The sequence below is a fragment of the Rhinopithecus roxellana genome, chromosome 14, assembly GCF_007565055.1.
Source record: "Rhinopithecus roxellana isolate Shanxi Qingling chromosome 14, ASM756505v1, whole genome shotgun sequence".
NCBI classification, from domain to species: domain Eukaryota; kingdom Metazoa; phylum Chordata; class Mammalia; order Primates; family Cercopithecidae; genus Rhinopithecus; species Rhinopithecus roxellana.
In genome coordinates, this window is record NC_044562.1 from 36,333,974 (window position 1) to 36,589,027 (window position 255,054).

The 255,054-nt window shown below is 42.1% G+C and overlaps 6 protein-coding genes, 1 long non-coding RNA gene and 1 pseudogene across 12 annotated transcripts; 4 read left to right on the forward strand and 4 right to left on the reverse strand.

Moving 5' to 3' along the window:
* Window positions 1-3,001: 3,001 nt before the first annotated feature.
* On the reverse strand, window positions 3,002-5,748 carry MARS2 (methionyl-tRNA synthetase 2, mitochondrial). Its single transcript, XM_010381633.2, has one exon. It carries the CDS (start codon window positions 5,711-5,713, stop codon window positions 3,872-3,874), a length of 1,842 nt encoding a protein of 613 aa, XP_010379935.2. The 5' UTR covers window positions 5,714-5,748; the 3' UTR covers window positions 3,002-3,871.
* Window positions 5,749-13,757: 8,009 nt separating this feature from the next.
* RFTN2 (raftlin family member 2) lies at window positions 13,758-107,951 on the forward strand. 3 transcript variants are annotated; one of them, XM_010381632.2, is made up of 9 exons: window positions 13,758-14,439; window positions 44,223-44,406; window positions 46,614-46,728; window positions 51,099-51,378; window positions 53,848-54,057; window positions 68,289-68,410; window positions 70,213-70,316; window positions 90,112-90,190; window positions 106,462-107,951. In XM_010381632.2, exons 1-9 carry the CDS (start codon window positions 14,301-14,303, stop codon window positions 106,732-106,734), a joined length of 1,506 nt encoding a protein of 501 aa, XP_010379934.1. In that variant the 5' UTR covers window positions 13,758-14,300; the 3' UTR covers window positions 106,735-107,951. The 3 variants fall into 3 exon arrangements, with proteins under 3 accessions (XP_010379934.1, XP_030772375.1, XP_030772374.1); XM_030916515.1 differs by having other exon boundaries at window positions 51,150-51,378; XM_030916514.1 differs by having other exon boundaries at window positions 106,465-107,948.
* Window positions 40,096-46,696, reverse strand: LOC115893220. The gene is made up of 3 exons (XR_004053196.1): window positions 46,515-46,696; window positions 44,361-44,457; window positions 40,096-42,508 (listed from the first exon to the last, which is right to left on the reverse strand). It is a non-coding gene; the product is annotated as an uncharacterized LOC115893220 (long non-coding RNA).
* LOC104676750 (glutamate dehydrogenase 1, mitochondrial-like) lies at window positions 62,135-63,626 on the forward strand. Its single transcript, XM_010381630.2, is given in 2 exon segments — window positions 62,135-63,529; window positions 63,531-63,626. Coding segments are annotated over 2 exon segments (1,476 nt in total). The 5' UTR covers window positions 62,135-62,149.
* A 12,171-nt stretch (window positions 107,952-120,122) lies between the features above and the next one.
* On the forward strand, window positions 120,123-128,255 carry LOC115893160 (annotated as a pseudogene).
* Window positions 128,256-129,084: 829 nt separating this feature from the next.
* Window positions 129,085-187,342, reverse strand: LOC104676747 (10 kDa heat shock protein, mitochondrial). Of its 3 annotated transcripts, XM_010381626.2 has the most exons (9): window positions 186,900-187,027; window positions 186,106-186,270; window positions 161,562-161,624; window positions 147,359-147,459; window positions 142,037-142,079; window positions 141,759-141,845; window positions 134,174-134,253; window positions 132,395-132,506; window positions 129,085-132,265 (listed from the first exon to the last, which is right to left on the reverse strand). In XM_010381626.2, exons 1-9 carry the CDS (start codon window positions 186,900-186,902, stop codon window positions 132,134-132,136), a joined length of 786 nt encoding a protein of 261 aa, XP_010379928.1. In that variant the 5' UTR covers window positions 186,903-187,027; the 3' UTR covers window positions 129,085-132,133. The 3 variants fall into 3 exon arrangements, with proteins under 3 accessions (XP_010379928.1, XP_010379926.1, XP_010379927.1); XM_010381624.2 differs by lacking the exons at window positions 186,106-186,270; window positions 186,900-187,027 and adding an exon at window positions 167,916-168,026 and having other exon boundaries at window positions 129,086-132,265; XM_010381625.2 differs by lacking the exons at window positions 129,085-132,265; window positions 132,395-132,506; window positions 134,174-134,253; ... (2 more) ...; window positions 147,359-147,459; window positions 161,562-161,624 and adding exons at window positions 183,940-184,180; window positions 184,260-184,349 and having other exon boundaries at window positions 186,900-187,342.
* On the forward strand, window positions 187,213-201,274 carry HSPD1 (heat shock protein family D (Hsp60) member 1). Of its 2 annotated transcripts, none has more exons than XM_010381629.2 (12): window positions 187,213-187,342; window positions 188,475-188,650; window positions 189,934-190,186; window positions 192,238-192,320; window positions 192,857-192,952; window positions 193,338-193,431; window positions 194,097-194,265; window positions 197,249-197,348; window positions 198,265-198,510; window positions 199,348-199,522; window positions 199,805-199,983; window positions 200,657-201,274. In XM_010381629.2, the coding sequence occupies exons 2-12, from the start codon at window positions 188,477-188,479 to the stop codon at window positions 200,807-200,809; spliced, it is 1,722 nt and encodes a 573-aa protein (XP_010379931.1). In that variant the 5' UTR covers window positions 187,213-187,342; window positions 188,475-188,476; the 3' UTR covers window positions 200,810-201,274. The 2 variants fall into 2 exon arrangements, with proteins under 2 accessions (XP_010379931.1, XP_010379929.1); XM_010381627.2 differs by having other exon boundaries at window positions 187,299-187,559.
* Window positions 201,275-210,688: 9,414 nt separating this feature from the next.
* Window positions 210,689-241,784, reverse strand: COQ10B (coenzyme Q10B). The gene is made up of 7 exons (XM_010381621.2): window positions 241,536-241,784; window positions 234,842-234,991; window positions 232,144-232,336; window positions 224,892-224,993; window positions 219,283-221,102; window positions 217,469-217,593; window positions 210,689-211,107 (listed from the first exon to the last, which is right to left on the reverse strand). The coding sequence occupies exons 1-5, from the start codon at window positions 241,649-241,651 to the stop codon at window positions 220,935-220,937; spliced, it is 729 nt and encodes a 242-aa protein (XP_010379923.2). The 5' UTR covers window positions 241,652-241,784; the 3' UTR covers window positions 210,689-211,107; window positions 217,469-217,593; window positions 219,283-220,934.
* Between the last annotated feature and the right edge of the window lie 13,270 nt (window positions 241,785-255,054).

Consider the following 255,054-nt stretch of genomic DNA (forward strand, 5'->3'; position numbering starts at 1 on the left):
CTTAAGTGAGGAGCAGTAGACTTTAAAATCCATGGTGAGTATACTGTGCCATTAGCTAAGGGGGTGAAATTCAGCTCAAGGCCAAGGATGAAATGTATGTACTATGCTTTGCTTACCTTAGTGAACATCCAGGTATGGCTGAACCTCCCAAGTGGTACTCATCAGAAGAGGCATGGTAGAGGATATATTATTTCTAGTTGTCGGGGCCATAGGAAGATCCTCTTGGTGTGTAGTTCCTTCCAGTTCCCTTCCCTCATCGTGAAAAGTAAGTAGAAACTAATGTGATACAATCCTAAACAAAGTATTTAAATATGGACAACTGTTTCCTGCTAGGTAGTTCCTTTAATTCAGAGGATCTATTCTGGGTAACCCAAGACTATCTACTAAAGAGAAGAAGCTAATTTCACCTCTAAACTGGTTAGTCCCTTCCCCTCTGCTCAAAGTAGTTATTGGTGACATAGGAAGGAAGCTTAACCTGGGCTTCTCCTATCCTGTCTCCAGAAAGAATAAGATGCTCTTCTTAAAAGGTTAAAATTCCCATTAACCTAGGTTATTGCTGTTATTAACCTCCAAATTTGGTGTGTTCCTCTTGATAAGTTAACCAATCCTCTCCAAAATTCCTGCAAGAGGAAGAGGCAGGGCGAGTTTTGTTGTGCTGAAATTACATATATTATACTATCTTAGTTATAGAAGAGACTCAAGGACTTTCTTCTAGAATCTGTGCTCTTGGTTACCCCTGTGTCCTAGCTCCTCCCAAGCTCTCTGAACTAGTAAATCATTGCTGCAAAGATAGACAAATGGCTGTCAATATGTCCACACCCTTTTAGGTCCATTGATACTCACTTTCTGACAAAAGACAAGGCAAGGACCCTTGATGTCATCCTCATTGAGGGCTCACAACCTGACCAACTACTGGTTTCACTTCAGTTTTGACATTTCCCGGAGCTAAAGAGCTAAGTCCCAATCACAGGAACAACCACCTTGAGGGGTGGGGGGAAGGGGGAAGACCAGTGTCCCAGGGCCCATGTTCCAGCCTAGGCCCTTCTTAAGTACTCTGACATCAACTTAGTATTCAATTTATTGAGCTCTTCACAGCCCCTACAAGTCCACAGATTCTTAAGAGAAATAATGAGGTCTACATGCAGAATAAACTGAGGTTTCAATAAAATCAGAGATTATATATATTTCTTATGATCTTTCCTATAGCCACAGGTCTTCTGACTTCTGAGGTGTCTAATCTATGAGTTCACTTGTGAAACAGTCCTCCAATATATAATGGTGCCACTTTAAAATATGCATTGCCCACTTCTCACATGACTTCGCAGAGAGGATTACAGTCTGCTGAGTTGAGGTCTTTTTATTACTCTCCTAATGTGACATCCATGAATACCTGATCTAGGCAGTGCTCTATCACCTCCTGCAATACTGCTTCCAGGAACATACCAAAATGAGTATCTGAGAACTTCAAGGGTAGTATTTGGAAGACATTTACTTTCTGGTGAAGGAATCCAGAAAATGCCAGATAAAGTATTAACAGTGCTGGAGTAGAGAATTCTACAAGTGTATCATCTTCTACCAAAAGTGGTTAGGATGCCCCCTCTTGGAAATAACATCCCCTCCAGTTTTCACCTATTCTCCATTTGCTATTCTTAAACTGCTGGATCAACTCAAACACATCACTGAATACTCAAAGAATATTTGCTGTATCTATTGTGCCTCCTACAGAGAATCCAACTGGTTCATCTTCAGTATCACCACAGAAGTCAGATCCAATTTACCACACATTCCTCCATTTAAAATATCCTGCTTTGTAATAATTACACCGTGTCCTGTCTGGTTCCCCTATGTTTGTGTGTCCTCCAGTATCACAAATATCCAGGTAGCCAGCTAAGTGCCTGCACAAATGACAGACTGCACTAAAAGAACTCCACTGACACCCTCCAGCAAGCAAAGGTCCATTGTATTGACCAGCACTAGGCTATAGGAAAGATCATTCAAGTGGAAGACACTGTCTCCATCCATGGTAGGAACTGTAACACTGCTATAAGAGTACTTCAAAGGCAGAGGTTATCATCTCACTGGTTTTCAAATATGTTTTCCTTCATCCATGTAAATACATGTTATTTTTTTCCACTCTCTGCTCTATCCACCTATAGGAGATACTACACTCCTACATCCTATGCCCCAGTAGTCTGTGCTAATAACCCCAGCAGTTAACTTGAACATGTCATGTGGAAAGCCCAGACTTAATAATAAGAAGGGTCTCAAGGAACATTTGTGGAAACAGTCCTTCCACCTTTAGAAAGCCTTCAAGCATTCTCTTCTAAACAACATTCCACCAACAAAAAATTCCTCATTTTGCTGATTAATAAACGGAAACTGGAACTGAATGGTGGCACCTAGAATAAATCCAGGGGAACTACCAGTACAATAGTTTACTTCACTGTGGGCCCTCTCTACTTGCTACCATACTTAGAATGTATATTCCAAGGCAAGTTCTCGTTTTGAACTTTGGCCCAGCTGTCTAATCACCTATGAGACATAACTCTGGCTTACTATGTTGTAGTCACTGTATAAATTGCTAACATCTTCTCTGTGATGTTCTCTTATGGAGCCTTAGAGATTCCTAAATCCAGTTTGAGATTCCTGAAGCATTGGTCAGTTCCTCCTTTCACCATCACCTTCAACGAATGCAACAGAACAGATCTGAATAAGGTACTTACAAACTTTTAAACTTTAATAACTTAAGTTAAAAGAGCCAAAGAAATAATCAGTTAAAATTACTTGAAAGTTAAGTGTATTAACATTTATAATAATTATTACACAATTTCTATATTGTATTATAGATCCTGATTGGTCAAAAGAAATCATGAGGTAAATTATGTACATGGATAACAAAATTAAGACTATAAGAAATTTAAAGAAAACATTGCCCTTTTGAACTATTTACAAATTTTAAAATCATATTAAAGCTTAAAATTTTTAACATACCAAATGTCTCGAGTTTTATAATTTATTATATAAACAACTTGATACATTTACTTATTCACTTATTAAACATTTAACAGAGTAAATGTCATTTTTCAGTAGTCTGAAAAAGAACGAGGATTCTGATAAGTTTGGGGGGTTTTCTGCTTTCCATTAAAACAATAGTGGTTGCAAAGCTATCCCTTATTTTAAGAAAAGCAATAAAAATGTAAAGATCTGCAAAATTAGAAAGCAGAAAACGAATTTATTCTAAATATTCTGAAACATCAATCTTTAGTAATTAAATGTGTGAAACTAGAGCCATCTACTGGTTGAAGTGTGATGTTACACAACCCAACTGTTGGACTATTAAAGCAAGGAGCCTTAGTTGTAGGGATTTAAATGGGGATGCAGATGGGCAAAAATCATCTGGTCTAGGACACTGGTTCAAAGGTTTAATAAAATACTCTCTTTTTATCAGGAAACCCAACATGTGTAACAAGGTAGGATCCCCCTGTAAAAGCCCCGGTAAGGGGCCTCCAACCCTGACCCTCAATGAAAGGAGTGACTCCACTAATTAGCCTGAGAAGCAGAGGCCAGGCCAATGAAAAACAAGCCATGAGAGGTAGTTTGGGCAAACAAGTGTGGTTTGGAAGGAGGCACAAAGAAGGAACACCATTAGCAACACTGTCTCTTACCCATCTTTCCCCTGAAGACGTCTTAGACACACAATGCACAAAGGACAGTGGCACCTGAAAGCCTACAAACCTCTTTTCACAGGGACAGAGCTTATGTGCTCATTTGATTCCAAACTTAAGAAAATACTAGTATAACTTTCCTGAAAATAAGAAATAAAAAAATAACACATTTGCTTTTTTACCACAAGCCGGTAAGAACTGAGTTTCTAGGTCCGGTGGGCTTTCACCAGCCAAGTCCTGGACTGGTCTAGTCTTGGAAACAAAAGCCCAGTTTCAGGTCCCAGCCTCCTCCCTTCAAAAGGGCATGGATGTCCATAGAATCGAGGCAAGAAATAGAGCTCTCCAAGATTCCTTTCTGAGGCAGAAACCCCCAGCCTGGACAGCAGCTTGTCAGCTAGGCTTGGGGTGACAGGCTGCAGCAAAGTCCCAAAGACTCGCAAACATTCCAAGGCCACATGAAGCACAGTACCCAGCCAGGGAGCATCCACTGGGCTCTCCCAGTTCAGCTTCCATGGTGCATGCCTTTGGACAAAACCATTAGTTTGCCGGACACAGCTGGACACGGCCTCTAGAGCCTTATATATCTGAAAGTTATCATAGTGGTCTGCTACCTGCTTTGGCAAAGTGGCCACTGAGCTCACCAGAACATAATCCTCTGCCTGAGCACGAACTGATGGCCCCACCAACCCTGGCTCACTGGGGAAGCAGGTAGTGCAGAAGGCTGGGTAGGTCTCAGAAGGATTTATTCTTTTGGCAGTGCATCGGTTCAAGAGACCTCCCAAGGCATCTGCCAGCTCGGAGTTCAGCAACTTAACCACCTTTTCATCATAGTAGTCACAGTCCCAGTTGGGGACGCCCTGCCGCAGGAGAAAGTAGCGGAAGCCATCCACAGTATAGCGGTTAAGGCAAGTCCTAGGATCCACCACGTTGCCCAAGCTCTTGGACATCTTTTGGCCACAGACTGTCCAGTGGGAATGGACATAGATGCGCTGTGGCGGGCTCATGCCGGCCCCTAAGAGGAAGGCAGGCCAATAGATGGCATGGAATTTGAGAATGTCCTTACCTATGATATGAGAGGTGGCCGGCCACCAAGATTTGAACTCAGCATTTGGGTAGCCAATTACAGTGAGGTAGTTGACCAGGGCATCCAGCCATACATAGATGGTCTGCGAATCATCCCCGGGCACCGGAATGCCCCAGTGCAAGTGGCTACTTCTGCGAGACACGGACAGGTCGGGCAGCTCCTCGTCCAGCCACTGAAGAACTACGTGATGAAATGGTTCGGGGGTGATCGCCTGAGGGTTGCTCCGCAGCCACCGCTGGAGTGGCTCCCGGAACTGGGAAAGCCTGAAAATGTAGTTTTCTTCCTTGGTCCAGGAGACTGGATGCCCGCTCTCGAGAGATACAGGAAACGAATCCCCCAATGGGCCCGGCTGCCGGGTGACCTTGGCCTCAGGCAGGAAGCACTCGTCGGAGGCGCAATACCAACCTTCATAGACGCCCTTGTACAGCAGACCGCGGGACTTAAGCACCCCCCAGAAGTGCTGCACAGCCACCCGGTGCCGGGCCTCCGTGGTGCGGATGAAATCAGTGCAGGAGATACCGGCCTCCTGGAAAAGCTGCTGGAAATGCTCGGAGACTCGGTCGCACAGCTCGGTCGGGGTCAGGCCCGCAGTAGCTGCTGCCTGCTGAATCTTGAGCCCGTGCTCGTCGGTACCAGTAGAGAATCGCGTGGCGGCCGTGCTGGGACCTCGGAGGCGACGGTGGCGGCATAGGGCGTCCGCCAGTAGTGCCGAGTACAGGTGCCCGATGTGCGGCGCCGCGTTCACGTAGAAAATTGGTGTAGTGAAGTAGGCGCGCGCATCACGAGCATCATCGCGGGCACCGAGGGAGCCCGAACTGTAGTAGCGTGGGCCGAAGTCCTCCAGGACAGAGAGCCTACTAGCCCCCGTACGTCCTACCAGCCGGAGGACAGACGTTCGCAGCATGGTGCAGACCGGCCGCAAGCGGAGGAGGCGGTGTTCTGACAGCACGTGTGAGACGCGCATGCGCAGCCGGGTCGCGCCGCAGCTTTCGACCGGAAAACCAGTGAAACTCGGCCCCGAACGTGGGCCTTCAACGCCTTCCCTCCCCGCCCCGCCCCGCCCCGCCCCGCCCGCGCCCGCGCCTGCGCCCTCCGCAGGCCGAAAGCCGCGGCGCCGAAGGGCCCCAACGGACCGCGGCTTCCCAGAAAAATAGCTCAGAGTCGCCGGGTTTAGGAGAGGCTGTGAAAGAAGACTAACATCTTTGCCTTTGTATACTATACTGTGTTTCCTGTTTTGGATTGTAATTTTATATTTATGAATGTTTCCCCCTCTAGGCTGAGCTGCTTGTAGACAAGAGTTTTATATTCAGCCGTTTGTCTAAACCCCGTCCGCGGATGGCATACTGCAAGACAGAGTATATGGCTCTGCACATGCCCAGTCAATATCGCAAACGTCATCCAAGTTTTATCTCAGAGCCTAAATCAATCCGGAAGGGAGGGAGAGAGAAAAAAGATGAAAAATCATTACCTACAGCACTTGAGAGAAGGATAAGAACTGAGAATGGAAGTCTTTAAACAGTTTTTGTTGAATCAACAAAAATAGGTTTGTGATCTGCCAAGTTCTTGCAAAAGTTTATTGAGATCCAGGAAAGTGGAGTGCAATATGCTGTCACTGTTCACATAAAGAATAATTTTCAAATTTATTTCTCAAAAATAGTTAATTTTTTAATGGTCTTTAAGTTCTTCTAAAATAGTGTTTCTCAAGTTTGCTTTTAGTAATGGAACCCTAGAATCTTTTTTAGGGAAGGAAACCTCAAGAGCCCAGAATTGAATTAATGTTAATCCCTGGTTCATAACACACTCTCATTTTTTATCTTTTTTTTTTTCATTTAAGTAGCATAAACATTTAATAATAAAATGGAGCAGCTGTGAACCTACAACCCACTCTAAGAACTACAAGTGGTTTCAGAGTGTGGTCCCCAGAGCAGCAGAACTAGCAGCACCTGGAACTTCGTTCGCTATGTATATGGCCCCATCCCGCACCTACTGAATCAGAAAACTCTGAGGGTAGGGCCCAGTAATTTAGATTTTAGGGTGATTCTGAGGCACATTAAAGTTTGAGAAACACTGAACTAGAAAATTACCAGTGATTTAGATCTGTGTGCTCCCTTTCTTCTCGTACTGTCCTCCTCCCTGAGGTGGTCATTGTTCTGAATTTTGTTCCTGCACATTCGTGTTATCACATACATAGTATGTCTAAGTAACATTGTTTAATTTTGCTAATTTTTATTTAAATATTCTAAAAAGGATATAATACTACATGTAGTCTTCAACTTGCCTTTTTGTTCAACATTTTGTTGCTATATTAATCCATGTTGTTGCATGTAACTGCATTCATATGTTCTTAATACATGTAATTCATTCATTTTGCTGTATAATAACCTTTGAACACATATAGTAACTTGGATCTGATTTTTGTAGTGATATGATGAAACGTGGGCCAATCAAATTCTGTATAAGAGATAGAAAAAGTAACTTTGGATACTCAGTTGATGTGCTTTTATTTAATCCAGCAGTTTAAGAATGACCTACAACCATCTGGTCTTCAACAAAGTTGATAAAAATAAGCAATGGGCAAAAGACTCCCTATTCAATAAATGGTGCTTGGATAACTAGCTAGCCATATACAGAAGATGAAACAGGACCCCTTTCCGATACCATATACAAAAATCAACTCAAAATGGATTAAAGACTTAAATGTAAAACCTAAAACTAAAAACCTTGGAAGGCAACCTAGGAAATACCATTCTGGACATAGGACCTGGCAGAAGGTCCTATGCAATTGCTTTTGAGGATGCCAAAAGCAATTGCAACAAAAACAAAAATTGACAAATGGGACCTAATTAAACTAAAGAGTTTCCGCATTGCAAAATAAACTATCAGTGGAGTAAGCAGACAATCTACAGAATGGGAGAAAATATTTTCAAACTATGAATCCAAGAAAGGTCTAATACCCAGAATCTATAAGCAATTTAAACAAATCGATAAGCAGAAAACAACCTCATTAAAAAGGCAAAGGACATAAATAGACACTTCTCAAAAGAAGATATACATGCAGCCAACACATATATAAAAAATGCTTAACATCACTCATCATTACAGAAATGCAAATCAAAACCACACTGCGATACCATCTCACACCAGTCAGAATGAATATTATTAAAAAGTCAAGAAACAACAGATGCTGGCAAGCTTGCAGAGAAAAGGAACACATATACACTGCTGGTGGGAATGTAGATTACTTCAGCCATTATAGAAAGCAGTTTGGTGATTTCTCAAAGAACACAAAGCATAATTATGATTTGACTTGGCAATCCCATTATTGAGTATATATCCAAAGGAATATAAATCATTCTACTGTAAAAAAAAAAAAATGCACTCCCATGTTTATTGCAGCACTGTTCACAATAGCAAAGACATGAAATCTTCCCTAAATGCCCATCAACGGTAGACTGAATAAATAAAAGGTGGTACATATACACCATGGAATACTATGCAACCATAAAAAAGAACAAGATCATGTCCTTTACAGCAACGTGGGTGGAGCTGGACGCCATTATCCTAAGTTAACCAACACAGGAACAGAAAACCAAATATCATATGTTCTTATAAGTAGGAGCAAAACATTGAGTACATATGGACACAAAGAAGGAAACAGCAGACACTGGGGCCTGCTTGAGGGTGGAGGAAGAAAGGAGAGTGAGGACTGAAAAACCACCTATCGGGTACTATGCTTTTTACCTGGGTGGAGAAATAATCTGTACACCAAACTGCCGTGACACACAATTTACCTATGTAACAAACAGGCACATGTACCCTGAACCTAATACAAGTTTTTTTAAAAATGACAAGTGAAGGCTGGGCGCGGTGGCTCAAGCCTGTAATCCCAGCACTTTGGGAGGCCGAGACGGGCGGATCACGAGGTCAGGAGATCGAGACCATCCTGGCTAACACGGTGAAACCCCCGTCTCTACTAAAAATACAAAAAAACTAGCCAGGCGAGGTGGCGGGCGCCTGTAGTCCCAGCTACTCGGGAGACTGAGGCAGGAGAATGGCGTGAACCCGGGAGGCAGAGCTTGCAGTGAGCTGAGATCCGGCCACTGCACTCCAGCCTGGGCGACAGAGCAAGACTGCGTCTCAAAAAAAAAAAAAAAAAAAAAGGCAAGTGAACATAGGTAAAACCTAAAACTGAAAGGTATAGACAGCACCCTCCAGAACTGGCAGATAAATTGAAGCTAAGTGTCTGAGAAACCAGGTTATTCAGAAATTCTTACTATTTTTTTTCCCTTTTCCATTGAAGTAGTGCCTCGGCATACAAGTGTGCTATTTTTTTCTCCCATTAAAAAAAAAAAACTCAACCTCCATTGCTGCACCATTTCTTTCCTTCCCTTTAGAGCAGAATGCCTTAAAAGAAATGGCCATTGATACACACTTCAGTGATTCAAGTTTTGGCTCTTAGAAACAATACTACTATTAACACTGTTGTATATGTCTCCTGGTGCCTATATGCTAAAGTTTCTGTTGGATATATACATGGGAGTGAAATTGCTGGATCATAGAGAGTATGAGTGTTCCATTTTTCAAAATAATGCCAAGTTATTTTCCAATGGTTAAACATATTTACACTCTGCTCAGCAATATACCCTTGAATAGATCTCTCCAATATTTGGTATTGTCTGTGTTAATTTATGTCAGATATGTGTAAAGTATTATCTCACTAGTGTTTATTTATAACAGCAGTATTCACAATAGACAAAAGGTGGAAATAGCCCACATGTCCATCATCTGATGAATGGATAAACAAATGTGATATATCTGTACGATGGACTATTACTCAGCAATAAAAAAGAATAAAGTGGGAGAGGGAAAATGGTGGTCAGGAGACAGGGCTGATGTGCAGCTCCCACTTGGATGAACAAAATAGTGTGGAGAGATTCACCATGAACTTTTGCTCCAGCAACCACTGCAGAAGCATATCAGGAAAACCAAAACAAATCACAAATCCTTTAAAATAACTGGCAGGCCACTACAAATTCCACAAGACAGGTGAAAATCTCTGGTGCTGTCTCAAAAACACCACCTCCCAGCTAGAGTTCAACCAACTCAGGACATTACAGCAACTCATGGCAGAACAACCCTGTTCCAAGGAAGGAGAAAACAACAGCTAATTCCACTGCCTGCAACATCCTGGCTAACCAGTGGTTCTGAATCTGTTCAGGTGACAGCTTCACTGCTGGCATAACCAGCATTTGAGAAAGCAGGCACACTAAACATATCTACAACCAAGGACTCTCACAGAGTCTATGTCACTCGCCTACCATCCCTACCAGGACAGGTGCTGGTATCCACAACTGGGAGACCTAAAGATGAATTGCATCACAGGACTCTTCACAGACATTCCACAGCACCAGCCTAGAGTAGCACCACTGGATGGCTAGACCCAGAAGAGCAATAACAATCAGTCTGCAGTATGGCTCACCAGACCCCCATCTTTAGGGAAAGGGGGAGTGCACCACATCAAGGGATCACCCCATGGGACAAAAGAATCTGAGCAGCAGCCCTTGAGTTTCAGATTGTTCCACTGAAATAGTCTACCCAAATGAGCAAGGATCAGAAAAGTAATTCTGGTGTTATGACAAAACAAGTTTCTATAACAACCCCAAAAGACCACACTAGCTCCCAGCAATGGATCCAAACCAAGAGGAAATCTCTGAATTGCTAGATTAAAAATTCAGAAGGGTGATTATTAAGCTACTCGAAAACATACCAGAGAAAGAAAATTTAAAAAACAATACAGAGTGTGGATGAAAAATGCTCCAGAGAAATAGATATCATAAAGAAAAAACTATCACAACATCTGAAAATGAAAGACACATTTAGAGAAATACAAAATACACTTGAAAGTTTCAACAACAGAATCAAACAAGTAGAAGAAGAACTTCAGAGCTCAAAGACAACGCTTTTGAATTAACCCAATCAGACAAGGACAAAGAAAAAAGAATTTTTAAAAAAATGAACAGGCCTGACACAGCTGGGATTACTCAGCACTTTGGGAGGCCGAGGCAGGCAGATTGCCTGAGGTCAGGAGTTCGAGGCCAGTCTGACCAATATGGTGAAACCCCGTCTCTACCAAAAATACAAAAAAATTAGCTGGGTGTGGTGGCGTGCACCTGTAATCCCAGCTACTCGGAAAAGTGAGGCAGGGGAATTGCTTGAACCAGGGAGGTGGAGGTTGTGGTGAGCCGAGATCGGGCACTGCACTCCAGCCTGGGTGACAAAGCAAGACTCCGTCTCTAAAAAAAAAAAAAAGAACAAGACCTCCAAGAAAGCTGGGACTGTGTTAAGCAGCCAAACCTAAGAATAATTGGTGTTCTTGAGGAAGAAGAGAAATCTAAGAGTTTGGAAAACATATTTAAGGAATAGTCAAGGAAAACTTCCCTGACCTCACTAGAGATCTAGACATCCAAATACAAGAAACTCTAAGAACATCTGGGAAATTCATCACAAAAAGATCATCACCCAGGCACATAGTCATCAGGTTATCTAAAGTCAAGACAAAGGAAAGAATCTTAAGAGCTGTGAGGCAAAAGCATCAGGTAACCTATAAAGGAAAACCTATGAGATTAACAACAGGTTTTTTAGCAGAAACTTTACAAGCCAGAAGGGACTGGGTTTGTCTTTAACCTCGTCAAACAAAATAATTACCAGCCAAGCATTTTGTATCTAGCAAAACAAAGCTTCATAAATGAAGGAAAAATAAAGTATTTTTCAGCAAAAAAAAATGCTGAGAGAATTCACCACTAAACCAATCTAAAAGGCAAACCGATGTCACTTGCCTGCTTCAGACTCCTCACTTGATTATTTGACTCATCTTTGTTGCCTACAAAATAAAGTCCAAATTCCCTTTAGTATGGTATACAAAGTTCATTACAGCTTACCCCTTGCCTCCCTTACAGCTTAGTCTTTTCTCACATTTTATGTTCTAGTAATTGTCAACTGTTTCATGTTCCTTCGACATGCCATACTTTTTCGTGATTCCATGATTTTGCTCATGCTTTTCTCTTCTCCTGGCACAGGCTACCCACCTTTCTTTATCATCTTAAAAATATTTATCCTTGATGACAACTCAGACATCATCCTCCAGGCTGAGTTAGAGGCCCCATCTTGAGTTTCTGTGGCATCTTTTACATACTTTTATTTCAGCATCTACCAAATTACATTGAAATTATCTGTATATAAGTCTGTATTCCCCATTACACTATAAGTTTCTTTAGGGCAGAGGCCATGTTTAATTATCTTGTGTACCAGCACCTAGTTCAGTGGCTGGAATATAGCATGCATTTAATAAATATAATGGGTACTTAAATAATCTTCCAGGCACTTCAGGAGATGCTAGTGACCTTCAAAGATACCATTTCTGCCATACAGGACCTCACAGCCCACCATATTGAAGAAGATATGGAAAATGGCAGGCATGAAAGTACTGTGAACAGTCAGATGAGTCACACTGGGTCAGAGTTGGCTGTCTTTTTAGTCAAAGTCATCCAGAAATTGCTTACCACCAACAGTGCTCATCCTGGAGCATGAAAGACTATGGAATTTTTCTCTAAGACATTTCTGAGAAATGAAACATTTAAAGGCAAGTAGGCAGTAGGAAAAGAAAAAAGGTAATAGTGATCTATAAAATAAATAATCCATCCCCCTTTTGAGAGTTTTCTTGCTCAGGCTTCAATGTGATTGAAAAAATTTTTCAGGCTTGTAATCTCTAGAATCTCAACTGTGATAAGGGTTTATTTTGTAAATAATGGAAGCAGTGGCAGAATCACTTCCTTCCTATTCCTACTCCTAACCCTGTTTTATAATGTGCACACATCAACAAATGTATTTTGTGCCATTAGCCAGGCCTAGTGTTAAGATATGAGATAAGATTATCTCATTTAGCCTTCATAACAAGGCTATGAAGTAAGTACCGTATACAGGGGAGGAAACTGAAACTTGAAGTGGTCAAGTAACTTGCCCAAGATTACATCTCTAGTAGGCCTAAGAAGCAGGATTTGAACCCAGGCAGCCTGATTCCAGGGCTTGCCGTTTTGATGAGTGCACCATACTTCCTGACCTAAAAAGGGTAAAATACAATAAACATACATTACAATTGGTCCATTATAAATTGTTCTTGACCTTGGGTAAATGGCAGTTTATAAGACTGAATGGGATTGGTGCAGTGGCTCACACTTGTAATCCCAGCACTTTGGGAAGCCGATCCAGAAGGATCACTTTAGCTGAGAATTTCAAAACCAGCCTAGGCGACATAGTGAGACCTTATCTTCACCAAAAATACAAAAAAGAGCCAGATGTGGTGGCATGTGCCTGTGGTGTCAGTGACTTGGGAAGCTGAGGTGGAAAGATCACTTGAGCCCAGGAAGTCAGGCTGCAGTGAACCATGATTGGGCCACTGCACTCCAGTTAGGTGACAGGCAAGACCACATCTCCAAAAAAAAAAAAAATTAAATTAATCAAGTTGTCAGTTTTGTTTTATTTTTTAATGATGGATACTTTGAGATCTATAGAAGTATTAGTTGGTATCATAAGCCTTCTACTAGTAGAGTGTTTTAAACTATTTAAGGATGTTGGGGAAACTAATTACACACGTAACTGTCTCTCCTTTGCAATTAAGTCTTTCTATGAAAACATTTTAATATAAATTTTTTATACTTTGCTGTTTTAATTAGCATATGATTTTTCCAACAGAAAGAAACTTCATGTGGAAAGAAATTCTCAAAAGTACTATCTCAAGACTAAAGTGCTGTTTTTTAAAACTTTACTTTTCTCCTTTTAGACTCCAGAAATAGTTTCCTCATAAAGCTGACTTCCTTTCTGGAAATGATTTTTGTTTCTAAATATGTTGAGAATCCATTCTTTTCATTTTCTCTTTCTCTCTCTCTCTCTCTCTTTCTCTCTCTCTCTCTCCACCCCCCTACTGCCTCTCTCTCCCTCTCTCTCTCCTTTTGCTTTCTTGGTAGTAGTGAGAGAGGAAGGAGGGTAGCAGGACAGAGAGAAGAGGGAAAACAGAAAAAGAATTGTATGCCACTATGTCTGAATATATCTTCTACTTGTAGATAATTACATCCAAGTTGCCCTTTTGCCTTTTTATTTCCGTTTTTGGACACCTCTTTTTATCATCCAGCCAACTAGGATAGACAAAGCACCGCTGGTGCCCTGAGTGGCAGAACTCTGGTAGGGGGCTGGCTGTAAATTGACGTGGCATGGAAATTCTCCGCTAAGTTGTAGCAGCTTGCATGTTTCTCTAAGATCAAGCCCAACCTCCTGGAGCTGTAGCTTAATCATGGGTTCAGTGACTTTACAGAAAAATGGATAGAAAAATTCTTCAACTCCTTTCTTTGGACCCAGATGTTTTCTTTTTGGTTATCTATGGTTTAGCTGAAAACAAAATCAAAGCAGTTAAGTCTATAACTTTCTTTTTGCAGCTTAAACAACAGAATTTGCTGCTCTCCCTCCCCTTTCCTGCAATTTAATTCCTTACAGATTTTGCCATGGGGTGCGGACTTAGAAAGCTAGAAGACCCTGATGATAGCAGCCCTGGAAAAATATTTTCTACCCTGAAGAGACCGCAAGTGGAAACAAAGACAGAATTTGCTTACGAATATGTATTGCTGGATTTTACTCTACAAGGTACTTTTTGCTTCTATTTTGTTTGTTAAATGTTTCAGAGATAAAGAGACTACTAGTTGTTTTTAGTGTTGACTTATAAATTTTTAAACTGTTCTTCATAATGAGATTGTATATTCAAACAATAATGCTTTGCTTCTTAATTATACTTTGTAAGATTTTTGTTTTGCTGTTTGCTTCCTCTTTTTTGGTAACATGGCTCATATGTACCTTCTAAAATTAGGAAAATTGCCTGGAAATACTTCTTTCATTTTTAAATCAAATACTTATTATAGAAGGATTTATGAAAAATGCTTGATTTCCAGGACAAATAGCTATATAGCCTCAGTGAGACAGTTTGTATTGTGAAAAAGATTTGAAAATCACAAGAAGGTATTATGTAGGAAATATTACTTGCATCATATCATGGAAGAGTGTTTGCTAAGACAATTCTGAGGCTTTCAGTTGTGTTAGACTCTGATTATGGTAGTCATTTGGTATTTTTGACCAAACTAGACTGTAAGTTTTGAATATGTAGTTAAAAAAAAAAAAAGATAGCCTTCTGTAAGACACTTCCTTTACTCAGTGCCCTGTCCCCAACAGAGAAACTCTCTGTTCCAGAAAGTTGGAAACACAAATAAACAAGCCCAGATGGCAGCTCTGTGGAAGGAATCGAGGTGGCTCGATTTCACAAATACTTTGCCTCATTTCTTTTGGAAACTTTAGAGTACTGTACAACTGCATAGACAAAGCAGCTTTTAAAAAGAGCTATATCTTTAATTATGAGGTACTAAAATGAATTTTAGGGTACCTTGCTTGCTGTTAAAGTTATCAGATATTAGTATTTAAAGTTCTTATTATAGTTATATTTTTAATTCTAATGAGCCACACATTTTATCAGTTCTCAAAAAGTTTATACTAAATTATCATGTGGAATATTATCTTAATTTTTTCCAAATTTATTGTTTACACACATTCTCCTTTTTTTTTTTTTTTTTTTTGTCCTTTGCTCTAGAAACAGTGCATCTTTGTGCAAGAAGCAAGAGCAGCCCATTTTTCTTTGTCAAAAATTAAGCTGGCCAGCAAACAGACTCCCTTCCAGGGACATACACAAAATCTGTACATAGACTTTTAACATGGTCACAGCCTATTTCTGTTTAAAGCTAAGGCTACCAAAGGAAAAAAATTAATATTCTTAATTTATTAATTTTCTTTTTAATTATGAATGTTAAAAATGGATTAAGATAATGACGATTATCAGAGAAGTATCCAAACAACCGTTTGAATTTTTTCTACACTTTTTCAAAAACCTGCATTTGAGAAAATATTTGTAATGTGGTGCTATGTTCACACCACTGATTTTCCTTGTCAATTTTTTTTTAGGACTAGTTTCTGTAAATCCATAGGAGACAGACACATACTTTCCTTAATCTTGAAACACTATCTATTCATGAATTTAGGTCAGAACCATTTTGATCTGTACTTTAGGATTCTCTGCACAATCCATCGTAGGATTATAGGGTTTAAAGTAACTTGAAAAGTTTTTCTGATTCATTTCCTTGCAATAATGTTAACATCTCAAACAAATTTGTATAAATGCAGTCATCCTTGAATCAGAAAGATCTGCAGCTTTATTCAAAAGTCATTTGGGTTTTGTTATTCTCAGAAGCCCTTCTCTCTGTGAAAGGAGTATAATTTCTACCTTCCACTCTAGGTGCTTAGAAGAGATAACAGAGTACCACACTGTAAAAGTTTAAGTATGGGCAGAGTGTGCAAATATTAACACATAAAGCAGGCACATACTTTAAAGCTGCACCTGGTTCCTATTTGGTACAGGCGCCTAGTCTCCTGGTGCCCCATTACTCATCAATTTTTCCACATGTTTTTGTTTTAGTTTTTCTTTGTTTCTGTCTTCCCCATTGCCTTTGCTTCAGAAGCCAGGACTCAGCATCAGCCCAGCTCCACAAACCACCCTCCAGGTCATAGTTTCCCTGCTGCTCTTCTGTTGTCTCTGACCTCCGGCTGCCACTCCAGTGTATATAGGAGTGGGTCATGGGTGGGTTAAAACATGCCAGCCTTCTGTTTGGCACTGGTAATTCTGTCCTGGGGTTGCTGGGAGGAGTCTTGAATAGTGGCACCTCCTGCCTGTCAGAGGCCACCATGGAATGAGCAACCTTTCAGGAAATAAAACGGCCTGGTGACGGCTGTGTGTGCTCATGATGAGCCTGTCTCTTACGTTATTTTCCTCTGTTTTTTCCAAATAGAGGCCATGGCACAGAAAGTAGATCCAATGGGGGCAGGAGGAGGAGACCCTCTGAAAATCCACAGTGCCTTGTCCTGCATTATGGTGGTTGTAACTTTCTTGAGCAACTTATTTATTTTCCATTCAATTATATATCACTTTCAAAGCTCCACCCAGAAAACAAAACAACTTACACCTCCCATTCTCTCCTTATCTCTCTGTCTCTGTCTCTCTTCCTCTCCCTTCCCCACACTTTTCTTTTTCTTTTTGGCCTTTGAATCATTATTTGCATCTCTATAGGAGAAATCACAGCGTAGACTTGAAGCATACAAAGCTCTGGAGTCATAGTTTTGGGGTCCTAATCTAGGCTGAAAACTCTGGCAAATTTGTAAACGTTGCTCTGTGTCTGTTTCCTCATCTGTAAAATGGGTATTCTCATGGTGCTGACATCACAGAGTTGTTTTAAGGATCAAAGGAACTAGCATAAGATGATCTACTTGGAAAGGTATCTGGCACTTAGTAAGCACTTGATAAAAGGTAACTGTTATGATGCTTCCTCTGAGAATACCCTCTATCTCCACATTCCTCCTTAAACCCAGCTCCTGCAGGATGCTTTTTGACCAACCTATTGAGGTCATTAAAATAATTCCTACATTTCCCCTCTGATACATAATCATCAAGTATTGGCTACTTATATGTTCTCTTCAAAGGTTCATACACATTTTTCTTATTCTGGCCATAAAATTATTAGATTGTGCAACTGCAACTCGACAAATGTTTTTGGAGTAGTTTCTGATTGTGTTGCCATGCTGGGTATCTTAGGTACTATGAAAGAAATAAAACACATAGCCCCTTCTTTCAAGAAATTTAAAGCCTCATCCAGGTAGGCCAATTTTTTCTGGAACTTTATGCCAAGTCTACCAATTGCACTAATGAGCTTTCGGTAAACTGTTTGTGATATGTTTTCTGGATTATTGTGTAGTAATGATTTCTTTCACTGTATTATGATAAAGTAACAATTCATTATTCCTGCTTATTAGTGAGAATTTGAAGTCATCTAGAGATTTCTTATAGTATATCTATTTATATGTGTTTATGAAAGTATATGATGTATGTATATGAGTGTGTTATAGGGTTTCTTAACAAAAAGTTAAAATAACTCTACAAGTGATCCAAAAGGGTTAATTTACCTCCTTGTACAATTCCAGGAAACAATCTGAATAATAACAGCCTTAAGAATTTTTAGAGCATTTATAGCTTTGTGAGTAAAAAGAGGTTCTACAATACTAAAACCCAACAGAAAATTGGATGGTAGCTTCCTTATCTGAATTTCTGGTAGAATTACATAAAATATGAGTGAAATTTTGCTAGCCTCTAGCTTGCTTGTTATTATTAGAACAAGAAATTATATTTGTCTTTCATCATCACCATTAACAGGAATAGATATATATTATACATGTACTCTGTAGAAAATGCTGATTAGCATTGGAAATATAAAAAAGAATAAGACAGTTTCAGCCCTCGAATATTTTGTATTCAACTTGGTCAAACTGGACAAGATCATGAACTCATCAAGGTTAGGAATTATATCATCTACATCTTTATACACCCTGTGTCCAGCACGATGTTTGGAATATGAGTGATGATCAATATTCTTTGTCAAATGAGTGAATGAACAAAAAATTATAATACAAGTTACATATGGAGGAAATAGTGTGCTACAACAAGTATCAAACAAAGGAGAAATCAGTTTTGAATAGGATCACTTGGAACCAGAGTTAGGACTTTAACTGACCCTTGAAGAAAGTGGCTTAAACAGAAAAAGATTAAGAGGTTGGAGTAAGTTCAAGGGCTAGTGAACACAGCAGTGAGCTAAAGGAGGTTTTCCAGGGAGGAAGCAGAAAGTAAGATTCTAAACTAATGGGATATGGGAAGGTTCTGGCTTAGCTAGGGAGTTAAGACCTAATTCTATGGAAGATAAATGGCAGTAAAGGCTGTTTGAACAAGTAGTTGATAGGGGCAGAAAAGTGTTTTAAGAAGATTCATGTGGAATTGCAGTGAGAAAGGATGGAGGCAAGAAGTCAAGGCCAATGATGAAGAAGATCTGTGGGTGAAGGTCAGTAATAGGGATAGGATACAAGGGGTAAATATAACAGATGTTATGAAGGAGGAACTTGGCCTGTGACTGGCTGGATATGAAGGGATGGAAAGAATGAGGAATCCAGGATGACTTCCCAGTTTTGAGCCTGAGTGACTATGGAAATAATGAGTCCTCTTACAGAAGGAGGGGCACCCCAAAGGGAGTCTGTCTGTGGTCAAAGAGCAATTTCATTGCAGTCATGTTGCATCTGAGGTGGCAGTAGAAGCTCTTAGTTGAGGCAGTTATGGATGCACAGCTGACTGAAAATTTCAGGAAGGAATTGAAATAGATTTTTTTTTTTTTGAGACAGGATCTCACTCTGTCATCCAGGTTGAAGTGCAGTGACTCAGTCACAGCTCACTGTAAACATGACTTCCCAAGCTCAAGCAATCCTCCTGCCTCAGCTGCTGGAGTAGCTGAGACTACACATGTGCCACCTTGCCTGGCTTATTTTTTAATTTTTTGTAGAGATGGAGGTCGGTCTTGCTATGTTGCCCAGACTGGTCTCAAACACCAGTGTTGGTAAATTGTTAGAATCATTTAGGGAAAAAAAAGTGTGGCATTATCTACTTAGCTAAAGATATACCCAACAGAAATGAGTATACATGTGCACCATGAGGCACTACAAGAATGTTCACAGAAGTATTGTTTGTAATAACCCAAAAGTGTAAACAACCCAGAACTCCAAAAAACAAAAGAATGGAAAAAATAAATTGTGGTATACTCACACAATACTGCAGAAATCAGCAAATACTCTGTAAAGGGTTGGATGGTAAATATGAGGTCTCCGACACAACTGTTCAACTCTGCTGTTGTAGCGTGAAAGCAGCCGTAGACAACATATAACAAAACAGACCACAGGCCACAGTTGGCCAACTCTTACCACACTGCAGTGAAAACAGAGGAACTCCAATTACACAAGATGAATTCCACAAGCATGATATTGAGTGAAGACAGACACACAAGTCCATGCTATGTGATTCCCTTTATATGGCTCAAACGGAAGTATAGTGTTTAGGGCTGCATTCTGGGAGTAAACTAAGAAGAAAGGAAAAAAAAGTCATTATCATGAAAATCAAGGTATTGCAGAGAGGACGGGAGCATTGTGATTGGAAAGGGTAAAGGCTTCTGAAGTGCTGGCTATTTTCTAATTTTTGAATGGATAGTGGTTACCCTAGTGCAGGGGTCCCCAACCCCCAGGCTGCAGACTGGTACTGGTCTGTGGCCTGTCAGGAACAGGGCCACACAGCCAGAGGTGAGCAGCAGGCCAACGAGCATTACCGCCTGATTAGCAACGGCATTAGATTCTCATAGAAGCATGTATTGTGAACTGCGTGTGCAAGGGATCTAGGTTGCACACTTCTTATGAGAATCTAACTAATGCGTGATGATCTGAAGTGGAACAATTTCATACTGAAACCATCCACTCCCCGCCCCCATCCGTAGGAAAACTGCTTTCAATGAAACCAGTCTGTGGTGCCAAAAAGGTTGGGGACCGCTGCCCTAATGTTGGTAGTCTTAAGCATGTTTTGTGTGTTTTTCTTTTGTATGTTATATTTCCACTCACCCCAACCCAAAAAAAAGTTGAAAAAAAGAAAAGACTGAATAGGAAGTGAGTAGGGGTAAGGCAAATATGGCTGAAAGACAAAATGTGAAAATACTCAGAAGGGACAGAAAACTCTGTGGTCTGTCTGGAAACTGAAAATAAAACAGAATGGTAGGAATGTAGCATATTAAGGAGATAGCAGTGAAACATAACACTTCAGGAGTTTGATCATAATTTGGTCCTTCATATATCTGCCTATAATAATGAACTACATAGCTCAATAGAGTTTTATTGTATTTTAAAATTGCAGTTAGGAAGAACCAAAACAGTGAGTAGATAATCACACATTGAGTAGATCATCCAAGAGAAAACACTGGAATTCCACAGAAAGTGACAAGAAATACCTAAAACAAGGAAGGAGAAGGAAGTGAGACAGCTTGTTTGGTTGGGATCAGCTGAGGGCTGAGAGAGACTCCCCAGTATGGGGAAAGGTTAAGGGAGAGACCCTCAGTACTTCACCTTCCCACTGTGGAACCCTGCAGTTTTAACCATGGGAGAGCTCCTCAACCCTTGAGGCCCTGAAACTAACAGGGAGCTGCCAAGAGATTGTGCCACAGGACTGTCCCAGGGACGAAGGGCATACTGGGTCCCAAACACTCCCTGAGACTTAGGCAGCTACAGCAAGGCACCATTTTAGAGCCCCATCCCCAATAGACTGAGTACTGTCCTAGATCTCAGTGATGCTAGGGCTGAGCCACAAGAGATATGCGGACTACTGCCCTGTGACTGAGGCACAAGCGACTGCATGCAGGCTACTGCAGCCAAGCCTGAGGTACAATCCAGGTGCAGGCTACTGCCAGGTGCAGGTACATGCCTCTGGGCTGAGGCATCAATGCCACAGGCTACCATGCCCAGAGCTGAAGTGCTACAAAGGCATAGGCTATCACAGCAGAGGCCAAGGCACAAGCATCCCATGTGTTCCCCACCTGTCCAGGCTGCCACCACTGAAGGCAGCACCTCCCACCCCAGTGACAGGACAGCAGCATGGCCACTGCTGCCCCCAACCTAAGCATTCCACTGGTGGCCTGGGGAACATCCCACTCCTGCTTACCATGACTGGTGCCTGCATGTGCTATCGGAGGACTGAGGACAGCCCCTCTAGCCTAGCTTCACTCCCCTCAACATGCCAGAGCACACAGCCCAGAGGTCAGGGGATTGTTCAGCTAAGTTCACCACCACTGGCACCTGAACACTCCTTCCAGAAACCTACCCATCTGGCTGCTGCCACCATAGCTGGCACCTATCTGCATGCACCCACCTGCAGGTCTAGAGACTGGCCTACTCAGCCCACCACAGACACTGCCAACACCAGGTTGCACTGCTTGCAGCCCAAAGGTTGTCCCATCACTGTCACTGCAATCACCCATGCCACACTGGCTCTCCAAGAGGCCAACGACCCTCCCACCCACCCAACCCACTGCTACCACTACTGGCAAAATTAAGCTTCCTGGAAGTCCAAGAATTGGCCCACCTGGACCTGCTAACACCACTGCCAACATGTGCCTCACTGGGTCCCAAAGACAGGCATGCTCAACCGTCTGCTGCCACCACTGGGGCCCAAAGACTGGCCTACTTGGCATCCCAGTCCCCAACAAAACCTCACCACAGCATCCACTAATAACCACACCCTAAGCCTCCATGGAAATCATAGCTACAACTGATGTTGTTTACAGCCAAATAAATCATACAGAGACTACACTATTCCACGCACCCAGAATCAAAGCCAAAGCATCCTACCCAACCAACACCATAGATACATCCTCAGGAAAAACCTTTTCCACAAAAGAAAATTCAAAAAATTGGAAGAAGTGGCTGTTACACCAGATGTATAGATATCAACATATGAATGCAGGACACATGAAAGTATAAGGAAATGTGACACCTCCACAGAAATGCAATAATCCTCAGGCAACAGATCATAAACAAAAAGAAATTCATGAAATTCCAGAAAGAATTAAATTATTTTTTTTTTTTTTTTTTGAGACGGAGTCTCGCTCTGTCGGCCAGGCTGGAGTGCAGTGGCTGTATCTCTGCTCACTGCAAGCCCCGCCTCCTGGGTTTACACCATTCTCCTGCCTCAGCCTCCCGAGTAGCTGGGACTACAGGTGCCCGCCACCTCACCGGCTAGTTTTTTGTATTTTTTAGTAGAGACGGGGTTTCACTGTGTTAGCCAGGATGGTCTCGATCTCCTGACCTTGTGATCCGCCCGTCTCGGCCTCCCAAAGTGCTGGGATTACAAGCTTGAGCCACCGCGCCCAGCCTCAAATTATTAACTCTAAAGAAGCTCAGTGAAATACAAGAGAATTCTGAAAAATAATACAAATAAATCAGAAAAGCAATTCAGGATATGAATGACAAGTTTACCAGAGAGATAGATATAAAAATAAACCCAGCCAGGCACAGTGGCTCATGCCTGTAATCCCAGCACTTTGGGAGGCTGAGGCAGGCAGATCACTTGAGGTCAGGAGTTTGAGACCAGCCTGGCCAACATGGTGAAACCTCGTCTCTACTGGAAAAAATAAAATAAAATTAGCTGGGCATGGTGGCACATGCCTGTATTCCCAGCTACTCAGGAGGCTGAGAAAGGAGAGTCACTTGAACCCAGGAAGCAGTGAGCCGAGTGCCACTGCACTCCAGCCTCGTAGCCTGGACAAGTAAGACCTTGTCTCAAAAAGTAAAAATAAAAATGAACCAAACGGGAATTCTGGAACTGAAGAATTCCTTGAATTAAATATAAAATACATTCAAGAGCTTCAACAATATACTAGATCAAACAGTAGAAGGAATCTCAGAACTCAAAGACAAGTCTTCTGAAATAATCCAGTCAGACAAGAAAAGAAAAAAAAAAGAATTTAAAAGGATGAACAAAGTCTTCATGACGTATGGAACACCATGAAGTTACCAAATACTCAAATTATTGGAATCCCAGAAGGCAAAACAAGAATGAAAGGGTTAGAAGACCTATTTAATGAAATAATAGATGAAAACTTCCCAAGATTTAGACATTCAGGTACAGGAGACTCTGAGATCCCCAAGCACATACAATGCAAAAAGATCTTCTCCATAGCACATTATAGTCATACTATCTAATGCTAAAGACAAAGAGAGAATTCTAAAAACAGCAAGAGAAAAGTATCTAGTCACCTATAAAAGAACTCCCATCAGACTAACAGCAGATTTCTCAGCAGAAACTTTACAGGCCAGGAGAGAATGGAATGACATGTTCAAAGTGCTCAAAGAAAAAAACTGCCAGCCAAGGATACTACATCCAGCAAAATTGACCTTCATAAATTGAGAAATAGGGCTGGGCGCAGTGGCTCATGCCTGTAGTCTCAACACTTTGGGAGGCCGAGGCACTCAAGGTTAGGATTTCATGACCAGCCTGGCCAACATGGTGAAGCCCTGTTACTAAAAATACAAAACTTAGCTGGGCGTGGTGGCAGGCACCTGTAATCCCCACTACTCAGGAGGCTGAGGCAAGAGAAATGCTTGAAGCTGGGAGGCAGAGGTTGCACTGAGCCGAGATTGCACCACTGCACTCCAGCCTGGGTGACAAAGTGAGACTCTATCTCGAATAAAAAATAAAAAAAGAAGAAATAAAGTCTTTCCCAGACAAGCAACAGCTGAGAGAATTCACAACCACTACTGCAGCCTTACAAGAAATGTTCAAGGGAGTTCTAGACCTGGGAAGTGAAAGGACAACATTTACCGTCATGAAAAGTATACAAAAGTATAAAACTCACTGGTAAAGTAAACACACAAACGAAGAAGAGAAAGGACTCAAATGGCACCACTGCAAAAAACCACCAAGCTACAATGATAAACAGGAAGAGCAAAATAAAGGAACAAAGAACATACAGAAAACAATTAATAATATGTATGATAGGAACAAAAACTCGTATTTCAGTAATAACTTTGAATGTAAGTAGATTAAATTCTCCACTTAAAAGATATAGACTGGCTGAATGGATTTAAAAACATGATCCAATTACATCTTGCCTATAAGAAATGCACTTTACCTATAGAGACACATATAGACTGAAAGTAAAGGGATAGAAAATGATATTCCATGTAAATGGAAACCAGAAGTAAATAGGTATAGCTATACCTATATCAGCTAAAAGAGTCAAAACAGTAAGTCAAAAACAGTAAAAAAAAAAAAAAAAAAAAAAGACAAGGTACATGATGAATGATAAAGGAATAAATCCAGCAAGAGGATATAACAATTCTAAACATATATGCACCCAACACTGGAGCACCCAGATTCGTAAAGCAAATATTGCTAGATCTAAAGAGAGAGATAGACTTCAATGTGAGATTAGTGGAGTACTTCAACCCACTTTCAGCATTAGACAGATCATCCATACAGTAAATAACAAAGAAACATTGGATTTATTTATTATAAACCAATAGATTTTAATTTTGAGCAGTTTTAGTTTTACATAAAAATTGAGCAGAGAGTATAGAGGGTTCCCTCATATCTCTTCACTGCTCCCCCCCCCCCACCATTTTCCTGATTATTAACTTTTTAAAATAATGTCAATTTTTATTTTAGATTCAGGAGGTACATGTGCAGGTTTGTTACATGGGTATATTGCATGATGCTGAGGTTTGGGGTTCAACCGATCTTGTCAGCCAGGTAGTGAGCATAGTGCCCAATAGTTAATTTCTCAATCTCTGCCCCATTCCCTCTCTCTAGTAGTCCCAGTGTCTATTGTTGCCATCTTTGTGTCCATGAGTACCCAATGAAACACTGCACTTAAAACGGACATTAGATCACATGAACCTAGCAGACATTTACAGAGCATTTATTCAATAACTTCAGATTACACATTCTTATTAGCACATGGATCATTCTCTAGAATAAATCATATATTAGGCCAGAAAATGAGTCTTAACAAAAAAATTTTTTGAGCTAAATTCTCTCTCTGTTGCCCAGGCTGGAGTGCAGTGGCACAATCATGGATCACTGGAACCTTGACCTCCCAGGCTCAAGTGATCCTCCCACCTTAGCCTCCCAAGTAGCTGGGACCACAACCACGTACCACCACACCCAGCTAATTTTTTTTTTTTTGTAATTTTTGTAAGTTTTGTAGAGCTAGGGGTCTCACTCTGTTGCCCAGGCTGGTCTCAAACACCTGAGACAAGCAATCCTCCTGCCTCAGCCTCCCAAATTGCCAGGAGTACAGGCATAAGCCACTGCACCTAGCCAACTTTTTTTTCTTTGAGATGGGGTCTCCCTTTGTCTCCCAGGCTGGAGTGCAGTGGTGCAATCATGAATCACTGCAGCATCAACTTCCTGGGCTCAAGCAATCCTCCCACCTGAGCCTCCTGAGTAACTGGGGACTACAGGCACACACCACCACATCTGGCTGATTTTTGTATTTTTTGTAGAGACTGGGTTTTGCCATGTTACCCAGGCTGGTCTTGAAATCCTGACCTCAAGCAATCTGCCCACCTCAGCCTCCCAAAATGGTGGTATTACAGTCATGAGCCACCATACCCAGCCACAATTTTTTAAAAAATGGAATCATATCAAGTATCTTCTCAACCACAATGGAATAAAACTAGAAATCAATACCAAGAGGAACTTCGTAAACTATACAAATAGATAAAAATTAAACAGCATAGGCCGGGCGCGGTGGCTCAAGCCTGTAATCCCAGCACTTTGGGAGGCCGAGGTGGGTGGATCACAAGGTCAGGAGATCGAGACCATCCTGGCTAACACGGTGAAACCCCGTCTCTACTAAAAATATAAAAAAATTAGCCGGGCATGGTGGCGGGTGCCTGTAGTCCCAGCTACTCGGGAGGCTGAGGCAGGAGAATGGCGTGAACCCGGGAGGTGGAGTTTGCAGTGAGCCGAGATCGCGCCACTGCACTCCAGCCTGGGCGACAGGGTGAGACTCTGCCTCAAAAAATAAAATAAAATAAAAAATTAAAATTAAAATTAAACAGCATACTACTGAATGACTGTTGGGTCAATGAAGAAATTAAGAAGGAAATTTAAAAATGTCTTGATATTAATGAAGATGAAAATATAACATATCAAAAACTGTGGGATACAACAAAAGCAATACTAAGAGAGTAGTATATAGCAATAAATACCTACATCAAAAAAGTAGAAAGATTTCAAATAAACAGTCTAATAATGTACCTGAAAGAGCTAGAAAAGCAAAACAAACCAAACCCAGAATTAGTAAAAGGAAAAAAATAAGAAAGAGTAGAACTAAACAAAATACAGACAAAAACAATACAAAGGATCAATAAAACAAAAAGCAGGTTCTTCAAAAAGATAAACAAAACGAATACACTGCTAGCTAGACTAACCAAGAAAAGACCAAAATTAGAAATGAAAAAGGAGTCATTATAACTGATACCACAGAAATACAAAAGATCATTACAGACTATTACAACTATACACTAACAAACTGTAAAACCTAGAGAAAATAAATTCCTGCACACATGCAACCTACCAAAATTGCATCAGGAAGAAATGGAAAACCTGAACAGATCAGTAATGAACAACAAGATTAAATCAGTAACGGAAAGTCTTCCAACAAAGAAACTGGACAGATTCACTACCTCAAAACTGGACAGATTCACTACCACATTCTACCAAACATACAAAGATGATCTAATAGCAATCCTCCTCAAGCCATTTCAAGAAATTGAAAAGGAGAGAATTCTCCCTAATTCATTCTATAAGGCCAACACAACAAAAAAACAAAACTACAGGCCAATATTCCTGATGAATATAGATGCAAAGATGCTCAACAAAATACTAGCAAACCAAACTCAATAGCACATCAAAAAGATAATACACCATGATCAAATGGAATTTATACCAGTGATGCAAACGTGGTTTAACATACGCAAATCAATAAACATGACATATCACATCAACAGAATGAAGGCTAAAAAACATATAATCATCTCAATAGATGCAGAAAAAAAATTTTTAAAAATTCAACATCCCTTCTTGACCAAAACTCTCAACAAACTAGGCCTAGAAGGAACATACCACAAAATAATCAACGCCATATATGACAAACCCACAACTACAAGAAAACTACAAAACACTGAGGAAAGAAATTGAAGGCAGCCAGGTGCACTGGTTCATGCCTGTAATCCCAGCACTTTAGGAGGCCGTGGGAGGATCGTTTGACTCAAGGAGTTTGAGACCAGCCTAGGCAACATAGTGAGAACTCATCTCTAGGAAAATTTTTAATTTTTATAAAAAAATTTTAAAGAAAGAAATTGAAGAGGACACCAAACAAATGAAAAGACATCTCCTGCTCATGGATTGGAAGAATTAATACTGTTAAAATACTGCCCAAGGCAATCTACATATTCAATTCAACCTCTATCAAAATACCAATGTCATTTTCACAGAAATAGAAAAAAAAATACTAAAATTTTTATGGAACCACAAAAGAGCCAGAATAGCCAAAAAAAATTTAGGAAAAAATTTAGGAAAAAAAGCTGGAAGCATCACACTACCTTACTTCAACATATATTACAAGGCTATAGTAGCCAAACAGCATGGTATTGGTATAGACCAATGGAACAGAATACAGAACCCAGAAATAAATCACATATTTACTGCCAACTGATTTTCAACAAAAGCGTCAAGAGCATACTCTGGGGAAAGGGCACCTTCTTCAATAAATGGATATCCATATGCAGAAGAGTGAAACCGAACCACTATCTATCTGTCACCACTACAAAATCAACTCAAAATGGACTAAAGACTTAAACATAAGACCCAAAACTATAAAACTACTAGAGAAAAACAGGAAAAACACTTCAGGACATTGGCCTAGGGAAGATTTTATGGCTAAGACGTCAAAAGCACAGACACCTAAAATAAAAATAGACAAATAGGATTATATTAAACTGAAAAGCTTCACAGCAAAGGAAGCAATCAACAGAATGAAGAGAAAACTTACAGAATAAGAGAAAATATTTGCAAACTATTCATCCAACAAGGGACTAATATCCAGAATATACAGAAGGAACTCAAACACCTCAACAATTTTTAAAAATCACGTTGAAAAGTGGACAAATGACACGAATAGACAATTCTCAAGAGAAGACATACAAATGGCCAACTGGTATATAAAAGAATGCTGAATATCACTAATCACCAGGGAAATGCAAATGAAAAACCACAATGAGATGTTATCTTACCCCAGTTAGAATGGCCGTTGCTACAGACAAAAAGAGATCCTGTGGAGATGAGGAAGTAGACAAAAGGCAACTCTTATACACTGTTGGTGGGAATGTAAATTAGTACAACACTGTGGAAAACAGTGTAGAGATTTCTCAAAAAACTAAAAATAGAACTACTATAGGATCCAGCAATTCCACTGCTAGGTATCTATCCAAAGGAAAAGAAATCAGTATATCAAAGGGATGCTTGCACTCACCTGTTTATCAGAGCACTATTCACAAAAGCAAAGGTATGGAATCAACCTAAGTGTACACCAACAGAAGAATGCATAAAGAAGATAATACATGTGTACATGGTGGAACACTTTCAGCCATAAAAAAAGAATGAAATCCCAGCCTGGGCACCATTGTGAGACCTCATCTCTATAAAAAAATACATATATATATTTAAAAATTACCAAAACATGGTCGCATGCACCTGTAGCTCTGACTACTCTGGAAGCTGAGGTAGAAGGATCACTTGAGCCTAGAAGGCGGAGGTTGCTGAGAGCCTTGATTGCACCACTGCACTGCAGCCTGGGCAACAGAGCTGGAGTCTTGTCTCAAAAAAAAAAAAAAAAAGAAAGAAATGAAATGAAATCACGTCATTTGCAGCAACATGGATGGAGCTGGAGGACATTATGTTAAGTGAAATAATCCAGGTACAGAAAGACAAATATGGCATGTTCTCACTCATACATAGGAGCTAAAAAAGTTGATCTCACACAGGTAGAGAGTTAAATGATGATGACCAAAGGCTGGGAAGGGTGAGTGGGTGTGAGCAGGGGATAAATGAATGTAGGTTATCAGGTACAAACATACAATTAGATAAAAAATGTAAGTTATATTGTTCAACAGTGGAGTAAAGTGACTCTAATTAACAACAATATATCGTATATTTTAAAATAGCAATCAGAGAGGACTTGAAATTGTTCCCAACACATAGAAATAATAAATACTTGCCCGGGCGCAGTGGCTCACACCTGTAATCCCAGCACTTTGGGAGGCCAAGGCAGGCAGATCACTTTAGTTCAGGAGTTCAAAACCAGCCTGGCCAACATGGGGAAACCCCATCTCTACAAAAAAATACAAAAATTAGCCAGGCATGGTGGTGGCGCATGCCTGTAATCCCAGCTACTCGGGTGGCTGAGACACGAGAATCACTTGAACCTGGGAGACACCACTGCATCTTGTTACCTGGGTGACACAGTGAGACTGCCTCAAAAAACAAAAATTAAAAAAAAGAAATGATAAATACTCAAAGTAATGAATACCTCAAATACCCTGACCTCATTATTACACATTCTATGATTGTAACAAAATATCATATGTACTTCATAAATATGTAAAAAACTGAGTCAATTTTTAAAACTGCAGTTATATTACTTCAATTAATACATAAATGAGTGACTGCAGGGATGGAAGCTTTCATTGAAAACATAAACAATATTTTATGTATTAGTGTATATGTAGTAGTGTATATTTAGTAGTGTATATTTCTAAGTTACTGAAAACATTTTGATAAATAACATAAATCAGATACTCCTTCTAATAGCCATGCATTAAATAGGTTAACAATTTATTATGGTTTAAAAGCTTTAACCCAGCTCATGTCTGAATTTTATTTTCACAAATTCTGAATTAATATGATCCAGATCAATGAAGTTTTGCTTCTCTGTAGGCACTAGAGTACACTGGCTCTGGACTCACTCTGTCTGGAGTCGATCACAGCCTCACACTTAGTAGCAATTTGGTCCAGTAACCTAGTCCCTTTCTTCCTGAGTTTCCTCATCTGAAAATAATGATAATACTTACCTTATAGGATTTTTGCAAAAATTAATTAAGAATTGGCACATAAAACACTTCACATATTGACTGGCACAAAATATGTACTTGGAATGTTACTTACTATTTTTTAGTATAATTGCTAGATAAAATACGGAGATTGACAGTCTATTCCCTTTTGAAAATGTGGACTTGCTAGTGTTTGTACATACTATTTTTGGTTTTTTTTCTTTTTTTGAGACAGAGGTTTGCTCTTTTTTGCCCGTGCTGGAGTGCAATGGTACCACCTCAGCTCACTTGCAATCTCTGTCTCCCAGGTTCAAGCAATTCTCCTGCCTCAGCCTCCTGAGTAGCTGGAATTACAGGCGCACGCCACCACACCAGGTTTATTTTGTATTTTTAGCAGAGGTGGAATTTTACCATGTTGGCCAGGATAGTCTTGATCTCCTGACCTGCAGTAATCCACCTGCCTCAGCCTCCCAAAATGCTGGAATTACAGGCATGAGCCACTGCACCAAGCCTGTACATTGTATTTTTATCTGAGAAAATAATTTTTTTTTTTTTTTTTTTTTTTTTTTGAGACAGAGTCTTGCTGTGTTGCCAGGCTGGAGTGCAGCAGCACGATCTCTGCTCACTGCAACCTCCACCTCCTGGCTTCAAGTGATTCTCCTGCCTCAGCCTCCCAAGTAGCTGGGACTACAGGAGAGCACCACCATGCCGGGCTAATTTTTGTATTTTTAGTAGAGGCGGGGTTTCACCTTGTTAGCCAGGATGGTCTCGATCTCCTGACCACCTGATCTGCCCGCCTCAGCCTCCCAAAGTGCTGGGATTACAGGCGTGAGCCTCCGTGCCCAGCCCTAATATTTCACAAGTATTTCAAAAATACACACCAACCATCACAAGTAAATTGGTGGAAAGAAAATATGTATGTCTTGGACTATTTTCATAGAGTTACATCATCAGAGCAAAACTTTTAGCATTGAACAAAGTCAACTTTAATATATGACTTTATGTTAAAAGTCATAGTATATGACTTTTTCTATTTTTAAAATTCAATCTTTGTCTATGAAGCTTTTAAGCAAAAGAGCATAAAAAGTCTTTGATGTTTTATTTTAGAAACTGTAAGAATAAATGAAAAATGTTACTTAACCTTCAGCATATTTTAATTTTAATAATAACATTCATTTTGCACAGTTTTCAAAGCAATTGCAAAATGCTTTCTTTCATGAGTTCCTCATGATAGCCTTGCAAGATATATAAAGCTCTTACAAATAATGTAGCATCAATTTAACAGTAACCAACCACACCCATTAAAGCTGTAAACAACCCCATTTGTTTCTTCCACCAAAGAACTGAGAAAGAACTGCTGGTGGTTGGGGAGCTAAGAAGAGAAGGCTTGCAGCTACTCCTAACCACCTGTGCTGTTCAAATTCTAGCTAAACTACCATTACCTCCCCCTTAATTTCCTCTGTTTAAAAAGTAATAGGGGCCAGGCGCAGTGGTTCATGCCTGTAATCCCAGAACTTTGGAAAGTCTAGGTAGGAGGATAGCCTGAGTCCAGGAGTTCAAGACCAGCCTGGGCAACATGGAGAAACCCCACCTCTGCAAAAAAAAAAAAAAAAAAAAAAAAAAACTACAAAAAATTAGCATGGTGTAGTGGCATGCACCTGTGGTCCCAGCTACTCAGGAGGCTGAGGTGGGAGGATCACCTGAGCCCAGGAGGTCAAGACTGCAGTAAGCCAAGATGACGCCATTGCACTCCAACCTGGGCAGCAGAGAGAGACACTGTCAAAAAAAAAAAAAAAAAAAGACAACTATGTGCATGCTTAGGGGTCACACACCCTACATAAGTAAGGTTTATGAAGACCAGGTATTGGAAGGAAGTCAAATCCAAGTCCTTAAAGGATACTCATTTTTTTTCTAAAAAATATATATTTTTAAGAAATAGGTCTTAGACAAGGTAGCATGAGGGGTGAAAAAAACATGATAAAGGCTCTGATATTACTGCCCCAGCATAAGGACATCAAATCAAAGACTTGGCCTCAAACACTGAGCATATCATGGAAACATAATTATTCACTCTGGTGAGTGCTGATGAAAATTCCTCACTCTATAGGCACAGCTCTCCCCTTCTTCATATCTCTAAACTGAAGCAGGTTTGAATACCTAGCAAGTTCCTAACAGCCCTCCCATCTCATTTCTGCATGGTTTTAAACATTATTAACAACCAGAAGAATTACGTGAATGAAAGTTCTCAACAAAATTCCTACATTTATTGCTCCTCTTCTTGCTCCGGGATTTACCTTCCTTGAATGATGATGACATGTTTACAGCAACTTCCAGTGTTTACATTACAACTCCCAATGTTTACACTCCTTTTGTTTACATCAGGTCTCAATAATGAGGACAACTTTCTTATAGAGTGAACCTCAGCGCCCCATCACCATGATTCTCCCATCCCTACAAATGAGGAAAATGAGAAAAATGTTTAAATAACATAATGTTTAAAACCATGCGGAAACGAGATTGGAGGGCTGTTAGGAACTTGCTAGGCATTCAAATCTGCTTCAGTTTAGAGATGTGAAGGGGAGAGCTGTGCCTGTAGAGTGAGGAATTTTCATCAGCGCTCACCAGAGTGAATAATTATGTTTCCACAATAGGCTCAGTGCTTGAGGCCAAGTCTAGGAAAACTAGATCACTTTTTCTTTATCCTAAAAGGCTGAACACTGTCTCAAATGGTCTAGGTGGCCTGACCTGGACCTGGGCAAACTCTGGTCTACAGAATCCCTGGGGTGACCCAGGGCAGAAGTTACAATCTAATGAGACTCAGGCTGTATTTAGCCTTCAGACAGGTCTCCTTTCGGGTGGACAGTATTAAATATTTTAATTAATTGTCACTTTTTAAAATTGGGAAATATTGGCCGGACGCGGTGGCTCAAGCCTGTAATCCCAGCACTTTGGGAGGCCAAGACGGGCGGATCACGAGGGCAGGAGATCGAGACCATCCTGGCTAACACGGTGAAACCTCGTCTCTACTAAAAATACAAAAACTAGCCGGGCGAGGTGGCGGGCGCCTATAGTCCCAGCTACTCGGGAGGCTGAGGCAGGAGAATGGCATAAACCCGGGAGGCGGAGCTTGCAGTGAGCTGAGATCTGGCCACTGCACTCCAGCCCGGGCGACAGAGCGAGACTCTGCCTCAAAAAAAAAAAAAAAAAAAAAAAAAAAAAAAAAAAATTGGGAAATATTATATAAGAATTGGATTTAGGGGTTTTCTTAAAAATTAGATGATCCTTGGCCAGGAATAGCAGCTCATGCCTGTAACCCCAGCCCTTTGGGAGGCCAAGGCAGAAAGATCACTTTAGGCCAGGAGTTCAGTACCAGCCTGGCCAAATAGCAAGACCCCACCTCTACCAAAAAATATGTATATATTTTTATTTTTTTAACTGAGAAGATCCAGTGACCTGGGCCCACAATTCCACATGGCAGCACTGGGCCCAGGGATGGTGCAGTCTTCGGATGAGGCTTTGAGTGTTCTCCTCCAGGTCCTGCAGCCTCATCCTGTGTAGCTCCTTTCTTTGTTTTATCAGCCTAGTACATATGGGGCATTTGAGTCAATGACTCTATGTAGTAGATGAGTTTGAGCTAGAGACCACTGATCTTAGATCTAGGGACTCCTGATCTAAGTCTGAGTTAGGGACCCAAGATCTAGAGCATGAGTTCAAGATTTCTGCTCTGGAGTGTGAGTTAGAGACCTCTAATCCAGAGTTCTGTAGTTTGGGAACCAGGCCATGTTTTTGAAATATATTCAAATCCCTACCATGATCTTCCTGGAGATTTTTTAAACCAACAATGACTTATCTCTAAGGGCAGCTTCATTTGAAACTATCTTCTCAGAGCTGGACTATCAACAAATGGGAAAATCACTGATGTTTATTTGAGTGTTTACTTTGCGCCAGGCCCTGGACTCACGTTTTACAATTATTTTCACAATAACTCTGTGAAGTTAATACTATTCTTTATTACTGTTTCAGAAAGGAAAAGTAACTTGTTCTAGATCACATACTTAGTAAATGGCACAATCAGGATTCGAACCCAGGTGAATTGCTTCCAGACCTAATGCTCTTAAAGAGAATAGTGTACTGCCTCTCTTTCCACAGAAGAGGACCTTATTACAAAGCAACCAATGGTTGTAGAGCACTTACTATGTGCCAGACACTCTCTAGGAACAAAGACTAATTTATTAGTCCTCCTAACAACCATATAAGGAGGATTCTGATTATTCTCATTTTGCAAATGAGGAAACTAAGGCACATGGAAGGGAAATACCTTACTAGGTGTGGCAGAGCTAGGATTTGGATCCAGGAAGTCTGGTGCTAGAGTCTATGGCCTAAACCACTGCTCCATGAGTACACTGGAGCTCTGTTAGTGAAATATATTAATAGTACGCCCAAGTTTTCATTCAGTGGGTCCTTTAATAAGTATTTTTAGGTACTTACCGTAATGTCATCTCTGTGCTGGGTGCTACAGTTTTATGAAAAGACATTGACCTCCAGATAGGAGAACATGCACACTTGAAACTGTTGAATATTAATGTAAAGCAGTGGGCCCAAAACAAATAAGGTGTGTTTTTGTTTGTTTGTTTGTTCGAGATGGAGTCTTTCTCTGTTTCCAGGCTGGAGTGCAGTGGCGCGGTATCGGCTCACTTCAACCTCCACCTCCTAGGTTCAAGCAATTCTCCTGCCTCAGCCTCCCGAGTAGCTGGGACTACAGGCACACACCACCACGCCTGCCTAATTTTTGTATTTTTAGTAGAGATGGGGTTTCACCATGTTAGCCAGGATGGTCTCTATCTCTTGACCTCGTGATCTGCCTGCCTCGGCCTCCCAAAGTGCTGGGATTACAGGGATGAGCCACCAAGCCCAGCCCCATGATCTATACATAAGCTTATGTTCAAATATGTTTATTAGCACCGATGTACAATATTTGTTCTCCCTTTCTAACTTTTCTGGATTTCTCAGTTTGTAATTCCTCCTGAAACTTTTATGTGTGTGTGTATGTGTTTCTTGCATTAACATTTCTACTATGGTGAGACTCAAGACAATATCCTTACTTTATTGAGAGTGCAAGAAGATGTGGATTAGACCAGAAAAGCAGAACTTATTCCAATGATGCAAAATTTTTCTGACATCACCAGAGACGAGGTATTTCTTGGGAACACATTCTGCACCTAAACAGGAGCCTCTTTAAGCATCAGTTTTATCCTATTATAGCTATCTTCTTGGTGATTATTTTAACATATTATATAATTCTGCTTTTAAGAACTGTGTTCTGAAACAACAGAATGAAAGGGGGATGATTTCATTATTGTTATCGGTTTAAACGAATGACATGTATAAAAGCCCTTTATGTTGTGGCCCCAGACCAATGTTTGTATAGTTCCTTTTTTTTTTTTTTTTTTTTTTTTAAGACAGTCTTGCTCTGTGGCCCAGGTTGGGGGTTGGGGTGCAGTTGCCCCATCTTGGCTCACTGCAACCTCCGTCTCCCGGGTTCAAGCAATTCTCATATCTCAGCCTCCAGAGTAAGTGGGATTACAGAAGTGCACCACCACTCCAGGCTAATTTTATATTTTTAGTAGAGATGGGGTTTCACCATGCTGGCCAGGCTGGTCTCAAACTCCTGACCTCAAGTGATCCTCCCACCACGGTCTCCCAAAGTGCTGGGATTACAGGCATGAGTCACCATGCCCAGCCTATATTTGTATAGTTATTTTATCCAGTTTTGTAATTCATTTTATTCCCTCTGGTGTCATCCGTCTCTTTTGCTATTATCATTGTGTCCTTGCTACTTCTAACCCAGTGGATCTCCAAGCCTCCACCAAAAGACTTGGCACTGGACATGAGATGCTCTTAGATTGTATACACAGACACAGAATTAAACATTGGATCACTTAAACAGAAAAGTATGCCCTTTTCAACTTCATTTAAGCCTCCCCATCAGTTTGGAGTTAATATGTCTTTAACATCCCTCTAATGGCTAATTTTTCTCCTTTTTTTTTTTTTTTTTTTAAGACAGAGGCTATTGCCCAGGCTGGAGTGCAGTGGCGTGATCATGGCTTACTCAAGAAGTTGTAGCTTCAAACTCCTGGGCTTAAGCGATCCTCCCACCTCAGCCCCCACGTAGCTGGGCCTTATAGGCACATGCCACCATGCTCAGCTAATTTTTAAACTTTTTGTAGAGACAGAGTCTCATTATAGCCCAGTTTCATCTCAAACTCCTGGCCTCAAGTGATCGGCCCAGCTCAGCCTCCCAAAGTGGTGGAAATTACAGACATGAGCCACCATGCCCAGCCTAATTTTCCTTGGCCAGCCCTGTGACTCAGTCTTTGGCAAATAACATTATCTAGCTAGAATGTAATACGTTTTCTTTTCATTGTATTTATTTGTATGACAGCTTTCTACTTAAGATAAATGATTCTGGTTTTATGGTTATATGAGTGATACAAATTCTTTTTGAAATAAATTTATTTTGCTTAAAATTAAAATTAAAAGAAAAATTTAAGGATATGACGAAAATTGTGAAAGTGTACTCAGACAACTAAAGTTTGGGAAACACCACCCCAATGCAGTGAGCAGCTGGTTGAGAGAGCTGTTAAGGGAAGGTGGCTCCATGCCTTTCTTATGGAAAAAGTGGATGGACTTTTTGAGAACTTTTTCTGGTAAATTGAGGTTATTTCTACTGTTCTGTTATTGCAAAAGTAATTGCTTTGCCATTGAAAGCAACAGCAAACACCATAATTATTTTTGCACCAACCTAATATATTTTTGAAGTTGCTGGCAGTCTGCTTCCTAGTAAAGTTGAGCAAAAATCTCTTTCACCTCTATTGTTTTAGCCTTTTTTTTTTTTTTTTTTCTTTTTTTTACTAAGCAGGTAGATATTTTTTAATGAGCATGTTAGAGTCCCACTCCACCCTGCCACATGCAGTTTGGGGTAGTAGTCCCATGTGTAACTGAAGCCTCCATTGCTTCGTCAGTGTTCTACCTGCCAGCCTCTTCTGTGTGACAGCCCTTCAGATATATCCAGATGGTGCCCTGTTCCTCACATAATTATTTTGCACAGAGTTGAAGGACACCTGTCAGGGTCTCCAGACCCCTCATTATCCTGAGCACTTTCTTTTGAATGTACTCCAGCTTGTTATTGAATGTCTCTAATTTCACCCATAAATTGAACACAGTTTACTTATCCATTCGACAGATATTAATTGAACATCTGTCTGCTAGTCAATACTCTAGGTATAGAGATATGGCACTGAACAAAGCATGAATATCCTTGCCCTTGCAGAGCTTTCATCCTGGAAGGCAGATATAAATAACGTAATTCGGTAAATAGTATATTCTGGTTATAATTATTTGGATAGTGACTAATGCTAAAGCACGGAATATACTAATGAGATGGTCTGCTCAATACAGAATTTAGCAAGCCTCCTGTCTTTGGAGGTAGTCTTTTTCCAGATAGCCAAAGATCACATTAGATTAACTCTTGGCTTATCGTTAGTTTGCAGTCAGCTACAGACCACAGGATTTCCCCTTCTCCCTTAAGTGAAAATATATTAAATCAGAGTTCTGTCACTCCATGTTTTGAACTTAGACTTTATCCCTGTTAGATATTTTTGTTTGGGGGAACTTTGTACCACCAAACCAAGAGCTCTTCAAACCTTCATTCTCTTAGCCAATGTATATACTACCACTTCTTTGCTATATAATTGACTCTAAGACACCGTTGATTATAAAACACACTATTATTTGATGTACCATGAAGAAAGAAAAATGCACCAATTAAACTATAACTATCAGTAATTTTAGTTTTTACCCATGGCAAAAGCTCTTTTAGACATTTTAAGCATAAGTATTTCATTATATATCTCTCTTACATACATAAGAAAAGGAAATTAAATGAAATGAAGATATTTCTAAAAGTTCCTCACACTTAAGATCTGACTCTTGTGAATCACTTTTACAACTTAGAGCCCTCATTTCCCCATTTTTCCACATAATCTTCCTATGAGCAGTCAAGAGAATTGGTAATGCCGCATTTCTTAAGCAAGTGCTAGGGTTTTCTTCCACGTAGCTGACACCCATTCTGCTAAGTTTGAGACTGGGGCTTTCCTCATATTGCCAGAGGTTACCAATGGAAAGTTTTCAAGCAGCCACCAGGACTCATATTCTTTTCTTAAGTGATCCTTGAACAGTTTGTTGACTGAAACCTCAAGCACTCTGGGTTGTCCAGCCATGCCACATGGAAAATCAACCAACTTTGCACAGGTAATGATAAGCACATAACAATCACCACCTGGCCTACAGTATTGAAAGATACCGGGAGGATTTCCAAGACTTGTTATTGGGTTCAATTTTATAATTTATAAAGACACATTCACAAAAATGAAATGCTCACCTCTACTCATATTTGTAATCAACCACAACCTATGGACTTTTGTGTTTCACTTCAGTCATGCAAATATTATTTTTTAAATAAGCCTTAAAATTCCTTACATCGTCATTAATTTTTAGGTTTTCATTTTGCAAACTACGTTGCTGGATAATCAAGTAAAACTGCTGGGAAAGTATCAAAGTTCTTTATTTTTCTTGCATCATTTTTGAGAAAGAAAGCATATGCCTTTTTAACCAATAAAATAGATGCCATTGTACTTTTTAAAAATTGTTGACTTAAACATAAGAAATAAACCTATAAAACTCCTAGAAAAAAAAACAGAAGAAAAGCTTCATGACCCTGCACTTGGCAATGATTTCTTCCTTTTTTTTTTTTTTTTGTTGTTGTTGTTGTTGTTGTTGTTGTTTTTTTGAGATGGAGTTTCACTCTTCTCGCCCAGGCAGGAATGCAGTGACACGATAGCTCACTGCAACCTCCGCCTCCAGGGTTCAAGCAATGCTCCTGCCTCAGCCTCCCAAGTAGCTGAGATTACAGCCATCCGCCACCATGCCTGGTTAATTTTTGTATTTTTAGTAGAAATGGGATTTCACCATGTTGGCCAGGCTGGTCTCAAACTCCTGACCTCAGGTGATCCACCCGCTTCGGCCACTGAAAGTGCTGCGATTACAGGCATGAGCCACTCCGCCTGGCCTGACAATGATTTCTTGGATATGACACCAAAGCACAGGCACCAAAAGTAAAAATAGATAAATGGGACTATATCAAACTTAAAAGCTTTGGTGCATCAAAGGACACAGTCAACAGAGTGAAAAGTCAATATGTGGAATGGGAGAAAATAATTTCAAATCATACATCTGATAAGGGGTTAATGTCCAGAACATATAAATAACTCCTACAACTCAACAACAAAGAAACAACCCAATTTTTAAATGAGCAAAGGGTTTGAACAGACATTTCTCCAAATGGCCAAGAAGATGTGAAAAGATTCTCAATATCACTAATAATTAGAGGAATACATATCAAAATCACAATAAATTATCACCTTATACCTGTTAGAATAGCTACTATCAAAAAAAAACAAGCGTTAGTGAGAATGCGGAGAATTAGAACCCTTGTGCACTGTTGGTGGGAAGGTACAATAGTTGAGCCAGTATAGGAAACAATATAGAGTTTCCTCAAAAAATTATAAACAGAATTACCATATGATCTAGCAATCCCACTTCTGGGCATATATTTAAAATAATCAAAAGCAGGATCTCAAAGATTTATTTACACACCCATGTTAACAACAACATTATTCACAATAGTCAAGAGGTGGAAACAATCCACATGTTCATGACAGATGGATAAACAAAATGTGGTATATATATTCAATGGACTATTACTCAATCTTAAAAAGGAAGGAAATCTTGTAACATGCTACAGCGGGGATGAACCTTGAGGACATTACACTAAGTGAAATGAGTCAGTCACAAAAAGGCCTACAGTGTTGTAAAAATACAAGGAGGATTCCCAAGCCAAGGCACATCCCTTATTCTTAGAGTGAAGTTTACAATTTACGAAGACACACTTTCACAAAAATCAAGTGCTCACCTCTACTCATATTTTTTAAGTTATCAACCACAATCTATGGACTTTTGTGTCCATATGATTTTGTGTCAATATGATTCCTCTTATATGAGGCACCTAACGCAGTCAAATTCATAGCAAAAGAAAGTGGAATGATGGTTACCAGGGTCTGAGGACAGGAAGTAATGGATAGTTGTTTAATGGGTATAGGGTTTTACTTTTTCAAGCTGAAAAAGTTCTGGAGATTTGTTTCACAATAATGCATGTATACTTAACACTACTGAACTGTACACTAAAAAATGGTTAAAATGACAAAATTTTGTTTTTACTACAATTTTTATACATGTTAACATATATTATGTATCTTTTTATTATAGTAAAACATACATGACATGAAATTTACCATTTTAACTATCAGTAAGTGTACAGTTCAGTGACGTTACATACATTCACTTTGTTGTGCAGCCATTACTACAATCCGACTCCAAATGACATTTAATTGGGTGGTGAAGGGGTTACTATGGAACTAAAATAATGAAATAAAATTAATTACTAACTGCTGAGTATCTGGTAAAAATACAGAACAATTGAAATACTTTCAAATAATGGATATGCAGTAGCATCTTAAGTGCCTCTTTGAACTTCCTAAGTGCCTTTTTTGTGTGGGCTTTTGCAGTTCTTCACTATCTGGGATGATGGTAAGATTGCAAAGAACAGAGTGTTGACCTGCCTAAATTTCCCGGAAGTCTAACCCAAAAGTAACCCAAAGCTCCAGGAGGGTGGACTTTTCCCAACCCTGAGTTCTTGATTTCTGGAGTTTCCTTCCAACCAGTGATGCCAAGGTAGATGAGGTGAGGCAACATGAGGCATATGCCCTGACAGTGACTTCAAACAAGTCAGCAAGAGCAGCAAGACCAGCAGTATGCAGAAGTCCTCCCAAGCCCACAAGCTCATGTGAACTTTTCTGAATAAAAGCCACATTCTTCTCCTTCATTAAATCATTATTAGTGGTACAGTCTTCTCCCAAATTTCTTTCCGGATTTCATTCAAAGATGGAGCTAATTAATTCCCATGTAGTTCCACCTCTCAGTATTTTTTCTTCATTTGCAACATGGCTTTTTCTCATTGTAATATCATTAAAATGAGGAACATGCAGTGGAGCCTTATGCTAGAGACTCCTGAAGTGAATATGACCTTTAACTCTATTTATTTGGATTCTCACTATGTTCTTAACCATCCCCACTTCCATGATCAAAAGAATTTTTACAAATTCCACGTCACTGCCTATGTTTTTCTCCGTTCTGTCTCTTTTCTCCAAAGCCTAGATAATGTGAACAATTGTTCCTGAAATTGCTAGCCTAACTTTTTTTATTTCCACCAGCTAATCTCGATTGCTTGCCTCTTTTTATGCAATAACTTCATTTCTTAATTCTCCTTATGGGCAGTATTTCCAATTTAACATAGTGACCTAAGGAACATGCTAGACACAGAAAGGCATGAATACGATAGGTTCCTTACCTTAAGAAATTCTCTAACAACCAAGACACATAAACAAATAACTATAATACAATCTGATAAGGGCACCAGTAGTAGGACATGCAGCTCAGAGGAAGGAATAATTAACTCAGGCTGGGAGAATAGGGAAGGAAATGAAGGTCTGGTGGCATGAAACAGAGTGGCAGGTTCAGAAATTCCAAGTCCTTCCAGCATCCCAAAGCAAGACATGTAAGAGAAAGACTAACACGAGCGGAGGCTGAATCAAGAGGCAGAGGCCAGACTTTGAAGATTCTTTTGTATCACGCTAAGGCATTTCCACTTCCTGCAGTAAATAATTTTCTTTAAATTTTTTAAGGATTAGTATATAATTCTAAAAATAAGTTTAGGTTATGTTTCATTCCTTAGTCTTAAGAGTTGCTTCCATTTTGTTACAGTTTTTCAGTTCCTTTGTTTAGAAATCAGAGTTGATAGTCAAAATACTAAAGAGTAAAATCAAATGAATCACAGAATTGCCACACCAACAAGCAGAGCTGGGCTGTTTACAAGGAAGTCCAGCTGTTTCTTCAAAGTCCAGGATCATTCTCTTTGTTTTCATTCCTATTCATAATGATGAAGAAAATATATTGTAAGTAAAATATTAATTTAAATCCAAAAGAGGGTGAAAATTGGAGGAAGTGGACCCTTCCTGGTTTATATAACTTTTCCGTTGAGCGCTTATTTTAGTTTTCGAAGTTGGCATGAATACCCACTGATGGTGGATTTGTTTCATCTCATGGATACTAATGTAAGGGGAGGAGGGGATTTCCTCTGGCCCTTCCTCCTCATCTGCTTCTTAGCCTCCTTCCTGTGCTCAGGCAATCAGCAGCAGTTCTTTGCTGGACACCACTCACCACACTGACAGAGGTCAACAGCCCACTAGGCCCATATCTAGAATTAATTTCATGTGTCTTGTTACTTAAGAGCTAATCAAAATGCAAGTCTATTTCTAGATATTACTTCTTGATTGTTTTTCATACAATGAGAAATACTGTAACAAATAAAGTTGTTATTTAAATTAATACTGCTGGCACATTAAGAACATTTTCCCAAATAGCACACTCTTTTCCTTTTACTATTCTAAAGTCTGTACAGATAGTGCTATTCTATAGTTTCTACAGATTTGCTCTCCTTCAAGGAATGGTTTAATTGCAAATCAATTTTTCATTCAAATTTCCACTACGCTTAGAATTTTTATTTATTAAAGAGAACTACTGGATATTTTTACTTTTTCATTCACCTTTACTCAAGCATTTACATGAGTGCCATGAGAAATTACATGTTTACCTTCCCAGATAAACTTAAAACACAGTGCTTTGAAAGAGTAATTAGAAATAAGAAAGCACTTGGCAAGTTCTGCTTAATAAATGCCATTTCTCCCATTTTAAACTATTAGATTATTATGAATTTTATTTTTAAGAGATTATGCATGTTGGCTGGGAGCGGTGGCTCACACCTATAATCCCAACACTTTGGGAAGCCAAGGCAGAAGGCTTGCTTGAGCTCAGGAGTTTGAGATCAGCCTAGGCAACATGGTAAAACCTCGCCTCTAAAAAAGTACAAAACTTAGCCAGGTGTGGTGGCACGCACCTATAGTCCCAGCTACGTGGAAGGATTGCGTGAGCCCAGGAGGTGGAGGCTACAGTGAGCCACGATCGTGTCACTACACTCCAGCCTGGGGGACAGAGTGAGACCCTCTCTCAAAAAAGAAAAAAAGAAAAGAAATTATGCATCTCATCTTGTTCAGTCATAAAAATGGCTGGCTCTTCAAATTATTGTATCTCTTATGTATATCTTCAATATCTATTAATGGAAATATAGTCACTCAAATGAAATCCTAAAAAATGAAAGTGCTTTAATTGAAAAAACTCATTGTATTTCTGCTTTAGACATAGTGGTGATATTATGTATCTACTAATTTTTAAGGTCACTTTTCCTTTTTTCTGAAATGACTTTAAAAATGTAGAAATACATGTTAATGTAAATTTATCTGAGATTAAGCCATTAGAGATGTTTGTTTGTTTGTTTGTTTGTTTGTTTGTTTGTAGAGACAGCGTCCTACTATGTTCCTGCTATGTTGCTCAGGCTGGTCTCAAACTCCTGGGCTCAAACAGTCTTCCTGCTTCAGCCTTCCAAAGTGCTGGGATTACAGGCATGTGCCACTGCACCTGACCAAGATCTTTTCCTATTCATTAGTATTATCACACATAGGTAGAAATAATGTATAATTCAATTTTAAGAATGTGCAAATTTCTCTTTGCTTTTGATATTCCAGCTTCATCAAACCCAGAAGTCATCAAGATAAATTCAATTCTAGACATAATAACAAAAGTGGAAGACTATTATCTTAAAGGATATATTGTCGGGGCTATTCATCCTGTTATACAACCTGTGGGGCAGCGAAAACACCTACCTGCAAGTTACCTATACAGAGTGGTGCTATCGCGCTTGAAATTAAGGTAAGCATGCTGTTCAAAAAAGAGGCAGGTGTGGGTGACAGTTCTCTTTGTCTAAAAGAAAAACAAAAGTTTTGAATCAAGTGACAGAGAATAAAGGACACTAAAGGGGTTTTAGTTTAAAGCACATTTTCCAGCAGTGGAACCTGGATTGAAGCAAGGAAATTTTACACCTCCTTCCTTAAAACTCCTGATTGATTTTTGCTTCTCGCAGACAAATGTGTCCTAAGTGAGAATGTCAATGAACAAAGGGAAAGCAAAATAGATTCCAGAGGCACCTGGAAGCTCCTGTAGCCACTTCAGCAGACGCAGGAGTAGCAGTGAGCTACAGATACTAACACTAGGCTAAAGAGCTGAGCAGACCTACCAAGTCCACTTTCACTAAGCTTTCTGACTGTCCAACATTGTTTTATTAATAGTGGCAACATAAACTATCTCTACATTCTAAAACTTTTTTTTTTCAAGACAGCGTTTCACTCTTGTTGCCCAAGCTGGAGTGCAATGGCACCATCTCAGCTCACTGCAACCTCTGCCTCCCGGGTTCAAGCGATTCTCCTGCCTCAGCCTCCCCAGTAGTTGAGATTACAGGCTTCTGCCACCACAGCCAGCTAATTTTTTGTATTTTTAGTAGAGATAGGGTTTCACCAAGTTAGCCAGGCTGGTCTCGAACTCCTGACCTCAGGTGATTCACCCACCTCGGACTCCCAAAGTCCTGGGATTCCAGGCGTGAGCCACTGCACCCGGCCCATTCTAAAACTGTTAACAACAGAAAGGCCTACTATGACAAGTTCTCACATATTGGACAGACCTCCTGTTAACCTTTCTCCAAAACTGAATTGAAAAGCTAACAATTGCAGTGTTTTTTATTTTAATAGCTACTTTCCAAACAATACTGCAACCATTTTTGCCAGCCTAGACTGTGAATTTGATAGTTTTCATGGTCAAATACTGTTGTTCTTTCAATGAAGAATAAAAATAACCAAATATCTTAGATTAACATATTTAATTTTTTTTTTACACAACCCTTCAACTAATATGTTACTTAATGACAGGGATGCATTCTAAGAAGTGTATCCTCAGGCTGTTTTGTCATTGTGTGAACATCATAGAGTGCACTTACACAAACCTGGATGGTACAGCCTACTATGCACCTAGGCTAGATGGTCTAGCCTATTGCTCTGAGGCTACAAACCTATACAGTCTGTTACCGACTGAATACTGTAAGCAATGGTAACACAATAATAAGTATTTGTGTGGCTAAACATACCTAAAGATAGAAAAGGTACAGTAAAAATATGTTACTCTATAATCTTATGGGACCACCGCTGTATATGCAATCCATTGTTGAGAGAAACATCATTATGCAGTGCATGACTGTATATCCAAACCATCCTAAAGACCAGGGGAAAAACTATGTTTTCTCTTTATAGTGATGGATCAACAACAATCACTTTATGAGCGGGCTAAGCAGAGAAGGGAAAAAATGAAATTAGAGGAAAACTAAGAAAATAGGAAAATTTCAAGAAACAAGAAAGGGCCTTAAAAAAATTCCAGGTGTGATTTTAAGGAACACTATCTCCCATAGAGTAATTGCCTACTTTAACATGTCTGGCAGGGTGTGCACAGGCTTCAGCTTTCACTAGAATATGAAGCCTCATCAGATGTTTACTAGTTCAAGCATTACTAAGCAAACATGACATTTTTGCACAGTAGTAATGCTTATGTCCTAATTACAAATCTTATCAACCATGTGTGAATTATCTTTTCTGCTTTTAGGATTACTTCAGACAGACTTAGCAGTACCCTGGCAAGGCTAAGAATAAGCAAAGAAAAAAGATCAGAAAAGAAGGAAAAGGGAAAAGGGCAATATTTATTGGCATTAAATGGAATTTTTACTTCTGCTTTTGTTCGATAAGATATAACAACAATCTGAAATTATTTCTTATAACTTTTATTAAAACTACAGACATGAAGTTTTTCTTTCTAAATTACAATTTAAATTAATAGCAGTTCAAAATAAGGAAATTTGAGTTAGTAGAAGTTATTGTGTTTTTCTGGTATTTTTTAATAAGAAGATAGCCATCAGGCTTGAAATAACAAAAAATTATTACCTTGACCCTGTTTGTGAGTTGCTCACTCATTTTCACTGAGCATATTAGCTGAAAAACAGCAACTGGCCTCCAACCATGAACATATTTCCTCTGTTACAGCCCAAAGAATTCGGCAGCACCCAGTGGACAAAGACGCCCAAGGCTTGTGATTGAGGAATGTCCCCTAACTTCTGAGGGACAAACAAATGACACAGCAAAAGAACTGATAGAAAAGGTACTAAATGTATGCACTTTTTCATGGGATATTGAGAAACATTTGGTATTTCATCTTCATCAGTTTCCTTTTTTACCCTAAAAAGAATAAGGAAATGACAGGCAACATTTCTACCAGAATTTAAAATGTATCGAAGTACTTGTGCCAATTGTAAAGAGTTTAAAACAGAAATACAGTCCAGTGAAACAAAAGGGACAATCAGAACTAAATTTAACCAAATATAAGAAGTTTAATGACAAACTTGATGAAATAAAATAGAGGAACAACCATTATTTAATGAAGGCTGTTGGGAAAGTAGACAATTGTTCTGCAGAGAATAAATTCCACAGTTCAGATGAGATAAAGAGGTAATTTTTTAATATAAAAAAAAGAAAACAGAAAAAGTAAATATATTCAATGAATAGATTAAGGAGTTTGAGTATATAAATATAATTTAACTGTACTAGGAGAACTAAGCTTAAAAAAGAAGAATCAAAGAGAAATCAGCAACAGACGTGTCCTATGGAGCTTCATTTTCAAAATATACATTACAGGAAAGGAATACAAATCCATGAAAGTAATATGCAATCTTAAGTGGACAGAGACCATGGACAGCAAATGTAAAAGAAAGAAACGTCAATAATTAGGAGACAGTTGGTAACAGGTTCAACCTAATAATGTTTAATGTAATAAAAACTGAGAACTAATACCTCACCAGTATTAAACTGGGAAATTTAATTAAAATCCAGTATTGCAAAGCTTTAAGACAAGTTAAGGCCAGGTGTGGTGGCTCACACCTGTAATCCCAATACTTTGGGAGGCCAAGGCAGGAGGATCACTTAAGGCCAGGAGTTCCAAGACCAGCCTAGGCAACATAGTAAGACCTCCAACTCTACAAAAACTGAAAAAAAAAAAATCAGCTGGATGTGGTGGCATATGCCTATAGTACCATGTACTTAGGAGGGTAAAACAGGAGGATCACCTGAGCCCAGAAGTGAGCCTGCAGTGAGCTGTGATCAAGCCACTAAAATCCAGCCTGGGTGACGGAGCAAGACTCTATCTCTAATAATAACAATAATAATAATAATAACAACAACAACAAAGAAAAGCTAACATTCATAGTACAACTGGCATTGTAACAAATTAATGCAGCATTCTTGAATATCTAGTTAGTAAGAAGAATCATAAATCCTGTTTTGCCTTTTGTTGTTGTTGTTGTTAAAGAAAATAGGCTGGAGTATAGTGGCACAATCATAGCTCACTGCAGTCTCCAACTCTTGAACTCAAGCAATTCTCCTGCCTTAGCCACCCTGGTAGCTGGGATTGTAGGCATGTGACACCACGCCCAACCAATTTTTTTATTTTGTAAAGACAGGAGTCTGTGTTGCCCAGGCTAGTCTTAAACTCCTGGGCTCAAGCGATCCTACTGCCGTGGCCTCCCAAAGTGCTGGGATTATAGGTGTGAGCCACCATGCCTGGCCATAAATCCCATTTTATTTTTTAATCCCCTCCTTAGGAACTGATTGTAAGAAAATAATTGAAAGGGGGAAAAAAACATTTTTATACAAAGATATTTAATCAACAGTGAATAAGGGTCCAAATTCTCAATAACTGGAAGACTTTGAAAGAAACAATGATGGATTAATATAATAGAATATTTTATAGGCATTAAACATGACAACTATATTGACTGTCAAGAAAAGTCTATACAATATAACTTAATTGAAATTTAAATGAAAAGTTAAATGCTGTATGTATACTGATTAAAACAAAAAAGTTGTACATTCATAAATACTCTAAATTGATGGGATTTTATGATGAAAGGTGTTTCTTTTCCATTGCATTGACATATTTATAAGGTTTTACTTTTTATTTAAATACATACAGCTAAAATCTAAGGCATTTCCTTTCAGGTAAGAAACTGGAATGTGTTCACTTGTTTCTCTAGTTGTTTCCAAGCGTTAAATACCATGCATGTAATATCTGTGGTTTGGGGATAGCCAGTTATAGTTGCTAATGATTATTTCCCATTTAGGTACAAAGTCACTATTCAATAGGGGTTTTTAGGAATAGTCTTTGAGACTAAATTTTATTAACAAACTACATATATTGCTTATTAGTACTATTCTGGGAAATTTTTTTTTCTGGTAATAAATCCACGCCAGCAAATTTCTTTTGAAAACAAAAATGTAGCTACTAATTTAGTCTTAATAGATCACCATCAGAGCCTTTGTTTTGCATGTGACTTCCTGGACACAGTTACAGATCTATTTAAACAGGAAAGTACTGTTATTTCAGCAATTCGAGTAACAGGGTTATTTCATTAAGAGAAAAGCTTCAGGAAACATAGCACATGAAATATTTGAGCATTGCTCCCAGTAAGAACAAGAGCCTGAGATGAATTGCCAAATATTTTTGAGCAGCTGCCTTGTGTAAAGAGTTGGTTGTTGAACAGCTAACTTTTAAGTCAAGTTCTAACATTATACCAGTGGTCACTCTAATTTTAAAATTAGGTTTACAAGTATTTTTCTCAGAATTTTAAACTAAAAATAACATTTTAAAAATATCAATCCTCCAACTTAAAAAATCGGGAAAAAAATACTATATTTGTTACCAGTCCTTTCCAGATAAAATTTCCAAGTAATAGAAAAAAGCTTTTCTGTATCTTTTCACTCAAATCAGCTAATAAGACCTAGAGGAAGCACTGGCGACAAATTCACCCATTTCTACCTGCAGAATGCCGTATCTCTATCCCTCCCTCTCCTTCTCTCCCAGGACAACTGATATAAAGGAAAACTGGTGGTTGTTTTAAATTGTTATAATCTCAATATGTTAATTCATAGAAACAAATGATATTTCACCAGCCCTAGTCCCTTGTCCTAGCTCCACACACCCACACTCTCCCCCCTCTCAGAATTCTTCTGCCTCACAAGCTGGAGCTGAGTGAATTAAGTTGCCCCCATTGACTGGGCATTGCTCTCTGTTCTGCCCCAGTTCTTCCTGGCTTTTCTCATTCCATTTCATTCTGACTCTAAATGTTTGCATTTGCAACCTCCATCATAATTCTTTCTTCTCCTCCCAGGTAACATTTACAACATTTAATTTAAATATTTAAAACAGTAGCCATATAAAAAACATTGCTATTTCTTCATTTAACTAATTTAACAAGTACTCATAGAGCACCTATGAATACAAAACACTGCAATACAAAGAAGAATAAGACATAGTCCCCTATGTCAGGCTTCAAAGGAGCTGCCAGTTGAACACATGAAAAAGACAAATAGAACAAAGAAACGAAGTAAAAGCAGAGAGGAACATGCCTTAGGTTTTTGGCTGTTACATTTAAACAAAAGCTAAATCTTACAGATATGTCAATGGGAAAAGTGCTAAATGTAAAAATAAGCATTCTTAAGTTCTCGAAATTATTTCACTGGTATTATATTATATGCTTCAGAATCCTATTCTTTAACTGGTAGGATTGAATCTAATCCTATGTATTTGGCCCAGATGGGAGACAATAGCATAAAGACGTAAGCCGATCAGAAAGCTTTGTAAGAGTAGTGGTATGAATTGGGCTTATGCTTTATACCTACACATTTGTCAAGCATCGGTCTTTTAACATTTTTCTTTGTCACCGTCATATAAACAAAACTAAAACCTCTTCCAAGAAATCCCTAAAATTAACATTACCAAATACATCTTCATTAACAAAGAAAAGCTTTATTAATTTAAAAGCAAAATATATATAGTTCTATATACATGTAGTTTATAGTTAACTAATTTAACAAGTACTTATAGAGCACCTATGAGTACAAAACACTGCAATACAAAGAAGAATAAGACATAGTCCTCTATGTCAGCCTTCAAAGGAGCTGCCGGTTGAACACATGAAGAAGACAAATAGAACAAAGACTCTTTTAATTAATTTAAATTAAATTTAAAAGCAAAATACATGTAGTTTTGCTTTTAAACTAATAAAGCTCTTCTTTGTTAATGAAGATGTATTTGGTAATGTTATTTTTAGGGATTTCCTGGAATAGATTTTAATTTTGCTCCAACTGGAGACATCATTGTTAAATGGTCTGTAAAAATCATGCTACAAAATTATTAGTTCTTCCCAAACAGTGGCCCTTCAGAGAAAAATAATTCCTGTTTTCATAATTTATAAAGTATGTTTGGTTCTGTTTGAAGGTCATGATGATCATGTGGCATGGTCTTGGGGGCAGTGCTATTTTACAGGTGATTCATTAGTTTATGAATGAGTCTTTTGTTACTGGTCAGGTTACTCCATCTTCTAGTGGATCTCCTCAATAAGCCTAAAGGTTAATTGATAAAGTAATCAATGAAAATAGAGTTTATATTTTGTTCTGCCATCTCTTTTTAAATATCAGATTAATGTCGCTGCTAAAAGAGGAATGAAATTTGTTGGATTCATATCACAGCATTATTCTCCATCTAAAATCTGCAATGGAACCAACCATGATGGAGATATAGAATCGATGCTACATGTGAGACACGGTTCAGATGAAAACTGCAGAAGTTGGAATGAAGGGACATTAAGTGGGCAATCATCTGAAAGTGGAATTGAGGAAGAACTTCATCATGAAAGTGGACACTATCAAATGGAACAAAATGGCAGCCCTAGTTCCTCTAAATCAAGAAAGGAAGAAGGTAATAGACAAGATTAGTAGAAAGAGAATATACTACAGTTTAGATTAAGCAAAATACGTTTTTGAGGTCTTCTTTTAGAAATATGAGGCAAAGTAAATTGCTAAAGATTATAATGACTAAATGAACTAATGCAAACTTGTCATGATTTTTAAAAATTATTACAGCCAGCAATAAGGCATGGCAGTTTTTTAGACAGTTGTTTCTGGCAGCACATACAATGCCATCCACATAATGAAACTTTGTGTTGAAGATTGGTTTCTATTTAGTCATCCAAAACTCCCTTGTAAATTGGAGGCCGTACATGTGTACCAAATAAGTGAGTCTATTAAGTCTAAAAAGCTGTTCTGATTTATGTTTGTACTAATAAACAGCGTGTGAGAATTTTCATTTTGGCCTTTCCCATTTCATGGATGCTTTTCACCTTTGAAATTAATTGGCTTTCTTTGATCATCAATTAGAATGTGAAACTGGCACATCATGATGAAACAATTAATATAACAATAGTGCCTGCATCCTAAAATAACTTTGAACAACAGTTGTATTCTTCTGTGCCAGCTAGCAAGTCTTCCCAAGAAATTGAATATTTTATTCATGCATTTGGGACTGTTCAAATTTTTCTGATACCTTTGTGGGCATGCTTTAAAAAAGCACTATCAGAGAAAAGCAAAGGCTACATATACCTTAGCATTAACAACATGGGCTCTGGAATCAGATACCTCAATTTCTTTATAAAAAGGGGTAATAGTAAGAACTCCCTCACTGAGTTGTTGTGGGAAGTAAATAAGAAATGTCTACAAAGTGTTTAACCCAGTGCCTGGTACAGAATAAGCTCTATATTAACTGCTATTAACTGATCCTTCAGTCGGTGTTGGCACTGGAGGAGCACGCCTTGGTGTCAGGCTTTCTGGGTTATGTTTTGATGTGCTTAGCATCCTATACATGGCAGAGATTCATTTAGCCATATAAGTTCCACCTCCTGAAGAAATAACTGGGAGCATTTACCAACTTAGATCGCACCCGTCTCCACCACCATCACCACCACCCTCCTCTTTTCTCACTCATTCCCTAGCTAACAATGTCCCTGATTTTTTTGCAATGTAAAACTTATAGGAATGTATATTAGTCTGTTCTCATGCTGCAAATAAAGAAATACCTGAGACTGGATAATTTATAAAGGAAAGAGGTTTAATTGACTCATAGTCCAGCATGGCTGGAGAGGCCTTGGGAAACTGACAACCATGGCAGAAGGGAAAGCAAACATGTCCTTCTTCACGTGAGAAGAAGGGAAAGCAAACATGTCCTTCTTCAGTGAGAACTAACTCACTGCTATTAGAACAGGATGGGGGAAACCGCCCCCATGACTCAACTGTCACTATCTGATCCCTCCCACAACATGTGGGGATTATGGGAACTACAATTCAGGATGAGATTTGGGTGGGGACACAGCCAAACCATATCAGAATGTAATAGTGAACAAGAGGTATTGGAATTACGGTCAGAGAGGTATTCACTATCTTCCACCCATTCCTACCTTTACACTCCATGTGAGTTCCCACCCTTACTTTGAGCAAATCAGATGTCTATTTCTATTTCTTTAAGTTCTAAATCCAATATGGTACTTAATGTAACTGTCAATCTTTAGATTCTCTCTCTCAATATTTTTAAACTACATACTTCTCAATAACTTTTCTGTAGTAGTGGTTCTTAATTAGAAGAGGGAGAATGGGGGTAGCAAGAATTCACAAAAGGCCTCTTTGAGTGTCTGGTGAAATCCATGGAATCTAGATACTTTTGTCTGTCATACAGGTGATGTTAAACTTCCTAAAACACAAACGTAGGTGTGGATCCATTGACCCCACGTTAAGAATTTGCCAATTCCTAATAAAGCAGAAGATATGATCCAGCATTTCCATGTCTATTCTAGAGTCACTCTCACATGTGTCCAAGAAGATATAAAGTTTATAATAACAAAAAAACTGGAAATAATACATATGTCCACCAAAAGGAGACTAGAACATTGGCATACTATGTAGCAGTTAAAATAAATGAATAAGATCTATATGGTTATTTACATTTTAAAGGCATGTTGAACAAAAAGTCAATTCATATCTACAGTAGAATACCACTTTTAAAAAATTTTTCAAACTGTAAAATGTTACATATCATTTATGGGTATATTAGTGTGTATTAAAAGATTAAAAGCTTGCATGAGAATGATAAACACCAACTTCATTATAGTACTTATTTCCAGAGAACAGAATTAGAGGATACTACATAGTAGCCTCAACTGTATCCATTTCTCATTTCTTTGAAAAAATAGTCTGAAGCAAATATAGCATAATATTGACATTTGATTAAGCTGAGTGCTTGTTTGTATGCTTGGAATATCTCATGATTACTGAAAAGAATTAGGAATCTTTGATCAACAAAATTATAATTTTCCCCTTTTTTCTCCTTCTGAATGTCTAGCCTCAGACAACAAACTGTATACAGTCTTCAATGTTTTTGATGATGATTCAACCTCCTTGGCCTATCAGGAAGGCATCCTGTCAATGAAAGTAACAAGAAAAGGATCAGTCATTAGTACACTTGATGCTGATTGGCTGGAGTTAACTACCTTTTATTATAAACAAGGCTTGTCTTTAATTGATTCTTTTGTATTCTGGGAAACATCTAAAGGTAAGTTTTATGTTAATGATATTTTATATCTGAAGAATTTGAACTTGTATCAAAATCAGTGAAAATGTTTTTACCTCTCAAGTTCTATGGCTGAAAGGACAGACACCATTCCTAAGGAAATAAATTCCAGCTGTTACACAGATACATAAGCTTTAATTTAAAAGCTTAAAGCTCCTTCAGCACAATGGACACTTAAGGAGGGTGGGCAGAATTATAACATAAAATGTTCGCTGTTGGGTTGTAATTGGGAAACCACCGTGTGATTGAGGAGAATTTTCCAAATAAGATGTACTATAATAGTCCAAATGGGAAGTTTATGATGGCATTTCATGGTTACTATTCATATTTATTACATTATCCCAATTTTGAACGCTATCTACCATGTTTATAGTCAGTCTATACCTGATTCTTTCTATAATTTGTATAGAAAAGTCATCTTTGGTTTAGAAAGTGACGTTGGCTTTGTTCTTATTTCCGTCTTCCCCTTGTCTTTCATCCCTCTGTAGCCTTTCTCATTTAGTTACAATGGAGTATGTAATTATTTGTGTCTATCACGAAAACAAAGACAAACTATAACATATTATCAAAAATGACTTTCTAGAAAATTTTTTTCAGAGATGAGTGTTAAAAAAAGAAAAAGGAGGCCAGGCGCGGTGGCTTAAGCCTGTAATCCCAGCACTTTGGGAGGCCGAGACGGGCGGATCACGAGGTCAGGAAATCGAGACCATCCTGGCTAACACGGTGAAACCCTGTCTCTACTAAAAAAATACAAAAAACTAGCTGGGCGAGGTGGCAGGAGCCTGTAGTCCCAGCCACTCGGGAGGCTGAGGCAGGAGAATGGCCTAAACCCAGGAGGCGGAGCTTGCAGTGAGCTGAGATCCGGCCACTGCACTGCAGCCTGGGCGACAGAGCAAGACTCCGTCTCAAAAAAAAGAAAAAAAAAGAAAAAGGAAAGGTAGTAATGACACTAGAAAAATGCATTAGGAAAGGTGAAGGTTATGAAATCCAGGATAATTAGGAACTCAACTCTGTGAGGTTAGAGGAAAGAATTAAAAACAAATAAGATCTCCCTGTACCTTACTACTGTTAAATCAGCCTAGTATTACCTTAACTGCTCCAACTAAAGACTTTGGATGATATTTTAAATTATCAGGAGTCATGTTCCAATAGGCCCTTTTAACTAGCAGTATTAAGGACCAAACCCATTGGAGCACCCCAGAAATATAACACCTTGCAGAGTGCTTGGCACATAGCAGGTGCTTAATAAATATTTCTTAGTATTTTTCAGTAGGCCAGGCACCGTGGCTCACACCTGTAATCCCAGCACTTTGGGAGGCCAAGGCAGGCAGATTGCTTAAGTCCAGGAGTTCGAGACTAGCCTGGGCAATATGACGAAACCTCATCTCTACAAATAATGCAAAAAGTTAGTCAGGCATGGTGGCAGCCACCTGTATTCCCAGCTACCCAGAAGGCTGATGTGGGAGGATCACCTGAGCCCAGGGAGGTCAAGGCTGCAGTGAGCTGTCATTGTACCCACAACATTCTAGCCTGGGTGACAGAGTAAGACCCTGTCTCAAAAAAAAAAAAATACATATATATGTGTGTGTGTGTGTGTGTGTGTGTGTGTGTGTGTGTGTGTATAAATTAAAAATATTTCTTAGCATTTTTTGGTTATTGGAAGCTTCTTCCACTTGGTCTTTTATTTTTTTATTTTATTATACTTTAGGTTCTAGGGTACATGTGCACAATGTGCAGGTTTGTTACATATGTATACATGTGCCATGTTGGTGTGCTGCACCCATCAAATCGTCATTTACATTAGGTATTTCTCCTAAGCTATCCCTCCCACTTCCCCCCGCCCCAAGACAGGCCCCAGTGTATGTGATGTTCCCTGCCCTGTGTCCAAGTGTTCTCATTGTTCAATTCCCACCTATGAGTGAGAACATGTGGTGTTTGGTTTTCTGTCCTTGCAATAGTTTGCTCAGAATGATGGTTTCCAGCTTCATCCATGTCCCTACAAAGGACAGGAACTCATCCTTTTTTATGGCTGCATAGTATTCCATGGTATATATGTGCCACATTTTCTTAATACAGTCTATCATTGATGGACATTTGGGTTGGTTCCAAGTCTTTGCTATTGTGAATAGTGCCACAATAAACATATGTGTGCATGTGTCTTTATAGCAGCATGATTTATAATCCTTTGGGTATATACCCAGTAATGGGATGGCTGGGTCAAATGGCATTTCTAGTTCTAGGTCCTTGACGAATCGCCACACTGTCTTCCACAATGGTTGAACTAGTTTACAGTCCCATCCACTTGGTCTTTTACTTTAGTAACAGCAAAGTTTCATTGGAAAAACATGGGCTTTAGAATCAGACCAAGGTTTAAATCCTATGTCTTCTACTTATTAGTTGTGTCATCTTGGGAAGTTAGTTGAGCTCACTGAGTCTCAGTTTCTTAAAGAGGAATAAAAATACTCCTACTTTTTATTGTTGTGATGATGTAATAAGATATAATAAAATAAAGTGACTTCCAGAATGCCTAGCCTACAGTCAGAGTTCATTTTCTGGTGTTAGTTTTCTTTCCTGCCACTTGTTATGTGCAATTACAGTACTTTTAGTGTGGATCATCTATTTAGAGGTTGGTTTGTGCTTCATAATCTCTCTCTCTCTTTCTTTTTCTCTCCTGTTTCTCTTCTCTCCAAAAAGTTTAGTTGAAGCCATTTCAAATTTTGGTGTGTGACTAACTGCTGAACAGAAAAACAAAACATACGCTTTTCGCAATCTCTCTCAGGCATCCCTGCCTTGGGTCTTGCCTGATGAAAATAAAATTAGCCACAGCAGTTGCCAGCCAGGCTCTGTGTGGCTTTTGTTCTTAAAGCCTCAGAATCTATTTAGAGAGCCCCAGGGTGACTCCCTCTCTCAGCAGCTCATGGGGTGGAAGGGGGTCACGGAGAGGGGGGTGCAGAATCTTCCCCTCTCAGCAGCTCTGGAATGTCTCATTAGACATTTGACATTGCAGGCTATGGCAAGCCCCTCACGAGCCACATCGGTCTGCGGGGTCTGGCAACTGGGCACGTCATTTGGGACTTTCCTGGGAGTACACAGGGAGGTTGCCGAGGGGAAATTGTGACCAATATCTGTGTCACTGTGAGAAGCAAGTCAGAGGAAGCAGGGCTGAATTGGTCGCTTTGTTTTGGTATGTTTGATGCCTGACATCTAAAGCACATGGGGAGGGGGGTAGGGGCAGACAATGCATATTTTGTTTGGTCTTGCTTCTATCCTCTTCCAAAATACTGTAAGAAGTTAGCCCACCATGAGGAATGGAAGAACAAAACCAGATAGCACTCAGAAATTTAAATATATTACCCCACAAATCACACTGAATAAAATACCTCCCTCCAGAAACACAGAGGTGGGAGACAAATGTTTAAAAAGTTTTCTACTGCAGCAGTCAGAGTGTAAAAGTTGTAAGATCTGTGAAATTCCTTCTCAGTGTCCCTCCACGCTCACTCTAACAGCCTTTTCTGCTGTGAAGCACACCCTGGGACACACACACACACACGATGACCCTCAAGGTTCCTACACTTCACCAGCCTCCAAATGCCCCACCACCCCCAGAGCGTAGTCTTTCCCCACCTTAGGATACCACATCTTAAGGCTACATTTTGATTTTTTAAGAATTCTTTTCAGACTTCACTTGTTACTCATTTCAATCTTTCCACTCCTGTAAAAATGTTTGTGTGGCACTAGTGGAGGAGAGGTAGCACAACGAAGAGTGGGGACGGAGTAATAACATTGAAACTCATTCCATATATGCCAGGTCCCATGCCAGGCACTGGGTTTATAATACTCTTCCCTACTCGCAAGGTGCTAGCTGTGTGGCATCGGGCAGTCAGGCAGTGAAAGTGTCAAAACAAATGTATCTAATTTCAAAACTAAGAAAATTGTGTGACATGACTGTAGAGGATATTATGGTGAGAGTACCAGGGAAGAATCCACTTAAAGAGGTGGTCAGGAGGTCCCCTCTGAGAAGGCAGCAATCACACTGAGACTGGGCAGCTGGAGAGGAGCAGACCTGGGAGAACCAGAGGTACGCCATTATAGGCCGGAGAAACACATCTAAAGGTACAAAGACCTTAGGGCAGAGAAGAGGAACTGGGAAACGGTCTGTGTTTCTGGAGCAAGGCAAGCAAGAGTATGGCTCTGGACACAGTGGAAGAGGTAGGCAACAGGCAGTCCCTACAGGGTCCTAAACAGGAAGAATGCAACGACAGCAGCTAACACCTATTTTGCACTTGCTCTACACCAGCATCGTGCTAAGCATTTTGCATTCATTAACTCATTTAGTCCCCACAGCAACCTGTGAGGTAAAGATGATTGTGGCCAGGCACGGTGGCTCATGCCTGTAATCCCAGCACTTTGGGAGGTTGAGGTGGGCAGATCACGAGGTCAGGAGTTTGAGACCAGCCTGGCCAACATGGTGAAACCCCTCTCTACTAAAAATACAAAAAATTAGCTGGGTGTGGTGACATGCACCTATAATCCCAGTTACTCAGGAGACTGAGGCAAGAGAATCATTTGAACCAGGAGGCAGAGGTTGCAGTAAGCCAAGATCATGCCACTGCACTCCAGCCCGGGCGACAGTGCAAGACTCCGTCTCAAAAAAAAAAAAAGGAATATATATATATATATTTACTTTATTTATTTATTTATTTATTTGTAGATGGGGTCTCACTGTCACCCAGACTGGAGTGCAAGGGCACAATCATAGTTCACTAGCCTTGAACTCCTGGGCTGAGGCCATCCTCCCACCTCAGACTCGCAAGTAACCAGGACTCCATGCATACCACCACACCCAGCTAATTTTTTAAAATTTTTTGTAGAGATGGTCTCACTTTGCTGCCCTGCTTGGTCCCAAACTCCTGGCTTCAAGTGATCCTCCAGCCTTGGCCTCCCAAAGTGCTGGGATTCCAGGCATGAGCCATCGTGCCAGGCCATGCTTATTCTCCTTTTACATATGAAGGAACTGAAGCACAGAAATTTTGCATGAGGTGCCTGCATTCACACAACTGGAAAGTGGTGGAGCCACCTAGATGGAGTGTGCGCTTTTACCAAGATACTTATTCCAATTCTTTCATTAAAGATTTAAAGAGGGAGTCATGATCTCATTTGCATTTTTTAAAGAATTTCTAGCCAGGTGCAGTGGCTCTCACTTGTAATCCCAGCACTTTGGGAGGCCAAGGCAGGCAGATCACTTGAGGTCAGGAGTTCAAGACCAGCCTGGCCAACATGGAAAAACCCCGTCTCTATTAGAAATGCAAAAATTAGCCAGGCATGGTGGGCGCCTGTAGTTCCAGCTACTCAGAAAGCTGAGGCAGGAGAATCTCCTGAACCTGGGAGGTAGAGGTTGCAGTGAGCCGAGATCACACCACTGCACTGCACTCCAGCCTAGGCAACAGAGTGAGACTCCATTTCAAAAAAAGAAGAAAGGAAAGGAAAAGAGAGGAGAGAAAAGGGAAGGGAGGGGAGAGAAAAAGGGAGGGGAGGGGAGGGGAGGACAGGAGAGGAGAGGAGAGGAGAGGAATTTCTTTGCCCTCATTATGAGAAATGGATCACAGAGGTCAAGAGTGGAAGTGTGGTGGGTAGGCTGTTAAAAGGCTGTTGCAGTGGTCCCTGAGAGATGATGGTGGCGATGGAAAGAAGTGGATAGGCTAAGATTCTTTTTAGAGTTACCATACCTGCCTGCCCTCTACTTCAAAGATGCTCCTGGGCCCAACTCTGGGCAGCTGAATACCAAAAATGACATGGGAACCAAAAATACTACAATGGAGTGTTACCTCTCTGCACCTTTACAAGAATGTCAATGTCATGTCCTGCTAAAAGACAAGACATGTCCAGAAAAGTAAACCATTCTCTGGGAGCCCTTCAAACATGTGCTTTTCAAACCAGGGTTCGAGTACCCTCAGGATATGCAGCCTTATGCCAAGGAGTACACCAGTTCACAAGTTTGCAGAATATAACTCTTCCTGGAGTGTCAATATTACTTTAAGACTGAGTGGCTTTTATGTAAGATGAATATATTTGAAAAGAATGGGCCAGCACAGTGGCTCATGCCTGTAGCCCCAATACTTTGGGAGGCCGAGGTGGGAGAATACCTGGAGGCCTGGAGTTTGAGACCAGCCTGATGGTAGAGGGTCTTGCCTCTGTGTTGATGGCGGCTGACTGATCAGAGTGGTGGTTGCTGAAGGTTGGGGTGGCTGTAGCAATTTCTAATTTAATTTTTTTCTCTTTTGGCATAGAGTCTTGCCCAGTCGCCCAGGCTGGAGCACAATGATGTGATCTCAGCTCACTGCAACCTCCGCCTCCTGGGTTCAAGCAATCCTCCCACCTTGGCCTCTTAGGTAGCTGGGACCAAGCAAGGTATCCACCACCACGCTGGCTATTGTTTTAGAGACAAGGTCTTACTATGTTGCCCAGGCTGGTCTTGAATTCCTGAGCTCAAGTGATCCACCTGCCTCAGCCTCCCAAAGTGCTGGGATTACAGCATGAGCTACTGCGCCTGGTCAGCTGTGGCAATTTCTTAAAATAATACAATGAAATTTGCTGCATCAATTGGCTCTTTCTTTCACGAAAGATTTCTCTCTAGCATATGATGCCGTTTGATGGCATTTTAACCACAGTAGAGCTTCTTTCAAAATGGGAGTCAATCCTCTCAAACCCTCCCTCCAACTGCTTTATCATCTAAGTTTATGTAATATTCTAAATCCTTCATTGTCATTTCAACAGTGTTCACAGCATCTTCACCAGGAGTAGATTCCATTTTAAGAAACCACTTTCTAGGCTGGGCACAGTGGCTTACCCTTATAATCCCAGCACTTTGGGAGGCCGAGGCAGGAGGATCACTTGAGGTCAGGAGTTTGAGACCACCCTGGCCAACATAGTAAAACTCTATCTCTACTAAAAATACAAAGACCAGCCTGACCAACATGGTGAAACCCTGTCTCTAATAAAAATACAAAATTAGCCACACATAGTGACACACCTGTAATTCCAGCTACTTGGGAGGCTGAAGCAAGAGAATTGCTTGAACCTTTGATTGATCTGGGCAGAGGTTGCAGTGAGCCAAGATCATGCCATTGCACTGCAGCCTGGGCAACAAAAGCAAAACTCAGTCTCAAAAATAAATAAATAAATAATAAATAAAAATGCAAAAATTAGCTGTGCATGGTGGTGCATGCCTGCATTCCCAGCTACTCAAGAGGCTGAAGCACAAGAATCACTTGAACCTGGGAAGTGGAGGTTGCAGTGAGCGGAGATCGTGCCACTGCACTCCAGCCTGGGCAACACAGTGAGACTCCATCTCAAAAAAACAACAACAAAAAAAGAAAGAAACCACTTTCTTTCTTTGCTCATCCACAAGAAGCAACTCCTCATCCATTCAGGCTTTACTATGAGATTGCAGCAATTTAGTCCCATCTTTAGGCTTCACTTCTAATTCTAGCTCTATTTTCACCACATGAACCCCTCAAAGTCATCCATGAAAACTGGAGTCAACCTCTTTCAAACTCCTGTTCATGTTGATATTTTGACCTCCTCCCATGAATCATAAATGTTCTTAATGGCATCTAGAATAGTGAATCCTCTCCAGAAGGTTTTAATTTATTTTGCCCAGATCCATCAGAGGAATTACTATCTATGGCAGCTATAGCCTTACAAAATGTATTCCTTAAATATATGACTTGAAAGTCAAAATGGCTCCTTGATCCATGGGCTGCAGAATGGATGTTGTGTTAGGAGGCACGAAAACATTAATCTTCTTCCTCCCTAGTAGCTGGGACTCTGAGAAAGCGCGCCTGTTCCGCGACCATCACGCACCTCCCCTCCGCCTGGCGCCATATACCGCTGCCTGGGTGAGGCGCTGCTGCTGTACCAGGCCGGGCCCGCAGCCCTGGGCTCAGCGGCCGCTGTTGCTGGGCCGGGCCGGGGACAGCCCGCCGCCGCCCCCCAGCCGGGGCTCGCATTGGCCGCCCGGCGCCGCCACAGCGAGGCGGTGGCCGACCGCGAGGACGACCCCAACTTCTTCAAGATGGTGGAGGACTTCTTCGACCGCGGCGCCAGCATCGTGGAGGACAAGCTGGTGGAGGACCTGAGGACCTGTGAGAGCGAGGAGCAGAAGCGGAACCGGGTGCGCGGCATCCTGCGGCTCATCAAGCCCTGCAATCATGTGCTGAGTCTCTCCTTCCCCATCCGGCGCAACGACGGCTCCTGGGAGGTCATCGAAGGCTGCCGAGCCCAGCACAGCCAGCACCGCACGCCCTGCGGGGGAGGTATCTGTTACAGCACTGATGAGAGTGTAAATAAAGTAAAAGCTTTGGCTTCTCTGATGACATACAAGTGTGCAGTAGCTGATGTGCCGTTTGGGGCTGCTAAAGCTGGTGTTAAGATCAATCCCAAGAACTATACCGATAATGAATTGGAAAAGATCACAAGGAGGTTCACCATGGAGCTAGCAAAGAAGGGCTTTATTGGTCCTGGCATTGATGTGCCTGCCCCAGACATGAGCAAAGGTGAGCGGGAGATGTCCTAGATCGCTGATACCTATGCCAGCACCAAAGGGCACTATGATATTAATGCACACGCCTGTGTTACTGGTAAACCCATCAGCCAAGGGGGAATCCATGGACGCATCTCTGCTACTGGCGGTGGTGTCTTCCATGGGATTGAAAACTTCATCAATGAAGCTTCTTACATGAGCATTTTAGGAATGACACCAGGGTTTGGAGATAAAACATTTGTTGTTCAGGGATTTGGTAATGTGGGCCTACACTCTATGAGATATTTACATCGTTTTGGTGCTAAATGTATTGCTGTTGGTGAGTCTGATGGGAGCATGTGGAATCCAGATGGTAGTGACCCAAAGGAACTGGAAGACTTCAAATTGCAACATGGGTCCATTCTGGGCTTCCCCAGGGCAAAGCCCTATGAAGGAAGCATCTTGGAGGCCGACTGTGACATACTGATTCCAGCTGCCAATGAGAAGCAGTTGACCAAATCCAGCGCACCCAGAGTCAAAGCCAAGATCATTGCTGAAGGTGCCAATGGGCCAACAACTCCAGAAACTGACAAGATCTTCCTGGAGAGAAACATTATGACTATTCCAGATCTCTACTTGAATGCTGGAGGAGTGACAGTATCTTACTTTGAGTGGCTGAAGAATCTGAATCATGTCAGCTACGGCCGTCTGACCTTCAAATATGAAAGGGATTCTAACTACAACTTGCTCATGTCTGTTCAAGAGAGTTTAGAAGGAAAATTTGGAAAGCACGGTGGAACTGTTCCCATTGTATCCACAGCAGAGATCCAAGACAGGGTATCGGGTGCATCTGAGAAAGACATCGTGCACTCTGGCTTAGCATACACAATGGAGCGTTCTGCCAGGCAAATTATGTGCACAGTCATGAAGTATAACTAACCTGGGATTGGACCTGAGAACAGCTGCCTATGTCAATGCCATTGAGAAAGTTTTCAAAGTGTACAATGAAGCCGGTATGACCTTCACATAGATGGATCGTGGCTGACTTCCTCACTACCCTCTTAACCTGTAACTTCTGCAGACCTATCACAAGTTTACATGTAACCACAGAAATCCCTTTCTCTCCTGACATTAATAATGGATACCATTCTCAACAAGTCAGTCCAAATCAGCCCCTTAAGGAGAAAGAAATTAAGGTTTGGGGATCATGTACAAGCTGAGTGTGAAAGTAGAAATCACCTACACCAGAGAGCCATTTTGGTATTTTGCCTTTAAAAATAAAGTCTCCTCCATCTGGCTGTGCAGCCTTGTTCTGTGGCTGTCCCCAACACAATCAGTGCTATTGCTGGGGAAGGGACAGTCAAGAGCAGTCAGTTGCTTACTTATTTTCCTCTGGACGAGTGTGGGACACACTGTGACTTTAACCCATTTAAGAAGTAGGTGTGTGGCCTTTTCAGAAGGTGGCATGGTCCTCAAGTGAGTTCTTAGTGTTTTATATCAGCAAAATAACTCAATTTTGCAGGTTGCAAACAAATATAAAAGCTGTTTCTGTTTATGAATTTTATTCTTTTAGAATAAAATAAGTACATGCTGCTGTAATAAAATTGCTTTTAATCACTTAACAAGCCTAACCTTGACTCAAACAGTGAATGCCTATAAAAAATAACAAATAAAAAAACTAGTATTTTTATATCATAAAACAGTGTCATTTATAGCTTATCAGTCATGTATTGCTGTCCAGCAAACATTAAAAGCCCTGTGGATAAATAAGTTATCTTCATACTTGCAAAATGGTGGAGGCTATTTTCATTAAAACTGTCAGAATTTGCTAACTATAATTACGACACATAGTCCAAAGAATGCAGTAACCTTTTTATCATGTTAACTAATTGGTCTCTTTTGAAGATCTATGGTTGACTAATTAAACAATAATTCAAGTAGAGTGTCCCAGAAAAAAACCACTTGGGCTCCCTGTTTGTAGTCTGGCTGGCTCTGAGCATTGCCAATGGCCCCTACTCACCTGATTTTGTGTCCTCTCCTTTTAGAGGCTTTGCATTCTGCACCCAGCTTCGCTAACAGTGGGCTGAAAACAACCTTGGGTTGAGTGTTTCATTTGGGAGTTATTTGGTCAGGGCCTTTTGAATAGTAGTGTCCCCATGAAGTGCTAGATAATATATGTGTAAGAATCAGCTTTTTTTTTTTTTAAACGATAACACCCTTTCAGAAATTTCTAACTACTTCGTAACTGCATGGCTTAACCTGGTGATAAAAGCAGTTATTAAAAGTCTACGTTTTCAAAAAAAAAAAGAAAACATTAATCTTCTTGTATATCTTGATCAGAGCTCTTAGGTGATCAAGTACGTTGTCAATAAGCATAATATTTTGAAAGGTATCTTTTTTTCTGAGCAGGGGGTCTGAATAGTGGGCTTAAACTATTCAGTAAACCGTACTATAAACAGATGTGCTGTCATCCAGGCTTTGTTTTCCATGTCTAGATCACAGGCAGAGTAGATCTAGCATAATTCTTAAGGGCCCTAGGATTTTTAGAATAGTAAATAAGCATTGGCTTCAACTTAAAGCATTGGCTTCACCAACTGCATTAGTCCCTAACAAGATAGTTAACCTGTCCTGTGAAGCTTTGAAGCCTGGCATTAACTCCCCCTCTCTAGCAATGAAAGTCCTGGATGACATCTTCCACTATAAGGTTGTTTTACTGACATTGAAAATCTGTAGTTTTAGGCCAGGCACGGTGGCTCACGCCTGTAATCCCAACACTTTGGGAGGCTGAGGCGGGTGGATCATTTGAGATCAGGAGTTCGAGACCAGCCTGGCTAACATGGTGAAACCCCATCTCTACTAAAAAAACAAAAATTAGCTGGTTGTGGTGGCGGGCACCTGTAATCTCAGCTACTTGGAAGACTGAGGCAGGAGAATCGCTTGAGCCTGGGGAGGTAGAGGTTGCAGTGAGCCGAGATCGCGCCATCCTACCCCAGCCTGAGTGAAAGAGTGAGACCCTGTCTCAAAATAAATAAATAAATAAATAAATAATAAATAAAAATCTGTAATTTTGTGTAGCCACCTTTATCTATTCTCTTAGCTGGATCTTCTAGATAACTTGCTGTAGCTTCTACATCAGCACTTGCTCCTTTGCCTTGCAATTTTATGTTAAGGAGACAGCTTCTTTCCTTAAACTTTATGAACCAACCTCTGTCGGCTTCCAACTTTCCTTCCACAGCTTCCTCACCTCTCTCAGCCTTCATAGAATGGAATAGAGTTAGGATCTTGCTCTGGATTCGACTTTGGCTTAAGGGACTGCTTGTGGCTGGTTTGATCTTCTATCCAAACCATTAAAACTGTCTCCATATCATCAAGAATTCTGTTTTGCTTTCTTATCATTCATTCACTTTTATTTTCCTTCAAGAACTTTTCCCTTACATTTACAACTTGGCTAACTGACACAAGAGGCCTACTTTACCGCCTGTCTCAGCTTTGACATGTCTTCCTCACTAAGCTTAATAATGATTCCCAGCTTTCGATTTAAAATGAGAAACTTTTGACTCTTCTTTTCACTTGAACACCTAGAGGCTGTTTCAGGGTTATTCATTGGCCTAATTTCAGGGAATGGGGGGCTCGAGGAGAGGGAGAGAGATGGGGGGAGGGCCAGTGAGTGAAGCAGTCAGAACTCCCACAACATTTATCAATTAAATTCGCCATTTGATATGGACAAGGTTGCCGGTGGCCCAAAACAATTACAATAGTAACATCAAAGATCATTGATCACAGACCACCATAACAATAGAATAATAATGAAAAACATTGAAATATTGCAAGAATTACTAAAATGTGACACCAAGACATGAAGTGAGTACACACCTTTGGAAAAATGGCACTAATAGACTTGCTCAATGCAGGATTGCCGCAAACCTTCAATTTGAAAAAAAAAAAAAAAAAAAAAAAAAAAAAACACAGTATCTGCAAAACACAGTAAAGCAAAGCACAATAAAGCAAGGTAGGATTGTGTTAGCGTCTTCAAATACTGAGAGCAAGAAAACAGACCTGGAGCCACAAAGCCCAGAGTTTTCACATTATATAATCCCAAAGTAAGAAAGGAGGAGATTATAATTAACTGTGTAATTACCACAGCATACAACTAATTTTAAAACACATACCTCTAAAAGGGAACTTGGGGCATGTACAATTGTAAAGATGATCTAGTGATGCCCTAAACTTTCAATCAGAAACAAATTTGATTCCACTGGTCACTTTGGTATGATAGTAAATAAGTACATTTAAAGGAAATGAAATATATACTGTAATTAGAAAACCAATTTGAACTAGGAAACTAAACTTTACTGGTTTTTTTGTTTGTTTTTCATTTTTCTTTTTGTTTTCTTTTGTTTTTGAGATGGAGTCTTGCTCTGTCATCCAGGCTGAAGTGCAATGGCACGATCTCGGCTCACCACAATCTCCATCTCCCGGGTTCAAGTGATTCTCCGGCCTCTGCCTCCCAAGTAGCCAGGATTACAGGCATGAGCCACCATGCCCAGCTAATTTTGTATTTTCAGTAGATATGGGGTTTCTCCATGTTGGTCAGGCTGGTCTCGAACTCCTGACCTCAGGTGATCTGCCTGCCTCGGCCTCCCAAACTGTTGGGATTACAGGAGTGAGCCACCGCACCCGGCCTACTGGGTTCTTGGGAACCACTACTGAACAATGCAAATTCTTCATGGTGTTCTGCCATAACCATGAATGATGTCAAACAAATAATAATAATGATTTATCTCTTAAAATTTATAGCCTGATATTAAAAATTAAAACAGAAAATTACATTAAAATTACTTTTGTCTTTTTTGTCTTTAAGCTTAAAAGATCATTTGAAAACTTTTCAGACCTTTAGAATTTAGAGAGCTGTCAACCAGGGAAACTTCAATGTGACATTGTGCTGCACAAAAACCGAAATGTTTAACCAGCACATAACCATGGGAAAAATGTCTCCTATAGCAAAATAGGAGACAAAAGAACTTCCATAAAATCAGTTTGTGTAGGCCAGCTGGTTATTGTCGACTATTCAAGAAAAAGTCAAAGAGGCCCTCCCTTAAAACTTCCTTCCCAGCAGGAATTCTTTTGACAATGACTTTTGTTTAGGGTCTTCCTGTCCCTGTTTTTCTTTTTTTTTCCTTTTAACCCATCATTGAGGTAAAGAATTGTTCTGTGTTTAGGTCTTTTGAAGTAAACTTACCTAGCATTAATTTTAATATCATGCCTTTAATTTCAAATATTAGCATTTTTATGCTGTTTCTCTTAATGGTATAATTAACATGCATACAACGGATAGATCCACAGCCAAATTTTGATTTCAAAATGAAGATCACTTCCAGATGCCTTTTAGATTGATTTTCCACTTGCTTCTCACTGTGCCACACTATTTTATCTTGTTTTTGCTATTGTAGTTTTTATGTGTATAGTTGGATTTTAATTCAGTGAAGTGAAAAAAAAAAAAAAAGTGTTGATCTTTGGGGAGAAAGAAAAACTTTCCAAGAGGAGGAGGATATTATTGATTCCACCAAAACAAATGTTTTTTAATTGCAATGTTTTTCCTTCAGTTTCCTATGTGGGTTATTTAAGGATTTAGATGGTTTTACGAGCCACTTAGTATTTACAACCCTTCTTAATTGTATCCTTTTCCTCACAGGGGAACATTTGCCTAAATCTTTGGAAGGATTTTTTATCTATGAAGAAGAAGGTTCTGGAGTTCCAGGTTCTAGTAGGAAAGGAAATGATGCCATCGTAGTGGAACAATGGACTGTTATTGAGGTGAGCTGCAGTTTTCTGACAATTTAGCTTTACATATATAAATATAATATATATTATATATATGTTTGGTTTGGGGTTGTTTTTTGTTTTTTTTCTTGTTTGTTTGTTTGTTTTTTGAGACAGGGTCTTACTCTGTCACCCAGGCTGGAGTGCATCACAGTTCACTGCAGCCTCAACTTCCCCTGGCTCAGGTGATTCTCCAACCTCAGCCTCCCAGGTAGCTGGGACTACAGGCATGCATCACCATACTCAGTTAATTTTTTTGTATTTTTTGTAGAGACACGGTCTCGCCATGTTGCCCAGGCTATACATATTTTATTTTACATGTTAAAGCTCTTCAGTGCTGGCACATGCAGTATCCTTAAACACATATTTGTTTAGTGTTTAGAATCTCATCACAAATGCATGAACACACTTTTTTCAGATTTGTGAAAAGGTAATTTGCTTTATCCAATGTTAAATGTTTTTGCAAGATAGAGAAATAATTATGCATAAGTAGCAGTAAGTTCCCAAAAATTTTAAGCCAAAAACACATCACCTGGCACTGAGCTTCTCTTTACAGCATTCTGTGACAACTGATTGAAATTAAAAAATTCAGTCACTCACCTAGTGTTTTGTCTCCAATCAACCAATGTGACTGAGGTTTTTTTAACCTTGTGAATGACTTTCAAAGGCAAAAATATCCAAAAGATGTTCTCTCTCTCACCAGGCCAAACATGTACACACAGCATTGTCCTTCACAATCAGAGATAACATTGCTGCTGATGTTGTGCACCCTGAATTCAGATGTCACTGAATGGACTGCCCTTGAGGTGTACACACTGAATTCAGGTATATTCTGTTTTGTATGTGAGGCCTTCCCTGACAGGCTGTTTCAGGGACACTTTTACCTTTCTGACTGTACAAAGGTTAAGAGACATAGCCCATTTTCAAAGAAACCAGAAAACCCATTGAGTGGGGAAAAAGGATTTGGGGGAAGAGGTAAAGCTCCAAGCAAAACTCAATTCCAAATTAAGTAAAAAGCGGTGGAAAGACTCCCCACACCCAAGCACCTATCATCCTCAATACCACTATCGTCACTCTCCACTCTTGTCCTCACTTCCTGGTCCCTAGACCAGTGTTTCTGAAAATGTGTTCTAGAAACTTCTTGGATCCAAATCCCCTAAGGAGCTCGTGTGAAAATGCAGACTCTGCCTGGCACAGCGGCTCATGCCTGTAACCCCAGCACTTTAGGAGGTGATGTGGGAGGATAACTTGAGCCTGAGAGTTCAAGACCAGCCTGGGCAACATAGTGAGACTCCATCTCTACAAAAAAATTTAAAAATTAACCAGGCATAGTGTCATGCACCTGTAGTCCCAGTTCCTCAGGCGGCAGAGGCGGGAGGATAGTTTGAGCTCAGGAAATTGAGGTTAAAGTGAGTTATGATTGTGCCACTGCACCCTAGCCTGGATGGAGGGATGAGACCCTCTCTTAAAATAAAATAAAATAAAATAAAATAAAATAAAATAAAATGCAGATTCCCAGCTTCCCAACCCCATATATTAAATTTCAAGAACCACTGCCCTAACAAGACCAAAGGAAGGCCCAAACTTCGGACAACCGGATGGAAACCTCTCTCCTTTACCAGTGTTTCTAACTTGGTTCAATTATTAGAAGGAAGCAAAGCAGAACATGAAGCCCAGGAAGGCTGCAACGGATGAAAGTGAACTCCCCTCATCCTAACACGTATCACCCTTTGTTGTAATTGTGTGCTTGGTTGTCTTTGCCATTAGAGTATGAGCTTTTATGCCTATTCATGCAGGGATGTGAAATCAAAACAGATTATGGCCCTCTGCTGCACACTCTGGCTGAATTCGGATGGCTTCTGACAAGCGTGTTGCCCACACCTGTATTGAGACATGACAGGTAAGGCAAAAGCATCCTTACATACTATCACTTAATTCTAATATATAACTTCATTTGTTAGATAGTTCAGTTCAACAAATATTTGTTTAATGCCTACAGAAAACATTTCACTGAGCTTCTAATTTGATTTTATGGACCTTAGAGGTTAGTAAATCTAGTCCTTGGCATTATAGATGTATAAGCTGTTAGGCTCTGCAACACATATGCAAAACTGTCCTCACCCCAGCACACAGCCTGGTTTAGGACACAGTAAGGTTCCAGAGCGAGCAGGATGGAGGTGCGCTTCTGCCACCACCCCTCCAGTGTGGTGAGTTAGTTCCCCTTGGCACATGGACTTGGTAGCTGTTTCCGTTAAAATAAATACCTACATTAGAACCAAATGCCAGTATTTTATACGTACTAACTTTCCTTTTCCTTTTCTCCTTTTACTAACTTTCTTGGAAAGGAAAAATTGAATCTTACTTTTTTGAGAGAGGGAAACAGAAACCAAGTAAGTCATTATGTAAAATGCTTTGCTATTCCTGGGACCCAGAGATGTGTCCTCTGCCTGCTTTGGCATCCAGGAAATGACTGGCTGCCAAGGCTGTCCTGCCTGGGCAGGTGACTACCTGCAGAGTACAGCACAGTACCACCTGGGCCTTCCCTTTTAGCAGTGTCAATATGGTTCAACATTCTTAGTGATTGGCAGGTGTGACTAAGGAAGGCAACCTCCCCTTCCTTAGTCTAATCCATTTCACTCACCTTCTCTGGCCTTCCCAGTTTAGCAACTTAGCCCTGTCCAGTATCCCAGTATCCCACATTTAAAAATCTTTGATCGGCATGGCTTTATCTGAAAAGCCACACCTTCTTCAGGTAGGGAAAGGAATTATGGTGGATATAAAGCAAAGATATTCAAGTTTAAAGAACAAAAAAAGAATGTTTGCAGTAAACAAAACAATTAATCTACTTTTCTTCCCAGAGCTCTGTAGTAACTGTTCTCAAATTGAGTGATGACTCCTTGAAGCATGATTTCCCAACCTCTTCTACTCTGTGACATACCTATCAAATAACAGAACAGTAGTAATTCTCAAGATTCAGTCTTCATGAAACGGGAGAATTCCCTGATACCCCTGCCCCCAACCTTGCAGGACGTGTAACAGGGGTGTGGCTTGTCTGTTTACCCTCTGCATGCTCAAACCACTTATGGGAGAGGAAGCACACAGATGGGCAGTTGCAGGAGCTGGGACGAGTGCTCTGGGGCTCTGGCCCCATGGTAGCGTCTAGGGGTGGGTGTCTGCGACTCCCAAAGCCCAAGTAGGCATGTGTTACAGTGCTCTTTTAGTTTTGCCATCTGCAGACGGCTTAAGTGTTAACCAGCTCAGTGTCCTCTCAGTACCTAGGTCCTTGTCCAGTGTCCAGGAAGAACCAAGTTGCACAGGGAATTGAGGATGGTGATTGTGCAGGTTTTATTGAGGATGGAGGTGGGATGCAGTGGGAAGATGATCATCTCCTGGAGTTTGACCATCTAGCAGCCTCTCTCTTCTCCAACCATCTCCAGCCAAACTCTTCTCAGCATTCAGACGCTCCTTCTCTTATCTCTGCCACGCCATTCTGAATTTTAAATTCTAAAAATCAAATTTAAAAGGCAAAAAGTCAATCAATCAATAAAAATATGTGGAAGCTGTACATGGTTTCTGGCCCTGAAGGAGCCTGTGAACTGGTTAAGCTTACGTTTCATACATACAAAACGAGGGGCTTACATTCTGGTCAGAGCACATCAAGCTTATGTATTGTGTAATATAATACAGTAACTCATCAAGGGCTACTTGAGGTGTCTTAGTCTATAGGTTCTATAGGAATATTAAAAAGAAGAGACAGGCCGGGTGCAGTGGCTCACGCCTGTAATCCCAGCACTTTGGAAGGCCAAGGCGGGCGGATCACGAGGTCAGGAGATCAAGACCATCTTGGCTAACACAGTGAAACCCCGTCTCTACTAAAAATACAAAAAATTAGCCGGGCGTGGTGGCGAGCGCCTGTAGTCCCAGCTACTCGGGAGGCTGAGGCGGGAGAATGACATGAACCCGGGAGGCAGAGCTTGCAGTGAACCAAGATTGTGCCACTGCACTCCAGCCTGGGCGACAGAGCGAGACTCTGTCTCAAAAAAAAAAAAAAAATTTATAAAAAGAAGAGACATTTTAAACTGTCAAAGTTAGATGGGATCATCAAATACTAAAGAGATTAGAGGGCATCATCATCACCATTTAGCAGATTTCCATTTAGGAATCTGCTACTAACTCTGTATAGAAGGTAGCCAAAAAATGTAATTTTAACAGTAATTGCCATTATTTAACGAGGCTCACTACAACACACAATGTCTACTCTTCTTTTGTATGCCAAGGAGCATTGTGCAATATTGGTGTTTATTTTGTTCCTTTGCATTTTGTAATTGGAGTCCTGCCAAGTGCCTGCAACATAGGCAATATAGGATGAAGGTCGTTTGGTACAAGGATTGTTGGTAAAGCTTGTTTATCCTCTGCCTTTTTATTCTTGCACAAATATACTGTCCCTGTGATGTGTCACATGCTGTTCTTAGCTGCTTTAGTACACACAATGATGTAATCATTGTCAATTATGTCATCTTTACAAATAAAGAAAAATGTTATATACAGTTGACCTTGGTCAAGGTAGAGGATAGAGCCCGAAGTTTTTAGTCTCTGAAACTAGAGGAATGGTTACAAGCTGCCCAGGCTTTGGAGCTAAGCAGATCTTGTTTTAATTATAGCTTCATCATTGTCTAGCTGTATGATTTGGGCAAGTCATCTAACATTTTTTTTTTTTTTTTTTTTTTTTGAGACGGAGTCTCGCTCTGTCGCCCAGGCTGGAGTGCAGTGGCTGGATCTCAGCTCACTGCAAGCTCCGCCTCCTGGGTTCACGCCATTCTCCTGCCTCAGCCTCCCGAGCAGCTGGGACTACAAGCGCCCGCCACTACGCCCGGCTAGTTTTTTGTACTTTTTAGTAGAGACGGGGTTTCACTGTGTTAGCCAAGATGGTCTTGATCTCCTGACCTCGTGATCCGCCCGTCTCAGCCTCCCAAAGTGCTGGGATTACAGGCTTGAGCCACCGCGCCCGGCCTTCATCTAACATTTTTAAGATAAATTTGCTTATCTGAAAAATGGTACAGTAATATCAATTTTAGTGGATTATCACGATGACTAAGATAATACATGCAAAGTACCTATACAGGGCCCGGGCATATTAGGCTAATGAATTAGGGCTAATGTTTTGGGACCTAATCCTTAGCAGAACCAAAATTTCTGATAAGCTGAAACCAGTGTTCAGGCATGATAGCTTGGCCTGTCCTAAATCAGGATGTTTCAGAAAATGTAAATACTGTAGCTCACTATATACAAAATCAGCACTGAAGATGACAAGACAATAAAAGCAACAGAAATACATAAGGACATTATTAAGATATCTGCTTACACATATTCTCACACCCAGAAAAACAAACATCTATCATCATCTTCCTTTTGCGACCCACATGTTGAAAACATAACTTAAAACTACTGCCAGTGAAAACCTTCTTCCTTACATATGTTTGTCTTATATGCAACAATAGAGTCTTAAGTAATTTCAACATTTTCCCTATTCTTTTATCACCTAAGCCATACTCGAATGGCCTGTGTATAAGATGTTTTCCCCTCACTCAAATATATCCTGTTACTGGATTACATAGATATAGTGTGTCCCTAGGTTAAAGTTGTTGCTTCAATTACCCTAGGCAGTATCTCACCACTAAGGTTTAAAACTGCATTACCATGGAAATGTCATGATGCTGTAATCTTATATCACCACATTATTCCAGAGTTATTGTTATCGGTCCTGAAAACATGCCAGAATCCCTTCTTAATCGTTATCACTATTAATAATACCAGTGAGCTCAATCCTTTTGCCCTTCAGGAGCTCAAGGTGGAAGTTGACACTAAACTCTTCAGAGCAAATTTGGTGGAGGAGCAAACTTGCTGAGCTAGCAGCTAATATTTTTGACCTTAAAAAACCACCAAAATAAAGGGGAAGGAAGAACCAAAGTTCCCTATGTTTGGCTACCTCAAAACAGCAACATGGCTCGCCTCTCCGAATCCTGGAGTGTGAGCAGGAATGTGCATTGTAACAGGAATCCCAAAGTGATTTTGATGCACTTTCGGAAACACTGAATTCTAACCTTACATTGAGAGAGAGAAAGTGAGAAAGGTAAGGGAGGTGGTGAGAGAAAGAGAGGGAACTTAGGAACAAGGATAGAGAAAGACATGCACTCATTTATATCTAGAAGGCAGAATTTAAAGGCAGGGGCCTTTTGGTCCAGTTGAATCGTTATACGATACCGAGAACATTAAAAAGTCTGGTCTTCAAGCGGACCTAATAGACAACTACAGAACTCTCCACCCCAAACCAACAGAATATACATTCTTCTCAGCATCACATCATACTTATTCTAAAATTGACCTCATAATTGAAAGTAAAACACTCCTCAGCAAATGTAAAAGAACAGAAATCACAACAAACTGTCTCTCAGACCACAGTGTAATCAAATTAGAACTCAAGATTAAGAAACTCACTCAAAACCTCACAACTACGTGGAAACTGAACAACCTGCTCCTGAATGACTATTGGGTAAATAACAAAATGAAGGCAGAAATAAAGATGCTCTTTGAAACCAATGAGAACAAAGACACAATGTACCAGAATCTCCCGGACACATTTAAAGCAGTGTGTAGAGGGAAATTTATAGCACTAAATGCCCATAAGAGAAAGCAGGAAAGATCTAAAATCGACACCCTAACATCACAATTAAAAGAACTAGAGAAGCAAGAGCAAACAAATTCAAAAGCTAGCAGAAGACAGGAAATAACTAAGATCAGAGCAGAACTGAAGGAGACAGAAACGCAAAACACCCTTCAAAAAATCAATGAATCCAGGAGCTGGTTTTTTTAAAAGATCAACAAAATACATAGACCAAGACCACTAGCCAGACTAATAAGAAAAGAGAGAAGGATCAAATAGATACAATAAAAAATGATAAAGGGGATATCACCACCAATCCCACAGAGATACAAACTACCATCAGAGAATACTAGACGCCTCTATGCAAATAAACTAGAAAATCTAGAAGAAATGGATAAATTCCTGGACACATACACCCTCCCAAGACTAAACCAGGAAGAAGTTGAATCTCTGAATAGACCAATAACAGGTTCTGAAATTGAGGCAATAATTAATAGCCTACCAACCAAAAAAAGTCCAGGACCAGACAGATTCACAGTCAAATTCTACCAGAGGTACAAAGAGGAGCTAGTACCATTCCTTCTGAAACTATCTCAATCAATAGAAAAAGAGGGACTCCTCCCTAACTCATTTTTGAGGCCAGCAGCATCCTGATACCAAAACCTGGCAGAGACACAACAAAAAAAGAAAATTTTAGGCCAATATACCTCATGAACAACGATATGAAAATCCTCAATAAAATATTGGCAAACCAAATCCAGCAGCACATCAAAAAGCTTATCCACCACGATCAAATCGGCTTCATCCCTGGGATGCAAGGCTGGTTCAATATACACAAATCAATAAACATAATCCATCACATAAACAGAACCAATGACAAAAACCACATGATTATCTCAATAGATGCAGAAAAGGCCTTTGACAAAATTCAACAGGCCTTCATGCTAAAAACTCTCAATAAACTAGGTATTGATGGAACATATCTCAAAATAATAAGAGCTGTTTATGACAGACCCACAGCCAATATCATACTGAATGGGCAAAAACTGGAAGCATTCCCTTTGAAAACTAGCACAAGACAAGGATGCCCTCTCTCACCACTCCTATTCAACATAGTATTGGAAGTTCTGGCCACAACAATCAGGCAACAGAAAGAAATAAAGGGTATTCAGTTAGGAAAAGAGGAGGTCAAATTGTCTCTGTTTGCAGATGACATGATTGTATGTTTAGAAAACCCCATCGTCTTAGCCCCAAATCTCCTTAAGCTGATAAGCAACTTCAGCAAAGTCTCAGGATACAAAATCAATGTGCAAAAATCACAAGCATTCCTGTACACCAATAATAGACAAACAGAGAGCCAAATCATGAGTGAACTTCCATTCACAATTGCTACAAAGAGAATAAAATACCTAGGAATCCAACTTACAAGGGATGCAAAGGACTTTTTCAAGGAGATCTACAAACCACTGTTTAAGGTAATAAAAGAGGACACAAACAAATGGAAGAACATTCCATGCTCATGGATAGAAAGAATCAAAATCGTGAAAATGGCCATATTGCCCAAAATAATTTATAGATTCAATGCCATCCCCATCAAGCTACCACTGACTTTTTTCACAGAACTGGAAAAAAACTACTTTAAATTTCATATGGAACAAAAAAAGAGCCTACATAACCAAGGCAATCCTAAGCAAAAAGAACCAAGCTGGAGGCATCACGCTACCTGACTTCAAACTATACTACAAGGCTACAGTAACCAAAACAGCATGGTACTAGTACCAAAACAGAGATATAGACCAATGGGACAGAACAGAGGCCTCAGAAATAACACCACACATCTACAACCATCTGATCTTTGACAAACCTGACAAAAACAAACAATGGGGAAAGGATTCCCTATTTAATAAATGGTTCTGGAAAAACTGGCTAGCCATATGCAGAAAGCTGAAACTGGATCCTTTCCTTACACCTTATACAAAAATTAACTCAAGTTGAATTAAAGACTTAAATGTAAGACCTAAAACCATAAAAACTCTAGAAGAAAACCTAGGCAATACTATTCAGGCATAGGCATGGGAAAAGACATCATAACTAAAACACCAAAAACAACAGCAACAAAAGCCAAAATTGACAAATGGGATCTAATTAAACTAAAGAGCTTCTGCACAGCAAAAGAATCTATCAGCAGAGTGAACAAGCAACCTACAGATTGGGAGAAAATTTTTGCAATCTATCCATCCAACAAAGGGCTAATATCCAGAATCTACAAACAACTTAAACAAATTTACAAGAAAAAAACAAACAACCCCATCAAAAAATGGGTGAAGAATATGAACAGACACTTCTCAAAAGAAGACATTTATGCAGCCAACAGACACATGAAAAAATGCTCATCATCACTGTCATTAGAGAAATGCAAATCAAAACCACAGTGAGATACCATCTCATGCCAGTTAGAATGGCGATTATTAAAAAGTCAGGAAACAACAGATGCTGGAGAGGATGTGGGGAAATAGGGATGCTTTTACACTGCTGGTGGGAGTGTAAATTAGTTCAACCATTGTGAAGACAGTGTTGGTGATTCCTCAAGGATCTAGAACTAGAAATATCATTTGACCCAGCAATCCCATTACTGGGTATATACCCAAAGGATTATAAATCATACTACTATAAAGACACATGCACACGTATGTTTATTGTGGCACTGTTCACAATAGCAAAGTCTTGGAACCAACCCAAATGCCCATCAATGATAGACTGGATAAAGAAGATGTGGCACATATACATCATGGAATACTATGCAGCCATAAAAAAAGGGATGAGTTCATGTCCTTTGCAGGGACATGGATGAAACTAGAAACTGTCATTCTCAGTAAAGTAACACAAGACGAGAAAACCAACCACTGCGTGTTCTCACTCATAAGTGGGAGCTGAACGATGAGAACACATGGACACAGGGAGGGGAACATCACACACTGGGGCCTGTCGGGAAGTGGGGAGCTGGGGGAGAGATAGCATTAGGAGAAATACCTAATGTAAATGACGGGTGCAGCAAACCAACATGGCACATGTATACCTATGTAACGAACCTGCACGTTGTGCACATGTTCCCTAGAACTTAAAGTATAATAATAATAATTTTTTAAAACAAAAGTGTGGTCCCAGCCAGGCACAGTGGCTCATGCCTATAATCCCATCACTTTGGTAGGCCAAAGAAGGCAGATCAGTCGAGGTCAGGAGTTTGAGACCAGCCTGGCCAACATGGTGAAACCCCGTCTCTACCAAAAATACAAAAAAATTAGCTGGGCATGGTGGTGCGAACCTGTAGTTCCAGCTACCCAGGAGGCTGAGGCACGAGAATCGCTTGAACCCAGGAGGCAGGGGTTGCAGTGAGCCGAGATCACACCACTGCGCTCCAGCCTGGGTAACAGAGTGAGACTGTGTCTCAAAAAACAAACAAACAAACAAATTCTGGTCCCTAAGGACAAGATGTGAATAACAAGAAAAACTGGTCTTCTTACTGTGATGCTGAGCTCCGTTCCCCTCTTCCATTTTCTGCAGCCCCTGTAGAACAGGCCCAACAGCCTCAAGGGCATCACAGCTCAGAAGCCCTGGAAGTCTGTGGAGTCCCAGTCTCAATCTTCATGTGGCAGCCAAAGCAGTTGTTGCACATTTATATATATGCAGTTGAGGGAGAGGTTAGGATTTGGCCCATTCTAATGCAGTTCTCTGCTCTTACTAATTTAAATTCTGTAGAAACAGTGTCATGTAAGTCCACCATGAGTTAAGCTCATAGTAATCTTGCTGTGAGCAGCATTTTGGTAAGGCCACATTCTTAAAATAATCAATTTTGTCTGTTATATATACTTCCAGTTACCATCACTCTGTCTCATCTGAATGTAAATGTTCAACATTTTGTGGGGTGGAGAGGAGTTGGGACAACTACATTGTAGTGTGCCCTTTTCTTTGTTTTCAACACATACTGATACCTGAGAAACAAATTCAGGATCATAGGCAAAGGAACTTTGTGACTAAGCACATAGCTGCAAAGTTGGAAGTCAACATTTAATTTTATAATTTTCCTTTTAAAAAGCAAAATTATATTTCAGTTTTCAAAAGCAAGAGTTAACTCATTTACTTTTGAGTTGGAAATGTTAGGCCATGACAATTAATTAATGTGTAAGATGACGCAAAAGTCAACATAAAGCACAAATTAGCCTAACAATTCTATTTCTTCTACTCTAATGAATTTTGGAACTATAAATGAAAGCTTTTTATAAGAGTATATTTCACAAGTGACTGAGCAGTTACGGATAAGCTCACTCTTTTGAAACTGGCTTAGTTGTATTGAAACTGATTCAGATTCATGCATTTATTTTAACCAGAATGATCTTTCTGAGTGCCTAACATTTCTTGAGTGCCTAATATGTGCAAGACAATATTTTACCCACTCTAAGGACAGACATATAGGAAGTCATACTCTGCTTTGAGAAACAACACAGTTCATGACAGGTCCTGCCATGAAGGTCTAGAGCATGTATTCTCAACGGGAGTGATAAGTCCCTAAGATGATGAAAATTGGTTATTGAGAGTGCGAGGGAGTGGAAAAAATCTCAGCTATTACAATGGTTTGTGGCCCTCCAAAAGGCCACACAGTATATACACAGATATACAGCATATCTTTGGTATTAAAATTTAACGGGGAGATATTAGGGGGAAAATATCTGAATATTGCTCCTCAGGGAAGCAATAATGAAAAGAGAGTTGACTATAAGGCAGGTGAATATGGTAGAGGAATCAATAAAGAAGGAGGGCAGGTCTGTGAAGCTCATGATGTCTGAGGGGGCACCAGGATGAAAGAATAGTGCTTCCAAAAGCAGTTTTGAGAGGAAAGGTATTCCTTGTGGCAGATAGGGCTCACTTGGAGTAGTAAACGGGTTTCCTCTTACATACCAGCACTAGTCTGTTGGTAGTGGCTGTCTGGAACATTGCAATAAGGATTCTGAGACTAGAACCAGCTCAGAAAAAAAGAACGTGGCACTCAATTAGTGATGTCTACTATGTGCATGGGAGCGAATGTTGTAGTATGAATACCACAGATTATTTGCTTTCTCTGGCAACCTTAAGCAAAGCATAGTCAGAAAAGTGCAGGATATATTTAAGGAAGAGTGAGTTGAGGTGAAGAATTCCTAAAGACTTCTCATTTGAAACCTAACAAATTCAAGACCAATTTTTCCAAAAGAATAAATGTAAAGGGGGAGGGAGCTTTTTTTATCATGTATAAATCTACAACTATTCTTCTACTTGTCACCCTTAAATATAAGATTTTAAAACAATCTTTGTGACATAAAACACTCATATGGAAAGTGCATAAAACACACACCTAGTGCGGTGGCTCATATCTGTAATCCCAGCATTTTGGGAGGCCGAGGTGGGCGAATCACCTGAGGTCAAGAGTTCAAGACCAGCCTGGCTAACACTGTGAAACCCTGTTTGTACTAAAAATACAAAAATTAGCTGGGCATGGTGTCGCATGCCTGTGGTCACACCTACTTGGGAGGCTGAGGCATGAGAATCACTTGAGCCCAGGAGGCAGAGGTTACAGTGAGCCAAGATTGTACCACTGCACTCCAGCCTGGGCAACAGAGTGAGGCTCCGTCTCAAAAAAAATTAAATAAATAAATAAATAAACAAAACGTGCATAAAACACAAATGTGCATAATTATACACAAAGACCTGTGTCATCACTGCAGGCCAAAATAATGAATGTCACCCACACCTTAGAAGCACCCCATGTGTCTCCCCATCACCCTCACTTCCTCCACACAGAGATAACATTATCCCCACTTTTAGGACAGTCATATCCTTTCTTTGCCTAATAGTTTTACCACTTATGTGTGAATCCCTAAACAATACAGTTTAGTTTTGCCTGTTTTTTAACTTTATATGAATGGAATCATATCATACATATTCTTTTATGTGTTGCTGCTTTCACTTAACATTGTAAGTTTTACCCATGCCATGTGTAGCAGTTTATTTATTCATTCCACTATGTATGGGTACATTCTGCTGCTAGTGGTTTGCTGTCTCCAGTTGTTGGCTATGACAAACAATGCTGTTCTGAGTATGAGCAGAGATCTTGGTGCACACATGTGTGAGTTTCTAGAAGCAGATTTGCTTGGTCATAGGGCACTTCTTTAGCTTTGTTAGATAAATACCAGATTCTTTTCAAATAGATTGTTTCCATGTATACTCCTACTAGCAGAGGGTCAGAGTCACCATTGTCTCAACACAAAATATTACCATACTTTTAAATTTTGCCATTCTGGTTGAGAGTATGTAGTGTGATCTCAGTGTGACTTCCATTTGTAGTTTCCTAATTACTTCCTGAGATTGAGCACATTTACCTATGTTTATTGGTTACTTGGATTTTTCTTTCGTAAAGTACCTGTTTAAGTCTTTTTGCCCACATTTAAAATTCTATGTTTTTTTGTTTTTTGTTTTTGCTTTTTTGAGACAGAGTCTCATTCTGTAGCCCAGGCCGGAATGCAGTGGTGTGATCTTGGCTCACTGTAGCCTCCACCTCCTGGGTTCAAGCGATTCTTCTGCCTCAGCCTCCCACATAGCTGCGATTACAGGCACCCACCACCATGCCTGGCTAATTTTTTTTTCTTTGTAGTTTTTTTAGTAGAGATGGAGTTTCACCTTGTTAGCCAGGCTGGTCTCGAACTCCTGACCTCAGGTAATCTGCCTGCCTCACCTCCCAAAGTGCTGGGATTACAGGCATGAGCCACCACGCCCAGCCTAAAGTTCTATTCATAAGGCTAGGCACAGTGGCTCACACCTGTAATCTCCACACTTTGGGAGACTAAGCTGGGAGGATAGCGTGGGCCCAGGAATTCAAGACCAGCCTGGGCAATATAGCAAGACCCCATCTCTATAAAAAATTTAAATTTAAATTTAAAAAATCTCTACTTATAACTTACCTAAATATAACAAATAAAGAGTCCTTTATTTATTATGCATGCTGCAATTATCTTCACTAATTCTTTGGTTTATCTTTTCACTCTATGATGTCTTTAATTAACAAAAGTTTTTAATTTTAAAATCAACAAATGTATCTATCTTTACCCTTTTTAATATATTGTTTAAGAAATCCCTCCCTTCATTGAAGTTAGTGGAGAAAGAGTGAATTATTTTAAAATATGAGACATTTTCATAGTTCAAATTTATATAAAATTCTGTAGGCTATGGTTATTGTAAGGTCACGTAGCTGAAAAGTTTTGTGAGGAGTAGAAGGAACAGTTAAGATTCATACTAAATGTCAATGAACCTCATAGCTGTAAAAGACCTAGCAAAATAAAAAATAAAGACCTAGCAAAGTCTTTTTTTTGTTTTTTGAGACAGTCTCGCTCTGTTGCCCAGGCTGGAGTGCAAAAAAGCAATTATGACTCATCTAGCAAAGCTTTTATCTGTTCTGCAAGCCTTTGCTCACTTGTCATGATCGGTTTTTTCTTTTTTGAAGCATGTTCCCTGGCATCAATATATTATCACAGAAACCAAATGACCATTTATTTATAAATTCTTCAACTCTTTAAATATCTACTGAGCATGAGTTTCTGGTCATTAATGTGGAAGCTGCAGAGATGAGAAGACAAGCTCCTCAAGGACCTTAGATCTGGTAGAAGGAAAATGTGTACCAGTAGCTATATCATCTGGCCAAAGGGATTAAGCTTCCTAAGAGGGACCTGTGGGAACCCTGAAAAGGGGGTGCTGCTCTTCAGTTGGAGGGTTATTGAAGACTTTATGAAAGACATCACACCTTAAACTAATCTCAAAAGATGGTCAGAATGGGAACAAGCAGAGGTGGTGGAGTGGGCACTCCAGATGGGCGGGAGAATGCCACAAGCAGAGATTCAGAGACAATCAAACATGACTTTGGTTTTTATATTTTAAAGAATGTAGAACAACTCTCTCCCACCTAACCATAAATTCCAGGTACTCTATCTCTCAAAGATGCTTGGAATTATAGGCACATATTGAACCAAGAAGAAGTTCAAGTTGTTCTTGTAACTTCCTACAAAAATAATTTTTTAATTTAATTATCAGCCAGGGGCAGTGGCTCGCACCAGTAATCCCAGCACTTTGGGAGGCTGAGGCGGGCAGAGCACGAGGTCAAGAGATCGAGACCATCCTGGCCAACATGGTGAAACCCAATCTCTACTAAAAATACAAAAAATTAGCTGGGCGTGGTCATGCTTGCCTGTAGTCCCAGCTATTCAGGAGGCTAAGGCAGGAGGATCACTTGAACCCAGGAGACAGAGGTTACAGTGAGCCAAGATCACGTCACTGCACTCCAGCCTGGCAACAGAGCAAGACTCCATCTGAAAAAAAACAAAAAACAAAAAACAAAAAACCTTGGTTTTCATATCTTAAAGAATGTAGAACAACTTTCTCCCACCTATGCATAAATTCTAAGTACTATAGCTCTCAAAGATGCTTGAAATTATAGGCACATATTGAACCAAGAAGAAGTTCAGGTTGTCCTTGTAACTTCCTACAAAAATAGTTTATAAATTTAATTATCGGCTGGGGACAGTGGCTCACACCAGTAATGCCAGCACTTTGGGAGGCCAAGGCAGACAGATCACCTGAGGTCAGGAGTGAGATGAGCCTGACCAACATGGTGAAACTCCGTCTCTACTACAAATACAAAAAAAAAAAAAAAAAGATTAGCCAGGCATAATGGCGCACGCCTGTAGTCCCAGCTACTCGGGAGGCTGAGCCAGGAGAATCACTTGAACCTGCAAGGTGGGGGTTGCAGTGAACCAAGACACACCACTGCACTCCAGCCTGGGCAACAGAGCGAGACTCTGTCTCAAAAAAACAAAAATTGTCACTAAAGATATTGCCAAACTAGGCCGGGCGTGGTGGCTCATGCCTGTAATCCCAGCACTTTGAAAGGCTGAGGCAGGCGGATCATGAGGTCAGGAGATCAAGACCCTCCTGGTTAACATGGTGAAACCCCGTCTCTACTAAAAATACAAAAAATTAGCCCGTGGTGGAGGGTGCCTATAGTCCCACCTACTAGGGAGGCTGAGGCAGGAGAATGGTGTGAACCCGGGAGGCGGAGCTTGCAGTGACGAGAGATCACACCACAGCACTCCAGCCTGGGCGACAGAGCGAGACTCCATCTCAAAAAAATAATAATAAAATAAAATAAAAGATATTGTCAAACTATAAATAGAACCTTTTTAAGTTTCATTTTTGTTGCTTGTTTGTTTTTACAACCACTGCTAGTCACTGTTGTGCAGAACTGAATTCATTTGGGGGAATGTTAAGGCAAAGCTTTCAATTATTAATCTTTTATGTCACACTTTAATACCATGGATCATGAACTTGCTCCTGTCTCTTCTTGCATTTGCCACACTAACATCCGGACCTGTATGGTCTGCTTAAGTAGTCTAATTGGCCCAAGAAAAATGACCATTTGTGTTTATTTTCTTCATTATTCTCCACTATAACTTCTGAACATTATAAGCTGGAATGCTTAATTTAGGATGCTAAATAAAAATCTAGACTTTGGCAAAATAATCTTAGACTTATCCACGAATTATAAAGTTTTCTAGTCAGAATAGAATTAAGCCACATCTTTCTGTAGTCAGGGCTTCAGTGAGCTCTACAAACAAATGTCGTCACTCTACATTTGCTTGTAGAGCGAATGCGGTGTTGTGGAAAGAGTGGGACCTAGAGGTGACCCAAGACAAAAACCTTAAAAGCTCTGAGTCTCAATTTCCTTATCCATAAAATAGAGAAAATCTCTGCTCTGCACACCTTAAAGGATTATCATAAGAAACAAGCATGTTAATGTACGCAGAAAGGACCTAGAATGCTGAAAGCACTACAGGAGTCAAAGTTGTTTTTATTAGTTCAGTCCATGAGATCTTCTGTTAGTGGAAAGACCCAGTCTTCTTGATAGTCAGGTTCTTGTCACAGAAAATCCCTCTCCCTCAAAGGACATTGACGTAGAATCTTCTTTGTGCTTTCTTATGAAGTGCATAGAAGACGGCAGGGAAGAGAAAAGGAAACATCTCTGAGCATCTCCTGTGCTCCAGGGTCCATCTCCAGGGTCTAGGAACTTTACATCCACTATCTCATTGACAATGTTCAACCACCTCTGCCTGCAGAGAACTCAGCCCCTTCAAGGCCTGCCCCAGCTGACCTGTCCTTCATGTGGCCTGTGCCCTCGTGCTGACCACAGCACCAGGGATCATCTGCTGCCCTCAGAGATGAAGGGACTAGTCAATGTTCTCATCACTTCTCTGTAGACTGTTCTCTATACTTGTCACCAAAACAGTTTGTACTAGAGCTTTTTCAGAATTTAAATTACTATCTCTAAATCAAGCATATTTTCCAAAGTTGCCTTTGTTTTCTAATACATCAAAGCATGACTGCCCATTAAAGTCTAAAAGAGAACCAGAAGATTCTTAAATCCCTCTCAGGAAGATATTAAGTCACTCAGTTAACTAACAGCACCTTTTGGATAAACATTTTTGTAGGGAATAAGAGATGTGGGCTCTGTCCTCTGAAACCATCCAGGGCATTTGAAACATTCTCCCAGGTCCCATAATGACCACCAGTTTGCTAAGGGAAGAATATTCTATCCCAGTTCTGTAAATAGAATTATCTCAGGAACAGCTGGGAACCATAAGGGACTTACTTGCTTTACCAAATAGGTGTCTGTCTATAAGGCTTCAGACCTCTTTCCCTTAGGTCTACCGTGATTAGAGTCTTGAAACCAAAACAAGTTCCACATGGTCTCATAGCTGGTCTGAAAATAGCAGGACCTATTTTAAATCAAAATGGCCCTCAGAAAACCAGGGACATAGAAGTTTCCAACATATCTCAAATTAAGGATCTGACTCTGAGGACCTCCCCAAAAGGCAGACAGATGCTGACCTTCCAAAGTCTTACTTGAGCATCTGGATGCTGTCTAAAGTTGTCAGCCTTTGACAAACCATCTCCACGTTTGCTGTTTTATCTCATTAGATTCCCCAAACAGCACTCCTCATAGGGCCACTGGAAGGCATTACTTGTCAGTTTCAAAAGAACAGTTTTAAAGCTCGTGCTTAGGCCAGGCAAGGTGGCTCACACCTGTCATCCTGGCACTTTGGGAGGTCAAGGTGGGTGGATCATCTGAAGTCAGGAGTTCAAGACCAGCCTGGCCAACATGGTGAAACCCCGTCTCTACTAAAAATACAAAAATTAGTCAAATGTGGTGGTGCGTGCCTGTAATCCCAGCTACTTGGGACGCTAAGGCAGGAGAATCCCTTGAACCCGACAGGCAGAGGTTGCAGTGAACCCAGATCACACCACTGCACTCCAGCCTGGGCAACAGAGTGAGCCTCTGCCTCAAAAAATAAAATAAAATAAAATAAAATAAAACAAAATAAAATATAAAATAAAACAAAGCTTGTGCTTAAAAAGCTTCTGCCCTTTCAGAGGCAATTCCCCTTCACACCGCAGGAGGGGTAGGTTTGACAGTGCTCTTGCTTCACTGAAGAGGCTGTGGAGGGTTCGCCCTCCCCTGTGCCACATGCTTCACCTCTCTGCATACTGTGTTAAATATCAAGCAGAACACTGGCAGAGAGAATCCTATTTCAAACATACAGGCAATGATTCTCAACCCAGGATCGAGCAGTGTACTTCACACCATCTGAGGACATTTTTCCTTGACATACACCCCTAACCCACCTACCTCCACCTCCAACCCACCGAGCCTTTGATAAGCCACCTACTTCCTCTTTCTCCTTCCCACACTGCCTCGGGATCCGCTGGTAGAGATATTCTTTCATAATTTGGGGTTGCTGCCAGAAATTGTGTCAGACTGCAGAGGGAGTAACTCCTTGCCCACATTCCAAATTCCTTTATATTTTAGACAATTCAGGTCAGGAATAAATTGATAAAGTAAAGATGGTGAAAAATATGTGTCCTCAGCATGGCTCTAGGCAGCCTATGTGGCTAAAATTGTCCAAAACATTTAAGGACACAAGTCACATTAGAAGAATATGATAAAATAGACATCAAGGATGCTTCCAGAAACTAAGCCATTTTTGTTTCCACACTCCATACCAAGAGGAACTATTGGTGGGTTTTATTATTCAAGGAAAACAGTGAATGCCTTTGGTAGTAGCAAATATCACCAAGTAATCCCCAGGGCCTAAGAAGTCCACACTTCCAAGTCTGTCTCTTCTGGTGATGGTTCCCAAATTTACTGTGCATCAGGGCCACCTGGGCAGCCTGGTGAAATAGAGATTCCGTAGACTGGAGTGGACCCTGGAATCAACAGGCACCTCAGTGTTTGGAATGCACAGTAAAGTCTGTAAAACCTGCCGTAGGCCAAACATTAGATCTTAGTGCATTCAGAATTGTGCCATCCACAGTGAGTGTGAAAGAACTGCCTGTAAGGTCTCCCACAATCCCTACCCCGATGCGTTCCTGCTTTCTTCTCAAGAAGAAGAATTCTACCCTGATCCCTCCTTCCCATCTTTGGATCGTTCCAGACCTGGTTCTTTCATGTGATTCTCCACCTGGATCACACACCTGGAACGTTACCCAGAGGGTCTCTTCTGCATTCCCACGTACCCTGTCCTTTGAATTTGTTTTTTCTTCTTTACTTTTCTTTCTTTTTTTCTTTTAAGATAGGTTCTCTTTCTGTCACCCATGCTAGAGTTCAGCAGCGTGATCAATAGCTCACTGCACCCTCAACCTCTGGGCTCAAGTGATCCTCCTACCTCAGCCTCCCAAGTAGCTGGGACCACAGGCATGTGCCACCACACTTGGATAATTTTTTTAAAAAGTTTTTGTAGATACAAGAGTCTCAGTATGTTTCCCAGACTAGTCTCAAACTCCTGGGCTCAAGGGATCCTCTGTCAGCTTCACAAAGTGCTAGGATTACAGGCATGAACCACCATGTCTTTCTGTCCCTTGAATTTGCTCTCTGGAAGAAATTATTGATTCTGAAACTCTTCTTCCCTTCCCTTAACTGCACCCTATATTTCACTAAATGAATGGAAAAGTAGAAGGAAATCACATTTGTTGTGCTCCTCCTCGTGGCAAGCACAATGGGAGGCTCTTCATGCACTCTTATTCTTCACTTATGGCTTATTGAGGTCCCCGATAGAAAAAAATCAGAGAGGCTGGGTGCAGTGGCTCATGCCTGCAATCCCAGCACTTTGGGAGGCCAAGGCAGGCAGATCACCTGAGGTCAGGAGTTCGAGATCAGCCTGACCAACATGGAGAAACCCCGTCTCTACTAAAAATACAAAATTAGACCAGTGTGATGGCACATGCCTGTAATCCCAGCTACTCGGGAGGCTGAGGCAGGAGAATCACTTGAACCAGGGAGGTAGAGCTTGCAGTGAGCCGAGATCACGCCATTGCACTCCAGCCTAGGCAAAAAGAGCAAAACTCCATCTTGAAAGAAGGAAAGAAGGAAAGAAGAAAGAAAGAAAGAGAGAAAGAGAGAAAGAAAAGAAAGAAAGAAAAGAAAGAAAAAACAGAGAATTTAAGGATTAACTGATTAAAGGCGTCAGCTATTAGGTACTATGACAGAGTTTGGATTTGAACCCAGGAACTGTCTGGTTCCAAAGCCATGGCTTTTTCCAGTATATGTCATGGTCCCAAAACATGTGACCAGCCTTTTCTGTACACGTCTAATCCCGCCCATGTACCAAAGCCTCATGACAATTTGTTCCCAAAATTACTACATATTTTATAAAAGTTTTTCTTTCCAAACAAAGATGAGGTCAAAATGGAATGAGATTAGACTAGAAACAGCCTTTCAAATATAAAAAAGAAGTAGTCTCCTGTTATCACTTTGAGAAAGATTTGATATTTCTCTAAATTCAGTGGCATCAGTAAGGTTGGGATTTTCAAATGCTGTGCAGTTGACACATAGCTCTAAAGCCAGAGTTTCAGTGTTGCATTCATTTTCCAGAAAAAGGGCTCAGCATAAAATGCAGCTAATAGTAAGGTTTTGTTGGGGTTTTTTGCATAATAAAAGTCGTAACTGAGCAACATTAGCTACAGACACTCCTCCCCATAAATCCATGGAGACTCTGTGAAAAGCATTTCAGAGGAATACAAACCCCAAGTAGTCTTTGGCAAGGGGTAATTTGCCATGATGATAGTTAAATAAGGAGAATACTGAGTAGCTGACTACAAAGAAGCATCTGAAAATAAAACTAGCTATAGTTGAAGTCCCTCAATTGAAAATGGATGTAAATTTTCTCACATGTGACAGCCTAAATTGGTCTCTTCTGTTTATAAGGCAAGTTTGACAATGCATACCAAGAAGCTTAAATCATAAGGTTTGACCTAATACTCCCACTCCTAAGTATTCATTTCAAGAAAATAATTCATAAGAGGAATACAATACATATTTTTATCTCCTAAGTATTCATTTCAATAAAATAATTGAATACAATACATATTTTTTGTTTATAACTGACAAGAAACTGGAAGCAACCTTATTTTCCAATAATGAAAAAAAGACTTAGTACATTTTGGTATCTTAATTATTTGAGTTATTATGCAACCATTAAAAATATGATTACAGTGTACAAATAAGAAAAAGAGTGTGTTCAGTGAAAGGCATAGAAACAAAATATAAATGTGCAGTGATTACAGACATGCAAATTACACAAGCTGATAAAGACTAAGAGGGGAAACAAAGAAATGAAAATATTGATGTTAGCTTGGTGAGATTACAAGTGTCTTTAAACATTAAAATTATTTTCTTTTATAGCGACCATATTCAGTTTTTAGGGATTTTTCTTGTTTTTCCAGATGTGGTTTCTATAAAATTACATTTTACATTTTTTCCATCACTGGAAAAAAAAAGATTTATATTTTAAAATTATTTTTGATCAGAAGATTATTTTACAAAACTACATATGGAATGTTCCAGCCAATTATGAAATACAGAGAATTACTAATTCACAAATACTAATACTATTGTTTTAATTTGCAGTGAAGGGAATTTGGCTACAAAGCAGATCATATTCCTTCAGAGGCCAGTTATGTGGAATTCAGCTGCTCAAACACCAGATGTGAGTAAAATTGATGCTTTATTAACTGAATGTTATATTGAAGCATTTAATCCTTAAACTCTCATTGTAATTCCAAATAAGAAAGCATGGACATGACATGGAAACAGTCCTCTGAACCAACCTATAAGGGAAATGTGCTAGCAATCAGGCAACATGAAATAGTTCCAAAGGGGGATTCTACTACGCCATCTCAAAATATGCTACTTTGGCATGAGGATTACTTTGAGCTAAAGGCAATTAAGATTAACAGCAGACACAGGAGGAACTCTCTGTCCTCCACCTTTCTGCTGAAAAACGGGGGCATACATTTCGCTTTATACAGGTGACATAAATTTCCATTTGTAAAGGTGTCTAATCACCAGAAACAATTCACAGTGATGAGTCTGCAAAAACAAACTGTACTGAAATAAGCTTGATCTTCCATTCGTTTACTCCATGTATTTGCCTTCTCACAATTTACTTCCCCAGAAGCCCAAACTCCTTTTCCCTCGTCTAGTCACCTGTCCACAACTTATCACCCTTTGTTAAAATGGTATATAAACTCCCAGGTCTTCTACACCAAACTGTCTCTTTGGGTTTTTGCTACTTTTCTGTGAAGAGACTGTGTGCATTGAAAATAAACCTTTTCTCCTATTAATATGTCTTTTGTCAGTTTAATTTGTAGTTCTCAGCTACTGAACCTAAAAGGTTAGAGGAAAAGTTTTTTCTGTCCTTACAGTTCTAAATCTTGTGAATGAATGTGCCTGATCTTGCAATGCATCCATGCCACTTTGGCTATCTTGACCTTTAGCAACATTTTTCTTTTATATTATCTAGTCAAGTTTGTATTTTTTCAGCACTTTGCTGAAGGGCTATTCTGAGCCTCAAGTCACCTTGATCTTACTGGATGCACAGCTAGAATACAATGATTGAATGTGGCACTCTGTGCATTAATAAAGCATAACTTGCAAAACAAGAGATTTGCAAATGGACCAGAAAATTTTTAAAGTGATTCTTTTGCCGGGCGCGGTGGCTCAAGCCTGTAATCCCAGCACTTTGGAAGGCCAAGACGAGCGGATCACGAGGTCAGGAGATCGAGACCATCCTGGCTAACATGGTGAAACCCCATCTCTACTAAAAAATACAAAAAACTAGCCAGGCGAGGTGGTGGGTGCCTGTAGTCCCAGCTACTCGGGAGGCTGAGGCAGGAGAATGGCGTAAACCTGGGAGGCGGAGCTTGCAGTGAGCTGAGATCCGGCCACTGCACTCCAGCCTGGGAGACAGAGCGAGACGAGACTCCGTCTCAAAAATAAAAAATAAAAAAAAATAAAGTGATTCTTTTTCTGTATCTACATCAAGAAAACATTGTTTTATGTTTTCAGGCAAAGCTGCAGAGATTTGAAAAAAAGAAGACATTGTTTAGTAAACTTTAAAGTTATCTAAACTATCAAAGAGCTAGATTGACTGTGTATATAATACAGCCATGCTAAATTATCTCACGTTAATTTTGGAAAAAGCCTGGCTGGGTTGGTAGGTAAATCAGTAGAGAGGTAGAGAGGTAGTTGGGAAGATGGAGAGGCAGGAGAATACAATGACCAAGTACACAGAATTAGAAACCACATTAGAGCCCACAGGTGAGCACTGCAACCCTCCACAACAATGAGGATGACTCAACTTCATGAGTTTATTAAAAAATATCTGTCAAGGTCATGCACAGGGGCTCACAACTGTAATCCCAACATTTTGGGAGGCTGAGGTGGGAGAACTGCTTGAACCCAAGAGTTTGAGACCAGCCTGGGAAACATTAGCAGACCCTGTCTCTACAAAAAATTTAAAAATAAATTAGGCAGCCATGGTGGCACATGCCTGTAGTCCCAGATACTTGGGATGTTGAGGTGGGAGGATCATTTGACCCCAGGAGTTCAGTGCTACAGTGAGCTGTGATGGTGTCACTGCATTCCAGCCTGGGTGACAGAGTGAGACCCTGTCTCAAAACAAATTAATTAAATAAAAGAAATATTCTGGCCTAACCCAGTGGCTCATGCCTGTAATCCCAGCACTTTGGGAGGCCGAGGTGGGGATCATGAGGTCAAGAGATCAAGACCATCCTGGCCAACATGGTGAAACCCTGTCTCTACTAAAAATACAAAAATTAGCCGGGCGTGATGGCGTCTGCCTGTAGTCCCAGCTACTCGGGAGCCTGAGGCAGGAGAATCGCTTGAACCCAGGAGGCAGAGGTTGCAGTGAGCCTAGACTGCACCACTGCACTGCAGCCTGGCAACAGGGCGAGACTCTGTCCCAAAAAAGAAAAAAAAAAAAGCCCGGCGCGGTGGCTCAAGCCTGTAATCCCAGCACTTTGGGAGGCCGAGACAGGTGGATCACGAGGTCAGGAGATTGAGACCATCCTGGCTAACACGGTGATACCCTGTCTCTACTAAAAAATACAAAAAACTAGCCGGGTGAGTTGGCGGGTACCTGTAATCCCAGCTACTCGGGAGGCTGAGGCAGGAGAATGGCGTGAACCCGGGAGGCGGAGCTTGCAGTGAGCTGAGATCCGGCCACTGCACTCCAGTCTGGGCGACAGAGCCAGACTCCGTCAGAAAGAAAGAAAGAAAGAAAGAAAGAAAGAAAGAAAGAAAGGAAGGAAAGGAAGGAAAGGAAGGAAAGGAAGGAAAGGAAGGAAAGGAAGGAAAGGAAGGAAAGGAAGGAAAGGAAGGAAAGGAAAGGAAGGAAAGGAAGGAAAGGAAGGAAAGGAAGGAAAGGAAGGAAAGGAAGGAAAGGAAGGAAAGGAAGGAAAGGAAGGAAAGGAAGGAAAGGAAGGAAAGGAAGGAAAGGAAGGAAAGGAAGGAAAGGAAGGAAAGGAAGGAAAGGAAGGAAAGAAATATTCTGCCTAAAAGAAGCAAAGGTGGTCATCATGTCACCACCTTTTTATTCTTTCTTTTTTTCTTTTTCTTTTTTTTCTTTTCTTTTTTTTTTTTTTTTTTGAGATGGAGTCTCATTCTGTCACTAGGCTGGAGTGCAGTGGCGCAATCTCGGCTCACTGCAACCTCCTACTCCCTGGTTAAGTGATTCTCCTGCCTCAGCCTCCCCAGTAGCTGGGACTACAGGCACGTGCCACCATACCCAGCTAATTGTTGTATTTTTAGTAGAGACGTGGTTTCACCTTGTTGGCCAGGATGGTCTTGATCTCCTGACCTTGTGATCCACCCGCCTCGGCCTCCCAAAGTGCTGGGATTACAGGTGTGAACCACTGCACCCGGCCTCTTTCTTTCTTTTTAACATTCTACAAATGGCCATTATTTTTAGGAAAAGTCATCAGAATTCACAGCCTCATGGGGTTCTGATCCATGAGGGCCATGGAGTTGTGTTTGTGACAATGTAAGACCTATGTCCAGCTACCTTACAGTCTCTTTTACTTAATATTAAATACAAGGTTTTTAATTCCCTGAAAATGTTTAGGCCCTTTTTGTTTATCATGTTTTACTTTTTTATGAGACAGGGTCTCCCTGTGTTGCCCAGTCTGGTCTCAAACTCCTGAGTTCAAACAATCCTCCCACCTTAGCTTCCCAAGTAGTTAGGGTTACAGGTGCTCACCACTGTACCCAGCCCTTTTTTGTTTAGCTTTAGATACTATCCAGTAGTCTCTAGTCTCAGATTTTCTTTGGGTAATCTTTATATTCCATTGTAATGTAAAATTACTGGTTCATTTATATAATGGGAAGCAGATATAGTTGGTTTGTGTCAATGACAAATCTAATAATAATATATTTTATAACTTACAATTCTGCTTCTAAATGGATTTACCATTTCTTCATTTGACAAATGTTTAATTTTTCTAGCAAGAAGCCACAGGATCCTGAGATTATTTCAGGGCAGGACTTGTAGGTAGGAGTCAAAGTGTCTAACAGCTATAACAGAAAGCTGATTTGCAAATTCTTTCAGTTTTTACTTAAGGAAACAATTTTTTACTTTATCTCAAAATGGCAGTAATACTTTCAGGAAAGTAAACTATTAATATCAATATAGAGTTAATTTATTACCAAAATGTTTTAGGTATCTCATATATATTTTGTGAAAGTTGTATTTACAATATGCCTTGAAAAATTTATGTAGTCACAGATCCATAATAGCACTGCTCTTTGTTAATACCTTTAAATCAGTTATTGTTTGAAAGGGATTGATGGGGGGATTGCTTTGTTTATAAAGTCTTTCAAAGAATTTTTTCAAAGATGTTTAGCTTTAAAAACAGTTGGTAGATATTTCAGGCAAGTGTTGTCCTAGGATTCTCAATGCGTTTTCATTAAACAATAAATTTCATAGGCTGCTAGAAATTAACCTAGAGTCTGACCTTTGAAAAAAATTTCTCAGCTGAGTGCAGTGGCTCATGTCTGTAATCCCAGCACTTTGGAAGCCCGAAGCGGGCAGATCATCTGAGATCGGGAGTTCAAGACCAGCCTGACCAACATGGAGAAACCTCTTCTCTACTAAAAATACAAAATTAGCTGGGCATGGTGGCACATGCCTGTAATCCCAGCTACACAGGAGGCGGAGGCAGGAAAATTGTTTGAACCCAGGAGGCGGAGGTTGCGCTGAGCTGAGATCATGCCATTGCACTCCAGCCTGGGCAACAAGAGCGAAACTCCATCTCAAAAAAAAAAAAAAAAAAAAAATTTATCTTGTTTTTTTTACTAAGACTAATGTCAAGACTTTTCCCATCCAATTTCACTGAGCACAGAACAGTACTGTTATGTTCAACAAATCCATTTCATGCCCCTGTTGTGGGGAGGAAATTGAGGATTGCACTATGAAGAAAGCATGTCGTTGGATTTTTTTCTTCGGAAGTTATGGAGACCTTTACTTCTGGAATGTGTTTTATATTTCACAGATATATCTTATGCAGTATTCTAGATACTTGTGAATGTTTTTAAACATGAAAAATGTCGTTTCAAAACATTTAGACTCTCATTTACTGCCGCAGTTTTCTCTAAGCTATTAAGAGATCATTCATTTTAGTAAAACTAGAAAACTATTAGGAAAAAACATAGGAGAAAATCTTCATAAAGTGGAGTTAGGCAAAGAGTTTTTAGGGGCCAGGTGCGGTGGCTCACACCTATATTCTCAGCATTTTGGGAGCCTGAGGCAGGAGGATCACTTGAGTCTAGGAGTTTGAGACAACGGCAGCAACGGCAAAACCCTGTCTACAGAAAATACAAAAATTAGCTGGGCATGGAGGCACACACAGGTAATCCTAGCTACCTGCGGGGGGTGAGGAGGGGGGATCGCTGGAGCCTGGGAGATTGAGGCTGCAGTGAGCCATGATCGCGCCACTGTACTCCAGCCTGAGCAACAAAGTGAGACCTCGTCTCAAAAAAAAAAAAAAAAAAAAAAAAGTTTTTAGACATAACACCAAAAGCACAATCTATTTAAACATTGAAAAAAGAGACTTCATCAAAATATAAAACTTTTGTTCTGTGAATGGCACTGTTAACAGAAGGAAAAGACAAGCCACAAACTGGGAGAGAAAAACTCAGAAAACGTATACAAGGCAAATGATCTTACCCAAAGGGTATCAAGGCCTCTCACAGAGTGAAAAACAACCCAGTGAAAACATAGTTGAAAGGCTGGAACGCTTCACCAATGAGGATGTGTAAATGTAAATGTATGAAAAGATGCTTAAATCACTAGCCATTAGGGAAGTGCAAATGAAAACTCATAATGAGATATCATACACCTGTTAAAATGGTTAAAATAAAAAATACTGACAATACCAAGAACTGGGGAGGATGAGGAGCAATCAGAACCCTCATACACAGCTGCTGGGGATGCAAAATGGAATATCCACTGTTTTCACGCTGCTGATAAAGACGTATCTGAGACTGGGTAATTTACAAAAGAAAGAGATTTAATTGGACTCACAGTTCCACGTAGCTGAGGAGACCTCACAATCATGGCAGAAGGCAAGGAGGAGTAAGTCACATCTTACGTGGATGGCGGCAGGCAAAGAGAAAGCTTGTGCAGAGGAGCTCCCTTTTTTTTTTTTTTTTTTTTTTGAGACAAAGTCACCCAGGCTGGAGTGCAATGGCATGGTCTCAGCTCACTGCAACCTCCACCTCTCCGGTTCAAGCAATTCTCCTGCTTGCCTCAGCCTCCTGAGGAGCTGGGATTACAGGCATGTACCACCACACCCGGCTGATTTTTGTATTTTCAGTAGAGATGGGGTTTGACTATGTTGGCCAGGCTGGTCTCGAACTCCTGACCTCGTGATCCGCCTGCCTCGGCCTCCCAAAGTGCTGGGACTACAGGCATGAGCCACTGTGCCTGGCCCCATTTTTAAAGCCATCAGATCTCATGAGACTTATTCACTATGATGAGAAAGCACAGAAGAGACCCATCCCTGTGATTCAATTATCTCCCACAGGGTCCCTCCCACAACACATGGAAGTTATGGGACCTACCAAATTCCAAGATGAGATTTGGTTGAGGACACAGAACCAAACCATATCATCCACCCTGGAAAACAGTTTGGCAGCTTCTTATGAAGTTAAACAGACATTTACCATATGACCCAGCAGTCCCTGTCCTGGTTGTTTACCCTAGAGAAATAAAAACTGATGTTCACACAAAAACCTACACACAAATAGTTGTAGCAGTTCTATTTATAATCACCTCAAACTGGAAACTGGAAACAACCCAAATGTCTTCAACAAGTGAATGAATAAACAACAGTGGTACATCCATACAATTAAATACTCAGAAATAAAAAGGACTGGGCATGGTGGCTCACATCTGTAATCCCAGCACTCTGGGAGGCAAAGGCAGGTGGCTGGCCTTGAGGTCAGGAGTTTGAGACCAACTGGGGCAACTTGGGACCCCATTTCATAAAAAAATAAAATGACATAAAGTCTGTCTCTACAAATAAAAAATAATAAATAGGAATGAACTTACTGGTATACATAACTTGGATTAATCTCAAAGGTGTTTTAATGAATAAAAGAGCCAGCTGCAAAAGATTGCGGACTGTATAATTCTCTTTAAATGACATTCTCAAGAAGACAAAACTATAGTGTGGAGAACAGATCAGTGGTTTCCAGGGATTAGGGGTGGTGGAAGGGTGTGATAGAGGGATATATAAAGCAGTGTTTTGGGGTGGTGGAACTGTTCTGTGTCCCAAATGTGGTTAAATCTATACCCGTATTGAAACTCATAGACTTGTACTCCCCAAAGTCACTTTTACTGTATGTTCATTTACAAGATAAAACGTCAAAGATCATTTGCTTTACAAATTACATAGACTCTATCTTCTATGCCTTTGTCCCTCAGTAAAGACCGTCCTTGGGTCATGGAATGCTTATGAAGCTTAGTGAAGTTGCTAACTTCTCTTTTCTCTGTGTGATGTCAAAAGGCCAGGGTCTTTTTATCTTGCTGTTCCTTTTATCTATTTTTATTTTTCTTTATTTTGGGGAGAGTCCTCTAAATGAATTCGAGGAAATGATAGCTATGCTGAGTAGGAAGAGTGATCCCTGCTGCCATAAGGGCAGATGTAGGATGGGAGAGCAGCACTCTTCTGGCCACCCAAGCTTGTTTCTATATTCCTTATTGGTGTTCTTTGGGTGGTAAGGGACATAAACTCTGTTCAGACTAGCCTATGTATATAAGGGAATGTACTGGCTTCTAGACAGGAAGACTATACTGGCATAGCTCACAACGTTAAAAAAAAAAAAAAAAAAAAAAAAAAAAAAAAAGGCCGGGCATGGTGGCTCATGCCTGTAATCCCAGCACTTTGGGAGGCCAAGGTGGGTGGATCACAAGGTCAGGAGTTCAAGACCAGCCTGGCCAAGATGGTGAAATCCTGTCTCTACTAAAAATACAAAAAAATTAGCTGGGTGTGGTGGCACGCACCTGTAATCCCAGCTACTCCGGAGGCTGAGGCAGAGAATTGCTTAAACCTGGAGGGGCAGAGGTTGCAGTGAGCAGAGATCGCGCCACTGCACTCCAGCCTGAGCAACAGAGCGAGGCTCCATCTCAAAAGAAAAAAAAAAGAACAGGCCGGGCGCGGTGGCTCAAGCCTGTAATCCCAGCACTTTGGGAGGCCGAGGCGGGCGGATCACAAGGTCAGGAGGTCGAGACCAGCCTGGCTAACACAGTGAAACCCCGTCTCCACTTAAAAAATACAAAAAATTAGCCGGGCGAGATGGCGGTGCCTGTAGTCCCAGCTACTCGGGAGGCTGAGGCAGGAGAATGGCGTGGACCCGGGAGGCGGAGCTTGCAGTGAGCTGAGATCCGGCCACTGCACTCCAGCCTGGGCAACAGAGCGAGACTCCGTCTCAAAAAAAAAAAAAAAAGAAAGAAAAAAAAAAGAACAGCTGGGCTCGGTGGCCAAGGCAGGCGGATCACAAGGTCAGGAGTTCGAGACCAGCCTGGCCAATATGGTGAAACTCCATCTCTACTAAAAATACAAAAATTAGCCTGGCGTGGTGGCAAGTGCCTGTAGTCCCAGCTACTTGGGAGGCTGAGGCAGGAGAATCGCTTGAACCCAGAAGGCAGAGCTTGCAGTGAGCTGAGATTGTGCCACTGCACTCCAGCCTACGTGACAGAGTGAGACTTCATCTCAAAAAAAAAAAAAAAAAAAAAAAAAAAAAAAAAAACAAGGAAAGAATGAGCCTGGACAACATGGTGAAACCCCACCTCTACAAAAATTACAAAAATTAGCTGAACGTGGTGGCAGGCACAGGTGTCCAGAGTAGTCCCAGTTACTCTAGAGGCTGAGGTAGGAGGATCACTTGTACCTGGGAGGTTGAGGCAGCAGTGAGCCTTAATTGCACCACTGCACTCCAGCCTGGGCTACAGAGTGAGACTCTGTCTCAAACAGAAAAAAAAAAAAAAAAATTAAAGAAAGAAAGAAAAAGAAAAATAACTGAAGACCTCACTTACTGATATCAGAGATTCCACATTGTCAAGACGTTTCCTCTCATCTATTTGTTTGGCTTTTGTGTGTGTTGTGTGTGTGTGCAGAGGGCTTCTTAGGAGGTAAGCTTGGCCACCTTATCAAAAAGAAAGAATTTGTTTATCCTAGAGTCAGTATAGTAGTCCCAGGGAATGACTCTGGTCAGGTCTGACCGGGTCACCTGCCCACACTGCAGTAGAGAAGAAGATGGATAGGAAAGCTGGCTGGAGAGGTAGTAATAAGTCAACCATACCCTTCCCCCTTCCTAGGCTTCCATGATTTTGACAGCCCCAAGCTGGGAAGATCCAGGAATGTATCCTGTGAGCGGTCAAGGGAAGCGCCTCTTTTTATGATTGAAGGAAATTTTTGTTTAGGAAACACACAAATCTTTTACAGCAAACCTACTCATATTTTTACAGATGTGGGTAAGATAGTGTGAAAAGAATAAGGTAAGAGACTCGGGCTACAGTTCCGGGCCAGCTATTCTATCACCTTGGACAAATCCTGTTTTCTCTCTGGGTCTGAGCCTCACCTCTGTAGAGTAAGGGGACTGAAGTAGATAATCTCCAAGAACTAGTTGGGCTTCAGACTTCTACAGTCTAAGTTATGAGAACATCACAGTTTGGTTTGTTGGAAATGTTATTATTTACATGTGGAATAAGGGTGGGGCAGGAGAGGTGATATGATTGCTGAAGTTGTATTTATTAAATAACATGTCACATGCGTCCATGTGAAGAGACCACCAAACAGGCTTTGTGTGAGCAATAAAGCTTTTTAATCACCTGGGTGCAGGCAGGTTGAGTCCAAAAAGAGAGTCAGTCCAAAAAGGGAGATGGGGTGGTGCCATTTTATAGGATTTGGGTAGGTAATGGAAAATTACAGTCAAAGGGGGTTGTTCTCTGGTGGGCAGGGGCGGGGGTCACAAGGTGCTCAGTGGGGGACCTTCTGAGCCAGGAGAAGGAATTTCACAAGGTAATGTCATCAGTTAAGGCAGGAACCGACCATTTTCCCTTCTTTTGTGATTCTTCAGTTACTTCAGGCCATCTGGATGTATACCTGCAGGCTTGGGCTCAGAGGCCTGACATAACAGTCACGTGGTTAAAAAAGAAAAAAAGTGTGTGTTGGTTCAGAAGTCTTTTTTAGAGGTGCAGTGCTAAGTATTTTGCCATCTTCTAACATTTGAAATTTACATTTGGTGGCTGTTTATTTATTAATGCTTATTTTAAAGTGAATTACTATGAATATCTTAGTATTCTGAATAACATCCCATTTTTATTAAGAAAATCCTTGTTAAGTATGTGAGAATTGGCCTCTATTAGCTGATATATAATGAACAAAGTATTGCAAAATTTACCTTTGGCCCTAGCGCTGGTGAGGAAGGCAAGATCCAGGAAGCCCCCAGGGACCTCCACCTTCCCATTTTGATTCCGGTCAGTGTTGAGAGCATTGAGAGCATCATTCAAGAGTAATGTATTCCGGCCATCGCGGTGGCTCACGCCTGTAATCCCAGCACTTTGGGAGGCTGAGGCAGGCAGATCACTTAAGTCCAGGAGTTCAACAACAGCCTGGCCAACATGGCAAAACCCCATCTCTATAAAAAATAGAAAAATTATCCAGGCGTGGTGGTGAACGCCTGTAATCCCAGTTACTCTGGAGGCCGAGGCAGGAGAATTGCCTGAGCCTGGGAGGTGGTCAAGCAATTGTAAATAGTAATGACTGAAAAGTCAGGAGGTGGTCAGTGCAGTGAGCGAAGATTGTGCTACTGCACTCCAGCCTGGGCGACAGACAGAAACTCTGTCTCAAAAAAAAAAAGAGTGAGTGCATCGTTGTACATGTGGGAAAGATAGCCACTGGCCAGGCTTGAGAAAGAAGCACAGTCTGGCCGTGTTCATCAGCCGTATGTGAAGCCAAAAAACTGTATCCTTGCTGACCAATGCCCCAGTGCAGGGAAGAAAGTGCCATTCTCAAATTTTGTACCTTTCTGAGAGTAAATCTGTCAGGTTCCACCGCATATATTAATTTCAATAAATTTGGTGAATGGAATAAACAGGAAAAGAACTAAAGAGCTGATATTGGCCGGGCGTGGTGGCTCACGCCTGTAATCCCAGCACTTTGGGAGGCCGAGACGGGCAGATCATGAGGTCAGGAAATCGAGACTATCCTGGCTAACATGGTGAAACCCAGTCTCTACTAAAAAATACAAAAAACTAGCCGGCGAGGTGGCGGGCTCCTGTAGTCCCAGCTACTCGGGAGGCTGAGGCAGGAGAATGGCCTAAACCCGGCAGGCAGAGCTTGCAGTGAGCTGAGATCTGGCCACCGCACTCCAGCCCGGGCGACAGAGCAAGACTCCGTCTCAAAAAAAGAAAAAAAAAGAGCTGATATTTGCATTTGATGAATGCAAGGGTGCCAATGTAAAATGTGACAACCACCAAACTGTGTCTAACTTGGGACCAGGAAGGTGGGCCTTTGTTGAGGGACGACCTACTGTAGACTTTGTGAACCCCAAATATATGAGATAGGTCTCCGTTAATTTAGAAAGTTTATTTTGCCAAGGTTAAGGACACACTCCCATGACACAGCCTCAGGAGGTCCTGATGACATGTGCCCAAGGTTGTCAGAGCACAGTTTGGTTTTATACATTTTAGGGAGACGTGAGACATCAGTCAACATATGTAAGATGAACTTTGGTTCCATCCAGAAAGATGGGACAAAAGGCGGGACAACTCGAAATGGGGAGGGGTAGATAAAAGTGGCTGCAATATTTTGAGTTTCTGATTAGCCTCTCCAAAAGACCAATCAGATATCCATTTATCTCAGTGAGCAGAGGGGTGAATTTGAATAGAATGGGAGGCAGGTTTGCCCTAAGTCATTCTCAGCTTGACTTTTCCTTTTAGCTTGGTGATTTGGGGGCCCCAAGGTTTATTTTTCTTTCACAACTTTTTCCCTTAAACTTGCCCAACTCTGGTAACTTGGCCAAGAAAAAGATGAACTGCCTCTGTGCTGCCAATAAACTCCTTTCTATGCAACCCGCTGGGGCTGCATCTTCCTATACAAACAGTGTCATAAACGGTATTACATTCCACAGTAGCGCACAAAATCCACTTTAATAAAGCTGTTTGTTTGCTTTGTATAGTTGCTGTAAAAACCAGTAGAAAATACCCCAGTATTTTATGCACTGCATTTCAACAGATGAATCGTTAACAAACTTCTGTAAGATCAGCCTGAGCATTTGATTTCTACAATTTTTCTAAGAATTTTTTAATTTTGCCTCTTACTTTTAGGAAAAATGCAACCCTAGTTCCCAAATAACATATAAATGAATTTTCAGTAAATGAGCTCTTAGTAAACTGGGAAATTACTGTGATTCGTAAATGTATCTTTAAATCTATGTTCAGTTTTATGTGCCTAGGAGGATATGATCATATTCTGCAATATCTGCCATGTTGTCAGTAATAAATAAGCTCTTAAGGGCCAGATTCAGTGGTTCACACCAGTAATCCCAGCACTTTGGGAGGCAGAGGTGGGCAAAACACTGAGGTCAGGAGTTCAAGACCAGCCTGGCCAACATGTTGAAACCCCATCTCTACTAATAACACAAAAATTAGCTGGGCAAGGTGGCACATGCCTGGAGTCCCAGTTACTCAGGAGGCTGAGGCGGGAGAATTGCTGGAACCCCGGAGGCAGAAACTACAGTATGCTGAGATTGCATCACTACACTCCAGCCTGGGCAACAGAGCAAGACTCTGTCTCAACAACAACAACAAAAAATGCTCTTATAATGAAGTCTCATCAGGAGTCTGAACATCACAAGTTAAGCAGCTAATTCTCCTTGTTGTGCTTTCCCTTTTTTGACTTAGCTATCTTATTTTTTCATATATATATACATATGAAAAAAAAAAAATATATATATATATATAGGACCTGAGGTCTCGCCATGCTGCCTAAGCTGGTCTTGAACTCCCAGGTCCAAGTAATCCTCCCCTTTCAACCTCCTGAGTAGCTGAGACTACATGCTCATGCCACTTTGCCCAGCTAGATACCTTATTTTGACTTAAGTTGCCTGGGCAGAGACCATGTCCCCTTTATTCTGGACTGAACCAAGAACATTCTCTGCCCTCAGTAAATATTTATCAGCAAAAACATCCACAGTTGATCAGAGAGTCTGAATGAGCTGGATTGAATTGTTGAGCATGTATACTGTGTCAAGCAGAAGCAGTTTGCAGCAGGACAAGGAAAGGGTCCACTTCACCCTTGAAGACATTCTAGACACTCACTCAAAATAAACTCAGTCTGAATTATCTGTGTATATTAGTCTGTTCTCACACTGCTAATAAAAACATGCCCAAGACTGGGTAATTTTTAAAGGAAAGATGTTTAATTGGACTCACAGTTCCACATGGTTAGGGAGGCCTCACAGCCATGGCAGAAGGTGAATGAGGAGCAAAGTCACGTCTTACATGGAGGCAGGCAAGAGAGCATGTGCAGGGGAACACCCCTTCATAAAACCATCAGATCTAATGAGACTTATTCACTATTGTAAGAACAGCATGGGAAAGACCCACCCCCATGATTCAGTTACCTCCCACTGGGTCCCTCCCACAACACTTGGAAATTATGGGAGGTACAATTCAAGATGAGATTTGGGTGACAACACAGCCAAACCATATCATTCTGCCCCAGCTCCTCCCAAATCTCATGTCCTCGCATTTCAAAACCAATCATCCCTACCCAACAGTTCCCCGAAGTTTGGTTTTTTGTTTTTGTTTTTGTTTTTTTGAGATGGAGTCTTTCTCTTGTTGCCCAGGCTAGAGTGCAATGGTGTGATCTTGGCTCACTACAACCTCCACCTCCCAGATTCAAGTGATTCTCCTGCTTCAGCCTCCCACGTAGCTGGGATTACAGGCATGTGGCAGTACACTCAGCTAATTTTTATATTTTTAGTAGAGACGAGGTTTCACCATGTTGGTCAGGCTGGTCTAAAACTCCTGACCTCAAGTGTTCCTCCCGTCTCAGCCTCCCAAAGTGCTGGGATTACAGGCATAAGCCACTACACTCAGCCAAAAGTCTTAACTAATTTCAGCATTAACTCAAAAGTCCACAGTCCAAAGTCTCATCTGAGACAAGGCAAGTCCCTTCTGCTTATGACCCTGTAAAATCAAAAGTAGGTTAGTTACTTCCTACATACAATGGGGGTACAGACATTGGGTAAATACATCCATTCCAAATGGGAGAAATTGGCCAAAATGAAGGGGTTACAGGCTCCATGCAAGTCCAAAATCAAGTGGGGCAATCTTAAAGCTCTAAAATGATCTCCTTTGACTCCCTGTCTAATATCCAGGTCACACTGATACAAGAGATGGGTTCCCATGGCCTTGGGTAGTTCTGCCTCTGTGACTTTGCAGGGTACAGCCCTCCTCCTGGCTGCTTTCACAGTCTGGCATTGAGTATCTGTGGCTTTTCCAGGTGCACAGTGCAAGCTGTCAGTGGATCTACCATGCTGGGGTCTGGAATATGGTGGCCCTCTTCCCCCAGCTCCACTAGGCAGTTTCCCAGTGGAGACTCCATGTGGGAGTTTCCACCCCACAATTCCCTTCCACACTGCCCTAGCAAGGTTCTCCATTAGGGCTCCATCCCTGCAGCACACCTCTACCTGGACATCCAGATGTTTCCATACATCCTCTGAAATATAGGCAGAGATTCTCAAACCCCATTTCTTGACTTCTGTGTGTCCACAAGCCCAAAACAACATGTAAGCCACCAAGGCTTAGGGCTTGCTCCCTCTGAAGAAACAGCCTGAGCTCTACATTGGCCCCATATAGCCACGGCTGGGACACAGGGCACCAAGTCCCGAGACTGCACAAAGCAACAAGGCCCTAGGTCCAGCCCACAAAAACATTTTTTCCTCCTAGGCCTCCTGGCTTGTGATGGGAGGAGCTGCCATGAAATGCCCTGGAGACATTTTCTCCATTGTCTTGGCAATTAACATTTGGCTCCTTGTTACTTATGCAAGTTTCTGCAGCCAACTTAAATTTCTTCTCAGAAAATTGCTTTTTCTTTCCTATGGCATCATCAGTCTGCAAATTTAAACGTAAGTTCCAATTCCAAACCATACATTTGTGAATACATAAAACTGAATGTTTTTAACAGTACCCAAATCACCTATTCAACGCTTTGCTGCTTAGAAATTTTTTCTGCCAGATGCCCTAAATCATCTCTCTCAAGTTCAAAGTTACACAAATCTCGAGGGCAAGGGCAAAATGCCATCAGTCTCTTAGCTAAAACATAGCAAGAGACACCTTTGCTCCAGTTCCCAAGTTCCTCATCTCCATCTGAAATCACCTCAACCTGGACCTCATTGTCCATATCACTGTAAGCATTTTGGTCAAAGCCATTTTGGTCAAAGGCAGTTCCAAACTTTCCCACATTTTCCTGTCCTCATCTGAGCCCTTCAAACTGTTCCAACCTCTGCATGTTACCCAGTTCCAAAGTCGCTTCTACATTTTTGGGTATTTTTATAGCACCCCCCCCCCAACTCTACTAGTACCAATTTACTGTATTAGTCTGTTGTCATCCTGCTAATAAAGACATACCCAAGACTGTGTAGTTTACAAAGGAAGGAGGTTTAATTGACTCACAGTTCCACGTGGGGAGGCCTCACAATCATGGCAGAAGGCAAATGAGGAGCAAAGTCATGTATCATGTGGTGGCAGGCAAGAGAGAGCATGGGCAAGGGAACTCCCCTTTATAAAACCATCAGATTTCATGAAACTTATTCACGGGTAAGACCCACTTCATGATTCAACTACCTCCCACTGGGCCCCTCCCACAACACATGGGAATTATGGGAGCTACAATTCAAGGTGAGATTTGGGTGGGGACACAGCCAAACCATATCACTGTGACTCTTCTGCACAGCCTGTGCCTACATAAAATGGGTGTAAGGTGGCCATTGAAGCACCTTTTCTGCTCTATAGATCCCAACTAACACTAAGAAGAAAAATGTATTAGTATTTATACCTTGCTTTTTTCTCCCAAAGTATGATTTCAACAAATTTCCTTCCTTAGAGATGTCATTAAGGGCTGAGATGTGTACCTAACATACCTGCCAATAAGAATGATGTGCCAGGAACCTACAAAGAGTTACAAAACAGGGAGAAGGGAATTCATTTGTATTTGGGTGGGGACGGGAATGTGGAGGTAGCTCTGAGCTGGTCATTGAAGATGAGCAGGATTTTGAAGAGCTGGGGGAAAGGACATTCCAGTAGGCAGAAAGGCAGCATGTGCTAGACCAGAGGGACAGGAAACACCCATCCTTTTAACTCCTGATCGCCAATGTCTTGTGTTTCAGAAGAAAGCCAGCCGCCACATAAAAGGTGAAGACAAGAACAAAGCCACTAGTAGGAGCATTGGATTAGACACAACCGCATCACAACCTGCAGAGAGCAGACACCCGTCTGAGGAGTGCTGCCTTTCTCCCTCCAGGGAATGCTGGACAAAGGAGGGGAGGCTGGCACAGCACAACAGCTTCTCTGGGTTCAGCAGCAGTGACAGCGTCCTCCGGGAATTAGACGACGGACAGTTTGATCAGGAAGATGGAGTGACTCAGGTCACTTGTATGTGAGCCATGAGGTGAAGCAAAGGAAGGCCTTGTAAATAATTGTTAAAATAATTGCCAACTGACCTTATTGTGGTATTTTCTCTGCATTTGTATAATATTTTTGAATTTTTCCAGACTCAGCCTTTCCTCTAATCTATGTAAACTTTGGCACAACCTCCCAGACAAGGAAGAATAACCAACATATTTATACATTTAGAATCATGTTTACACTTCTGTCAACAAAAACATCTGGTTAAACAGATGTTCCATTCGGTTGTCACACAATAATCTATTTCAGCTTCTCATGAATGTACAAAGTAGACTTTTCTTACAATTCCTGGTAAGGAGACTGAATATCTCAATCAGTGTTTTACCTAATTAGAGAGAGTTCTCAGGAAGTTGCAGTCTTATTTAAGCTGAAAAATAATCTCTTTCTTTTTTTTCTCTCTCTCTCTCTCATACACACACACACACACAGCTAATTAGTGAAAATAAATACCTATTTTCCAAATATAATAATTAATCCACATTTTGTTTTTAACTATAGCATGTATATACAAAGCAAGCCCCTATGTGTTAAAATATTTTTTGAAAAAAAAATTTTTATATATCTTTGCTTTTAAAGGGTCACCATGTCACCAACCCTGTACTGATTCATTGCACATAAATGTTGTTGCTCCTAAAAGCCTAAAAATGCAGACAGCAAAGCAGCATCTCTTAAAATTCAATATGAAAAGAACCCATAATCTCAATAAATGAATACCTTAGTAGAGAGTAAGATTTAATTTTTTTTTATTTTAAAGTCTAAATACTATGAAGAGGAAAAACACCAACTTCAAGTGGAAACTGAAGTATTTTACATCTGTCTAGATTTGAATTCTGCTTTTATTTTGACTTGCTAAATCCTGAAGAATGTTGAAACCTAGAATTTTCAATCAGGCAGGAGTAGAAAGATGCTCATAGCACACGCAATATGTATGATAACCTATTTTGTTTCACCTTGCTTTTCTTTCCCCTTCTAACAGAGGTAGCTTTGCCTTGACCCAGTCTTTAACAATCTTTAAAATTCTACAAAATAGAGGATTTTCATTTGTCTATGAAAGGCTTACTTTGAAAGATGGAACCTTCAAGTGAATTACAACTTACTCTATCATTGATGAATTCAGCCTATTATATATTTTTATTAACATTGATGTTGACATTGTAAGATCATTTTAATAATAAAACATCATTTTTATTGGGTTGTTGTTTTATTTAACACAAATATTCATATAATATGTTTGGTTTTGGGTTTTTTGTGGCTTTTCTTGAGACAGAGTCTCACTCTATCACCCAGGCTGGAGTGCAGTGGCACAATCTCAGCTCACTGCAACCTCCCCCTCCTGGGTTCAAGGGATTCTCCTGCCTCAGCCTCCAGAGTAGCTGGAACTACAGGCGGTGTGCGCCACCACGCCCAGCTAATTTTTGTATTTTTAGCAGAGATGGGTTTTCACCATGTTGGCCAGGATGGTCTCAATCTCTTGACCTCATGATCTGCCTGCCTCATCCTCCTGAAGTGCTGGGATTACAGGCGTGAGCCACCATGCCTGGCCCTCATATAATATGTTTTATACATATAACAGATATGTATTACATGTTATCAATTATATAGTGTATCTAAACTAAGTCAATCTCCATTAATTGCTGATAAAATTAACAAGAATGATTCCACTTTTATCATCCAGAAGTACAGTATAAAGGAATTTAAGAATATTCCTCTCACTCTTATTCTATAGCAATAGCTGTCAACAATATTTGCAGAAATAGTTTTTGTTTTGACTTTTAGATGGACTTGAGTTCCATAATCAAGAGTTAGTGGATTTTTGGTAGAAATAAGCACTGCTTCTGGAGTCCACAAAATGTAATAAAGTTAGGAAGCACAAAGAACAAATCAGAAAGATTCGTTTTTCCCAATGCCAGGATCTATAAGATGTAGAGACTTCTTTATCATTCAGTCCGTATACACAGAGAATTGGAAGTAGTAAATTAAAAACAGAGACAGAAATTTATATTTGACTAAGAAAAAACTCAGAAATATAGCATTAACTTTTTTTTATTTTTTTGAGACAGAGTCTCACTCTGTCGCCCAGGCTGCAATCTCGGCTCACTGCAACCTCAGCCTCCCAGGTTCAAGTGACTCTCCTGCCTCAGCCTCCTCAGTAGCAGGGATTACAGGCATGCACCATCATGCCTGGCTAATTTTTGTAATTTGGGTAGAGATGGGATTTCACCATGTTGGCCAGGCTGGTCTCAAACTTCTGGCCTCAAGCAATCTACCTGCCTTGGCCTCCCAATGTGCTGGGATTACAGGCGTGAGCCACTGTACCCAGCCAAGCAATCTCTTTTTTTTTTTTTTTTTTTTTTTTTTGAGACGGAGTCTCACTCTGTCGCCCAGGCTGGAGTACAGTGGCCGGATCTCAGCTCACTGCAAGCTCCGCCTCCTGGGTTTACGCCATTCTCCTGCCTCAGACTCCCGAATAGCTGGGACTACAGGCGCCCGCCACCTCACCCGGCTAGTTTTTTGTATTTTTTGGTAGAGACGGGATTTCACCGTATTAGCCAGGATGGTCTCGATTTCCTGACCTCGTGATCCGCCCGTCTCGGCCTCCCAAAGTGCTGGGATTACAGGCTTGAGCCATCGCGCCCAGCCAGCAATCTCTTTTTTAAACAATTTGTGTAAGCATACTTTCTCAGTGTATTTTTTTCTCCTCTCCCCTCTCAGTTTATTTTTAATCTGAATTATTTCTTACTAAACTAACTTTTATTAAATAAACTTACTAGTCTGTCATATCCTCGAAACTTATTTTAGAAGCATTTGCTCCAACATAATATTACCCTTAAGTTATGTGATGAATTTGCATGATAGTGAATAATTTTTTTTTTTTTTTTTTTTTTTTTTTTTTTTTTTTTTTTTTTTTTTTTTGAGACAGAGTCTCACTCTGTCGCCCAGGCTGGAGTGCAGTGGCACGATCTCGGCTCACTGCAAGCTCCGCCTCCCAGGTTCATGCCATTCTCCTGCCTCAGCCTCCCGAGTAGCCGGGACTACAGGCGCCCACCCGGCACGCCCGGCTCATCTTTTGTATTTTTAGTAGAGACGGGATTTCACCATGTTAGCCAGGATGGTCTCAATCTCCTGACCTCGTGATCTGCCCGCCCCGGCCTCCCAAAGTGCTGGGATTACAGGCGTGAGCCACTGCGCCCAGCCATGATAGTGAATAATTTATGACCAAGTGGTTCTAGAGCATTTTAAATAGGCGTAAATAGCTCTGAGCCTATTCTTTTACAAAAAAGGAACAAAGCTTAGGCTCTCTATGCCTAAGGAGTTAAATGTGTCTAATCTTATCATTATCTGCCAGTTGTATATTCAGTTCTTTTTATAACACTATAGATTTCCTTAGGGGCTCTGGCATGTGAATTTTTTAAACCTGTAAGTTATAATGAAAGGTATCAAGATCCCAATTGTTGGGTGAAGATCTGTCATTCCCCTTGGTGTAGTATCTATGGCATTTTCATCTTCGTTTTCAATAACCAAATGTTAATTCCATCCCCTTTGGATTGAGTATCACCCTGTTACCTTTCATGGACACATTTAACACCTACCTCATCACCAGGGAAATCAGCTCTGTCAGTGCCACTACAATTCATTTCAGTGAAAGAGAAAAGGAAAGGTCACCCTCTTTGAGAGATTCTAGGGCTTTTAGCAGAAGGAGAAGCAGGAGAGCTACAGTCTATTCAAATCACAACTGTCTCCAAATCATTTGTGTTACCAGGAGCAGGTGTTTCTATATTTGAATATAAACGTAACAGATGCATTTTCATTTGTTTCATTCTGGAGTGCCAGAGGAGCTGTCCTGTTTTCCTACTCTTGCCTGTTATTGATTCCTCACCACCATTCCTTCCTGGCTGGAAGGACTGTGACTCTTTCCCTCCCCATATGGCTAAAGAGGATTTCTTTCTCTTAACTCTTCAGAGCCCCAGAGTAGTACTGTATGGAAAGAGTAAATTCAGATAGAGAATCAAATGAAGTGAAATTGCTAACAATGGGGACAGTATATAACTAAGCACACATTATATAAAAATTTACGGCCGGGCGCGGTGGCTCAAGCCTGTAATCCCAGCACTTTGGGAGGCCGAGACGGGCGGATCACGAGGTCAGGAGATCGAGACCATCCTGGCTAACACGGTGAAACCCCGTCTCTACTAAAAATACAAAAACTAGCCGGGCGAGGTGGCGGGCGCCTGTGGTCCCAGCTACTCGGGAGGCTGAGGCAGGAGAATGGCGTAAACCCGGGAGGCGGAGCTTGCAGTGAGCTGAGATCTGGCCACTGCACTCCAGTCCGGGCGACAGAGCGAGACTCCGCCTCAAAAAAAAAAAAAAAAAAAAAAAAAAAAATTTACTAGTGGATACATAGAAAAACTAGCTAAATGTTACTCATCAGAACTTGTAACATACCAATTTAAATAACATTTGCTGGTAATCTATCATCCCTTGAGAATGAATTTTTTTTGTGCAATAGTACAAAGTTTGCAGAACCAGGTCTGTCAGATGCTTAAGTTCTGAGATGGTGTTTGTGGCAGAAAATTAGGCAAAACTGTAAAATAATGAGCCTTAGTTTTGGTGAGATTCTTAAAAAGTTTTAGTGAAGACGACTGCAAAAAAATGGGTTCTAAAAATGTTTTGAGCATTCAAATTATTGTATGTAAAAATACCAAGTAATTAAATCAATAGAGGGAATAAATAAATAATTTATGTGTAAGATAAATGTGGCCGGGCGCGGTGGCTCAAGCCTGTAATCCCAGCACTTTAGGAGGCCGGGGCGGGCAGATCACGAGGTCAGGAGATCAAGACCATCCTGGCTAACACGGTGAAACCCCGTCTCTACTAAAACATACAAAAAAAAAAAACTAGCTGGGCGAGGTGGCGGGCGCCTGTAGTCACAGCTACACGGGAGGCTGAGGCAGGAGAATGGCGTAAACCCAGGAGGCGGAGCTTGCAGTGAGCTGAGATCCGGCCACTGCACTCCATCCCGGGCCACAGAGCAAGACTCCGTCTCAAAAAAAAAAAAAGATAAATGTATAAGTATCAAGGTGAGTTTTTTGTTTGTTTGTTTGTGACAGAGTCACACTCTGCTGCCCAGGCTGGGGTACAGTGGTGTGATCTCAGCTCACTCACTGCAGCCTCTGCCTCCTGGGTTCAAGCGAAATTTCCCCACCTCAGCCTCCCGAGTAGCTGGGACTATAGGTGCACACCACCACACCCAGCTAATTTTTCTATTTTTAGTCAAGTAGGGTTTCACCATGTTGGCCAGGCTGGTTTTGAACTCCTGGCCTCAAGCAATCCCCCTGCCTCGCCCTCCCAAAGTGCTGGGATTACAGGCATGGGCCACCACGCCCAGCCAAGGTGAGTTTTTGAAGGCTTCCATAAACCACATTATTACCTGTAAGCAATAGAACTTAACTTGGCTTATTTAGCAATAAAGGAGTTTTTTGTTGTTTTGGTTTTTTGTGGGTTTTTTGTTTTTGTTATTTTTTGTTTTTTTTGAGACAGAGTCTCACTCTGTCACCCAGGTTGGAGTACAGTGGCATTATCATCGCTCATTGCAGCCTCAATCATCCTGGGCTCAAGTGATCCGCCTACCTCAACCTACCGAGTAGCTGGTACTACAGGCATATCCCACCACACCCAGCTAATTTTTGTATTTTTTATAGAGACAGGGTTTCATCATGTTGCCCAGGCTGATCTTGAACTCCTGGGCTCAAGCAATCCCTCCCGCCTTGGCCTCCCAAAGTGCTGGGATTAGAGGCATGAGCCACCGAACCCAGACCAATAAAGGAGTTTATTTCAAAAGATATCTGGAGGCCAGGTGCGGTCACTCACACCTGTAATCTCAGCACTTTGGAAGGCTGAGGAGGACGGATCACTTGAGGCCAGGAGTTCCAGACTTTTGTTCTACAAAAAATACAAAAATTAGCTGGGCATGGTCGCTGGTGCCTGTGGTCCCAGCTACTCAGGAGGCTGAGGTGGCAGAACCACTTGAGCCCAGGAGCAGAAGGTTGCAGTGAGCCAAGATCGCACCACTGCACTCCAGCTCGGGTGACAGAGGGAGACTCCATCTCAAAAAAAAAAACAACCACATCTCATGCTAATTCACTCACTCACTGTCATGAGAACAGCACCAAGGGATGATGCCACCACACTGGGCCTTGACATCTTTTTATTCTGCAAATTTTGCAAGATTTAGTACAAATACTTTATAAATTATTTATTTATTTATCATTTTTTGAGATGGAGTCTTGCTCTGTGACCCAGGCTGGAGTGCAGAGGTGCAATCTCGGCTTACTACAACCTCCACCTCTCAGTTTCAAGCGATTCCCCTGCCGCAGCCTCCCGAGTAGCTGAGACTACAGGTGCTCGCCACCACACCCCGCTAATTTTTTGTATTTTTAGTAGAGATGGGCTTTCACTTTGTTAGCCAGGATGGTCTCGATCTCTTGGCCTCATGATCCACCCACCTAAGCCTCCCAAAGTGCTGGGATTACAGGCATGAGCCACTGTGGCTGGCCTATTTTTTATTTTACTTTAAGTTACACGTGCAGAAGATGCAGGTTTGTTACATAGATATACATGTGCCATGGTGGTTTGCTGCACTTATCAATCAACCCATCATCTAGGTTTCAAGCCCCACATGCATTAGGTGTTTGTCCTAATGCTCTCCCTCCCCTTGTCCCCACCCCCGACAGGCTCTGGTGTGTGATGTTCCCCTCTCTGTGTCCATGTGTTATTGTTCAGCTCCCACTTATGAGTGAGAACATGGTGGTGTTTGGTTTTCTGTTCCTGTGTTAGTTTGTTGAGGATGATGATTTCCAGCTTCATCCCTGTCCCTGCAAAGGACATGAACTCATTCTTTTTTATGGCTGCAAGCATTTTTAATATCCTTAATGGTCCTAACATGGTGTAATAAACAGGATCCTTAACCAAATTGGTGAAGATAAGCCTTATCTAGCTATGATACCATGTGTCATACCCTAAACGAGACCCAGGACCAAGACCTTCTAGGTCATGAGTTTGCTTTTTCTTTAAAGCAAACCTGATTAAAGGTCATTATTTGTAATAAATATGTTGATATGGTTTGCATCCGTGTCTCTGCCCAAATGTCATGTTGAATTGTAATCCCCAGTGTTGGAGTGGGGCCGGTGGGAGGTGATTGATCATGGGGGAGGTTTCTAGTGGTTTGGCATCATCCCTCAGTGCTGTTCTCATGATAGTGAGTGAGTGAATTAGCATGAGATGTGGTTTTTTTTGTTTTGTTTTGTTTTGTTTTTGATGGAGTCTCCCTCTGTTGCCAGAGCTGGAGTGCAGTGGTGCGATCTTGGCTCACTACAACCTTCTGCTCTTGGGTTCAAGCGATTCTCCTGCCTCAGCCTCCTGAGTAGCTGGGACTATAGGTGCCCACCACCATGCCCAGCTAATTTTTGTCTTTTTAGTAGAGACGGGATTTCACCATATTGGCCAGGCTGGTCTCAAACTCCTGACCTTGTGATCTGCCTGCCTCAGTCTTCCAAAGTGTTGGGATTATAGGTGTGAGCCACCACAGCCGGCTGAGATGTGGTTGTTTTGAAAGTGTGTAGCACCACCCCACCTGCTCCTGCTTCAGCCATGTAAGAGGTGCCTACTTCCCCTTTGCCATCTGCCATGATTGAAAGTTTCCGGATGCTTCCCCAGAAGCTGAGCAGATGCCAGCCCATACTTCTTGTATAGCCTGCAGAACTGTGAGCTATTTAAGCCCCCTTTCTTTATGAATTACCTAGTCTCAGGTATTTCTTTATAGCAATGCAAGGACAGACTAATACACACGTGTCAGGTTTTCTGGCTGACCTGTGACTTTTAAATATGTGTCCCATGTTTGGGGAATCTTGAGCTTGATGAGTTCTGCTTACCCAGATCCCAAAATACTCATATTCTAAGTATTCTGCATTCTGCAGAACGAAAATACTCCCAAGCTAGAACACAGGCTCCCCGATGCAATACTCAGGTCCACAAGTGAGGCACGAGAGGAAGAAAGCTTCACAAAGGGCAGCCATTTTGCTGGCCAGGGTGGCAGCAGAAACATTTGAGTTTTGAGTGTTGAGGGTGTGTGGTCCTGCAAAGGAGCTGCTGTTTTAGACTCAGCAGTTGGATTCCTGGCAGCTGTGCTTCGTGCAACCAACAGGCTTGTTCTCTTATGTAGGTGTGCACATTGTTCCTGGAAGCTTAGCATTCAGCTTGATTATCTAGCTCTTCCAACAATTCTGTGAATTCCTCAATAAATATTTTTTAAATTAAGACATAATTTTTATATAGCAAAATATACCTATCTTAAGTGTACAGAGTTCAATTAATTTTGGCAATTGTATATACCAGTGTTCACTTTCAACCAAATAGATAGGACATTTCTGTCACCCCAGAAAGTTCCCCTGAGTGCCTTTACAGTCAACCAGCTCCCACCTGCAACCCCCACACCCACAAGCAGTCACTGTTCTGATTTCCATCACTATTGTTTTACTTTCCCAAATCTGTAAAATTATGTCTCTTACCAAATTTGGGAAGTTTTTAGCCATTAGTTCTTCAAGTGCTTTTTCATCCCTATTCCCTTTCTCCAGTCCTTCCACCATAACTCTAACAGCATAAATATTAGATCTTCTTTTGTTAACTTCTAATAGTGCAAGGTCCTGAGGGTATGTTGCTGTTTGTTTGTTTGTTTGTTTGTTTGTTTGTTTTATTTGGGACAGAGTTTCGTCCTTGTTGCCCAGGCTGGAGTGCAGTGGTGCAATCTCGGCTAACTGCAACGTCCGCCTCCCGGGTTCAAGCAATTCTCCTGCCACAACCTCCCAAGTAGCTGGGATTACAGGTACACCATGCCAGGCTAATTTTGTATTTTTAGTAGAGATTCGGCTTCTCCATGTTGGTCAGACTGGTCTCGAACTCCTGACCTCAGGTGATCCACCCACCTCAGCCTTCCAAAGTGCTGGGATAACGGGCATGAGCCACCGCGCCTGGCCCAGTGGTTGGTTTTTTTTTGGGAGCAGTCTATTTGTTCTTTGTTTTACAGATCGGGTGATTTCTTTTTTTTTTTTTTTTTTTTTTTTTTTGAGACGGAGTCTGGTTCTGTCGCCTGAGCTGGAGTGCAGTGGCCGGATCTCAGCTCACTGCAAGCTCCGCCTCCCGGGTTTACACCATTCTCCTGCCTCAGCCTCTCGAGTAGCTGGGACTACAGGCGCCCGCCACCTCGCCCGGCTAGTTTTTTGTATTTTTTAGTAGAGACGGGGTTTCACCGTGTTAACCAGGATGGTCTCGATCTCCTGACCTCCTGATCTGCCCAGCTCGGCCTCCCAAAGTGCTGGGATTACAGGCTTGAGCCACCGCGCCTGGCCCAGATTGGGTGATTTCTATATTTTTCTGTCTTCTAGTTTATAGATTTCTTTTGTCCCCTCCATTATGCTGTTGAACTCATCCACTGAGATTTTTATTTTGGTTATTGTGTTTTTGAGTTCTAAAATTTCCACTTGGTTCCTCTATTTCTCTGCTGAGGTTTTCTGTCTTTTAATTTGTTTCATAATTATTTATTGAAGCATTTTTATCATAGGTGCTTTAAAAATTTTTAAAGATAATTCTAACATCTCTGCCATCTCAGACAGTGTTGGCATCTCTTTATTGTCTTTATTCATTTAGTTTGGCATCTTCCTGGTTCTTGGCATAAGTAATTTTCTTTTGAAACCTGGGCATTTTCATATTATTTATGAGACTCTGGGTCTTATTTATGTCTTCTGTGTTACTTGGCTTTTTCTGATACCACTCCAGCAGGGGAATGGGGCCTACTGGTACTTACTACCAAGTGGGGGTGGAAGACCTGTCTTCCCACTCAGCATCTGCTGACAGTCTTCTCAGTCAAAATCTCCCTCAGGGAAAAGAAAGAAGTTTCCTCCCTACTGTAGGCAGAGGTGGGCATGCTATCTCTCTATCGTCTCCACTGACACCTCAGTGGTAGTGGCAATAGTGAAAGTCCTGACTCTCCATTAAGTCTTCTCTGACATTAATCCCATGGAGAGAAGAGGGGTGCTTCATTACTCTGGTGGGGGTGAAAGTTAAACCTCCCTGCACGATCTCCACTGACACTGTGGCATGAGGTCTGGGGGGCTTGCTACTGACTAGCAGGAATGAAAGTCCCAGTTCCTTACTCATCCCTCTCTGCCACCACCTTAGTGGGGTGTTAGGGCCCCCTGTTATAGTCTCCTGACGGTGGAACACTAGGCTCCCCACTTGACTGTTGCTGGTGTAGGTGGGGATGGGGCCACAGGATCTTCTGCGGTATTTGGCTGGAGTAGAGTGGTTATTGTCTAAATATTTGCTCTTACTAGGCTTTTGCTGGAGATGGGGTTTTGCAATGTTGGCCAGACTGGTCTCGAACTCCTGGCATCAAGTGATCCACCCGCCTTGGCATCCCAAAGTGCTGGGATTACAGGCATGAGCCACTGTGCCCAGCCAGAAATTTAAAATTTTGATGAAGTCCAATTCCGGATTTTTTTTTGGAGGGGGGTGGGTGGTGGGACAGGGTCTCGCTGTGTTGCCCAGGCTGGAGTGCAGTGGTGCAATCTTGGCTCCCTGCAACTTCCACCTCCTGGGCTGCAATGGCACAGTCATGTTTCACTGCAGCCTTAACACCCTGGATTCAAATGATCCTTCCACATCAGCCTCCTGAGTAACTGGGACCACAGGTGCATGCCACAATGCTTGGCCAATTTTTTTATTTTTTGTAGAGATGGGGTCCTGCTATGTTGCCCAGGCTGGTCTCCAGCTCCTGGGCTTAAGCAGTCCTTCCGCCTTGGGCTCCTCAAGTGTTAGGATTACAGGCGTGAGCCACTACGCCTAGACTCCTAGATTTCTAATGGAAGAATTTATTTTGTTGGCTATGCAAAAACCTACAAAACACCACACTTATAATTTTCTTTATGCCTTAACGAACATACTACATCCACAGGAAGAGTTATTTTCAACATGTTAAAGTTTCAAAAAGAGAACCACTCACATCATTGTAAGAGATATGGTTAGTAAAATGATTTTTTATGTCTCAAAGCAGAGCAGGTTTTAAATTTCGGTAATTAACATAAAATTCAAACACACCAGATCTGGGCCTTTTATTTACATTTCCTTTTTATTTCCCAGGTCAGAACTGTAATTTCATCCACACATACAAAAAGTGGGTTTTAACATTTCATATTTTTTCTGTAACCATTAGTTCCTTAACCACATGCCATCCTTTTGAATTTGTTCTTCTAGAAAACTATACGGCTCAAGATTTTTCTTCCTTAAGGCCCTTTAAAAGTATTAGTTAGGATTCCAATTTTCAAAATGTCCAGCTTTACCATAGAGCTGCAGCCTGACATTCCATGTATATTTCTCTCTTTCTTCCCACGTCGTCATGTGAAGAGCTACTTCCATGAACCCAAGTTAAAATGAATGAAGGTCACTCCTTATTCCAAAATACCCTCCAAATGAATTCAATGAAATGAATTTTTTTAAATGAAAAAAAAAAAAAAAAGCTATAAAAATAAGAAATAGCTGGACATGATGGTTCACACCTGTAATCCAAGCAACACAGGAGGCTGAGACAGGGGTATCACTTGAGGTCAGGAGTTCGAGACCACCCTAGGCAATATGGCAAGACCCAGTCTCTACAAAAAAATTTAAAATTAGCCCAGTATAAAGCCCAGGCACAGTGGCTCATGCCTGTAATCCCAGTACTTTGGGAGGCCAAGGCAGGCAGATCACCTGAGGTCAGGATTTGGAGACCAGCCTGGCCAACATGGTGAAACCCCGTCTCTACTAAAAATACAAAAATTAGCCAAGCATGGTGGCGTATGCCTCAGCTACTCAGGAGGCTGAGGCAGGAGAATCGCTTGAACCCAGGAGGCAGAGGTTGCAGAGAGCCGAGATCACTCCATTGCATTCCAGACTGGGTGACAAGAGCAAAACTCCATCCCCCCAAAAAAAAAAAAAAATATTTAGCCAGGTATGGTGGCACACACCTGCAGTCTCAGCTACTTGAGAGGCTGAGGTGGAAGGATCACTTGAGCCCAAGAGTTCAAGGCTTCAGTGAGCTGTGATCACATCACTGCACTCCAGCCTGGGCAACAGAGTGAGACACCAACTCTAAAAAAAATTTTAGATTAAAAATAATGTTTTTAATTTGTGCAGCAGCAATATAAAAGTTTTTTTTTTCTTTTTTTAAGTGGGGGGGCAACAGAGCAAGACTGTCTCAATAAAAAAAAAATTTTTTTTTGAACTGAGACAGGTGCGGTGGCTTACGCCTGTAATCCCATCACTTTGGGAGGCTGAGGTGGGTGAATCACGAGATCAGGAGATCGAGACCATCCTGGCCAACATGGTGAAACCCAGTCACTACTAAAATTACAAAAATTAGGTGGGCATGACGGCACATGCCTGTAATCCCAGCTACTCAGGAGGCTTAAGCAAGGGAGTCAGAGGTTGCAGTGAGCTGTGATTGAGCCACTGTACTCCAGCCTGGTGACAGAGCAACACTCTGTCTCAAAATAAATAAAAATTCAAAAATTTTAAACTGAAATAATATATGAGTAAATATTTAGAGCACAATTCAAAACCCAGAAGCCATAAAGGAAAAGACTGTGTAAATACCAAGACTACAAAAACATTTAAAACTTCTCTGCAGCAAAACATCCTATTAGCAACAGTGGGGTGATCCTAACACTGCAGGAGGCCAAGGAAGAAGGATCACTCAGGGCCAGGATTTCGAGTCCAGCTTGGGCAACCTAGTGAGACTACACCTTTACAAAACAATTTTTAAAAATTAACTGGGTGTGGTGGCACATGCCTGTAGTCCTAGCTACTCGACAGGCTGAGGCAGAAGGATTGCTTAAGCCCAGGAGTTCAAGGCCAGCCTGGACAACATAGTAAAACCTTCATCTCTTAAAAATAAAGAAATAAATAAATAATAAATATTAAAAAGAGGTCGGGCGCGGTGGCTCACGCCTGTAATCCCAGCACTTTGGGAGGCCGAGACGGGCGGATCACAAGGTCAGGAGATCGAGACCATGGTGAAACCCCGTCTCTACTAAAAATACAAAAAATTAGCCGGGTGAGGTGGCGGGCGCCTGTAGTCCCAGCTACTCAGGAGGCTGAGGCAGGAGAATGGTGTGAACCCGGGAGGCAGAGCTTGCAGTGAGCCGAGATCGCACCACTGCACTCCAGCTCAGGCGACAGAGCAAGACTCCGTCTCAAAAAAATAAATAAATAAATAAATAAATAAATAAATAAATAAATAAATATTAAAAAGAAGAAAGAAGGGAGATTTCCAAAGATGGGTAGCAACAGTGCTCAGGGCAACAGAGTAAGATCCTCATCTCTTATAAATAAATAAATAAATAAATAAATAAATAAATAAATAAATAAATAAATAAAATTAAAAAGAAGGGAGGTTTCCAAAGATGGGTAGCAGCAGTGTTCAGGACCATAAGAGGCAGCATAGCAGAAAGAGGAAGCTGAGCTTTGGAGCCAAGGACTCACTTCTGATCCTGACCCTGCTACTTAATCCTATGGACACTGCACAGCTACTTGGAAGCTTGACTTACTTGTATGTGAACTGGGGATGATAACAAATGTTGTTGTTTGGGGGTAAAATGAGATAATGTGGGAATGTGTTTAACACAGTTCCTGACATCTGGTTAGGGGCTAAATGAATTGAAACTATTTTTTTTAAGGTCTGGTTTTAAGTTTGCAAAGTTCTTTTTCATACAGAGAACAAGATTATGCTTGGGGAAACAATAGAATAAATACAAGGCATCTTTAAAATTAGAATATAATATCCACAGACATTTATTTCCATGTGGTTAGTAAAAAGATTCATCACTACTTTACTAGGTATATTAGGTAGTTCACAGGGTCTCCAAAGGGCCAAGACAGGGTGCTAAGCAGCCAAGAACAAACCATGCTGTAAAAGTGTCTGCAGAAGACCATGCTGCTATCACTACAGGCACAAATGCCACAAATGACACATGTCTTCAATAAAAGACAGAGGAGGAAGAGATACCTTAAGAATGCTTTCGGTCACTTGAGGTCAGGAGTTTGAGATTAGCCTGGCCAACATGGTGAAACCCCGTCTCTACTGAAAATACAAAAATTAGCTGGGCATAGTGGCGTGCACCTGTAATCCCAGCTACTTGGGAGGCTGATGCAGGAGAATAGCTTGAATCTGGAAGGTGGTGGGTGCAGTGAGCCAAGATTATACCACTGCACTCCAGCCTGGGTAACAGAGTGAGGAAAAAAAAAAAAAAATGCTTTTTAGTTTTCAGTGCTCAGGGTCTGAATAAAGGCCTCATCCTGAAATAGAATCCCTGTGATAGGATTCAGGTTTACTTTCTCATCCATTCACTTATATAACAAATGTTTATTGGCTCTCAGTCAGATGCTCTCCCAGACACAGTCTTGCCCTTATGGAATCAATAGGCTACCAGAGGAGAAAAATAGTAAGTGAATGATTATATAAATGATTATGTCATACGTCATTGATGGAAATACTCGTATAGGGAAGCAAATTTTGCCAGGAGCACATATAGAAGAACCTACTATACTCAGAGTCAAGGAAGGTTTCCCTGAGCAAATGATATTTTTCATTTGAACCCAGGAGGCGGAGGTTGCAGTGAGCCGAGATTGCGCCTCTCCATACCAGCCTGGGCAACAGAGTGAGACTCTGTCTCAAAAAAAAAAAAAAAACTCAGCATGCCAAGGCACCAGACTTTGAGGTATCATTTTCTGAACCCCAAGAGTGTTGTAAAATTATGAGCTAATCATTTTTACCCATAAAGACCTTTGAATTTTTTAGGGGCCCCCAAAAATAATCGAGAGTTGTAAAAAATATATATGTTGGCTCTAAAATATGAAAACTGTAAAACTAAAATTTTAAATCACATGGCTATATAGCATAACATATACCAACAGTATTCCCTGTCACAGTCGCAAAAATGCCATTAATTTAGAAAACAATTTGTAGATTTAACTTTTCTCAATTCAAAGGAATTCCAGAGACTATGTGATAAAGGTTGAGAGCATCCCTAATCCAAAATCCACGATGCGCCATCCAAAACATGGCGCATGTTGTCACAAGTGGAAAATTCCACATATGAGTACTTAACACAAACTTTGTTTCATGCGCAAAATTCTTTTAATATTTTATGAAATTGTCTTCAGCCTATCTATACCAGGTGTACATGAAACATAAATTAATTTTGTGTGTAGACATGGGTCCCACCCCCAAGATGATCTCATTATCTATATGCAAGCATTCCAAATTTTAAAAAAATCTAAAAATCCAAAACATTCATGGTCCCAAGCATTTCAGATAAGGGATACTCAGCTTGTATTGATGAGACACCATGGCCAATTATAAACCAAGTGACCAACAAGAGCTCAATTGTTTTTTTTTTTTTTTTTTTTTTGAGACGTAGTCTCGCTCTGTGGCCCAGGCTGGAGTACAGTGGCACGATCTCGGCTCACTGCAAGCTTCGCTTCCCAAGTTTATGCCATTCTCCTGCCTCAGCCTCCTGAGTAGCTGGGACTACAGGCGCCCGCCACCACGCCCGGCTAGTTTTTTTTTTTTTTTTGTATTTTTAGTAGAGACGGGGTTTCACCGTGGTCTCGATCTCCTGACCTTGTGATCCGCCCGCTTCGGCCTCCCAAAGTGCTGGGATTACGGGCGTGAGCCACCACGCCCGGCCAAGAGCTCAATTCTTTGTTTTGTTTTGAGACAGAGTCTTGCTCTTGTCACCCAGGCTGGAGTGCAATGGCATGATCTCAGCTCACTGCAACTCCACCTCCCGGATTCAAGCGATTCTCCTGTCTCAGCCTCTGGAATAGCTGGGATTATAGGCATGCACCACCATGCCCAGCTAATTTTTGTATTTTTAGTAGAGACAGGGTTTCGCCATGTTGGCCAGGCTGGTCTCGAACTCCTGACCTCGTGATCCACCCACCTCAGCCTCCCAAAGTGCTGGGATTGCAGGTGTGAGCCACCACACCCAGCCAAGAGCTCAATTCTTAAAAACCAATTACCAAAACACTGTTCAATTTTTTTGGGGGGGAGTGGGGGGATAGAGTCACCCTCTGTCACCCAAACTGGAGTGCAGTGGCACAATCATGGCTCACTGCAGCCTTGACTTCCCTGGGCTCAAGCAATCCTCCCACCTCAGCCTCCCGAGTAGCTGGGACCACAGGTGCACACCACCACACCCAGCTAATTTTTGTATTTTTGGTAGAGACAGGGTTTCGCCATGTTGCCCAGGCTGGTCTCGAACTCCTGAGCTCAAGTGATCCTCCTGCCTTGTCCTCCCAAAGTGCTAGGATAACAGGAGTGAGCCACGTTACCTGGCTGTGTGTCTTAATGTTCTTAAAATTGTCCAATTTCAAGAAGTGGGGAAGTTCAGGGCAGAGGATCTGAGTGTGCAGAACAGCAGATAGCTGTGTCAGGACTAAGATCAGGGAGCACAGAGGGCTTCTTGTTGGTAGACAGAAGGTGCCACAGGCATTGGGAGGGGGCTAGCAATAGAGAACTCACAAGGATGAAAAATTATTCTGCAGGTCACAGAACATTTGCATTAAAAGAAATCTATTCCTTCCCCAGTGTCCATGGGGATGTTAGGAAAAAAGAAAAGAAAAAGGGAAATCTCTGTTTTCCTCTATTTGGCCTCCCTTTTACCACTACTACTACATTTCTGAGCCATTCATCTTTGCCTTTTTTCACGCTCCATTCTAATTGTACCTGAGTAATGATTTTGTGAAAGAAAAATAAATCTCCCCCAAATCACTAAGCCAAAGAGAAAAGTCAAGCTGGGAACTGCCTGGGGCAAACCTGCATCCCATTCTATTCCTAAATAAGATAGCTACAAAGATTTCTAAAAGCTACATGCCTCCCTCTGCTCCGTGAGACAAATGCGTATCTGGGCGCCTCCTTTGCCTTATCATTTCACTAAACCAGACGAAGGCACTAGTGATTATTCCTGTAAATCATGCATTCAGTGAAAGGCTAATCAGAAACTCAAAAGAATGTAACTGTTAGGCCAGGCACGGTGGCTCAGACCTGTAATCCCAGCACTTTGGGAGGCCCAGGCAGGTGGATCCCCTGAGGTCAGGAGTTCCAGACCAGCCTGACCAATATGGTGAAACCCCATCTCTACTAAAAATACAAAAATTAGGCCAGGCGCGGTGGCTCACGCCTGTAATCCCAGCACTTTGGGAGGCCGAGGAGGATGGATCACAAGGTCAGGAGATCAAGACCATCCTGACCAACACAGTGGAACCCCGTCTCTACTAAAAATACAAAAAAATTAGCCAGGCATGGTGGCATGCGCCTGTAGTCCCAGCTACTCGCGAAGCTGAGGCAGGAGAATCACTTGAGCCCAGGAGGCAGAGGTTGCAGTGAGCTGAGATCACGCCACTGCACTCCAGCCTGGGCAACAGAGCAAGACTACATCTCCAAAAAAACCCAAAACAAAACAGAATGCAACTGTTTGCTTCTTATCCACCTATGACCTGGAAGCCCTCTTCCCTGTCCCGCCTTTCCAGACCGAAACAATGTACATCTTACATATGTTGATTGATATGTCTCCCTAAAATGTTTAAAATCAAGCTATGCCCCCACAACCTTGGGCACATGTCGTTAGGACCTCCTGAGGCTGGGTCACAGGCGAGTCTTTAACCTTGGCAAAATAATTGTAACTTGTAATCCTAGCACTTTGAGAGGCCGAGGCAGGCGGATCCCTTGAGGTCAGGAGTTCAGCCTGGCCAACATGGTGAAACCGTGTCTCTACTAAAAATACAAAAATTAGCCAGGCATGGTTGTGCATGCCTCTAATCCCAGCTACTGGAAAGGCTGAGGTAGTAGAATCACTTGAACTCAGGAGGCGGATGTTGCAATGAGCCGAGATCGCACCACTGCACTCCAGCCTGCGCTACAGAGCAGACTCTCCCAAAAATAAATAAATAAATAAATAAATTGACTGAGACCTGCTTCAGATATTTGGGGTTCACGATTTTTTATTTCCATGCTGAGTTACAGGTGTGAGCCACCGTGCCCGGTCAGGTCTCAGTCAATTTATAAAGTTTATTTTGCCAAGGTTAAAGACTCGCCCATGACCCAGCCTCAGGATGTCCTAAGGACACATGCCCAAGGTGGTTGGGGCACAGCTTGGTTTTAAACATTTTAGGGAGACGTATCAATCAATACATGTAAGATGTACATTGGTTCAGTCTGGAAACGTGGGACAGGGGAGAAGGCTTCCAGGTTATAAGTGGATAAGAGGCAAACAGTTGCATCCTTTTTGTTTTTGAGACAGAGTCTTGCTCTGTTGCCCAGGCTGGAGTGCAGTGGTGTGATCTCGGCTCACCGCAACCTCTGCCTCCCGGGTTCAAGCGATTCTCCTGCCTCAGCCTCCCGAGTAGCTGGGACTACAGGTACGCGCCACCACGCCCGGCTAATTTTCACATCATAACTCTAGGGTACTTGTGAGGCCTTGAATGTTTACTTGCAAATCACTAGAGCCTGAGGATTGGCAGAGGAAATGATACCTTGGACTTAGAGGGCCTTGACAGTCAGAAAGGCACAATCTAAAAACCCGATGTCAAAATTCCTAAGAGTCTGATAGAGATGAGTTATGCAAATCCGGAGTTAACAGTAAATGCAGCTATATTGGCTTGTGATAAAAAATAGCCATCTAGGCGACTCCAGGCCCTGTGACTCTGGAGGCCCCCTTTGAACCATGGAAGTCCCCATTCATTGAGAGGTTTAGCCTCACTGTTTACAGCATTCCAGAGGGTTTCAAGGAAAAGTTCCTTCGCAAGACACGCGAGAACCTGAGGGTACCCATAGGTTGCCTGGGCACGGCAGCCGCCCTCACCTAGGGCCTCTACTACTTCCACCAGGGCCACAGCCAGCACTCTCAACTCATGATGCGCACACCTGGATCTCCGCGCAGGGCTTCACAGTCGCAGCCATCTTGCTGGGTCTAGTTGCAACTGCTCTGAAGTCTCGACTCCGAGCCCACAGTCTGGCCTTGAAAGCTTCGCAGAGATCATTCCAAAACCCAGGAGCAACCACTAGCCCTACCATGGGACTTATTCCCTCCTCTCCTTTGAAAGGCCCTGTGTCCTTGGGGGAGAAAGTGAACCTTTGTGTAATCATAACTGAAATATTTTTTCAAAAATTTCAGATTCTGTTTGAATATTACATACTTTTTTTTTTTTTTTTTGAGAGGCAGTCTCGCTCTGTCTCCCAGGCTGGAATGCAGTGGCACAATCTCGGCTCACTGCAAGCTCCGCCTCGCCGGTTCAGGTCATTCTCCTGCCTCAGCCTCCTGAGTAGCTGGGACTACAGCTGCCCGCCACTACACCCGGCTAATTTTTTGTGTTTTTAGTAGAGAAGGGTTTCACCGTGTTAGCCAGGATGGTCTGGATCTCCTGACCTCGTGATCCACCCGCCTGGGACTCCCAAAGTGCTGGGATTACAGGCGTGAGCCACCGCTCAGGGCCCAATGTTACATACTTCTATTTGTGCCACATCTCTTCCACTCCCCTGCTTAATAAACTCTAATCCACTTGTAGTACGGTGAAAAAAAAATAGCTATCTAAATGAAAGTGAACTGAGAGGGGTACTTACTCAACTAATAGTGCTGCCTACAACCTAAACCAACACAGTGACCAATTCTAGTGTCCTTTCTAAAGATTAAAAAAAAAAAGATAAAAAAGCAAAAATTAATAGCTATAAAGATTAAAATATGGATGGGCGTCTGCCATTGCTGAGGCTTGAGTAGGTCAACAAAGTGGCTGGGAAGCTCAAACTGGGTGGAGCCCATAGCAGCTCTAGGAGGCCTGCCTGCCTCTGTAGACTCCACCTCTGGGGGCAGGGCATAGCTGAACAAAAGGCAGCAGAAACTTCTGCAGACTTAAAGGTCCCTGTCTGACAGCTCTGAAGAGAGCAGTGGTTCTCCTAGAACGGTGTTTGAGCTCTGAGAATGGACAGACTGCCTCCTTAAGTGGGTCCCGTCATGACCCCCATGTGGTCTAACTGGGAATACAGATAATTATTTTACATAAAGCATACTGTATGAGCATGTTCCTCTGATACAAAAAAAGGCAGAGATAATACTATATAACATAAACTAGAATTAAGTAAATATTTTTGTTATACAAGACTCTCATGAGGTGACTCTCATGAGGTCCACCCAAAATAAAATAATAAATACTCTATTTGGCGGGGTGTGGTGACTCATGCCTGTAATCCCAACACTTTGGGAGGTCAAGGCCGGCAGATCACCTGAGGTCAGGAGTTCGAGATCAGCCTGGCCAAAATAGTGAAACTCCGTCTCGACTAAAAATACAAAACTTAGTCGGGTGTGGTGGTATGGTGGTGCAGGCCTGTAGTCCCAGCTACTTGGAAGTTCTGAGGCAGGATAATCACTTGAACTTGGGAGGAGGAGGTTGCAGTGAGCTGAGATCACACCATTGCACTTCAGCCTGGGTGACAAATGAGACTCCGTCTCAAACAATTAAATAAAAAAAGATAAATACACTATTTATGGAATTAAAAATTGCTTTAACAAGGTTTATGAGACAAATCCAGATCAACATATCTTTCTTATGAAAAAATGAAGTTAAATATTGATGTCACAGTTAATCCTAGAATCATTATAATTGACATACTTCATGGATTTAAGTTCAGGGTGTCAGCCGGGCGCGGTGGCGCAAGCCTGTAATCCCAGCACTTTGGGAGGCCGAGACGGGCAGATCACGAGGTCAGGAGATCGAGACCATCCTGGATAACACGGCGAAACCCCGTCTCTACTAAAAAACACAAAAAACTAGCCGGGCGAGGTGGCGGGTGCCTGTAGTCCCAGCTACTCCGGAGGCTGAGGCAGGAGAATGGCTGAGGCAGGAGAATGGCGTAAACCCGGGATGCGGAGCTTGCAGTGAGCTGAGATCCGGCCACTGCACTCCAGCCCGGGCGACAGAGCGAGACTCCGTCTCAAAAAAAAAAGGTCAGAGTGTCAACTTTTTTTTCTTTTGAGATGGAGTCTTGCTCTCTTGTCCAGGCTGGAGTGCAGTGGCACAATCTTGGCTCACTGCAACCTCCACCTCCCAGGTTCAAGCGATTCTTGTACCTCAGCCTCCCAGGTAGTTGGGTTTACAGGTGTGTGCCACCACACCCAACTAATTTTTGTATTTTTAGTAGAGACAGGGTTTCATTTTGTTAGCCAGTCTGGTCTCAAACTCCAACCTCAGGTGATCCACGGGCTTTGGCCTCCCAAAAGTGCTGGGATTACAGACATGAGCCACCACACCCGGCCAATGTTTTTATCATTTGGAAATTAAGGTTAATACAGAAATTTAGTGTTCTCTTTAATTACATTAGGCGCTCACACTTGATATGAAGCTTTGTGTACTATAAAAAAGTAGGCCGGGTACTGTGGCTCACCCCTGTAATGTCACTACTTTGGGAGGCTGAGCCAGGCTGATCACTTGAGGTCAGGAGTTCAAAACCAGCCTGGCCAATATGATGAAACCCCATCTCTACTAAAAATACAAAAATTAGCCGGGCGTGGTGATGCACACCTATAGTCCCAGCTACTCAGGAGGCTGAGGCAGAATCGCTTGAACCCGGGAGGCAGAGGTTGCAGTGAGCCGAGATTGCGCCACTATACTCCAGCTTGAGTGACAGAACAATAGTCCGTTTAAAAAAAAAAAGTGGCAGAAAAATCATACAAATGAAGAGTAAGGCTCCACAATGCACCGATGATTAGATAGGTAATCTCACCTGCTAGGGGATTCACTTGGTAGCTTTCCAGTTTCACAGTTGTACTCTATACTAATAATACGTATTTTTTCAGGAAAACATGTTCTTATCATCTCAAACTGCTAAACATATTGTACAAATACATTTTTTTGTTTTGAGACGGAGTCTTACTCTGTTGCCCAGCCTGGAGTGCAGTGGTGTAATCTTGGCTCACTGCAACCTCCACCTCCCAGGTTCAAGCTATTATTCTGCCTCAGCCTCCCGTGTAGATGGGATTACAGGCATGCATCACCACACCTGGCTAATTTTTGTGTTTTTTTTAGTAGAGATCGGGTTTCACCATGTTGGCCAGGCTGGTCTCGAACTCCTGGCCTCAAGTGATCTGCCCACCTTGGCCTCCAAAGGGCTGGGATTACAGAGGTGAGCCACTACATCTGGCCCATATGTATTGCCTGTTTAGTTAACAATGAGATGCTTGAAGAAATAAAAATCGACTACTTTTACTAAAATATTTGCATAGCATGGAAGAACTACACAAAGAAATCTTTAGCACATTCAAGAAGTATTCACAAAATAAAGTATATACAATTTAAAATGTAGCTGCTCAAAAAAGATGTCATCATATACACAGTAGGGCAAAGTATCCAAATAAAAAACTTAGTTCTATGATTACAGTGAATTTGACATCAACCAGTAAATGTGTTTATAATGGTAACACAGTCCTTACTAACAATGTAATCAAGGATTTTTTTCCTTTTGAGACAGAGTTTTGCTCGTTACCCAGGCTGGAGTGCAATGACGCGATCTTGGCTCACTGCAACCCCTACCTCACCGGTTCAAGCGATTCTCCTGCCTCAGCCTCCCGAGTAGCACCGCGCCTGGCTAATTTTTCTATTTTTAATAGAGACAGGGTTTCTCCATGTTGGTCAGGCTGGTCTCTAACTCCTGACCTCAGGTGATCTGCCCACCTTGGCCTCCCAAAGTGCTGAGATTACAGGCCTGAGCCACTGTGCCTGGCCAAGGATTTCTAATTGTATTCTGAGAGTAAAAGTTGTTAAGTCATCAAGAATTTAACTGAGAAACTGTTCTAGAAATTCAAATTTGACATCTCAAGTCAGAGAAAAGGAAATGTATATATACAAAAGAAGTGTTATTTATGGGAACATAATTAAAAGTTAGCTACTTTCCCAGATATGATAGGAAAAAAAGAATAAATTGACTATATGATCTTTTGGAAATAAAAACCTAAGTTTACCTTTGGATATACATAGGATAATTCAAACAAAAAGTGGAACCTAACTTCCTTATCACACAGAACTGTCCTTTTCCCCTCTTCTTAGAACACTTTTATAAATTATTGGTTTGCCAGGCTCATTAATTTTTTAGTAGTATTTATGTACATATAAGTACCTTTTCAAAATTCTGAAAACAGCATTAAGGAAAAACAGGAACTGTTTCACTTAGGTCTTACCTAGTACAGTGAATCAACTTCACAGTGCAATGAATACTAGTAAGATATCAATATGAATACAAAAGCAAGACTACAAACTGATTATTTTCTTTTGGAGCTGTTTTATGATCAATTCCAAACATACAATACAGGGAAGGTGAAATGAGTAAGAAAAAAATCATATTTAATTCCCCATTAACACTAAGCCATATTATTCAAAATGTGTTTCAAAATACTCAGCCAGATCACCAAATCTCAGTCACTACCTTAGTATAAATATTCACTAGGAAAATAGTCAAGCACAGAAATCCATTGTGAGACACCATCTAGAGAGAACAGCTACACTGCTATATATAATTTATTAACTTAGTAGTTTAGTCTCTCAATATTTAGCAAGTTTGTTTAAAAATTACCATTACCATTGGTTTATAGTGTCATTAATATAAATCCATAATTTCAAAGTCAACATTCCTTTCACTGTGAACATAAGACTTCTTAAAAGCTAGTTGTGGGTTGGGGAACAGTAATGACTGTGGCTGGTGGGAACTGTTGAAAGCCAAAAAGACTGGCAAGCTTGGAAAGGCATACATGATATATACACACACCCTCAGTATACTACTGTTACCCATATTTTTGCTGTACATTCTTGTCTCAAAAGATGGTATAAATTATTCCCTTAAATTTGAAAAAACAAGATGAATATATTTTCATCATTTCAAAATTACCCTTTTAAATAAAAAAGAAGTTCCTCATGTTTGTTAAATCTACTCAAAAGTTGGATTTAAATACTTTCTTCACAACATGTACAATGTTTTCACTCTTAGTGCCTCATTACAATCAGTTTGGCAATAAGACCTCCAGTGCTTTATCAAAAATGGCATTCAACAGATTATAAGATTGTTAAATCTGCATTTGAATCATTCTTATCACAATGAATTATAACAAAGTCCAAAAACTGTATGACTATTCATCAACACCCTTGGAACCTATGAATTATTGCAAATAATCTCACACGTGCATGTAATTCAAACATAAACTTCGTGGGAGAGGGGGTGTAAAATAAATACTACAGTATTTCTTCAATTCTATTTAATGCTGCCTAGCTGGTTAAATGAAAGATTAATATTACTAACAGGAAGAGTCAAACTATTTTAAGGACTGTTTTCTAAGTAGAATAATTTTTGCAAAACAAAGATAAGCAAGAGCCTATGCAAATACATTTTCTTGTAGTGTAATGTAATTGCTAATATGAGGTATAATCTGTAAGCAATTAATACAAATATAAATAGGTATAAGCCACCACTAACTCAGTCTGGTGAAAAGCTTCTCAGTTAGAGTAGTTTGAGGATAAGGTTAAGGGAAATGAGAAGGGGTGGACAGGGCAGGTTTCCAGTGAGAACATAATTTATGTGCCTTATCATTATGATCATCCTGTATGTACCAGTCCATTGTTGCAGAAAGGTAAATCCTTTCCAAGTATGTTATACTTTATGTCACACAGTAAAATTATTTAAGTATTACTAATGCTTCATCTGCATTTTTATTTAGATATACACATAATTATATATGCGTATCAAAAACTATAAACAGAATTTTAAAACACTTTTATCTCAATTGGGGAAAGTTAACAGGTAAGACAAAACTATGTACTATAGAATTTTTTAGGATATCTAAACTCAAGGTAAAACCAATGGAAAACATTTCTACCTCTTCAGTAAATGGCTTGTGTGAAACCTCAAGCTCTCAATCATTTTTTTTTACAGATGGGTTTGTTTGGTGAGGATTGTGATCCAATGATTGTTTAGCAGCAATTTTACCAAACTGTAAATTCTTTTATTAACAGGCATTATAAACAGATAATACTAATCTTATTTAAAAACCATGAGTGCCACACTGGTGAATATACAGCTTATGAATAACTTAAAAAGTATTTCCCATTTTAAAAGGCAAACCCAGCATACAAAAACCTATACTAAACAAAGAAGCTATAATATGGATACATGATTGATGTGTCTAAAATGATATATACAGTACATAATTAATGTTAATTATATGATCAGTACATTTTTCCATATGATTCCCTTCATGCTTCACTTTCCCCAGAAACTGAATTCTGTACTTCCTCTTCTAAAATTGGTACAATCAGGTTATCCTTGGACATCAAATTGTATTTCATCACAAATTTAGTAAACCGATGACACAAAAATGTTTCATTCTGTAGAGAGGAAGACAAAAATATTATTTTAATTCACTATCCCAAACCAAAAGACTAGAAATAACATCAATATTTATTATGGTCATTCTGGTAAGAATGTATCAAGATTAATTAGTGAAATATACTTACTTCATATTCATCAAATATCTGCCGATGATGAAAATAAGCATGTGAAAATATTCTGTAAATCCTACGGCATACTGATCCTAGTTTCGCTACAGATGATTCCTTTATGCTAACTCTAGAAGTAGAAAAGAAACCATAGATTCTTAGAACTGGATAGAATCTTAAGAACAATATAGTCCAATTTTCTCAGTTTACAAGTGTAGAAACTGACACGTAGGGAAAATAAGTGACTACTCTGAGGTCACACTGCGAGTAAATGCCTGGAGCCCCTACTCCTCACTTCTGGGCCAGTGTTCTCTCTGCCTAATCACAGGGCCTAAGTTAAATTCAGCATTATAGTTTTGAAACTTTGTAAAAGTTTAACACAGTTAGAATAAGTCCCCGACATTTCAAAATTTACTAAAACATCTATTTCCAACACGAATACATTGTTCACTAGAGGCGATTAAAACTCCTGAAAGGAATTATTGTTTTCTTTTACAGAACTAGGTTATTCTTTCCTTTTTTTTTTTTTTTTTAAGAAATTAAGGTCGGGTGTGGTGGCTCACATCTGTAATCCCAACATTTTGACAGGCCGAGGCAGGTGGATCACCTGAGGTCAGGAGTTCAAGACCAGCCTGGCCAAAATGGTGAAACTCCATCTCTACTAAAAAATACAAAAATTAGCAAGGCATGGTGGCAGGCACCTGCAATCCCAGCTACCCGTGAGGCTGAGGTTGTAGTGAGCTGAGATTGCGCCACTGCACTCCAGCCTGGGTGAGCAAGACTCCATATATAAAAAAAGAGAGAGAGAGAAATTAAAATTGTTTATTTAAAATTGAAATTGTCTGCATATTTCTGATATCCTTTTTAAAAATACGTATACACAGAATATTAAGGCCAAAAAGCAGTATTTTTCTTAACATATTTTATATGAGCTCTTTGAAGCTAATCATATTTGGGGGGAAAAATCTCCAAATCTATCCATCTGGTAACAAATACCTTAATAAAATAAAAGGCATTCACAAACTTCACTGATAATACACTACATAATATATTTAAGATCCGACTTCTCAGATGTTAAAAATCAATGAGCAAGGATAAGGAATTCTTCAAAAACAAATAGTTCAACTTAGGAAAGTCTGATCTCTTTTTTTTTTTTTGAGACAGAGTTTCGCTCTTGTTGCTCAGGCTGGATGGAGTGCAATGGCACGATCTTGACTTATCACAACCTCTGCCTCCTGGGTTCAAGCGATTCTCCTGCGTCAGCCTCCCAAGTAGCTGGGATTACAGGCACTCATCACCACGCCCGCCTCATTTTGTATTTTTAGTAGAGAAGGGCTTTCTACATGTTGGTCAAGCTGGTCTCGAACTCCCCATCTCAGGTGATCTGCCCACCACAGCCTCCCAAAGCACTGGGATTATACGCGTGAGCCTGCGCCCGGCCGGAAACTCTGCTCTTTAGGCGTACTACATAAGGGGAGGCCGAGTCTAACTATCATAGAGATTCAAATGAGCAAGTATATACATATCCCAACGCTAAAGTATGAGAGGGAGAGCTCTGCAGAATGACACACATGAACAGGTGCTAGCCTTAGATTGAACTGGCCTTGAGCTTTGACAGCAGAGTCCTGCTGTTTAACTACAGTCCTAATTTCAAAACTTGAATAAACAAGCCAAAATACAATAGCTAAAAAAAAAATACAAAAATGCATTAACGAGCAACCTAATGTTACTTTTAAAATACTAATCTTATAAATTAAATCTAAAATGTTTAACATTATGTTTAAAAGTTTCCATTACCTGCTGGGAAAATATTTATTGCTATTCAGAAGACATGCAGCACCATCAAGTGTATGTCTAGTATAGTCTATAGCAGGACACTAAAAAAGAAAGAATATAGAAATGCATCAACAAAGAGCTCTCTCTTAGGTTAGATATATTCATTATATGGGTATACCTTATTCCAAAGACATGAGCATGTTATAAGAAAAAAGTTCCTTACAATTTCCGAATGCTTGTAAAATATGTTATATTAATAAGTAAGGTTTATTATCCCCTTGAACCATATCACAATTCTAGATGATACATAAACCAGTCTCCCATTTTTATTCCCAACATCATACCTACAAGAAAACAACAATTACAGATAAGAAGAATCCCGATCTCTGGTCTCTCCAGGGATGCCGTCTTATATCCTAAACAATATCCCTTACTATGTCCTTGGTACTCTATTATTAATCTAGCAGCCCTCTAAAGAACTTTCTCCCAAATCACCTTTGAATTTTAACATGAAATATCAAAGTTTCCTTATAGTTTAACAAATCTGACTTATTCTGTTCCATTTATCAGAAACACTAAAAAAAGAAACAATGAAACACTGTCTCATGGCAACTCAGTAAATTTATTAAAGGAAAAATAAAACTGCAAAGTAACTGTCCTCCTCCAGTCCTCCTGAGGGCAGACAGGGAGCAGCATCAAGGGGAAAGCAGTCTAGAAACAAACCAGGGAGTCAACCAGAAGGAAAAAACAACTAAAGGAAGGAGTAACAATGAGTCTAGCTCAATGACTCTACTCAGTAATTAGATTATTTTTCAAGTTTCAGACTGAAACTGTCACTTAGAAATACAGTTCAATAACTACTAAATATGGCTTAGTGCCATGGCACTAAAAAATTATCTAACAAAAAAGAAGTATTTTTCTAACAATATATCCATAGGAATTTTTGATTAGTAGAGTCATTGCCAAAAACAGTACCATGAGCAATATTTATTGAAAAAAACTACCTTTCTCCAGATATGTGACCACAGATGAGTTGGTCAAAAGCAAATATCCCAAGTCACTGTATTTCTCATATTTGTCATTTGGGTACACCATGGCAGTTTTACAACCTTTAAACCAGAATCATCAACAGGAATACAGCAGACCCTTGAACAACACAGGTTTGAACTGCGTAAATCTACTTATGATCAGATTTTCCCAGAGACGGCAAGACCAACCGTACTTCTCTTTCTCCTCAGCCTACTCAATGACATGAACACAACAAGGAAGACCTTTATAATGATCCACTTAATGAATAGCAAATATACTTTCTCTTCCTTATGATTTTTCTTTAAAAAAAAAAAAGAAAGAAAGAAGGTCTCACTATGTTGACCAGGCTGGTCTCGAACTCCTGGCCTCAAGCGATCCTCCCATGATTTTCTGAATAACATTTTCTTTTCTCTAGTTTACTTCATTGCAATACACTATATAATACATAGAACATACAAAATGTGTGTTAATTAACTATTACTGGTAAGGCTTCCAGTCAACAGTAGGCTATTAGTAATTAAGTTTTGGGGGAGTCAAAAGTTATACTCAAGATTTTCAACTGCACAGAGGGTTGGCATCCCAATTCCAGAGTTGTTCAAGGGTCAACTGTATAATGCAAGCCATATATTAATTTTAAGTTTTCTAGGCCCAACGTGGTGGCTCACGCCTGTAATTCCAGCACTTCGGGAGGCCCAAGTGGGAAGATCACTGACTCCAGGAGTTCAAGACCAGCGCAGGCAACACAGGGAGATGCCCCTATCTCTACAAAAAATTTGAAAAATTAGCCAGACATGGTGGCACATGACTGTAGTCCCAGCTACCAAGAAGGCTGAGACAGGAGGATTGCTTGAGCATGGGAGGTCAAGGCTGCAGTAAGCCAAGATCAGGCCACTGCATTCCAGCCTGGATAACAGGGTAAGATTCCATCTCAAAAAATTAATTAACTTTCTAAGAGATACATTAAAAAGGTAACGTAAAAGAGGTGAAATTAATTTTAATACTGTAGTTTGACCCACTATATCCAAAATATTACCATTTCAGAAGGTAACTGATATAAAATTAATGGGCTACTTTTTGACTTTTAAGATATAATTGATACAACTAAAATTTGCTCATAAAAATTCAGTAGTTTCTAGTATATTCACGAAATTGTGCAAACATTACCATTACATTTCAGAACATTTCAGCATCCCAAAAAGAAACCTTGAACAAATTAGCAGTCACTTCCCATTCTCTCCTTCCCCCAGCCCTAAGCAACAACTAATCTAGTTTCTGTTTCACAGGATTTGCCTATTCTGGATATTTCATTAAAATGAAATAATATAATAAGTGGTATTTTGTGTATGGCTTCTATTACGTTTTCAAGGCTTATCCATGGTGTAGCATGAATCAATACTTCATTCCTTTTTTTAAAATTCAAAACTTTTTAGCCTTTAATGTTTTAAATATATACAAAATGCTGTACTGTACGTTTCTCCCTTTAAGACTTCATTCCTTTTTATGGCTGAATAATATTCCATTGTACACATATACAGTCAGCACTCTGCATCTACAGATTTAACCAACCAGATCAAAACTACTTTTTAAAATCCCATAACAAAAAAAATACAAATTAAGAAATATAGTATAACAACTATTTACATAGCATTTACATTGTATTCAGTATTATACGTAATCTAGAGATGATTTAAAGTATATAGGAGGATGTGCACAGGTCATACGCAAATACTACACCATTTTATGTAAGAGACTTTGGTATCTGTGTTTTTGGTATTCACGGGGGTCCTGGGACCAATCCTCTGAGGATTGGCTGCAATACAGTTTGCTTATCCATTCATCAGTTGATGGATATTTGGTTGTTTCCATTTTTTGGCTATCATAAATAATGTGACTGTGAATATTCATGTACAAGTCTTTGTGCAGATATGTTTTCATTTTGGGGGAACTACATATCAAGGAGTGGAATTCCTGGGTCATATGCAACTCTATGCTTAACCATTTTAAGGAACTTCCAAACTGTTTTTCAAAATAGTTCAAGCATTTTACAATCCCATCATCAATGTTTAGGGGTTCCACTTCACATCTCACCCAGCACTTATTTATGTCTATCTTTTCTATTTTAGCTATTATAGTGGGTGTGAAAGTATATGCCATTTGGGGTTTTGGTGCTTTTTTCTTAACATTTTAAAAAATTGTAGTAAAATATATACAACATAAATTTTTCCATTTTGACCCTCTTTTTTTTTTTTTGAGAAGGAGTCTCACTCTGTCGCCCAGGCTGGAGTGCAGTGGCGTGATCTCCACTCACTGCAAGCTCCGCCTCCAGGGTTCATGCCATTCTCCTGCCTCAGCCTCCCAGTAGCTGAGACTACAGGCATATGCCACCACGCCCGGCTAATTTTTTGTATTTTTAGTAGAGACAGGGTTTCACCTTGTTAGCCAGGATGGTCTCGATCTCCTGACCTCATGATCCGCCCACCTCGGCCTCCCGAAGTGCTGGGATTACAGGCATGAACCACCAAGCCCGGACAGCTTTTTGACCATTTTTAAATGTACAATTTAGTGGCATTAATTTACAATATTGTGCAATCATCATCACTGTTTCCAACTCCCAAACAGAAACTATTATGGCCAGGCATGGTGGCTCACGCCTATAATCCCAGCACAATGGGAGGCCAAGGCAGATGGATCACTTGACACCAAGAGTTTGAGACCAACCTGGTCAACATGGTGAAACTCCATCTCTACTAAAAATACAAAAATTAGCCAGGCATGGTGGTGCATACCTGTTGTCCCAGCTACTCAGGAGGCTGAGGCAAAGAACTGCTTGAGCCTGGGAGGTGGAGGCTACAGTGAGCCGAGATTACGCCACTGCACTCCAGCCTGGGCGACAGAGTGAAACTCTCTTCAAAGAAAAAAAAAAGAAGAAAAAAAAGGAACTCAGCTGGGCGCAGTGGCTCACACCTGTAATTCCAGCACTTTAGGAGGCCAAGGTGGGAGGATCACATGAGGTCAGGAGTTTGAGGCCAGCCTGGCCAACATGGTGAAACCATGTCTCTACTAAAAATACAAAAATTAGCCAGGTGAGGTGGCACATGCCTGTAATCCCAGTTACTTGGGAAGCTGAGACAGGAGAATTGCCTGAACCTGGGAGGCGGAGGTTGCAGTGAGCCGAGATTGCGCCACTGCACTCCAGCCTGGGCAACAGAGCAAGACTCTTGTCTCCAAAAAATAAATAAGTAAGTCTATCACCCTTAAGCACTAACTTCCCACACCTCCCATCCTTTGGCACGTGGTAGTTATACTGAATGTGATAAATTCAATTTATGTAACTACCTTCTGTCTATAAGAATTTATTCACTCTAGATAAGTGGAATGCTACAGTATCTGTCCTTTTGCATTTGACTTGTTTCACCCCACATAATACATACTGGATTTTAAAGGTTCATCTATGTTGTAGCATGTATCAGAACTTCATTCCCTTTCACAGTTTTATAATATTCCATTGTATGTCTATGCTACATTTTGTTTATCCATTCTCAGAGTTGTTTTCCTTTTTCTAATCAAGCATGGTTGTAGGGTAGACAATGTTAATCAGCTTAACAATAATGCACAACCCTCACATCAACTGTCTGTGGTTTTGAGATGTGCCTTAATAACTAATGTTGAGCATCTTTTCATGTGCTTACTGGCCATTTCTGAATCTTTTTTTGAGACATGGTCTCTCTCTGTCACATAGGCTGGAGTGTAGTGGTGTGATCTTTGCTTACTTCAACCTTGAGCCCTTGGGCTCAGATGATTCTCCCACCTCAGCCTCCCAAGTAGCTGGGACTACATGTGCACACCATCACACTCAGCTAATTTTTTGTATTTTTAGTAGAGATGGGGTTTCACCATGTTGGCTAGGCTGGTCTCGAACTCCTGACCTCAGGTGACCCACCCACTTCGGCCTCCCAAAGTGCTGGGATTACAGGCATGAGCCACTGCACCCAGCCTTACTGTCTTCGAAATCCAGTATTTATTTTGTGTTTACAGCACATTTCAATTTTGACTACCCACATTTCAAGTGCTACACAGCTACATGTGACTCATGGGTTACCATATCACTCTATCTTTAGACCTTTAACTGGTTTCTGAATTTTTCTTAATTTGGATGACATTTTGCCTTGTTTTCGCTGCCTTCCCTTCACCTTCCCCCAATTAATTCTCAGGTAACTATTCCTAATCTGTAACAGTTATAACAGCAAAAAGATGGCAAAATATAGCAGGTTACAAAATACTACGTAATGGTGTTTACAAATTTATATATTGTATTTTTCCAAATATACAATCATAATGCTACTGCAAGTGATCACAATCAGCATGTGACTGTGAGGGCTTGTAGACAGTAAGTTATAATGTTTGTAGCCTATTTGTATAATTTACTCTATATGCTGAATGTCTCTTTTTAATTCTCAAGGATACTGAATAAACGATTATCGGTGCTAAGTGTTCTGCTTCTCCCACTTCAGAATCTGCCTAGTGATTTTAATCCATGAGAGCATTTTCTTAGCTTAGTTTGTCAGTTCCTACAGTTTCCTGACTAAGCAGTTATTTGAAAAGAGTTCAGAAAGTGTCCTTTCAAATTGTTTGTATTTTTACAGTAATTCCATTCAATATAACTACCACTTGGAAATCCTACTATCACCCTCCCTTGACACATGGCCAGTTCAATAGATCTGGACTTCAGCAAGCAATGCTGCAATTCTAAGACTCATTTACAGGTCTTAATGCTAATGACTATCCTTTCATTTAATATTAATCAAGAAAGAAGTGGATATGAGAATAATAGTATATTTAAGAGTCATAACACATCACAAACTGGGTATCACTTCCACTCTAAAGAAAGAATAATACACCATTACTATGTGCCAGAACAAAACTAGCCTTGATTCAGCCTTCTTGATTCAGTTTCCTAATTGCCAATAATCACATCATTCACTACATTAAGTAGCCAACTTCAGAGAATTATCAATGAAACCACTATGTGGATTTTCCCAGATGCAGACAGATACAATCTTAATACTGCTTCAATTAATTAACACAAAAATGTAACATCCTGAATGAAATCAGTCTTCCAAATAAGTACTACTCTCTTAGGTACCAAATATTCCTTATTTTGGAGCATTTATCCTTTTTGAAACAAAAAACACCAGATACTGATTTTGCAACTAGGGCCTCACTTGTCTTCAAGCCTTAGAAGTCTATCAATATAATGACCACTTTCAGGTCTATGATTCTACAGAATTGGCCTAACCCAATATCCCCAGTGAGTCAGTGTCAAGTAAAAAGTAATTGTAACAGATTAAATGGGAATACAGATTAAGGGAAAAGCAATGCACAGTTTAACCAATCCAGTTGTAAAGACCATTTTTGAGACAACTAAGGAAAAGTACACTGGGTATCAGATGATATGAAGAAGTTTTTAAAATAAGAAAAAGTAAAAAATTAATAAATAAGAAAAAGTATGGTAGGCCAGGTACAGTGGTTCACATCTATAATCCCAGCACTTTGGGAGACTGAGGTGGGCAGATTACTTGAGGTCAGGAGTTTGAGACCAGGCTTGCCAATACAGCAAAACCCCATCTCTACTAAAAATATAAAAATGAGCCTGGCATGGTGGCGCATGCCTGTAATCTCAGCCACTCACGAGGCTGATGCACGAGAATCTCTTGAATCCAGGAGACAGAGGTTGCAGTGAACTGAGATCACACCACTGCACTCCAGCCTAGACAACAGAGTAAGAATCCATCTCGAAAAAACAAAAAAAAAACTGCTATGGCCTATAGTCTTACCTTGATAAAAACTAAATAAGGAGAAAAACAACATGAATATTTAAAAGCTCAAAAGTAACATCTCTACTTAATCAAAGAGTAATCAATAGTTCTTCCTATCAAAAGAAATAATCTGAACAAAAACCTAAATAGGCGTATCTCAATCATTACACAGTAATCAGCACAATGTGATAGATGTTTTTTTGTTTTTTTTTTTTTTTTTTTTTTTGAGGCGGAGTCTCGCTCTGTCGCCCGGACTGGAGTGCAGTGGCCGGATCTCAGCTCACTGCAAGCTCCGCCTCTCGGGTTTACGCCATTCTCCTGCCTCAGCCTCCCGAGTAGCTGGGACTACAGGAGCCCGCCACCTCGCCCGGCTAGTTTTTGTATTTTTAGTAGAGACGGGGTTTCACTGTGTTAGCCAGGATGGTCTCGATCTCCTGACCTTGTGATCCGCCCGTCTCGGCCTCCCAAAGTGCTGGGATTACAGGCTTGAGCCACCGCGCCCGGCCGATAGATGTTAATCTGTAATAGCCAGTGGATCATGAAGTGAGTTCTAGCCCATGTAATTGCCCAATCATGAAAAATGATGCTTATCATAAGAAATCCTAAAATAGTGCTGCAGTAATAACCTCACAACAAGCAACTCAAAATGAAATAGCAAAATAAACAGTGAACTAAAAACCCTAAAAACTTGTCTACTATTGTCTTGAGAGAGGTTTAGGCTATAACAATTTTATTAGTCACTCTATTTCATAAATCCTCACCTCTTTTGGAGTTTTATGAGCTGCACAAAGAAAAATCCATTGTTCAGTTGCTGTCATTTGTGTGCAAGTATCTGGATGGCATTCACTCTGTTAAAAATAATTAATTTCTTAATATGTAAAATAATAATGAAAAAGCTTATCATTTAGGTTACTATATTTCCATAACAAATTCTAGAAGAAAGTTAGAAATTTGGAGAAGTTTTTGTAAGCACATTAAGCTATAAAAACAGAGAAAAAAAATCAGAACTTTCAATTACAACTTTGACTTAAAATATTACCTGAAGTTTGACAGCAAGTCCATTTAGCTCAAGGCAGAACTGCCTGAAAATGCAAATACATAAATAAAAAGTCATTATCTATTCTCCACAGCAATTTTTAGAATATTAGCTGCAAAACGAGAATCCCATCAGTATCATTCCTCCTCCCTCACAACCCAGCTGAACAGACGACAACACATTTCAAACCCAGCTGAACAGACGACAACACATTTCTTCTAAAGGCTTACAGATTAAAAATAGAAAACCAATAACCCTCATAACATCCAATACCAGAGTTCAGTGAGCTGATCATTCTCTTATATACTAGAAATTAGTACAATTTTTCAGGGAAGTAATTTGGAAATATTTACCAAGACTTTTAGGAAGTGTATACTTTTTGACTAAGTCATTCTTCTAAGAATCTATTGTAATGAAATAATCAGATCTGCATGCAGATAAATGTATAAACATGTTCACAGGAGTTATATATGCATATAAGAAAATTTCTGAATTGTAGAAAAATTCAGCAACTGGAGGGTAATAAAATGTTGGTATACAGAAACACACAAAGAAATTACAGCAGGGCACAGTGGCTCAGGCCTGTAATCCCAACACTTTGGGAGGCCGAGGCAGGCGAATCACCTGAGATCAGGAGTTCAAGATCATCCTGGCCAAAATGGTGAAACTCCATCTCCACAAAAATACAAAAATTAGCCAGGTATGATGGCAATGCCTGTAATCTCAGCTATTTGAGAGGCTGACAAGGGAGAATTGCTTGAACCTGGGAGGCAGAGGTTGCAATGAGCCGAGATCACACTACCGCATTCTATCCTGGGCGAGAGAGTAAGGCTCCATCTCAAAAAAAACAAAAACAAAATTACACTACAATTACATTAAGGCCATCAGTTTTAGACAGTTGTGTGATAAAAAGACAATCTTCTATGTCACAAAGACAGTTTTATAGCTGTCAAAATACTGAACGTGTTCCCTCCAAAAGTCCTACCTATTAATATTTAGTTCAATGTATCAAGTTAGCTAAATCAATACTATGTTTCCTCATCAGAAAAACTGAATCATTTTGGTTCCCAAAATAATGCAAAGCTAAAACCTATATAATCAGAAGACAAAAAAAAAAAAAAAAAATCCCCCCAAAAAAGAAAAAAAACAGGATATATATGAACAAATTTGGTAGGAAAAACTTTACTTACTGCACATTGTAACAGAAGAAAACAAAAAGGCAAGGGTCAAATTTTCAGCTGTTTGCAACTGCATTTCCTTTCCAGATGCCTAATAATGCTGTCCTTAGATTACAAAAATAACTATTTCTTTTTTTTTTTTAATTAATTTATTTTTGCTATACTTTAAGTTCTAGGGTACATGTGCACAACGTGCAGGTTTGTTACATATGTATACATGTGTCATGTTGGTGTGCTGCACCCATTAACTCGTCATTTACATTAGGTATATCTCCTAATGCTATCCCTCCCCCTTCCCCCCACCCCACGACAGGCCCCAGTGTGTGATGTTCCCCTTCCTGTGTCCAAGTGTTCTCATTGCTCAATTCCCACCTATGAGTGAGAACATGCGGTGTTTGGTTTTCTGTTCTTGTGATGGTTTGCTGAGAATGATGGTTTCCAGCTGCATCCATGTCCCTGCAAAGGACATGAACTCATCCTTTTTTATGGCTGCATAGTATTCCATGATGTATATGTGCCACATTTTCTTAATCCAGTCTGTCATTGATTGACATTTGGGTTGGTTCCAAGTCTTTGCTATTGTGAACAGTGCCGCAATAAACATACATGTGCATGCGTCTTTACAGCAGCATGATTTATACTCCTTTGGGTATACACCCAGTAATGGGATGGCTGGGTCAAATCCACCACCACCTTTAAGGACACTCAGCTTCATTTCTCCTCACCAAGTTTCACTTTGAACTTGGGCTATTAATTTTAACTTGAAATTGGAGGAGGATTTGTCCTTCGTTATTCCCTGAGATCTGAATTCTGTTTGTGCCTCTTAATAACATTATTTCTAAATCACCATATCACCCACCATCTACTGCCCCCTATCAAGTAGGCTGCATGTTATGTGTTTTTTAGTTGTTTTCCACTAAGTGGTAATAAAGACTGGTTGTGATAAGTAAGTTTCTTACCTAACCTAACCCTTTTACAGCCAACAGCAAAATTAAGTTGATTCAGCAATGCTGTGGGTATAATCTGTGGCAAATAATGCAAAACTTACAGCTTCAAGTTAATTTAATACAGGGCTAACATGTATACAGTTGTGCAGCTGAAGAGACCAACCAGAGCTGGAATCCAGCCTACATTCCAGTCACCACACATGTATCCTGGCATAAAGGAGTAACTTTTCCTAATCATTAAGACTCAATATGAGCTAGGGGGAGATTTGACTGAAGTCATGACCCAATTCAAATTAACATCATTATATAATCAACTGCATTAACTAAAAATGGCAAGTGTACAGCCTCAACTCAATAAAGGATGTATGCAAAAACAAACAAAACTCTTCCTGGTCAACTAATAAAAATATACACAATACAATAAAGAGATAAAAGAATATATACATGATAGTCCAAAAAGTGGTCAGTAGAAAAAAATAACAAAAGTAAAAATAGCATCAGAACAAATGAAATACTTGTGAGCAATATTTTATGTAAAGTTTTACGTAATGTTTTATATAATGTATGTTTCACAGAATAAGTTAAATAGGGAGGTAAATGTTTTCTTAGACCTGAAAAAAAAAAAACCCTTGTACACTAAAATCAGCCCTTATTTGTTAGGAGTTATGCTTGTAATGGAAAAAACGGCCAACCACGGTGGCACACGCCTGTAATCCCAGCACTTTCGGAGGACAAGGCAGGCGGATCATGAGGTCAGGAGATCAAGAACATCCTGATCAACATGGTGAAACCCCGTTTCTACTAAAAATACAAAAATTAGCTGGGCATGGTGGTGTGCGTCTGTAGTCCCAGCTACTTGGGAGGCTGAGGCAGGAGAATTGCTTGAACCTGTGTGGCGGAGGTTGCAATGAGCCGAGATCACACCACTGCACTCCAGCCTGGTAACAGAGTGAGACTTAAGACTCCTGTCTCAAGAAAAAAAAAAAAAAAGAAAGAAACAGAAAAAGAAAAAAACATGCTCACCTACTTTCATCATTAATGCCAAAGCATAAGAAAGCAGTTATTTTCAAGGCTGATTAAAAATAAAGCAAAGGATGTACTACATTGAAGTGCTTGCTGTCTTGGGTTGTAAAAATGGGAAAATACCTACAAACTCATACTTTCAATTATTGTGCATTCAGATATGTAAAAAAGTTAGAAATAGTCACATAATTTGTCTAAAAATCAGCAAAGGGTACAAAGAAGTCTTAGCATCCTGAAATTGCTGAACTGTTATGACACGACATAATGTCTTGGCCATATCTAAAGAAGCATGCAGTATCAAAAAGTAAATATTTTTTAAAAGTGCCTTGTCTTCAAGTTGAGGCACACAACACAGGAAACATGGTCAAATTTATTCAGGAAAAGTCATATTTCTACTCTACTTATCTAAAAATCAACTTACAAATAATAAGCCCCAATGAACACACACCTACTGCACTCTCTATATTTATTAATAATCTGTCAACTCATCCCAGCTCCCATGTGCACTGGAAAATTTATAATTTCAGGAAACACCTAGTAACTTCAGAATATATCTGCTTCTGAAGTTATTTCCACCTATCCACTAATTATCAATTTTTTCATTCAAAGCGTATTACAAAAAGCACCAAAACTCCTTACTTCAGGATTAAAATTAATCTCTATTTACCAAAGACAAGACTGGAAGTTTGCAATAATTTATAGGTAACTTATCAGATACCAACCCTAGACTAGGAACTAGAAGTAATCCTCCACAAAAACATAAAGTGGCCAAGTGCAGTGGCTCATGCCTGTATAATCCCAGTGCTCTGGCAGGCTGAGATGGGAGGATCACTTGAGCCCAGGATTTCAGGACCAGCTTGGACAACACAGTGAGACCCCGTCTCTACAGAAACAAAGGGGAAAAAAAAAAAGACAAGTCGGGCACGGTGGCTCACGCATGTAATACCAGCACTTTGGGAGGCCGAGGAGGGCGGATCATGAAGTTAGGAGTTTGAGACCAGCCTGGCCAACATAGTGAAACCCTATCTCTACTAAAAATACAAAAATTTGCCGGGCATAGTGGCACATGCCTGTAGTCCCAGCTACTCAGCAGGCTGAGGCAGGAGAATCACTTGAACCCGGGAGGCAGAGGTTGTGGTGAGCAGGGATCGCACCCCTGCACTCCAGCTTGGGTGAAGGAGTGAGACTCTGTCTCAAAAAAAAAAAAAAGACAATAGATGACACAAAGTTATGCATAAATGGGGAAATGGAAATACCGTATTAGTGGTTAAGAGATACAATTAAGGAAAACCATGAAATAAGATAATAAAACCCAGGCTGGCATGGTGGTAATCCCAGCACTGTGGGAGGCCAAGGTGGGCAGATTGCTTAAGCCCCGGAGTTTGAGATCAGCCTAGGCAACATGGTGAAACCCTGTCTCTACAAAAAATACAAAAAACTAGACAGGCTTAGTGGCATTCACTAGTAGTAGTCCCAGCTACTCAGGAGGCTGAGATAGGAGGATTGCTTCAGTATGGGAGACAGAGGCTGCAATGCGCCAAGATTGCACCACTGCACTCCAGCCTAGGCAACAGATCAAGACCCTGTTTTAAAAAAAAAAAAAGGTGGGGATAATAAGGCCCAAATCAATAAATGTAGAAAGGGTGGCTCAATACTTTGGGAGGACAAGGTAGGAAGATTGCTTGAATCCAGGAGATTGAGACTAGCTTGGGCAACATAATGAGATCCTGTCTCTACAACAAACTAAAAAAATTAGTGAGGCATGCTGGCACACGCCTGTAGTCCCAGCTACTCTGGAAGCTGACGTGGGAGGATCACTTGAGCCTGGGAGGTAGAGGCACAGTAAGCAGTGACTGCACCACTGCACTCTAACATAGGCAACAGAGTGAGACTCTATCTCAAAGAAAAAAAAAAAAGAAAAGTAGAGAGGTGCAGAGGCAGGTCCAAGTTATCAGCTCTGAAACCACCTTTCAAAACAAGTGACTCTGTAGCATACTTTGATCTGGAAACAACCAGTGAAGAAAGCTGAGAACCTTGTGACACTGAAAATGCCAAAGCTTTAAAATTTGGCTTCTTAGTCTGCAGTTACATAGTAAATTTTATGATTCATAATTATCATTAATATGAAAGTTTCGTGAGAGGAACTATTAGTATTTTGATGTAACATAAGGACCTACCTTAAATGTTCATACTTCCACACACCTTCATCTTGGCCTTCAGGTGGTTCAAGAATTTTGTCAATATTGGAGCAATCTGCTCTTATGTTCTGTTGAATATACTAAAAACAAAGAAGTTCTTATGGTTAATTAAATTATACCACCTGGTAAATCTTACATTAAGTACACATAATTTTTGAATACATAAATGCTCTTGTGGTTCAACTTGGGTTATACACTAAATAGGAAACCAAGTGTAGAATCATAATCAGTAACTCAGAAAAAAGTAGGTTACCCTTACTTATTTACTTATTTATCCTTCAATTCAACTTCATTTGGATAGAATCTACTACATAAATGCAGATATTGTATTTGTCAGGACTGGAACTGGGATCAAAATTGCAAACCGTGGCCAGGCGCGGTGGCTCAAGCCTGTAATCCCAGCACTTTGGGAGGCCAAGATGGGCAGATCACGAGGTCAGGAGATCGAGACCATCCTGGCTAACACGGTGAAACCCCATCTCTACTAAAAATACAAAAAAAAAAAACTAGCCGGGCGAGGTGGTGGGCGCCTGTAGTCCCAGCTACTCGGGAGGCTGAGCCAGGAGAATGGCGTGAACCCGGGAGGCAGAGCTTGCAGTGAGCTGAGATCCGGCCACTGCACTCCAGCCTGGGCGACAGAGCGAGACTCCGTCTCAAAAACAAAACAAAACAAAACAAAACAAAAATTGCAAACCGTAATTTCTTTTTTTTTTTTTTTTTGAGACAGGATCTCACTGCATCACCCAGGCTGGAGTACAGTGGCACAATCTCAGATCACTGCAATATCCACCTCCTGGGCTCAAGCAGTCCTCCCAACTCAGCCTCCTGAGGAACTGGAACTACAGGCACACGCCATCACGCTGGGCTAACTTTTCTGTATTTTGTAGATACAGGATTTTCGCCATAGGCAATGTAAATGTAACTATGGTACATATTGTAATTCCATTTATATGAAGTGTCTAGAATAAGAAAATCTATTGAGACAGAAAAAAGATTTGTACTGGCGTAGGGCTTGAGGGCAGAGAGGAAGGCAGAGGAGACTAAAGATGGCTACTAATGGGGATGAGTTTTTCCTTTAAGAAAGGATAAAAATGTTCTAAAAGGCCAGGCGTGGGGGCTTCATGCTTGTAATGCCAGCACTTTGGGAGGCCAAGGCGGGCAGATCACGAGGTCAGGAAATCAAGACCATCCTGGCTAACATGGTGAAACCCTACCTCTACTAAAAATACAAAAAATTAGCAGGGCGTGGTGGTACACATCTGTAGTCTCAGTTGCTCCGGAGGCTGAGGCAAGAGAATCGCTTCAACCCGGGAGGCGGAGGTTGCAGTGAACCGAGATCGCACCACTGCACTCCAGCCTGGGCAACAAAGCGAGACTCCGTCTCAAAAACAAAACAAAACAAAAAAAGTTATAAAATTAGACTCTAGTGATGGCTGTGCAACCCTGTGAATATAATCACTCTAACTGTATGGGGATGTGTATGGTATGTTCATTAGACCCAATAAAAGTTGTTTTAAATAACTAAGTTTAAAAAAAAGGCAAGGGAGGGTCACTTTCAATTTTTAAAATGTAATAACAAAAAAATTTAAATTTCAGATCTCTGTAATGCTTTATGCAATCTTTTGGATATTCTGAAATGCGAATAGGTTAGAGTAAAAGGGTGGTTACAAAAACTTACTAACTATAAGGCCTTCTTGAGCCAATCAATTTTGCCTACTTCAGACAATCTTTCTTAAATATCACTTGCGTACTCAAAAACTTTTTTCCCCAAACAAAAGGTCTCACATATTTAGTACTGAACCAGCCTACTGCAGAGCATAGAAACCAAAAGAAAAACCATTGTTCCAATACAGCATGTCCAACTGTTCAGATGATGGTGACCTTTTCAGCCTGATATGGTGACATGATAGTGATCTTGATACAATATTAAATATGTGTGCCATCTCATTTAAAAATTCCTTCTAGACCCAGTTTGGTTTTTTTCCAATGTCTCCTCTTAGAGTTGTACCTGATTTTATTACTCAGTATTCATCTGAATTCACTGGGGAATGTGACGATTTTGCTTTTGTTTCTTGGTTGGGAATCACTTGATTCTAAAAGTCTTGTGGGAAGGCACGGCAAAGAACAGAGTCATGCACACACACGATGACAGGGAAAGGGATCAAATACTTTTTTTTTTTTTTTGATGGAGTGTTGCTCTTGTTGCCCAGGCTGGAGTGCAATGGCTTGGTCTTGGCTCACCACAACCTCCACCTCCTGGGTTCAAGCGATTCTCCTGCCTCAGCCTCCCGAGTAGCTGGGAATACAAGCACCCACCACCACGCCTGGCTACTTTTTGTATTTTTTGTGGAGATGGAGTTCACCATGTTGGCAACGCTGGTCTCGAACTCCTAACCTCAGCGGATCCACCCACCTCGGCCTCCCGAAGTGCTGGGATTACAGGCGTGAGCCACAGTCCCCAGCCTCAAACACGTTTTAATCACTCTTTAATTATTACTGAAACCACTCTCCCTGATATTTTTTATCTTATCCTAATGTTTCAAAGTCTTGATTCTCTCTCTCCTTGAGGAGATACAGGTAAATTGTATACCTTCTCCACAGGCCACCTCAAATTCCATGTCACAATTCTGTCCAATCTCTCGTTCCCCTAGTACACTCAAGCACTCCCTGGTTATTCGAATCGTCGCAGAACTCCATCCGATTTCCTGCCATATTTGTAATTTGTATGCATTAGCAATCTGTCTATTCATTTTTGTCGTTCCTGTTCCCACTACACCTTCTATGGATAGAACTTTTTTTTGTTTTTGAGGTAAGAGTCTCACTCTGTCACCCAGGCTGGAGTGTAGTGGTGCAATCTCAGCTCACTACAACCTCTGCCTTCCGGGTTCAAGTAATCCTATCGTCTCAGCCTTCCGAGTAGCCGGGATTATAGGCATGTGCCACCATGCCCAGCTAATTTTTGTATTTTTAGTAGAGACGGGGTTTCACCATGTTGGTCAGGCTGGTCTTGAAGTCCTGACCTCAAGTGATCCACCTGCCTCAGCCTCCCAAAGTGTTGGGATTACAGGCGTGAGCCAACGCACCTAGCCTTCTATGGCTAGAACTCTTAGCAGCATTTATTTCACACTTAATAGCACAACTTACTAGCGCTTACTTTCATGTGTCTCCTTCATATAGCGAGTCCCTGAACACAGAGACTTTTATTTATTTATTTATTTATTTATTTATTTATTTTATTTATTTATTTTTGAGATAGAGTTTTGTTCTGTCACCCAGGCTAGAGTGCAGTGGCGCTACCTTGGCTCACTGCAACCTCTGCCTCCTGGGTTCAAGCAATTCTTCTGCCTCAGCCTCCCAAGTAGCTGGGATTACAGGTGTGTGCCACAACACCTGGCTAATTCAAGACTGCCTAGGCTAATTCAAGACCACCTAAGCTAGTTTTGAACTCCTGGGCTCAAGCAATTCTTCCACCTCAGCCTCCCAAAGTAATGGGATTACAGGCATGAATCACTGGGCCCAGCCCAATTTTAATTATTTAACCACGTATTTAGAAACTGACTTTACTTATATAATTACTAAATTTTGTTATTAAGTGGAGTTACAAGCCTCAATCTTGAAGACATCTAAAATCCTTTTATTGATACCAATTTATGTAAAGCAAAAAAGAAATCCTTAACTTAGAAATAAAACAAAAATGTCATTTTGGCAAGTCACAATGGCTCACTCCTATAATTCCAGCACTTTGGGAAGCAGAGGCAGGCAGATCACCTGAGGTCAAGAGTTCAAGACCAGCCTGGCCAACATGGCGAAATCCCGTCTCTATTAAAAATACAAAACCTGGCTGGGCGCGGTGGCTCAAGCCTGTAATCCCAGCACTTTGGGAGGCCGAGGTGGGTGGATCACAAGGTCAGGAGATCGAGACCATCCTGGCTAACATGGTGAAACCCCGTCTCTACTAAAAATATAAAAAAAATTAGCCGGGTGTGGTGGCGGGCGCCTGTAGTCTCAGCTACTCAGGAGGCTGAGGCAGGAGAATGGCGTGAACCCGGGAGGTGGAGTTTGCAGTGAGCCAAGATCGCGCCACTGCACACCAGCCTGGGCGACAGAGCGAGACTCTGCCTCAAAAAAAAAAAAAAAAAATACAAAACCTGGCCGGGCATGGTAGCACACACCTGTAATCCCAGCTACTGGGAGACTGAGGCAGGAAAATCACTTGACCCTGGGAGGTGGAGGTTGCTGTGAGCAGCAATCATACACTATTATTGCACTCCAACCTGGCAGTGAGACTCTATCTCAAAAAAAAGTCATTTTGTTTTCTATAAAGAGTCCTCCACACTTTTATGCAATAGAGGCAACTATCATTTTTTAAAAATGAGCTAAGAAGGATGGACGAGGTGGCTCCCGCCTATAATCCTAGCACTTTGGGAGGCCGAGGCAGGTGTATCACAAGGTCAGGAGTTCGAGATCAGCCTGGTCAATATGGTGAAACCCCATCTCTAATAAAAATACAAAAATTAGCCAGGCATGGTAGCACATGGAGGTTGAGGCAGGAGAATCGCTCGAACCCGGGAAGCAAAGGTTGCGGTGAGCCGAGATCACGCCACTGAACTCCAGCCTGGGCGACAGAGCAAGACGCTGTCTCAAAAAAAAAAGTACTTGAAGAAATAATGCTAAAAAGTTTCCAAGTTTGTAAAAAGATGTAAGCTTGCAAATTCAAGAAGCTGAGTAGGCTGGGAAAAAAAGAGGAATAGGGAATTATTGTTTAATATGTATAGAATTTCAGTTGGGGAAGATAAATTTCTGGACACGGATGGTGGTGATGGTTGCACAATGGGAATGTACTTAATGCCACAGAACTGTACACTTTAAAATAGCAAAAATGATAAATTTTATGTCTCATATATATTGCCACAATTTTTTTAAAAAGCTGAGTGAACATCAAACAAGATAACCCCAAAGAAATTTACATCCAGACGCATCATAATCAAATGGCTAAAACCCAAAGATAAGTCCAGGTGTGGTAGCTCAGGTCTGTAATCCCAGCACTTTGGAAGACCAAGGCAGGAGGATCACTCAAGCCCAGAAGTTAGAGATCAGCTTGGGCAACATAGTAAGACCACGTCTCTACAAAATATAAAAATTAGCCAGGCATGGTGGTGTATGCCTGGAGTACCAGCTACTTGAGAGGCTGAGTTGGAAGGACTGCTTGAGCCTAGGAAGTCCAGGCTGCAGTGAGCCATGATCATGCCACTGTACACCAGCCTGGAATGAGAGAGTGAAACCTTGTCTCAAAAAAGAAAAAAAGAAAAAAACACCACTAAAGAAGACAGAAGGCCGGGCGCAGTGGCTCAAGCCTGTAATCCCAGCACTTTGGGAGGCCGAGACGGGCGGATCACAAGGTCAGGAGATCGAAACCATCCTGGCTAACACGGTGAAACCCCATCTCTACTAAAAATACAAAAACTAGCCGGGCGAGGTGGCGGGCACCTGTAGTCCCAGCTACTCGGGAGGCTGAGGCAGGAGAATGGCGTAAACCCGGGAGGCGGAGCTTGCAGTGGGCTGAGATCCGGCCACTGCACTCCAGTCCGGGCGACAGAGTGAGACTCCGCCTCAAAAAAAAAAAAGAAGACAGAAGAATCTGAATGACAGCTTCTTTCTCATCAGAAACCACGGAAGCAAAATGGCAAAACATTTTTAAAGTGCTGAAAGACTTAGCAGGCTGAGGCAGGAGGACTGCTTGAGGCCAATAGTTCAAGACCAGCCTAGGCAACACAGCCAGACCACGTCTCTACCAAAAAAAAAAAAAAAAAGTCAGTCAGGGGTGATGTGCTACTGTAGTCATAGCTATTCAGAAAGCTGAGGTGAGAGAATCTCTTAAGTTCAGGAGTTTAAGGCTGCAGTAAGCTATGATCATACCACTGCACTCCAACTTGGCGAAAGAGTGAGACCCTGTCTTAAAAAAAATAAAAATAGAGTCCAGGCACGGTGACTCACACCTGTAATCCCAGCACTTTGGGAAGCCAAGGAGGGTGGATCACGAGGTCAGGAGTTCAAGACCAGCCTGGCCATGAAGGTGAAACCCCGCCTCTACTAAAAATGCAAAAATTAGCCAGGCACGGTGGCAGGTGCCTGTTATCCCAGCTACTCAGGAGGCTGATGGATGAGAATCACTTGAAACCAGGAGGCGGAGGTTACAGTGAGCCGAGATCATGCCACTGCACTCCAGCCTGGGAGACAGAGTAAGACTCCATCTCAAAAATAAATAAATAAAAAATAAAAATATAAAAATGAAAATAAGGCCAGGAGGCCAGGCAGGGTGGCACACGCCTGTAATCACAGCAATTTGGGAGGCTGAAGCAGGCAGACCACAAGGTCAAGAGATCGAGACCATTCTGGCCAACGTGGTGAAACCTTGTCCATACTAAAAATATGGAAATTAGCTGGGTGTGGTGGCAGGAGCCTGCAGTCCCAGCTACTCGGGAGGCAGAGGCAGGAGAATGGCTTGAATCTGGAGGTGGAGGTTGGAGTGAGCCGAGATTGTGCCACTGCACTCCAGCCTGGGCGACAGAGCAAAACTGTCTCAAAATAAATAAATAAATAAATAAACAAAAGGCCGGGCACAGTGGCTCACATCTGTAATCCCCGAACTCTGGGAGGCTGAGGTGGATGGATCACTTGAGGTCAGGAGTTCAAGACCAGCCTGGCCAATATGGTAAAACCCAGTCTCTACTAAAAATAGAAAAATGAGGTGGGTGTGGTGGCATACACCTGTCGTCCCAGCTACTGAGGAGGCTGAGGCAGGAGAATCGTTTGAACCCAGGAGGTGAAGCCTGCAGTGAGCCAAGATCACGCCACCATACTCCAGTCTGGGTGACAGAGCGAGACTCCACCTCAAAATACATACATAAATAAATAAATAATAAAAATGTGCTAAAAGGAAAGAGTTGCCAAGCCAGAATTCTATATCCAACAAAAATATTATTTAGAAATGAAGATCAGCTGGGCATGGTGGCTCACGTCTGTAATCTTAGTACTCTGTGGGGCTCAGGCAGGCAAGTCAAGAGTTCAAGACAAGCCTGGCCAACGTGGTGAAACCCTGTCTATATTAAAAATACAAGAATTAGCTGGGGGTGGTGGCACATGCCTGTAATCCCAGCTACTCGAGAGGCTGAGGGAGAATTGTTTAAACTCAGTGAGTCCAGATAGCGCCACAGCACTCTGGTCTGAGTGACAGAGCAAGACTGTCAAAAAAAAAAAAAAAAAGAATTGCTAAAGGAAGTTCTTCAGACAGAAAATAATACAAAGAAAATTGGGAACATCAGGAGCAGGAGATATTGTAAATATCTGGGTATAAATATAATAGACTGTTCTCATGACTTCTTTAAAATACATTTGACAGGTGAAAGCAAAAAGATTAACGATGGGGTTTTCAATGTATATTGATGTAATATATGGTAACTATAGTATAAAGGGAGAGGAAAAGGGGTGCATATGATAGTAAAGTTTCTACATTTCAATTAAAGTGGTAGAATACTGATTTTAAGTAAACTGCATAGAGTACCCATTTAGTGATCAAGTATATAAATGTGTCAAAGTTAGAATTAAAACAGAATACTAAAAATGTTCAAATAACCCTTAAAAAGACAGAAAAAGGGGAAACGGGAACAAACAAAAAGCCCAGAAGGAACTAAAAAGTAATAAAATGGTAGGTCTAAATCTAAATAATAGTAAACATACAGCACATCAATGTTAAATGGTCTGAATATACCAATTAAAAGAGAAAGTCTGTCAAAATGAACTAAGAAACATGACCCAACCATATGCTGTCTACAAGAAACTTACTTCAAACATAATTATATAGGTAGGTCAAAAGGATGAAAAAAGAAATACCATACAAACATAAATCAAAAGAAAGTTATCAGGAATGCCAAGGTGGTTCAACATTTAAAAACAACAACAACAATGCAACATACTACATTAATATACAAAGAGAAAAAAACACATGATCATACCGATGCAGAAAAGATATCTGACAAAATCCAACATCTTTTCATGATAAAACCACTTAGAAAACTAGGTATAAAAGGAAATTTCCTCAACATGATTAAGGGCATTCATGAAAAACTCACAGCTAACCTCAGACTCAATGGTGAAAAACTAAAAGCCCTTCCCTTAAAACCCAAATGAGACAAGGATGCTCACTTTCACCACCACTATTCAACACTGTACTAAAGTTCTAGCCAGAGCAACTAGACAAGATAAAGAAATAAAAGGCATCTCATTTGGAAAGGAAGTCGTAAAACTATCTCTATCCACAAATTACATGATCCTATATATACAAAATCCCAAAGAATCCACAAGGACGTTACTCTAAGTGCAAAATGATTCAGCAAAGTCATAGAATACAAGATGAATACACAAAAATCAGTTTTGTTTCTATATACCTGTAGAATCTAAAAAGGAAGAAAATAATTCCACTTACAATAGCACCTAAAAACTTTTAACTACCTAGAAATAGATTTCAATAAGGAGATAAAATTTTTTTGCAGACTGAAAACTACAAAACATTGCTGCAATTAAAGACCTAAACAGGCCAGGCGCAGTGGCTCAAGCCTGTAATCCTAGCACTTTGGGAGGCCGAGACAGGCGGATCACGAGGTCAGGAGATCGAGACCATCCTGGCTAACACGGTGAAACCCCGTCTCTACTAAAAAATACAAAAAACTAGCCGGGCGAGGTGGCGGGCGCCTGTGGTCCCAGCTACTCGGGAGGCTGAGGCAGGAGAATGGCGTAAACCTGGGAGGCGGAGCTTGCAGTGAGCTGAGATCCAGCCACTGCACTCCAGCCTGGGTGACAGAGTGAGACTCCGTCTCAAAAAAAAAAGAAAAAAAAAAGACCTAAGCAAACGGAAAGACATCTTGTGTGCATGAGTAAGAAGGCTTAATATTGTTAAGATGTCAACGCTACCTAAAGCAATCTAGAGATACGAGACAATCTCCAGCTAAATTCCAATTGACACCCCCCCTTTTTTTGCAGATACAGAAAAGGTGATCCTCAAATTTATATGGAATTGCAAGGGTTTCTGAATAAACAAAAAAAAATCTTGAAAATAAAGAACAAATTTGGTTAGAGCATGGTGGCTCATGCCTGTAATCCCAGCCGAGGCAAGAGGATCACCTGAGCCCAAGAGTTCAAAACCAACTTGGGCAACACAGCAAGATTCTGTCTCTATTAAGAAAAATAAAATAAGGAACGAAGTTGGAGGATTCACACTTCTTGAGTTCAAAACTTACTACAAAGCTACAGTAATCAAACACTGTGTGATACTGGCATAAGGACAGACATACAGACAAAAAGAAATAAATAAAGAACCCAGAAATAACGTGTCACATACACGGCCAAACGATTTTGACAAGGCTGCTGAGACCATTCAATAAAGAAAGGAAAAGCATTTAAACCATTTTTAAGCGTACAGTTCAGTGGCATTAATTATATTCCCAGTGTTGAGCAAAGAAAAACCCTGGGCCTAACAGCTTCACTAGTAAACATTTAAAGAAAATACCAAACATTCAAAGAAAAACTAATGCCAGGAGCGATGGCTCACACCTGTAATCCCAGCACTTTGGGAAGCCAAGGTGGGTAGATCACGAGGTCTGGAGTTCAAGACTGACCTGGCCAAGATGGCGAAATCCCATCTCCAACTAAAACTACAAAAATTAACCAGGTGCAGTGGCGGGCGCCTGTAATCCCACCTACTCAGGACGCTGAGGTAGGAGAATCGCTTGAATCCAGGTGGCGGAGACTGCAGTGAGTTGAGGTCATACCACTGCACTCCAGCCTGGCCTGGGCAACAGAGTGAGACTCTGTCTCACAAAAAAAAAAAAAAAAAAAAAAAAAAAAGAAAGAAAGAAAGAAAGAAAAAAGAAAAACTAGCACCACCTTGTCAAAATCTTCCAAAAAATTGAAAAGGGGGGAATACTTTCTAACTCATTCTATAATGCCATCATTGTCCTGACACCAAAGCCAAAGACACTATTAAAACTACAAACTGATATCCCTCATGAACACCAAAGCAAAATTCTCAATAAAATACCAGCAAATCAAATTCAGTAGCATATTGAAAGGTTTTTATACACCATGACCAAGTGGAATTTATTCCTGGAACACAAGAAATACAAAAATGGTTTAACATCCAAAAAAAAAAAAATCAATCAATATATCACATTAACAGAATGAATGGGCCGAGCATGGTGGCTCACGCCTGTAATCCCAACACTCTGAGAAGCCAAGGTGGGTAGATCACAAGGTCAGGAGTTCGAGACCAGCCTGGCCAACACGGTGAAACCCCATCTCTACTAAAAATACAAAATTAGCCAGGTGTGGTGGCACACGCCTGCAATCCCAGCTAGGAGGCTGAGGCAGGAGAGCCACTTGAACCCAGGAGGTGGAGGTTGCAGTGAGTGGAGATCATGCCATTGCACTCCAGCCTGGGCAAAAAGAGCAAAACCCAAACTTAAGAAAAAAAGAAAAAAAAAACAGAATGAATGAAAAAGAAACACATGATATTTTGGCCAGGCGTGGTGGCTCACACCTGTAATTCCAGCACTTTGGGAGGCTGAGGTGGGCGGATCATGAGGTCAAGAGATCAAGACCATCCTGGCCAACATGGTGAAACTCCATCTCTACTAAAAACACAAAAATCGGCTGGGCGTAGTGGCGCATGCCTGTAGACTCAGCTACTCAGGAGGCTGACGCAGGAGAATTGCTTGAACCTGGGAGACAGAGGTTGCAGTGAGCCGAGATCACACCACTGCACTGCAGCCTGGTGACAGAGTGAGACTGTCTCACAAAAAAAAAAAAGTAAGAAAAAGAAACACATGATCATCTCAATAGGTGCAGCAAAAGCATTTGACCAAATTTAACACCATTTTATGATCTAAAAAGCACTGAATGAACTACAAATAAAGGAAATAACTTCAATATAATAAAGATCATATATGAAAAATCCATGGTGAACATCATACTCAACAGTGAAAAACTAAAAGCTCTCCTCTAAGATCAGGAAGAAGACAAAGATGCCCTCTTTCACCACTTTTATTCAAAGTAGTACTGAAAGGTCTAGCCAGAGCAATTAGGCAAGAAAAAGAAAACAGATCTACATTGGAGAAGTAAAATTATCTGTTTGCAGATGACATGGTCTCATATGTAGAAAACCCTAAAGATTTCACATCCAAAAAACCTGCAAGAATAAATGAACAAATTCAACAAAGTAACAGGACACTTCCCCCTATTTTTAAAGAAAAAACCATCTGTACATTTTTCTTCAAAATTTAACCAATTTCTAGGCATACAGCTAGATCTATGTTTATATTCCTTTATCTTCCACAAGGCCTAACTCATTGCTAGGTATATAATGAAAACCCAATAAATACTTGCTGATTGAACAGCACTTTTTCTTTCTTTTTTTTTTGAGATAGGGTCTCACTCTGTCACCAGCCTGGAGTGCAGTGGCACAATCACAGCTCACCGTTAACCCTAACTCCTGGGCTCAAGCTATCCTCCCACCTCAGCCTCCTAAGTAGCTAGGACTACAAGTTCACACCACCTAGCCTAACCGTTTTTCTTTTTTGCAGACACAGGGTCTCACTATATTGTCCAAGCTGGTTTCAAACTCCCGGCCTCAAACTGATCCTCCCTCCTCGGCCTCCCAAAGTACTGAGATTACAGGTGTCAGCCACCACGCCTAGATGGGTGGTGTTTTTTTTTTTTTTTTTTTTTTTTTTTTTTTTTTTTTTGAGGCAGAGTCTCGCTCTGTCGCCCCGGCTGGAGTGCAGTGGCCGGATCTCAGCTCACTGCAAGCTCCGCCTCCCGGGTTTATGCCATTCTCCTGCCTCAGCCTCCCGAGTAGCTGGGACTACAGGCGCCCGCCACCTCGCCCGGCTAGTTTTTGTATTTTTAGTAGAGACGGGGTTTCACCGTGTTAGCCAGGATGGTCTCGCTCTCCTGACCTCGTGATCCACCCGTCTCAGCCTCCCAAAGTGCTGGGATTACAGGCTTGAGCCACCGCGCCCGGCTAGATGGGTGGTTTTTAATGCTCCAATAATTCAACTATATGTTTCTTTTATTTTCTAAGATCTTCAAATAACATAATAAATCCAAATAGCTATCTACTTTTTTTTTTTTTTTTTTTTTGAGATGGAGTCTTGCTCTCTCCCCAGGCTGGAGTGCAGTGGCATGATCTTGGCTCACTGCAAGCTCCGCTGCCTGGGTTCACACCATTCTCTTGCCTCAGCCTCCTAAGTAGCTGGGACTACAGACGCCCAGCTAATTTTTTTGTATTTTTAGTAGAGACGGGGTTTCACCATCCTAGCCAGAATGGTCTCGATCTCCTGACCTCGTGATCCGCCCACCTCGGCCTCCCAAAGTGCTGGGATTACAGGCGTAAGCCACCACACCCAGCCAGCTATCTACTTTTACTATCTGGCTATCAAAATGAAGCCAAACAGCCTCCATTTATGGTATATTTTCCCTTTAAAAATGTTATCAGCCAGGGCAACATGGTGAAACCCCTTCTCTACAAAAAAGTTAGCCAGATGTGGTAGTATGTACCTATAGTCCCAGCTACTTGGAAGGCTGAGGCTGAGGCAGAAGAATCAGCTGAGTCCAGGAAGTTGAGGCTACAGTGTGGCATGCTCGAGCCACTGCACTCCAGTCTAGGCGACAGAGTGAGACCCCATCTCAAAAAAAAAAAAAAAAAGACAAGTGCAGTGATTCACACTTGCAATCCCAGCACTTTGGGAGGCCATGGGGGGTGGACTGCTTGAGCCCAGGAGTTCAAGGTGGGCAACATGGCAAAACCCTGTCTCTACTAAAAATTCAAAACAAAAAATTTTTTTTTTTTTTTTTTTTTTTTTTTTTTTTTTTTTTTGAGGTGGAGTCTCACTCTGTCGCCCGGACTGGAGTGCAGTGGCCAGATCTCAGCTCACTGCAAGCTCCGCCTCCCGGGTTTACGCCATTCTCCTGCCTCAGCCTCCTGAGTAGCTGGGACTACAGGCACCCGCCACCTCACCCGGCTAGTTTTTGTATTTTTAGTAGAGATGGGGTTTCACCGTGTTAGCCAGGATGGTCTCGATCTCCTGACCTCGTGATCCACCCATCTCGGCCTCCCAAAGTGCTGGGATTACAGGCTTGAGCCACCACGCCCGGCCAAAACAAAAAAAATTTAACCGATGCCTAATCCAATACACTAGTATGCTCCAATGTATATTATCTTTTTATTCGCACCTTAATGAAATCCTATTTTGGTTTGTTTGTTTTTTTTTTGAGACAGAGTCTCGCTGTTGGCCAGGCTGGAGTGCAGTGGTACAATCTCGGCTCACTGCAGCCTCCACCTCTTGGTTTCAAGCGATTCTCCTGCCTCAGCCTCCCGAGTAGCTGGGACTACAGGCACGTGCCACCACGCCTGTCTAATTTTTTGTGTTTTTAGTAGAGATGGGGTTTCACCATGTTAGCCAGGATGGTCTCGATCTCCTGACCTGGTGATCCACCCACCTCGGCCTCCCAAAGTGCTGGGATTACAGCTGTGAGCCACCGCCCCTGGGCTATTTTTATTTTTTTAAGAGACAAGATCTTACTCTGTCACCCAGGTTGAAGTACAGTGGCACAATCATAGCTCATTAGACCCTTGAAGTAGGATCAAGTGATCCCTCCACCTCAGACTCCCTAGCTACTGGCACTACAGGTGTGCGCCACCATGCCTGGCTAATTTATCTTTTTGTAGAAACAGGGTCTTGCTATGTTGCTCACGCTGGTCTTGAACTCCTGGCCTCAAGTGATTGGCCTCCCACCTCAGCTTCCCAAAGTGCTGGCAGCCACAGTGCCCAGTTTAATATGCCATCTTAAAACAAAATGAGGGTCGACTAAACTTTTAAATAGGCATTCCATTAATTCAGTGGAATCTTGTCTATGCTAAAAGATGTAAGAATACTTAACTACATCAAAGAGGTAAAATGCTTAGGTTATTGGAGTTGTAAAAGGAACTATTTTTTTTGTTTTGTTTTGTGAAAGAGCACACTTCATTGGGAAGCAGACTGCTGCACACTGACCAACAGACAAAGGCCACCCAATGGGCACTTACACATCGTACTCCAAGACACAGGGTGAAAGAAACTATTTTTATTACCTGTTGAACAGCTAGTGTACTGTCCATTTCATCAAAGGATTCATCAGGCCAATTATAGAAATCCTACAAAAATAAATTCACAGTTAAAGCACATACAAAATACTATTATGATTAACATCAATATTTAATAAAGATCCAAAGCTCACACTGGAGGGGAAGAAAAAACTTTTGCAATGTAATTATCAGTGAAATAAGGAAATAAATTTTATTCAATTTTTATTTTTCAGGGACAGTGTCTCACTCTGTAGCCCATGCTGGTGTACAGTGGCACAATTGTAGCTCACTACAGCCTCAAACTCCTGGGTGTAAGCAATCATCCCACCTCAACCTCTCACCTTAGCTGCCCTATTCTTAGGATTATAGTCCTGACCCACTGCGCCTGGCTATTTGTTTTTTAAATGAATATCAAGATTTTATTTAAATGAACTACAAATTATGTTTTTTCCAATCACAAATTCCTCAAATATAGCTCCCATAAACCTTTAATGTATTACTTAATTGGGGAGGTAAGTCTATCACTTTTTTGTTTATGATGGTTAAATATCTCTCAAAAAGTTACAATGAAAAAAGAAATCTCCAGACACCAAAAAGCAAATCAGATTTTTACCAAAAGAAAATAGCTAGCATTAGTAACTAATTTATTGCTCCATAAGTATTATTATGATGATGATGAGATGGGAGTCTCGCTCTGTCACCAGGCTGGAGTGCAGTCGTGTAATCTCAGCTCACTGCAACCTCCGCCTCCTGGGTTCAAGCGATTCTCTTGCCTCAGCCTCCCAAGTAGCTGGGACTACAGGTGCACACCACCACGTTCAGCTAATTTTTGTATTTTTTGTAGAGACGGGGTTTCACCATGTTGGCCAGGATGGTCTCGATCTCTTGACCTTGCGATCCGCCCACCTCGGCCTCCCAAAGTGCTGGGATTACAGGCCTGAGCCACCATGCCAGATGCATAAGTATTATTTTAAGCAGAAATTATAAATTATTCTTCTTATTCCAAATAGTTTTAAATTTCTAAATCAAAATATGGGCACCATTAAAAAGTAATCATCAGGCCGGGCATGGTGGCTTACACCACTAATCCTAGCACTTTGGGAGGCTGAGGCGGAAGGATCACTTGAGGTCAGGAGTTTGAGACCAGCCTGGCCAACATGATGAAACCCTATCTCTACTAAAAATACAAAAAATAGCCGGGCATGGTGGTATGCACCTGTAATCCCAACTACTCAGGAGGCTGAGGCAGGAGAACTGCTTGAACCAGGGAGGCGGAAGTTGTGGTCAATCAAAATCATACCACTGCACTCTGCACTCTGGCCTGGGTGACAGAGCAAGACTCCATCTCAAAAAAAAAAAAAAAAAAAAAAAAAAAAAAAAAAAAAAAAAAAAAGGTAATCACCCATGGGTACAAAAAAATAGAAAGAATGAATAAACCCTAGTATTTGCTAGCACACACAACAGGGTGACTACAGTAAAAAACAATTTAATTGTACATTTAAAAAAAAACTAAAAGAACCTAATTTTTTGCAACATAAAGGACAAATGCTTATGGTGATGGATACTCCATTTACCCCCGATGTGATTATTACACATTGCATGCTTGTATCAAAATAGCTCATGTAACCTATAAATATATACACCTACTATATACCCATAAAAATTTTAAAAAGAGAAGTAAACATCCAAATAAACCAGCCTTCTATTAAAGGGAATATTTTTATTTCTTCTTTTTTAAGAGACGAGGTCTCGCTTTGTTGGCCAGGTTGGTCTCAAACTCCTGATCACAATCAATCCTCTAGCTTCAGCCTCCCAAAGTGCTGGGATTACAAGCATGAGCCACCATGCCCGGCCTAAGGGGGATATTTTTATAGAGCATCTTGCCCTGGTTCTGGAACTACCTGTAGATAATACAGTTAACAGACATTCCCCTAAGTGAACCTTTCCATTTGACTGATTTTTCAGCAAAGTTTACCTATGTAACCTCAGTAGGTAGCACAATGCCTGACACATAGTTGGAGCTCAAATGTCTCTGAGGTAAAACTTGGTGGGGAGGGGGTAAGAGTAAATCAATAATCTATGAACCTGTACATAAACCTGTAAAAGAAATAAACAAAGATTAAGTCTCCAAAACCTTGAGCAAAAAAACCAAATTGGAAGAAAACACAGTGTACACAAAATGAATAAAAGTTTAGGCCAGGCGCAGTGGCTCACGCCTGTAATCTCAGCACTATGGGAGGCCGAGGTGGGCAGATCACGAGGTCAGCAGATCAAGACCATCCTGGCTAACACGGTGAAACCCTGTCTCTACGAAAAAATACAAAAAATTAGCCAGGCGTGGTGGTGGGCGCGAACCTAGGAAGCGGAACTTGCAGGGAGCCGAGAGTGCAGCACTGCACTCCAGCCTGGGAGACAAAGCAAGACTCCGTGTCAAAAAAAAAAAAAAAAAAGGTTTAAGTGCAAGGCATACTTATTGATATAATGCATATATAGTAAAAGTATACAGAAAAGGAATGATAGGGTAGAAGACAGAGAATGTGTTCCATAAGGATTTAACTATAATAGCAATGTCCTCATTCAGACAGTAGATAATGAGGATACCTTTCTGAGTGTCTTCAACATTTCATCTTTTTTTAAATAGCTGGCCTATCTGGATGAAAATGAACTAATTTTATTAAAGGAAGATATCAGGAAATAAAACAATCTTCTGGAAATGGTTCCAGGATTCCTTTCCTTAGACATTGTCTAAATACTAAAGAGCAGTTTTAAAAATTTTCCTATATGACCTACACTAAATTTCTACCAATACTCTATTCTTTCCTTTTCAAAAAAAACTAAGAAAGTTTATAGAATATTGTTTTTAAAATATTAGAAAACACATGTAGTTATACAGTTGGCCCTCCACATCTGCAGGTTTCATCTGCAGATTCAATAAACCAGGAATTGAAAATATTTCAGGGGATAAAAAAAATCCAGAAAATGTTATATTGTTGCTGACATGTACTATGTACCTAGTTAGGTCTAAGATAGTTGCGTATGTACTAAACATGTACTGGCTATTTTTTTTTTGGTCATTATTCCCTAAATAATACAGTATTAACAACTATTTATAGAACACTTGCATTGTATTAGATGTTGTTAAGTAATCTAGAGTTGATTTAAACTATATAACAGAATGTGCATAGGGTATATGCAAACACTATGCCATTTTACATAGGAAACTTAAGCATCTTCAGATTTTGGTATGGGGTGGGGATAGTTTTATCCTGGAGCCAATCCCCAGAGGACACCAAGGATGACTATATACAGAAAAGATGTTGTGAATGAAATGTTTTGCCTTATCATAACTGTGACATATTTTAGATGCCTATGAGAGACACCAAAAATTCAGCTTAATAAAGATTCTCATCTAATCCAATCAACAAACATTTTTTGAAAACCAACTATGAAGCCTGGCGTGATGGCTTGCGCCTCTAATCCCAGCACTTCGGGAGGCTGAGGCGGGCAGATCACTTGAGGTCAGGAGTTCGAGACCAACCTGGCTAACACGCTGAAACCCCGTCTCTACTAAAAATACAAAAAAAATTAGCCGGACGTGGTGGAGGGCGCCTGTAGTCCCAGCCACTCGGAAGGCTGAGGCAGGAGAATGGCGTGCACCCGGGAGGCCGAGCTTGCAGTGAGCCAGATTGCGCCAGGGCACTCCAGCCTGGGGGACAGAGGGAGACTCTTGTCTCAACAACAACAACAACAACAACAACAACAATAAAAAATTAGCCGGGCGAGGTGACAGGTGTCTGTAATCCCAGCTATTCGGGAGGCTGAGGCAGGAAAACCACTTGAACCTGGGAGGCGGGGGTTGCAGTGAGCTGAGATCGCGCCACTGCACTCTAGCCTGGGCGACGGAAGGAGACTCCGGAAGGAGACTCGTCTCAAAAAAACAAACAAACAAAAAAAAATCCGCCAGGTGCAATGGCTCACGCCCATAATCCCAACACTTTGGGAGGCCCAGGTGGGTGGATCACCTGAAGTCAGGAGTTCGAGACCAGCCTAGCTAACATGGTGAAACCCCGTTTCTGCAAAAAATTAGCCGGGCGTAGTGACACGCGCCTGTAATCCCAGCTATTTGGGAGGCTGAGGCAGAAGAATCGCTTGAACTCCGGAGGTGGAGGTTGCAGTGCGCCAAGATTGTACCACTGCACTTCAGCTTGGGGGCAACAAGGGCAAAACTCCGTCTCAAAAAAAAAAAAAAAAAGGAAAGAAAAAAGAAAACCAACCAACTATGTGCCTATATTCCAGTCTAACCAACTTTTTTTTTAATGTAGGAAGATACTCCACCTACTCTTCTATAGTTTGTTTGTTTCTTTGAGACCGGGTTTTTGCTCTTGTTACCCAGGCTGGAGTGCAATGGCGCGATCCGGGCTCCCTACAACCTCCGCCTCCCGGGTTCAAGCAATTCTCCTGCTTCAGCGTACTGAGTGGCTGGGATTACAGGCGCCCACCACCACGCCCAGCTAATTTTTTGTATTTTTAGTAGAGACGGGGTTTCATCATGTTGGCCAGGCTGGTCTTGAACTCCTGACCTCAGGTGATCCGCCTGCCTCGACCTCCCAAAGTGCTGGGATTATAGGCGTGAGCCACCGCACCCAGCCCTCTATTATAGTTTTTAAATTTTTTTTCTTTTGACCCAATAGGGAAGGAGATACGGTTCTAAATATATCATTTTAGAACAGACCCATTTCACTAAAGGAAATTCATGTGATAAACAAGATAGGACAAACTATAGCGTAAGTAGTCTTTTTTATTTTTTATCCTTTTTCTGTTATATCTTATCTAACAACCCTGATCCACGACAAGGTGAAGAAAAAAAAAAGGCTTTCTTCTGTGACTTACAGCAACATAGCAAGTCTATGTTACGACATTAGTTTAAATATTTTATTCTCTAACCTTTCAAAATTAAGAACTTACGAATAAATAAGATGACTCATAATATGAACACAAAAGTCTACTTCTGAACATAAAAATGTAATCAGAAACAATGTTTCCACAGAATAAGATGTAAAGGTATCTGAGAAAAGAGCATTTGGAAGTAAAGTGTGGAAACGGTTAAAAAAAAAAAAAAGCAAGCATATGTAACAGATAAATTTCCAGTAGTATGAAAACAAAACTGTAGTAGGAGTAATTGACAGCTTAATGTGACTCCAAGATAAGACTTTAAAATTTTCTCTAAAATTCAGCAATAGAAGCAGCTTGTTAAAGAGAAAAGGTCACCAGTGAATTAAGACTCAGATGATGTATCCTTGGGCAAATCCAGTTAATTCTCTTGGGCTTCAGTTTCCGTACCTATAACATGAATCTGGGAAGGTAATCAATACCTGTATGCCCCCTTCGAAAGGTGTTCTTTCCATAATTCTGTATAACCAATTAGAATCTATTCTCAGACATACAATCATAGCTCCATGGTTGTTCTGCTTCAATTTTCATTTGCATCACTTTTTAACATTTTATAAACACATCTCTTTCGATTTCAGAGCATCTAACCTATAGCAAGCCATTTCGGCTAGCAGAGTATTAATCAGCTCAAGTCTGGATGCCAATTTTTTTTTTTTTTTTTTATTGCGAGGCATCCCATCTTTTCCAAACCCTAAGAACCAATGCCTAATCAAACACCAATTTACCACATAATGCCCTACAAAAAAGCTGACAAAATTATAATCAGTTCATTCTCTGACTACGCTTCACGCATATTAGCAAGGAATGACATCTAACAAGTCACAACTTGGTGATGAAAACTTGCTGGACCAGAGAACAGCTCCAGGGAAAGCAGCAGGGAGAGGTGGTTAAAGGGAAACAACGAGAATATCGGCACCCGGATCCGGCTAGACAAGCGGGATGGCAGGAGACGGGCAGGTATGTCCCAGGTCAGGTAGGAACTGGACGCCGGGTCAAGGTAGGCTGTGTTTACACCACCTCCAACCTCAGCGGCCCCAACCTTCAGGAAACCCCAGGGGTCTCCACTGGTCGCGCCCCTCCAATGCTAGTCAGCTGGGGCTCCGGGGCAAAGCGAAAAGAAGTCGTTGCTGCCGACAGGCTCGCAGCCCAGGGCCTCGGCAGGCAGGTACCACCCGCAACCCCCACCCGCCCCTCACGCCTACCCCTGGGTCGGAGCTCCGCAGGCCTCACGGCGGCCGCCACCGCCTCAGCCAAATTGAGGGGCTGCAGCTCCGGAAGAGCAGGCCGGGCACCATGCCCCAGCCCGCCCGCCTGCCGCCTCGGCCCAACCTCCCCGCAGTGGCGGCCAGCTTCCGGGCGCGGCACTGCTCGGCACCTACTTGCCCGACAGGAAAGGTGCGGACATGGTACCTGCGCCTTGGTGCCCGGCCTGTTCCGCCTCAGCACTGCCGTCCCCTCCGCCATGACCATAGTGCCAGCGTCTAGGCGGCTGGAGTCGGTACCCGGATGTAGGGACTGCAGCCTGCGCAGGAGGCGGGGCAGAGCGGCGCTCTGCGTCTGGGAGGAGGAGCCGCCGCTGACTGAACAGCGGCAGCCTGCGCGGAGCAGGACGGGAGAACTGGGAGCCGGCGGGTAGAAGAAGCAGGGTAGGCGGAGGGAGAGGGCCCGGACGGCGACTGGCTGGGACTGAGGCACCGGAAGTGGGGAGCCACGAGCCTCTTTGCGAGGTCTGCGGAGCGGTTTGAAAGGTCGTGATCGCGGCAACTGCTGCGGCAGTGTGCACGGCTGCGTTGCAAGTTGGTGTGGGCCCTTGTTAGTTACACGGGAAGACCGGACTTCGTACAGTGGCGGCCATTTCAGTAAACCCACGTGCAAGCAAATACCTAGAGAACCCTAATTCTGTCCCAGAAGCCACCTAAGGAATCAGGGTAGAAAACAGGCCAGCAGTCTGGGGAAATTCCATAGAACCTGCGTGAAATCGACCCAATCTGAAATCAGACTAGGGATTTGAGTTTCAGTGTTATTTCCGCCATCCGGCGACTTCAAAGCCAAGGACTTTTTCAATGACAAGTTTGTTTACGTCGATAAAAGACGCAGATGTCAATTATGTGACATGAAGAGTGGGCATCTGGTTTTGTGAGTTAGGTAGACAGATTTAGCTCGTGTTTTTCAAGTCAGAAGCAGGAGGAGGAAATTAGTAGTCCTTGATAGACTTTACATCTTACAGGATTCCACATTTCTTTTGTTGCACATTTCAAGTGTTCTGTCTTAGGAAACCACAGCATTTTCGCAAACTTTTTTTCCTGCTTAGAAACCTTGAATCTTTTATCTGGGGTGAGGGAGGCCTTGGGATATCAGATGGAAAGACAGTTCAAAAAGTAAAAAACGCATACAGTAGCATTTCCAAAAGACGAAAACATCAAATGTCCTTAAATAGAAGGTGTATTGAGAATGCTGCGGGAAGGGCCATGTAACGGCCTCCAGAAACGGAATTTGAGAGTAGAGGAGAGGTTAAGTTGAGTGGGTCTCTAGCTGAGTAATTGTCAGTGACTTAGAACTAGACTTTGAAGGGTTTAACAACAGGAAGTTCGTTCTCTGGAAGATGTATTGACTGGTAACTTTTCAAGAATAGGGACTTAATTTTGCCCTCCCAGCACCAGCATCTACATATGAAAAGATTTATTCGTTCAACAGATACTCATTAAGCCCCACTATATGGTAGGCGCTAAGGTACAACTATGATAAGGCTCCGTCCTTCACTACAAATTGCTTTGACTCCAGCAACAGAGACATGCAAATCACAAATTCGTACCCCTTATCTTAAATGCTTGGGACCAAAACACTTTCAGATTTCTGATTATTTTGGATTTTAGAATATTTGCATATACATAATGAGATTTATTGGGGATGGAACCTAAGTTTAAACGTGAAATGCATTTGTTTCCTATACACTTTACACACATAGCCTGAAGTTACTTTTATACAATACTTTAGGCCAGGAACGGTGGCTCACACCTGTAATCCCAGCACTTTGGGAGGCCGAAGGGGGCAGATCACTTGAGGTCAGGAGTTTGAGACCAGCCTGGTCAACATGGTAAAATCCCATCACTACTAAAAATACAAAAATTAGCCAGGCGTGGTGGCCGGTGCCTGTAAAACTTCAAATAATTTTGTGTGTGAACCAAAGTTTCAACTGCGACCTGTTACAGAAGGTCAGGTATGGAATTTTCCACCTGTGGCATCATGTGGATGTTCAAAGTTTCAGATCTGAGAACATTTCAGATTCTGGACTTTTCAGATTATGGATGCTCAACTTGTATTAGATACAGTGAGAGCCTAGGACAAGTGACACCTAAATGTTACCTCCCTTAGAGAGATGGGTTGGGTCTGTGAGATAGCAGAGTCTCAGGGAGGCCTCTTGGTCTGTGGATGACTCACCTTGCTTACTGCAAGGATTAAGTTTACATTTCCCAGATTGTGTGGTATTTCCCTGAGCTGTAAATAGTCACCTATACTTGAATGGGATCATCTTCACCTTCTCTTAATTCCAGATTTATTAAAATGTTTCAACCCATCTGAAACAAAAAAACGTGAATGAGTAGGTGTTAAATTTGGGAACAAAATGCACATTCATTGTTTTTGAAAAGTCCAACAAAGTTGCATTCTGATGTCAACCCTGGCCTTGTTCACAGGAAGGACCTTGTTCTTTAGGGATGGAATGTTTCTAGCTCATAACCTTCACATTTTCATTCCTCTGTCAGCCTGTAGATTATGTACCTCCAAACAAGACCAATTTTATAACTAGGGTTAATTTGTCTGGGGTAGGAAGAGAGAGAAAAGAAAAACAAAAAGCATGATCAGCAATAACAGTTACATGAAATACTTGAATATTTCAGGTAAAGGAGGAGCCATCTGTTTAAAGCCTATATGCACCAATAGGAATAGCTCTGGACTGAGATTCAGAAAATCTAGATTTGTGGGGAAAAGAAAAAGAGATCAGACTGTTACTGTGTCTATATAGAAAGAAGTAGACATAAGAGACTCCATTTTATTCTGTATTTGAGATGCTGTCAATCTGTGACCCTACCCCCAACCTTGTCCTTGCAAGAGACATGTGCTATGGTGACTCAAGGTTTAAAGGATTTTGGGCTGTGCAGGGTGTGCTTTGTTAAACAAGTGCCTGAAGGCAGCTTGCTGGTTAAAAGTCATCACCATTCTCTTTTTTTTTTTTTTTTTTTTGAGACGGAGTCTCGCTCTGCCGCCCAGGCTGGAGTGCAGTGGCCGGATCTCAGCTCACTGCAAGCTCCGCCTCCCGGGTTCACGCCATTCTCCTGCCTCAGCCTCCCGAGTAGCTGGGACTACAGGCGCCCGCCACCTCGCCCGGCTAGTCATCACCATTCTCTTAATCTCAAGTACCCAGGAATACGCATACTGCCAAAGGTCGCAGGGACCTCTGCCTAGGAAAGCTAGGTATTGTCCAAGGTTTCTCCACATGTGGTAGGCTGAAATATGGCCTCGTGGGAAGAGAAAGACCTAATCGTCCCCCAGCCTGACACCTGTGAAGGGTCTGTGCTGAGGAGGACTAGTGCAAGAGGAAAGAAGGCCTCTTGGTGGTTGTTGGCAGTTTGAGATAGAGAAAAGCATCTGTCTCCTGCCCGTCCCTGGGCAATGGAACATCTCAGTGCAAAACCTGATTGTATGTTCTGTTTACTGAGAAAGGAGAAAACCACCTTAGGGCGAAGGGTGGGCCTTGCTAGCGCAATGCTGCTCTTTATGCACTAAAAAGGTTTATGGAGATGCTTGTATATGCATATCAAGGCACAGCACTTTTCCTTAAACTTACTCATGTCACAGAGATCTTTATTCATATGTCTTATTGCTGACTTTCTCCCTGCAATGACCCTGTTGTCCTGCCACTCCCTTTTCTTTAAGATGGTAAAGATAATTATCAATAAATACTAAGGGAACTCAGAGACCGGTGCCGGCGTGGGTCCTCTGTATGCTGAGCGCCGGTCCCCTGGGCCCACCTTTTCTTTCTCTATACTTTGTCTCTGTGTCTCATTTCTTTTCTCAAGTCTCTCGTTCCACCTAACGAGAAACGTCCACAGGTGTGGAGGGGCAGGCCACCCCTTCATAGATTCTCTTGCCTGTTAACTGTAAGACATTGAATAAGCTATCAGATAAATGTTTCTTCATGTGTAATGAAGATTGTGCATAGCAGTTCTTTCCCTCTGCCCCATAAAGTATGAAAGCAAGCATAAAATTAAATATGGAACTCTTGAAGTTTTAGAAGAAAATATTTTATAAAGCAAAAGTATCATAAGCAATTTCAAATTATCCATGAGCTTCAAATCATTGACACATTAAAAAAAATTATCCAATATGAAATTCACTTTGGGGAATTTTTAAATCCAAGTAAAATAGTTAATGCAGGCCAGGTGCGGTGGCTCAAGCCTGTAATCCCAGCACTCTGGGAGGCCGAGGTGGGCAGATCACAAGGTCAGGGGTTCAACTCCAGCCTGGCCAACATAGTGAAATCCCCGTCTCTATTAAAAAAAATACAAAAATTAGCTGGGCACAGTGGTGCGCACCTGTAGTCCCAGCTACTCGGGAGGCTGAGGCAGGAGAATGGCTTGAACCCGGGAAGCGGAGATTGCAGTGAGCTGAGATTGAGCCACTGCACTCCAGTCTGGGTAACAGAGTGAGACTCCATCTCAAAAAAAAAAAGAGTTGATGCATATTATATGCAAGGCACTGGGCTAAGTGCTGAAAAACAAGAAGATATATAAGACAAGCTTTCCTCAAAGAGCCTTGAAATTAATGGGAAAGCGTCTTATGTAGATTACTACAGTATAAGGCTAAACGCCTTAAGTATTGAAGCAGCCCCTTTCACATGCCCATTGCAAACAGACTCTGATCTTGCTCAGTGTTCATCTCTCACCCTATGACCAGGGAAAGGTAAACCCATGTCTAGCTGAGGGATAAATTCCTGTTGGTCTAAGTGTGAAAGGGCCAGACTCTATGGTTCACACCTGTAATTCCAGCATTTTGGGAGGCTGAGGTGAGAAGATTGCTTGAGCCCAGAAGTTCAACCGGCCTGGGCAACATAGTATAACCCCCCACACACGCACACACACCCTCTACAAAAAAATACAAAAATTAGCTGGGCATAGTGGCACACACCTGTAGTCCTAGCTACTCAGAAGGCTGAGATGGGAGGATTGCTTCACCCTGGGAGTTCAAGGCTGCAGTGAGCCATGATTGCACCACTGCACTCCAGCCTGTGTGACAGAGTGAGATCCTGTCTCAAAAAAATTGTAAAATAAAGCAAAGCAAAGAAATGTGAAACGATGTGATGAAGCACTTTGGAGAAAGATTTACTTGCTCTTCAGAAGATACCAGAAGAGATGCTCTCTTTTTTCTGCCAATGGATATTGCCCAATATGGGCCTGCAGCAGCCATTTTGGCTTAAAGGAAGCCAGTCTAAAAGCAAAATTGGCACACTGTGAATGATGTATGTAGTTGGAATGTGTCTTAAAGTGTGGATAGCATTTATGTGCAGAACTATAGGAGATTTCATTACAAGCCAAGCAAAGTTGAAGCAGCAGGGAAGCATGGGAATGTATATTCACAGTTGAACAAGTCAGTGCCTATATATGGTTTCATACATCTTCAACATATTATTTGAACATTATTCTCTCTCTGTTTTTGTTTTGTTTTGTTTTCTTGAGATGGAGTCTCACTCTATCACCAGGCTGAAGTGCAGTGGCCTGATCTCGGCTCACTGCAACCTCCACCTCCCGGGTTCAAGCAATTCCCCTGCCTCAGCCTCCCGAGTAGCTGGGAATACAGGTGTGCACCACCACGCCAGACTAATTTTTTGTATTTTAGTAGAGACGGGGTTTCACCATGTTGGCCAGGACGGTCTCGATTTCCTGACCTCGTGATCCGTCCACCTTAGCCTCCCAAGTGTTGGGATTACAGGCATGAGCCACCACGCCCGGCCCTTTTTTCTTTTTTTTTTGAGACGGAGACTCGCTCTGTTGCCCAGGCTGGAGTGCAGTGGCCAGATCTCAGCTCACTGCAAGCTCTGCCTCCTGGGTTTACGCCATTCTCCTGCCTCAGCCTCCCGAGTAGCTGGGACTATAGGCGCCCGCCACCTCGCCTGGCTAGTTTTTTGTATTTTTTTTTTTTTAGTAGAGACGGGGTTCACCGTGTTAGCCAGGATGGTCTCGATCTCCTGACCTCGTGATCCACCCGTCTGGGCCTCCCAAAGTGCTGGGATTACAGGCTTGAGCCACCACGCCCGGCCTTTTTTTTTTTTTTTTTAAAGAGACTGTCTCACTTTGTTGCCCAGGCTGGTCTCAAACGCCTGGCCTCAAAGGATCCTCCTGCCTTGGCCTCCCAAAATGCTAGTATTACAGGTGTGAGACACTGGGCTTTATCCTTTTTCTTCCCCCTTGAGACAGTGTCTTGTGCTCTTGCCCAGGCTGGAGTGTAGTGGCATGATCACCACTCACTACAGCCTCGACCTCCTAGGCTCAAGTAATCCTTACTTCAGCCTCCCAAAGTGCTGGGATTACAGGTGTGAGCCACTGTGCCTAGCCTGTCTTTATTTTCTTGATAACACTGATGTGTATCTAAAATCATGCTATTTATTTAGTTGTTACTGTGTGCTTCCCCCATCTTATTCATCCCTGTATATCCAGGGCTTAGAACAGTGCTTAGCACATATTCAGAAAATTAGTGACTTAAAAATACTATAATAAACTAGCCTTTTGAACTGACATTCAAGCCAGGTAAGTAAATAACCATTGATGTTTTTCCAAGTCATGTCTTCAGGCTAAATGAGACTGAAAGGGCATTCTTTTTTTTTTTTTTTTTTTTTTTTTTGAGACGGAGTCTCGCTCTGTTGCCCAGGCTGGAGTGCAGTGGCTCAATCTTGGCTCACTGTAAGCTGCGCCTCCTGGATTCACGCCATTCTCCTGCCTCAGCCTCCCAAGTAGCTGGGACTACAGGCACCTGCCACCACACCCAGCTAACTTTTTGTATTTTTAGTAGAGACGGTGTTTCACCATGTTAGCCAGGATGGTCTCGATCTCCTGACGTCATGATCCACCCACCTCGGCCTCCCAAAGTGCTGGGATTACAGGCGTGAGCCACTGCACCCGGCCTCTGAAAGGGCATTTTGCAAGCGAAATTTTAAGTATCTTAAAGAATTAGGCTTAATCTATAAAAGGATAGGGGAATTTTAACCATTTCTTACATCTTTTAACAGGAAAATCTACAGATGGAGCCAAAATCAAAATCTTTTTTTTTTTTTTAAAGAAAAACCCAAACTATAAAAATACCTAAAGAAACCATGGAAGAAACTTCAAGTTTTGGAGAAGACTTTTCAGAGTTTAATATCATACCCAGAAGCCATAAAGAAAAATATTTAATAATTCAAATACACCAAACTGACTTTCTACAAGCTCAAGGCATAAACAAAATCAAAACCCAAATGACAAACTAGAGGGAAGAAAAACCACAAAGAACTAATTTCTTTAATAAATAAAAGTCATAAAAGATCAAGCACTCAGTCAAAAAATAGGCAGAAGATATTAAGTGAATAGGAATAACCAGTTAACAAGGGTAAGCAAAGTGGCTCGTGCCTGTAATCTCAGCACTTGGAGAGGCTGAGGTGGGCAGATCGCTTGAGTCCAGGAGTTCAAGTCCAGCCTGAGCAACATGGCAAAACCCTCTCTCTACAAAAATTAGATGGGCGTGGTAGCTCGCATCTGTAGTCCCGGCTGCTTGGTAGGCTGAGGTGAGAGGATCACCTGAGCCCAGGACGTCAAGGCTGTACTAAGCCGTAATGGTGCCACTGCACTCTAGCCTGGGCGACAGACAAGACCCTGTCTCAAAAAAAAAAAAAAGTCTTAAACACATACAATGCTCATCCTCATTCATCATGATAAAGAGTAAAATTATCAGATTGGCAAAATAAGAACTTTACAACATCCTGCATTATAGAAAGAAGAAAAAAAAATACATTGCTAGTAGGACTGTTTTTTTGAGATGGAGTCCCACTGTATTGCCCAGGCTGGAGTGCAGTGGCACAATCTCTGGTCACTGCAAGCTCCACCTCCTGGGTTCACACCATTCTCCTGCCTCAGCCTCCAAAGTAGCTGGGACTACAGGCACCCGCCACCACACCTGGTTTATTTTTTGTATTTTCTTTTTTTTTAGTAGAGACAGGGTTTCACTGTGTTAGCCAGGTTGGTCTCGATCTCCTGACCTCGTGATCCGCCCACCTCGGCCTCCCAAAGTGCTGGGATTACAGGCGTGAGCCACTGCGCCCGGCCGCTAGTAGGACTGTTAATCGATGGACCTTTTGGCTGGGCGCAGTGGCTCACGCCTGTAATCCCAGCACTCTCAAGGTGGGTGGATCACCTGAGATCAGGAGTTTGAGACCAGCCTGGTCAACATGGTGAAATCTCATATCTACTAAAAATACAAAATTAGCCAGGCGTGGTGGCGAGCACCTGTAATCCTAGCTACTCTGGAGGCTGAGATAGGAGAATCACTTGAACCCAGGAGGTGGAGGTTGCAGTGAGCCAAGATCGTGCCACTGCACTCCAGCCTGGGCAATAAGAGTGAAACTCTGTGTCAAAAATAAATAAATAAATAAAACTGATGGGACTTCAGTGAGGGACAACTTGGAGATCCATGTCTGTATATGTGCACATGTATGATTAAAATTCACAAAACCTTTGACATAGCAGTTCTGTACCTAGGAATTTATCTTACAGATATGCTTGTTCAAATGTACAAATGTATTTAGTACAAATTCAAATGTATTTAGTTATGCATACATTTGTTCATTGCAGAAGTGTTTCTAATAGAAAAAGACTAGAATAACTTAAATATCTATCATGGCTGGGGGGCATCCTGAAATAAATTATGGCTTATCCATATAATTGAACATTATACAGTTTTAAAATATCTTTATATATAGATTAATACCAGAGACCAATTATTAACGTAAAAAAGCAAGGCGTCAAATGGTATGTATGGAATGTTATTTTTTATTTTTATTTATTTATTTATTTATTTATTTATTTTTATTTTATTTTTTTTTTTGAGACGGAGTCTCGCTCTGTCGCCCAGGCTGGAGTGCAGTGAGGTGATCTCGGCTCACTGCAAGCTCCGCCTCCCGGGTTCACGCCATTCTCCCACCTCAGCGTCCCGAGTAGCTGGGACTACAGGCGCCCTCCACTGCGCCCGGCTAATTTTTTTTTTTTCTTTTTTTTTGTATTTTTAGTAGAGACGGGGTTTCACCATATTAGCCAGGATGGTCTCGATCTCCTCACCTCGTGATCCGCCCGCCTCGGCCTCCCAAAGTGCTGGGATTACAGGCTTGAGCCACCGCGCCCAGCCGGAATGTTATTTTTTAAAAAAGAAAAAATGAATATATATTTCATACACATATGTACATCTATACATACACATTTACATATATGTATATATACATAAAACACCTGCAAGGAAGAATATAAAAAGTTATACTAGTTACTTCCAAGGATGGAACTGGGTGGCTGGGGGACAAGGATAGAGAGCATTCTTTTCAGGATACATAATTTTAAATTTTTACATGAACATATTATTTATTTTTAAATAAATAAAAGTTTAACCAAAACAAATAGGCTTGACTCAAAACGTTAAGAGGCAAATCTAATGCCCTTGTTTTGCAGTTCATTCATAAGCTAAGAGGGGTTAGGTAATTTGTCAAATGTAACAGAACTAGTATGTAAGCAACCAGGACAAGAGCTAGGTTTGATTGGGCTCTCTGATAGAGGTTGCTTGAGAGTAAAGGAAAATAAGCTGGGTGCAGTGGCTCATGCCTATAATCCCAGCACTTTGGGAGGCCGAGGCGGGTGGATCACTTGAGGTCAGGAGTTCAAGACCAGCCTGACCAACATGGTGACACCCCATCTCTACTAAAAATACAAAAAAATTAGTCGAGTGTGGTGGCACATGCCTGTAATCCCAGCTACTCAGGAGGCTGAAGCAGGAGAATCTCTTGAACCTGGGAGGCGGAGGTTGCAGTGAGTCGAGATCATGCCATTGCACTCCAGCCTGGGCAACAAGAGCGAAACTCCTTTTAGAAAAGAAAAAAAAGAAAAAGAAAATATATTTAAATACTCTTCACAGAAATAAGTCAGAAGTTCAAAACTCCATTTTTGTGTGGGTGCAGTGAAAACAGTCATTAACTTGCTGGAGGAAGCATGACTTGGTATCACACTGAAGAACAAGCTGGCAGCTCATATAGAAACAAAGAACATACTTTCAGCCAGGTGAGTAGGTATAGGGAGGACTTGCCTTATCAGATGTCAAACTTAAATATAAAACTATTTACATTGAAAGCAATGTGATGGAATAGGGAGGTCAATGGAACAAATTATTAAACCCAGGAGTAGGCATATATAGAAATTTCATGTGTGATAAAGGCAATATCTGATTTCTGGGCATAGAGAGAAAGGAGGTGGGGGGTGGTGTGCAGGGAGAATGGATAATCCAGTAAGTAAACTTGTGACAACAAGCTACTCACTGATTAAAAAAATAAAGTTGTCCCAGCTTTTCTGGAGGCTGAGGCAGGAAGATTGCTTGAGCTCAGTAGAGCAAGACTAGTCTGGAGAGCACAGTGAGACCCTATCTCTAAAAAAATAAAGTCAGATACATACACCATTCACTAAAAAATAAATTATGCACCTGTGATTCCAGCACTTTGGGAGGCCAAGGTGGGAGGTAACTTGACCCCAGGAGTTTGAGACCAGTCTGGGCAATATAGTGAAACCCGGTCTCTACAAAAAATACAAAAATCGGCCCGGTGCAGTTGCTCACACCAGTAATCCCAGCACTTTGGGAAGCCAAGGAAGGTAGATCACCTGAGGTCAGGAGTTCAAGACCAGTCTGACCAACATGGTGAAAACCCATCTTGACTAAAAATACAAAAATCAGCTGGGCGCAGTGGCAGGTGCCTATAATCCCAGCTACTCAGGAGGTTGAGGCAGTAGAATCACTTGAACCTGGGAGGCAGATGTTGCAGTGAGCAGAGATCACACCACTGCACTCCAGCCTGGGTGACAGAGTGAAACTCCGTCTCAAAAAAAAAAAAAATACAAAAAAAAAATACAAAAATTAGCCGGGCATGGTGACATGCATGTGTAGTCCCAGTTACTTGGGAGGCTGAGGTGGGAGGATCAATTGAACCTAGGAGGTCAAGGCTGCAGTGAGCCGTGATAGCACCACTGTGCTCCAGCTTGAGCACTAGAGGAAGACTCTGTCAAAAAAAAAAAAAAAAAATTACCTACACATGGTGACACAGGCCTGTACTTCCAGCTACTCTGGAGGCTGAAGTGGGAGGATTGCTTGAGCCCAAGAGTTGGAGGCTGCAGTGAGCTATCATCACACAACTGCACTTCAGCCGGATAGACAGACTAAGGCTCTGTCTCAAAAAAAAAGAAAAAAAATATTTCTTTAGCAATTCTGCTAGGCAGGCATCACAGTAGGACTGCTTCTGTGGTTCAAAAATTATCTTATCCTTCGATTTAGTAGGTTTGGATAAGGCCCTGAAATTTTAAATTTACCTGGCAATTGCAAGGATGAATCAAGCTTTGTGAACTATTACCTCATATATCAAAACTAATTTGTTTGGGTCTTAGGAAAATAGCATTGGAGAATAATGGGAAAGTCATAGCCTTTGAACAGATTCCTTACTCTACAATATATTAGCCACATGGCCTTGGAACGATTTCTTCATCTCTTGAGTCAAGGTTTCTCTTTGGTAGTACAGAAGAATCTGTGCTCCCAAGGTTATGATGCGCAAAGCATATTATCTAGCTGTGCGTGAGCAGAGTATGAAATTGATAATCCACTTCGACAATATAAGAAATAACTTTTAGGCATAATTACAGTATCTAAGTTTGACAAAAAGTAAGCTTTACAAAGGCAGTAACAGGTGCATAAACGTAAATATACATATAGTGGAAGTACCTACTACTTCACAGATGGGAAGATGATCAAAAGTTGAGATCATTATTCCATGCCATTTAAAACTTTAAATTTTAATTCCTCTCAAAATAAGTATGGGACACAACTTTTAAAAGACATTTTCAGACTAATTTATGGAGAATTAAACCTAGAAAATAAGTTTGATTACTAAGACCGCTGGTAGCTGATAGTTAAGCTTAAGGGTTGGTAATCAATTCTAGTGTATGATTCTTTTTTTTTTTAAGACAGGGTCTCATTCTGTCACCCAGATTGCAGTGTGGTGGCACAATCTCGGCTCACCACAGCCTTAACCTCCCCACCTCAGCCCCTTGAGTAGCTTTTTATATTTTTTGTACAGACAGGGTTTCGCCATATTGCCCAGGCTGTCTCAATCTCCTCAAGAGATCTGCCCACCTCGGCCTCCCAAAGTGCTGGAATTACGAGCACAAGCCACCGCATCCAACCATTCTAGTGCAGCATTATTGGGTTTGAATCTTAAGTCTTCTCCCTAGCTGCTACAGCTACATCAAACTATTTATCCTCTGCTGTGACTCAGTTTTGTTAAATTCAACACATGGCATACTAGGCACTTAAGTGCCATACATCATTTGGTACTACCCATTCCCCATACCACAGTGGGTATCACCAGGATTAATTGGAATAATGCTTAGAATTAACAAAGTAGCAAAGGCTATAAAGGATCAAGTTTTAAAGAGTCTGGAGATGGACTGTGTCTGAATCCTGGCTTTGCCACCTACCACTGAACAACCTTGGTTATTAACCCCTTCTGTGCCTTAGCTTTCTCATCTGCAAGATGAGAACAGTACCTATCTCATAAGGTTGTTGAAATATTAAACCAATTAATACATGAAAAGCACCTTTGGCCGGGCGCGCTGGCTCAAGCCTGTAATCCTAGCACTTTGGGAGGCCGAGACGGGCGGATCACGAGGTCAGGACCCTCCTGGCTAACACGGTGAAACCCCGTCTCTACTAAAAAATACAAAAAACTAGCCAGGCGAGGTGGCGGGCGCCTGTAGTCCCAGCTACTCGGGAGGCTGAAGCAGGAGAATGGCTTAAACCCGGGAGGCGGAGCTTGCAGTGAGCTGAGATCCGGCCACTGCACTCCAGCCTGGGCGACAGAGCGAGACTCCGTCTCAAAAAAAAAAAAAAAAAAAAGAAAAGAAAAGCACCTTTGGCCGGGCGCGGTGGCTCAAGCCTGTAATCCCAGCACTTTGGGAGGCCGAGATGGGCGGATCACGAGGTAACAAGATCAAGACCATCCTGGCTAACACGGTGAAACCCCTTCTCCACTAAAAAGTACAAAAAACTAGCCGGGCGAGGTGGCGGGCGCCTGTAGTCCCAGCTACTTGGGAGGCTGAGGCAGGAGAACGGCGTAAACCCGGGAGGCGGAGTTTGCAGTGAGCTGAGATCTGGCCACTGAACTCCAGCCTAGGCGACAGAGCCAGACTCCGTCTCAAAAAAAATAAAAAAAGAAAAGCACCTTCAACAGTAGCCAGCACCTAGAAAATGCTCCTGCTCCTGTTAGCTATTCAATCACACGGTGCTCACCCTGGAGAGAAGGCACTCAGCCAAAGTTAGCTATCATATATATACACACACACACACACACACATATATGTATATATACCACATATATCATATATGTATATGTATCATATATATACCACATATATATGTATATATGTCATATATATACTTTTTTTTTCAAAACAGGGTCTCACTGTGTCACCCAGGTTGGAGTGCAGTGGTACAATCTTTGCTCACTACAACCTCCGCCTCCCAGGTTCAAGCCATTCTCCTGCCTCAGCCGTCCAAGTAGCTGCAATTACTTGCCTTGGGTTTTTTTTTTTTTTTTTTTTTTTTTTTTTTTTTTTTTTTTACCAAATTATGTAGCAGTGTTAATTTTTTTTTTTTTTTTTTGAGACGGAGCCCTGTTCTGTCGCCCAGGCTGGAGTGCAGTGGCCAGATCTCAGCTCACTGCAAGCTCTGCTTCCCGGGTTTACGCCCTTCTCCTGCCTCAGCCTCCCGAGTAGCTGGGACTACAGGCGCCCGCCACCTCGCCTGGCTAGTTTTTTGTATTTTTTAGTAGAGACGGTTTCACCGTGTTAGCCAGGATGGTCTCAATCTCTTGACCTCGTGATCCGCCAGTCTCAGCCTCCCAAAGTGCTAGGATTACAGGCTTGAGCCACCGGGCCCGGCCACAGTGTTAAGTTTTTAAAAATGAAATGAGCTGGGCGCGGTGGCTCATGCCTGTAATCCCAGCACTTTGGAAGGCCAAGGCGGGTGGATCATGAGTCAAGAGATGGAGACCATCCTAACACGGTGAAACCCATCTCCACTAAAAATACGAAACATTAGCAGGGCGTGGTGGCAGGCGCCTGTAGCCCAGCGACTTGGGAAGCTGAGGCACGAGAATTGCTTGAACCTGGGAGGCGGAGATTGCAGTTAGATGATGCCACTACACTCCAGCCTAGGCAACAGAGAGAGACTCCGTCTCCTAAAATAGAACAAGACATAAAAAAACACTAGGATGCCAGAGCACCTCCGCTATTGCTAAGTGGCCTTAGATACTTGGTCACTGGATGCTCGGCAGCTTCAGGTGAAGATGGTGGTCACTGAGGCTCAGGTAATCATGGAGAACTTCTCAGCACCATTCTTTTCAATGCTTACAAAACAAAGCTTAAAAGACGCAATATAGCTGGGAAGTTCATTGGGGTGAAACTATGGATTACAGCTGAGCCACGGGAAAAATGTACCACAGCTGAGTGGGCTGACCCTGGTGAGCTCACTGCTTTGTCATTGCTGCTGGCCGCCAAGGACAATCATCCTTCAAGGACTGTGATGCCGTTTTCACGTTGTCTTACGGTAACTTGACAAGACATCATATTCCTGGTATTAGATGCCAATATCAGGTTAGAAACTACACTGAAGTCTTCCCGTTTCCCACCTCAACTGCATTGAGGTCATACTGACTAGGTGAGCATGTGGCTGTTTTCCAACCCTGACAAACAGAAGTTGATTTTCCAAAATACTGACCAACTCTTAAAAGTTCTAAAAACAAAACAAAACAAAACAAAACAAAAAGCTGCCAGGTGTGGTAGGTGTGGTGGCTCACTCAGGCCTGGGATCCCAGCAATCTGGGAGGCCAAGGCAGGCATATTGCTTGAGCCCAGAAAGTTCAAAACCAGCCTGGACAACATGGCAAAACCCCATTTCTACAAAAGATACAAAAATAGGGCATGGTCATGCATGCCTGTAGTCCCAGTCACTCAAGGAGGCGGAGGTGGAGGCGGGAGGATCACCTGAGCCTGGGAAGAAGGTGGAGGCCACAGTGAGCCATGATAGTGCCACTGCACTCCAGCCTGGGTGACAAAGTGAGACTGTCTACCCCCACAAAAAAAAAAGACAAGAAAAAAAAAGGAAAGTATAATTATTCCCTCAATTTACATGGTACTTGTGTACCTGGGAATTCAGTATGTTAAACCATGCAAAAAATACTTTGTATTTACATAAATTGGAGTTAGGAATGAAAACCTGTATACACAAAGTATGAAACACCTTAAGACCTGTAACTCGTTAGCTTGTTATATTTGGAATCTAAATATTGCAGTGGTGGCTCAGGCTTGTAATCCCAGCACTTTGGGAGTCCGAGACCAGCCTGGGCAACATGGCAAAACCTGTCTCTACCAAAAATACAAAAATCAGCTGGGCGAGGCCGGGCACGGTGGCTCAAGCCTATAATCCCAGCACCTTGGGAGGCCGAGACGGGCGGATCACGAGGACAGGAGATTGAGACCATCCTGGCTAACATGGTGAAACCCCGTCTCTACTAAAAACTATAAAAAACTAGCCGGGCGAGGTGGCGGCGCCTGTAGTCCCAGCTACCCGGGAGGCTGAGGCAGGAGAATGGCGTGAACCCGGGAGGCGGAGCTTGCAGTGAGCTGAGATCCGGCCACAGCACTCCAGCCTGGGTGACAGAGCGAGACTCCATCTCAAAAAAAAAAAAAAAAACAAACAAAACAAAACAAAATAAAAAACAAAAATCAGCTGGGCGCCTGTAATCCCAGGTACTCGGGAGGCTGAGGGAGGAGAATCACTTGAACCCAGGAGGTGGAGATTGCAGTGAGCCAAGATCGAACCACTGCACTCTGGCCTGGGTGACAGAGAGACTCCATCACGGGGAAAAAAAAAAAAAAAAGGTAAATCCATGGCTTGGTATCAGTATCAATCATGTATTAATAAAGCTAAATTCAGTGTGACAATGCACCTACCTAGAAAATCTTGTTTCCCAAAATTCTCTGCAGGTTACTTGAAAAACAGAAAAAAGCATAAACTAGAAAACCCTAAAACCATCTTAAAATAACTAAAGACTAACCACTCATTTACATATTTTTATTTGGAAATGTTTGTATCAGCACAAGGAAACAATTTTGGAGACACTGGATGTCATTAGTTATCATTAGTTTATTATAAAAGAGAAATATGGAAATTATTTACATGATGAAAGATTTCAGAACTTCAGTGGAATGGGCAGCTTCATGTTGATGCCATTTCAATAGTGACTTATTTCAGTCTACGTACTTTCCAAGAATGTCACCATCTCTAAATAGGAAATAATCCTGCAAGTGAATAAACCATTAGTTAAGACAGCTAATCGCAAATATTTGACTTCTTTTTAGAATTGTTAAGTTTACACACCTTGTCATCTAGAACTACTTTGGTGCCTCCATACTCTGGCAGAAGAACTTTATCTCCAACTTTCACGCTAACCGGTTGAATCTCTCCACCCTTAAAAAAGGAAGGATGTTTATTAGCAAACATATCTAGTTCACCCAACATAAACAGTTAACTTTTAAATCACTTCAACTAATGAAACACACTCACTCAAATCCAATTATATTAAAAATACACTTGGTGGCTAAGTCATACGATTCATACTAGAATTGCAGATCTTCACTCAAAAATACCACTGTAGTTACACTTTTGAAATAATACACAGTGGCTTAAACTAAAACCTGACTCCAATATAAAAGTTCAAGAAAATATTCTGGAAAAGCTAACCTTAGTTAACTAAAGCTAACTTTATAACTGTTAAGTATTAACATAACTTATCAACTATATGAAATAAACCTGCAACAGTAGCCAGCACCCAGAAAATGCCGTATACAAATGGTCATATTTTCCTTCAACATACAAAAATGCAACATTGTTTTGTTCCCTCCAAAGTACAGATTTGGGGAAAAGGACTGCAGCTAAGTGTCTACTCCCCAAAGTCTTCCTATTCCTTCCTAACTCCATGACAGCTCCTCAATACGGCTTTCCTCCTCAGAAGCAACTGGAACAATGCAGCTAACATTATTTGGCCCCAACGGCATTTAGGCATTTACTGTGTATTTTGGCTGACGTCTTTAGAAGCCTAAGGCCTAAACAGTTAACTGAGGAATGTCTAAAACAGAGGTGTCCAATCTTTTGGCTTCCCTGGGCCACAGTGGAGGAATTGTGTTGGGCCACACATAAAATACACTAACATTAACAGTAGCTAATGAGCTTAAAAAAACTTGCAAAAGAAATATGTTTTAAGAAAGTTTAGGGATTTGTGTTAGGCGGCATTCAAAGCTGTCCTGGGCTGCAGGTTGGACAAGACTGACCAACCTGTTCCTCGGATAGGTACACCAACTAAGGCCCCAACTGGTTAAGATTAGGGCAATGTCAATGTGTTAGGGGTTAAACGAACAGTCCAAGTTTCCTCTCAATTCTTAAATGCCCCCTCATTTTACCTTGAAGCACATCTTTTGTCTTTATTTATTTGTAGATACTAAGTCTCAATGTTGCCCAGACTGGTTTCCAACTCCTGAGCTCAAATGATCCTCTTGCTTTGACCTCTCAAAATGCAAGGATTACAGGTGTGAGTCACCATGGGTAGCCTCTTTTGTCTTATTAAAAATTTAGAATGTAAGGCAAACACTGATCATACTAGGCTACCAAATTGCTATTGAAGGCATTTTTTTTTTTCTTTTTGAGACGGAGTCTTGCCCTGTCGCCCAGGCTGGAATGCAGTGGCGCGATCTCGGCTGCCTGCAACCTCCGCCTCCAGGGTTCAAATGATTTTCCTGCCTCAGCCTCCCTAGTCCGCCTGGGATTACAGGCAGACGCCAACACACGCAGCTAATTTTTCTATCTTTAGTAGAGACGGGGTTTCACCATGTTGGTCAGGCTGGTCTTGAACTCCTGACCTTGTGATCCGCCCACCTCAGCCTACCAAAGTGTTGGGATTACAGGCGTGAGCCACCGCGCCCGGCCTATTGAAGACAATTTTTAATACTCCGAAACTACCACATAAAATAAGCATCATAGCATTGGTCATATAAAATAAGCAACTTTATATTAGTCATTTCCCTTTAAGAAACAGATTAGAACCAAAGCAGTTAATGATCTTGAAAATAACATAAACTCTACCTAATAGGAGACTTTTAATACTCCAGAATTACTCCTTTTCCCTCCACTGCACACTATAAAAAATAGTTCCATCGCAGCCCCCATTTACCTTTCCTTTAGAACCCGATCCAACAGCGACTACTGTTGCTTGCAATACTTTTCCTTGAGATTTTTCTGGAAGCATAATGCCTCCTTTGGTTACAGTTTCAGCAGCACTCCTTTCAACCAATACTCGGTCAAAGAGTGGAAGAAACTTTCTAAACGCTTGTCCTGCCTGGAGGAAGAAAAATGTTTTTAAACAAAAACTAAATGTAATATTATCAACAGGCAACGCCACCGTGTTATATATATCCCAACACGTTTTGGCTTCGAAAGTTAACACCAAACCTCAGCTTATTCGTTAAGGAAACGCATTTGAATGTACTAACCAATATTCCAAGTTTAATTCCCGATTCCTTACATCTGTTAGGGGTCGTTGTCGCTCCTCCGGTGAGCAACCAGACTAACTTTAAGGTCAACCTTAGTTTATTCCAAGGTCAAATGTTTTCCTTCTTCAGGGTTTTCCAGAAATTTTCAGGAAACGCTGGGTCAATCTCTCTGCCTGGCACCATGCTTTTTACCCAAAATATTACACATCCACAAAGGCCCTGAAGAGCAGGTGGGACGCTGCGCTTGCATCCAGGTTCCCGCCTCCTGCCTTACAGACCCGCAGCACACCCGCGTGCAAAGAGCCCCCGGAGGAGAAAAGGGTCGGGCAGGCCTTGCCGCTCCAGGGTGCCGGCAGGCGCTGGTCACTGAGTGGCCACCAATCCCTCCCGCCTAGCCCAAAAGAGGGACGTCAGTGATCCCCATACGCCTCAGACAGGCCCGGGCCTGCTGGCTTCGGTGCCACGCGGGACTCACCATGACTCCCTCCGCCTCAGACTCGTACTCTGCTCTTGTGTAGCGCCGCAAGGAGAGACTCGCGGTCCGGCCCTGGCGACACGTGAAAAAACCGCCCAGCGCGCAGGCGCGCTCGCCCCAACCCCCGCCGCTAGCCCCCTCGCCCCTCCCCGCGAGGAAGGGCGGTCGCCCCGACGCGCGCCGCGATTCGCCCCAAGGGCCCTGCGCAGGCCGCTGACGCGAAGACTCGGAGGCGGAAGAAAAAAGGAGCTGTTTCTAGGCTTTTCTAGGCGCCCAGCCGAGGTGAAAGAACTACCCCTTCATCCCCTCCCGGAAATGACGCGATTTTACCCTTGACCCGTAGGGAGCGCGGCACTTTCCGGAAAGTTCTGGAACTGAGCGCGGCCCGGGAACTAGCCTAAGCTGGCCGGAGAGGGCTAAGCGCGCTAGCACACCCTGCACGGGTAGGGAGGGGCGGGGCTCGCTCGTAGGGTGTGCAGATTGCAGGGGCCCAGCTGACGGGAAGGGGGTGGGAACTGCCTGCACACGCGGTGCTGCGGGGCGGGGGGAGAGGCGGAGGGAGGGGACACGGGCTCATTGCCGTGTGCGCCCTGCACTCTGTCCCTCACTCGCCGCCGACGACTTGTCTCGCTGCGCGCACGCCCCGCCGCCGCCCCGCAGGTATGCGGCCTTCCCGCGCCGCCTCCCCCCGGCGCCTGCGACCCCCGAGTGGGCCTTTCTCCTCTGCGGTCCTGCTGGAGGATGCAGGCGACGACAACCTGGAGTTCCGCACCGCACCGCGGGCCCAGGCCTACGGGTCCAGGCCTCCCGGGTCCATGCGGGTTCCATCACGTGCGACGCGGATCCTGGACCTCGGCTGGGTGCAGGGGGGACAACTCACGGGGACTGAATTTGAGGGATTGTAACCACTTAGGCCCGCTGGTGCAACCCGCGCCTGGTCGACTTCAGGGAACCGGGGAGGGTGGTGTACGCGAGGGAACCGCTGTTTTCCCCCGCAGGCAGCTGGGATACCGCGCCTCCACTCTTGACCTTGCTGGGGGCGTTCAGAAAGAAGGACACGTGGGCCCGCGCCGAGTGGGCCGGGCCGCCGCCCCCAGCATCGCGGCCTTGCTGGCTGCTCTGATACGGTAGCCTTGGGTGGATCCATGGAGATACTTTGCTGAGCGGCTTTTTGCACCGTCAGGAATACTTTTAACTTCCCTGGTCACTGGGATTTGTAACTTGCCTCTCTCCGGCTGATTTGGTTTCTCAGGGGCCACAGTTGGAGTGGGTCTACCCACAAGGCCGTTTTCGCGGTGAAAGATTAACTCGTTTTTGGCGGCAGGGATAGGTGGCCGTGGGGAAGGAGCTGCATGTGCTTTATGCTAGTGCTATAGGTCAGGCGTCGGGGCGGCTCTTTAGCTTGCGCTAGTGGCTGATGTTCCGAAGCCGCGGCGCCTTCCGTCATTCAGGTGTAGTGGCTGGCGGAGGTCAGCCAGACTCACCATCTCACGTTGCTTGCTCTGTTGCACAGGTGCGCATGTTTGTGCTGCAGCGCACCACAGGTACTGATTATCTATTTGCTTCCATCCCCAGAAATGCTTCGGTTACCCACAGTCTTTCGCCAGATAAGACCGGTGTCCAGGGTACTGGCTCCTCATCTCACTCGGGCTTATGCCAAAGATGTAAAATTTGGTGCAGATGCCCGAGCCTTAATGCTTCAAGGTGTAGACCTTTTAGCCGATGCTGTGGCCGTTACAATGGGGCCAAAGGTATCAGTATTTTTATTTTATTATAATTACAGTAGTTTTAATAGCATTTTGCTCGCAAATAGTCGCACTGAACTATTGAACAGTACTTTCGTATCCATTTTTGAGAACTCAGTTTACATGTAAGAATTCTGAAGTATTGGTTAACTTTTTTTTTGTTAGACATGATCTTAAACTGCTTCAGCCAGATTTTCGAAACTAGTTTGTTCAATGTGTGATGTAATCGGGTAGTAACATAGCTCAAGATGGATTCTTAAACTCGAGGTAGAATTTTGCTTGCCTAAGTTAAAATTTGGATCCTTTCCGAGTAGTTCATGCCAAGTGTAGAGAGAAAAGTTTAACTTATCTTCCATAATCCCTCAGGTATGTGCTTGTAGGTGCTAAATTTTTGTTTGTTTTTTTTTTTTTTTTGTAGTAAAACGTACACAATATAAAATTACCATTAAGTGTGCACTTTGGGGACGTTAATTACATTTATGTTGTGCAGTCATCACCACCATCCGTCTCCAAAACTTTTTATGTGGGAAAATTGTAACTTTGTACTCATTATACAGTAGCTTCCCATTCACTCCTCCACCCCAAGATGCTAGTTTTACCCATCGGTTTTCTGCTGTTCTCTTGTTCCGAAGCATATTTAAAATAAGTCTCATTTAATAGGGGTAATATTTTGAGGAGGGCTTTGAAGGTGGTGTGCAGTCAAGTGGTGCTTCATTTCAGTTTGAAGACAGTTCAGATATCAAGTGATCCAAACAACTGCATAAAATACAACATTTGCACACCTCACGAATAGAAAGTAGCAGCTTTAGTTCAAATCCAAAGGATGGTAAATAACTGCCATGGTTGAAGTTTTATGTTGAGTGAACCTGGAAGAGCACACTACTTGCCTTGATGGTTAATATTTTAAACGAATTTTAAAACAAGTCATATTGCTTTAAAAGATAACAGGCACTAACTAAAACTTAAGTATAAGTGGTAGGAAGATTGTTTTATTCTTTGTCTTGTATTCTTGTTCATTTTATAAGATGACAAATTTTAGTCCCTAGTATTTTAATCTCCTAAATTACTTAGTTCAAAATTATGCTCTTGGCAGAGAAACAGATCATTTTGTCTGTAGACAAAGAATGTCGATAAACTTGCCCTTGAGATTCATGCTGCAAGACTGATAAAAATGACACAACTTATGTTGAGACGTTGAAGTAGTTGCTTTATTATGAAGACTACTCATTTTGTAAAATATAAGTAATCCTTAGGGCATGTGTGATCCTGTTACATTTTTTTTCTTCTAGGGAAGAACAGTGATTATTGAGCAGAGCTGGGGAAGTCCCAAAGTAACAAAAGATGGTGTGACTGTTGCAAAGTCAATTGACTTAAAGGATAAATATAAAAACATTGGAGCTAAACTTGTTCAAGATGTTGCCAATAACACAAATGAAGAGGCTGGGGATGGCACTACCACTGCTACTGTACTGGCACGCTCTATAGCCAAGGAAGGCTTCGAGAAGATTAGCAAAGGTGCTAATCCCGTGGAAATCAGGAGAGGTAGGAATGTCTGTTGTCACTACAGTGTTCTAAACTTCAGTGTGCTTTAAGGCATTGATTCCTTGGAGCTAAGGAGAGTGTTACTTTAGGAAATTGATCCTTCTCTCATTCCTCTTGGCCTGGAGAAATCTTAAACTGGGTTTTCCTTTAGCAAGTAGTGATTGAATGCCTGGCTGTATGGTGGGTAGGTACTGTTAGGTAATTTTGATGTTTTGCTTAGTTGGTTTCTTTTGTTTTTAGAGACAGGGTCTTGCTCTGTAGCCCAGGCTGGACTGCACTGGAACTCCTGGACTCAAGCAATCCTGCTTCAGCCTCCAAGTAGCTGGGACTACTACAGGCACTCACCACCATTCCTGGCTAATTTTTAGTTTAGTTTTGTAGAAAGTAAGACTGAATACACTGGATCATTCAGAATGTCAGAAAGTAATGTTTTCCTCAGTTTATTATTTTTTTTTATTTTTTTGAGACAGAGTCTGGCTCTGTCCCCCAGGCTGGAGTACTGTGGCGTGATCTACGCTTACTGCAAGCTCCGCCTCCCAGGTTCACGCCATTCTCCTGCCTCAGCCTCCCGAGTAGCTGGGACTACAGGTGCCCACCACCATGCCTGGCTAATTTTCTGTATTTTTTAGTAGAGATGGGGTTTCACCGTGTTAGCCAGGATGGTCTTGATCTCCTGACCTCGTGATCTGCCTGCCTCGGCCTCCCAAAGTGCTGGGATTACAAGCATGAGCCACCGTGCCCGGCCCATTAGTGTATTTTTTCTTAATAGCACACACCATGTTATTGGTTTGTGTTTTGTTAGTGCTTGTAACTGGAGTGCAATTTAATTAACAAATTTGCTCCTCAGCATGAACTGCATGGCAGTGTAGACTTAAATTCTAGTCCCATCTTTGTCATTTATTATCTGTATGCTAAGACTTGGTTTTCCTATCAGCAGAATTACTGTGTATATCCAGGGTATGTTAGGGTTGAAACTAGGAACCCTCTTGTGAGTGAAGGTGGGGGAGCTATTGATCATTTTTTGTCAGAATTGGCATACTAATGTATCATTACCTCATATATTTCAATGTTTATGGACCACGTGACTACACTTCACTAAAAGCAGTTTTACTGTAAATCACTAACAAGTATTAATTAAGGTTATGAAGAGGACTTCCCAACGCCTTGCATTGGATTTTTTTTGAAGTAACATTTCTCAAACAACAAGAGAGCTAGCACTATTCCCAGTTGAGCAAAATAGGACTGTTAAGAGTGATGTAAAACAAAAATATTTTGTTAGTTCATAATACATACTAAATTGAGGGGTTTTCAGATAATTGACACCTGCAGAGGCATAGTCACAACAGATTCCTATCACTTAAGAACTATACTTCTTGTTGAAAATAAGGGAGTGTTAACCATTTTGGTCCTTTTTTGCATCATCTAATGGACATGAGAAGTGTCAGGGACCCTACTGAAAACAGGCAGCATGATTGAGTTAGGAATAATTTGCATAGGATGAGTTCGGTGTGAGACTCTTGAAACTATACACATCTACCTTGTTTTAGTCCTATTTTCAAAATTTTGGCATTGTGAGATTTTATTTACTGTGTGAACCTAAGTACATGCCATGCAACTCTGTGTTATTAGGAAGCACTGTCTCAGAAGCCGTGTGTAAATTTAATATTAAGGCACTAAAGGCCAAGCATAGGTACATGCCTGTAGTCCCAGCTACATGGGAAGCTGAGGTGGGAGGATCACTTGAGCCCAGGAGTTCAGGACCAGCTTTGGCAACATAGCGAGACCTTGTCTACAAAAATAAAATGAGCTGAGCACGGTGGCTTGAGCCTGTGGTCTCAGCTGCTCCCTTGAGCCTAGGATGTCAGGGCTTCAGTGAGCCTGATCTGTGCTACTGCACTCCAGCCTGGTCAACAGAACAAGACCCTGTCTCAAAAAAAATAATAAAAATAAATTTAAGGCATTAAAATAGTTGTCACGAATCTCAAGATTTCTACTTGACTTAGAAGTCATGAGAGAAATAAACATTGTAATGACATATATTGTTGAACTAGGTGTGATGTTAGCTGTTGATGCAGTAATTGCTGAACTTAAAAAGCAGTCTAAACCTGTGACTACCCCTGAAGAAATTGCACAGGTAAGGACTTAACATGTTATATGTTTTTTTAAAAAAATTTAATGGCATGTGTACTTTTTTTTTCCCTTGATCACACCAATGTCAGAATAATAATACTATGCAATCATCAATATTAGAATCATTGTTTCTTACTGCTAAAACTTTTGAAAAGAATAGTGACCATAATGGTTGTCATTTAGTTCTGCATGTGGTTGTCATTTTAGTTCTACATGGCTGTAAAATGGATTTGTATGTTGTGAAAATGTTCTTAGCCATTGTCGAAGGTGCATAAATTTTGTCAGTTTGTAATGAAGTCAGTATTTTTAAACTTTTTGTTACAAGAATAGTTTTATATATCATATTCTTCAAAACAATGTAGTCAAATAATGAATCGGAAAAGAGCAAAGAACCAGTGTTTCATGAAAACTATCATAACGTAAATTCCCCTTCTCTCCCCTGAATGGAAGTATCAGTTTGGAAGTTTCTAGGAAAAGGTAAGGGAACTGACTAAGGACACCAGTCTTACCTTTTATTGAAGAGTAACTTGATTATTTCAGGTTGCTACGATTTCTGCAAATGGAGACAAAGAAATTGGCAATATCATCTCTGATGCAATGAAAAAGGTTGGAAGAAAGGGTGTCATCACAGTAAAGGCAAGTGTGTTTGTATTTTTAAAGATAGTTTGAGTTATCTGATGATCAAAACTGAATTTTCCAAATAGAAAAATTCTGTGTTTTAAAAACTGTGCTTTTTTATTCCTTCATATGTAGTCTCAGCACATGTATAGAATAAAGTACTTACTGTGTTTTATGTGAATTCGCCTTTGCTCCATGAAATGAATCCATCCTAACTTAAATGATTATTCAAATAAGCACTTTTTGGGATTTTTTGCAGAAGTGCAATTGGATGTCCTGGGCTTTTTCATACTCCACCCTACATCTCTTATGGCCAGAGGGGTCTGTTTTTATTAATCTGGCCTGTAATTCCATGTTTTGTTTTCAATGAAATCAATATACCTAATTCTTTGACTTTTCATAGGATGGAAAAACACTGAATGATGAATTAGAAATTATCGAAGGCATGAAATTTGATCGAGGCTATATTTCTCCATACTTTATTAATACATCAAAAGGTAAGAACAAATCAATAACTGAATTATTATTTTTTTTTGTTATTTTAGACAGAGTCTCATTCTCTGTTGCCCAGGCTGGAGTGCAGTGGCGAGATGCAGTGGCGCATTGCTCACTGCAACCCCCGCCTCCTAGGTTCAGGTGATTCTCCTGCCTCAGTCTCCCGAGTAGCTGGGATTACAGGCACACGCCACCATGCCAAGCTGATTTTTGTAGTTTTAGTAGAGATGGGGTTTCACCAAGTTGGCCAGGCTGGTCTCTTAACTCCTGACCTCAGGTGATCCACCCGCCTTGGCCTCCCAAAGTGCTGGGATTACAGGTATGAAGCACCATGTGTGGCCAATTTTTGTATTTTTAATAGAGACAGGGTTTAGCCATGTTGACCAGGCTGGGTTTGAACGCCTGGCCTCAAGTCATCTGCCTGCTTTGGCCTCCTGAAATGTTTAAAATATACTTTCCTAATGTGTGTCAAACTATAGGTATTAGTTGGTGTCATACTCTAAAAAATAAATGTGTATATTCCAAAAGTTAATGCATATGAGACGTGAAGGAGGAAAACAAACTCACTGGTCAATTTTAAAATGTATTGGAACCTTGGTTTAGCTTTTCACTTGAATACATTGCAGTCATTTTTTGTATATTTTTGAAATCTTCATTATTTTTACAGGTCAGAAATGTGAATTCCAGGATGCCTATGTTCTGCTGAGTGAAAAGAAAATTTCTAGTGTCCAGTCCATTGTACCTGCTCTTGAAATTGCCAATGCTCACCGTAAGCCTTTGGTCATAATCGCTGAAGACGTGGATGGAGAAGCTCTAAGTACACTCGTCTTGAATAGGTAATAGGCAGTGGTATTTGATGATTTATATTTCTGGGTCAAAGACAGAATTATTTATATTTCTATTCGTAGTCTCCATCATGTATACCTCCACATTTGATCCAGTTGGGTTTGGATCTAGAATTGTCATTGTGTAAATCAGGTGCGCTCTATGTATCCTTGTGGTTCTGTTTTTGAAAGGGACCCCAAATTCTTTATTATTTTGCTCAACTGTCTCGTAGAACAGACTAATTTAGCACATTGGTACCTTTCTATATTTTGCAAGTGTTTACAGTTGTTTTGAAGGTACATGACTGGATCTTGTAATTTTTTTTTTTTTTTTTTGAGATGGAGTCTCACTCCATGGCCCAGGCTGGAGCGTAGTGGCATAATCTTGGCTCACTACAATCTCCATCTCCTGGGTTCAAGCAATTCTTCTGCCTCAGCCTCCCGAGCAGCTGGGACTACAGGCATGTGCCACCACATGTGACTAATTTTTGTATTTTTAGTAGAGACGGGGTTTCACCATATTGGCCAGGCTGGTCTCAAACTCCTGACCTGTGATCTGCCCGCCTTAGCCTTCCAAAGTGTTGGGGATTACAGATGTGAGCCACCGCGCCCAGCTTGTAATTTTTTTTGTTTTTGGAGACAGTCTCAGTCTGCCTCCCAGGCTGGAGTGCAGTGGCTCAATCTTGGCTCAAGCCTCCTGGGTTCAAGTGTGAATCTTTTCTTTCTTTTTTTTTTTTTTTTTTAAGGTTTTTCTGGTTAAAAATATGTATATTTTCAAAATATTATTTTGCATAGAACAGGGAAGTAAACAACATTCCAAATAACTCAAATGGGCCAGGCACAGTGGCTCACATCTATAATCCCAGCACTTGGGGAGGCACAGGCAGGTGGATCACCTGAGATCAGGAGTTCGAGACCAGCCTGGCCAACATGGTGAAACCCCATCTCTACTAAAAATATAAAAATTAGCAGAGCTTGGTGGTGCACGCCTGTAATCCCGGCTACTCAAGGGGCTGAGGCAGGAGAATCGCTTGAATCTGGGAGGCGGAAGTTGCAGTGTTCCAAGATTGTGCTACTGCACTCCAGCCTGGGCAACAAAGTAAGTCTCTAAATAAATAACTGAGATGTAAGGGTATTTCACCATTGAATATTTTTTATTTATTTTGAGAGACAGACTCTGTCATCCAGGCTGGGCTGCTGTGGCATGATCATAGCTCACTGAAGCCCTGAACTCTTGGTGTCAAGCAATCCTCCTGCCTCAGCCTCCCAAGTAGCTGGGACTACACACTTGCACAAGCACACTTGGGTGATCTTTTAATTTTTTTGTAGAGATGAGGTCTCAATATGTTGCCTAGGCTAGTCTTAAACTGTTGGTGAATCTTAAATGATTCTCCCATCGCAGCCTCCCAAAGTGCTGGGATTACAGGCATGAGCCATTACCCTTGGCTGTGATCAAGTATTTTATATAATCTGTTGTTAAATGTTTACTAAAAAGTCTGAAGTAGAGAAAATAGCACCCAATCTAAAATAAGGTGGGGTCTATTCACTTATTTAAATCTACATTTTATGCTATAGTTTACTATTAAACTTTAAGACAGATAATGTTCATGCTGCAATCTAAGGGCATTATTAAAATGTTTGTTCTTCCTTATCTGAGAATTGAAGTATGTCAGAAGCAAGACTTTTCTTTCCATTTCGTTATAGTAGAAATGCACAAATTAGGAGGTATGTTTTAGACATTACATGTGTTGATCTGACCCAAAAGCTCTAATGAGCTGCCTTACCCTGGAATATTTTTCTTAGCTTGGATTTGCTTTTTTGGAGGGATTACGAAAAGACTTGGCCAGGAGCGGTGATTCATGCCTGCAATCCCAGCACTTTGGGAGGCTGAGGCAGGTGGATCACGAGGTCAGGAGATGGAGACCATCCTGGCTAACATGGTGAAATCCCATCTCTAGTAAAAATACAAAAAAAAATTAGCCGGGTGTGGTGGCGGGCACCTGTAGTCTCAGCTACTCAGGAGGCTGAGGCAGGAGAATGGCGTAAACCTGGGAGGCAGAACTTGCAGTCAGCCGAGATCTCACCACTGCACTCCAGCCTGGGCGACAGAGCAAGACTCTGTCTTAAAAAAAAAAAAAAGACTTGAAGACTTGAGGCCAGAAAAAAACAAGTCTACAGAGTTTTCATTAGGCCATTTAACTGCTAGTTGAAAAGTGGGATATCCAGTTTACATAGCATATAGCTTATTCCTCTGATTTTTATTTGGGTCCTTAATAAAATAGACCAGCTGTCTTGAAGTTTGAACATTCCTTCTGTTTCACAATCTGTTCTCAAATGGACATTTGATTGCACATTCTAAGTATTCATTTACCTGGTAAAAATTTCAGGTGAGCTTAACAATACTGTCAGGTTTTTGTATAACATTTATAAAAGAAGTGAATGCAGAACATTGCTCATTCAAAACTCAGCATTAATACAATCTATGGAGTAGATGTTTATTAAATGACCCTCAAATGTAACATTTAGTAATTATTTTTCTACCATTCATAATAGTTATCACTGTATCTTATAACTTATTGTGATGTGATTTTTGCTGCTCAGCCTCCCGAGTAATGGGGATTACAGGTTCCTGCTACCACATTTGGCTGATGTTTGTATTTTTAGTAGAGACAGGGTTTCACCATCTTGGCCAGGCTGGTCTCGAACTCCTGACCTCATGAGCCACCACGTCCGGCCAGGCCAACAGTTTATTAAGAAGGTAAACAGATATGAACAAGTATAGATTAATAGAAAATAGCCTTAACTGTCTCACATCTTTCCTGTCTTAATTTGATCAAAAATTGCTAGGAAGCAAAAAAAAAAAAAAAAAAAAGCAAAAACAAAACCAGATTACTTAGGGAGTCTTAAGTAATCTAAGTAGTAACAGAGCTTGAGGGGAATTTAAACAGAGGCATTTTTATTTCATTTAAACCTTACTGTCAACTATTCTTAACAGGCTAAAGGTTGGTCTTCAGGTTGTGGCAGTCAAGGCTCCAGGGTTTGGTGACAATAGAAAGAACCAGCTTAAAGATATGGCTATTGCTACTGGTGGTGCAGTAAGTAAAATAAATGTGATAATGGTTTGCTGAATGTTTATACTTGTCTGAAATTTATAGATAGTTTAACATTTTTCATAATTAGATACTACAGCTATCTGTTTCTGTTGGCTCTTTGGAAGGTAGGGGTTGGATTAAATTCCCTTTAATTAGCCACGAGTCTGGCCTAACAATGGGCTTTTGACTATTCTATATTCACTAAATCTTACTGACTGAATAAGGGGTTTCCTGGTTTTTTTTTGGAGACAGGGTGTCTTGATCTGTCTTGACTGTTCTTATTGACTAAATCTGTGGAGTTTCCTTTTTTTTTTTTTTTTTTTTTTTTGAGACAGGGTGTCTTGATCTGTCACCCAGGCTGGAATGCAGTGGCACAATCTTGGCTCACTGCAACCTGCGCCTCCCAGGTTCAAGCAATCCTCCTGTCTCAGCCTCCCAAGTAGCTGGGACTACAGGTGCAGTACCATGCCCAGCTAATTTTTTTACTTTTAGTAGTGGTGGGTCTCACTATGTTGCCCTAGGCTTCTCAAACTCCTGGACTCAAGCAATATGCCTGCCTGTGCCTCCCAAAGTCCTGGGATCTGTTTTCAGTTTTGAAAGATAGAAGTGTGTGCTACAAGTGATGTAGGACTTGAGAGTCAAGGCCTATGGTCTTGTACTGGCTCTACCAGTAAGTGTGACCTTGGATGTTTTTTTCTCAAGTAAGGCTAATAATAATTACCAGAGTTGTGAGAATTGAGAAGTTGGAAATGCAATGGAAGACTATACTCAAGTCTTATTCTGGACTAACAGTGATCTTACAGGCTCTCATTTCAAAGAAAGTATTTCAAGATGATTCTCTTGCATGGCATATTAATAAACTTGGTATAATGGTAGAAACTGTAACCTACAGCTGGTTTACGTTTAACTCATTTTGTAGGTGTTTGGAGAAGAGGGGTTGACCCTAAATGTTGAAGACGTTCAGCCTCATGACTTAGGAAAAGTTGGAGAGGTCATTGTGACCAAAGACGATGCCATGCTCTTAAAAGGAAAAGGTGACAAGGCTAAAATTGAAAAACGTATTCAAGAAATCATTGAGCAGTTAGATGTCACAACTAGTGAATATGAAAAGGAAAAACTGAATGAACGGCTGGCAAAACTTTCAGATGGAGTAGCTGTGCTGAAGGTAAGATTCATTATTATGAATAAGTTTCTTGGGTTCTGAGTCCAAGAATGATTGTGCTTCTGTAGTATTCCCCAGTAGTACCATGGAACTAAACAAGTATTTGAGGAATTAACTTAATAGTGGAATTTTGTTTTGTTTTAAGCCCTCCGTCACCTAGGCTGGGATGTAGTGGTGCGATCTTGGCTCGCTGCAACCTCTGCCTCCTGGGTTCAAGCAAACCTCCTGCCTCAGCCTCCTGAGTAGCTGGGATTACAGGCGCTCGCCACCATGCCTAGCTAATTTTGTATTTTTAGTGGAGAGAGGGTTTCACCATGTTGGCCAGGCTGGTCTCAAACTCCTGACCTCAAGTGATCCACTCACGTCAGCCTCCCAAAGTGCTAGGATTACAGGTGTGAGCTACCATGCCCACCCCAGGATTGCTTTTTAAGTAAACTGCTTTTATTTTATTTTATTTTATTTTATTTTATTTTTTTTTTTTGAGAGACGGAGTCTCGCTCTGTCGCCCAGGCTGGAGTGCAGTGGCGCGATCTCGGCTCACTGCAAGCTCCACCTCCTGGGTTCCCGCCATTCTCCCGCCTCAGCCTCCCAGTAGCTGGGACTACAGGCGCCCGCCACCGCGCCCGGCTAGTTTTTTGTATTTTTAGTAGAGACGGGGTTTCACCGTGTTAGTCAGGAGGGTCTCGATCTCCTGACCTCGTGATCCACCCGCCTCGGCCTCCCAAAGTGCTGGGATTACAGGCTTGAGCCACCGCGCCCGGCCTAAACTGCTTTTAAATGACTTGGCAATTAGCATCTTGAATGAAGAGGCCATACTAACTGGAATTCTTTCATCTTTAGGTTGGTGGGACAAGTGATGTTGAAGTGAATGAAAAGAAAGACAGAGTTACAGATGCGCTTAATGCTACAAGAGCTGCTGTTGAAGAAGGCATTGTTTTGGGAGGGGGTTGTGCCCTGCTTCGATGCATTCCAGCCTTGGACTCATTGACTCCAGCTAATGAAGATCAAAAAATTGGTAAAAAGTTACCTTTTAAATGAGTTTGTGGCCTGATTTTAGTGTTTCTGTTAGAATAATAATGTTGCAGTCCCCTAAATGGAATAGCATATCCTTTTCCTGAATAACAGAAGTAGAATAGTGCTAATGTCAGAGCTAAACATGCGTCACATCTTTTTCAGAGGAAATTATTTGAGCTGTCGTAGGATTGGGATTTCCCTACATCCATATCCTCACAAATTATAAATGTGTTATAATATTTACAAATGAAAGCATTAAAATTTTGCTGAAATTTCTTTGTAGGTATAGAAATTATTAAAAGAACACTCAAAATTCCAGCAATGACCATTGCTAAGAATGCAGGTGTTGAAGGATCTTTGATAGTTGAGAAAATTATGCAAAGTTCCTCAGAAGTTGGTTATGATGCTATGGCTGGAGATTTTGTGAATATGGTGGACAAAGGAATTATTGACCCAACAAAGGTAAATAGTTGAACACTTTCTAAAAATTTTTTTGTTGTTCATTTTGTTAATATCCCCACATCCCAAATCTTTGATTTTGTCACCAGAAAAATAGTCTAATAGCAGTAGCAACAGCAGTAGCACTTGTGCCCATTAACAATTCTCATGTACATCTCCAGCACCTAGATATTTAATACTCCACTGAAAGGAAGGGGGATTCCTTGAGTAGCAGTTGAGTCCATGCATGGAGGCAGAAAAAATCAGGATGGATCTGGAACACCCTGTTCCTGCCTGGCAGTAAGAATACTTTCCAAGATACCCAGAACAGGGTTTTGTTTCATTTTTGAGACAGAGTTTTGTTCTTGTTGCCCAGGCTGGAGTGCAATGGCACGATCTCGGCTCACGGCAACCTCCACCTCCTGGGTTCAAGCGATTCTCTTGTCTCAGCCTCCCGAGTAGCTGGGATTACAGGCATGCGCCACCATGCCTGGCTAATTTTTGTATTTTTAGTAGAGATGGGGGCTTACCATGTTGGCCAGGCTGGTCTTGAACTCCTAACCTCATCTACCTACCTCGGCCTCCCAAAGTGCTGGGATTTACAGGGGTGAGCCACCACGCCCAGACAGAAATTTTCAGTAAGTCTTGCTCATATTTTACTAAGGGAAAACTAATGTTTAATTAAATTTTTTTCTAGGTTGTGAGAACTGCTTTATTGGATGCTGCTGGTGTGGCCTCTCTGTTAACTACAGCAGAAGTTGTTGTCACAGAAATTCCTAAAGAAGAGAAGGACCCTGCAATGGGTGCAATGGGTGGAATGGGAGGTGGTATGGGAGGTGGCATGTTCTAACTGCAAGACTAGTAGTGCTTTACCTTTATTAATGAACTGTGACAGGAAGCCCAAGGCAGTGTTCCTCACCAATAACTTCAGAGAAGTCAGTTGGAGAAAATGAAGAAAAAGGCTGGCTGAAAATCACTATAACCATCAGTTACTGGTTTCAGTTGACAAAATATATAATGGTTTACTGCTGTCATTGTCCATGCCTACAGATAATTTATTTTGTATTTTTGAATAAAAAACATTTGTACATTCCTGATAATGGGTACAAGAGCCATGTACCAATGTACTGCTTTCAACTTAAATCACTGAGGCATTTTTACTACTATTCTGTTAAAATCAGGATTTTAGTGCTTGCCACCACCAGATGAGAAGTTAAGCAGCCTTTCTGTGGGGAGAGAGAATAATTGTGTACAAAGTAGAGAAATATCCAATTATGTGACAACCTTTGTGTAATAAAAATTTGTTTGAAGTTAATAACTGTGTTAGCCTTTCCATGATTAGAAGATGCTGAAAAATGAAAGCCAGTTGAAGGGGCAGACTGGCATGTGTGTAAAACATCCTACCTATGATATTTTCATGATATTTCATGTTTCTCTTTGTTGCAGACTGAACTACTACATTATTCCATTGATAATGGGGAAAGACAGTTTCTATTTTCCCCTGTGCAAGGGGAAGGGGAAGGTTGGAAGGAACTCCACCTCAGTGTGGCCTTTGGGCTGCTGCTGCAAGCAAGGCATTGAGGCAAATATTTCTGCTGTCCTTACCTTGGACAGAAGTACAGGGGAAAAATAAAGTCCATCACCACATGAAAGAGTCACTTGAAATCCTATACCTAGAATAGCTTTGGTTTTGGTAATTTGATTGGGGTACAAAAAAAAAAAGATATTTGATAGCATATCAGGGTGACTATAGTCAATTGTATATTCAAAAATAATGTAATTGGATTGTAACAAAGGATAAATGCTTGAGGGGCTAATACCCCTTTCTCCATGATACGATTATTTCACATTGCATGCCTACATCAGAACATCTCTTGTACCCCACAAATAAATACATCTGCTATGTACCCACAGAAATTTAAAAAGGCAGAATTGGTCAGCAAATGAGAGGGGACTGAAAAAAGGCATGTTAACTGAGGAAATCTTGTCTAGAATGTAGTTTGGGCTATAAAAGTGACAAGCAAGCAAACTTGAGTAAAAGATATCTAGGGAGATAATTTACATCTTAAGAGTCCAACTAGTTTATTAGAAGACCAGTAAAGAATAAGAAACACCTGGACTTAGTTCGTATTAGAGCAGGGAGAGTGATAGGAGACTCTAGAGATTAACAGGAGAGGAAAAATTAACCAAGTGTTTGCTATGCATTAGACATCAGGATAGGTAATTTTAACCCTCAATGTTAGGTTTGGGAGCTACATTAATATAAATTGAGACTCTGAAAGTCTAACTGCCAGCCGGGCGCCGTGGCTCATACTTGTAATCTCAGTACTTAGGGAGGCTGAGGGCCCAGTACTTAGGGAGGCAAGTAGATCACGAGGTCAGCCCGCTAAGATGGTAAAACACATCTCTACTAAAAACAAAAATTAGCCAGGTGCAGTGGCAGGTGCCTATAATTCCAGCTACTTGGGAGGCTGAGGCAGGAGAATCGCTTGAACCCAGGGGGCGGAGGTTACAGTAAGCAGAGATCAAATTTGAACCAGTTTTTTATTTAAACACTTAAGTTCTCAATCTAAGAACATGCTAAGCAGGGTCTAGTTTATTGTTGCAAGAAACCTGAAAGCTGCAGCCAGAGGAACTGGGAAATTCCCTTTTCCTTTCTTAGCTTATTTGAGGAGGAAAGCACCCAAGCTCACACTTACTGATGAAACCAGAACTAGACTACAAACCTGAACTCCTAAGTTCTATGTCCTTTCTATCGCCGTTTGTCTTTTTTGTTTGTCCTTTTTTTTTTTTGAGATGGAGTCTCGCTCTCGCCAAGGCTGGCTGGAGTGCAGTGGTGCAATCTCGGCTCACTGCAACCTCTGCCTCCCGGGTCCAAGCGATTCTCCTGCCTCAGCCTCCCAAGTAGCTGGGAGTACAGGTGCCTGCCACCATGCCCAGTTAATTTTTTGTATTTTTAGTAGAGATGGGGTTAACTTCTGACCTCAGGTGATCTACCCGCCTCAGCCTCCCAAAGTGCTGGGATTGCAGGTGTGAGCCCCCACACCCAGCCATATCGTTTTTCAAAACTGAAAACAGATTTAGTCAATAAGTGCACTCAAACCAGCTAGATTCATGACAAGTTAGAGATCAAAGGGACTTTAATCCATCCCCCACCTCCCAAACATCCACTAGAAATTGCATCTAATTGTGAAAAATGTAAATTTACCTATAAAGTGATTGCAGAAATTTTGAAGATATGCTAGAGGAGCAGGAGTATCAAGGATTGAGATGGTTACTTAAAGCATCCTTTGGTCAAGGTTAAAGATGCCAGTGACTAGAAAGGAACTACTAGATCAGATACCCTGAGGAAACATGCTCATGACATTCATGGTACCTTGGGAAACCACAAAAAATACCTCCAGGCCCCAGTCAGATGTTGACCTGAAGGAAAAATAGAGCCCGGTGGGATGGCCTGAAAGCAAACAATTTAATTGCTTTACTGTGCAGGATTTATTTGAACAATGGAGGAGGGCCTTTTCAAGTCAAAATTTGCAGGAGTTTATTGGGAAAACAAATGTATAAGCCTGAAAGAAAAAGGGGAGGAAAGGAGGAAGCAAACAGTGATATAATATTTAAGCCCTAACCATGGAAATTACCTGGTTCTGCTTGAAAAACAGGAATAACCAAGGGAAAAGCAGTGCAGCTATAAAGTCTTGCTATTTCAGGAAGAGTTGAGGAAATGGAAGGTTTCTGTTGCAACTGAGGTAACCCCAGCTAAACTCAGGTCTTGGAGAATCCAAAATGTGAAAAGCAAGTTTCAGCTGAAGCACATGACTAAGAATATCTTCCTGGTTCTTACAAATAGCTCGTTTGATTTTTTTTTTTTTTTTTTTTTTTTTTGTTTGTTTGTTTTTTTTTGGACACAGGGTGTCACTCTGTTGCCCAGACCAGTCTGAGTGCAATGGCATGATCTTGGCTCACTGCAACATCCACCTCCTGGTTTCAAGCGATTCTCGTGCATCAGCCTCAGGATTACAGATGCCCAACCACTGTTGGTGGCTAATTTGTATTTGTATTTTTAGTGGAGTATTGTATTTTTATATTTTTAGTGGAGACACGGTTTTATCACATTGGCCAGGCTGGTCTTGAATTCCTGACCTCAAGTGATCCGCCTGCCTCAGCCACCCAGTGCTGGGATTACAGGCGTGAGGCACCACGCCTGACCCAGTCTGATTTTCAGTTAAATGTGGACCGTCAATGTTGGAGTAAGAAAAGCACAGTGTAGTTTGTCATACTGAAAATACTCAGTCTGAATAGTTTGAATTTAGTAACCTTAAATGAAGTCTTTGACTTTGTCACAAAAAATGGTCTAATAGTAGTAGCAGCAACAGTAGCACGTGTGCCCATCAGTAATTCTTTTTTTTCTTTTTTGGAGATGGAGTCTCACCCTATCACCAGGCTGGAGTGCAGTGGTGTAATCTCGGCTCACTGCAACCTCTGCTTCCCGGGTTCAAGCAATTCTCTTGCCTCAGCCTCCTAAGTAGCTGGGATTACAGGTGTGCACCACCATGCCCGGCTAATTTTCATATTTTTAGTAGAGATAGGGTTTTACCATGTTGGTCAGGGTGGTCTCGAACTCCTGACCTCATGACCCACCCACCTCAGCTTCTGAAAGTGCAGGGATTACAGGTGGGAACCACTGCCGCCGGCTGCCCATCAACAATTCTTATGTACATCTCCAGCACCTAGATATTTAATACTCCACTGAAAGGAAACAGGATTCCTTGAGTAGCAGTTGAGTCCATGCCTTGAGGCAGGAAAAAAATTAGGATGGATCTGGAACACCCTGTTCCTGCTTGGCAATGAGAATACTTTCAAAAACACCCAGAGCCATTTTTTTTTTTTTTTTTTTTTTTTTTTTTAACAGAGTCTCACTCTGTCACCCAGGCTGGAGTGCAGGCAGTGGGGCGATCTCGGCTCATTGCAATCCCCACCTTCTGGGTTCAAGCGATTCTCCTGCCTCAGGCTCCTGAGTAGCTGGGACTACTGGCACATGCCACCACGCCTGGTTAATTTTTGTATTTTTAGTAGAGACGGTTTTGCCATACTGGTCAGGCTGGTTTCGAATTCCTGACCTCAAGTGATTCACTGGCCTCAGCCTCCCAAAATGCTGGGATTACAGGCATGAGCCACCTTGCCCAGCCGCAGAGCAGTTTTAAAGACAGAAGAGCCAGCACGGCTGGGTGCCATGGCTCACACCTGTAATCCCAGCACTTTGGGAGGCTGAGGCTGGTGGATGTTAGAAATGCTTGTTCCCCAGTGCCATAAAGAAATAGCACTTGAACATAGATTTAATTTTCTCAGCAAGGCCATTTTTACTTTCTGCAGAAAGGGTACACTCCCCAGCAGTTTTGCCACAAGAGTACACCGAACAAAACAGACAGGGTCATTTATAACCCGGTGCGTCCACCCTACTGCTGTGTCTGGTTTCCATTCACTGGAATTGGACCTCACATTCTGTATTTGTTCCGATTGGCTAGCGACTTAGAACTTTTCAAGAGGCAAAGGCAGAGGAGAACAAAGGAAGGAGGAAGTAACTTGCAGGACGCTGAGAAAGGTAAAAAAACACCTCCAAATAAGGAAAAGGAACAGGCTATGACCTAATGCTTGCTTGGACCAGTATAAGCATGCCAGGGCAAATATTTAGGCTAAATTGTGGGAGCTAAGAACACAAAATATATTGATTTCTTTATTACAGCTAGCAGATATTTAAGAATGTTAGCATGGGTGTTTGAATAAATTCTGCTTCTAGGAGAAGTTGGTATTTCTTTTTAACTAGATGGGGAGAAAGTCTCTTTGAAGAGAAACCTCTACTTCACTTTGGGTTTTGTTTTTTGTTTTGTTTTGAAACAGAGTCTCTGTTGCCCAGGCTGGAGTGCACTGACTTGATCTTGGCTCACTGCAACCTCTGCCTCCCTAGTTCAAACGATTCTTCGGCTTCTTTCTCCAGAATAGCTGGGACTACAGGCTCCCGCCACCATGCTCAGCTAATTTTTGTATTTTTAGTAGAGGTGGGGTTTCACCATGTTGGCCAGGCTGGTCTCGAACTCCTGACCTCAAGTGATCCACCCACCTTGGTCTCCCAAAGTGTTGGGATTACAGACGTGAGCCACCACGCCCAGCTTTTTGCAATCACCTGAGGTCAAGAGTTCGAGACCAGCCTGACCAATATGCCAAAACTCTGTCTCTACTAAAAATACAAAAATTAGCAGGGTGTGGTGGCTCACACTTGTAGTCCCAGCTATACAGGAGGCTGAGGTAGGAGAACTGCTTGAACCTGGGGGGATGGAGGTTGCAGTGAGCCGAGATCGCACCACTGCACTCCAGCCTGGGCGACAGAGTGAGATTCTGGCCCCCCGCCCCCCAAAAAAGAAGAGCCTGCCCAAGGGGTTTACTGGGCAAAATTAGTACCTTTTGAGTATCAATAACAAATCATTAAGGTTACTTAGAATTAGAACAAAGCAGTGTTCATAATGATACTTAAAAGACGAAAATGAATATAAAGAATAGAAAAAGTTCTAATATAAACTGGTGAATCCTTTTAATAAGCAGCAGTGTTGCTGGGCACGGTGGCTCACGCCTATAATCCCAGCACTTTGGGAGGCCAAGGCAGGCAGATCACCTGAGATTGGTAGTCGAGACCAGCCTGACCAACATGGAGAAACCCCCATCTCTACTAAAAATACAAAATTAGCAGGGCATGGTGGTGCATGCCTGTAATCCCAGCTACTCGGGAGGCTGAGGCAGGAGAATCACTTGAACCTGGGAGGCGGAGGTTGCGTGAGCCGAGATCAGGCCATTGCACTCCAGCCTAGGCAATAAGAGCGAAACTGTCTAAAAAAAACAAAATAAACAGGAGTGTTGACACACATGTCTGCTGATAAAGCATGGATTATATTCTTGTTTCTGTATGTGTAAACAGGAAGGAATGAAATAAAACTGGTAAGTGTCATGGCCAGGTGAAGTGGCCAATGCCTGTAATCCTACCACTTTGGGAGGTTGAGGCGGACAGATCACTTGAGGTCAGGAGTTCGGGACCAGCCTGGTCAACATGGTGAAATGCCATCTCTACTAAAAATACAAAAATTAGCGTGGCATGGTGGTGTGTGTGCCTGTAGTCCAAGCTAGTCAGGAGGCTGAGGCAGGAGAATCGCTTGAACCCAGGGGGCAGAAGTTATCCAAATTCTCCAGAAATATTGAACTTTCCAGGGAACTAAATTTTTGAGATGAACTCATGAATATTAAATTCATGAGACAGACATAACTTTCTATATAATTTTCAGCATTTTGTCTTGTAAATAGTCTCTACTTATGAAAGACAGATATGTTAATAGATAAATCAGGTCAATATACCATAAACAACAAGAGTTATATGATTTGCTTTATGCAACCACCAGAGCCGGCGCCAGAGAAAAGGCAAGTAGGCAAGATAAAAAGGAAACTTTATTACGTAGCCAATGTAAAGAAAGAGGAAGCGAGGTTCACCAGTCTCCGGCGGCGGAGGCCGAGGAAGTCGCTCAGGCATTCTCGGGCAAGGTTCCTAGGTCCGCATATGAGGAGGGGCCGAGGAAGTTCGCGCTGCGCGCCTGCCGGGAGCGGCTTTTATGTCTTGGGCCTGGGAGTGGGAGGGTGGTAGGCGGGATGCAGGTGGGTCAAGGGCCATGTGGTGGGCGCAGCCAGGTAGGTTTCGGTTTCCTCAGTTGGACGTCATGCTGCGCAGTTGACCTGTGCCTTTCCCTGGCGCAGGAAAGTTGGTGATGAAGAACCCGGAATACGCCATCTTAGTCACCTTTGTTCTTTGTTTCCCTCTCCCTCCGTCCAGACAGTCCAACCTTTTATTGATTATGATGATTGGGGGCGTTGTTGTCTGTCCGGCTGCTTCCTGCTGTCAGGGGGTGTTGTCATGAGGGTCTATGGTTGGCACCTGGACGCAGGGATGTAGGAGCATCTGGTTGAAGGCGACACAGGTGATCTCTTGAACTTTGGCTTGGAGAAATTTGATTAAAATGGGGGCAAAACATAGGATAAGACAGAGAATTAGTACAGGGATGAGGAATGGGAGCATCTGTTGCATTACCGGTAATAACCATATAGGTGGACCTGGGGTTAAGGGAGTGTTTGTAGTTCTTTAGTTCTGTTTTAATCCGGTTTAGGGTTTGGATATGTGTCAACTAGACCTGATTCGTTTATGTAATAGCAACATTCTTCTCCTAAGAAAAGACATGTTCCTCCGTTCTCTGCTGTGGGAAGATCTAGTGCTCTTCTGTTTTGTGCTGCCACCTGAGCCACTGAAGTGATTTGACGTTGTAAAGAGGCTAGACTTTCAGCCGACGCTCTATAGCTTCTTGGATCTGGGCAGTTAGAGATCGAGTAGATTGTACCGAGTGGGCAAGTGCCCCAGTTCCAAGCCCTGACGCCACTAAGGAGGAGGCTAGAGAAATCCCGATGACTAAGGGAAGAAAGACGGCCCGTTTCTGGAGATTATTAGGAGGAGAGTTAAATTGCAAAGTGAGTTCAGCCACTTCTGCTTTGCTGTATAGGGTTAAACTAGGTACTAGAGACACTGGAACACAGAGGGATTGGCTGATAGATGTGTGGTTAAGGAACTTGAAGAGGGTTTTGTTACACCAGAAATAACCTCCGACGGGGGCTGTCTGGGTCTTATTGGGTGGTTGGGTATACTCACACCAGGAGGAGTTTGGGGCAGAGTAGCAGAAAGGAAGGATTGGATTTTCTGGTTTTTGGTATAGTGGGACTTGGAGCAAAAACGGTTTTTGGGAGGTGCTTGTAGAGCCAGTTGTAGCCTTGAAAGCAGTAGATAAAGGGACTGCCACTAAGGGGGCTTCTTTAAGGGCTGCACAGAGGAAACAGTGGGAAAGGTGTGTTATGTTCGCTGCCCATGTTAAGTTTAACCCTTGACAGACCAGCTTTAACCATGAGAAGGGGTCTTTGTTGGAGTGTAGTTGATCTTGTAGGGCCTGTTCCTGTGATTGTATGGCTAAGGTTAAATTTTGTAGGACTTGTATATTTTTAGGGAGGGATTTTTGTTGGACAAGTGTCCTTTTTATTAAGAGTGTGGATCTCCGTAGAGTCCTCCTTTTACTCTGCCAGCCGTTGGAGTGTGTAAGAAGAGTAGTAATATAAGTATAAAGTAGGACTCCATTTTGGTGTTTTTTAAGGGGGAGAGAAGGACGTTGACTTAGTCAACAGTGGGGAGTTTTGTAGCTGATAGAGAAGAAGCAGAAGTATAAAGAGAAAAGAATTTAGATAACAGTAATTGTTTTACCTGGTATTAGATGGGCAACAGTGGTGACATAGCGGAGGTAGTTGCTAGGAGACGGTATTGTCCGCCGCTGTTTAGATGTAAGGACAGCAGTTTGCCTAGTGTCTGGAGTATTGTTCGGTTTTAGTTAAGACTAGGCTGGAGATCAGACACTGGTTTGCCTAGTGCCTTAGGTGCCTAAAGGTCTAAAACAATTATTAGAGGAGACATAAGAAGCAGGTAATAGAATGATGACAGTAATAGAATGATGACAGAACAGTTATGAAGGAGCCGAGGAAGAGGAGGGCAGGAATAGACTGAAGAGGAAGGCGGAATGAGAGTAAGAGAGGGCTACCCATAAGGCAAGAATGAGAGGGAGTGTGGAAGGTGGGTAGGTGGAAGTGCCGAGGGATGGAAGGAGGGGCAGCCTCAACAATGGTAGGCGGGACCGAGGAGGAGGGCGGAACTACAGCGGAAGTGGAAGGGGGAGTTGAAAGGGAAGGTGGGGCCGGAGTGGGAGTGGGAGGTGGAGTATACAGTGGGAGTGGAAGGGAGGGAGGGAAAGTAAGGTCTTCGGGCAAGTCAGACAGGAAGGAAGACTCCTCCTTTTCGGACTTTGTTAGGCCTGCGTCCTTAGCCAACATGACTTGGGCCAAGGAACACTGGCTACACAAGTCCGGACGAGAACGCAAGGCCCAAAATCCTTGCATATAGTTAATTTCGGACCACTTGCCTAAGCGTCGGCAGAAATTACTGAGGTCGATTAAAATGTTACAGTCTAGAGTGCCTTCAGGCGGCCATTGAGACTGGTTGTCTAATTTATATTGTGGCCACGCCACAGTGGAGAGGAACACCAGTTGCTTTCGCCTAAGATCTTGTTCTAATTGTAAAGTTTTGAGATTTTTTAGAAGACACCCTAAAGGGGAGTCTCTAGGTATTTTGGATTGGGGGTTTCCCAGCCTTCCTCTCGCCTAGAGGCGGAAACGGAAACCGAACTCTACCTGGCTGCAAAGCGTCCTTTGGAGCCACTAGAGACCGGTGGGAGGCTCCTGGAGGCGGAATGGAGATTACCTCCAGGCGGACGTCTCTGTCCTGGACGGGTCTCACACGGAACGGAATGGAGTTCCTTTGGGCAGACGTCTCTACCTTTGGGAACTCTCCTGTGGGTCACCTGGTAAGCAAAAAGCCTTGGGCCTGCACAGGACTTCTGGCCAAGGAGTATGAGAGGGAGGCAAGAGGTACTCACCCCTAGGAGACTTGGAGGTGTGGAAAGCGATGTCTAGGTCCTGGTCTGTCCGCGGTGTGGAAGGAGGAGGCTCCTTGGACCTTGGGGGGCCCTGAGGAGGGGTCTCCTCCCGGGTTTCGGCACCACCTGATTTGTTTTATGCGACCACCAGAGCCGGCGCCAGAGAAAAGGCAAGTAGGCAAGATAAAAAGGAAACTTTATTACGTAGCCAATGTAAAGAAAGAGGAGGCAAGGTTCACCGGTCTCTGGCGGCAGAGGCCGAGGAAGTCGCTCCGGCGTTCTCGGGTGAGGTTCCTAGGTCCGCATATGAGGAGGGGCCAAGGAAGTTCATGCCGCGCGCCTGCGGGGAGCGGCTTTTATGTCTTGGGCCTGGGAGTGGGAGGGCGGTAGGCGGGATGCGGGCGGGTCGAGGGCCCTGCGGTGGGCATGGCCAGGTAGGTTTCGGTTTCCTCGGTCGGACGTCATGCTGCGCCTGCGCAGTTGACCTGTGCCTTTCCCTGGCGGAGGAAAGTTGGTGATGAAGAACCCGAAAGTACGCCATCTTAGTCACCTTTGTTCTTTGTTTCCCTCTCCCTACGTCCAGACATATACCTAAAATCTTAAAATTGAGTATTTCATTTCCAGGAAAGGTATCAATTCTCTAAACATTTACATCTCTGAAACACAAAGGACATAAGAACCTCATGATGTAACAAGTAAAGCTTTGTTATAAAAAACAAACAAAAAAGGGACTCATCCTAAGGGTAAAGGCTCAGCATCACACTGATCTGTGCAACCAACCAGGTTACACATTAACAGTAACCCAGGCCAGGTGCGGTGGCTCATGCCTGTAATCCCAGTACTTTGGGATGCTGAGGCGGGCGGATCACAAGGTCAGGAGATTGAGACCATCCTGGCTAACGTGGTGAAACCCCATCTCTACTAAACAAAAATAAAAAAATTAGCTGGGGGTGGTGGCGGGCGCCTGTAGTCTCAGCTACTCGGGAGGCTGAGGCAGGCGAATGGCGTGAACCCGGGAGGCGGAGCTTGCAGTGAGCCGAGATCGCACCACTGCACTCCAGCCTGGGTAACAGAGTGAAACTGTCTCTAAAAAAACTGTGGGGAAAAGAAAGAAAGATCAGCCTGTTACTGTGTCTATATAGAAAGAAGTAGACATAAGAGACTCCATTTTGTTCTGTATTTGAGATGCTATCAATCTGTGACCCTACCCCCAACCTTGTCCTTGCAAGAGACATGTGCTATGGTGACTCAAAGTTTAAAGGATTTTGGGCTGTGCAGGGTGTGCTTTGTTAAACAAGTGCCTGAAGGCAGCTTGCTGGTTAAAAGTCATCACCATTCTCTTAATCTCAAGTACCCAGGGACACATACACTGCCAAAGGTCACAGGGACCTCTGCCTAGGAAAGCTAGGTATTGTCCAAGGTTTCCCCCCATGTGATAGTCTGAAATATGGCCTATGATCAGGGAAAGACCTGATCGTCCCCCAGCCTGATACCCGTGAAGGGTCTGTGCTGAGGAGGACTAGTACTAGAGGAAAGAAGGCCTCTTGGCGGTTGTTGGCAGTGGAGATAGAGAAAAGCATCTGTCTCCTGCCCATCCCTGGGCAATGGAACATCTCGGTATAAAACCTGATATGTTCTGTTTACTGAGAAAGGAGAAAACTGCCTTAGGGCGAAAGGCGGGACTTGCTAGCTCAACGCTGCTCTTTATGCACTAAAAAGGTTTATGGAGATGTTTACATATGCATATCAAGGCACAGCACTTTTCCTTAAACTTATTCATGTCACAGAGATCTTTATTCATATGTCTTACTGCTGACCTTCTCCCTACGATGATCCTATTATCCTGCCACTTCCTTTTCTTTAAGATGGTAAAGATAGGGGCCGGGCACGGTGGCTCACGCCTGTAATCCCAACACTTTGGGAGGCTGAGATGGGCAGATCATGAGGTCAGGAGATCGAGACCATCCTGGCTAACACGGTGAAACTCTGTCTCTACTAAAAAATACAAAAATTAGCCAGGCGAGGTGGCGGGCACCTGTAGTCCCAACTACACAGGAGGCTGAGGCAGAAGAATGGCTTGAACCTGGGAGGCAGAGCTTGCAGTGAGTGGAGATCGCGCCACTGCACTCCAGCCGGGCGACAGAGCGAGACTCCATCTCAAAAAAAAAAAAAAAAAAAGATGGTAAAGATAATTATCAATAAATACTAAGGGAACTCAGAGACCGGTGCCGGCATGGGTCCTCTGTATGCTGAGCGCCGGTCCCCTGGGCCCACTTTTTCTTTCTCTATACTTTGTCTCTGTGTCTCATTTCTTTTCTCAAGTCTCTCGTTCCACCTAACGAGAAACGCCCACAGGTGTGGAGGGGTAGGCCACCCCTTCAAAAAGAACAACAAAAACAGTAACCCAGATCCTGCAACTGTAGTTGGATTAAGATGGTGCTTCTTCTCAAGCCTAGTTAACATCCTGAATGACCAGAAAGGTATAAAAACGACCCTAGAAAGGCAACATTAATTCTCCTCCTAGGGTCTGGTGGAGTCTCCCCATCTTGCATCTCTCCCTCTGCAAGCCATCTACCTCTGCCCACCTGGGAATGAGGGATGAGGAGGGCTTGGGGAATTCTGCCAGTTGGAGAAGCCCTGTGGCAGGAAGGTCTATGTCGACATAGAGTATACCTTTCTTCAGCCACTGACTGCATGTGAATGACAATAAAACAGCTGGAGTCGACGGCCGTCATTAGCAATCAGTGATGAAGGGACTGAGCCATACAGACTAGGTAGGATGTGTATCAGATACTGTCACGACTCTCAGTGGGAACTGGGCAAGACAGAGAAGTTTGTGGTCTTGTCACTGACTTACGAAATGTCTTGGGCTCTGGTTTTCAAATGGTTCCTCTATTGGACTCAAAGGTTGGGAGGAGGAGACAATATCCCAGGCTGACAAGGGCTTGCCCTTTATCCTGAACACCTCATTGCTTTCAGCCTGTGCCGTTTCTCCACCTTTGCCCTCCCAGTGGTTCGTATGTGGGAAGTCCGTCTCAATTTGTCTCGAACCAAGGATGAGGGTCTAGCCTCTGCCATGACGGTGGAATCCGAGGCCTTTCCATACCTAGTCTGGTGCCTGCCCCACACTGTACCAGACATTGAACTCCTGGACCCCCTCCTCCTTCCCTTTATTACCCCTTTCCTTCAGCTCACTTATCCCGGTGCCATATCCAGCACCAAAAAAAAAAAAAAAAAAACAAAAAACAAAAAAAAAACAAAAAAAAAACCTAAGTGTTTGTCCTCTGCTGGGTTTGGGGACACAGGGAAGCCTTGCGGTCTGGAAAAAGGCTGCTCTTATCTAGAGTTTACCCATAGGCCAGGGGACTGCCATTCTCTTCACAGATACCCCTGCAAGAGGAATTTCTTTTGGGGCACGGAAATGAGGACTTCATTTCATCAGAGGCTGGTGATGGTGGGGGGTGGACTTTTTGGTATTTGTTTTTTGTTTTTTGAGACAGGGTATCACTCTGTTGCCCGGGCTGGAGTGCAGTGGTGCGATCTTGGCTCCCCGCAACCTTGACCTCGTGGGATCAAGCAATCCTCCCTCCTCAGCCTCCTGAGTAGCTGGGACCACAGACGTGCACCACTCTGGATGGCAAATGAGTTTCTGTAACATGTTAGGAGTAATGTTGCAAATTTACCTCTTCACTTTCTGAAGACACCTGAATATAGGACCAATGCATTTGTGACAAGCAAATGCACTAGTAGAGAAGGGCCATCCACCCCGCCCCAGCTCAGATAGAGGTGCTGAGCCCATCACAGTTATTACATGTCTTAAGTTTTGTTCAATTATAGCTCTTTTCCCTTTCCTGATGATTGAATTTACAAAAGAAAGTAGGCTGCTCAGAAGGCCCTGGAAGTGAGGAGGGGCAAGGATCACTGGTGACTAGTTAGGGAGGATGAGGGTTGTTTTTTGCCAAAAGCCTAAGTAGAGTGGATCTGGATTATCTGGCACCCTCCTGGATGGAACCCTAGAGTACCTCCTGTGTGAAAGGGTCCCTGGATTTTCCCCAGCCCCCACCTGTCTCTACCTTCAGCCACATTCATGGCAGAGAAGAACTTACAGCCTGTTTCTCACCGTAGAGCAAAACTGGTCATCTGGCTTATGTTCATAGTACATTATCTTTACTATGTGCCAGGATATCACACTTAAAAAAGCCACACACAAAAAAATGTAAAATACTTGAACAAGCTTGTATTATAATATTAACGAAGAGTATCTGCTTTCTGGGCTAATGTGATCCATTCATTATTCCAGTTGGGTTTTAGTCCTTTGTAATATGTAGTAATTATGCTTTTCTTTCTGTCTTTTTATCTTATTTTGAGACACAGTCTCACTCTCTGGCCCAGACTGGAGTGCAGTGGTACAATCTCGGCTCACTGCAACCTCTGCCTCCCGGGTTCAAGCGATTCTCCTGCCTCAGCCTCCCGAGTAGCTGGGATTACAGGCCCCCACCACCATGCCTGGCTATTTTTGTATTTTTAGTAGAGATGGGGTTTCACCATGTTGACCAGATTGGTCTCAAACTCATGACCTCAGGGGATCCGCCTGCTGCAGCCTCCCCAAGTGCTGGGATTATAGGCATGAGCCACCATGCCTGCTCCCTTTTTTTTTTTTTTTTTTGAGACAGAGTCTCGCTCTGTTGCCCAGGCTGGACTGCCCTCACGCAATCTCGACTCACTGCAATCTCCGCCTCCCGCGTTCAAGGAATTCTCCTGCCTCAGCCTCCTAAGTAGCTGGGATTACAGGCGTGTGCCACCACGCCCAGCTAATTTTTGTATTTTTAGTAGAGACGGGGTTTCACCATGTTGATCAGGCTGGTCTCCAACTCCTGACCTCATGATCCGCCCGCCTTGGCCTCCCAGAGTGCTGGATTACTGGCGTGAGCCACTGCGCCCAGCCCCCCATGCTTTTCTTAATACAAAAAAAAGAAAGTATAAAAATAAAAACTTGAGGCTGGGCATTGTGGCTCATACCTGTAATCCCAGCACTTTGGGAGGCTGAGATGGGCAGATCACGAGGTCAGAAGTTCAAGACCAGCCTGACCAACGTGGTGAAACCCCATCTCTACTAAAAATACCAAAAAATTAGCTGGGCGTGGTGGTGGGCACCTGTAATCCCAGCTACTGGGTAGGCTGAGGCAGGAGAATTGCTTGAACCCAGGAGGCAGAGGTTGCAGTGAGCCGAGATTGTGCCACTGCACTCCAGCCTGGGTGACAGAGTGAGACTCTGTCTCAAAAAAAAAAAAAAAAATTTACTCTCACCAGCCCTTTCTAAGGAAGCCACTAGTGGATTTGCCCCCAGCACTTTGAGAGAGCATATCAAAATAAGAGGAAGCCAAAAATTCAGGAAATAGCAGGTCCCAAAGAGGAGAGAGAAGGGAAGTCCCAGGATGACTGCAAGGGAGCCCTGCAATTATAGCTGTGCAACATCCTGGAGGGCAACCAGTTCAGATTGGGGCAGAAGAGCGGCTGCAAGTAACCGCTGATACCCGACTAAAAGTGAATTCAGCACTAGGTGTCTGTTATCTCACATAACCAGAAGTGCAAAGTTGGCAATTACAGGGTTGGTTCATTCACCCTTAATGATGTTAGAATTCTGAGTTTGCTTTTCTGAATTATCTTGGCTCTTCCTCACAGCGAAAAGATGGCAGATGTAGCTACAAACTTCATGTTCTCAATCGGGTAAAAATAAGGAGAATTTCTCTTCGAACGATCCTCCCACAAAGAGAAAAATCTCATCTAATAGCACCATCCCATCAGTCTTCCCCTCAGATTCCACTGGCCAGATGCCATTTTCAAAAAGTTTATAAACATGGTATTGTTTTTCCCCTTATTACACGTAAAGCATAGATGCCAAGTTTTAAGTCTACAACGCCTCTAAGAGTTCTACTTCAGGCTGGGCGCGGTGGCTCAAGCCTGTAATCCCAGCACTTTGGGAGGCCGAGACGGGCGGATCACGAGGTCAGGAGATCAAGACCATTCTGGCTAACATGGTGAAACCCCGTCTCTACTAAAAAATACAAAAAACTAGCCGGGTGAGGTGGCGGGCGCCTGTAGTCCCAGCTACTCGGGAGGCTGAGGCAGGAGAACGGCATAAACCCGGGAGGCAGAGCTTGCAGTGAGCTGAGATCCGGCCACTGCACTCCAGCCTGGGCGACAGAGTGAGACTCCGTCTCAAAAAAAAAAAAAAAAAAAGAGTTCTACTTCATCTACTGTTTACTGCAAATCCTGCCGTTAGGTCAAAACAAGCTTGATGCTGCTTTGTAACACATACCACAAATCCTGTCCCTTAGTTGCCTAAGGTATATAAGCCCTGGGACCATGATGATCCACTAAGGGATCCACCATCTTATCTTGCAGCCACCCGGAAACACGGCTTCTGCTCCTGTGTATAGGGCCCTATTAAATGTTTGTTTCTGAGAAACTGGATTTGTCCACCTTTCTTCCGCCTCTCAGTTTCCTCAGCTTTTGTGGCTAGGTTTGCATAGACCTGCCCACCACAGAATCAGAAGTCATGGCCTCAAGACTGGGGCTAGATAAAGCAAACATGAGAGCATAGATATTAGAGCCAGAATGTGTGGGGTTTTCATCCTGTCTTTACCAGTCACTGTGACCTCAGGAAAGTTATTTAATCTCTCTTTATAAAACTTTTTGTATGTAAAATGAGGATAATAGTATCTACCTCAAAAAGTTATTATGGTTAAATGTCTACAAAGCATTTTAAACTGCCTGGCATCCAGTGCTATGTAAGTGTGCAACACAAAATAATTCTGTTAAATGCCTAAAAACTTGAGCCTTGAAAACTAAGGTGGTCAGTCCCATGAAATTCCAGAGGTCTATATATCATGATCTTATGAACTCTTTCTCTTATAAACAGGGGAGGAAAAAATAAAAGGAGAATATCATAAAATTACCCTCAGAAAAATTCCTGACCAGGTCTGTCTCCTTCTTGGAGTGTCTGAGCTTAGAATGCTGTTACGCAGAATCAGATGAACTCCAGATATATAAACTCTGACACTCTGAACTTGGCCTTAAGTACCTGCAAAGACCCAGGATCCATTTGTTAACATTCAAATGACCACTGTGTTTGTTGTATAAAGGGAGCACTGGAGTTAGCTATTAGAACACTACTAGAGTCATTTTTGTCTGTCTCTTTGGAGACAGAGTCTCATTCTGTTGCCCAGGCTGAGACGCAGTGACATGATCACGGCTCGCCGTAGCCTAAACCTCCTAGGCTCAAGCTATCCTCCTGCCTCAGCCTCCTGAGTAGCAGGGACTACAGGCACATACCACCACACCTGGATAATTTTAGTACTAATTTCTAGAAATTGAGAGACTAGATTAGGCAACCGAGTTTAGCTCCGAGTTTACAACTTCCTTAAAATTTAGCATAAACCAATGAGCACCCTGACAGAGAGGAAATGAACATTGAGCATTGAGTTTTTGTATTTTTTGTAGAGATGGGGTTTCATCATGTTGCCAGTCTGGTCTCAAATTCCTGGGCTCAAGCAATCCACCCATTTTAGCCTCCTAAAGTGCTGAGAACACAGGTGTGAGCCACTGTATCTGGCTGGCATTTGTAAAAGGAGTGATAAAGAATGGGTTCCTATTTCCATCAAAAGAGAATACAGGCCAGACACAGTGGCTAAGGCCTGCAATCCCAACACTTCGGGAGGCTGAGGCAGGAGGAATGCTCGAGCCCAGAAGTTTGAGACCAGCCTGGGCAACACAGGGAGCCCTGTCTCTAAAAATAAATAAATACATAAATAATTTTTTTTTTTTTTTTCTGAGACAGAGTCTCGCTCTGTTGCCCAGTCTGGAGTGCAGTGGCCAGATCTCAGCTCACTGCAAGCTCCACCTCCCGGGTTTATGCCATTCTCCTGCCTCAGCTTCCCAAGTAGCTGGGACTACAGGTGCCCGCCACCTCGCCCGGCTAGTTTTTTGTATTTTTTAGTAGAGAGGGGGTTTCACCGTGTTAGCCAGGATGGTCTCGATCTCCTGACCTCGTGATCCGCCCGTCTCGGCCTCCCAAAGTGCTGGGATTACAGGCTTGAGCCACCACACCCGGCCAAATAATTTTTTAAAAAAAGACAATATAGTACACGGAGAGAATAAAATGTCTGAGTCTTATTTTTAAAAAAACTTTAAATGACTTCGCAATTTTAAAAAAACTTTGTGGCCAGGTGCAGTAGCTCACGCCTGTAATCCCAACACTCTGGGAGGCCAAGGTGGGCAGATCATTTAAGGTCAGGAGTTCGAGATCAGCCTGGAAAATATGGTGAAACCCTGTCTCCACTGAAAAATACAAAAAATACCGTGCCCAGCCAAAAAAAAAACTTTCTTATTTAAAAAACAACGTTGGCCAGGGACAGTGGCTCACGTCTGTAATGCCAGCACTTAGGAAGGCCGAGGCGGGCAGATCACCTGAGGTCGGGAGTTTGAGGCCAGCCTGATCAACATGGAGAAACGCCATTTCTACTAAAAATACAAACTTAGCCAGGCGTGGTGGTGCATGCCTATAATCCCAGCTACTCAGAAGGCTGAGGCAGGAGAACTGCTTGAACGTGGGAAGCAGAGGATGCAGTGAGCCGAGATCGCATCACTGCACTCCAGCCTGGGCAACAAGAGCAAAACTCCGTCTCAAGAAAAAAAAAATATATGTAATTATATGCAAACTACTTATGCTCTCGGCAAATACCTCATCTGTAAGTGGAAAGATACTGCTTACCTTGTGTGAAAGCACAACCTGGCTCCTCATGAGTAGAGGCTGGTATGAATCCTTCATCACTCTATACCCAGTGTCTGAGAGAAAGCAGGTGCTCAAAACAGATTTATTAAACAAATTAATACATATACATACTTATGTAGAGAACTAATTACTGAGGTCCCTTGTTGATCTGAGGAAACAAAGTTAATAGCACTATCACTGGAAGTTTAATGCCAGAGGGTTGTTGGTATGTAGTGAAAGGAGGACAGGAGATCAATGACTGGTTAAAAGAAAATTGAATTTTGCTTATATTTGTCAAAGTCTGTTTCTTCATAGAAATAGATATTTTAGAAATCTTTATAGATATTTTTAAGACATGAAAAGCTATAATAACACTTTACTATGTCTATGCAAATACACATTGAAACAATATAGGAAGATTTCAATAGCCAAACTAACTGTACAAAAAATAAACAAATTAACTTTATTATGTTGCTACTTCAACTTCAGTCCTTACATTGATTTGTTTTTTAAAAAATACCGGTTTGAAACACATTACTGAAAGTGAGTATACACAATAAATAGAAAATAGGGATGCATAGTGCTGGAGACATTCAACCAACTTATCTTCATCTGTTGCCTACTGTTGTAGACAAAATTTGACACACAATTAGCATAATTGAAAGAGCAGCCAAACTACCTCGGAGAAAGTGGCAAACTACTGGAAAAGTAGCTTAAAGCTCTGGACCACTCACCAAAAAAAAAAAAAGAAAAAAATTCACTGTTTATCTGGGAGCTAGCCTCATTATGGCAATGAATTTATCTACTAGTCATAAGAACAATTTTTAAAATATCAAAAGTCCCAGGGAACCTTCACTAACAGCTTTTGTTTTTGTTTTTTGTTTTTTTTGGAGACAGTCTCCCTCTGTTGCCCAGGCTGGAGTGCAGCAGGGCGATCTTGGCTCACTGCAACCTCCACCTCTCGGGTTCAAGCGATTCTTGTGCCTCAGCCTCCCAAGTAACTGGAATTACAGGTGTGTGCCACTATGCCCAGCTAATTTTGTATTTTTAGTAGAGATGGGGTTTCACTATGGTGACCAGGCTGGTCTCGAACTCCTGACCTCAACTAATCTGCCCACCTCAGCTTCCCAAAGTGCTGGAATTACAGGCGTGAGCTACTGCGCCCAGCCCAAAGTTTTTACTTTAAATATATAATTACTCAAATATCCTAAGCCATATGGTAGGCCCTATAACAATAAGTTACAAATAGTCTGAATTTAATAACTTAAGTGTGATATGGTTAATATAATACATACTGCGTGAATATCTTAACTAACCTCTTTCAGGTAAGGTGGTAATTAAAAGGTTTAAATTTACAGTTTCAACTTCTGCTCAGAAGAATCATGCCCATATTCTAGTAATGGTGATGACATCCCATTATTGTAATGCAGAACATGATAATGTCCATATTATTTTGAATTATACTTGATTGAAGAAATAATTCTATGTACAAGTGAGTCTATATTCTATGTGCAAATTTTCAATGGTGCAGGTTTATAACCAAAGTTGCGTTTAACAAATGCTTTCTGGCTTCTGAAAACATGTCATGAAAATACTTCCTAAAAGTGAACACACTAAAGTTAGAAGCAGGTGACACCAGTTCTTTTTTGCCTTTATGTGTGATGGACTTCATGAAGCATTAACTCCCGAGGTATATTTGTTTCTGGACCATACAGCTTACATGCTCTTCTTTCAAAGGCAGCTACCATCTGCTTCACAACTTCATCAAAAAACAATGTGGCAAGCTGAGAATGTAGAAGTGATCGAAATTCAAAAGAAATCTGTAGAAAAATATTGAAATTATTTTTTGCTTTTTTTTTTTTTTTTCCTGGAGAAAGACTCTCGCTTTGTTGCCCAGGCTGGAGTGCAGTGGCATAATCGCGGCTCACTGTAGCCTCAACCTCCTAGGCTCAAGCAGTCCTCCCACCTCTGTCTCCCAAGTAGCTGGTAGTAGAGGCACATGCCACCACACGTGGCTAATCTGTGTGTGTGTGTTTTTTTTTTTTTTTTTTTTTTTTGCTAGAGAAGGGGTTTTGCCATGTTGCCCAGGCTGATCTCAAATTCCTGGGCTAATGCATTCTGCCCACCTCAGCCTCCCAAAATGTTGGGATTACGGGCATGAACCACTGTGCCCAGCCAGAAATTTTTTTTTAAAACTAAATCTCCACTTAGGACAGTGGTGTTCACACTATGAACTAAGTATCTAAGGCAGAATTGTGTGGATGTATGTAGGTGGGATTTTTAGCATCCCCCGAAAAGAAGGAATCTTCTTTTACTGCAACAAGCACAACTGCTGGCATAATAAGCTTACATAAACAAGGCCAACCAATTTTATTCCAAGGGAAAAAGTCTGTTTCTTAAGAGAAGATTGGGCCGGGCGCGGTGGCTCAAGCCTGTAATCCCAGCACTTTGGGAGGCCGAGACGGGCGGATCATGAGGTCAGGAGATCGAGACCATCCTGGCTAATACGGTGAAACCCCGTCTCTACTAAAAAATACAAAAAACTAGCCGGGCGACGAGGCAGGCGCCTGTAGTCCCAGCTACTCGGGAGGCTGAGACAGGAGAATGGTGTGAACCCGGGAGGTGGAGCTTGCAGTGAGCTGAGAGCCGGCCACTGCACTCCAGCCTGGGCAGCAGAGCAAGACTCCGTCTCCAAAAAAAAAAAAAAAAAAAAAAAAAGAGAAGATTGGACAAAACCTTTGCTGAATACATTAATCACTATGCCTTCTTATTAATGTGCCCCTTTTAGATCCATCCTATCCCACAAAAGAAAATAAGGAAGGGAAATGATCCTTCTCATAGGTATCACTGAGAAGCACCAGCAGTAAGAGGAGGCTGGAAGTGGGCATGCATGTGTGCCTAATCCACAGGGCAGATGGTATAAGTGGTTTAATTTTTTTTTTTTTTTCTTGAGACGGAGCCTTGCTCTGTCACCCAGGCTGGATGGAGGGCAATGGCCCAGTCTTGGCTCACTGCAACCTCAGCCTTCCAGGTTCAAGCAATTCTCCTGTCTCAGCCTCCAGAGTAGCTGGGACCACAGGCACACGCCACCATGTCCAGTTAATTTTTGTATTTTTAGTAGAGACAGCGTTTCACCACGTTGGCCAAGCTGGTCTCAAACTCCTGACCTCAGGTGATCCACCCACCTAGGCCTCGCAAAGTGTTGGGATTACAGGCACGAGCCACCACGCCTGGTCATGTGGTTCAATCTTAAAGTAGCCAATGATTTGGACAAGCTTGTCCAATCCACCTTATTTTGTAGTTGTTGTTTTGTTTTGTTTTAGGCTTTTAACAGCCTGAAGCCATGGGTTTGTTTCTGTCTCTAGTGGTAAGTGGAAAAGAGGGATGAGGAAGTGGCTTTACTGGCCCAACCAGAAACAGAAACTAAGAACCCATGACTGTATTCTCTCCCTTGGATACCCTTTTAGAACTTTATTTATACCCTCTCATTGTTCCATATAGAATTCAAGACAACTGGTTTGAGAACTGTGTTTTAAGGACCAAATATTCTCTAAATATTAAAATGTTTACTTTTCATTATGAAATAACTTCATTTTTGTAAAAGAAAACCTGCAAAACAATACAAAGAATTCCCATGTACCCATTACTCAAATTTCCCTATTTTAATGTCTTCAATAACCATACTGTAATTCTCAAAATCAGAAAATTAACAGAGGGAGTTACTACTACTAGATAATAATGCTATTATCTAATTTATACAGACCTTATTCAAATTTTCCGAACTGTCTTTTGAGACAGTGTCTCACCCTACCTCCCAGGTTGGAGTGCAGTGGTGCAATCTCAGATCACTGCAACATCTGCTTCCTGGGTTCAAGTGATTCTCCTGCTTCAGTCTCTCAAGTAGCTAGGCCTACAGGCATGCACCACAACCGGCTAATTTTTGTATTTTTAGTAGTGATGGGGTTTCGCCATGTTGGCCAGGCTGGTCTCAAACTCCTGACCTCAAGTGATCTGCCCACCTCGGCCTCCCAAAGTGCTGGGATTACAGGCGTGAGCCACTGTGCTCAGCCCCAATTGTCCTATTAATGTCTATAAAGATTTAATGAAAATTACTCAAGAGCTGAGAACAGCACACGATAATTTAGTCAAAATTGCCACCATTTCTTAAAATTCAATGCCTGAGTTGCATGTACAGAGAACAACTCCCATATTACCTGTTGGCAAAGAAAAACCACAACTTGCTTTAAGTTTGCTATAACTAAGATTACATGAAAAAAAAAGTTACTAGGCTGGGTGCGGTGGCTCATGACTGTAATTCCAGCACTTTGGGAGGCCAAGGTAGGCGGACCTCCTGAGCCCAGGAGTTCAATAACAGCCTGGGAAACATGGCGAAAACCCGTCCCTACATAAAATACAAAAATAAGTGTGTGTGGTGGCGGATTCCTGTAGTCCCAGCTACTTGGGAGGCTGAGGTGGGAGGATCACGTGAGCCAGGGAAGCAGAGGTTGCAGTGAGTAAATATCACAGCACTGCACTCCAACCTGGGTGACAGAGTAAGGCCCCATCTGAGAAAAAAAAAAAAAAAAAAAAAAAAAAAAAAAAAAAAAAAAAAAAAACAACAAAAAACCAGAAAGTTACCAGACTCTAGATTCAAAAAAATGAAAAAAACCTATTACCTTATTTCTGCATCTTTTATTTTTAAATTTAATTTTTTTGAGACAAGGTCTTACTCTGTTGCCCAGGATGGAATGCAGTGATGTGATCATAGTTCACTGCAAGCTCGAACCCTTGGACTCAAGCGATCTGCTTGTTAGCTTTCTCAGCAGCTAGGACTACTGGTGGGCACCACTACACGGGGATAATTTTATTTTTATTTTTATTTGTTTTGAGGCAGTTTCGCTCTTGTTGCCCAGGCTGGAGTGCAATGGCACAACCTCGGCTCACTGCAACCTCTGCCTCCCGGGTTCAAGTGATTCTCCTGTCTCAGCCTCCCAAGTAGCTGGGATTATAGGCGCATGCCACCACGCCTGGCTAATTTTTGTATTTTTACTAGGGTTGCATCATATTGGTCAGGCTGGTCTCGAACTCCTGATCTCAGGTGATCCGCTTGCCTCAGCCTCCCAAAGTGCTAGGATTACAGGCGTGAGACACCCCGCCCAGCTAATAATTTTATTTTCAGCAGAGACAAAGTCTTGCTATGTTCCCCAGGCTGGTCTCAAACTCTTGGCCTCAAGTGATCCACCTGCCTCAGCCTCCCAAAGTGCTGGGATTCCAGACATGGGCTACTGCACTTAGCCTGTTTCTGCATCTTATATGCAATGTGTTCTTTCATTTGATGTTAATTTAAAACTATTAAGTACAAAACTGTTATTAAGCTGGTCAAAAAGTCATGGAATGTGTCTTATAATCTACAGATTTGTAAAAAACAGAAAGTAGAGAATGAAGAAATATTCAAGGTTGCAAGAAATAGAATAAAAAAGAAATGTTCATTAGCATTTATGCAGAAAAAGGTCTTCAATATAATTATGGCCTCTGTGTTCTAAAAAATGATTACTTTTTACCAATTTTACCTTATTAGTGAAACAAATCAAAGGCTTTATGAGACTTACTGAAAAATCCAAGGTACAAGTTCTTGGGTAGCCAGGAAGACCTGGGCTAAAACGCCAAATAGTCTCCAAATGATTGAAAAGTCTCCCATCAGTACAAGATGCCTAGAACAAAATGAAAAAATAAAACCACAGTTAAATACCTTTGCTACTGGCCAGAATCTAAGAATCTACCATGATTGAGGCTGATTTCTTTCATAATAATTTTTATAGGTCAGACCACAGGAGATAAAGAGATCTAATTTTTAGCTTGGTATTAGGAAGTAATGTCTTGCCAATATTAGCCTTTTTTTTTTTTTCTGCAGGGATCCCCAAGATTGCCAGTTGTTTTCTCTTCCATTGCTAACACCTGCTTTGCTACTTAGCTTTCCTTCCTCTAGCAGCAAAAAAGGGAGCTTCTTGGAAGCTTATTTCCAGCTCTGCTACATATAAGTGATCGTGAACAAGTTAAATCCCCATACCCTTTATTTCCTTAATCTGCAAAATAATACCTACATCATGAGATCGCTGAAATGTTAATAAGGTACCTGGTACACATTTATCTCCTACTCAAAGACTTCTCTTATTAATCACATATAGTCTTTCCTTCACTCTTTGCTCCTTATTCCTAGAGGCCTCTATCTAGTTTTCCTAACTGTGTAGTCCTGGCCCTTAGAACTGATCCATTTCTTTCTGATTTTTTCAATGCACATGTATATTTTATATTCAGTAGGCACACAATCACAACACTTAACCATACTATGTGCAGTGCATCTTGGTAGTTCCTATTTTGTATCATTAAAAAAATACTTATTGTGACTGGATGTGGTGGCTCACACCTGTAATCCCATCACTTTCGGAGGCCAAGGTTGGGGGAAGCACTTGAGCCCAGGAGTTCGAGGCTGCAGTAAGCTATGATTATGCCACCGCACTCCAGCCTGGGCAACAAAATGAGATTCCCTGTCTCTTCGAAAAAATTTAAAAATTAGCCAGGTGTAGTGATGCATGCCAGTAGTCCCAAGTACCCAGGAGGCTGAGGTGAGGGGACTGCTTGAGCCCAGGAGACTGAGGCAGCAGTGAGCTATAATTACGTCACTGAACTCCAGCTTGGGTGACAGTCTTAAAAATAAATAAATAAATAAAAATTTATTGAGATCCATGAAAGAGTTGCCATCTGCAATGTGACAATGGTAACCAGAACCATAGTTACTAGTTCATTGTTAGGACTGATGATGCTGGTTATGACCCTGAGTGACGCTCAGCTTTTTATTTTTACTTTTTCCCACCTCAGCCTCCCAAGTAGCTGGGACCACAGGCGTGTGACACCACGCCCAGCTAATTTTTTTTACTTTTTGTAGAGCTGTGTTCTCCCTATGTTGCCCACGCTGGTAATGAACTCTTGGGCTCAAGTGAACCTCCTGCCTTGGCCTCCCAAAGTGCTGGGATTACAGCATGCATGAGACACCTCACCTGCACAAATAACCCAGAGCATTCCTGAAGTGCACAAGTAATTTTTAAGAGCATCAAGAGTCTATAATAAAATCTTGTTATTTCACTTGCCCAATTTTAGGATAATACATTCTGCCTTTCTTTACAATCATTTAAGAAGCTTATAGGAAATTTAACACTAAAGGATAAACAGGTTTTGGGAGTAAAGGATAAACAGGTTTGGGAGTCAGTTCCTCTACTTTTTTTTTTTTTTTTTGAGACGGAGTCTCACTCTGTCACCCAGGCTGGAGTGCAGTGGCGGGATCTCGGCTCACTGTAAGCTCCGCCTCCCAGGTCCATGCCATTCTCCTGCCTCAGCCTCCTGAGAAGCTGGGACTACAGACACCCACCACCACACCTGGCTAATTTTTTTTTGTATTTTTAGTAGAGATGGGATTTCACCATGTTAGCCAGGATGGTCTCCATCTCCTGACCACATGATCCACCCCCCGACCCTCCCACCCCCCCAGCCTCGGCCTCCCAAAATGCTGGAATTACAGGCATGAGCCACCGCACCCGGCCTCCTCTGACTACTTTTATACAAAATCTGGCAGTATTTCACTCACTTCAATTATCTAGCCCAAGGATGCACAGATTTTTACTGTTATGTTTTGACAGGAACAGTTTGCCAAAGACCTCATTTCTAAGAGCAGAGATACTGCACAGTAGAAGTTGTCACAGTAGAAGTTGTCACTATGATGACCCACTGTTCTGATGACTGTTCTGAGAGAACTGATCCAGACCATTATATAAACTAATCCATATAAAATGTTTGTATCACGAAGCAGGCAGTAAAAGTCATTGAACTGTTGCCTTCCTGAAAATGTTCAAGGGCTTCTGGCCATTAAAGATTACTGTAGACTAGAATTACTGACATATTAAGTGACAGGCATGTTTTGGTCAGCTAATAATTCGCAGAACTGTCACATGGCTTCTGTTCTTCCCTTATAATAATTTTTACTGTATTGGGTAAAAAATAACAATAATTATTTTTACTGTGTTGTCTATTGGGTATTAAAATCCAGAACCTGGCAGGGCATGGTGACTTATGCCTGTAATCCCAGCACTCTGGGAGGCCAAGGCAGGTGGATCACCTGAAGTCGGGAGTTCGAGACCAGTCCGACCAACATGGAGAAACCCCGTCTCTACTAAAAATACAAAATTAGCTGGGCGTGGTGGCACATGGCTGTAATCCCAGCTACTCATGAGGCTGAGGCAGGAGAATCGCTTGAACCCAGGAGGCAGAGGTTGTGCTGAGCCGAGATCGTGCCATTGTACTCCAGCCTGGGCAACAAGAGCAAAACTCCATCTCAATCAATTAATCAACCAACCAAATCCAAAACATGGGCAACAAGAGCGAAACTCCGTCTCAATAAATAAATAAATAAATAAATAAATAAAATCCAGAACCTAGGCCAGGCATGGTGGCTCATGCCTGTAATCCCAGTATTTTGGGATGCTGAGGCAGGCAGACCACCTGAGGTCAGGAGTTTGAGACCAGCCTGGCCAACATGGTGAAATCCCGTTTTTACTAAAAATACAAAAATTAGCTCAGTCTGGTGGTGCGTGCCTGTGATCCCAGCTACTCAGGAGGCTGAGGCAGGAGAATTGCTTGAACCCAGGAGGCAGAGGATGCGGTGAACCGAGATCATGCCATTACACTCCAGCCTGGGCAACAAGAGTGACACTCGATCTCAAAAAAAAAAAAAAAAATTCTGGAAACTGAACCCAGGAACAACTGAAAGTTGAGCATATATTCTCAAATATGTCTTTAAAAAACAAACTAGCATTATTATATGAGGCAGCTTATAATGAAAAAATAGGGGGAAGGAGAGTGGGAAAAAAAAAAGAAAAAATAGTTTTGGAGTCAAGACACATGCAAGTGTGAATTTGCCCAAGGTTCTTAATCTCCTTAAGCTTCATAAAATTGAGATAGCTATGATCATCTAATGCAGGTTATTATGAAGATTACTTTTTTTCCTAATACAGTTTATCCCCCCTTAGCTGTGCTGAAAGTTACTCTAAGATTATCATGAATGTCTCTGAATCTGCAATAATCCAAGAATACAGGTAGTGAAAGCTTCATAAGTATGGAGCCCTCATGACTCCCGTCATTACAGTATTGCTGTTGAGGATACAGAGATGAAAAAGACAGGGGCTCCTTCCCTCAAGTACCACAGTCTTGTCAAGGAGAAATCCTGCTGAAGAAATACATCCCAGAGTGATAAGAGAAAGCATGAATAAAGCACCGAAGAATCACCAAGGTAGTGCTACTTAATCAATATGAAAGGAGAGAAAATGACCCCAGATGGTCAGAATTTGAAGGAATATCAAGAAGGTAAGTGCATTACAGACAGAAGAATAAGCAAGATACAAAGGCACATGGCTGTGGAATAGTACTGCACTGTGCATTCACGGAACTTTTAAGACACACGGTATTAGCTGAACATTAAGTATAGTATTACGTGGGAAGAGGGAGCAGGGAAGTCAATGGGTCAATGTACAATGATAAAGAGATTTACTTTATCCTGTGTGGTTTTGTTTCTGTTTTGTGTTTGTTTTAAGATGGAATTTCGCTCATTGCCCAGGCTGGAGTGCAATGCCGCAATCTCGGCTCACTGTAACCTCTGCCTCCTGGGTTCAAGTGATTCTCCTGCCTCAGCCTCCCGAGTAGCTGGGATTATAGGCACCCGCCACCATGCCTGGCTAAGTTTTGTATTTTTAGTAGAGATGGGGTTTCACCACGTTAGCCAGGATGATCTCAAACTCCTGACCTCAGGTGATCCACTCATCTTGGCCTCGGCCTCGGCCTCGGCCTCCCAAAGTGCTGGGATTATGTGTATTAGCCACCTCATCCAGCCTGTTTGTTTGTTTTTTAGAGATGGAGACTTACTTGCTATGTTGCCCAGGCTGGAATGCAGTAGCTATTCACAGGCATGATCACTGTACATTACAACCTCAAACTCCCGGGCTTAAGCAATCCTTCTGCTTCAGCCTCCTGAGTAGCTAGGATTACAGGTGCATGCTACCAAACCTAGCTTATCCTGTAGGTTGTAAGAAGGCAGGGGAGAGAGGCTGGGCCTGGTGGCTCACGGCTATAATCCCAGCACTTTGGGAGGCCAAGGCGGACAGATCACCTGAGGTCAGGAGTTCAAGACCAGTGTGGCCAATATGGAGAAACCACGTCTCCACTAAAAATACAAAAAAATTAGCCAAGCATGGTGGCACATGCCTATAATCCCAGTTACTTGGGAGGCTGAGGCAGGAGAATCACTTGAATCCAGGAGGCAGAGGTTGCAATGAGCTGTGATCATGCTACTATACTGCAGCCTGGGCAACAGAGCAACTGTCTCAGAAAAAAAAAAAAAAAAAAAGGCAGCAGGTTCGGAACGGAAGAAAGGCAGACAGCGAGGAAGAAATGAGATTTATTTAGAGTTCTTTTAGTTAGAAGCTGCATAATATTTATACTAAGATTTAAGTTCTGGACAGGTGCAGTGGTTCATGCCTATAATCCCAGCACTTTGGGAGGCTGAGGCGGGCAGACCACGAGGTCAGGAGATCGAGACTATCCTGGTTAACACGGTGAAACCTCATCTCTACTAAAAACACAAAAAATTAGCCAGGCTTGGTGGCGGGAGCCTGAAGTCCCAGCTACTCGGGAGGTTGAGGCAGGAGAATGGCGTGAACCTGGGAGGCAGCGCTTGCAGTGAGCCAAGATCGCGCCCCTGGAGGTGCCACTGCATTCCAGCATGGGTGACCCAGTGAGACTCCATCACACACACACAAAAAGATTTAAGTTCTAAGGGACTGAATGGTAAATTGAGCTCAGGAAACAAAAAAAAAATTAAGATTATAGAAATATTCACTGGTGTCAGACAGCTGGAGTCTTGGCTCTGTAACATTGGAAAAGTTTTCTATCTCTTCTAAGCCTTAGTTCGCTTAACTCTAAAATAAATAATAACCCTTGAATCTCAAAGGGCTGTTGTGAAAATTTGAGTAATTCAAGTAAAGCAGTAAAATGGGCTCAATAAATGTTAGCTATTACGAGAGACAGTAGTTTAAACACTCTGAAACAATGAGGCAAGCAGGTGAAAACATCTGCAATAATAGCAAAATCCTAGTCCACAACATTTCAAGTGGAATTCAAGTTTTGAGGGTAAGAATAGGGCAGATAGGGTCTTAGCTTCATTGAACAGTGACAGTGTTCTCTTTCTCTTTCTAGCTGCACCAGAAAGAGCACATCTGAGAGCTGCACCCCCTTCAATGCCTAACAAAGAGCTGACTAAGGTATTTGGCTCTGGCCAGTTACCAAGAAATGATATCATCATGAAATCCTGTGGGCAAAAAATAACTCAGTTTTAAAAATCTTTGGCCACTACAAAATAGGAATGCAAAAGAAATATGCATTATTGCATGGAATTCTGCCTTTTTGTTTTTAAGGCTGGTACCCTTTTCTATATGTGTATCCACCTCTGACAAGCATAAGATGATTAATATAATGTAAGAGGAGTTGGCATTTCAGTACCCGGTACTTGGCAGGATAATCTCAATAATGTTTATATATATATACATATATATATATATATATATATATTTTTTTTTTTTTTTTTGAGACAGGGTTTCATTCTTGTTGCCCAGGCTGGAGTGCCCTGGCATGATCTCAGCTCACTGCAACCTCTGCCTCCTGGGTTCAAGTGATTCTCCTGCCTCAGCTTCGAGTAGCTTGCCACCACATCGGCTAATTTTTTTGTATTTTTAGTAGAGATGGGGTTTCACCATGTTGGCCAGGCTGGTCTCGAACTCCTGACCTCAGATGATCCATTCACCTTGGCCTCCCAAAGTGCTGGCATTACAGGTGTGAACCACTGTGCACCCCCCAATATTTTTATATTTTTTCTTTCCATTTTTATTTAATTTTTTTGAGACAGGGTCTCACTCTGTTGCCCAGGCTGAAGTGCAGTGGCTTAATCACAGCTCTCTCTAGCCTCAACTTCTTGGGTTCCGATCTCAGCCTCCTGACATATTTCTCTTTGTTTTGTTTTTTTGTTTTGTTTTGTTTTTGAGACGGAGTCTCGCTGTGTTGCCCAGGCTGCAGTGCAGTGGCGCTATCTCCGCATGCTGCAACCTCTGCCTCTGGGTTCAAGTGATTCTCCTGCCTCAGCCTCCTGAGTAGCTGGGACTACAGGCACGTGCCACCATGCCCGGCTAATTTTTGTATTTTTAGTACAGACGGGGTTTCACCATGTTGGTCAGGCTAGTCTCCAACTCCTGACCTTGTGATCCGCCTGCCTTGGCCTCCCAAAGTGCTGGGATTAAAGGGGTGAGCCACAGTGCCATGCCTGTATCTTTTCTACCTTTGTTTATCCTCTCACCACTTTAATTTTGTTCCTTCCTTCTTCCCCACCATTCCTTCTTTAATTTAAAAAACTATATATTTAGTAAACAAATTTACTCTTCCCCCAATAATAAAGTATTTAATTCATATTCTAAAACAGCTGAAAAATTAAAACATTTCCCACTTGGGTGGTACAAGTGATCTGTCCTATGGGTCAGTAGTCCTCAACAGAAGGGAAAAAAAGGGAAAAGTTTCCCATTCCCATATTATATTCAAACTTTTATTTGGAGAATGCTAATATTGTATAAAGTAACACAGTTAGGAAATGTAATACATTTTTTACCTTCCTCCTGTTAGGTTAAATAAGTTTTTTTAGGTTATTACACTTTAATCCATTTGACAGAGTTAATATATGGAAGAATATTTAAAAACAACAAAAAACAAAACTGTTACCTTTACTAAATGAGGTTTCACCAAGGTTACTACTGATGTATAGCGCTCCAACACAGGTGGAAATCCAATTTCTAATCGTGTTTTACAATATCCAGATCTCTTTGATATAACATCTGATTTTTTGCACCAAGGAACAAAATGCTTGTAATCCTCCATTCCCGATACTACATCATACATTTCCTGCATTGAATATCTTTAAAAAATAAAAATAAAAAGAAGTATTAACTCCATCCAGTTATATAATATACACATACTTCAAAGTGAATATGTATAAAACTTACTGTGTATGATAAATAAATCATTCAACACATATGTTGAACCACATTCTGGAATTAATGACTTCAAAGCAGCACAGAAAATAAAAGGGTCTCTAAATAAATAATATATAGGGTATGGCAGAGATCACAATTTAGCATCTCACAAGTTGAATGTGATACAAAGAGGTAGTTTTTTTTGTTTTTTTTGAGATGGAGTCTCAATCTGTTACCCAGGCTAGAGTGCAGTGGTATGATCTCCGTTCACTGCAACCTCTACCTCCCAGGTTCAAGTGATTCTCCTGCCTCTCCTGAGTAGCTGGGACTACAGGCACGCACCACCACGGTCAGCTAATTTTTCGTATTTTTAATAGAGACGGGGTTTCACTGTGTTAGCCAGGATGGTCTCGATCTCCTGACCTGCTGATCCACCCTCCTCAGCCTCCCAAAGTGCTGGGATTACAGGCATGAGCCACCATGTCCAGCCTAAAGAGGTAGTTTTTACATTTTTAGTAGCCAGCATTTAAAAACTGAGAGTATGGCCAGGCGTGGTGGCTCATGCTTGTAATCCCAGCACTTTGGGAAGCTGAGGTGGGCAGATCACCTGAGGTCAGGAGTTTGAGACCAGCCTGGCCGACATGGTAAAACCCCATCTCTACTAAAAATACAAAAATCAGCCAGGTGTGGTGGCACATGCTTGTAATCCCAGCTACTCGGGAGGCTGAGACATGAGATTTGCTTAAACCCAGGAGACAGAGGTTGCAGTGAGCGAAGATCATGCCACAGTCTGGGCTACAGAGTGAGACTCTGTACACCACACCTCTCTCTCTCTCTCTGGCTACAGTTCCCTGGGCTATAGAGTGAGACACTGTACACCTCTCTCTCTCTCTGAGACCCTGTACACCTCTCCCTCTATCTCTCTCTCTCTCTCTCTCTCTCTCTCTCACACACACACACACACACACAGAGTAAAGCAAACTAAATCACTATTTTTGTAGTTGCCGTTTCTCTTTTTAACAGGTAACACCTGTGGCAATGATGTCCGTCCAAAGATTTGCACTCCTTTTACATGGTGCTGTTGCTAGGAAGTACCTGCCCATCAGAAGCAACAATTCCCAGTCCTCATTCCCACTGCATTTAGATGGGGTCACAATTAGCTGTTGCCAGTAATATCTGGGAGGAGCTGTTGTGCGTCACCTCCAGACCAATGTGATTAACACTATGAAGACTAAGTAATTACAGAGGTCAAAAGTTGGATGTAGCCTAGGTTTCTGAGTCACTACTTGGACTAGAGTAGACGACACACCCATTTGAACTCTACATGAGAAAAAAATGAACTCTTGGGTATTATCTATATGGCTGTTAGCATTACCTTAACTAATATAGAGACTAGCTAGTAATAAAGGTAAATTTAGTGAACAATGCTGTTAAGTCTTTTCCTACAGAAAAATAGGGAGAACAAAAGCAAATGAGTAAAATTAACAAAGTGCACTTTCACAAAGCTTCATGGCCAGTTAGGAGGAATTAAGAGCCATTTGTAGAAATTTCCCTATGGAGGGATGGTATATTACCGGTTTAGCAGAACTGTAGTGTCTTTACCATCTGCTCTATTTACGCCTATATGGGGGCCACACCTGGCCCATCACCTGTTTTTGTAAATAAAATTTTACTGGAATGTGGCCACACCCATTTATTTACATATTATCTATGTCTGCCTTTGGACTACAATGAAGGAGTTGAGCAGTCCCTATGGCCCACAAAACTTAACATAGTTACTATCTGCCCCTTTACAGAAAATGTTTACCAAAGGTTCTAGATGAGGAGCCTTAGTATGTATGTACTTATCTATGTACATCTGTATATGAAGCTATGTAAACATATGGCCCAATGTATCAGTAATGTTGCTAATATAGAAAAGAACAACGTACAAAAAATGTAGGTCATAATTTTCTTTACATGTCAAAGATTTAAGTCTATACTAAAGACTTACCACATAATTATATTCATTCAACAAATATTTATAAAATAGCAAGGGCTATGAAAAAGGCCAACCTAGGTCAGGAGCGGTGGCTCATGTCTGTAATCCCAGCACTTTGGGAGGCCACATGTGGATCACGAGGTCAGGAGGTCGAGACCAGCCTGGCCAACATAGTTAAACCCCGTCTCTACTAAAAATACAAAAACAGCTGGGCATGGTGGCATGTGCCTGCAACTTGGGAGGCTGAGGCAGGAGAATCGCTTGAACCCGGGAGGCGGAGGTTGCAGTGACCCAAGATTGCGCCACTGCACTCAAGTGTGAGACTCCATCTCAAAAGAAAAAAAAGAAAAAAGCCAACCTAGAAAAAAGAGCTTAGTCTGTAAGAAGATAATCCAGAAAGAGGCACGATACCCCACAGAAAATTGTGAACATGCTCTTTTAGTTAGAATTCTTGTTATATACAAACCCTAAAATTCTTCTCTCTGAATATTCTTTCCTTTTGTTTATTAATGGTGTAGTGATTTTGAAGAAAGTTCGTACACATATCTCCTTAGACAAAATTGAGGTATGTAGTGGAAGAGTTCTGCTCATCAGTATGCCACAGGAAGCTAAATATCTGAAAAGACAAAAATCACCTGATTTAGAGTGACAGTAAAAATTAAGAGGAAGCACAAATTATGGAGATTATAAAGTAATTATCACACTTTGGAAGGCTTTGCAACTTCAGAATGTTCCTGAAAAAATACACACACACACAAAAAGAAAAAGTACAGCTTCTTAAACACTGTTAAAAAACTAAAAATAATTGCTTAGTTAGGTTAGAAGCTTCTGGCATAAAACGTTATCTCTCCCAGAAAGTTGGCTTTCACTCTGTAGTCATGTGTTACAACTTATTCTTGCCATAAGCTTTGCTAGATACCCAAATCTGTTTTCCAATTTGTGTTGTCTACCTACGTTGTTTTCCCAGCTGGATCCACAGGTGTTTCTTAATTCTTGATCCACTCCAATGAGACTTAAAATTAGGTCTCAAATCTCTTGGCAGAGATCTGGTGGTCCTGTCAGTACTGATGCCAAGCATGGTGGCTCAAACCTGTAATTCCACTGCTTTGGGAGGCAGATGCATGAGAATCCCTTGAGGCCAGGAGTTTGTGACCAGCCTGGGCAACATGGTGACCCTGTCTCTACAAAAAAAAACCTTAAAAATTAGCCAGCTATGGTGGCATGTGCCTGTAGTTCCCGTTACTCAGGAACCTGAGGCAGCAGGATCGTTTGAATACAGCAGTTTGAGGTTGCAATGAGCTATGAATACACCACAGCACGGCAGCCTGGTAACAGGGTGAGACTCTGTCTCAACAAAAGCAAAAACAAAGCAAATAAAAACCAACTGTTGCTGTGTTCTCCTTTACCTCGCAGTCTCCATTTCAATGCATATATGTAAAAATATGTCTAGTTAACTAGAAAGTTATTGTTTGAGTTACTTCTATATACAAATGTTTGATAATATGCTTGTTCACCTAAATATTGTCAACTTTCCTTAATAAGATTATTACGTAACTGGCTGGGGGAGGTGGTTCATGCCTGTAATCCCAGCACTTTGGGAGGCCGAGGCGGGTGGATCACGAGGTCAGGAGTTCAAGACCAGCCTGGCTAACATGGTGAAACGCCGTCTCTACTAAAAATACAAAAAATTAGCTGAATGTGGTGGTAGGTGCCTGTAGTCCCAGTTACTCGGGAGGCTGAGGCAGGAGAATTGCCTGAGCCTGGGAGGCAGAGGTTGCAGTGAGCCGAAATTGTGCCACCACACTCCAGCCTGGGGAGACAGAGCGAGACTCCATCCCAAAAAATAAAAAATAAAAAAAAAGACAAGAAAAAAGATTATTACATAACTATTTGACACTAATAGTCATTGCTGGCCAGGATAATTCAATTTAAATTACCCACATATTTACTGAGCCCCTATTCTAAGTTAAGACTGTGCTAGGTACTAAGGATATAATGGTGAATAGAACAAACATAAGCCTTATGAATATTATATTCTAGGTGAAGATTGACTCAAAAAAGTGCTGAAAAAGAAATGGGGGGAGGGGGGAGGTGTAATTAGGACCTCCTTTAGACAGGGTGACCTACGAATCCCTTAAAAGATTTCAGTTGAGGCCGGGCGCGGTGGCTCAAGCCTGTAATCCCAGCACTTTGGGAGGCCGAGGCGGGCGGATCACGAGGTCAGGAGATCGAGACCATCCTGGCTAACACGGTGAAACCCCGTCTCTACTAAAAAAAAAAATACAAAAAACTAGCCGGGCAAGGTGGCAGGCGCCTGTAGTCCCAGCTACTCGGGAGGCTGAGGCAGGAGAATGGCATAAACCCGGGAGGCGGAGCTTGCAGTGAGCTGAGATCTGGCCACTGCACTCCAGCCTGGGTGGCAGAGCAAGACTCCGTCTCAAAAAAAAAAAAAAAAAGATTTCAGTTGAGACATAGGGGATAAGGAGTTAGCCATGCAAAGAGAGAAAAGATGTACATACATGATAACTGTGTGTGTGTATATGTATATACCAATACACATAGGCATTAGCAGCATTTAATGCCTCATTCCATTTATTTATACATATGAATACATAACATATATACATACATATATATGTAAACGAAGTGGATCGCACCACTGCACTCCAGCCTGGGCGACAGCGACTCTCTGTCTCAAAAAAAGAAAAAGAAAAAGAAAATACGACCCCAGGACGGATGCAGTGGCTCACGCCTATAATCTCAGCACTCTGGGAGCCGAGGCAGGTGGATCACGAGGTCAGGAGATCGAGACCACGGTGAAACCCCGTCTCTACTAAAAAAACACAAAAAATTAGCTCTGCCCAGTGGGGGGCGCCTGTAGTCTCAGCTACTTGGGAGGCTGAGGCAGGAGAATTGCATGAACCCGGGCGGCGGAGCTTGCAGTGAGCCAAGATGGTGCCACTGCACTCCAGCCTGGGGAACAGAGTGAGACTCCGTCTCAAAAAAAAAAGAAAATATGACCCCAAAGTATAAAACAAAACCTCAACTACAGGGAGACAAATTTGGGTTCTATAATACAATAAAGCACTTTAGAGCTATTTATAAAAATTGAATAGGCTTATTACAGAGAAAATGAAATAGAGGTCAATGAATGTGCTTAAGCTAAATACTACATGACTATCTGTTACAATGTAATGGAGACTGGGTGCGGGGGCTCACGCCTGTAGTTTCAGCACTTTGGGAGGCCAAGGCAGGTGGATCAACGGAAGTCAGGAGCTCGAGACCAGCCTGGCCAACATGGTGAAACCCTGCCTCTACTAAAAATACAAAAATTAGCCAGGCATGGTGGCATGTGCCTGTAATCCTAGCTACTCAGGAGGCTGAGGCAGGGGAAATGCTTGACCCTGGGACGCGAAGGCTGCAGTGAGCTGAGACGGCGCCATTGCACTCCAGTCTGGGCAACAGAGCAAGACTCCCCGTCTCAAAAAAAAAAAAAAAAAACAGTGTAATGGAAAAGAAACATAAACTGTATATGGGTGAACTTATTAGGACCTTTTAAGATTCTAAGATTCTTATATATTCAGCTCTAAATAACACTTTATGAATGAAAATATAAAAAAGCAAGATGGCTTTGTGAATTCTAAATTTTCTGGGACACCACAAGTAGTAGCTGATTTTCTAATAGTGGTAAGGGCATAATTCTATGTTTCGATACATACAATGTATAGTGATCAATCAGGGTAATTAACACATCCATCATCTCAAACATTCATCATTCATTTGCATTAGGAACATTCAATATCCTCCTTTTACCTATTTGAAACTATATATTATTGCTAAGTATAGTCATCCTACAGTGGTATAGAAGACGGGTCCCCAACACCCAGGCCATGGACTGGTACCTGTCCGTAGCCTGTTAGGAACCAGGCTGCACAGCAGGAGGTGAGTATTACCGCCCGAGTTCCACCTCCTGTCAGATCAGCGGTGGCATCAGATTCTCATAGGAGCAGGAACTCTATGGTGAACTGCACATGTGAGGAATCTACGTTGTTTGCTCCTTATGAGAATCTAACTAATGCCTGATGATCTGAGGTGAAACACTTTCATCCCGAAACCATCCCCCACCACCAACCTCATTTGTGGAGAAACTGTGTTCCACAAAACTGGTTTCTGCTGCCAAAAAGGTTGGGAACCGCGGGTATAGACCACTAGAAATGTATTCCTCCTAGCTAGCATTAATTTTGTATCCTTTAACAAATCTCTCCCTATCCCTTCCTTTCTCCCAGCTTTCCCAATCTTTAGTATCCTCTGTTCTTTTTACTTCCATGAGATCAACTTTTTTTTTTTTGAGATGGAGTCCCGCTCTGTCACCAGGCTGGAGTGCAGTGGTGCTATCTCGGCTCACCACAACCTCTGTCTTCCGGTTCAAGCGATTCTCAGGCCTCAACCTCCCAAGTAGCTACCACTACAGGCGCCTGCCACCACACCCAGCTAATTTTTGTATTTTTAGCAGAGACGGGGTTTCTTTTTTTTTTTTTTTTGAGACGGGGTTTCACCATGTTGGCCAGGATGGTCTCGATCTCTTCACCTTGTGATCTGCCCGCCTTGGCCTCCCAAAGTGCTGCGATTACAGCCATGAGCTACCGTGCCTGTCTGAGATCAAGTTCTTTTAGCTTCCACATATGAGAGAGAACTTGTCATGTGTAACTTTCTGTTCCTGGCTTATTTCACTTAACATAATGTCCTCCAAGTCCATCCACGTTGCTGCAAATGACAAGATTTCATTCTCTTTTTATGGCTGAATAGTATTCCCGTCGTGTATTAATATATACACTGCATTTTCTTTATCCATTCTTCCGTTTTGTTGTTGTTGCTGTGTTTGAGTCAGGGTCCCACTCCATCACCCAGGCTGGAGTGCAGTGGCACAGTCACGACACACCTCAGCCACTACCTGGGCTCAAGCAATTCTCCCACCTCAGGTCCCAATTAGCTGGGACCACAGGCATGCGCTACCAAGCCCTGCCAATTTTTTACTTATTTGTAGAAAAGAGGTCTCACTATGTTGTCCAGGCTAGTCTCAAACTCCTGATATCATGTGATCCTCCTGCCTCAGCCTCCCAAAGTGTTGGGATTACAGGCATGAGCCACTGTGTCCGACCTTGTTTGTTTTTTGAGACAGGGTCTGGCTCTGTTGCCCAGTAATGAGTGCAGTGGTCCAAACAAGGCTTACTGCAGCCTCAACCTCCTGGGTTCAATTGATGCTCCCATCTCAGCCTCCTGAGCAGCTGGAACCACAAGCTTGCACCACACAGCCAGCTAATTTTTCTGTATATATGTATGTGTATACACACACACACTTTTTTTTCCTCTTTTTTTTTTTTTGGTAGAGACAAGGTTTTGCCATGTTGTCCAGGCTGGTTTCATGAGCTCAGGCAATCTTCCTGCCTCAGCCTGCCAAAGTGTTGGAATTACAGGCGTTAGCCACTGCGCCCAGTCCCATTCATCTGTTGTTGGACACCTGCGTTGATTCCGTATCTTGGCTATTGTGAATAGTGCTGAAACCTTTACTTGAAAAGATGAGATCTTTGCTTCTAAAGAGGTGAACTGGGTACCTGGTTGACTTTTTACTATATATAAAGGTTCATGTGTTTAGTGGGAGTCAATACATGAACCTTTCTACCAGGTTCATGTATTGCCTCCCAGCCTACCCAAAAAAATACCCTTACACAATCTGATTACAATCCTAAGGAAAACACCTGTGTTTAAAGCAAACTAACAGGACATTTTCTGATCAATGTGCATGCTATAGTTACAGTGCCCTGGACAGCACATCTATTTTCATGCACTTGCAGGAATACTATGTCTTAAACTACGATATGAGGAGACACACATTCATATATACAGTTAAGCCATGAAATGAATACTGGACCACATGGAAAACAGTTTTGTCACTCGTCTTCCAGTACTACTCTCTCAAATACTTAAGTATAATAAAGGTCAGAATCTGATGACTAACACTGGAAATGAACTCAAACTGCTGCCCTCATTATCATAAACAGTATTTATCTTGGAACTGAAGCCTCAATTTGATCACTAAAGCAACTGTATTTTTCTCAAAAGCAAGTGTTGTTCATTTGCAAGACAACATTTTATAAGAGTAATACAAACAGATCTGAAGTATGACGTGGTTATTCTGCTTGAAATTACTTTTTGAAGTTACTTTCTAAAGCATGAGTAATTTTATGATTTTATTTGTCTCATCCAACATTTGTCTAAAGTGATTTGGATTTGGTAAGGTTGTCGGTGTTTTTAAAAATTCTTAATTGAATCTTTTTTAAAAAAAATTATTTCCTCGTTTCCCGTAGGGTTGGATCTTAATTTAATCTAAATGTCCTGGGGCTCAACTAGATTTGTGTTTTCTCTCCCCACCTCGTACTTTGTACACCTGAATTCATTTTAAACACACTAATTTTCAAGAACATTACAATGTTATTAATAAAAGGAAACTAAGTCGTATAAGTATGGTATCCATGTTCTGACCTCCATCTCCACCCCCACCTACCAAAAAACTGAACCAACGAGGAAAATCGAAAGCAGACTACGGTTCAAGGTTACAGGACCTGTAAGTTACAGCAGAGTGAAAAAATTCAGGTCCCTTATGTTGGCTATATTTAGTTTTGTAAACACTAAATGGCGAGGGCAAAGCACTCTTTCAGAAATTGGGAAAACACATCTGACCATCCGGCAGGTAGAAGGAATCGGAGAAGGCAGCTCCAGCCAAACCACAAGCTACCGTACAACCAGCAGCCGGAAACCCTTCCGCGCAAAGCTAACACTTTCCAACAGCAGTAGCAACAGGCCATAGGGGAGGAGACCGGAAGAGCCCCAAGGCACCAATGGCCAAATTGCTTCCAAAGTCGCTTCGCCGATGATTTCACCGCCTCTCAAGAGCGAAACGAGGCACGAACACAGCCTTGGGCCCAAGTGGATGCGCGCCGCTCTTGAGTCCCTCAGATGCCAAACGCAAAAGAGCTTTCTCCTCTAAAGACACGGAAATGCACCGAGTTCGGCTCTGCCTCACCCCCAAATCCTTCCGGTCCTCCAACTTGGCACCCAAAATGTAAAACTACTCTCGTCGCTGAGTCCCCGCTGTTGATTACCTGCCATTCCGCACGGGCGCTTGCGCCCGAGCGGGGGCGCAGGCCGCTGTCGCCGACTTCGGAAGGCATCCCGAGAACACCCTTCTCAACGCCGTGCGACCAGTCCGAGCTGCCATGATAGACGCTCCGAAGCCGGTCGTCACCTCCCAGACCAGCCTTGCAGCACCGCCCTCCTCTGTTCGGGCCGGCAGCCCGGCCCCGGTCCCTCCCAGCCAATCGGCTGGTCCCCTGCCGCAGCCTGACACGCCCCTTCTTCCCTTCCGGGTTGCACGTCGCTGACACACGCTCACTCTACGTAGGGCTGACTGTAAACGTTCCCGTCAGCCTGTCGGCCAATCGGAGGAAATGCAAGCCGGCCAGGACACACCTCTCTCCCCGGACCGACCAATCGCTTTTCCCGCGAGCTCGCACAATTTGCATAATACTCAGTGACTGCTCAGTCCACGCCCCGCGCAGGAATTTTCCTGGATTAACCAACCGCCTTGGCTCTTCTGAGGTCCGGTTCCGGTCGGGAGGCCAGTGACTTCAGCCCCTCCGGGGGTTGCGGGAAGCCCCAGGATTAGGGTGTTAATTATGTAACTGTCCAAACCCGTGAGCGCGGAGCCAAACAGGCCATCGCTCCTGGCTGCGAAGTCTGGCCGTTCCCGTCCTGCTTGTTAATGATTGTGTAATACAATGCCTGCTTTGCCTACCTCACGGGGTAATTATGAAGGCAACATAAGGTCCTGTCATTAGGAAAGAGCCTCAGTTATCCAGCAGCAGTTCCATCTGCCTTCTTCCTGCGTGGCCCAAATTTTAATTGGTGTTCTTGTATGGCTTAGGTTTCCCTTATACCATACTAATCAGACGACTTCGCTTTCATTTACTTGTTTCGGTGATCAGTCGTCAAGTCCAGACTTCTTGTTCCCTCAGTTCTCAGGTCTTAAGGTTTGTACGCCAATACTTTTCCTGCAAACTGTAATGTGAGGATAGCAATACTGCCTATTTAACATAGTTTGGGAACAGTAAATGAGATTGTTGATTAAATGTAGTCAGATATTTGTGTGGCACCTACTAGCTACTGGAGAAGTGAGCAAAAAGTCTTCACTGTCACAGAGCTTACATCCTAGTGGCGGAAAGAAACCAATTAGTTTATAATACAATGGCAGCTTGTTATATGTCCTGTAGACTGAACAGTAAACCAGGGTAAGGAGATGAAAAGGGAGGAATATGGTAGGGTGCTGTTTTATATAGGGTAGTTAAGAGGGGCTCTGAGAGGATGACACTGAACGAAAGCCTAAAATGAAGTGAGGAAGTGAACTCTGATTACTTGGGAGAAAATGACTTTCAGGTGTATGGAACAGCAAGCGCAGAGGCCCCAGGCAGGAACAATCTTGGCATGCTTGAGGAAGAGCAAGGAGTTTGGAGCACAGCGAGAGGAGGAAAGTGGTAGGAAATAAGGTCAGAGAGGTAGGTAGAGCTTTATCCTAGTGCCACGGAAGCCATAGTGTGCTACCAATTTTTTATTGTATTCTAAGTGTGAAGGAAAGCCATTAGAGTTTGAGGGCAGAACAGTCACTTGGTCTGATTTACATTTAAAGCAATATTCCAGCTGTTGTGTCTATGATTATTTTCTCCTCTTGCTTGGTTCACTGCAGTCACCCTTTACTAGATACTTTGTGGAGTAAATTGAAATCATCAGCTACAAGGTTTGTCAAACATTTTGCAGTACAACATATGATGTACTTGTAGACTGAGGTGGTTCTGTAGCTGCATGGACAATTCTGTATCAATTACTTTCAAATACACAATCCTTGCTCTTCTTTAAATCTTAACTTTTTCCAGTATTCAAGTAAGGTCTTCTTTAAAGCACATTTTCAGGCCAGGGGCAGTAGCTCATGCCTGAAATCCCAACACTTTGGGATGCTGAGGCAGAAGAGTCGCTTGAGGCCAGGAGTTTGAGACCAGCTTTGGCAACGTGGCAAGACCCCATCTCTACAAAAAAAAATTAAACAATTAGCTGAATATGGTGGTACACACCTGTAGTCCCAGCTACTGGGGAGGCTGAGGCAAGACGATCACCTGAGCCCAGAAGTTTGAGATCGCAATGAGTTTGTGATCATTCCACTGCATTCCAGCCTGGGTGACAAAGCGAGACCCTGACCCAAACCAAAAAGAAAAGAACATGTTAAATGACACCAAGGGGATACTATCTGCCAATTCCAGAATATGGGAAATTCTATAGAACAGGTCACCCAGTTTATTCAGTGAGTAAATATCAAGGAAGCGGAGGGGGAGACAGTTGTAGATTTGAAGGATGTAAAAGGCTTTATTTTTATTTTGTTTAGTGCAAACTAAATATAAAAATATATATATGAGACTAAGAAATTTGAAAGCTGGATACTAGATTATTTTAAGAAATTATTGGCCGGCTGCAGTGGCTCACACCTGTAATCCCAGCACTTTGGGAGGCCAAGGTGGGTGGATCAAGAGGTCAGGAGTTCGAGACCAGCCTGACCAACATGAAGAAACCTTCATCCCTACTAAAAATACAAAAATTAGCTGGGCATGATGGCACATGCCCGTAATCCCAGCTACTCGGGAGGCTGAGGCAGGAGAATCGCTTGAACCTGGGAGGTGGAGGTTGTGGTGAGCCGATATTGCGCCATTGCACTCCAGTCTGGGTAACGAGCAAAACTCCATCTCAAAAAAAAAAAGGCCTTGATTACATTGTTAGTAAGGACTGTGTTGCGATTATAAACACGTTTACTGATTGATGTCAAATTCACTGTAATCGTAGAACTAATTTTTTTACGTATTTTGCCCTACTGTCTATATGATGACATCTTTTTTGAGCAGCTAAATTTTAAATTGTATATACTTTATTTTGTGAATACTTCTTGAATGTGCTAAAGGTTGAGCTCTATGGTAGAGAGGGTTTTCTGGCTGGGCAACAGTGGCTTACGCCTGTAATCCCAGCACTTTGGGAAGCCAAAGCAGGCGGTTCACGAGGTCAGGAGATCGAGACCATCCTGGCCAACATGGTGAAACCCCGTCTGTACTAAAAATACAAAAATTAGCCAGGTACGGTGGCACACGCCTGTAGTCCCAGCTACTCAGGAGGCTGAGGCAGAAGAATCGCTTGAACCCGGGAGGCAGAGGTTGCAGTGAGCCGAGATTGCACTAAGAGGGGAGACCACCCCTCATATCGTCTTATGCCCAATTTCTGCCTCCAAAGAAAGAAGTAAAAACTAAAAGGCAGAAATGAAATCCACAGGCAGACAGCCCGGCGCCGCACCCTGGGCTGGTAGTTAAAGATCGACCCCTGACCTAATCGGTTATGTTATCTATAGATTACAGGCATTGTATAGAAACACACTGTAAAAATCCCTATCCTGTTTTGTTCCGATATAATTACTGGTGCATGCAGCCCCCAGTCACGTACCCGCTGCTTGCTCAATCAATCACAACCCCCTCACATGTACCCACTTAGAGTCGTGAGCTCTTAAAAGGGACAGGAATTGCTCACTCAGGGAGCTCGGCTCTTGAGACAGGAGTCTTGCTGATGCCCCCTGCCGAATAAACCCCTTCCTTCTTTAACTCGGTGTCTGAGGAGTTTTGTCTGTGGCTCATCCTCCTACAGCACCACTGCACTCCAGCCTGGGTGACAGCAAGACTCCACCTCAAAAACAAAATTAAAAAATTAAAAAATTCAATTCGAGTAGGCCAAAACTAGAAATTACAGCAGGAAAAAATAAGATAATTAACTACCTAGGCAAGGCCACAAAGGATGACAACATACTTAGCTTTCCAGATACAGAAATACTTTTTTTTTTTTTTTTTTTGAGATGGCGTTTCGCTCTGTCACCCAGGCTGGAGTGCAGTGGCGCGATCTCGGCTCACTGCAAGCTCTGTCTCCCGGGTTCACACCATTCTCCTGCCTCAGCCTCCCGAGTAGCTGGGACTACAGGCACCTGCCACCACACCCAGCTAATTTTTTGTATTTTTTTAGTAGAGATGGGGTTTCACCGTGTTAGCCAGGATGGTCTCAATCCCCTGACCTTGTGATCTGCCTACCTCGGCCTCCCAAAGTGCGGGGATTCAGAAATTTTTTTTTTTTTTTTTTTTTTTTTTGAGACGGAGTCTCGCTCTATCGCCCAGGCTGGAGTGCAGTGGCCGGATCTCAGCTCACTGCAAGCTCCGCCTCCGGAGTTTACGCCATTCTCCTGCCTCAGCCTCCCGAGTAGCTGGGACTACAGGTGCCCGCCACGTCGCCCGGCTAGTTTTTTGTATTTTTTAGTAGAGACGGGGTTTCACGGTGTTAGCCAGGATGGTCTCGATCTCCTGACCTTGTGATCCACCCGTCTCGGCCTCCCAAAGTGCTGGGATTACAGGCTTGAGCCACCGCGCCTGGCCGAAATTCTTTTTTTTTTTTTTGAGACAGAGTCTCACTCTGTCACCTAGGCTGGAGTGCAGTGGTGTGATCTTGGCTCACTGCAAGCTCCACCTCCTGGGTTCACGCCATTCTCCCGCCTCAGCCTCCCGAGTAGCTGGGACTACAGGTGCCCGCCACCACGCCCGGCCAATTTTTTTTTTTTTTTTGTATTTTTAGTAGAGAAGGGGTTTCACTGTGTTAGGCAGGATGGTCTCGATCTCCTGACCTCGTGATCCGCCCACCTTGGCCTCCCAAAGTGCTGGGATTACAGGCTTGAGCCACCGCGCCCGGTGGGATTCAGAAATTCTTATGTCAGGGAACTCAGAGTAGATGAAGGAAACAGATTCTTCCTGTTTATATAACCAGCCTCCAAGCCAATCCTAGAATTCCTCGTTTGCAACTTCCTGCCACATACTATGGCACTTAGCCACAAAGAACTGCTTCGAGGTCCCCTACAGACACTATGGTGTCTGTTGCCTACATTGTCCTTTTTCTAGAAGGTCCTGTGTCCTATTCTCACCCCCATCTCCTCTATCATTTTTACCTGATCTGTAAGACTGATCTGGTGTTACCCTATCCAGGAAATCTCACTGTAGGAGCAGATTAGAGGTTACCAGGAGTTAAGTGAAAAGGGGGAAATGGGAAGTTACTGCTTAATGATCCCAGAGTTTCAGTTTGGGTGATTAAAAAAAAATGTTTGGATAGAGGTAGTGGTGATAGTCGTATTAACAGTTTGAATGTAATTAATGCCACTGAATTATACAGTTAAAATATTTAAAATGCATATTTTGTGTTATATATATTTTACCACACTAAAAGGGAGGTGTGGCAGCCAGCTATAGCCCATGGGTTGGAGACTGCTGTCCCATTATAGATTATGGCCCGGGTGTTCACTTACCTCTTTCTCTACTCACCTGAGGATTCCTGAGGCTATTTATGTTAATGATAATCTAATAGCCAGATTATCTCCAGTTGTTATTCTTGCCATCTAAAATAAAAGCCCCTCCAATAATCATTCTCCTATTTATCCTCATTACTATACAGCTCGCTGCTTCCTTTCCACTAACTTTTTTTTTTTTTTTTTTTTTTTGAGACGGAGTCTCGCTCTGTCGCCCAGGCTGGAGTGCAGTGGCCGGATCTCAGCTCACTGCAAGCTCCGCCTCCCGTGTTTACGCCATTCTCCTGCCTCAGCCTCCCGAGTAGCTGGGACTACAAGCGCCCGCCACCTCGCCCGGCTAGTTTTTTATATTTTTTAGTAGAGACGGGGTTTCACCGGGTTAGCCAGGATGGTCTCGATCTCCTGAGCTTGTGATCTGCCCGTCTCGGCCTCCCAAAGTGCTGGGATTACAGGCTTGAGCCACCGCGCCCGGCCTCCACTAACTTTTTTCTCTCAAACCTTTCCTTTGTGCCTTCTGGAACCCCTAATCTGTGATTCATAAACTTCCCAAATCCTCAAAATACATCTTTTGTTATAAGCATTTTTTCCCCTTGATTTCTCCTTTTATATTTCAGTTGGGGCATTAATTGATATTTTTCAAAATTACCTGTGTGATCAGATTCTATTCTCTATTAATTTTATTTCAGGAAAGTGGAGGGGGTCATGTGTCTTACAGGGTTCAGAACAATTTCCTTGGCTGACTCTTGGCACCCTGTGAAGCTACCCTGAGATTCCTCTCTCATACGAGGCTGCTTATTCTTTCTCAACCATAGGCACATTTTATCTCACACTGGGGTGAGTGGCGGGGGTGACAGACCACACATGCTGTTGAATATTTGGATATGTTTCTTTATTCTGACCATAGAACACTGGAGACCTGTCTGTCTCCCAAATTTTTTGCCTTCTCTCAAAAAATTTAAAAAGGGGGTGTTCCATAACCCTTGCTAGCGAAGTACTTCAAGGCCAAGAGAACAGGACTGATGTCTCCTTCACTCTTCACTACTACTCTCAGATCATAATTTACCCACTCTCTCAAGAAAACCCAAACTTTTTTTTTTTTTTGAGACGGAGTCTTGCTCTATCGCCCAGGCTGGAGTGCGGTGGCCGGATCTCAGCTCACTGCAAGCTCCGCCTCCCGGGTTCACGCCATTCTCCTGCCTCAGCCACCGGAGTAGCTGGGACTACAGGCGCCCGCCACCTCGCCCGGCTAGTTTTTTGTATTTTTAGTAGAGACGGGGTTTCACCGTGTTAGCCAGGATGGTCTCGATCTCCTGACCTCGTGATCCGCCCATCTCAGCCTCCCAAAGTGCTGGGATTACAGGCTTGAACCACCGCGCCTGGCCAACTTTTTTTTTTTTTTTTTTTTTTTTTGAGACAGAGTCTCGCTCTGTCACCCAGGCTGGAGTGCAGTGGCGCGACCTCGACTCACTGCAGCCTCCACCTCCCGGGTTCAAGCCATTCTCCTGCCTCAGCCTCCTGAATAGCTGGGACTACAGGTGTGTGCCACCACACGCCTGGCTAATTTTTGTATTTTTAGTACAGACGGGGTTTCACCATGTTGGCCAGGATGGTCTCGATCTCCTGACCTCGTGAACCGCCTGCTTTGGCTTCCCAAAGTGCTGGGATTACAGGCATAAGCCACCGTGCCCAGCCAGAAAACCCAAACTTCTTTAAGGTTTAGATTCTTCGGGCACAGTGTCACCATCTACTCTATTGCTGTATCATTGTCCATCTCATGGAAGGCACTTTAGGACACCTACAGAGGATGCTATGGGGGGCTGCCCAGATTCCTTCCCATTCCCCTAATACTAGAGCTATTGGAAGTTCTGTGGGTAACAGCTCTCCAATGCATCCCTCTCCAGGGATTGCTTGTGGCTAAAAGACAGCTGCCTCTTCCCTCATCCAGCTAATTTTTGTATTTTTAGTAGAGATGGGGTTTTGCCATGTAGGCCAGGCTGGTCTCAAACTCCTGATCTCAAGTGATCTGCCTACCTTGGCCTCCCAAAGTGCTTAGATTATAGGCGTGAGCCACCACACCTGGCTACAAACTTCTTTTTTAAAAAAACTTTTTATTTTGTTTTTAAGAGAGCTAGTGGTCTCACTATGTTGCCCAGGCTGGTCTCAAACTCCTAGACTTAAGCGATCCTCCTGCCTCGGCCTTCCAATGTGCTGGGATTACAGGCATGAGCCACCATGCTTGGCTGGATTCTTGCAAACTTCTTGCATGGAGATCTTCATCTCAGAGTTGGCTCCATGGGCAACGCAACCTGTGACAACTGGGATCCAAGAATTATCCAAGCAGATTCAAAAATGTGATTTTTAGATCTGGATCACCTGTTATCTAGCCAGCAATGAGGCCTCTCTCACTGGTGGTAGGTAAAACATTAACAGCTTCTACTTAGATACTGGAGAAAGACAATGAAAGGCTGAGAGTGATTAATCCCCAATGTAGGTTAAATGTGAAAGCTGAAGGGCATCCTTGGCAGTATATAAAGAGTCTCAGGAGGCCAAGGCGGGAGGATCACGAGGTCACGAGATCAAGACCATCCTGGCTAACATGGTGAAACCCCCATCTCTACTAAAAATACAAAAAATTAGCCGGGTGTGGTGGTGGGCGCCTGTAGTCCCAGCTACTCGAGAGGCTGAGGCAGGAGAATGGCGTAAACCCAGGAGGCGGAGCTTGCAGTGAGCCGGGATCGCGCCACTGCACTCCAGCCTGGGCGACAGAGCGAGACTCCATCTCAAAAAAAAAATTAAAATTAAAATTAAAAAAATTAAAGAGTCTCATCTCTGGCTGCTAGAGAGCAGAAAAAGCTGATGATTAGGACAAGGACTTAATATATATATATATTTGATTCCTTTAAAAATAACTTGCTGGGCATAGTAGCTCATACCTGTAATCCCAGGACTTTGGGAGGCTGATGCAGGTGGATTGCTTGAGCCCAGGAGTTCAAGACCAACCTGGGCAACGTAATGAGACATTGTCTCTAATTTAAATATTGTTTAAATTATTTTATTTTTAATTAAATTAAATTAATTAATTAATTTTGAGACTGAGTCTTGCTCTGTCGCCCAGGCTGAAGTGCAGTGGCATGTTCTCAGCTCATTGCAACCTCTGCCTCCCGGGTTCAAGCAATTCTTGTGCCTCAGTCTCCTGAGTAGCTGGGATTATAGGCGCCTGCCACCATGACTGGCTAATTTTTGTATTTTTTTTTTTTTTTTTTTTTTTTTTGAGACGGAGTCTTGCTCTGCCACCCAGGCTGGAGTGCAGTGGCCGGCTCTCAGCTCACTGCAAGCTCCGCCTCCCGGGTTCACGCCATTCTCCTGTCTCAGCCTCCCGAGTAGCTGGGACTACAGGCGCCCGCCTCGTCGCCCGGCTAGTTTTTTGTATTTTTTAGTAGAGACGGGGTTTCACCGTATTAGCCAGGATGGTCTCGATCTCCTGACCTCATGATCCGCCCGTCTCGGCCTTAATTTTTGTATTTTTAGTAGAGATGTGGTTTCACCATGTTGGCCAGGCTGGTCTTGAACTCCTGACCTCAAGTGATCCGCCCACCTCGGCCTCCAAAAGTGCTGGGATTACAGGTGTGAGTCACTGCGCCTGGCCTGATTTTTATTTTATTTTATTTTACTATTTTTTTTTTTGAGATGGAGTTTTGCTCTTGTTGCCCTGGCTCTTATTGCTCTTGTGTAATGGTGCAATCTTGGCTCATTGCAACCTCCGCCTTCCAGGTTCAAGCAATTCTCCTGTCTCAGCCTCCTAAGTAGCTGGGATTACAAGTGTGAGCCACCGCTCCAGGCCTGATTTTTATTTTAATTGAGACAAGGGCTCATTATGTTGCCCAGGTTGGTCTCGAACTCCTAGTCTCAAGCAATCTCTGCACCTCAGCCTCCCAAATTGCTGAGATTTAGATGTGAGCCACCACACCCCACCTAGGAGTTAGTATTAAGAGTAGCATGGCCCTAGGCCGGGTGCAGTGGCTCATGCCTATAATCCCAGCACCTTAGGAGGCCGAGGTGGTCGAATCACGATGTCAGGAGTTCAAGACCAGCCTGGTCAATATGGTGAAATCCCCGTCTCTACTAAAAATACAAAAATTAGCCAGGCGTGGTGGCATGCTACTGTAGTCCCAGCTACTTGGGAGGCTGAGGCAGGAGAATCACTTGAACCCGGGAAGTGGAGGTTGCAGTGAGCCAAGGTCGTGCCACTGCACTCCAGCAGAGCACCCTTGCTCTGGGGAACACAGCAAGACTCCATCTCAAGAAAAAAAAAAAAAAAGAATCACTATTACTGCTTTTTCCGTTTGCCTCTGACTTCTCTGATACGGCTCAGCTTGGTACTGTCACTGATATGGCTGTCTTTTACAGGCCTTGGGTGAAAGCGGCAGATGAAGCTACAGAGATGAGCGCCATGATAGCAATGGGATGATGAGGTCCCATCACTACTTGCCCTCCTGAAGTAGTGTCAGTTTGGACCTTGTTTCCTACTTTAGCGATGCCTAACTGTCAGCAGCAAGGTGGGCACAATTATCACAATTAGCATAAGGTCAGAATGGTTGACCTGCAGAAATACATGATTCATACAACTGGGTATCCTTAGAGGCAAGATTGACGGGCAGTCTACAAGGGTACTGCTCAATGTATGCAACCAAGATAAATAAATATGAATCATCAGGAGGCTGAAGGCATTTGTCCCAATTAAAAAAAAAAGTGATCTTCGGCTAGTTTCCAGACCTGAGGTAGTTTTCAGACCTAGAAATTTGAGTTCAGGTCATCTAATTGAAGGAGAAGCTAGGTCCCCAGGAAGGATTGTTTAATACCACAGTATTTGTTTTGTTTTCCTTTTTTCTTTTTTTGTTTTTGTTAGCATTTGTTAATGATTCCCTTAATACTTCTCCAAAGGGAACTTTTGCTCTGGTACCTATACACTGGGAAAAGTGGAATAACCAAATATTTTAAGACCTGTGGGACACAAGGTCCAAATTGACATTGTTATCCAAAGTGTCATAATATCCTATTAGAGTGGGTGTATATAGGGGCCGGGTCACACATCAAGTTCTCACCCAGGTCTGGCTCACAGTGGCAAGGACCCACCACATCTTATTTCCCAAGTTCTCAAAGTTGGTTAAGGGGCTCCTGCCTGTAATCTCAGCACTTTGAGAGGCTCAGGTGGGAAGATCACTTGAGGCTAGGTGTTCGAGATTAGCCTAGGCAAAACAGCAAGATCCTGTCTCTACAAAAAATTTAAAAAGTAGGCAGGTGAGGTGGCTCACAACTGTAATCCCAGCACTTTGGGAGGCTGATGTGGGTGGGTCACTTGAATCCAGGCGTTCAAGACCAGCTTGGCCAACATGGCAAAGCCTTGTTTCTACTAAAAAATACAAAAATTAGCTGGGTGTGGTGGCGCACATCTATGGTCCCAGCTACTAGGGAGGCAAAGGTTACAGTGAGCTGAGATCGCGCCACTGCACTCCAGCTTGGGTGAAAGAGTAAGACTGTCTCAACAAAACAAAACAAAAAATCAAAAAGTAGCTGGGCATGGTGGTGTGCACCTGTAATCCTAGGTACTCAGGAGGCTGAGTTGGGAGAATCACCAGAGCCCAGGAGTTTGAGGCTGGAGTGAGCCACTGCACTATAGCTGGGGCAACAGAGCAAGACCCCATATCTAAAAACAAAGCAAAACTAAAGAAGTGGGCCTATTGAATAAGAACTATCACATTGGGATTTATTAGGGAAACTGGCTCCTGCAATTTTGGAGACTAAGTTCCTTGACAGGCCATGTGCAAGCGGGAGGCCCTGAGATTCTGGTAGGTCAGTCCAAGTCCCAAGGTTTAGAACCAACGAAGATAATAATGTAACTCAGTCCAAGGCTGAAGGCCTGAGAACCAGGAGAAAGGTGTGGGGGTGGGGTGCTGCTGGTAAAAATCCATTATTCCAAAGGCTGAGCAGCTTGGGGTTGTTGTCCAAAAACAACAATGGAGGAAGAATGGATGTAGCCAGCGTTGGTGCATGAACTGACATTTTCACCTTTTCTCTGCTTCTGTTCTTCCTGGGGTCCCCATCAGACTGGATGGTACTTGGCCACACGGAGGGCAGATCTTCCCCACCTAGCCCACTTGTACTCACACGCTAATATCTGGAAATACCCATACAGACACACCACAAAAATAGCTTTACCAGGTTTCTAGGTATTCCTTAATCCAGTCAAGTTGACACTTAAAATTAACCATCGCATTTTTTTTTTGAGACGGAGTCTCCCTTTGGCTGGAGTGCAGTAGCGTGATCTCCTCTCACTGCAAACTCTGCCTCCCGGGTTCAAGCGATTCTCTTGCCTCAGCCTCCTGAGTAGCTGGGATTACAGGCACATGCCACTATGCGCGGCTAATTTTTGTGTTTTTAGTAGAGATGGTGTTTCACTGTGTTGGTCAGGCTGGTCTTGAACTCCTGACCTCCTGGTCCGCCCGCCTTGGCCTCCCAAAGCGCTGGGATTACAGGTGTGAGCCACCACGCTTGGCCAAAAATTTTAATTTATCAAATTTATTCTTTTACTGATGCTAATAAAAATCAGTGGTGGCTCACGCCTGTAATCCCAGCACTTTGGGAGTCTGAGGCAGGAGGACTGCTTGAGGTCAAGACTTTAAGACCAGCCTGGGCAATACAGTAAGATCTCATTCTACAAAAAATAAAATATTAGCTGGGTATGGTGGCCCATATTTGTGGTACTAGCTACTCTTGAGACTGAGGCAGGAGAGTCTCTTGAACCTTAAGGTCGAAGTTAAGTTGAGCTGTGATCGCACCACTGCCCTCCAGTTTGGGCAACAAACCAGGACTCTGTGTCAAAAAAAACAGAAAAAAAATCCTTTGTGTCACCTGATCCAAAGACGGGAGTCTGTGAGAGCGAAAGAGGGAGCAAGGCTGCAGGTCAGGAGTCACCAGGGACAGGTTATCTTAAGCTCTCAGTCCAGTGTCATTGTCCATATATCTCCCGCCTACCCCTAGCCTCAGGAAAATGGCTCCTCACTGTACTCAAAGTAAACATGGGGTCTTTCTGCAAGAGGAATACACCCATACCATTTCCCTCCCTTCAAACGACCATAATGACCATAGTATGGTTAGTATTTGGGTTGTAGGTTTATCACATAGCGAGGTACTCCTTTCTTTGTGATGGCTCTAACCTTGATAACTACCTGTTTTCTTTTTTTTTTTTTTTTGAGACGGAGTCTGGCTCTGTCGCCCGGGCTGGAGTGCAGTGGCCGGATCTCAGCTCACTGCAAGCTCCGCCTCCTGGGTTTACGCCATTCTCCTGCCTCAGCCTCCCGAGTAGCTGGAACTACAGGCGCCCGCCACCTCGCCCGGCTAGTTTTTTGTATTTTTTAGTAGAGACGGGGTTTCACCGTGTTAGCCAGGATGGTCTCGATCTCCTGACCTCGTGATCCGCCCGTCTCGGCCTCCCAAAGTGCTGGGATTACAGGCTTGAGCCACCGCGCCCGGCCGATAACTACCTGTTTTCCTGGGCTGCTTCCGGGACCCATCTTTCTGAGCCTTTCTTTTTCATCATCGAAGTCCAAGATCAGTGTGACAGCACAAGGTTATGATATTTTAATTGATGTCTAGGAAAACAGACTGCATTCTGATCTATTAAAATTCCTGATTTAGGAATACCGTCTAGGATTTAAGAGAAACATTTAATGAATGTTAATAATGACGATGAGTGGTTTTCTAAGAACCCATAAAGTTAAAAGGCTTTAAAAGGGTGGCAAGATTCTCACTGTGCAACTCAATAACGATTTGTGAGGCTCAACGAAATTCTTACCCAAATTATTTGCAATTATTAAACAGAAAGAATGAAAAATGACCTTGAATTACAGGGCGAAAGATGAGACTGTTAAGACTGTCTTTGTAACTAAGCACTGTAAAGACTGAGACAGCTGCAAGGTACAGTTTTCCTCGAGCTCTTCTGGTGAATTGTGGGAAAAGGGATTGAACGTCTAAGGTCTCTTCCAGCTCTGAAACCGCAGTGTTTCGTACAGTGTTCATTCTTTTTATGGGAGGGGTCTCGGGGTCTTGCTCTGTCGCCCGGGCTGGAGGCTGGAGTATAGTGGCGCGACACGATTACGGCTCACGGCAGCCTTGAACTCCTGGGCTCAAGCGATGCTCCCACCTCAGCC

What these genes read in the sequence shown, in the direction of transcription:
- MARS2 (XM_010381633.2), bottom strand. Translation starts at nt 5,713, where the DNA reads ATGCGCGTCTCACACGTGCTGTCAGAACACCGCCTCCTCCGCTTGCGG.
- RFTN2 (XM_010381632.2), top strand. Translation starts at nt 14,301, where the DNA reads ATGGGGTGCGGACTTAGAAAGCTAGAAGACCCTGATGATAGCAGCCCT. An exon ending in CCTGTATTGAGACATGACAG is followed by an intron (nt 70,317 to 90,111) that starts GTAAGGCAAAAG and finishes TTTAATTTGCAG; the next exon opens with TGAAGGGAATTTGGCTACAA. An exon ending in CAGCTGCTCAAACACCAGAT is followed by an intron (nt 90,191 to 106,461) that starts GTGAGTAAAATT and finishes CTTGTGTTTCAG; the next exon opens with AAGAAAGCCAGCCGCCACAT.
- LOC104676747 (XM_010381626.2), bottom strand. An exon ending in GTACACTAGCTGTTCAACAG is followed by an intron (nt 147,460 to 161,561) that starts GTAATAAAAATA and finishes CTTTGTTTTTAG; the next exon opens with TATATTCAACAGAACATAAG. An exon ending in AATAAATATTTTCCCAGCAG is followed by an intron (nt 132,507 to 134,173) that starts GTAATGGAAACT and finishes TTCTACTTCTAG; the next exon opens with AGTTAGCATAAAGGAATCAT.
- HSPD1 (XM_010381629.2), top strand. Translation starts at nt 188,477, where the DNA reads ATGCTTCGGTTACCCACAGTCTTTCGCCAGATAAGACCGGTGTCCAGG. An exon ending in CTATTGCTACTGGTGGTGCA is followed by an intron (nt 197,349 to 198,264) that starts GTAAGTAAAATA and finishes CTCATTTTGTAG; the next exon opens with GTGTTTGGAGAAGAGGGGTT. An exon ending in ATGGAGTAGCTGTGCTGAAG is followed by an intron (nt 198,511 to 199,347) that starts GTAAGATTCATT and finishes TTTCATCTTTAG; the next exon opens with GTTGGTGGGACAAGTGATGT.
- COQ10B (XM_010381621.2), bottom strand. Translation starts at nt 241,651, where the DNA reads ATGGCAGCTCGGACTGGTCGCACGGCGTTGAGAAGGGTGTTCTCGGGA. An exon ending in GCGCCCGTGCGGAATGGCAG is followed by an intron (nt 234,992 to 241,535) that starts GTAATCAACAGC and finishes TTGTCTTTTCAG; the next exon opens with ATATTTAGCTTCCTGTGGCA. An exon ending in TCAGAGAGAAGAATTTTAGG is followed by an intron (nt 232,337 to 234,841) that starts GTTTGTATATAA and finishes TATTTTTTAAAG; the next exon opens with ATATTCAATGCAGGAAATGT.